General features: G+C 41.9%; 2 protein-coding genes, 1 long non-coding RNA gene and 4 pseudogenes across 23 annotated transcripts; 4 read left to right on the plus strand and 3 right to left on the minus strand.

The window, feature by feature from the left end:
• The first annotated feature begins 31,757 nt into the window (after nt 1-31,757).
• LOC100338353 (interleukin enhancer-binding factor 3 pseudogene) lies at nt 31,758-41,119 on the plus strand (annotated as a pseudogene).
• A 21,868-nt stretch (nt 41,120-62,987) lies between these two features.
• On the minus strand, nt 62,988-115,106 carry LOC100338099 (zinc finger protein 717). 17 transcript variants are annotated; one of them, XM_051834392.2, is made up of 6 exons: nt 114,947-115,105; nt 84,358-84,479; nt 69,878-69,974; nt 67,667-67,793; nt 67,370-67,462; nt 62,988-65,361 (listed from the first exon to the last, which is right to left on the minus strand). In XM_051834392.2, the coding sequence occupies exons 4-6, from the start codon at nt 67,785-67,787 to the stop codon at nt 63,686-63,688; spliced, it is 1,890 nt and encodes a 629-aa protein (XP_051690352.1). In that variant the 5' UTR covers nt 67,788-67,793; nt 69,878-69,974; nt 84,358-84,479; nt 114,947-115,105; the 3' UTR covers nt 62,988-63,685. The 17 variants fall into 17 exon arrangements, with proteins under 17 accessions (XP_051690352.1, XP_069915658.1, XP_069915655.1 ...); XM_070059557.1 differs by having other exon boundaries at nt 69,709-69,974; XM_070059554.1 differs by having other exon boundaries at nt 69,584-69,974.
• A 50-nt stretch (nt 115,107-115,156) lies between these two features.
• On the plus strand, nt 115,157-156,275 carry LOC138845843 (uncharacterized). 3 transcript variants are annotated; one of them, XR_011383030.1, is made up of 5 exons: nt 115,157-115,369; nt 117,555-117,724; nt 142,790-142,864; nt 144,268-144,309; nt 144,851-146,497. It is a non-coding gene; the product is annotated as an uncharacterized lncRNA (long non-coding RNA). The 3 variants fall into 3 exon arrangements; XR_011383029.1 differs by lacking the exon at nt 144,268-144,309 and having other exon boundaries at nt 115,169-115,369; nt 144,851-156,275; XR_011383031.1 differs by lacking the exons at nt 117,555-117,724; nt 144,268-144,309 and having other exon boundaries at nt 115,169-115,369; nt 144,851-156,275.
• Nucleotides 148,995-160,990, minus strand: LOC100337847 (histo-blood group ABO system transferase). Of its 3 annotated transcripts, XM_008275426.4 has the most exons (7): nt 160,758-160,990; nt 154,539-154,605; nt 153,913-153,969; nt 152,544-152,591; nt 151,501-151,536; nt 150,909-151,043; nt 148,995-149,685 (listed from the first exon to the last, which is right to left on the minus strand). In XM_008275426.4, the coding sequence occupies exons 1-7, from the start codon at nt 160,780-160,782 to the stop codon at nt 148,995-148,997; spliced, it is 1,059 nt and encodes a 352-aa protein (XP_008273648.1). In that variant the 5' UTR covers nt 160,783-160,990. The 3 variants fall into 3 exon arrangements, with proteins under 3 accessions (XP_008273648.1, XP_008273646.1, XP_051690361.1); XM_008275424.4 differs by lacking the exon at nt 160,758-160,990 and having other exon boundaries at nt 154,539-154,696; XM_051834401.2 differs by lacking the exons at nt 151,501-151,536; nt 160,758-160,990 and having other exon boundaries at nt 154,539-154,696.
• A 7,589-nt stretch (nt 160,991-168,579) lies between these two features.
• Nucleotides 168,580-171,848, plus strand: LOC138845842 (kinetochore protein Spc24-like; annotated as a pseudogene).
• Nucleotides 171,849-211,014: 39,166 nt separating this feature from the next.
• Nucleotides 211,015-223,147, minus strand: LOC127487770 (myotrophin pseudogene; annotated as a pseudogene).
• Nucleotides 223,148-245,116: 21,969 nt separating this feature from the next.
• On the plus strand, nt 245,117-245,426 carry LOC138845786 (jupiter microtubule associated homolog 1 pseudogene; annotated as a pseudogene).
• Nucleotides 245,427-255,691: the final 10,265 nt, after the last annotated feature.

Below are 255,691 nucleotides of genomic sequence, written 5' to 3' on the forward strand. Positions count from 1 at the left end.
AGTGGCTGTTGCAGCCATCTGGGGTGTGGACCAGTGAATGGAAGATCTCTCTGTCTGTCTGTCTCTCTCTTTTGCTATAATTCTGCCTTTACAATAAATAAATCTTTAAAAAAATTGTCATGCTCAATCCATGCTCTATGTATTTGTTTTGTTTTAGTTTTATTTTCTTAAAGATTTATTTATTTAAAAGGCAGAGAGAGAAAGAGATAATATCTCCCATCCACTGGTTCAATCCCTAAATGCATAAAACAACCAGGGCTGGGCCAGGCCAGGGCTGAGCCAAGCTGAAGCCAGGAACCAGAAACTCCTTTCCTTTGTGGGTGGAGTGGATACAAGGGTTTAAACCATCCACTGCCTTCCCAGGAGCCCTAGCAGGAAGTTGGATAGAAAGCACAGGAGTCAGGACTCAAACCATCACTCTGACATGGGGTGCCGGTGTACCAAGCAACTTCTTAACCTGCTTCTGCTGCAGTACCTATCACTATTTTGTTTTGATTTTTATGAAACATTTCAAATATGCAAATAATTTGGTATATCCAGCTTCAGTGGCAACGTGTGAAGAGCCAGAAGGCCAATGCCCCTATCCTTAAAATAGGAAAAAAGCTAGGAAAACTGAGAAGCAATGATTTTTCTTTGACCAAGCAAACCTCCAGCTGAAAACCTGGAAAGAAATCTAATAAAAAGTGTACAGTCACCCAGCATGTAAAGCCAAGGATTCATTCTGAGCTGTGTCACTAGGCAATTTCATTGTGGAGTGAGCACCATGAAGCATACACACAAACCTACATGGTAGAGGTCAGCCAGTCCATGTGGCCTCCTGATTGCATCAGTGGGCACAAAAACACAAGGTATGACACAGCACAGTATTTGAAAGTAGGCTTTTTTAGAAATAGAAGGAGGTTGAAATAATTATAAAACCTAGAGTAAATACAGAAACCAGTAACATGCCACTTACTACTATTGCCAAGCATTATGTACAGTACATAATTATATGTTATGCTTTTATACAATTGGCTACACTGTAACTTTGTTTACACTAGCATCACCACAAACACACAACTATTGCATTTACTAGAAAAGAAAAAAGATTTTCATCACCAATATAATTTACATCTAGGATAGGAAAGAAAAGAACAAATATTGCGTTTTCTCATATGCAGAAGTATACACACACACACATACACACGAAGTGGTTTGGGGGCCACCACTGTAGCACAGCAGGTTAAAGCCCCAACCTGCAGCACCAGCATTCCATATGGGCACCAGTTTGAGTCTCGGCTGCTTCACTTCCCATCCAGCTCTCTGCTTTGGCCTGGGAAAGCAGTAAAAGATGGCCCAAGTCCTTGGGTCGCAGCACCCGCATGGGAGACCTGAAAGAAACTCCCGGCTCCTGGCTTTGGATCATTGTAGCTGCAGCCATTGTTGCCAATTGGGGAGTGAACCAGCAGTTGGAAGACCTCTCTCTTTCTACCTCTCCTCTCTCTGTGTAACTCTGATTTTCAAATAAAAAGTCTTAAAAAAAAAAAAAAAGAGCGCTAGTCAAATCCTACCTGCTCCTCTTCCAAATAAGCTTTTCGCTAATGTGTCTGGGAAGGCAGCAGATGATGACCCAACTCCTTGGGTCCCTGTCACCCATATGGGAGACATGGATGGAGTTCCAGGATCCTGGCTTCAGACTGGTCCAGACCTGGCTTTTGCAACCATTTAGGTAATGAACCAATGGTTCAGATATTTCTCTCTCTCTCTCTATTTTTCTCTCAATAAATATTTTTTTAAAAAAGTAAAAGTCACATTTAACCTTAAAATATATTTAGAAAATACAATTGAGCATTCTATATAGCAAACTTTACAGACATTAAGCAAATTAGTAAAAATAAAATTATAATCATAATTTCAAATATTTGAAGATAAAAAGGAGGAAATTAGATAAATTAGAATCCAACAAAAGACACTATGAAGGTGCACTATGGCACAATGAGTTAAGCCACCATCTGCCATGTTGGCATCCCATATGAGGCCTTGATGGTCTACGTCCAATCCTGCTCCTTGCTAATGTGCCTGTGAAAGCAGCAGAAGACTGTCCAAGTGTCTGGGCCCCTGCACCAAGTGGGAGACCCAGATGAAGCTCCTGACTCCTGACTTCAGCCTGGTCCAGGCATTGCAGCCATTTGGGGAGTGAACCAGCGATGGAAATTCTCTCTCTCTCTCTCTCTCTCTCTCTCTCCCTCCCTCCTTCTCGCTCTCCCTCCCTCCTTCCCTCCCTCCCTCCCTCCTTCTCTCTCTCTCTCTCTCTCTCTCTCTCTCTGTAAACCTGTCTTTTAAACACATAAAAGAATCTTTTTTTAAAAAAAAGGCACTATGAGGGCCCGGTGCTATGGAGCAGCAGGTTAAAGCCTTGGCCTGAAGCACTGGCATCCCATATGGGCACCGGTTCAAGTTCCAACTGCTCCTCTTCCAATCCAGCTCTCTGCTATGGCCTGGGAAAGTAGTAGAAGATGGCCCGAGTCCTTGGGCCCCTGCACCCACATGGGAGACCTGGAAGAAGCTCCTGGCTCCTGGCTTTGTACTGGCACAGCTCTGGCCATTGCAGCCATCTGGGGAATGAACCAGCAGAGGAAGACCTCTCTTTGTGTCTCTACCTCTCTCTGTAACTCTGTATTTCAAACAAATAAAATAAATCTTTTTTTAAAAAAGGCACTATGAAGGAAAAATATAGAGTCAAGAATAGCATACCTCTCTTCCATCTTCCACAATCTCAAAATAAAAAATGGACATAAGAAAAAGCTCATTCTTTGCCTAAAATAACATATATACATATATACAAATATATGGCAAACTTAAGCAAGATAGAAAAAGAAATGCAAATACAGAGGCACAGCACTGAGAAGTATCAAAAGAACAAATCACAAGAGTTGTTTATTTTTTTAGAAAATTGTGTGAAATACACACAAATAAATTTTAAGATCTAGTTACATGCATGCTTTAGGAAAATATAAACAACCCAATTAATGTTTTGAATGTGGAAAACATGACAGTGCAAATAATAACAATATAAATTCAAGAGTTTGTAAAAGAGTGCCCCTTAAACAGTAAAATATTTGATGTGGAAAATGCAGTAATCCATCAAGATACACTTGAGTCCTGAACTGCTATATTACCAGAACCTAACAGATATCCAGCACACAATATTTCAGTAACTCAATATATACTTATAGGAAGAATAAAATACACTAAACACTAATTCGCAGAGATAATGATGGCAGCTATAGGGCAGGCATTTGGCCTACAATTAAGATGCCCACCTCCCACACTGGAGTGCCCAGTTCCAATCTCTGGCTCCAGGCCTTGACTCCAGCTTCCTGCTAATGCAGACCTGAGAGATGGCTAGGATGGCTCAATTAGTTGGATTCCTGTCACCTATGTGTGAGCATGGACTGAATTCCCAGATCCCAACGTCTGTTCAGCCTAGTGCTACCCATTGTGCTTATTTGGGGAGTGAACCAGCCCATGAGGACTCTCTGTTATGTTTGAGTGTGTGTGTGTGTGTGTGTGTATGTGTGTGTCCTTTATCTCTCTCTTTACTCCCCCTCCTTGTCTCTTAAATACATGCTTTTGTAAAAATGTGGTGACTACCCCTATTTTCAATAAGGCTAATATATTTTTACCACTACAATGGGACAAACACATACCCAATTAGAAGAAAAATATTAATTAATCTCAACACGAATATAAGTGTGAAGTTCTGAATAAAATACCAGAATATAGGTGTGAAGTTCTGAACAGAATACCAGAATATAGGTGTGAAGTTCTGAACAGAATACCAGAAAGTCAGAATCTGGAACCCAATGCAGGTCTCCTGTCGCTCCCCATCTTCGTGGAGGAACGACACAGGACCCTGCGTTGTTCTTTTGTCTGCTCGGTCCTTCCCGGGTTTGCTGCTGGTTCTTCCCGGGTTGGCTACCGTCCCTTCCACCTCCGTGGAAGGGCGGTTCCCCCTGCCACATTCCCCACTTCCGTGGGGGAGCGGCACACCGCCGGCCGGCTCTCTCGGGGGCTGCACAGGTGTTCCTTCAGATGTTCCCCTTAGATGTTCCTCATGCATGTTGTCTCTCTCCTCCTTTATAGTCCTCTTCCACCAATCCCAACTCTGCTACCCACACGCCGAGTACGCTGCTCTCCTCCAATCAGGAGCAGGTCCTACAGTTTATTGGTTGAACTGGAGGCAGCTGAGCAGAAGCTGTTTCTCCCTTCTCAGCGCCATATTGTGGGAGAGCAGATGCATAGAATAAGTCTTAATTCCAGTAACTTAGTCTAGTCCGAGTTGCTCCCCACAGATCCCCCTTTCTTTTTATTTTTGGCGTTGATACACGCCTGTCTTCGGTGCCCACGGCACACACTCTGCTCTGCTTGCTAGAGTTGCCCACAGGTTCTTACAAGCCCTACCAATCAGGCAAACCGAGTCCAGGTCCTCTCTTTGCCATGTTGTGAGGAGGTTTTTAGGCGCTGATGCGTGCCTGTGTTCGGTGCCCTGCAGCGCATGCTCTGCTCTGCTAGAACTGCCTGCAGGTGCTTACAAGCCCTATCAATCAAGCAAACCAAATCCAAGCCTTCTCATTGCCATATTGTGGGGAGACTTATTGATGTTAATTCGTGCCTGTCTTCGGTGACCTGCGGCGCATAAGCTGCTAGCCGCCCGCAGGTGCTCACCACCTCCCTAATCAGGCAGACCGAATCCAAGCTCTCTCATTGCCATGTTGAGGGGAGGCCTTATTTTTCTCTATTTCTCTATCTCCGGGCATTCCTATCTCTCCCATTTTACTTCTATCTGCCAGCATTCTTATTTCTCTCATTTTACTTCTAAATTTCTGTTTCTCTTATCCCTGCGGCTTCCCGGCGCCCGCCCCGAGGCTGCTTCTCGGCGGCTTCCCGGCTCTGAGCCGCTTCAGCCCGCGCTTCTCTCATCTGCGCGGCTTCCCGGCGCCCACCCTGCAGCGGGCTCCCGGCTCTGCGCGGCTCGGCTTCGCGCGCACACTCCGCGGTCTCCACACCCTTCGCGCCCGCACCACGGCCTCGCACTAGCCCCACGTTTCCTACTCACGCCCCGTGCTCTCTCTGCACGCGGCGGCTTCCACGAGTCACACAGCACAGCTCACGTTTCCGCCACCACCGGCATTCAGTCCAAGTTCCCCGGGCTAACCTGGCGAATTGCAACCTGGCGGCCCACGTCTCTGCCTCTGGTTCCAGATTTTCGCCTTTTGCTCCCCGGGCTGACTTGAAGAATTCCAAGCTGGCTTACGTCTCCGCTTCAGCCTGCACTCGCGGCTTCATCCTCCCTAACATATTTTTCTCTACCCGGTATGTTTCCCTAACTTTTCTTCCAACAATATTCCTCCCTCATTTCTCCTGGTTTCTCCCCACAGTCCGCATCCGAGTCCAAGCCTCCTCCAGGTTTCACTTTCGCTTTCAATCTCCTAGCTTCCCCGCCATAGTCCGCATCCGAGTCTATGAAAGCTTTCACTTTCGCTTTCAATCCTAACTTCTTTCCCACAGTCCATATCCGAGTCTATGCCTAGGCTTTCAATAGCTTCTTCCAGCACCTTTTCCGTCCGGCTTTCCCCTAGGCTCTTTGCTAGTCTCTCTCTCCAGTATTTTTCCACTTCTTCCTGTTTCTTCCCTCCTAGGTTTCCTATCCAAGTCACGGCACCATTATGTCGCTCCCCCTCTTCGTGGAGGAACGACACAGGACCCTGCGTTGTTCTTTCGTCTGCTCGGCCCTTCCCGGGTTTGCTGCTGGTTCTTCCCGGGTTGGCTACCGTCCCTTCCACCTCCGTGGAAGGGCGGTTCCCCCTGCCACATTCCCCACTTCCGCGGGGGAGCGTCACACCGCCAGCCGGCTCTCTCGGGGGCTGCACAGGTGTTCCTTCAGATGTTCCCCTTAGATGTTCCTCATGCATGTTGTCTCTCTCCTCCTTTATAGTCCTCTTCCACCAATCCCAACTCTGCTACCCACACGCCGAGTACGCTGCTCTCCTCCAATCAGGAGCAGGTCCTACAGTTTATTGGTTGAACTGGAGGCAGCTGAGCAGAAGCTGTTTCTCCCTTCTCAGCACCATATTGTGGGAGAGCAGATGCATAGAATAAGTCTTAATTCCAGTAACTTAGTCTAGTCCGAGTTGCTCCCCCCAGTCTCCCATATGGATATCAGGGACTCAGATACCTAAGCCATCACTGCTGCTCACCAAGATGTACACCAGCTGGAAGCTTTACTGGAAGTGGAGCTGGGACTCAAATCCAAGCCCTCTGACATGGCATGTGGGCCTTCCCTGTGTTACCTTAAACACCACACAGCACCAGCCCATCCTACATTTCTGAAATTGAACTCCTTGTCTATCTTCCCACATCCTCCTGCTGCAAAACCTTGGTAATGACTATTCTTCCTGATTCTGTGAATATGACATGCTTGGATTTCACATACAAGGAAAATCATGTAGTATTTGTCTTTCTGCATCTGGATTATTTCACTTAGCAGAATGCCCTCCAGGTTCTTCTATGTTGTTGCAATTGGCAGAGTTTCTTTTTGTTTCAAGGCTGAAAATATGGTTATGCTGTGAGAGAGAGAGAGAGCATGCACACATGTGGGTTATTTTTTAATGTATTTATCCATTGACATTTAGGTTGCCTCCACATATTGGCTATTGTGAATGATGTTAATAGAAACATGAAAAAAATGTCTTTTTTGAGAAGATAAGATTAACAAACCATTAGCTGAACTAAGAGAAAAGAAAGAAGACTTACATAAATAAAATCAGAATTGAAAGAGAAAATTTCACATTGAATTCTCCAGGAGTAGTAAGAATCATGAGACAATTATAAGCTATTATATGGTGACAAACATGATAATCTGAAAAAAATAATAAATTCCTAGAAAGGTGCAACCTAACAAAACTGGATCAAGATAGATAAGGCCTGAACAGACCAATAACAATAGGAGGATGCATCAGTAATCAAAAACCTCACAACAAAGAAAATTTCAGGACCAGATGGCTTCTCTGTTGAATTCTACCAAACATTCCAGGAAGAATTCTTGAACTATTCAAAACAATAGGAGAAGGAACACTTCTAAACTCATTTTGTGGGGCTTACATTACCCTGATACCAGAACCAAACAATGATACTGCAGGAAAAGAAAATTACAAGCAACATCCCTAATTAAAATTGATTCAAAAATTCTCAAAAAAATATTAGCAAGCAAAGTTCAATAGCACATTGAAAGGACCACACACTATGACCAAGTAGGGTTTATCCCTGCAGTGCAAGGAGAGTCAACATACACAAAGTGCTACAACTCATCCTTAACAAAATGGAAGAGAAAAAACATGATCATCTCAATAGATGCAGAAAAAAAGCTTTAGCAATGTTCAACTCAATAAAAATAAATTTCAACACAATCTTAGCCAAAAATGCTAATAGTAATTTTTAAGAAGTTGGATAGGACATTCATAAGTTCATCAAAAAAGGAACATGCTAAAAGTGGGGAATATTTTAAGAGATCTTTCATTACCAGATATTTAAAAGAACAATGCTTGTGTATTTACAACAATTAAAGAGATGCATTGTTATTGTACAAAATGACAAATGAAACAGAATAAATGATGTGCATACACCCATAAACTCACACACACATAAATATACAGACACTATATACTCATACTGAATTTAGAAATTTAAGATATGATGAAGTTAGTACCTCATGTTAATAGATGATATCAACTACTGAGTAAAGTATTTCTAAAAATCTATTTTCTTTAGGAAAAACTAATGTTTGACTTGTACACACTGTATATAAAAAGCAAATTCCATGTGAGTAAAAAAATTTCAATTTAAGTAACTTTTGAAACAAATTTTTTAGAAGAAAACAACCCAGGCCATTGTGCTGATTTGAGCAGTGAATGAGCAAGTGGAAAATCTCTGTCTCACTCTACCACGCCCCATCCTGCTCTTCCCCCTCCCCATTTCTCCCTCTCAGTCTCTGTCGCTTTGCATGTCAAATAAATAAATGAAGCTTTTCTTTTTTTTTTTTTTTTAGATTTTTTTTTGTTTATTTATTTGAGAGGTAATGTTACAGTGAGAGGAAGAGACGGAGAGAGAGGTCCTCTTTCCATTGGTTCACTCCCCAGATGGCTGCAATGGCCGGAGCTGTGCCGAACCGAAGCCAGGAGCCAGGTGCTTCTTCCTGGTCTCCCACATGGGTGCAGGGGCCCATGCACCTGGGCCATTTCTACTGCTTTCCCAGGCCACAGCAGAGAGCTGGACTGGAAGTGGAGCAGCCAGGACTAGAACCAGTGCCCATATGGGATGCTGGTGCTGAAGGCAGAGGATTAACCAAGTGAACCACTGCACCGGTCCCAAAAAGAAGCTTTTCTTTAAAAGTTGGGGGCCAGCATTTTGGAAGAATAGGCTAAGCCTCTGGCAACACTGGCATCCCAAATTGGAGCACTGGTTCCAGTCCTGAATGCTCAGCTCTGCTTCTGATTCATGTCCCTGCTAGTGTACCTGGGAAGGCAGAAAATGATGGTTCAAGTTTTGGACTCTTGCCACCCATGTGGGAGACCCAAATGGCATTCCGCACTCTTGGCTTTGGGCTGGTCCAGACCTGGCTGTTATGGCCCTTTGAGGAGTGAACCAGTGGATGGAAGATCTCTCTCCCTCTTCCTGTTCAATAATTAAATAAACCTTTAAAAACGGCTTTTTAGACTTTTTATTAAAAAAAAAAAAAAGAGTAGATAACCCTTTCTAAGCAAGACACAAAAGCCAGAAGTCATAAATTGTGGGAGATCTCATGAGACTGCCTTCTGCCTATTAGCTTGAAGGTCCTATAGGCTAGTAGCTTTCCAGGTGGCCTGGGCCACACCCAGGAGCAGTTTACCTGATTGGTAAAAGGTGGGGGTGGGGGAAATGTGCCTGGGGCTCCTGCCGCCTGCCAGCAATCAGGCTAACTGCATGGGCTAGGCAGGCAATCTCATGGGATCGCCCACAGTAAACCATAAATGAAATGACAGAAAATGTGTTACCCAATTTAAAACTTTGGTACTTGGTACACATTGCAAAGTATAAAAAGAACCTACAAATTTGTGAGAAAACATGGAACACACAGGCTACAAAGCCATATGATTAACATAGGAGCAATACCTTCCAAATATAAAGACCCTCCCCCCTGTAAATCAGTGACTGGAAACTCAATAGCAATACCCACAGGGTATATGTAAAGATAATCCACAGAAGTACAGTAAAGGTATGAAAAGATGTTCATCTACAAAAGCAGTCCAGAACACATGGCTTAACTTAGGTACATTAATAAGACAAAACTTTTTGAAAGCTGAAAATTCCAGTTGTTATAAAAGGGGCAGAAGAAACAGTCCCTCATCCACATCACTGAATGTCAACTGGTACTTCCTTTTGGAAATTAATTTGGCATTTTCTGCCTAAAATGCCAATAAGCACTCAGCAATCCCACTTCCAGTAACTAACATTTGGAAATCATAAGAAATACAAAGATGAATGCACTGAGGAAATTTCAATCTTATTTGCTATAAAAAAATATAATAAATTATGGGAATTTTATAAAATGAAGCACATAATTTTTAATATCCTATCTGTTTTTAAAAATCATACTTTGGAGAGCTGGCATTGTGGCATAGCAGGTAAAGTTGCCACCTGTAATGCCAACAGTGAATATGGGTGCTGGTTTGTGTCCCGGCTGCTCCGTTTCAGATCCAGCTCCCTGCTAATGGCCTGGGAAAAGATGAAGCTCCTGGCTCCTGGCTTCAGCATGGCCCAGTCCTGGCCATTGCAAACATCCTAGGAGTGAACCAGAGGATGGGAGATCTCTCTCTCTCTCTCTCTCTCCCCCATGCAGGTGCAGTGGCTCAAGGACTTGGGCCATCTTTTACTACTTTCCCAGGCCATAGCAGAGAGCTGGATAGGAAATGGAGCAGCCGGCACTCGAACTGGCACCATATGGGATGCCAGCACTGCAGGCAACAGCTATGCCACAGCACCGGCCCTGAGGAGTTTAAGTCATGATTTGTACTGAGATAATTAATCCTCATTTTTTTTACTATGATATATTTGAAAACAGATTTATGCCAGTGGAATGCTGCTACTTGCGTGGAAGAGACTGCCAAGTATAAAACTTTAAAAATTATCAATTTTCTGTTCACTGGGTTTGTTTCCTGTCTCTCACCAGCCAGGTGGAATTCCTCTGCTAACAGCACCAGCAGATTCCCTGGGCTCTCTACCTCAGACTCTTCTGTGCCCAGTCTTACTTATTCTCAACTCTGAATTATTGTTTGTGTTTAATATCGGGTATTTAGTCTAAGTATTCCCTGCCTCCTATGAGAGGATATTGTAGAAAGGTCTTCTCCACCCAACATGAAATGACTTTTGGTTTGCTCATGACCAATTTCCTGACTAAAGAAAGCAAACCCATCCTTGGCTAAGTACACAGTCCAAATGCTTATCTAAGACAGTCAGATTGGAATAAATGTTAGGGAGTAGATCTCGCTTCTCTACTGATGAACTGTGCCACATAAATCAACTGGACTTGTTAATGAATTGTTAAAGTTTCCCTCAAAAATAGTTCAGGATTTAATCCATCAACCCATTCAGTCACCTAACCAGGCCCATCCCTAATAGTTGCAGGGTCAATGAAAAGAGTATAATGGAAACTGACATACCTGCATATGCATTTAGAGTTATAATTCAAGAAAATAAACTTTGAAATGCAATAAATTCCTCCTCACTTGATGAATATGCTTGGCAAGTGATTCAAAAGGCCAGGTACGATTTTGGAATTCTTAATCACTGAGAAGGTCTTCTCTGGCATGTAATGGGATGCGAATAAACAATTCTATCTTTCTTGCTTTCTCCTCACCCCTGCCTCCATGCTGTTCATGACTGGCCTCCTTTGTATGTATGTGGATGTGTTGGGGAATAGTAAATTGGTACGGCCAGCCAACTTACTTGCAGCCGCTTGCAGGCGGCTTGCTTAACAGTTCCAGCAGTTGTAACCTTTTCATTGCATGCCTGGCGGCACTATGCGGCTAGCCTGAGGTTAAATTGCAACTTAGTTCTCATAGCGCTGGTTCCTGTTTTGTTCTTGCTGTGTTCCTGTTTTCCACCAGTATGCACCTGTTATCCTGTTGTTTGGACACTATTTTTAGCATATGTGCTATGATATATAAGCTTAGAGGTTCTGTTAGTGGGGGAGAGTAAAGAGAGAGTCAATCAGGAGTGTTAACACCTGATGAACAATAAAAGCTGAAAAGCCGATAAGCATCGTTTGTTCTTTTATCGCCCAAGAAACCTCGTCGCGGGCCCTGGGTTGAGTCTGCTGGCCAGACTCCCCGAGACGCTCGCGGCATGGATGTAAGCCCCAGATGCATATTCTAGCTCTACCTCCAACCTCACCATCCAGAAAACTGCAATCACTCCTTGGCTATAGGAGGGCATATACTTATGCCACCATCCACCCTTGGGAATGGTGAGAAGTATGTCCTAGAGAAGCAGAGAAGTCCTAGAAAAGTGCCTGCAACTGTGTTCAGGATTGTTTGTGCAAAGTTCTGAATGCAGAAACATGACTTGGTGAGGGTAGCAGGAGTGGAGAGTTCAACATAGCCATTTCATCATGGCATATCTGATGCTTTGCCTCATGACAGGAAGCATTAGAAAAGGGGTGGAGACAGAAGTTCTCTTGATTAGGGTCTAAAGCCAATATTACACCCAACAAACTGAGTGCCTACTCATCAAGTTATGTTTTCCATAAAATGTTTACAGCATGTGTATTTCAATGATATCCGAGGAAAAATCAAACCAACAAAAGGAAAAAAAAAGAAACACCAGGAAATGAAAGAGAGGAAAGCCTAGGCGGGAAGCATTCATTATCTGTTTAAACTCACCTTTATGGAACAATTTAGTTACAATGAGATTAACGTGAAACCAGAAGCTTGTGCAGTCCAGTATAGTAACTGCTAGCCAAGTCTGAGAACGCACAGTGGCAAAGAGGCAGTTCCTTCAATAAAGGGTGTTGGGAAAATTACATGTCCACATATAGAAAAATGGAATTGGGTCCTTGATATATAAAAATCGATTGAAGATGCATTTAAGGCTTAAACATAAGACCAGATAATATAGAACTACTGGAAGAAAAGTTAAAGGAAACACCACATAAAAGTGATCTGGGAGATGACTTCTGATTTGTTCCCAAAAGCACAGGCAACAAAAGTAAAAATAGACAAATTAGATCACATCAAACTAAAAAACTTCTGAACAAAAAAAGAAGCAATTTATGGCATGAAGAGACCAACTACATATTGGAAGAAAATATCTGCATGTCATATATCTGATAAGGAGTTAATATCCAAAATATATAAAATTCATGCAAGTCAGTAGCCAAGAAAAAAATAAGGGGCAGGAGTTGGGCATTTGTCACAATAAGATGCCACTAGTAATGCCCACATCCCATATCTGAGTTCCCAAGTTTGAATTCCAGCTCTGTTCACAATTCCAGCTTCCTGCCAGTGAGCACCCTAGGAGGTAGCAATGATGACACAAGTATTTGGATCCCTGACACTGACATGGGAGATCTGGTTTCAGTTCTGAGCTCCTGGTCCAGTTCTGTGGGCTTCTGGTAGTGAACCAGAGAATGGAAGCACTCTGTAGCAACCTCTCTCTCTCTCTCTCTCTCCTGCCCTCTCTGTCTCTGACTTTTCAAATAAAAACAAATGTTTTCAAATATTTAAAAAAATAAAAAACACATAAAGTATCTGAATAAACATTTTTCAAAGGAAGATGTACAAATGGCCAACAGATATATTCAAAAATTGCTCTCTAACATCACTAATCATTAAGTTAATACAAATTAAAATCATAATGAGACATCACCTCACATCTGAATGGCTATTATCCAAAAGATGAAAGCCAAGTTTTGGTAAGAATGTGGAGAAAAAAAAAAAAAACCCTTGTACACTTTTAGTGAGAATGGACATTAGTACAACCATTAAGGAAAACTAAATGGAGTTTCTCCAATACACTAAAACTATAGTTACCAAGTGATCCAATAATACCACTTCTGGACCTATATCTGAGGATATGAAATCAGAATTTTGAAGAGCTATCTGCATCCCCATGCTAACTGCACTGCTGTTCATAATAGCCCAGTTACGCAAGAGACCTAAGTATCCATCAATGGATGAATAAAGGAAATATGGGTTATGGACACAAAGAAACACCATTCACACTTTCACAGAAAGATAACCCTGTCATTTGTGACAACACAGATGAATCTGGAGGACATTAGGGTAAGTGAAATAAGCCAGACCCAGAAAGACAAATATGCTATGTGTTCACTTAGATGTAGAATCTAAAGCCATTGAGCAAATAGAACCACAGAGTTAAAATATAGTTTCCAGAGTCTGGGAGGATGGAGAGATGATGAAAAAAGTTTTAAAAAGTTCCATTAGACAGGAGGAGTGAATTTTGTGAGATTTCTTGCACAGCATTGAAACTATAATTAAAAACAGTACCTTGTACGCATATCAAATACCACTTTGTGCCCCACAAATATGTACAATTATTATTTTTCAATTTACTGTACATTTTAGTGAATTAAACATAAAGATTGGGACCAGTGCTGTGGTGCAGTAGGTTAAGCCCCCACCTGCAGTGCTAGCATCCCATTTGGGCACCTGTTCATGTCCTGGCTGCTCCTCTTGTGATCCAGCTCTCTGCTATGGCCTGGGAAAGCGGTAGAAATGGACCAACTGTTTGGGTCCCTAAACCTGCCTGGGAGACCCAGAAGTTGTTCCTGGCTTTGGCTTATATCCGATATCCTCCTTAGATTCAATGGAGATTCACAGTCATGTGTCTTGTCACAGAAATGTAATGCACATTTTATATTTTCTTCAACCTGTAATTTTAGGTATAAATCTGTATACCCATGTATGAATTTTCTATTCCACTGAGTTCAGTGGTTATTTATTTTCAGCCTATTGTGTGTGAAATGGAGACTATTAACAACTATAGTAATACTGGTTAAGTTATTTAAGATCTAGTGTTTCTTATTTTAGATGAAAAGATAAGAAAATGATCACCTTAACAAATTAAGAACAAAATAAAATTTCAGAATACATTTAAACACAGTAAATATCATCAAGGGGTGATATATATAGTATTGTTGAGAGGACAAAAAGTCTTCCTGTTTGGAGGATGGAAACCCGTATGTTTCCCTCAACTTAGGGTTGCTGTGCAGGCAGCCAGTGAGTGCTGAAGCACTTTCACATGCTTTGTAGTTAACATCATCTGTGCCGGCCCTGGCTCAGCATCCATTAGCTGGAAGCAATGGGTATAATTGTTCTGAATCTAATCTGTAAAATGTAGGCAATGATGCTTAACTTGCAGTTTTCTAAATTATAAAACGAGGCCGGCGCCACGGCTCACTAGGCTAATCCTCCGCCTAGCGGCGCCGGCACACCAGGTTCTAGTCCCGGTTGGGGCGCCAGATTCTGTCCCGGTTGCCCCTCTTCCAGGCCAGCTCTCTGCCGTGGCCAGGGAGTGCAGTGGAGGATGGCCCAGGTGCTTGGGCCCTGCACCACATGGGAGACCAGGAAAAGCACCTGGCTCCTGGCTCCTGGCTCCTGGCTCCTGCCATCGGATCAGCGCGGTGCGCCGGCCGCGGCGGCCATTGGAGGGTGAACCAACGGCAAAGGAAGACCTTTCTCTCTCTCTCACTGTCCACTCTGCCTGTCAAATAAATAAATAAATTATAAAATGAAGATATTAATATGTACCCTATAGGGCTGGTTTAAGCATGAAATCAGATAATGCATGAAAATCATTTAGGCTGGTACTTAGAAAAATACTGGGTAGCAATATCTAATAAAAATATATTTAGAGCTATTATCTTGACATGTTAAAGGTATTTTAATTAATAAAAATAGAATGGGACAGAAATTGTGCAACTCAGAGGGTCAGGCTGGATTAAGGAAATATATGGGGGCCGGTGCTGTGGTGTAGTGGGTAAAGCCACTGCCTGCTGTGCCAGCATCCAATATGGGCACTGGTTCAAGTCTCAGCTGCTCCACTTCCAGTCCAGCTCTCTGCTATGGCCTGGGAAAGCAGTGGAAGATGGCCCAAGTAGTTGGAATCCCTGCACCCGCAAGCTCCTGGCTCCTGGCTTCAGATCGGCACAGCTCCAGCCATTGTGGTCAATTGGGGAGTGAACCAGCTGATGGAAACCTCTCTCTCCCTGTCTCTCTGCCTCTCCTTCTCTCTCTGTGTAACTCTTTCAAATAAATAAATAAATCATTTTAAAAAAAGTATATGTAGATGTGTGGAGGGATTGGGTAAAGTTGAAAATGTCCAGTTTAAAAGAGAAACTATGGTAAGAAATAATAGTTGAAAAGTAGATGAAGGGAAGATTTTGGCCTCAACTTTAAATGTCGGAGTAATGAATTCCTACTTTGGGTAGGGTTTATCATCAGGGAAGCAAAGACATAAAATCTATAAAAATCCAGGCTATGGCATTTGAACTTTTGGTTTAAGGAATGTTTTTAAACTGGGGACTTTTCCTTTAACTCACTAGTTAGAATCACAGATGTTTTATGCTTCTGCTTAATTACTCTATTTAACTGAGCATTAATTACTCTATTTCTACTTGGAGAGGAAACCCTTAGTTTAGTTTTAAATCTTATGCTAAAAAGGGAGACAGCTAATCAAGGAAAGGGTCTTAGGCTGGATTACCAAGTCACTCAGTTGGAAAGGAGCCTCAGGGAAGTGAAAGGGCACCCCAATCTCTCAAGGTCAATTAAATGCCACAGCGTTCCTCCAATGGATCCTTTCAGGCTCAGATGCTTCCAAATGAATAAGAGAAAGCTTAAGAAATGCATGGAATAGCTGTGGTTCACTCACCTGGAGCTTTCCTTTTAAGACAGCCCTGTAGCAATCATGAGTAGGTAGATTACAGCTGAAATATTTAAAACTGCAAAGCCCTTGAGAGGGCTTCAGGAACTGAGGTTGGCACTTTCTCATGCAAAGGGATTACTGACAGAGCAGGGGGCCAGTGCCAAGCACGGGGCAGGAAATTCTCTGGTGTTCACCCAACCCAGATGCCCTGGGGACCACACCTGAACCAGGGCCTGGAAGGGCAGTGACCCAAGTCTTTCATCCCTGTAGAATAAATTAACTGCTCTGCCTTGTCACATCACAGCGCTGTAGTTCAAGCAACCCATTTTTAATTGTCTCAAAATTCATATATTTCACATATTTTATAGCCATGTCAAAAATTTACTGAGAGTAAACTCCAGCCAATTACCTAAAAACTACACCTCAATCAGATTTTTTTTGATTCTCAAATCACTTTTTGTGCAATAATTCTTTTTAAAGAGTTATTTAAGGGGCTAGTGCTGTGGCATAGTAGGTAAAGCCACTGTGTGTAGTGCCAGCATCCCATATGGGTGTTGGTTCCAGTCCTGGCTGCTTCACTTCCAATCCAGCTCTCTGCTCTGGCCTGGGAAAGCAGTAGAAGATGGCCCAAGTGGTTGGGCCCCTGCACCTGCGTGGGAGACTCAGAAGAGGTTCCAGGCTCCCGGCTTCAGATCAGCTCAACTCCAGCCAATGTGGCTATTTGGGGAGTGAACCAATGGGTGAAAGACTCTACCTCTGCCTCTCTGTAACACTGCCTTTCAAATAAATACATAATTTTTTTTAAAAAGTTATTTAAGTAATTGATAATGTTGCATGCCTAATAAGGTAAATTATTTGCTGCACAAATTCTCAAATTACCATCAGTCTTCCATTGATGCTTGTTGTGGTTGTTTCCTGATTTCCTACCTAAAACTGGCCAGGAAAACTGAGTAATAACTCTCATGTGTACCTCAATGTTCAGCTTTTGCCAAATAATGCTGACTGGAGTGGACAAAGGAACAAAATGGTCCCAGAAAAAATAGATTGCTACATCAAGTTTTGAGAGCCTATAAAAATTCAAATATGAATTTTTAAAATAAATCTAATAATTCTCTATTACCATGTGTCTTCCCAATAATCTCATTTTGACATCTGATATGCTTAAAGAGATAGATACATTTAAAACAATTAAAAAGTTTTTCTTTTATGACGTATTTCCCACCTTTATTAACTTTTTAAATTAAATCTGGCTTCAAATTGTGATAAAGAATTCCAGAAATTATTTTATTAGGTCACAATGTACTCAGCATGGTTATAATTCCCCATTAAAATATTATTTACTTTTTAAAAAATAGTTTTCAGAAACAGTTCTTAAAATGAATTTTCAAAGATAATTATTGTCGTATCCAGTTCCAACGACAAAGGAAGACCCTTCTCTCTGTCTCTCTCTCTCACTGTCCACTCTGCCTGTCAAAAAAAAAAAAAAGAAAAAAAAATTGATGGTTGAAAATATTGCTATGTCATTTTTTTGCGTTCAGTGCATATTGAAAATCCATCACTTACCTAACCTGATGGAACATTAAACTCAAAACTATTATTTGCATTCAAGCTACTAATTCTAATTAAATAATTCGCTTGGCTTCCATTTTCTTTGTGAGAGCTCCATTTTCATTGGATTTGCCAACAATGGGACTGGTAATTTTTGTGATCCTGGGCCTAAGTGATACAAGAGAGTGGTGTTAAAAAAGTAGTACGCAGGAGTGAGCATTTGACCAAGTGGTTAGAAATCCCCTTGAGACAGCTACTTGCTACAATGGAGTGAGGGAGTTTGAGTGTTGTTTCCATTTCTGTCTTCAGCTTCCTGCTAATGCAGACCCTGGGAAGCAGCAGGTGAGGGCTCAAGGAATTGGGTCCCTGCCACCCACACAGAACTGTGTTAGGTTTCTATCTCCTGGCTTTGTCCTCTGCCTCGCCCCAGCCAGTACCGAAATTTGGGGACTGAATCAAAAACTGGGAGCGCGCGCGCTCTCTCTGTATGTTTCTCTCTCAATGACTCTGCCTTTCAAAAGAATACACGAAAACTAAAAAATAGAAATATAAAAGGTGGAGAAAGTTATGTCTAAAATTATCAGGCTTTAAAGACACACTTCCTGTACATTCATCAGACACTTGGCTCCTAACACTACTACACCTTCCAGTCCAATCGGGACTGTCAGACTGACCAGCACCACCTCAACCAGCGCCAGTCCTGCCAGCTCAGAAGTGCTTCCTGGGAGACATGCAGGAGGGTGAGCAGCCCCCAGCCCCACTGCAGCTAGGGAGAGGGCGTGCGGAAGGAGGGTGAGTGGGTGAGCAGCCCCCACCCCCGCTGCGGCCTGTGGGGCGGTGCTGGGGGCAGAGCCAGGGGCAGGCACCTGCTAACCACATGACCAGGGCCATTGCATCCTGTACTGGTGCAGGAATCCAATTACAGCTGTGGCCAGTGCCCAGTCCCCCTGCCCAGGCCTGGCCACTATGTCCTGAAGACACACACACACACACACACACACGTATACACACACATACATGGACACACACGCACATACACATACATGGACATGCACATGCATGCACACACATGCATGCACACACATACACATACACGAACCCACATAGATACACACATACATGGACACATATATGCACACATATATACACACATACATGGAGACACACACACACACATGTATTTATTTGGCTTCCGATGCCCCCACCCCTGCCTCTGTTTGCCAAAGGCAGGAGCCCGGCAGCCCGAGCCTATGGGGACACCACCCTTGTCCCCTCCCCAGGAGCCCTGCAGTTTCTCCAAGCTCCACAAGGGGCCAGGGGTGGTGGTGGTGGTGTGTGGGGGGGTGTTCCAAGCCTCCTGGATGAATGCCCGCCCCATACCCCCAGCTGTCTGCCGGTTCTTCCTGGGGTCTGACTCGAGTCTCTCGTGCTTTCGAGGTTTTGTTTTCTCCCTCACTGGGTCTCTGGGGGAAGCTGAGAAAGTCGGCTCAGAGCCCCTTGGAAAAGCCACTCCCTTCAGTTAGGGGGGATTCACCTGTGCCCTCTCTTCTCACGTGGCTGATCTGAAATCCCACCGGCCCGGCCCTTGGGTGGGCACTCCTACAGCCACGTGCTGCCCCCGCCATGAACGGCCTCCCACCCTCACCGCTCACAACCCCTTACCTTGCTTTGGGACCCAATGACTTCCCCAGGGACTCTCTTTGTCTTGTGCACTACTGTGTCAAGGGTCCCTGCATACAGTCGGAGCTCAATAAGTAGCCCTTGGCTTCAGTTGCCACCAGGTTAGCCCTTCCTCCATGGCCAATACTGCTCTAAAGCAGAATTGTTAATTCGGGTTTGGTGTTAAAGAGGGAGTCGTGGGTGGGATTCTAACCCCGTGCCCCAGCCTGGGCTGGAGGAGGAAGAGTTGGGGATGGGGGCTTGAAGAGGGGAGTGAGCAGGTGCAAAGGCCCTGGGGTAGGATGGCGGGGGGAGAAGGAGTGGTGCAGGCTGGGCTTATAACCAGGGCAGCATCTTTGGGCCCCATTTGGCCACTCCTACTGGACAGCTGACCCCAGTCCCCAGGATTCGGCCCCACCCCCAGTCCTGGGTCCTCTCCAGGGCTGGGAGTTTGCCCCACGTGCTGCGGGCCCTGGACTAGAGTTCATGGGTGCGATCAGGTTGGGCGGGCAGGCTCCTTAATTAGCCCTGCCTGGCAGCCAGCCCTGCCTGCCTCGGTTTCCCTCCTGCCACCTCACCTGCTTGCTGCGGGCGAGGCCACAGCTCCAAGTCCCACCTGGGGACGACCCCAGGCCTCCTCCCGACCCGGGCTCTCCAGGAGCTGGGGAGGGGGAACCCTGAGAGTGCCTCGCTCTGGCTGTCCTCTCTCTCTCTCCTGCCACCCCACAGCGCTGCAGCGTGGCTGCATCCCTCACTTGCTGCCCCGCGGCGCTGGCCGCCTCCTCCGGCAGCCCTCCGGCCTTGGCGCTGGTGGCGGCGGGCGGCGGGCGGCGGCGACTCGGTCCCGGGTAGCCGGCGTCGGAGCTGTTGGCGTAGCTGCTGCACGCCGAGCCCTACCCGGCACCAGGCGGCGGAGACTCATTCCTGGGCAGCCCGCGTTGGAGCTGACGGCGCAGCCGCGGGTGCGGCAGGTGCGGGCGGAGGTGGCGCAGCGCTGGGCATGGACCACGCGTGGGAGCTTGCGGCGCGGCTGCTCTTAGCGCTGCCCCTGCACAAGACGCCACTGCTGGCCGCCGCCGGCCGAGCGCGCTGTGGCCTTCCCGGACCAGGAGCAAGTGGACAAGCTGGGCCGCCTGAAGGGCGAGTCCGGCCGCCTCAAGGCCATCGCGCTCTCGGACCCGGCGCGCACGGAGAGGCTGCAGAGCGCTCAGGTGGCGCTCACGTAGTAGTGCGCGCCCGGTACCCGACCCAGCCCCAGCGCGCCCAGCCCCAGCGCGCTCCCGGAGCCTCTCATCTCCGGCTCCACTTCCTACACTGGTGGGCAAGAAGCCCACCTAGACTCTCACCCGGGACTCGCTGCTGGAGGGCAGCACTTTCAACTGGCCCTAGGGCCCCGGCCGGTGAGCCGCCGCATTAAGACACTCTCTGCTCTGCTTTCCGTATCACAGATTGTACAGCACCTCGAAATAGTTTCCTTCAATGTGATGATCGGTCACAACCCAGAGAGGTTAATTGAAGAAGTGTGTAATCACGACCATACTCTTCCTTAGTAACATCAGGCAGATTTAGGCATCTCTACAATATATTAAATAATTTCCAGATATTTCCTAGGAACACTTTGCATTGTTTTATGGACTTCAAAATTTCATGGGAAATAGGAGTAGAAGATAAGTTTCTGTTGGTGCGTAACATTTGAAATATGAATTTTGGGGCCAGCGCTGTGGCTCAGCGGGTTAACACCCTAGCCTGAAGCACCGGCATCCCATATGGGCGCAGGTTCGAGGCCTGGCGGTTCCACTTCCCATCCAACTCTCTGCTATGGCCTGGGAAAGCAGTAGAGGACGGCCCAAGTACTTGGGCCACTGCACCCGCATGGGAGACCCAGAAGAAGCGCCTGGCTTCGGATCGCGGCAGCTCCGGCTGTTGTGGCCATCTGGAGAGTGAACCATCAGATGGAAGACTTCACTCTCTCTCTGCCTCTCCTCTCTCTGTGTAGCTCTGACTTTGAAATAAAATAAAATAAATCTTTGAAATATGTATTTTTTCATAATACATGTTTTCCATGAACTTTTTGAATAATCTATGTATATAGATTTCAACATGTTTTGAACCAAAATAAATTTAACTTTTAATTCCATTTCCACAATCTTTTTAAGGTACATTTATGTGAGTCAAACAAAAGGCTCGAGGAAATATATAAACATGTTTTTGAAAAATAGTGGAAATATGCCATAGATTCTGCTCTGCAAGGGTTTTTTTTTTTTGCTTAATAATGTAAATATATTTTATAGCTAAACAGTATTATCTTCATATGGATTTACCATATACTATTTAATGAATACTGTACTGTTAGATATTTACTTACTTATTTATTTATTTGACAGGTAGAGTTAGAAAGTGAGAGAACAGAGAGAAAGGTCTTCCTTCCATTGGTTCACTCCCCAAATGGCTGCAATGGCCAGAGCTGCGCCGATCCGAAGCCAGGAGCCAGGAGTTTCTTCCTGGTCTCACATGCAGATGCAGGGGCCCAAGGACTTGGGCCATCTTCTACTGCTATCCCAGGCCACAGCAGAGAGCAACTGGGACTAGAACTGGTGCCCATATGGGATGCCGGTGCTGCAGGTGAAGGATTAACCTAGTGTGCCATGGTGCTGGCCCCTGATCCTGGATTTTTCTTTTTGGAAAAGTTTTAACTGCAAGTTGAGTTTCTTTAATAGATTTAAAGCTATTTATCTTACATATTTTTTGAGTGAGACTTCTTGGTTTGTGCCTTTCCAGGAATTTATTCATTTCATGAATTTTTTGAATTTATAGGCATAAAATTTATTATATTTCTTTAGTACCCTTCTACTATGTATAAAATTTGTAGTAATGTCACTTCTTTCACTCCTAACTTGGTAATTTGTCTTTTTCTTGTTTATCAGCCCAGTTAGTGGTTTCCAAGAAGTAGCTTTTATTTTACGGTTTTTCTGTTTTTAAAAGGTTTCTAATTGCTTTTTTTAAGATTTATTTTATTTATTTGAAAAAACAGAGTTACAAAGAGAGATAGAGACAGAGAGAGAGTTCTTCCATCCACTGGTTCACTCCCCAGATGGCCGCAACGGTTGGAGCTGCGCCGATCTGAAGCCAGGAGCCAGGAACTTCTTCCAGGTCTCCCATGTGGGTGCAGGGGCCCAAGGACTTAGGCCATCTTCTACTGCTATCCCAGGCCATAGCAGAGAACTAGATTGGAAGAGGGGCAGCCGGGACTAGAACCGACACCCATATGGGATGCCGGCACTTCAGGCCAGGTTGTTAACCTACTATGCCACAGCGCTGGCCCCTCTAATTGATTTTTAAATATCTTCTTTGGCCAGAGTGCTGCTTAGGGCATCTGCCCTCACAATCAGCCCTTAAGGCATTTGGATCTGGCTAAAAAGCCCACGAGAGTTTCTCAGGCATGGAAAGCCAAGGGGGAAAAAAATGACCTAAATGAAAGATCTCTGTGAGTGAGATCCCAGCAGAAAGAATGGGCCATCAAAGAAGGTGGTACATTTCTCAGAAGGGAGGAGAGAGCTTCCACTTTGATTATGGCCTTGTCTAAATAAGGTCAGAGTTTGTGAACTCAAGAGGCTTCCATAGCCTTGGCAGCTCATGAAAAGAGCCTCGGGTGATTACTGGCATCATAAATAAGTGTGTCAATTTTTAAATCAACAACAGGAGTCACTGTGCACCTACTCCCCATGTAGGATCCCCAGAGAGACAGAGAGACAGAGAGAAAGGTCTTCCTTCCATTGGTTCACCCCCACAAATGGCCACTATGGCTGACGCGCTGCAGCCAACGTGCTGCCCCGATCCGAAGCCAGGAGCCAGGTGCAGGGCCTAAGCACTTGGGCCATCCTCCACTGCACTCCCGGGCCACAGCAGAGAGCTGGGCTGGAAGAGGAGCAACTGAGACAGAATCCAGCGCCCCAGCTGGGACTAGAACCCGGTGTGCCAGTGCCCCAGGCGGAGGATTAGCGAAGTGACCCGCGGCGCCAGCCCTTTTTAACATTCTTAACCCTGAAATCTGCTCTGTCTAGAATGACCATAATCTTTTTAACATTGTTTTCATTAATATGAAAATTGCAGCATGATATCTTTTCCTGTTCATTTACTTTGACTCCTTGCATTTGTTATTTCTAAAATAGATTTTTTAGGCAGTGATAGTTGATTCTCACTATGTTAGCTGATCCAAAAATTTCCATGTTTTAATTGAGTGTTTGGACCATTTAGATTTAATGCTATCATCAATGTTACCAACTAATACTACCTCCTCACTATTTGTTTTTTATTTGTCCCATTTTTTTCTTATTTTCATACTTTTTTCCCTTTTTGAGATAACTGAGTTTTCTAATTATTCCATTTTATAACTTGTTTTGCTTCTTAGTTATAGCACTCTGATTTATGACAAATAAGCAGGAGAAAAGATGTTCCATATACTGAGTAACTCAAACATTCAATTAATACTACAGGGAGATACCAATATATATGCTCACTAGAATGGGTAAAATGTAAAAAGAGGAAATTAACACATATTGGTATAGAGTGAACTAACTGGAACTCTCACAGGATTTTAAAATTTGTGCAACTACTTGAGAAAGCTGTTTGCAATTTTTTTTAGAAATCTTAATGTATGCTTACATCATGAACCAGCCAGTTAACAAAAAGAGCCAAAACCAGCCAGTGAAGAATTCCTCTGGCATCCCTGATTTTTTTTTTAAAACAAAAACCCCAGGCAAACCCACTTTCAATAACCATGAATTCCTTCTGTATTAAAAAAGGCTGAAATTTTACTTTTCCCAAATACACATATCAGATGTCTATGTGTTCCGCATCATTTTTGAGAATAAAATCTCAGATGTGGGGTGCTGCTTTCTATATCAAGGTATACTCTGCTTAATGTATAAGTAAATTTCAAAAATGAGAGGAACGGCAAATAGTCAAAAGAATAAGAGAGCAGGGGAGAAATTAAAAATATAAACAAAATGAGGAATCCAAATCATGACATGAAATAATAATTTAAAAAGGACCAGGGATTCAATTACATGAATTCCTCCCTAGGACACAAAGTCAAGAAAGTAACATGATAAATTTATTGAAATATCGAAAATAAAATGCACCACATGAACTAAAAAATAAGACAGAAAATTTGTTCTGGTATTATAAACTCGGTTAGTAGCAACAAAGGTGTTTTTTCCAGCTTCTACCAGCAAAAACCAGCCAATTATGAGCTCATATATCATCCCTTTGTTTTTTTTTTTTAAATGAAAACCAGAAGCACACTCATTTCAATAGCTGTGAATTCCTTCTGTACTAAAAATTTTTTAAATTTACTTTCCCAAATACATATATCAGAAGTGTACATGTTCTCTTTTTTGAGTGTAAAATTTCAGATGTGGGGTGCTTTTTTCTATGTTAAGATATACTATGGCAAATGTGTTATTGTTGATGAAAGAACAAAATAAGTAAATTTAAAAAATGGAAATCAATGAAGGAAATGGTACAAAGACAAAGAATAAGGGAGTCATCATGAGACCAAAAATATAAGGAAATAGAGGAATCCAATAAGTGTAATGCAGGAATCATGAAATAATAATAATAAAAAAGACCCAATATCCAATTCCATTTATTCCTCCATTGGGCACAAAGCCAAGAATGTAAAACAGTAAATTTGTAAAAATATCCAAAATAAAATGTACCACAAAAAATAAGAAAGAAGACAAAAAAATGTGACCAGGAATGGGAAACTCAGTTAGTAGCAAAAGAAATGGAGTTTTCCAGTTTGTACCAGTGAAAACAGTTCCTGTAACATACATGATTTTTGTAAAAATGAAATGTGAGGCAAAGCCATTTTCAATAACTATAAATTCCTTCTGTTCAAATAAAAGTTAAAATTATACCTTTCCCAAATACATATATCAGAAGTGGAGGTGTTCTCTGTCTTTTCTGAGTATAAAATCACTGATATAGGGTGTTTTCTTTCTGTATTAACATATACTATGTCAAATGTGTTGTTGTTGATGAAATAAGTAATAAGTAAATGTAAAAAATTGGAATCAATGAAGGGAATGGTGAATAGTCAAAAGAATAAGTGAGCTGATGACAGGCAAAAATATAGAGAAATTGAGGAAACCAAATGGTGTAATGGGGGAGACATGAAATAAAAAAATATATATAAAAAACAGATGTCTAATTACATGAATTTCTCCATCAGGCACAAAGCCAAGAGTGTAACACAATAAATTTATAAAAAATATACAAAATAAAATGTACCACATAAAAAAATAAAATATGGATTGCCATAGGAAACTCAGTAGCAACAGAACTGTTTTTTTTTTCCAGGTTATAATAGCAAAAAACTGGCCAATGAACAGCTCTTCTAGCATTCTGATTTTTTAATTGGAAAATCTGAGGCAAAATAATTTTCAATAACTGTGAATTCCTTCTGTATTACAAAAGGCTTAAATTTATCTTCTCAAATACGTATACCATAAGTGGACATGCTCTCTGTCATTTTTGAGAATAAAATCTCAGCTGTGGGGTGCTTTTTTCTATATTAAGTTATACTTTTTTAAATGTGTTGTTGTTGCTGAAAGAAAAATAAAGATGTAAATTTATAAAACAGGAATCTATGATGGGAATGGTGCAGAGCCAAATGAATAAGGGAACCAGTGGGATGCCAAAAATATAAATAAAATGAGGATTCCAAATTGTGAAATGTGGGTGTCATGAAGTAATAATAATAAAACAAGACTGTCAGTGCCATTATGACATTTCTCCATTGAGATAAAGTCGAGAATATAACAGTATAAATTTACAAAAATATCCAAAATAAAATGTACCACATAAAAATAAAAAATAAGACTAAAATGTGGCCTGGTATGGGAACCTCAGCAGCAACAGAACTGGTCTTTTCCAGTTTTTACCAGCCAAAACCAGCCAATGAAGAGTTTCTCTAATTTTTTAAAAATGAAAACCTGACGTGAACTCATTTCTAACACCCACAAATTCCTTTTGTTTTAAAAAGGCTTAAGTTTTACATTACCCAAATACACATATCAGAAGTGGATGTGTTCTTTGCCTGTTTTGAGAATAAAATGTCAGATGTGGCTGCTTTTTTCTATATTATACTATGCCAAATGTGTTATTGTTGATAAAAAGAAAAATATGTAAATTAAAAAAACAGGCAACGATGAAGGTAGCCATACATAGACAAAAGAATATGGGACCCAGCATGACACCAAAAATATAAACAAAATGAGGAATCCAAATAATGATATGTGTGAGTCATGATAATAACGATAATAATAATAAAACCATACATCCACTTACATGAATTCCTCTGCAGGGTACAAAACCAAGAAAGTAAGAGTAAATTTATTTAAATATTCAAAATAAAATATTCTACACAAAATAAAATATTCAACATCACTAGCCATCAGAGAAATGCAGATCATAACCACAAAGACATATCTCCTTACCCCTGTCAGATTGGCTATTATTCAATGTCTCTGTAGTTCTGCTTTTCAAATAAATAAAGACATATATAGAGAGGGGGCAGAGAGACAGAGAGACAGAGAGATCTTCTAACTGCTGGTTCACTTCCTATGGGGCCGTATTGGCCAGGGATGGGCTATTATGCAGCTAGGAGCCAGGAACTTCATACGGTACTTCCACATGGATGCAGGGGTCCAGGTAATTGGACCATCTGCTCCTTTCCCAGTTGCAACAAAAGTGGAGCAGCCAGGATTCAAATCATTCACGTGGGATGCCAGAACTGCAGGCGGTGTTTTAACCCATTCTGCCACAATACCACCTCACTGCACCTCATTTTTAACCATGTTTAATTAGTTTATTTTCTTGCAATATAGTTGTTTGAGCTCTCTCAACAGTTGGGTCTAGACTCTTACTATTTTGTATGATTTGAAAATACCTTCCCCTCATCTATGGGTTGTTAGTTGTTTCTTCATTCTCTTTGCTTTACAGAAGCTCTGTACTTTGAAACATCAAATTTGTCTATTTTTGCTTATGTTGCCTGTACATTTGGGGGTGTAATAAAAAAATCATTGCCCAGACTTATTTCAGGATACATTTGCCCTATGTTTTCTTCCAGAAGTTTTATAGTCTCGGGTCTTATATTTAAGTTGTTCATCACTGTTTAGTTTATTTTTGTATCTGGTGTGAGATTACTGCATAATTACATCATTTTTACATACATTTTCCCTACATGATTCAATGAAGAGATGCCCATTCCCCATTCTGTGCTTTTGGCACCAATCCTGAGAATGTGTGTAATTTCTAGATCATCTGTTGTGCTCCATTGCTCTGTGGTTCTATTTGTATGTAAGAATCACGGGGTTTATTTTATTTTAAGTTTAGTGTATTTCACAGATACAGATTTAGAGAACACAGTGATACTTCCCATTCTATTCTCCCTCCCACCAACATTACAATCCTTCTTCCTCTTCCCTCTCCTGTTCCCACTCTTAAAGTTTTACAAATATCTGCTTTCAGTTTACCTAATGAATGTACAGTTAACCCTACACTAAGAATAAGAGTTTAACAAATAGTATGAAGGAAAAAAAACACTGCTCCTTAACAGAAGAGACAAGGGCTGTAAACCATCATTGACCCTCAAAATGTTCATTTCACTCCAATACATTACATTATTAGGTACTCCATCAGTTACCTCAGGTCAGGGAAAACATGTGATATCTTTTTGGGACTGTCTTATTTCACTAAGTATAATGGTTTCTAGTTGTTTCCATTTTGTTGCAAAAGACAGGATTTCATTTCTTACAGCTGAGTAGCACTCCATAGTGTATATATACCATAATTTCTTTATCCAGTCAACAGTGGATGGACATCTGGGTTGATTCCATATCTTAGCTATTGTGAACTGTGTTGCAGTGAACGTGGGGGTATAAATAACTCTTTCAGATGCTTATGTCTATTGGTTTGGGTTAATTCCCAGGAGTAGGATGGCTGGATCATGTGGTAATGTAGTAGGTCTATATTCCATTTTCTAAGATATCTGCACAATGTCTTCCACAGTGAACCACTGGTTTTTTAGGTCAGATATGTTATACCTACAGCCTTATTAGTTCTCACCAGATAGATTCAGCCACCCTCAGATCTTGCTTTTTCCATTTGAATTTTAAGATTTTTCTTCCTATTTCTCTGGAGAATGCCATTGATATTTGCTTGGGGTAAGCACTGAATCTGTACATCACATGGCAGTGGATATTTTAACATTAATTCTTTAAATCAAAGAATATGAATTTCTTTCTAATTTGGATGTTTTCTTAAACTTCTTGCATCACTTTTATAATTTTCATGTAGACATAATTTACTACCTTAATTAAATTTACTTGAGGGAATTTTATGGTTTTTTAGGTTACTGACAATACAATCTATTTTTAAATTTTTCTCTGAGCTTGCTATCAGTGGATAAACATGCTACTGAGTTTTCTTGTTGATTTGCATGCTGTGTGGTTATGGAATGTGTATGTCAGTTACAAATGACTGTGTGGAGTCTATAAGGTTTTCTATATATAAATCATGTCATGTGAAAATCTGACTTTCTCCTTCCTCTTTTGGATACTATTTCTCTTGTCTCTTTTGGGAAAGGGGTTACCAATTATAGTTAGGCAGAGTTTGTTTAAGTACTCAAACCATGATAAATTAACCTTATTAGTGGCCAGCACTGTGGCATGTTGGGTAAAGCCACTGCCTGTAGTACTGGCATCCCATTTGGGCACCGGTTCAAGTCCTGGCTGCTCCACAACCAATCCAGCTCTCTGCTATGACCTGGGAAAAAGCAGAAGATGGCCCAAGTTCTTGGACCTCTGAACCCACTTGGGGGACCTGGAAGAAGCTCCTGGCTCCCAGCTTCAATCAGTACAGCTCCAGCCATTGCGGCCAACTGGGGAGTGAACCAGCAGATGGAAGACCTCTCTCTCTTTCTCGCTCGCTCTCCCCCCCCGCCCCATGTAACTCTGATTTTCAAATAAATAAATAAATCTTTAAAAAATTAACCTTAATCTGCAACAATTTATGACTCAATCCAAAAGAAGAATATCCATTGGCCAGTGCTGCCATGTAGTAGGCTAAGCCTCTGACTGCTGTACCAGCATCTCATATGAGCACTGGTTTGTGTCCCAGCTGCTCCTCTTGTGCTCTAGCTCCCTGCTGATGGCCTGGGAAAGCAATGGAAAATGGCCCAAGTGCTTGGGTCTTGCACCCACCTGGGAGACTCAGAAGAAGCTACTGGCTCCTGGCTTCGGATTGGCCCAGCTCTGGCCATTGTGGCCATTTTGGGAGTGAACCAGTGGATAGGAGACCTTTCTCTCTCTCTCTCTGTTTGTAACTCTACTTCTCAAATAAATAAAATCTTTAAAAAAGAAGAATATCCAAAATATCCCAACAAAAAGAACTGATAAATGTTTGAGAACATGAAGGAGCCATCACTCAGATATCCTCATTACATGTTTCATATATGTATGAGGTTATTGTACTGTTCATTATGTGTCCAAACATTGAGTATCAATTACCTAGGAGAGAACACTGTTCATATGCTATTTGATGAAATTCCAGAACAAGAAAATTAATGTGCAGTGACCTAAAAGAAAGGCAACTCATAACTGGCAATCAGATGGAAGGAAGGGATGTGTGGAGGATTACAGAAGACCATGGAACACATTAGTATAAAAATTAGCTCATTACTTTTGACTGTGATTGTGCAGTGAGCAGGGATGTTAACACTTACTAGACATACACTAGTATGTATATTGTAGTTCAGTCAGAATGTGAATAAATTCAGACAGTGAATAAATGGAGGAAGAATGATAGCTAACATCGCATACAATAGGAAACACTCATCAAAATTCAGCATCAAGAACCTGGTTCTTTTTTTTTTTTTTTTTTTTTTTTTTTTGACAGGCAGAGTGGACAGTGAGAGAGAAAGGTCTTCCTTTGCCGTTGGTTCACCCTCCAATGGCCGCCGCTGCAGCCGGCGCACCGCGCTGATCCGATGGCAGGAGCCAGGATCCAGGTGCTTTTTCCTGGTCTCCCATGGGGTGCAGGGCCCAAGCACCTGGGCCATCCTCCACTGCACTCCCTGGCCATAGCAGAGAGCTGGCCTGGAAGAGGGGCAACCGGGACAGAATCCGGCGCCCCGACCGGGACTAGAACCCGGTGTGCCGGCGCCGCAAGGTGGAGGATTAGCCTATTGAGCCACGGCGCCGGCCAAGAACCTGGTTCTTTAAACTTTGTTCAAATAGAACCAGAAATGCAGCAAAAGCACACCCATTGTCTCACATGAAGTTCTGCAACACACTCAGAGCACCCAAATCTGTCCTGGAGATCTTACAGGGAACAGATTGGTCTTATGGTGAGGAACACAGATCTACATTTGGAGATGTCTCTTACCAGACAAGAGCTCCTGGACACACAACATGGCCTAGTAAGGATTCCTTTAGTAATTGTGTGTATGTTCAAAGGAGTTAGCATTCATGCTAAAATCATGTGTCGTGTACTAGTGAAAAAGCATTATAAGGGTCAAGTGGTGCTGCACCGTGAGTTCAGGCATTACTGGGATCCCCAAATCCCATATCACAGAGGGCTGCTTCCTCCACTCCAAATCTTGTTTCCTCCTTATGTACTAGGAAAGGCAGTGGATGCTGGCCCAAGGGCATGGACCCATAGCACCCATGTGAACAACCTGAGGGGAGTTCTGGGCTGCTGGCCGTGGCCTGGCCCGGTGCTAGTCGTTGAGGTTATCTGAAGAGCATATCAGCGACTGGAAGTTCTTCCTCCCTCTCTCTCATTGTCTATGTACTATGCCCTTCAAAAATATGATTATTTATATTTTAGATTCAATGATCTTTAACATCTAGCCATTTCACTTCCTGGGTAGGTATTACATACATACACATCCTCTCACCTAGTGGGATTCATGACAATGGTCAGAAAGGAAAGAAGAGCACATTGTCATGCAGATGGTTTGATTCAGTGAAGACAATATTTACAACTGCGTATATAGCAACTAAAATACATAGCTCCGTGCCAGCGCTCACTCAGCCTGGCACCCGCAGTCCCCCTGCCTGCACTTACTTGGCCTGTGACCTAAGTACCACGTGGGAAACACAGGCCCTGTTCCCGCGCTCACTCAGCCTGGAACCCAGTGTGCCCGCGCTCACGCGGGAAACGCAGCCCCGGTGCCCACGCCCAGTCAGCCTGCCACCAGCAGCCCCATGCAGGACACACAGGCCCCATACCCACGCTCACTCGGCCTGGCACCCGCAGACGCACGCGGGGCACACGGCCTGGCAACCACAGCTCTTCGCAGGACACACAGGCCCCAGGCCCGCGCTCACTCGGCCAGGCACCCGCCCCCCACGCGGGACACATAGCGCCTGGGAAGCGGAGTATTCGCGGGACCGCGCCGGCCCCTATGCGCCTGCACTAACCGGGATAAGTGGCGGAGTCTCTTGGAGCTTGGAGGCTAGAGGGTGGCTTGCGGAGCCGAGAATCAAGAGAGGATAGTCCGAATATACCACTTTCTGCTTATGGACCACAGTTCCCACAAGAGAGCAGCTCAGATTATCCTCACAGGCTACTCAACCAGGCCTCTTCCGGGCCCTGGCCCTGGCAGCGCAGAGGAGCGCGGGATTGAAGCCTTTCCCCCGCGCCTGCGCAGTCGCCTTCAAGAAGGCAGGCTCCAGAATCCTGCGTAGGTGAGGACCACTGCAGTCAGTCTGGCCCGGCAGAGGCCCATGCCTTTGAGGGCAAAGGAGCGTTGGATCGGCCAGGGTTGGGGAAAGCGGGCCTGGGATTTTAGGCTGAGTTTCCCGCAAGCTTGTGAGGCCATAACGCTGAGGGGTGGCTTTGCGGGTGCAGCCTGGCGGGCAACCCCAGATCCCGAGGCTCCGCACCCCTCTGTCTCATTTGCGCCACCTTTAGGACCCGCTGTAGACTAAGGATCCAGAGGGAAAGCAGAAGTGGCGTCCTACAATGAAAGCCCTCGCAAAAACGCCAGGACTTAGATGCGGGGTGGGTCTCTGCGCTGAGTGTTGAGGGCTAGGTTAGCTTAAAATTAATATCCTGGAGTAGCTCAGTTCACAATAGCTAAGATATGGAATTAATCTGTCAACTGAAGATTGGATAAGGAAATAATTGGATATACACACCTGGAATACCACATAGCAGTAAAAAAAAAAAAAAGAAAGAAAGAAAAATCCTGTCATTTGCAACAAAATGGATGAAACTAGAAAACATCATATTCGTGAAATAAGCCAGTCTTAAAGGGGCAAATACCACATGTTCTCCCTGATCTGTGATAACTAATAGAGCACCTAAAAGAATCTGTAGAGGTGAAACTGACACTTTGAGAAGCAATCAGCTGAACAGCATTGTCTCCACTGTTGAGGAACTTTTTTTTTTTTATTTCATATAATTTGTTGAACTCTTAATATAAAGTTAATCATGTGTTCAAAGTCAATTGACAATAGATCTTAGTAAAAAAAAAAAAAAAAGAATGGGAATAGGAGTGGGAGGAGCAAGAGAGATGGGAGTGTGTGTGGAAGGAATTGCCATGTTCCTAAAGTTGAATTTATGAAGTGTGTGAAGTTTATATGCTTTAAATAAAAGGTTTCTCTGGGAAAAAACAAGTAGAAGACTACAAAAAAAAAAAAAAGTGCCAGTGGCCATTTGTACTTGAAACGATTTAAAAAAATTAATAGATTGGGGTTTTATTTTTTAGTTAGAAAGTCCTAAGCACAGGCTCAAACACTGCGTGTAGTATGGTAAGGTTTAAGTTTATTTAGAAAGTGGGAAGAACACCAGAGACATGAGGGCCTTATTCAGGGAGAGCAGACCAGAAAGGGTAGCTGGGGAGCTCCATAAGCCATGGTTGCAGGGGTCCAGGAGGAGAGAGGGAGCAGGTCAGAGATCCGGCCAGTGAGACACGGCCCAGCCCTGCAGCCTCCCAGCCTCACTTTGGCTTGAAAGCAGGGTGGATACAGGTGGGAGTACGTGGAGGCAGGGGAAGTGTGGCCTGCAGCTCATGGACCTAATCTATCTCCCTGACCAGTCCCATAGCGAGAGGAGCGCGGCTGGCTTCTTGGGGAGAGGGGATATGGAACACGCTCAGGTATGGAACACTCTAAGCCCATCTGATGACGGCAGATTCGTGCCTCCAGTGGGACCAGCTGGGGCCGGGCCAGAAAAGCCTCACGTGTCTTGAACCCTGCTTGCTTCCCCTGCTTGCAGGTGGCCAGAGAACGAAGTCCCCTGATGCAGAAGGAACCGCGGCCACACCTCTCTCAGCTGTCCCGAGTGGGTTATGTTGTCTGCTTCTACGAGATGCACTTGGTTTTCAGGACGCGTTCATCTGGTTTCATTCTCTTGAACAGCCCTGGTTGAGAATAATTTAGTGATTTGGACAGCGGGATTTCTCTACTTGTTTCATGGCCTGGGGCCTCAAGAACACGTTCCTCTTTGCAGTGCTCCACTTGGTCCTACAGGCCACTGCGTGCTGTGGGTTCTGATAGGGAAATACACCGCCGAAGCTCATGGACCATGCTTTGTCTTTGACTGTCATTTGTTTGGTAAGCAGGTTAGGGTTTAGATATCATTAATGATTTCCCGGTAAAAATGGAGTTGCCACCCCTCACTCCCCACCCCACCCAGGGAACCCATGAATGGAACTTTCTGGAATCAGCCAGATGTGGTTTGAGGACTGGCACCAGAATTTGTTTGGGATACATCTTTAGATAGAATGAGAGAGGTGTGTAGCGTACTGGTGGAGAATGTTTAGCTACATTAAGAGGATTTGAGTCCTCACTGCCACTTAAATCTGAGTGAGGTTTTACAGTCTCTCTGTCACAGTTCCAATATGCATAGAGTCAGAATTCTAATTGTATATACTTCATGGGTTATTTGTAAACTTCAGAAAAGAACCTGATACATAGTGAGTCCATAAACAATGTTAGCTATTGTTGTTAAATGGCAGTGCTTACTTATCGCCTGTCAGCGTTCTGTAGTCCCATGGCAGTGAAAATGTTAATTATAATGGGTGTTTGCAAGCAGGAAAATGAGCCAGATGCCCAAATGGTCTGCAACAGGGATTCAGGACACGAAGTCTTCAGATTCCGTTCATTGGCCTTCAAAGCAACAAAATCTCTACAGATTGTATACAGAATCACTGTATATATTTATAATGATTACTTTTGTTGGGTGAGGGAAATCCATGAAAGCACTGCATTCCTTTAAATTAGAGATATTGTTTTTTTTTTTGAAATTTTACATTACTATTTAAATTTTCAATTAGTATTACCCTTTTTTCAGAAATAAAACTATACCAAAACATGCTTGTAGAAGTGTTTTGGGAAAATGCACTTAAAATAGTAACTCTGGATTTGTGACCATGGATCATTTTAATTTTTTCTTTTATAGGTTTCTTAATGGAAATATTTCACAAATCTGCATTAATCTGTTATCAGGAATATAAGAAAAAACTGTCATTGATTTTTTTACATGAGCATGTAGACAGGACACGTTATAGTCACTAAGAAAATTGATTAAATAGCCTGCATAAAAGATGGCAACAAGAAGACTAAAAGAAATAGTTTTGGCCAGGTATTGACTATTTAACCTCATCAACATGCTAAGGTTTATAATTCTTTAAGATTACATAGATTTTAATCAAATGTAAAGATTTAAATTTAAATTAATCTAAAATCTCAGAATTGAAATTTTAAGAGATTCTTCCATTTGTTGATGTCTGCTTCAACTTAGCAATTAAAATTGAATCATAGGTTGAACCACTGGTTCAATCATTTACATATTAGATTATAAGTTCAAGTCCCATCTCCTGTTTCTGCTCAAGCTTTTTTCTAATGTGCCTGGGATTCAGAGATAATTTTCCAAGTACCAGGCCCCTGCCATCCATGCAGAAGACCTGGATGGAGTTCCTGGCTTAAATAACCCTGATTCCTAAATCAAATTGTTACTAATTAAATCAGGGAGCTTGGGAGTGGGTGCCAGGACTTTGTATATTTTCAAGATCTTCAGGCCATTCAAGTTGCAGAAAACTTGAGCAATTTTTATTTATACCATTTTTCTCCACGGGTTTTGGGAGGCCAGCCAGATTTGTAAGACAAAAGAGAAAGTTCTGGTTTAAATGGGAATGGGGAATAGGGTCTACCAATGATGGGTGTGCATAGCCCAGTGTCTGGTGGAGATCACTCTATCCAGGAGGAGGTTGGGGACCAGCTGGAAGCCCCCTGCCAGAATCCTGCTAGAGTGTCTGGGCATTGCTTCCATGCCAGAGACTCTGCTGTATTCCTGTATTCCTTGTGTAGCTGATTCCCCATGGTTTTAGGGAGGGCATTATCTGTCTAAATTATGTCTCACCTTTCATAGCTTGTCCATGTACTGGAGGCAAGAATTGCATGTAGGAATAGAAAAGTAAAACAAGCTTTTAAAATTTAGAAGCTCTGAGGCAATTCTTTTCTCATGATTTCACATTCTACTCACAGCTCCAGCTTTTGTGAACTCTGCTTCTCCAGTAAATGACCCCCGAGGAAAACTGACCAGTGCTTACAATACTAGAATAATGACCCACATAACTTGGTGTTTCTATTTGAAACTGTCTTTTCCATACTACATTGACATTACCAATTGTTATTCTGGAAGTTCTTAGCCCCACTCAACAGTTGTCTCCCATTCCAGTGAGGGGTGGGGCTCTGCATCCCAGGCCACTACTGTGTGCCCCCTTCTTCTCCAGGTGTGCATTGGCCAAATCATTCAGCATTTCCTGTGTGCTCACTCTGCTTCTGTCTAGAACAGAGGTGAAACAGAAGCTGGAGGAGGGCATTGTTATCTGAAACTCTTAGAGCCCAAGAACACCTTAAAAAGCACTGTCCAGAGCGATTATAATGTGAGCTACATATGTAATTTAAAATTTTCCAATGGTCACATTTAAAAAGTAAAGAATAAAATGCAAGGCATGTACATAAAATTAAATATTTTATTAGTACATTAAAGTAAAAAATGTAATTAATTTTAATGATTTATTTAATGCATTGAAGCCAATATATTATTTCAAAGTGTAATCAATATATAATTATTAAGCTATTTAAAAAATTTCCTTTATAAAGGGTTTGCTATCTGGCATATATTTTGCATGCACAGCACATCTGAATTTGGACTAGCTAGCATGTTTGTCAGTGATTTTAGGATTTTGTGTAATGTAAATATAATTTAAAATATTTAACACTGCAGAAATACATTGCTAAGCCTGTGTTGTAAATTTAAAATATGTAGTGTGGGGAGCAACCCGGACTGGACTGAGTTACTGGAATTAAGACTTATTCTATGCATCTGCTCTCCCACAATATGGCGCTGGGAGAGGAGGAAACAGCTTCTACACAGCTGCCTCTCACCAACTTGACAAGCTGCAGGACCTGCTCCTGATTGGAGGAGAGCAGCGTACTCGGCGTGTGGGGAGCCGAGTTGGGATTGGCGGAGGAGGACTATAAAGGAGGAGAGAGACGGCATGCACCAGGAACATCTAAGGGGAACATCTACCTGAGGAACACCTGTGCAGCCCCCGAGAGAGCCAGCCGGCGGTGTGCCGCTCCCCTGCGGAAGTGGGGAATGTGGCCAGGGGGAACTGCCCTTCCACGGAGGTGGAAGGGATGGTAGCCAACCCGGGAAGGACCAGCAGCAAACCCGGGGAGGGCCGAGCAGACAGAAGAACAGCGCAGGGTCCTGTGTCGTTCCTCCACGAAGAGGGGGAGCGACATAATGGTGCCGTGACTCGGATATGAAGCCTAGGCAGGGTTTAGTGTCGTTCCTCCACGAAGAGGGGGAGCGACATAATGGTGCCGTGACTCGGATATGAAGCCTAGGCAGGACTTAGTGTCGTTCCTCCATGAAGAGGGGGAGCGACAATGTAGTAAGGGACTTATTATACTAAGAAAAAATTGTAATGAAGCAATGTAATAAAAAGTTAGATTTAGAAAAATACTTAATTTTATGGAAATTCTACTTTTTAAAACAGATTTATAGTTCCTTTGAGGAAAAAAATTGCAAGTCATTATTTTCTGGTCCTTATAAAAGCAAAGAAGATAGAATAAATTATATTTATTCAGTTTATTGATAATTTTTAGGCCTTTTACATGCAGCGTTCTTTTAAACCTATTCAGATAGTCTGACATGTCTGGAAATAAATAATTTTAGGTATCCCTGATTATATAGAAATTTTTGACTTTCATAGTTGTGGGTGAACTGCAAATACTATGTACTTGGCCTGGAAGCCAGGTTGAAACAATGGCTTCTTTTTGTACTACCTGTATGATAGTTACAATATGAATAAAAATCATTTAACAAAAAGGGGAATAATGTGCAACAACAGGGACTATGTGTGTCATGCAAAGCTTCAGAGATTGCCCTTTACCAAAAACATTTGCCAACCCCTTGTATACACTGATAGAAATCTTCAGAAAATATAGATATTCTGCATCAGTCACTGTCTTTTCCTTACTGCCACCTACCCACATCACAGGCTTGCTGCCCTAGCCTGTTCATTGAAAAATTACTTCATGTTGAAAATGTCTTCTTTAATCTTGTAAATAATATATGGCTTTGTTATTTCAGGATTTGGTGATGTTCAGAGATGTAACTGTAGACTTTTCTCAGGAAGAGTGAGAATGCTTGAACTCAAATAAGTCTTGTGAATTTCTAAATCATTTGATGCAAATAGTCATACCCAGTGACACCAAGTGGCTATAGTTCTCTAATATCACAGCACTGTTTGAAATATATGACAGAGAGCTCTATACCCAAGTTGAATATTTATAATGGAGATTTTTATGACCTGAACACCTAAAATATTTACTGTATGACCCTTTATTTAAAACAAAGTTTAGTTACCCCTGGTATGGACAATGCATGATGACCTTTATAACTCCAAAGTTATATTTGCATGCTGGGATTCCTTCTCCTAGCATGGAACAGAACACCCAGAGTCCACAGAGCCCACCACTCCCAATATACCCCAATCAGAATCATTCACAGAGGTTTTCTGCTTGAAATAATTTAGTCTGCAGCTCCACTGAGATTTAAACTAGGGGGAGAAGTGAAATTATTATCCCTGGAAACAGTAGAAAAAAATCAATTTTTATGTGATGTATGTTCTTATGTAGAGAGAGATTTTTTAAGATAACTGCAACATTATTATCACCCACATCTCATATTGGGTGTTCTCACTTTTTTCATACAACTCTAGTAATGCTTTGTTGACTTTGTTGACCTTTTCCAAAAAATTAACTTTTGGTTTAATTGTATTTTTATTATTTTCCTATTCTATATTTTTAAAAATTTCTAATTATTTTGTCATTCTTTCTGCTAGTGTTGGGTTTAACTTGCTCTACTTTCAATTCTTTAAACTTTAAAGTTAAATTATTTATTTAGCGGGGCTCCGGCCAGTCACGTGTCCCCGCACCGCCTGCTCGCCCCTGGCCCCAGCTCCTCCTCCTCCTCTTCTGGCCATTGCAGTTGGACTCCGCAGCCCGGTGCTCACTGCGTGGCTTTTTCGGGGGAGGCCGACAACGTGGACGTGCCGGCTGAGGACGAGAACAAAGAAGGGACTGGGGAGCAGAAGACGGAGCACATGACCAGAACCCTGCGGGGCGTCATGCGGGTCGGCCTTGCAGCCAAGGGTCTCCTGCTCAAGGGGTCCTGGATCTGGAGCTGGTGCTGCTCTGTAAGGAGAAGCCCACGGCTGCCCTCTTGGACAGGTGGCTGACAACCTGGCCATCCAGCTCACTGCCGTGACAGAAGACAAATATGAGATCCTGCAGTCTGTGGACGATGCTACAATTGTGATAAAAAACACAAAAGAGCCTCCATTGTCCTTGACTATCCACCTGACCTCCCCCGTGGTCAGAGAAGAGATGGAGAAAGTATTAGCTGGAGAAACGCTATCAGTCAACGACCCCCCGGACGTTCTGGACAAGCAGAAATGCCTTGCTGCCTTGGCGTCCCTCCGCCACGCCAAGTGGTTCCAGGCCAGAGCCAACGGGCTGAAGTTCTGTGTCATTGTCATCCGGGTCCTGAGGGACCTGTGCACCCGTGTGCCCACCTGGGGTCCTCTCAGAGGATGGCCTCTGGAGCTCCTGTGCGAGAAGTCCATCGGCACAGCCAACAGACCCATGGGTGCCGGCGAGGCCCTGCGGAGGGTGCTGGAGTGCCTGGCGTCAGGCATCGTGATGCCAGATGGTTCTGGCATTTATGACCCTTGTGAAAAAGAAGCCACTGATGCTATTGGGCATCTAGACAGACAGCAACGGGAAGATATCACACAGAGTGCGCAGCATGCACTGCGGCTTGCAGCATTTGGCCAGCTCCATAAAGTCCTGGGCATGGACCCCCTGCCTTCCAAGATGCCCAAGTAACCAAAGAACGAAAACCCCGTGGACTACATCGTTCAAATCCCCCCCAGCACCACCTACGCCATCACCCCCATGAAGCGCCCAATGGAAGAGGATGGGGAGGAGAAGTCGCCCAGCAAAAAGAAGATTCAGAAGAAAGAGGAGAAGGCTGAGCCGCCGCAGGCCATGAACGCGCTGATGCAGCTGAACCAGCTGAAGCCGGGGCTGCAGTACAGGCTGGTCTCGCAGACCGGCCCCGTGCACGCGCCCATCTTCACCATGTCTGTGGAGGTGGATGGCAATTCCTTCGAGGCCTCAGGGCCGTCCAAGAAGACTGCCAAGCTGCACGTGGCCGTCAAGGTGTTGCAGGACATGGGCTTGCCCACGGGCACCGAGGGCAGGGACTCCAGCAAGGGGGAGGACTCGGCCGAGGAGACCGAGTCGAAGCCTGCAGTGGTGGCCCCACCTCCTGTGGTGGAAGCCGTGTCCACCCCCAGCGCTGCCTTCCCCACGGATGCCACGGCTGAGGGGCCGATCCTGACTAAGCATGGGAAGAACCCAGTCATGGAGCTGAACGAGAAGAGACGTGGCCTCAAGTAAAAGCTCATCTCCGAGACCGGGGGCAGCCACGACAAGCACTTTGTCATGGAGGTGGAGGTGGAGGGACAGAGGTTTCAAGGTGCTGGCTCCAACAAAAAGGCGACAAAGGCCTACGCTGCCCTGGCAGCCCTGGAGAAGCTTTTCCCTGATGCCCCTCTCGCCCTGGAAGCCAACAAGAAGAAAAGAGCCCCAGTCCCTGTCAGAGGCGGGCCGAAGTTTGCTGCCAAGCCGCATAACCCTGGCTTCGGCATGGGAGGCCCCATGCACTATGAGGTGCCCCCGCCCCCCAACCTTCGAGGCCGGGGCAGAGGAGGGAACATCCGCGGGTGAGGGCGAGGGCGAGGCAGAGGCTTTGGCGCCTACCACGGAGGCTACATGAACGCTGGCGCCGGGTACGACAGCTACGGGTACGGAGGCAACTCGGCGACAGCAGGCTACAGTGACTTTTTCACAGACTGCTACGGCTATCATGATTTTGGGTCTTCCTAGAGTGTCTAAAAGTATTGGCACACAAAATCAACTTTTTACTCCAATTTCCTCCAACTCCAAACCCACAGTGTCCGTGGCGTGTCCCTGTGCTTCGCTGGGTTTCTCAACCGTGCTTTCCACCGCAGCTTGTCTGAGACTCTTACCTGCAGAATTTAAGACAATGGCAGTTCTTATCGTGATTTGCCTTTGAACTTGGTCATATTGAAGTTCACAATAAGTGGAAAACAATTTTCTCAGAGAATGTATTTTTTGTGCAAAATTGCACAGAATTCTAGAGCCAGTGTTGTTCAGCATTAAGGCAAAAGCCCACCTTTGCTTTTTATGGAAAGCATTACTTTATTTAAAGAGACAGACAATGACACATTTTAATCTACCTTTGTCTTAATTTACAGCAGTTTTTGTATGAATTTTTAACCTTTTAACAAATCCCCAAACCTGGTTGATGCCTTTGACAGTGATGCAAGCGATTCACCACGTTTGAGTCACAGCAGCCGGCGTTCCTTTTTGTTGTGATGAGCATGTACCATGTTGGGGACGCATGGGGGACTGTACTGTGTGCTGAGTCCTCCCGCCTTTTGTAAATGCTCTGGTGGGTTCTTGTCTGGGGATGGGACACTCGTGGCTGGTCAGCTAGAGTGAACTCTCAAAGCTCTCACATCTGTGCTTCCATTACTAGTGCAAGAAACAGGCTCCAAAGGGACAACGTCATATGTTGCAAGTCCTACTCACAGCTGCAAATGCATGGAATTCTAGATGTCCCTCTCTCTCTCTTTTTTTTTTTAAGCGAGGCTTTAAAATGCTCCAGCACAGAGCCTGCTGAGTTCTGCGAGGGAGCTGGCCCCCGCAGGGCCTTGTGCCAGGTGCGTGGCTGCCACCTGCTCCCCCGAGTGCAGAGGCACCTGGAGTGATACTGGCTCCGTGGAGCCCCGTGTTTTCTCGTGGGAACCCTCCTTGGACATGGTGGCTTTGCCTCTGACCAGCAGATCTCTGTGCCACAAATCCCGCCTCTGTGTTGGACTTGCAAGATTGAGCGTTTATTCAGGCAAAAACCGGGCAACATAGTTACTACACAATCTGTTCCCAGAGGTTTGAAACATTCAGTGAAACTTTTTAAAACTTGGATTGCATGATGTATTTTTTTTAGAAAGTTATTGTTTGAGAATAATGTCTTTTTATACCAGGAAATAGTTATCCTGAATGACGTTGAAAACTTCCCTCCCCTTTATTTTTTTTAATCAATACATGTTAAAGTAAAAAAAAAAATTATTTATTTAGGATATTTCTTTTTTATGTCCACCTCACATTTTATGGTAAAAATATTAACAGAAATATGCTAAAAATTATTGCAGTGTGTGATTTGAGGAGAGCCAGCAACAAGATGAATTCATTTAAAAATTTCCCAGAAAACTGAAAAAATGCCTCTTCACTTTCAAATTATCCTGGCACCTTTGTCAAAAATCAATTGATCATAAATGTAAATGTTTGTTTCTAATTTTCAATTCCATCCCAGGAAATTATGACTTTCCTTATGCTTATACCATAGTTTTAATTTAGTGTGGCCTTGTAAATTTTAAAATCCAGAGATATATAACTTCCAACTTTGTTCTGTTAAGATTGCTTCAGCTAATCAGAGTCCAGTGTATATTCATATGAACTTTAGGTTCAGTTTATTACTGGAAAAAAGTCCTGCTGATATTTTGATTGGGATGGCAGTGAAACTACAGCTCAATTTGCACAATATCACCTTCTTAACAATATAGACTTTTTAATTTACAATGTAGGATATCTCTGCATGTATTTAGACCTTCCATTTATTCCAGCAATCTTTCAGCAATCTTTGGTAGTTCTTCAGTGTTTATATGTTTTGTGTGAATTTAATTTTATTATGCATTTTATTCTGTTTTCTATTTATTTAAATCATTTTTAATTTCATTTCCAGATTATTCACTGTTTAGAAACATAGTTGGTATTTAACTTTGATGAACTTGTTTATCAATTCTTGTAGGTATGACTTCAGGTTTTTCTACAAGATTATGATTCCTGCTAATGAGGAGAGTTTTAATTCTTTCTTTCCAATATGAATTCAGTTTTTTCTTCCCCTATTTCACTGTTTAGAACTTCCATCAAAACGTTGAATGAAATTTGTGGGTGCATTCTGTCCTTGGTCCTCATCTCAGGGGGAAGTGTTTAGTCTTTCGCAATCATTGTGTTAGCTTTAAGCTTTTCTATAAATGCCTACTATGGTGTTGGCTGTTAAGTTTGAGTACTGAATATCTTCCAACGTCCCAAGGGTAAAAGGCTTGATCCTCAGTCTTAATGCAACCATGAGGGTGGGAACTCAATCCCATTGTGGTGTTTGGAAGTGGGACCTTTAGGAGGTGTCTGGATTGGATTGAGACATTAGGGTAGAGTTGCCGTGAATCGTGGTGGCCTTGTAGGAGACGATATAGACTCATATACTCCCTTTTGCCATCTGATGCTCTACATTGCCTCAGGACTGCACCAGCAAGAATGCCATTATTGTAGGAGAACCAGCGAGGCCCACTCAATCCTGAACTGTGTACCTTCAAAACCATGGGGCAAATAAACCTTTCTTTATGTTGTGAGTTTCCTCAGTTATTTCAATGTGGTAGCAGAAAGCTAATTAGCAGTATGTTTTATAATTTTGAGGAAGTTCCCTTTTATTTACAGTTTGTTGAAAGTTTTGTTTTCTCTCATGGGTGTTACCTTATTACAAATGCTTTATTGGCACCCATTGATATGGTCATGGTATTATTCATTTTTTGTATTGACTGAAGTATTTATGTTAATCAATTTTTAGTGTTAAAATACAGGGATAAATTCCATATGGTGATGATATACAATGTGGATGTGATTTCCTAAAATATTGTTGAGGATTCCTGACTTTATTCAAAATAAATATTGGTCTGTTGTGTTCTTCTGATATCTTAATTTGCCTTGTGTATCTGTTTAAAATTGGATTCACAGATGGTTCCCTCCCATATTTTCTGGGAAACTTTGGGAAGCATTGCTAACATTGATTATTTCAGTGAAATATATAACCAACTTGTTGAAATCTACTAAAATGATGGCTGTTATTTGGTTTCAGATTAACTTAAATCCATAGATCACATTGAAAAGAACTTACATTTTAAAAGTTCTGCATGCTCCAATCTATGAATAAAAATATACAAATTTTAATGTTTTAATTACTATTTTGTACTTTTCTGTATACAGATCTTGTCCATAATTTGTTAGCTGTATCCTTAAGGTACTTCACTTTTGGGGTTGTTATTGGAAATGTTACCATTTTTTGAGCTTCAGCTTTAACTAGTATGAAAAGTAATTGCCTTTTGTACACAAATTTTGTTTCTTATTTTAATTAATTTTAACAGATTTAATATAATTTATAGGTCCAAGTCTAAGATCATAATGATATTCCTTTCCTCTCTCCTTCCCTCCAACCCTACATCCTTCTACCTTTCTTTCTGTCTTTTTTTAGTTTTTGCAATAACATTTTAAATTTACATTATAGTAAAAAGAGTTAATACTTCACCAAATAAGTTTAACAAATAAAAAGTAAAAATACCATAGTTTAGTGGGAATATATACAATAGCTATAAACAATAATTCTATGGAAAAATGACCATTTCACCCATATACAGTTTTTTTGTCAGCCATTTGTAATTTCCTTCTATGATATTGTAACATCTAAATAATTCTTATGTGGTTGCAAGATAATAATTAATTTAATTGACTCTATGCCATTTCCTCTCAACAGTTTATGCAGAGATATGATTTTATACAGATTGCAATACAAATAATTACACATTATACCAATTTTGAATCCTGTGATCTTACTAATTTCACTAAATTCAGAAAGTTCTTTTTGTATTCTTTGAAATTTTCTACAAATTATATTTAAATACTACCAATAACATGAATCTATAAATTTCAGAACTTAAACTGGAGAATGCAATTCTTCTTAAATAACAATGTTGTCAACAATTTTCTCCAAAGGAAGTGATAGACTGCCTAACCTCAACAGGCACAATGAAATTCTACATCATAAAGCCAGTTCAAAAATTCTGATATGATAAAGTGACAAATAGAAAATGTTAACAGAGGCTAAATCTTATTACCCTGTTCAGTAAAAGCATGTGAATATTTATGGCTAATATCTAATTTTGGTGTTATTAAAAATATGTCCCTTGGATTTTTTTTAACTTGTGAGACACCTGGATTCCAGATATTATTGCCAACGTCTGTGAATTAACCTTAAATCTTGCTGTGCTATCCTGATCTTTGTTAAATTAAAAGGTTATATATACTTGGACAGCTCATTAACTAAATGAGGATTATGGATACTTCCTTCTTGTAAGCACAGGGATCAAATAAAACCTATGATTAGGTTGGAGCCTTTTGTCTTCCTTAAATTAATTAATAAAATTCTTTCTATATGTTTTCAGTTATTAGAGAACAAAGTAAACAGGTTTATAATATAGGAGCAAGCAAGGAAATCAAGGAGCTGAAATACCTAACATCCAAGTGCTTGTGAACATTCTTTGCTGTATCATATCAACTGAATGAAACATTTTCTCTATTAGGATTCTTCTCTGAGTCATCACAATGTAGGCATGTGGCATTTCAAGTCAAAATAAGTAAATATATGCAAAATAATTGGCAATGTGGTACCAAGTTGATGTTCAGTAAATATGGCTCTCCCCTTTTCCTCTCCACTTACCAACCAATTTAACTGTAATCCTTGCAAACTTCCTTCAAATTAAAACTATGATTTTAAAACAAGTAGTATTCAATTAATATTAGCCATTATATCATACTGCTTCTCATACACCATACAAAAATATGGCCTGAAATATTCATGTTCCCTATCTAGTAATACAAAAGTCCCATTATGAATTGGGGTTGAATGAAGTGGGCGGAGGGAATCTCCATCCTTGTTGAAACAGAGTTCTTTGCTCAAATACATCCATACTCTTAAAATCCTCAAAAAGCAAATTCCTTGTCAGACTATCTCCTACTTGACCTTGTTTTCCAATTCAAGTCTGTGCTGAAGAGTAAGAGTATGTGGTGTGTGATTCCAAGTAGGTTTATCATTAACAAATCTCTGTCTAAAATAATAATCTAATATTCTCCTGCAGATTGTATTTCTATATCATACAAATGCGTAATAAAGAAAGCCAACAGAAATAACTGAATGGTTTGCAAAATGGATACATGATTAAATAGACAGATATGGTAGTTGTACTGGGGAGTGGGATCAGTCCTCTGAACCTGTGACATTCACTGTGGAAGGAAGACTTGGGGCTAGATAAAGGAATGCCTTCCTCGGGTAGGGCAATTCAAAAGAACATATTTTTTCGTGTTTTGAAAGAGGAAACACAAACTTACCTTAAAATTTTCAGATGTTCAGCAATGATTCTCCTCCCCCTCTCCACCAGCCTTCTTTGAAGAAAGAAAAGGTGAGGGGGCTGTGGATGCATGAAACCCCTGGAAGAACACAGCATCTGCAGCATCTGTGTCCCAGATTCCCACATGCATGCTCGGAGAGGGAGTGAAGGGAGACTCACAGGAATGCAGCACCTGAGACTGCTTTTTCATGACTCGGTCTGTGCCCTGAGCAGGGTGGTGTCCATAGCCAGTGCTTCTGATTGTGGTTTTCCACTAGGGATGCCATCTAACATTGGCCATGACATTTTGATTAACTAATGGCTGGTTAGACGCACCCTCAAGATGGAGAGTGTGGCAAAATTGGGAAAGAGAGAGGTGAATTTGTCATTATTTGCGGATGCTAGAATTATAAGAATGTATACATGGGGGTCGGCGCTGTGGCGTGGTGGGTAAGGCCGCTGCTTGTGGTTCTGGTTCAAGTCCCAGCTGCTCCACTTCTGATCTAGCTCTCTGCTAATGCGCCTGGGAAAGCAGTGGAAGATGGCCCAAGTTCTTGGGTCCCTGCACCCACATGGGAGACCCAGAGCTTCTGGCTCCTGCCTTCAGATCAGTGCAGCTCTGGCCTTTTTGGCCATCTGGGGAGTGGACCAGCAAATAGAAGATGCTCTCTCCCCCTCCCCCACCCCTCTTCCTCTCCTTGTAACTCTGCCTTTCAAATAGAATTAATAAATTTTCAAAAACAAGGATGTATACGTGGACCCATTCCAAAATGTTGAAATGAGCAAGGCTCCATAGTAATATGCAAAGGAATTAAATCATACATATGTACATATGCATTTTTTCCTTCTTGCACTTGCAAGTTTCACTGAGTTTGCTGCCTTTGGTTATGAAGTCTGGGATGAGACCAAGTCACTCTTCCTCAGTCACTCTTGGATAAGAAAATATTTATTTTGACTCTTTTCACTAAAAGATCAGACATTTTAATGGTTAAATAATTAATTTGTTTACTGATAAAAAGTCATAATTCATTTAAAGCAAGCATGTCCCATTCTTTGCCTTCTCCCTGACTCACTTCCCAATATTGTTGTATCATAATTAATGATGAAAACATTTAGTATTTACATGTTGATTTATATTATACACACACAAGATTTTGCCAAGTAGATTTTCACACAAGTTTTTGTTTATCTTGAATTTAATAGCCTTGTTTTATATTTACATTTACTTTGTCTTGAGTGTGTCACTATTGCTACTTTTTCCCAAATGCTAGAACAAATATATCAAAATCCTGGCAATATTTTTTTCTAAATGCACAGACATAATGTAGTATCTTTCACGGCTCTCATTTTTTTAACTTCTAGTCTGGATTGTAGAATTGCTTGAAGGATTGTATCCCAAGTCCTTATTTTGTATTTCCTATATTTGCTGACCTTCTCTCTGAAACAGCTCTTTTATGGTAAATGTTCAATGTCTAAGCTATCTTGCAGTGTGTTTATTGCACTTGTACTTATTGTGTAGGGTGAGAATTCTATAAATCAAAATTTGAAGACATTTCTTCATAATCTTATAGTAGCTAATACTTTTTTTTAATTTTTTAAAGATTTTTATTTATTTATTTGACAGGTAGAGTTACAGACAGAGAGAGACAGAAAGAAAGGTCTTGCTTCCGTTGGTTCACCCCCGCAAATGGCCACTACGGCAGGCGCTGTGCCGATCCAAAGCCAGGAGCCAGGTGCTTCTTCCTGGACTCCCATGTGGGTGCAGGGGCCCAAAGGCTTGGGCCATCGTCTACTGCTTTCCCAGGCCATAGCAGAGAGTTGTATTGGAAGTGGAGCAGCCAGGTCTTGAACTAGCACCCTATGTGATGCCAGAGCTTCAGGCCAGGGAGTTAGGTTTTAATCTTTCCTTCTTCAAGCATCTTGTCTTTGTAGATGCTGCTATGAATTGGATATGCTTTGAGTGTGTCCTCTGAGCATTCATGTGTGGGAAGCATATTCATCAGTGAGGCAATGTTAGGAGATATTGGAGCCTATGGGACCAGCATTGTGGTGGCCCAGTTTGCCATCTCATATCAGCGCTAATTTGAATCCCAGCTACTATGCTTTAAATTCATCTTCTTGATAATGTGCCTGGGAAGGAAGGGAAGGGGAAGATTTTTGAAGAACCTGGGCCCCTGCCACACTTATAGGAGACCTGGATGGAATCTGGAACCTGACTACAGCTAGGCCAAGACCTGGCTATTGTGGTCATTTGGGGAGTGAACCTGCAGATGAAAAATCTGTATCTCTTTTCATATCCTTCCCTGTATCTCTCTCTATTTCCCACAACTCTCCATCCTTCTGCCAGTCTTTCAAACAATAAGTAAATAAATCTTCAAAAAAGAGAGAGATGGTGGAGCCTCATAAGAGGTCATGGGAATATAACCCTTGAAGGCAATTAATGTAATTCTCATGGAACCTTGTCATCTCTGGTGCACTAGTTTCCTATCTTATGATACGATTTCTTTCACATACCTTTCACAATGATTCTGTCATGAAGTCATAACTAGAGCTCAGCTATGCTGGTGCCATGCCCTTGAACTTCTCAAACTGTGAGCTAAATAAATCTCTTTTCCTTATAATAAAGCTGCCAGCCTTGGGAGTTTTGTTACAGCAATGGCAATGGTCTAATACAGATACAGTATTTTCTCTGATAGCACATACTAATAAGTACCTTTTAAATAGTGTATACAAGGGCAATTGAAAAAGTTAATAGAAAATGGAATTACAATATAAGCTCATTTTGGTGAAATTTTTTGAAACATACATATGAGAGGGGTTCAAAAAGTTCATGAAAATGTATATTGTGAGAAAACTATGCATTTTAGAATTTTTGCACTAAAATAAACTTGCCTTTTAATTCTGTTTTTCCATGAAACTTGTTAAGTACTCTCAGATTTATGTGCAATTCATATATAACTTGTGAATGTAAGTGAATCATCACTATGTTCAAATTATATATTGATATAACAATTTTTTTCATAATTTTTGTACTCTGTATATTAGTTGTGACAAATTAAAAAATGACATTTGTCTTTTTCAAACTCACTTATTTCATTAAGCATGATGATCTTCAATTGCATTAATTTTGTTGCAGAAGTCAGGATTTCATTCTTTTATGGCTGAGTGGTATTCCATTGTTTATGTATACCACAATGTCTTTATCCAGTCATCAGTTGATGGGCATCCAGGTTGATTCCATACCTTTGCTATTCTGAGTTGAGCTGCTATAAACACGAGGTTACAAATAAGTCTTTCATATGCATAATGCATTTCCTTTGGGTCAATTCTGATGTGAGATGGCAGGGTCATATGATAAATCTATTTTCAGATTTCTGAGGAATGTCTATATTGTCTTCCATAATTGTTTTGCTAGTTTACATACAGTGTATCAGGGTACCAATTTCCTCACATCCTCACCGGTATTTGCTATACTTGACTTTTGGATGATAGCTATTCTAATTGGTTGAGGTGAAGCCTCAATGTGGTTTTTACATGCATTTTCTTGATGGCTTGTGTTTCTGAGCATCTTTTCCTGTGTCTACTGCCATTAGTACTTCATCCTTTGAAAAGTGCCTGTTCATTTTCTTATCTCATTTCATAACTAGATTTTTTCTTGTTGTTTTTGAGTTTCCTGAGCTCTTTATATATCCTGGACATTGATCCTTTATCAGATGTATAGTTTGCAAATATTTTCCTCCCATTCTGTCACTTGAGTGTTTACTCAACTTTTTTGAGTGTTTCATTTGCTGTCCAGAAGCTTTGTAGCTTGATGTAATCCCATTTGTCTATTTTTACTTGAATTGCCTATGTCTATGGTGTCTTATTGAGAATTTGTTGCCTATGCCAATATTTGCAGTGTTTCTCCTATGTTTTCTTCTAGTAGTCTGATAGCTGAATATTTTAGGTCTAGATCCCTGATGAACTGCAGTTCATTTTTATATAGGGTGTAAGGTAGGAGCCTGGTTTCATACTTCTGCTTGCAAAGATCCCATGTTCCCAAAAACCATTTATTAAAGACACAGTTCAATCTCCAGGGACAGATTTAACTCATCTGTCAAAGATTAGTTAGCTGTAGATTAATTTCTGGGGTTTTTATTCTGTTCCATTGGTCAACATGTTTATTTTTGTACCAGTAACAACCTGTTTTGATTATAGCTGTCCTAGAATTTGTCTTGAAATCCAGTATTGTGATGCTTGAAGCTTTATTTTCATTGTTTAGGATTGCTTTATATTCATGGTCTCATTTTTCCATATGAATTTTAGGGTTGTTGTTTCCAGATATGAGAAGAATATCTTTGATGTTATGATTGGGATTACATTGAATCTAGGAATTGGGTAGTATGGACATTTTGATGATATTAACTCTTTCAATTAATGAACATGGAAGATTTTTCCATTTTTTGTTTCATCTTTCTCTTTCTTTCCTTATTGCTTTATAATTTTAATTGTAGAGATATTTCCCATTCTTGGTTAAATTTACCCCAAGGTATTTAAATTTTTGTAGCTATTGTGAATGGGATTAATCTTTGAATTCTTTCTCAATCATGACATTGTTTGTGTATACAAATGCTATTGATGTTTTTGTATTGATTTTAAGTCCTGCAAGTTTTCCAAACTCTGTTATGCATTCCAATAATCTCTCAGTGAAGTCTTTTGGTTTCTCTATGTATAGGATCATATCATCTGCAAATGAAGATAATTTTTCTTCCTTCTTTCCCATTTGTATCCTTTGATTTCCTTCTCTTATCTAATGGCTCTAAAACCTGTAGAACTTTTTTGAGTGGTAATGGTGAGAGTGGGCATCCTTGTCTGATTCTGGATCTTAAATACTTCCAATTTTCCCACATTCAATATTATCTTGGCTGTGATTTTGTCATATTTTACCTCGATTTCTTAAGTTTTTTATCATGAAAGCATGCTATATTATGTCAGATGTTCTCTATATATTGAGATAACCATATGCTTTTATTTTTCAATTTGATAATGTGAGGTAGCACCATTATTGATTTGCATATATTGAACCATCCCTGCATCCCAGGACCAAATCCCACTTGGTCCAGGTGAATGATCTTGATGTGTTGCTGAATTTAATTATCTAATATTTTGTTGAGGATTTTTGCATCTGTCTTCATAAGGGATTTCAGTTTATCATTCTCTTCATTGTATCTTTTTCTGGCTATACAAATAAGGTGATAATGGACTCAGAAATTTGGGAGGATTCCCTCTATTTAAATTAATTTGAGGGGCCCATTCCCTGGCGAAGTGGGTTAATGCCCTGGCCTGAAGCGCCAGCATTCCATATGGGCACCTGTTCTAGTCTTGGTTGTTCCACTTCCGATCCAGCTCTCTGCTATGGCCTGGGAAAGCAGTAAAAGATGGCCCAAGTGCTTGGGCCCCTGCACCCACTTGGGAGATCAAGAAGAAGCTCCTGGCTCCTGGCTTCGGATCGGCGCAGCTTTGGCCATTGTGGCCAAATGGGGAGTGAACCATTGGATGGAAGACGTCTCTCTCTCTGCCTCTCCTCTCTGTGTAACTCTTTCAAATAAATAATTTGAATAATCTGAGAAGAATTAGAACCTCACTTAAAGTTTGGTATAATTGAGCAGTGAAGCCATGCAGTCCTTGGATTTTCTTTGTTGTGAGGGCCTTCATTACTCAATTCATATGTGTCTTGGTCATTGGTCCATTTAGGTTTTCTATGTCTTCATGACTCAATTTTGGTAAATTGTGTCCAGAAATCTATTCATTTCTTTTAGATTTTCCAATTTGTTGGCAAATAGTTATTTGTAGTAATTCCTAATGATCCTTTTTTTTGGTGGTATCCATTTTTCACATCTCCTTTTTCATCTATGATTTTATTGAGTCTTCACCCTTGTTGGTGGTTAGTTGGGCTAATGATGTATCAATTTTATTTCACTGATATTTTATATAATTTTTGGGTTTCAATTTTATTCTCTAATTTTTGTATTTCTTTCCACCTACTAATTTTGGATTTCATTTGTTCTTAATTTTTCTAATTCCTTGAGATGCAATATTAGATCATGTGGTGCCTTTTACATTTTTTCGACTTTGGGACTAATTGCTATAAACTTCTCTGTTAACACTGCTGTTGCTGTATCCCAAAAGTTTTGATATGTTGTGTCATCATTTCTATGAATTTTATTATTTCTCTTTTGATTTCTTCTATAACCCAATGTTGATTCAGGGGTATGTTGTTCAGTCCCCATGTGTTTGCATATTTTCTAGAGTTTAAGTTGTTAATCCCCAGCTTCATTCCAGTGGGGTAAAAAATATGGTATGATTTCATTTTTTTAATTTGTTGAGTTTTTTTATGGCCTATCATAGAGAAGGTTCCATGCACTGATGAAAAGAATGTATATTCTGCAGCTGTGGTTTGAAATGTTCTATAGATATCAATTAGATCCATTTATTCAATAATGTAGATGAGCTCTGTTATTTATTTGCTGATGTTTTGTCTAATTGATCTATTGTTGAAATTGGTGTGTCAAAGTCACCAATTATTCTACTGGAGCCCATGTTTCCCTTTATATTTTTTAACATTAATTTGTAAATAGCCTTGTGCTCTTACATTGGGTGCCTATACATGTGCTATAGTCACATAATGCTCTTCTTCATCTCTTCTCATAATTTTTTAAGGATTTTTTTAATTTTATTTGTAAGAGTTACAGAGAGGCAGAGGCAGAGAGAGAGAGAAAGAGAGAGAGTCTTCCATCCACTGGTTCACTGCCCAAATGGCCGCAATGGCTGGAGCTGAGCTGAGCTGAAGCCAGGAGCCAGAAGCTTCTTCTGGATCTCCCATGTGGGTGCAGGGGCCTAAGCACTTGGGCTATCTTTTACTGCTTTCCCAGGCCATAACAGAGAGCTGAGTCAGAAGTGAAGCAGCCAGGACTGGAACCAGCACCCATATGGGATGCTGGTGCCACATGCAGAAGCTACACCCCAACACTGGCCCCAGTTTTTTTTTTTAAATTTTATTTAGTTATATGACAGCTGGAATTACAGAGAGGGAAAGACAGAAAGGTCTTCCATGTGCTGGTTAACTCCCCAGATGGCTGCAATGGCTAGAGCTGGTCAATCTGAAGCCAGGAGCCAAAAATTTCCTCCAGGTCTCCCACATGGGTGCAGGGGCCCAAGTACTTGGGCCGCCTTCCACTGCTTTCACAGGCCATTAGCACAGAATAGAATTGGAAGAGCAGCAGCCAGGATATGAACCAGTGCCCATATGGGCTGTCAGCACAAGGAGAGGCCTAGCCTACATAGTGCTGGTCCCCAGTTTTTATCTTAAAGTCTATTTTGTTTGAAATTAGGATGACTATTCCTGCTTGATTTGCTTTCCATTAACATGAAATAACTCCATCATTTCAATTTCAGTCTGCATCTTTGTTGGTTAATGAGGTATGTTTCTTATAGGCAATAAATTAATAGATATTGTTTTTTAAACCCATTCATCCAATGTATTAGGTCATTTACCCTCCAGGTTGCCTAGTATAACTCTAGCCATTGAAGCAACACGGTAGCTGAACATAGATAACAAGGCTTCCTTAATATGTAATGGAGCCAAACTTGGGGTTTCTCACATTTTCCAGCTACCAGAGAGAATGGCCTCCATTGTCTGCTATCTTTGGCCAAATGTCCAGATACTGAAGGTTATCCCCAACATCAATCCAAAACTGTTCAAGTGAAGCTGCACTCCATTATAACCAATATTGATCCTATTACTGTTGCTCTGCACTTATGTATTAGTTTGAAATCCAAAAGCCCCAATCTTAATAGTAAGCCATTGTATCAACCAAGGTGACAAATATTATGACCCACATGCCACCAGTTTTGGCTAATGTAAGACCTGCCATCTGAAGACTTTGGAGCCAGACTGATAACTGAGGCAAAATTGGTAACAATAAACTTAATTATGGTACCAAAATATAAGCTAATGCTGGATCTCCAATATCAGCCACAAGTGTTTTCACTGGCAAACAACCCGACACCCTATTAACATATCATCAAATAAGGCAACATGTATGAAAACCTATTTGCTACAGAATTCCTAATCACTCTTTAGGGCCAAATTTTGCCAGATGGATGCTATACCCTTGGGCTGCAATGAGAGCACCACAGACACCAATATCTTTGCTAGCTGTGTATACTCAAAGCCCCTGGAATTAAGATATAAATACAAATCAATTTCCCAGGTCTAATATATCACACTCATGTTACACAAACTGCATATAATCTTTCAAGAATTTTTGGACTTTTCTAAAATGTACACTCTACTTTCATGTCTGAAAGAGATATATGGTAGAGGTTGCTACAATCATTGCCATTTTAAAAATCAGTCAAGATTATTACTTTCACCAGGAGTCAACTGCCTCAAGACTAAATGCCTCTATTATCTGGAGAGAAGAAAAAAATCTTTAACTGGTTAATTCCCTAATTCACTGCCCTAAGTTTCCATTATAAACCCAGTAAGTGTCCTTCAATTATGGTGAAAACAAAGACACATTTCCTTGACGTTACAAATGGAATGTTTATGTCTCCCACACATATGAGGGCACTTGAATACATCTGTGGAAATTAAAAGGCATGTTCAATATTCTACAGGTTTTTTTTTTTCAGATTAAAGTCAGATATCTTTTTTCAATTCATTTATATTTTTTCCAGAAACATTTATTTAATGAATAAAACCTGTGTGCATTTCATAAATACAACTTTAGAAACAGTGATTCTTCCCACTGTACCTGCCTTTCTACCCACACTCCCACCCTTGTAATTATTCTACAATTTTTTTAAAAAAATTAACTTATTTGAGAGGTAGAGCTAGAGAGAGAGGAAGAGAGAAAAAGGTCTTCCATCCTCTGGTTCACATCCCAAATGCCCACAATAGTCATAGATGGGCTGATCTGAAACCAGGAGCCAGGAGCTTCCTCTTGGGTCACCCATGTGGGTACAGGAGCCCAAGTACTTGGACTATCTTCCACTGCTTTCCTAGGCATTGGGCAGAGATCTGGATTGGAAGAGGAGCAGCTGAGACATGAATCAGTGCATATGGGATGTGGGTAGGAGGCTTAGCCTACTACATCACAGTGCTGACCCCTATTCTACACATTTTTTTAGACTCTTGCATATAAGGAATCTAATAAGTTAATGAAAGTACATCTTATAAAAGCTCTCTGTACTTTCAAAATTCTTTACACAAAATAAACTTACCTTTTAATTATTCCAATTCCTTTGGTATTCATATACATATTTGGAAAACCTTCCCTTCACAGTGTTGACATTTGCAGAAGAGGTCTTCGGGAGGTTAATTAGTATTAAATTTGGCAATGACAGTGTGGCCCTCCTATTGTGATTAATGGAATTGTATGAAAATAGAGGGCCATAACCTCCCACTGCAAGCACACTCTGCAGAGGCAGAGAGGTCTTCCATCTGCTGGTTCACTCCCCAATTTGCTGCAACAGCCAGAGATGCACCAATCCAAAGTCAAGAGCCAGGATCTTCTTCTGGGTCTCCCACATGGGTGCAAGGTCCCAAGGACTTGAGCCATCTTCTACTGCTTTCCCAGGCCACAGCAGAGCTGGACTGGAAGTGGAGCAGCTGGGACTTGAACCAGCACCCATATGGGATGCTGGCACTGCAGGTGGCAGTTTAATCCACTATGCCACAGTACCAGCCCCATTGATTTGAAAGGCATACTTTACTCACAGAGAGAAAAACAAAGAGATAGAATCTTCTATCCACTGGTTCACATCCCAAATTGTCACAACAGCTGAGGATGGAACAGGCCAAAGGCAGGAGCTTCATCCAGATATCCACATGGGTCTCAGGAGCCCAAGCACTTGGCCCAACAATCTTTTGCTGTTTTCAAGGTACAATATCAGGTATATCATCAATGAAGCAGCTGGGACTTGAACTGGTTCCCATATAGCATTCCAGCTTCAGACAATGCAGCTTAACCTGCTATGCTACAATGCTGTCCCCTATTAAAATATTTTATATATTATTTAGTCACTTATTACCTACTTTTAAAGTCTGTCCAAGTATTCAGGCCACTCAAATATCCCAAATAATTTATCCCAAATCTGGTATGAAAACCTGAAGGGATAAACTGTAGTTTTTAAAAATGCCATGTGCACCCAGTGTTAAGGCTATGGATTTATAACAGCACATTGCCATTCTTGAGCAGTCATTCAAGTTTTTCTGTATTGTACCCACACAGCTGAGCCACTAAATAGCTTCCCTAGGAAGAGACACATAAAATCACCATGAATAGCTCCTTCACTCTGAGGAAAACATGAATTATCAAAGCTAATCAATCTTTTTGTTTTAATTTTAAAGGCAGGAAGACAGACACAAGAACAGAGATTTTCCATCTAATGGTGAAATTTTTTTTAAGATTTATTTTATTTACTTGAAAGAGTGACAGAGAGAGGTAGAGACAGAGAGAGAGGTCTTCCATCCACTGGTTCACTCTCCAGATGGCCACAACAGCCAGAGCTGTGCCAATCCGAAGCCAGGAGCCAGGAGTCTCTTCCAGGTCTCCCACGCAGGTGGAGGGGCCCAAGGACTTGGGCCATCTTCTACTGCTTTCCCAGGCCATAGCAGAGAGCTGAATCACAAGAGCAGCAGCTGGGACTAGAACTGGCGTCCAGACGGGATGCTGGTGCTTCAGGCCAGGGCTTTAACCCGCTGTGCCACAGTGCCAGCCCCATGGTCAAATCTTTAAATGTGCACAACAGCTGGACTATGCCAGATTAATCCCAGGAGGTTAGAACTCAATCTTGGTTACTAATATGGATGGCAGGACCCACATAGTTAACCATCACCTACTGCTTTTCAGTAGGTACATTAACACTAGAATCAGAAAGGGAGCTGTATTCAAACCTGTGGGTGTGGGTATATCAAGTAGTTTATTAAGCCATGCAGCTAAGACTTGTCCCCAAATCAATTAAACTTAAACCTGAATCCATAATAAATTACTTGTCTCTAGCTTGGCTAAAGTCTTTTGACCAACTGTGCTTCCATGAGTGGCCTTGAATCACTTACTTGTCACTGCCAGGTCCTTTTGAGTGTAACAAAACTGCAAAACTCTCACCTGATCAGAACATGTCAGCCTCTCATAAAGCCTACTCAAGGTAACACGGGATATAAAAAATTCAGGAAGTTAATATACTGTCATAGAAAATGGCTTCATATTCCAATTCTTGGAAGATCAGTTGACAGCCATTACCAGGCTGCAAACAGAGTTCCATATGAGAGGGAGACCATCAGGCTAACATGTCACCTGCTCCAGCAGCATTTTATCAATTGTCTTGCTTGCCCTACTCTGTCAATTTTCCACACCCTAACTCTCTTTTTCTGGCACCCGTTCCCAGATCAACAGCTCATACATGCTCCTATCTCAGCTCAGTTATTTTTTTTTATTTGAAAACAAAACTAAGATGACAATACCCTCAAGCAGTTCATAGCACAATGTACTCAGATCATCACAGATGATAAAAGCCCATTCAGAAAACCCGAAGTCATTTCAGAATAGGGGAGGACAGTGCTCTAGGTCAGCAACCTCACAACAATCATTGAGCAAGAGATTACAGAAACATCAGTCAACAAGCTGACTAGTATCTAACCCAGCAGAACACAGGATTTAGAGACATTAATCCCCAAAACAAAAATTCAGTGAAATTAGGGGATTCCTGACAATAACTCCCTGTATCACTAATGATTATTTATGAATAACAATATACCAATGAGCTTAAGAGGAAAGTAATTTGTTGAGGCATTAGTGATAAAAACTATTAGAATAGGAAAAAAAAATCTCATCTAGATTTAAGAAATGGTTCCGAAAAGCTCAACATATAGCCCATTTTTAAACAGTGTTGACATTAAGGATTCTCATGTATTAATACTTAGGCTTGCATCAGGAAGCTGTCTGATTAATTACATTTTTAAAGATTTATTTTATTTATTTGAAAGACAGAATTACAGAGAGAGAGAGAGAGAGAGAGAGAGAGAGAGAGAGAGAGAGGTCTTCCATCCGCTGGTTCACTCCCCAGATGGCTGCAACAGCCCGAGCTGCGCCAATCTGAAGCCAGGAGCCAGGAGCTTCTTCCAGGTCTCCCATGTGGGTGCAGGGGCCCAAGGACTTGGGCCATGTTCTACTGCTTTCCCCTTTTCTAAGAGTGGCTTTTAAAAGTGCATAAGGATATAGCATTGGGGCACCAGGTAAGCTACTATGACTCCAGAATACCATATGGGTGCGGATTCAGGTTCTGCCTACTCCACTTCCAATCAATAACCCCTAATGCACCTAATAAAGCAGCACAAGGCCCAGGTCCTTGCAAATCCTTGGCCTCTGTACCCAACTGGGAAACCTGGATTGTGTTCCATGTTCCTGCCTTCAGACTGGCCCAACCCTAGCCATTGCAGTCATTTGGGGAGTGAACTAGCACATGGAAAAATTCCTGTGTGGCTCTCCCTTTCAAATAAATACACTTTAATTTTTAAAAAGAAGTACATTAAGTGATAGATATGTTAATCTGCCTGACTTGGTAATTTCAGACTGTACATTCACTAATTAAAATTTGCCTATCAGTTAATGCAACTATTTGTCAGTTTAAAAATGCAAAGAATGGAGCAGGCATTGTGGTGTAATGGGTTGAGCCACTGATTGGAATACCTGCATCCCGTATTTCATTGCCCGTTTTAAATTCCACTATTCTGCACTTCCAATCAACTTCTTGCTAATGGTCCCAGAAAGAAGTGTCTGATGGCCAATAGAGTTGGATGCCTATCAGTCTGTGAGAGATTTTGATGGTGTTTCTGATTCCTTGCTTGAGCCTGGCCTTAACTTAGCTGTTGTGGGCATTTGAGAAGTGATACATTGAATGAAAAATCTTTCACTCACTTACCTTTCAAAGAAATGTTTTTAAAAGTTAAAAGTTTTAAGTTCAAAGATACAGAAAGGTTAAAAGTAAAAAGATAAAAAAGATGTATAAAATATAAGAAAGATGCCTATAATGGCTGGCCATTATTAACGATTGACAGAATAGAATTTAAACAAAAGATGGTAACGGAGGGCCGGGACCGTGGCTCACTTGGCTAATCCTCCGCCTGTGGTGCCAGCACCCCGGGTTCTAGTCCCGGTTGCTCCTCTTCCAGTTCAGCTCTCTGTTGTGGCCTGGGAGGGAAGTGGATGATGGCCCAAGTGCTTGGGTCCCTACACCCACCTGGGAGACTGGGAGGAAGCACCCAGCTCCTGGCTTCAGATCAGCGCAGCGCCGGCCGTAGCAGCCATTAGGAGAGTGAACCAATGGAAGGAACAACTTTCTGTCTCTCACTATCTATATAACTCTACCTGTCAAATAAAAAAAAAATGTTAACAGAGATAAATAGGGAGGTATTATAGTAAGGAAATGTCAATTGGTCAACATGTTTTATTTTATATATGTGTGTGTGTGTGTGTATATATATATGTGCATGTGTGTAAAACACATGAAAGACAAAGAAATGAGTAGATTGCTCAACAACAGTACATGAAGATGCTAATATCCAACTTAAGATAGACATAACAGCTTTAAAAATACTGAAAAGGATACAGATTTGAACATTAGACAACAAATTGATAAATATCACACCACTGAAGAAAGAATATGCACTTGATTCAAGTGTACACAAACTATACAGAGAAGACGATTTTCTAGTTTATGAGCTTGTTTGGATAAACTGAAAAGAATGGAAACCAAATACAGTTACTTTTTTTCTGATCACAATGGGTTACTACTGAAAATAAGAGGTGAGCGAGTGACCTTATAGTTAAGATGCTGCTTGGTAGGTTCACATATTATTTTAGGAAAACTGACGGTCTGGCTCTATTCCCATTCCTGCTTCCTGCTAATGTGTATCTTGGAAGGAAGCAGGTAATGAATCAAACAGCTGGGTCTATGCAACCCATAGGAGATATTGGGTTGAGTTCATGGCTTCTAGTTTTTGCTTGCCCAGTCCTGGATGTTGTGGTTATTTGGGGAGCAAACTACCTGAGGGGTAATCTTTTTCTCAAAAAGGTTTAGCCTCTTCCTGCAGTGCCAGCATACTATATGGATGCCAGTTCAAGTCCCAGCTGCTCTGCTTCTGATCCAGCTCCCTGCCAAGGTACATGGGAAAACAGTGGAAGAAGGCCCAAGTTTTTTGACCCTGTACACACATGGGAGACTCAGAAGAAGCTCCTGGCTTCAGTCTGGCCCAACCCTAATCGTTGCAGCCATTTGGGGAATGAATTCATGGATTGAAACTCTATCTCCCTCCCTCCCTCTTCTCGCTCCATAGTTATTTCAAATAAAAAATCTTTAAAAAAATTACAGAAAACAAGCAGCACACTTGCAAATAACCACTGGCTCACAGAACAAATCACAAGAGAAACTAGAAAATAGTCTTATGAAACTGAAACTGAAAACACAAGAACCCATGTATTTAAAATGAGTTACATGGAAATTAAGAGTTAAATATCTATGCTTTGACAGAAGAAATATTTAAAATCAATAAACTATTCTCCTAGATTAGGAATGTGGAAAAATCTGGTTAAAACTATTGCTAAAACAAACCTAACAAAGGATCTGAGTGCAGAAGGATAAATGATGCTCTGGTGTTCTTTATATGCTACTGGAAAACTTGAAGCTGGGATGGTGTCATGTGGAAAGTGACCTCTTATCCAATAGTATGCCCTGATTCTGTACCCAGCCTCTACTCTCAGGGTCTTTCATGGGTCCCATTTTACTCTACTAACAAATGCAACTGATGCTGATGCAAGTTATACTGTCCTTGGAGTGCATGTAATCTCTGCTCTGAGCCCACAAAAGGGCCTACCATCATCACCAACTTGCTCTTGTCTGCACATCTTTTCTCATGCCTGCTTGGGTTTCTGGGTACCATGCTGCAGCTGCAGAGTGAAGCTGAATTTTAGTTGCTGGGAGTAACTCAGGTCAGAGAAAAACAGTGCTATGCACCCCTCAACACACAACTTTGACATCAGCAAAATCATCTCTAAATATGGAAATAACACATGGAATCAACAGAAGCTGAATCCATGATGGGTAAGGAAAGCAAGGAAGATGGAACTCCAGTCCTCTCAAGAGCAGAACAGTAATGATCAATCACTTTTTCACCCCAACAGTGTTTCCTTAATTATCTAGGGTGCACATGTTCCCAGGAATTAAAACTTTTCTGGATTATATTACAGAATAGGCTCAAACTCTGGAGACAATGTGGGAGGTTGATCTATGCCCTCACACAATAAAGTGGATAATGTCATCTCCAGGCAATCCTTTATCTTACTGAACTACTCCTGAGATTTGCAGAACTAGGAACTGTAACCCAGGGGGCTATGCTCTAGCTTGTATTCCCTGTGAGCATGAACAGTTACATCCAAATGCAAAGCTCTTGTTCTCTCCATCACTAGTCCTTTTGAAGTCACTACTCCTGACTGCCTGAAGATGACTGCTTAGATCTTTTTTTTTTTTTTTTTTTTTTTTTTGGACAGGCAGAGTTAGACAATGAGAGAGACAGAGAGAAATGTCTTTTTTCTGTTGGTTCACCACCACCCCCCAATGGCTGCTACGGCCAGCGCAATGCGCCGATCTGAAGCCAGGAGCCAGGTGCTTTCTCCTGGTCTCCCATGCAGGTGCAGGGCCCAAGCACCTGGGCTATCCTCCACTGTCTTTCTGGGCCACAGCAGAGAGCTGGACTGAAAGAGCAGCAACCAGGACAGAATCTCGCGCCCCAACCAGGACTAGAACCTGGGGTGCTGGCGCCCCAGGTGGAGGATTAGCCAAGTGAGCTGTGGCGAAGGCCTCTGCTTTGATCTTAACTATGACTATTTTGCCTTTATTTGGGTTACATTTTCAATATAATTATTTGCCTAATTAATCTCGGATTTGATTAGCAATTGGAAGATGCTCAAAGACAAGGGCTATGGGTGGAAGGAGGTAGAAAGGATGAGTTGCAGGGCTGTCCTCTTGCTGGGAAATAGAAAATGAGCAACTAGAGCCAGCTCATCCATCACTGCATTTGCAGCCCACTGATTAATGGCCAAGTCACATGCATAAAGTGTCCATCTCAAGCAGGTATGTGTTAAGATCTGAGATGATCTTAACAGAATCCAGAAAGGACTCTGCAAATAGTGTAGAGAAGTAAACACAACTTCAAATAAAACCAAACAAGATTATGCTAAAATAATCATGAGGCTAAAGTAATACAAGAGTATTGCATTTATATACCAATTTTCACTCATGGAGTCCTCTTGCTACATTTCAGTGAAAGTTGTTCTCCTTAGGCAAGAAGGAATTTAAAGAGGGGTAGAAAAAGGGAATCAGGCCTTAATTTTAACAAGACTTAACAAGTAACAGATACACAAGTATGGGAAAGCTCCGGAGAGTTATAACTTAAGAATTGGGGTTGTCCTTTTATAAGATGGGTGTTGTGTGTGGGTGAACATCATGAATATCCAAACAGGAAATATGGAACAGGGCCGAATACTGCCCAATTTCATGCTCAAGAAAATCTCAGAACTGTGAAAGGCAGATTCATATATTAGAATTTAGGATAAAACATGGCATTTGGTACAGGTGTATTGTAGGCCAAGGCTGCGAACATGTTGGATGTTTCTAGTCAGCACAATCCAGTAGCTACACAGAAATGGTGGGATGTTGGCAATGTGAGGTGGCAGCATGGGTGCAGCTGACATTACTCAGTTCCTAGGGCTTACCTGCCTATAATATCTGCAAATATGTCAAAAAAACAGGAGTCAGAATGTGTCAGACAAATGCAATCAACCCAGGATTTAATAACAAACAGGGGCAACTCACTACAGAAAAAAACAGCCCAAGAAAGAAAATAAATATTGGCACAGAATCAATCTCAGGAAAACAGCATGGACTTTATGCCAACAGAAAAACTCAGCTCACATCCCATATTCACTCACTAAAGAGATTTCTGAGAATGTGGACAAATCAAGACCTACACAGAGGCAAGTCTATGATTCTTATGAAAATACAGGTCACTATTTGGCATAGCATTTTAGGTGACATGCTGTGGGTCAGCCCACTGGTTTATACTAGAATAATGTGGGGAATTAACCATGGGAAGATAATAAGATAACTACAACGAGTAGCTTTGCACATCTTGAATAACTCATACCCAGTCTTTGGCACAGAGGATTTACTTCATTCTATGAACTTCCTAATACATGCTGAAGTACGATTCTACCAAATGGTTTTCCCACATACATTCTCCCTGTGAATTTTCTTTTGATTTATGAAGAGGTGAGTTTTTTTTTATCACAAGGCTCTTCCAAGTTAAATTGTTAAGGTTGTTCCTCTGTGGAAATTCTGATGTATTTTTAGGTATTACTTCTGGCAAGTTTTCTACATTATATTATATCATTTCCTCTCCTGTATGAATTCTCTGATGTTTTAGTATTGCATGATATAGCTAAGAAAGGGTTTTCCACACTAACAATATTTGTAAGATTTCTTCCTTGTGTGAATTCTCTGATGTCTTATGAGGTGTGACCTTTGGCAAAAGGCTCTCCCACAATCATTACATTCATAAGGTTTCTCCCCTGTGTGAATTCTCTGATGGATAATAAAGTATGATTTTCGGGCAAAGGCTCTCCCACATTCTTTACACTTATAAGGTTTCTCACCTGTGTGAATTCTCTGATGTGTTCTGAAATATGATTTCTGGCAAAAAGCTTTTCCACATTCATTACATTTATAAGGTTTCTCCCCTGTGTGAATTCTCAGATGTGTTTTGAGGAATGATTTATCACAAAAGGCTTTCTCACACTCATTACATTTAAAGGGTTTCTCACCTGTGTGAATTCGCTGATGTGTAATGAGAACGGACTTCCGGCAAAAGGTTTTCCCACACTCATTACATTTATAACGTTTCTCCCCTTTATGCATTCTCTGACATGATTTGAAGATTGATTTATCACAAAAGGCTTTCCCACACTCATTACATTTATAAGGTTTCTCACCTGTGTGAACTTTCTGATGCCTAAAGAGGACTGATTTATAGCAAAATGCTTTTCCACACTCAATACATTCATAAATTTTCTCCCCTGTATGAATTCTCTGATGTGTAATGAGATGTGACTTCCTGCAAAAGCCTTTTTCACATTCATCACATTTATAAGGTTTCTCCCCTGTGTGAATTTTCTGATGCCTAATGAGGGCTGATTTATAACAAAATGCTTTTCGACACTCAATACATTCATAAATTTTCTCCCCTGTGTGAATTCTCTGATGTGTAATGAGATGTGACTTCCAGCAAAAGCCTTTTCCACACTCATCACATTCATAAGGTTTCTCCCTTGCATGAATTCTCTGATGTGTTATGAGATATGACTTCTGGCAAAAAGCCTTTACACATTCATAGAATTTCTCACTTATGTCATTTCTATGATTACTAGTGAGGTCAGATTCATTGCACACATAGTGTTTTCCCCTTATATGAGTTCTCTGATGAATGGTGAGGCAGGATTTACAGCTGCAAGATTTCCCAAAAGGTTTACACACATAGCCTTTGTTCCCTGTATATGTTCTTTGGTTTACCAAAAGATCTGATTTGTATATGAGAGTTTTCTCATACTCAGTAGATTCATATGGCTTCTCTCTTATGTGGTTTTGTTGATATTTACTTAGGTAGGAATTTTTATGGGAAGCTTTCTTTCCTATCTGAGTTGTGTTTTTGACAATGGCAATTGACTTATTACAGTTCTCTTCCATGCAAACCCTCTCAGATATAAAGCCTTTTCTATATCCACTGAGTTCAACTGGCTGCTGCACAGTCTGCATCTCATGACACTGATTAAGAGGCTCAGAGCACTGGAAAGAGTTCTCAGGTACATTAGGGGCATCAGATTTCCCTTCAACAACTTGAAACACATCAGGCCCACTAATGAGATGCACATTTTGAAATATGTTGCATGCTTCTGGTTTCATTCCTGAACGATTCACCTTTTTGATAATCAGCTTTGGAATATGACTTGAGCTTAAATTAAGTCTTTTTCTTAACTTGATTCTTTTGGGAGTTGATGTACTGTTGTTGGTGATGACATTTTGATTCAACTTTATATCTTGACTCTCCTGGTTGTTCCCAATCAGGTCATCATTTGGGGCAACTGAAATGAGAAAAACAATATCCATGAACCACTACAGTGTTTCTTCTGTAATATTCATGTAAAGACAATGGAGTACTTGATATCCCAGTGACATTTGATTTTAACATACCAGGAAATAATATTTATTAACTATGTGGTTTTACTCCTTAATACATTATAAATTATGCCAACAGATTTCACAATGTTCAATCATGATGTTTTACTACCTCCTCAAATGTTATGCTAAGTGTATCAGAATGGGATATGTGATCTCATGAGAGTCACAGTGTGAATCTTGGATACTCTGCATCCAATATACCTTTCTACTCATGTATTCTGGGAGGCAGCAGATGATTGCCCAAGTGCTTGGTCTCCTGTCACACATTTGAGAAACTTAGATGGAATCCCAGGGTTTTAACTTCATCCTGATTCAGCACTAACTGGTATAGGCATTTGGGGAATGGAAGTTAATAAAAATGTGTGTGGTGCCTCCATTTTCTCACTGTCACTCTGCCTTTCAAGATGAAAATATTCAAAATTTTAAAAAATGGTAAAACATTTAGTAAAAATATTTACCCATTGACTATCTGGAGTAAAACACTGAATTCTTTCCAACTGTTTGTGTTTGCTAACTTTTTCTCCGATTTTTCTTATAAAAACTGTGTTTTGTCTTTTTCTGCTGAACTTTCAGCCTTAAAGATCGAAAAGTTACATTGGATCATTTAGTTGTAGGAGCAGAAGAGGGACATACCACAGTTTAAGAGGTTTTGAAACTAGTTATCTCATATGAAATCTTCCCAGGGGAATAGCATTGTAGATGTTTTCAAAAAGAAAAATTCCTTTTATCTCCACTCTGTGATGACAGCTTTCCACATATTTGTAAGGAAACCTGACATCTTCAGATTCTCAGAAACACCACAGGTACAGAAATGCCCTAATACACCACCCTAGGTATGTTCTCCCAACAAGATTAAGGGATTTTTTTCTGCAACCCAGGGAAAGTTCACCTTCTTTGAAAAGTTCTTTTCTAGCTATTCTCAGTACCATTGGCTTTCTCCTCTCAGTTCTTGGTATATACATTCCTGCTTAATAATTTGACTTAATAAAAGATTTTGATGTTTGGGATGAGATGTCTCAGATAATTGATTTTCCAAAGTTTCTCTTAACTTTTGTTATTCTTTAATGATAAAGAAAGAGAAGTAAGAATTCAAACTTCAAATTCCACTTACAAGCAAACCTGGGAGTTCAACATGAAGCAATGGGTTTACATGACCTTAGAAAACAGAATCTCATTATTCTTTTGGTGAGTCTAGGACCACCTACTTCCATATCCGTATGCTAGTTCCTGCTTAGGTCCATGATTTCTGATGTCACAACACAGAGGCCTATTCCAGAACATCTCTTTATCATATTTTATTTATTTGAGTGATAGGGAATTATAAAGAGAAACAGAGCTCTTATCCACTGCTTCACTCCTCAACTGCTTGCAGCAGCATATCATTTTAATTATTTCAGAGTCAAAGACAGAGTGAGAGACAAAGAGGGAGCACCCAGTCATTGCTTCCGTCCTGGAATTCTTACAACAGCAAGCTCAGTGCCTGGCCCATACCAGAAGTGGGAACTCAATCTGGGCAACTAGGAAGAAACTAGTACTTATGAGCTTACCAATTAATATGTATTAAAGGAATTAATAAAGAAAAATGAAAAGCATTAAGGAAAACAGTATGAAAGTGGAGAGTAAAACAAATTAGAATCTAGAGAATGTACCTAATCTAGAAAAAAAGCCTAAGTAGAGGCGGAAAGAGATTACAATTGTTTTACATCAAACATATTCACCAGGAATAGAAGAGGCTGAGGGATAGATCTATGAGAGCCTTCCCTGGAGACTGTAAAATGCCAACATTTTGATGTATGAATCAGCACTCCTCAGGGCTCAGACTTGGAAAAAAAAAACCAGTGAGAAGAGTTCCTCCCAACATCTTCAAAACTCCCTCTGTCCCAGCCTACTGCCCAGTATGTACTGTCTGACCTGGCAGGCTCTGGTTCAGGTGTTCTTCTACCATCCATGGTTCTGGTCCTTGCTCCAACTTGAAGATCAAGTCAGGTTTGGTAATACAGTGCCCTGTTAATGGGAAATAGCTTGGTTTAGGAGCTTTGCAGCAAAAGTGCTTATTTAAATATCTACGCTTTAGGGAGATATTCCAGTTTTTCAAGGATTTTAAATTCTATACCTACCCAAAGTTAAAGCTTATAAATACAGTGTTCATTTATTTGTCAGATGGAAATAAAACATAACAACTGGGTATCTCAGAGGAGTGTCACTTACTCAAGAACAGCAGATTGCTGTAGGTTTCCAGCATCACATTCCTGTACAGGGTTTTCTGAGCATTGGTGAGGAATTTCCACTCCTCCCAGGTGAAGTCCACAGCCAGGTCTTCAAATGACATCAACACCTGTGACAGAGCATATCAGCTGTATCATAAAACAAAAAGACTTGGTGTACATTCTAGTATGCATATCTCATAGCTATTTACATAAAGTGCAGCTAATTTTGTAATCTATATTGGCATCAGAAAGCAAAATCACAATGAAAATATTTTCCTCTATATTAATTATATAATTTCAAAACCACTACAAAAGTTTCCACTATTAGTCTGGAACTAGTCATTCTGCTAATGATTCTGAAATGAGCCTAGAGTATAATCTGTAGACCAAAGTATAAATGAAAGACTGAATCAAAATGTTATGTGAACTACAGGAGAAAAATGTTGAATATTGATGGGGGAAGCAAAGAATTTTTGAAACTATACTTTTCTGGATTACTAAGTTTCAGTTCACTGAAACACCAAAGTAGTTAGATCTTCTACATAAATGTGTTCCCATTAACATTATCCAACACAACTAAGATACTAAAAGCACAAAAAATACAGTCCAGGTAATGGGGCTACAAATTTCATCACCTTACACAATAAATAGAAGTAGAAAAAGAGGAGAAAGAAAGTGACAGAAAAAGAGACAATGAATTCGACTTCATATTTGAAGTCTGAGTAGTCAAATATGTGGTGATGTCCAAATGACAACTGGACATTGTATATAAAACTTGGGAGAAGATTCAGGCTGCAGCACTTTACTGAAATTTGATCCCATTATAATGAATGAAAGGCTTAAAATGAAGTGAGAATACAGAAAGCATAAAATGGAGGAAAACAGAATCTGGGGAAGAAACACTCACTGATAGAGAAAAAGGATGAAATATTAGTGGTATGGGGCAACAGAGAATGAACTCTTAAAAGTTCTTCTATGCTCGGGTCAGCGCTGTGGCTCAATAGGCTAATCCTCCGCCTTGTGGCGCCGGCACACCAGGTTCTAGTCCTGGTCGGGGCACCGGATTCTGTCCCAGTTGCCCCTGTTCCAGGCCAGTTCTCTGCTATGGCCCGGGAGTGCAGTGGAGGATGGCCCAAGTCCTTGGGCCCTGCACCCCATGGGAGACCAGGAAAAGCACCTGGCTCCTGGCTTCAGATCAGTGTGATGCGCCGGCCATGGCGGCCACTGGAGGGTGAACCAACGGCAAAGGAAGACCTTTCTCTCTGTCTCTCTCTCTCACTGTCCACTCTGCCTGTCAAAAAAAAAAAAAAAAAAAAAAAAAAAAAAACAAAAAACCACACACCAGTTCTTCTATGCTCAGTAGTAAGAAATGTATTAATGAGTATATATAATGAAAAACTGTTATATCAAAAGAAACATTTTGATTCTATTTCTCATAAATATTAGAAAACACCTTGGTATGTTTCAGATTTGTGGCTCTATGAAAACTTTTACATGATCTGTGGACTAGAGAACAAAACAAAATATTCCATTTGTAAAACATTCTCTATAGATTTCTGTGGATTCTTTCTTAATGTGATAAATTTTATATAATACACACACACACACACACACATATATATATGTATATGTATATATAATATATCTTAGTGTGGTGGTGGCAAGAGGCATGGAGTCACCACACAGACCCTAGGAGTCTGGTGAAAGCAGGCCAGAGGTGAGTAGCCTGCATACTTGTTTATTTCAGTTGGTACAGCAGCCAATCTGGCCAAGGGGCGGTCTATGCCCTAACCAATCACAGCCTGTTGCCAGGCAGGCTCTGTTGCCAGCGGCCATCTTGGCATGGCCTTCTTATTCCACCACATCTCCCCCTTTATGTTTATTTTTGAGCAACGGGAGGCATGATTCTTGGCCATACCATTGTTGACCCCTTTTCCATGTGGTCTCCGTACGGGGCTGTGCCTGTCTTAGGTTGTCCCCCAGGGGATTTTACCCATCGTTGACTAACCAGCACTCAAAACGGAAGACCACAGGAGTGCTTACTCAGATGGGGGTAGGAATGAGGAACAATGGTAATCAGAAATGGCATGACTACACATAGGCTGTAGGCTGTTTGAGTGGCTGAGCAGAGCTAGTTGGGTATAAAACAGTAGCAGAGGTGGCTATGGGCAGTTTCTTAGGGTAGCATGTTAGGACAGGTATGTCTGCTAACAAGGCAGGCTCTCAGTCTTGTTCAGCTGGTTCGGGTTGGCTGTCAGTTGCAGGCTCGATGTTTCTGGCTGGTACCCAAATGGGCTGTCCCGCATTCTCTGGAAAGACACAAGCATATCCACGACCCTTGGTTAGCAGAGGGTGTGGTCCCTTCCATTCTCCTGTCAGTGGGTCTTTCCACCTAACCATAGGGGCTGGGGTCTGGGATGGAAAGGATTGCCAGTGTTTGTAAGCTGGGCTGATCCTTTGGGAATCAAAAGAAAATTGATAGTGAAAAGGACCTCAGTCAAAGCAAACTGTGGGTCTAGGGGCATATGATTGTTTTTCTGTCTTTGTAAGAGATCTTTAATTGTCCTATGAGTTCTCTCAGTGATTGCCTGTCCCTGTGGGTTGTATGGGATACCTGTGGCAGATTGTATGTTCCAGGATTTCAGGAAGGAATTCAATTCCTGTGATGTATATGCTGGCCTGTTATCAGTTTTTATGGTCCAGGGGACACCAAGGACTAGCATGGCTGACTTAACCGCCTTTTCTCCAGATTGGGTCATTGCAAATACAGCCCCCCCCCCCCCCTTTTCTTAATTTGACCGGTAGAGTTATAGATAGTAAGAGAGAGAGAGACAGAGAGAAAGGTCTTCCTTCCGTTGCTTCACTCCCTTAATGGCCGCTATGGCCGGCACTGCGCCGATCCATAGCCAGGAGCCAAGTGCTTCCTCCTGGTCTCCCACGTGGGTACAGGGCCCAAGCACTTGGGCCATCCTCCGCTGCCCTCCCGGGCCACAGCAGAGAGTTGGACTGGAAGAGGAGCAACTGGGACTAGTACCTGGTGCCCCAACTGGGACTAGAACCTGGTGTGCCGGCATCGTAGGTGGAGGATTAGCCTAATGAGCCACAGCGCCAGGCACAAATACAGCCTTTGAATAAGTATCTACCACCACATAGACAAACTTAAGTTTACCAAAGGAGTTAATGTGGGTGACACCCACTTGCCAGAGCTTATTAGGAGCAAGGCCTCACGGGTTCACTCCTGCTTGTTGCAGTGGCCCTAACAGGGCGAGGGGTGGACAATTCTTGCAAGAGTACACTAGGTGTTTGCATTGGCTCATTGTTAGCTGCGGGAAAAGCAATTTTATGTTGCTTGATGACATATGAAATTTATGATGTAGAATACGGGCTTGTTCTAGGTGTTCAATGGAAGCCGTGTTGCAGGAGACAAGACGATCAACCTTTTTGTTGCCTTGGAAAATAAAGCCAGGTAACCCAGTATGTGATCTTATGTGTACCAATTATTTAGCACTATATATGAGAGCTATTAATTCAAAGAAACTTATAAAATGATTGTATTTCCATACAATTTATATGTACAAGAATGAAGGAATCTCCTGATAAGAACTATAAACTAAAGGAATATAAAAATAACATACAAAGGTTATAATATAGTAGTGGTCATTTACTATAGCAGTTAGGATGTCCAAGTCCCACATTAGCGTGCCTAGTCTTGAAGCTTTGGTTCTTCTCTCAACCTTCTGCTGATGGGAGACCTTGGGAACTGGTGATGATGGGTCAAGTGGCTGCATTCTTGCCATTGAATTGTAAACTCAAGATTCTGGCTCCAGGCTTCTTCCTAGCCCAGATGCAGCCACAATAGGTACTGAGAAAGTAAACTAGTGTTTGGGAACTCTTTTTGCCTGCCAAATACATAAATAATTAAAAAAAAAAGGACATCAAAAAGTCCAAGAAAAATGGAATTAGAATGTAAAGTTTTTGTAACAATTTTTTAAATTTATGCAGTTTTTCCATGAAGTTCAAATGACCACTTCTATGCACTTAATGGCAACCATAAGTATGTAAATAATTATAAGTCAAATAATGTTTACCTTATGGGCTTATTTAAGGGAACGAGGGAATAAAGAATTTACAGAACATTTTAGTTATGGCTTATACCAGTTAGGGTTGACAAGTTTGTCTACTGTAGTTCTTACAGAAAAATAAAACAAGAAGCAATTTGAGAATCAAGACCAGCCATATTGGACTCTACGATAATATTAAAATGAAGGTTGTGGCTATGACGGCTATTGCTGAATCCTATACAAGGATTACTCTGGCAGTAAATAAATTCTTTCAGTTTGAATGAAGTATATCTAATAATACATATTTTCAATAACAAAGAAACAACATAACTAGACAAAGTCATATGTATCAAAGTTCTCACTCCTAGCTGGAGTCATAAATATATAAATTTAAGTATACTTTTTACAATTCTACTTTCAAAAACATCCAAATTCACCTAAGTGCTGGAATATTGAGCTATCAAGTGTCCAGGTTAGGTGACAGGAAGTATGCCAATGGAGCAGCAGAGGCACGGTGGGGGCATGCTTACGAGAGTCTTGATCTAACTGCAAAACAGATAACAGAGAAGGAAGGGCTTAGAAAGCAAAAGACAGGAGCTACTGTGATGCATAATCAAGGCCTCAGCAGATTGTGTCTCATCTAAGAATTAGAGCTACTCCAAATGTTTTCTCCCATTATGGCTAGATCGTCATGAAGTGCTGCTTCCATCCTTCCTACTCTGATTTCTTCTTTCAAAAGGGAATCATAAAAAGGAAGTCTGTTCTGATTATTTCCACTCATGCTTGACTCATGCACACAGAGGAAAGGCAGAGCAGGTAACTTACTGCTTAGGCTATGGGTCTGTGCTTCAAGAGCAATAATATGGACATCATGAAAATTCCTGGTATGATTCAGAGATCCTGAATTTGAGTGCAAAGTGATGGACAGATGAGACCTTAGTATTGTGTCTCTGACGATGGGATGAACTTAAGATCCATGTGGAACAAGAGAAATTCAGTATGCGGTGACCACTGCCCAGTCATCTTTCATACTGTTTCTGGGGGTAGGGTCAGAAACATGTTCAAGGAAGTGAAAACTAAATTTTCCAAACTTCATAGAAATTAGAATTCAACTGATCAAGGAATCTTGGGCTGCAAATAAGAATCTGTCCAGGAAAGATTGAATGCTTACTAAAGAAAGGTCACTGACCGTAAGATTTTGAACCACTTGGGGACCCTACCTGTGCAATTTCACTTTGGTAAAAAGAATTGAAATCCATGAATAATCTTTTCATTATATGCACCTGATGTGACCTTTATAGTATTTCTATAGCATGCATCTTCTAAGCCACCTGTATATATGGATTACAATAATTTTGCACAAAAATAAACTTATTTCAACTTTTCACAATCTTTTTCAAGTACCCTCATATGTGGAACTGGAGTTTCAGAAGAAAAGGAAAATGAATAAAACACAAAATGTAGGTTTTAAAAATTTTTTTTGACAGGCAGGCAGAGTGGACAGTGAGAGAGAGAGACAGAGAGAAAGGTCTTCCTTTGCCGTTGGTTCACCCTCCAATGGCTGCCGTGGCCGGCACGATGCAGCCGGTGCGCTGCACCGATCTGAAGGCAGGAGCCAGGTGCCTCCTCCTGGTCTCCCATGGGGTGCAGGGCCCAAGCACTTGGGCCATCCTCCACTGCACTCCCGGGCCACAGCAGAGAGCTGGCCTGGAAGAGGGGCAACCAGGACAGAATCCGGCTCCCCAACGGGGACTAGAACCCGGTGTGCCGGCGCCGCAAGGCGGAGGATTAGCCTATTGAGCCACGGCACCGGCCACAAAATGTAGTTTTAGAAGTGGCTATAAGCGGCCCAATTTTGTGAAAGATCTCAGTTTATATATTTAAGAAGCACAATGACTCCCTAGGCAATACATTCAGAAAACTACTCTAGGCAAATCACAAACTGGAGTAATCCAAAGAAACGACTTTGAGAATAATGCTACAACATTGGAAAGACTGAGTTGCAATCATACATGAATGGCAGCTGACGGCTCATAAACAATGGTTAAGACATCTTCAATGTACTGAATGAAAACATTTTTCCTGGTGAAACTGTTCTAATGAGGAAATGAGGGTCAGACATTAGGCTGAGTTAAACTGTTACTTGGGAAGCTCACATCCCATATAAGAAAGCCTGCCTCTGTTCCTGATTTTGCTTCATACTAACACACCCTCATCATCCTCCCTCCTGGAGGCAGACGATGGCTTAAATATGGGAGACCTAGATTGAGTTCCACACTCCTGGCTACGGCTTGGCCTGGGCCCTGTTGTGGACATTTGGGGAGTGAAATAGCAGATGGAGTATTTCTTTGAAATTCTTTTTTAAAAAATTATTTTTATTTATTTGAAAGAGTTACAGAGAGTGCATCCCAGCATGCTTCCATCCACTGGTTCACTCCCCAGATGGCCAGAGTGGCCAGAGTTGGGCTGATCCAAAGACAGAATCCAAGAGCTTCCTTTGGGTCTTCCATATGGCTACAGAAGTTAAGCACCTGAGCCATCTTCTGCTGTTTTCCCAGGCACATTAGCAGGAAGCTAGATAGGAAGAGCAGCCAGGACTCAAACTGGTGCCCATATGGAATGCCAGCGCTGCAGTCAGCAGCTTAACCAGTTATGCCACAGCACCAGCTCAAATTTTGTCATATATAGTATATGAAACAATATACTACAGCTCCATTTATATTGATACATTATTCATATTGTAATTTATTAAAGCAATTAGTAACAAATTGAAGAATATGATAACCACATCAACTGAAAAAACAATGCAACAAAATCGTGTATTTCTTTACCTGGGATGTCAACAATATTATAGAATGGGCAACTGGTACAACAGACTTATTTCTTCGAAAATTCAAAAACAAGATGTTGGCAGCTTTGGCTTTTCCTTAAGTATTTTTCAGTGAGAACATGGTTAACTTCCCACCATGACTTCAAATGGCTTTTTCTGTGTATTTCTCTTATAAAGACACCTGCTGGCCGGCGCCACGGCTCACTAGGCTAATCCTCCGCCTTGCGGCGCCGGCACACTGGGTTCTAGTCCCCGTCGGGGAGCCGGATTCTGTCCCGGTTGCCCCTCTTCCAGGCCAGCTCTCTGCTATGGCCAGGGAGTGCAGTGGAGGATGGCCCAAGTGCTTGGGCCCTGCACCCCATGGGAGACCAGGAGGAGGCACCTGGCTCCTGCCATCAGATCAGCGCAGTGCACTGGCCGCAGCGCGTCAGCCACGGCAGCTATTGGAGGGTGAAACAACGGCAAAGAAAGACCTTTCTCTCTCTCTCTCTCTCTCTCACTGTCCACTCTGCCTGTCAAAAAAAAAAAAAAAAAAAAAAGACACCTGCTGAATTGGATTAAGGCCTATATCCACAGGATTTCACATAACTTTAATTACTCATTAGAACATTAGATGGTCCTTATCTCCAAATACAGGCACTTGGGGTTTAGTGTCCACATCCATGAGGGAATGGAATTTAGTCTATGAAAAAGAGCTAAACAGTCAACAGGATTCACAATGCAACATTTAAACTATTTTATGGGTGCATGCTTTTATCCTTGTGCTTATGGTATCAGTTAAAAAGCCTGAAAGCAGGAGCACCTGGGCTTGATGCCCCGCTCTGGCTCTTGACTCTAGCTCTAGCTTCCTGTCTGGTGAATGCTGGTAGGCAGTGGGAATGGCTCAAGAGCTGAATTGAGCCAGTTCTTGATTTCAGACAGGCACAGTCCTAGTCATTACAGGCATATGGGGAGTAAGCCAGTGTATGGAAGTCCTCTCTCTATATCTGTAGCCCAATAAATAAATGGATAATTTTTAAAGAAATCATTAAAAGTATTTAAAAATCCAAAAAGAATGCAGTAAATGAGAAACAGGAGATCGGATGAAACAAACAGAAGACAAATGGCTAAATGGCAGACATAATTTTAAACGCATTATCAATTATTTAAATGTAACTGGTCTAATAATTGAGGCAGAAATGGCTATATTTGATTAAAGACTAAAATGTTATAGTATTCTATGACTGCTACAGCTGATCTACAAAGACAAACCACATTGAAAGTGAAAGGACAGAGATAGATATATTGTGCAGAGTTTGGCATACAGCCTAAAAGACACTTGCATCCCATACTGAAGTATCAATGGTTTGGCACCCAGATCTGGTTACCTGCTCCACTTTCTTGCTACTATAAACCCTACAAACTAGAAGTGATGATGTAAGTAATTGACTTCCTGGCTCCTAGCTTCAGCCAACCCTACTCCCAGATATTGCAGTTATTTGGAAAGTAAATCAGTAAATAGTACTCCTGTTTCACTGTCTCTACCTCTCAAATAATTTTATGATATATTTATATAAACATTAATCATTAAAAATCTCAAATGAATATTTAGCAGCAAGCGAAATGATCTTCAAAAAATATGATCATAGATTTTTCTTCATAAAAATGTCAGTGATAATAGTTATAAATGTTAGTATACCTAAAAGCAAATCCTTAAAGGATATGAAATAAAATCAATGATACTGAACAATAAACTTAAAAAAAAAAAACCCACATAATGTTAGACAAGACACCTTTTATAGTAATTTCTTAAACAAACTGACAAATGTCAAATATTATGAAGGACAGTATCTTTTTTTAAAGAGTATTTATTTGAAAGGGAAAGTTAAAGACAGGTAGAGAGACAGAGATCTTCCATCTTCTGGTTCACTCCCCAAATGACTGCAATGGATAGGGTCAGGCCAGGGAGCCAGAAGCTCATCTAGGTCTCCCATACAGGTGGCAGAGACCTAAGCATGTGGGCCATCTTCCACTGCTATCTCAGAGGCACATTAGCAGGGAGCTAGATCAAAAGTAGAGAAGTACCTGAAATACAATGTATTGGAGTCAAACAGACATCTTGAGAAGCAATGATTGTTTATAGCCCTTGTCTCTTTTGTTGAAGAATAGTGCTTTTTTTCTGTTTATATTATTTGTTGAATTCTTTTACTTGGGTAGTGTTAACTATCAGTCATTAAGTGTACTAAAAAAAGATCATTGTAAAAATTAAGAGTAGAAATCTGAGAGGGAGGGGCAAGAAGGGTTGGAGCATGGGCAGGGAAGTGTCACTGTTTTCCTAAAATGGTATAAAGGAAATATATGAAACTTGTATAATTTCAATAAAACAAATACAAAAAAAAGAATAAACGAGAGAATTTGTAACATCAGATTGACAATAACTTATCTGATATAGCTTTTATATTGTACAGGCAACAAAATAAAATAGAAGAATTATATAAAATTAAAATCTTTTGTATATCAAAAGACACTGTAAACAGAGTGAAAAGGAAACCTGTTTGCTTCTTGAGAGAAAATATTTGGAAATTATTTGATATGAGGTCAATATCAAGATTATAATGTAAATAAATATGAAAATCTAAAAACTCAAAAGCAATAGAAACAGCTTTAAAAATGAACAAAGAATTAAACACTTTGAGGGGCTGGCACTGTGGTATAGCAGGTAAAGCTGCCACCTGCGGTGCTGGCATCCCATATGGGTACTAGTTTAAGTCCTGGCTGCTCCACTTCCAGTCCAGCTCTCTGCTATGGTCTGGGAGCTGTAGAGGATGACCCAAGTCCTTGGGCCCCTGCACCCACATTGAAGACCTGGGAGAGGCTCCTGGCTCCTGGCTCCAGATTGGCGTAGCTTTGGCTGTTGCAGCCATTTGGGGAGTGAACCAGTGGATGGAAGACCTCTCTCTCTCTCACTCACCTCTCTCTTTCTGCCTCTCAAATAAATAAATATTTTTTAAAAAAGTACACAGTTGTAAAAAATGCCCAAAAAAAAAAGAATTAAATACTTTGCTTTAAAGATTTATTTATTTGAGAAGGCAGAAAGAAAGAGGGAGAGAGGGATGGATCTTCCACATGCTTATTCACTCCCCAAATGGCCACAATATCCAGGACTGGGCCAGACTGAAGCCAGGAACCAGGAGCCTCTTCTAGGTCTCCCACATGAGTGCAGGGGCCCAAGCACCTGGACCATCCTCCACTTCTTTCCCATGGACATTACCAGGGAGCTAAATCAAAAGTGGAACAGCTGGGACTCAAACTGAAGCCCATATGGGCTATGGCTTTAACCTGCTGAGTCAAAATGCCAGCCCCAATTAAAGACATTTTTACAGGACCTGACACTGTGGCACCGTGGCTTAAAATGCTGCTTGGCATGGGGGCATCCCAGGAATCCCATACTGGAATATAGTTTGAGCCCTAGCTATTCAGCTTCTGACTTGTCTTCCCGATAATGTGCCTGGAAAGGCAGAATATTGCTGAAATACTTAAGTTTCTGCCAGCCATGTGGGAGACCAAGATGGACTTGCTGGCCATTGTTTTATGCCTCATTTATATTTCTCTGTCACAGTTATTTGGGGAGTGAGTCAGCAGATCCCTTTCTGTTTCTCTGTTGCTCTTTCAAATACATAAGTAAATCTGTAAAACAGACATTTCCACAAAGATATACAAATGGTTGAGTAGTGCATGAAAAGAAGTGTGACAACCACAATGGAATACCATTTACATTCACTGCAGTGTCCTTTATGAAAAAAATAAAAACAAACGCTGGCAAGGCTGGGGAAACAAACACTGAAACACTACTGCTGTCATTTTTTAAGTAATGCATCCAATATGGAAATACAGTACTGACAGGCTACATCTGGTGATAGCCCTGTCATGGCAAAGTCCAGAGGTACCACAGTTCATGACGTGGCATGAGACAAGCACCATGTAAGTGTTTCTTTGGTCTCTCTGGTTTCTTTTAAAGCCACCGCTATTCAGCCATTTCTGAGGGAATCACCTAGATAGCCTCACCCAAACCTACTCACCTCCCTTAAACCCCACCTCTGAACACCATGGTTAGATTAACTTTACATTCTCATAATATTTCAAAATGGGAATTATCCACAATCAGTGATACTGAAATCATATCACCATTCAATGGGGGTATTATTAAATTTTAAAAAGAAAAACAGTGATGAATACCTAACCATGAATGAATCTTGAAGACACAATGTTCCACAAAATAAGCCAATAACCAAAAGGCACATATATTGTGGTTCCACTTACATGAAGTTGCTAGAGTAAAGAAATACACAGAGATAGAAAGTGGAGCAGTGCCTGGCAGGGTTTAGGGTAGAGGATAGGAATTTTGCATTTGATGCACAGAAAGCTGCACCTGAGGGACAGTAAGGAACTCTCTAGATGGGTGGTAGTGATAGGTGCAAAGTAACACAAATCTGCTTAATGACACAGAAATACACACATCAAAACGTCCAATGCTGGGGTTGGCATTGTGGCAGAGTGGGTAAAACCCCTGCCTGTGATGCCAGCAATCCATATGCATACTGGTTCGAGACCTAGCTGTTCTACTTCTGATGCAGTTCCTTGCTAGCATGCCTGGGAAAGCAGTGGAAGATGGCCCAAGTTGTTGGGCCCCTATACCCATTGGGAGACACAGAAGAAGCTCCAAGCTTCAGTCTGTCCCAGCTTTGGCCAATGTGGCCATCTGAGGAATAAACCAGTGGATGGAAGATATCTATCCCTGTCTCTCTCTGTAAACTCTGCCTTTAAAATAAATAAATATTTTAAAATAGTCCAGTGTTATGTTTATTATACCTCTTTCAAACATCTATTAACCAGAGTCCTCATCAACAATCACTGCTATGATTGATGAATGTATCTTTGTCGTTACTCATTTAAGTGACTATACAAAATAACATAATACAGCAATTAAAGGACTGAAAACTTAAGTTGCCTTTGGGTAAAAACATACTATTTCTTTTTAGTATAAGCTACACATAGAATCATATACATATACATTGGCAGAAGGTATAAATTATTTACTTTTATTTGATAGACCCAGAAGAGAGACAGAGAGAGTAACAGAGAAGGACAGAGACACAGAGACAGAACTTACTCATGGCTCAAATTGGCCAGGGTTGATTCAGGCTGAATCTAGCCTCCTAAAATTCAATATGGGTCCCCCATATGGGTGTCAGGGACCCATGCACTTGAGCAATCACCTGCTGTCTCCTAGAACATGCACTTGCAGGAATCAGGAAATGGAAGCAAAGTCAGGACTCAAACCCACACCCTCCAAATGGATTCAGATAAGGCAAGTGGAACATATTTCAAAGTTGTTAGAGATTTATTTTCATTTTATTACAAAGGCAGAGAAATGGATAGAGAGGACAGAGAAAGAGATAGAGATTTTTCAAATTGTATTTTATTCCCCAAATTCCCACTTCGGCCAGAGCTGGGCCAGGTCAAAGTCAGGAGCTTGAAACTCAATTAGGTGCCCCATGTGAGTGCCATGGATTGAAGAACGTTAGCCATCATCTGCTACGTCTCAGGATTCACATTAGCAGGAAGATGGATGACAAGCACAATGTGAAGAAATGAAACCAGGCACTTTGATACAGCATGTGGGCATCCCAAGTGACAACTTTAGCTTTTTCTGCCAAATGCTTAAGACAGGTAAAAATTGTTCAAGTTGTCTTTTACTTTATGTATATCTAAATGATTTCTCCTACTGGCTGTTATGTGCCACCACATCCCAGGAGGGATCAAAGTTAATACACTATTTCAAATTTTTGAAAGGAGTGACATTTTTAACATAAAAAGGATCTGTACTTTAAATGAACAATAGATTCTCTTTTTACACACTGCATGTAGGTATTAGGATAAAGACAAAAATAAGGAAACAAAGTATCACGATTTGTTTCATTTCATTTTATTTTATTTTATTTTATTTTTTGACAGGCAGAGTGGACAGTGAGAGAGAGAGACAGAGAAAGGTCTTCCTTTGCCGTTGGTTCACCCTCCAATGGCCGCCACGGCTGGTGCGCTGCCGCCGGCGCACCGCGCTGATCCGATGGCAGGAGCCAGGTACTTATCCTGGTCTCCCATGGGGTGCAGGGCCCAAGCACTCGGGCCATCCTCCACTGCACTCCCTGGCCACAGCAGAGAGCTGGCCTGGAAGAGGGGCAACCGGGACAGAATCCGGCGCCCCAACTGGGACTAGAACCTGGTGTGCCGGCACCGCAAGACGGAGGATTAGCCTAGTGAGCCGCGGTGCTGGCCAAGATTTGATACTAGATGAAATTAAGAGATGAATGAGGAGGACTAAAGGAAATCATCTCATTTTGGTAATGTAACTTTATCCAAGCATAAGGGAAGAATAAAAGTTGTGGTTTTTATTTTAGACTTATTGAGCTTGAGAAGACATTTGCAGGGGCATAAAGAAGCATTGAATGGGAAGTAGAAACTGTGGTCTAAATGCTGTAGAACAGGCCAGAACTGAAAGACACAAGAGTGTCAGACCACAGAGGGCCAGATTTGTCAAAAATTGCAATCTGGGTTGAATCAGAAAGCATATGGAATACTGGATAAGTGATATTAAGGAGAAGAATGGAAGAATGTAGAATTCAAGGAGAAAGACAAGAAATCATAGGTAAGTTAGGGAGAGCAACAGCATTTTCAGGAGACAATCATGTACAGTTGTTTCAAATATGGTGAAGAAAAAATTAAAAGAAAGGTAGGCATTTAGCCTAGTATTTATCATGTCAGTCAGGATATCCTAATCCTACATCAGTGTGCCTCAGTTAGATCACCATCTCTGGCTCTTCATTCCAGCCATGTTGGAAGACAGTACAGATGATCCAAGCAATTGGGTTTCTGCCACTCATGTGGGAAGCTAGGACTACATTCTTGTTTCTTGGCTTTACCCTTGTCTGCTAAATATATTTGAGGATCAATCAGTGGGTAAGAGCTCCACCCTTTTTCTCATTTAGTCTCTTTTCATGCGTCCTTGTACCTCTAAAATCAGTAACTTTTTAAAATAGCCAAAAATGCAAATAAAGCAAAGGTTAGAGAATACTCAGTGGCCTTGATCACACTTTGTTATTGGCAGATGAATAACAGAATTAACATTAACTCGTGAAGCTGAAGTAAAAATGAAAAATGGAATCATTTGTCTAAGACTGTAACTTTGAATGTCTGCAGCACAACCTGTATCTACAGACTGGCAGTGAGAATTGTTTGGAGAGTTTTCAAGAACCTGCCATACACACGTTCTCACAGACTTACCCTTAAGGGTAAAGCTAAAAACTTGCCACAGGACTAAAAATCCCATTAAGCTGATGCCATCTTACTAGTTAAAGTGATCATTTTAAGTAACAGATCATACTGATAGGAGTAAAAGTCAAAGGGATCACATAAATAAGATCAACTGTTTGCTAATAACAATAGATAGAACTAAAAAGGACAGAAGGATCCAACATGGGAAGCAGGCCCCACAGCCAACTCATAGAATGACAAAGGCACTTAATAGCAGTCTGGCCTCAGAATCAGCCCTTAAGGCATCTGGATCTGGCTAAGAAGCCCATAAGAGCATTTCAGGCATGGGAAGCAAAGACACTGTGGCAAAAAATGACTTACATGAAGGATCTCTGTGAGTGAGATCCTAGTGAAAACAGGCCATCAAAGAAGGGCATACCTATCTCTGAAGGGAGAAGAGAATTTCTACTTTGTTAATGGCCCTGTCTAAATACTTGGCAGAGTTTGTGGAATCAAAAAAGGCTTCCCATACCCCTGGCAGCTCAAGACAAGAGCCTCGGGTGATCACTGACATCATAAATAAGAGTGTCAATTGTTGGGGCTGGCACTGTGGTTAAAGCCAGCAGCAGATTAAAGCCCTGGCCTGAAGTGGCAGCATCCCATATGGGTGCCTGGTTCTAGTCCCGTGTACTCTTCTTCTGATCCAGCTCTCTGCTATGGCCTGGGATAGCAGAAGATGGCCCAAGTCCTTGGGCCCCTATACCCACATGAGAGACCTGGAAGAAGCTCCTGGCTTTGGATTGGTGTAGCTCCGGCCATTGCGGCCATCTGGGGAGTGAACCTGAGGATGGAAGACCTCTCTCTGTCTCTCTCTCTCTCTGTAACTCTGTCTTTCAAATAGTAAAATAAATCTTTGAGAAAAAAAAAAAAGAGTGTCAACTATGAAATCAACAACAGGAGTCACTGTACACTTGCTCCCCATGTAGGACCTCTGTCCTTAATAAGTTGTACTATGAGAATTAATGGTAAAACTTGTCTTCAAACACTATTTTATACTTTGTATGTCTGTGTGGGTGCAAACTGTTGAAATCTTTACTTACTATACATTTGGTCTTTTGTATATAATGATTATTAAAAATAAATCTTAATGGAGAATGGGATGGGAGAGGGAGTAGGAGGTGGGACGGGAGTGGGATTGGGGGGAGGGTATGGAAGGAAGAACTTCTAAATTCCTAAAGCTGTACCTATGAAATTTTATATTTATTAAATAAAACCTTTCTTAAAAAAATAAAAGAAACTGCCATAGATTCTGTCCTCCTCATATTCTTGGTCCAATTTATGAACCCAGTAAAACCACCCAGAAGCTACTAAGAACCACACTACTGCAGAAATTCCAAAGGAATAAAATAAAATAAGAAACTTGCTGGGCCTGGTGTTGTGGTGTAATGAGTAAAGCCATTGCCTTTAATGCTGGGATCTCATATGGACACAGGTTCATGTCCTGCCTGCTCCACTTCCAATTCCACTCCCTGCTAAGGGCCTGGGAAAAGCAGCAGAAAATGTCCCAGGTGCTTGGGCCACTGATACTCATGTGGGAGATGTGTAAAATTCCTGTCTTCATCTTGGCCCAGCCCTAGCCATAGCAATCTTCTTAGCCATAGCAATCATCTGTAGAGTGAAGCAAACAAAATCCATCTCTCTGGGGCCAGCATTGTGGCATAGTGGATAAAGGGGCTGCCTACAGTGCTGGCATTCCATGTGGGAGCCGGTTTGAGTCCAGGCTGCTCCACTTCCAGCCTAGCTCTCTGCTATGGCCTGGGAAAGCAGTGGAAGATGCCATAAGTCCTTGGGCCCCTGCACCTGCATGAGAAATTCGGAGGAAGCTCCTGGCTCCTGGTTTTGGATTGGCACAGATTCAGCCGTTGTGGCCAATTGGGGAGTGAACCAGTGGATGGAAGATCTCTCTGTTTCTCTCTCTCTCTTTCTGCCTCTCCTTTTCTCTCTGCGTAATTCTGAATTTCAAATAAATAAATAAATACTAAAAAAATCAATCTCTCTGTCTTTCCCTGTTTCTGTAACTTTCAAATAAATAAACAAATCATTAAAAACAGAAAAAACCTTACAAATTTGTTTTAGCACTGCATAACTCTTACTGCTGCAAAATAGTGAGTGTTTATTTTCAGGTTGGCACTAAACCATAATCTACTACATCATCTTTAGTTCCAATAAAACCTGTTTCAGACTTTATATCCCACAAAAATTTAGCAAATTCTAGATTCTAATCTGAATCATGTAACAAATATGTGTTTTGTTAAGACATCAGAAAGACAGAGACCGATATACATTTGCCTTAGACAGCTCTAATGGCTTATAATGATGGAATCTACCTTGTTTATCTATATTCTGATGTAGAATTATGATTACTTTTACTATTCCATTTTATTTCACAAACCCATATAAAGCCTCTAAAATTCAATGTACAACAATCCAAGAAATAAACGAACAACTTACTAGAGACATATTCATTTTCTTTGTTCTTAGATCATGTAGTGATCTCTAGAAGTATAACTGGAAGAGAAGGTGAACGGAGTGGGTCATGAGAAAACTGGTCTGGCTTCATCTCCCAGGTTCCACTGTGCTAAGCAAGAACATGACAGAAATGAATGCAGAATAATGGACAAATTAGCTGTAAAAACAGAAACAATCAGACTCCCTGTGGGGAATTAGTGCTTACCCCATCAGAAGGGGCGAAACAGTTCTTGAAATACCATTCGCAATTCTATTAACTGGTAGAGATTAAACACAACTTATTAAGTTAGTGAAACAGTTATTTGCTACTTGTTTTGTAAAAAATTGTTATTGCCAAAAAATTTCACAAATGTAAGTCTAAATTATTCCAATAAATATCTGTGTAACAGAAAGAATTATCATGCTGTCATTAAAATCTACACTAAATATTCTTTGGTGGTATTATTTTCCTATTAATATAGCTATATCACATAGGACTCCATATTAATATTTTTCACTACAACATCTTTTGTCTTTTTATACCTGAAATTTCATAAAAAATAAATCTCACAACCAGAATTTTTTCCTCATGTTTATATAGGAAAAATATAAAAATATAATATGTATTTACTGTACACCTTTCCAGTAATTGCTCCAAATGACACATCTCCCAATATCCAAGTCTTCATACTGTCTTTACCACAATAACCCTTGACTTTGTCATTTCACTTACTTTAGTCCACGGGATATCAGTAAATATGACACCTACATAATTTGAAAAGCATTTGCCTAATGGAGTTTCTCTTAGTGGAAAGCTACCTTGTGAAGAAGTCTGGACTTCTCTGTGGGGAGGCACAGGGCCTAGGCAAGAACCAGAGCAATCCACTGGACATGGGAAGCATGAATGTTTTAGTGAGGCATATTAAGTTGTGATTTAGACATAACATTAACCACATCTCTTATCAGTGCTTAGTTTGTGTCCTGGCTATTCCACACTTCCAATACAACTTCTAGCAATGCGCCTGCAAGGCAGTAAATAATGGCCCAAGTAGTTGGGTTTCTACCACCAACATGGGAGACCCAAATGGAATTCCTGCATCCTGGGTTCACTGTGGAACACCCATATAACACAACTCTACTCAGAAATCTGGGTGGTACATTAAATGCATATTTCTATTTGAAAACTTAAAATAATGGAAATGGGACACAGGATGGTATTGGTGTGGTATAGGGAAAAGATGTAAATATGCGAAGCATAGAGGATACTTAGGATGTGAAACTATTCTCCAGGATAATATAATGTGGATTTATGACACTGAGTTTATCTACAGGAAATTATAAAGTCTATAAATTAAATGTAGGAATGGCAGGGAATTCAGGAATTACATACAGAATGTAATGAAAGCAGCTACACTATATTGTGAATGTACAAAAAAACCTCATTGAAGGTGTAAAAATGGTGCTGATTTAATTGTGAAAGTGAGTGAAGTCTGGCAAACTAAGGCAACAGCACTGTGTTCTTGTTCAAGAAGTAATTTCCCACCACACATGTGGCTTCACAATATTCATCTGTCTATGTGGTGTGTCCTAAGGTGGAACAAGTAAGTTGAGGGAGACAGATTTGTCACTGTCAGAGGGGACTTTAGATAAGCAAGGGAAGCACCCAGATAGATAAATATATTACCGGATCAGAAATGAAGACATCAGCATGAACATACATTTAGTTGAATATAAATGCATAATGTTACATATAGTCACATCTGTAAACCCATGGCCTTCACAGGCTACTACATTTTCACATTTGACATCTACTTGCTGTCAATCTAAGAGCCTGAAAATGCAGAAACTCCTGTATGAAGGGGCACAAACAGCTAGATGGATTTTCTGGTGAGCTGACTCCGTACCTTGGAGTCATCTCATGTGTTAGCATCAAACCAAGTGAGATGCAAGGGACTCATAACTGAGAAAGACACTGATATTGCTCAGAAAAATCTCAAGGGTAGAGAATCTCAGGGACCAAGGAAAAAGGCTAGAGATATCTTTTATATACAGAAGAGGCAGAGAACGGCACTAATGAAGAGTTTGCAACAGTTCTTAGATGTGCAAGCCAATTACAAATACAAGTATACACAGAGCTAATAAGCAGAATGACACAAGACCAACTTCAAGATATAAAAGCCACAATGTCCGAAATGAGTAATTTCTGGAATAGCAGTTGTGTAGATGAGACATTTCAGAAAAGATGAGTGAACATAAAAACACAACAATATAAACCAAAAAAAAATTTGGGGAGAAGACAAGACTGGAAAGGCTGGAAGGAGCAATAGTCCTTTATGTTTAGTGTCTCTAAGAAGGCCAAGTGGGTGCCTGGGGAAATTATGAACCAATTTCTAAAATCTGATGAAAACTGTAAATTCACAGACTCAAAGAGCTCACTGCACTCTAAGCATAGGATAGAAAAAAAAATTATGCCAAGACAGATCATAATTAAACTACATAAACTCACAGAAACAAAGTTAAAGTCTGAAAAGCAATGGAGAAGAACAAGATACAATAATATTTATAGAGGATCAATTAGAAGGATAACAGCAGACATGTTGTTGGTATGAATACAACTGTATGACCCTGGGAAACCTCCTTCAACTATTCAATGAAAACAGTGTTCCTATAGTATTGTTTACATGGGCAAATATCTCTCAAAACAAAAAATAGGATGTTCATATTAAGTGCTTATTGTGAACAAAACATATTAATTTGGTATGATGATAACAGAGTGACAAACAGATATAAGAGAATTTGCTGGGAAAAAAATATTCCATTACTTTTGAAAGGAAAGCTGAAAAAAATTCCCCAATATCTTGAAACAAGCAAAAACCAAGACACTTTAGAAAGTAATCTTAGGGGCTGGCTTTGTGGTAGAGCAGATAAAGCTGCCACCTGCAATGCTGGCATATCATATGGGCAGTGGTTCATGTCTTGGCTGCTCCACTTCCAATCCAGCTCCCTGCTTAGGATCTAGGAAAAGCAGATGATGGTCCAAGTGTTTGGGCCCCTGTTACCCACATGGTAGATCTGGATAAAGCTCCTGGCTCCTGGCCAGCCCTGGCCATTGCAGCTAACAGCAGAGTTAACCAGCAGCTGAAGATCTCTCTTTCCCTCTCTGTTACTCTTTCAAATAAAAATAAATAAATCTTTACCAAAAAAAAGAAACTATTAAAGAAATAATCCTAACACCAAAGGCTGTATTTTAGAAATTTATAAAATCAAAGGTTAATTTGCATTCAGTAAATTGTATAAAAATAGAGAATCTGGTGAAAAATAATTATATCTAAATTTTCAGTAAAAGAAAAAAAAACCTCAATGAATTTAAAGCAAGATTATTATATACACTAGAATAATTTTACGAGAAAGTATATGTAGAGCTACAGTTTGGAAAATTTCAGTGAATGATACTTTTGGAGCCTAAAAATCAAAACAAGTGGAGCTGGGACTGTGGCGTAGTGAAGGAAGCTGCTGCCTGCAGTGCTGGCATTCCATATGGGCACTGGTTGCAGTCCTGGCTGCTCCACTTCTGATCCAATTAGCTGCTATGGCCTGGGAAAGCAAACAGAAGATGCCTAAGTCCTTGGGGTCCCGCACCCGTGTGGGAAACCCAGGGGAAGTTCCTGGATCCTGGCTTTGGATTGGTCAGATCTGGACATTGTAGCCATTTAGAGAGTGAACCAGTGGATGGAAGACCTCTCTCTCTCTCTCTCTCCCTCTCTCCCTCTCCCTGCCCCCGCCTCCGCCTCTAACTGCATTTCAAGTAAATAATAAAAAAATAAATAAAATCAAGAAAGTTTAAAAATGTGTGACTTTGAAAGTGTAAAAGATAAAATTTACCTTGGACAGAACAGAGACACAGTATACATGAGTGTGGCTAGCACAAATTACAGAATTTTGAGTGACCTGATGACATCACACTGAAAAATAAAAAATCAAGGAAGATGGCCACAGGTTCACAGTACTAGCACTCACTTAAACCAGTAAACTCAAATGTAAAACCAAAAACAAAAAGGGATGTTCATGATATAAAATATATTGCTAATACTGTAAGTAACACGAACTTGATAGGAGTAATAGAGTAACAAGAAGATATAAAGGTAATTGGCGAAAAAGTGACCATTACAATTAAGTTTAAAATTATTTTTTAACAATGAATTTTCTTAGAGCATGAAAAAATCATTCCATTTTACACATTACAGGAAATAGCAGTAAGTATCTAGAAATAAATGATAGAAAATTTCCTACACTAATGATAAAAATTCAGGAAAGGTAAAAACATATTACCTGGAAAGGGAGAATGAATACCCTGGCCTAACAACACTCTGAAAAACCGTATACAAGAAACTTACCAGGAGAACTTATAAAAATTTGAGCAACCTGATGATCTCACAATGAAAATGCAAAGCAAGACTGCCAAAGGTTCATAATATCACCACTGGCTTACTAGAATGTTAGTGATATACAAGGGTTATATTAATAGATTCAAAGACAAAACCAAAATAAAAAGTGATTCACATGTTATAAAATAGGATGTGTTGTGATTACTAGAAGAATAAATGAATATCTTCGAAGTGCCAGGATTAGCTTACACTAGATAGTGATGATACACAAAGGTGGAAGGCACACAAACAAAACAATAAGGAGATACAAATACTATGAAATATATACTGTGGTTACTGAAAAAATAAGTGATTTATTAAAAGCAACAGTGGAGTGACAAGCCAGTGTCAGACAAGGTGCTGAAAACCAGTTAATTACAATTACATTAAAAATGTAAAACAAAATATTTTCCAAGAAACATAAATCAAAGATAAATTATGAAATCAAGGACATGTTTTAAAAGCAAATAAATTAGTAATTAAATATGACAAGAGATGAGTAATTTGGATGGAGCAGTACTTGTATGAAAAGAAGATATAAGAGAAATTACTGAAAAGTAGGGCACTAGAAATACACTGAAAAAAGAAAAAAAAAATCCAGGGAAGGTAAACTAATGATCTATGACTTATCACAATAATTTAAAAGGATAGATGTCTGTATCTAGAACCATTCTATTGAAACTTCCACAGTGGTAGGATCTGCATAGACTAGGGTACTGAAGATACATGCAGGTGACAGTTATAAACTCATACACAAAAAATTTAGGATGCAGATGTTATCAAATCAAATATGTTGTGATAAAAAATGAATAATCATAAAGCAATAGTAAGGCAACAAGTAGATATAAAGAAATTTGTTAGAAACTATACCACTACAATTACCTTATAAAGGAAGACGAATGAAAAAATTCTATGAAGTATAAATCAAAGAGCAAACCAGTTAGCAGAAAAACCTTAAGCGAGTATCTGGAACTTTTACAATGAAATTTTATAAACTGATGGTTAAAAATGTAGTCTAATAATAATTCAGGTGAATTAATTCAGGTAAGTTAAAAATGTTACATGGAATGTGTGAATGATTGGACAGGTCTACGGTGTCTGAAAATATATGTACACGGTGATTGTCAGCACAATTTAAAGTTGCAGGAGTTCTTGACCTCAAAGTGAAAACTCAATCCATTTGGCCACAGGTTTACCATGGTAGGATTAGCTTAATTAGACCACGATATTAAAAAAGACACACGTACAGGTAATCATAATCTCAAAGACAAGATGAAATTTTTTTTTTACAAAAAAATGGTTGTTTTTGAAACAAAAGATACTGTGGTAATTGGAATAGAAATGAGCAACTTAGTGGGGGAGATAATAGGCCAGACAGACAGACACAAGGAAAGTGGGTGAAAAACAGATTACAACACATTAAAAATGTAAATTAAAAAAAAAAACAAAAACTGAGGAAATCTTAAATTACAGATCATACCACTTATCAACCTTCAACTACTTTAACCATCAAAATTAAATGTAAATTTAGGGACTGGTGTTGTGGCATGGTTGGTAAAACTGTGACTGAGAAGCTGGGATCCCAAACGAGTGCATGTTTCAAGACCCTGCTGCTCCATATCCAATCCAGCTCCCTATTAATGTGCCTCTGAAAGCACTGGAGGATAGTTCAAGTACTCCATCCCCTGAACACAGCTCTTTATTAATATGCCATAAAAGCAGTGGAGGATGACTAAAGTGCTTGGGTCCCGAATCCATTTGAAAGACTGGAAGAAGCTCTTGACTCTTGGCTTAGAACTGGCCCAGCCCAGGCCATTGCAGCCATTTGGTGAGTGAACCACTGGATGGAAAATCTTTCTGTCTCTTTTTCAGACTTTCAAATAAATAAATGTCTTTTTTAAAAAGGTAAATTTAGAGTCCCACATAAATTCATAAAAGGTACAAAACATATTACCTGGACATGGTGAATGATTACACTGGCCTAAGTTGGCTTTGAGAAACTGTGTATTTGAAGACTGCCAGGACAACTTACAGAATTTTGAGGAAGCTGATAGCTTCACAATGTAAAAGCCAACCAAGATGCCCTCAGTTTCACAACGCAAATAATTGCTCCAACTGAGATATACAGGTATAAAGTAAAAGACAAAAAAATGCATGTGGTTACAAATATTATGAAATGAAATACAATATACTGTCAATAATGTGAGATGAATAATTTGTTACAAATGATGCCAATATAACAGCAGATAAAAGGAAAATTGTCAAAAAATAGTCCAATAAACTTACTTTAAAAAAGGAATTTTCCAGGAAATGTAAATTACAAATAACCAGAATTAAACCAAATATGTCAACTTTTAAATTCAGAAGTAAATTTACAGTCACATAGGAATTCAGAAATGAATAAAAAAGTTATCTTGAAATGGTGAATGATTAGACTGGCCCCAAACTGTATACATGAAGATTTCTGCAGTAAACACAAACATTCGAGGGTGCTGGTTACTTTTCAAAAAAAAGCCATGCAAAAATGACCAGTGCAAGCATTCAAATATTCAGAAGTGCTAATTATATATTCAAAGACAACAATAAAAAATAAAGGTTGCAAATGTTATGAAATAAAACACAGTAATCACTCTGTAGGGGCCATAACCAGATGTAAGGAAACATGCCATTTTTTGTGGCATCAAATTTAAAATGAAAAAGTAGGCTTACACTTAGTATGTCCTTTGTAAATTTTATTTTCTAATAGATATCTTTTATTTTACAAAATATCAACACTGTCCATCACCGCAGACAGTTTGACAAGCACTGGTCTAGCACTTGTCTAGAATGCAACATTACAGAATTATATTTACATGGTACAGAGTATAAAAATTTCATTATTCTTAAGAATGACAAGTTCATTTGTGCTGAATTTGTGCTGAAATGACAAGTTCATTCTTAAGAGTAGAGCCCATAAACTTTCTAGTTATACCCAAATTTTATTTATCAGTGAGCTTTAAGATATGCACAATACTCATTTAATTTTATATTTTCTTGTCTGTATTCAGTTATTACATTTTTCTGGGTTCTAAAGAGAGGAATTTGTATCAGCAAGTATAATTTCCTTTACTTACTAACCTGATGGTAGATGTTAATCACATCTACAAAATACTTCCACAGCAACATCAACAGCATTGTTTGACCAAACAGCTCAGTTTAGCAGCCTAGCTAAGTTGTCAATTGGAATTAAAATCTAGAACAGGATGCACAGTCCCTGGGTCATGGACACTCTTCTCTCTGATTTCCAATAGCTTCTAATTATAGGATTTAAAACTAAAATTACTTAAAGACTATGAGGTAAAATTAGGCTACATGATAAGATGATGAGAGGACAGTATTTAAGACACACAAAAATACATATAAACATTCCTAACAGAATTAAGGGTCATAATAACTACAGCTGTCATTGCTACAACTGGTCACTTCACAGTAGTATTTGTAACTACCTGCTTTCACTGCCTATTTCATGTTCCATTGGCCTCAGTAGGGATCGCAGCTGGTCATTCTTTTATCTTATGGGGAGACCCAAACCTTCATTTCTGGATATTGTAAAGAACAACATATCACTACACAGTTACTTGCCACCATGTGAGTTACACCAGATGAGTAATACCTGAACAAAGCATTGTAAATCTTTTTAAAATTCAAAGGAGAATGAGAGATAAACTCTACCAAGGTTCAAGGCTTTCATAAGTCAGTGTGCCAAGATCCAGTGAGCCAACACATGCTGGGATAGCTTCCTATAATAAAATACTCCTAGTTGGAATATTTACCAGTTGCTAAGGAAAGTTGATGACTGGTAAGCATGGTCTAATTCAAGAGGCCACATATTTTGTACTTTTCCAACCCATTTACATAGCGATAAGGAGGTCTGCCAGCATTAAAATGGACCCAAATACAATTCTGCAGCAATTATGTACTGAGGGATAAGAACTACAACTTGGATTATAAAATCAGTACGAGGAGTACAAAAAATTCATGTTGAAAAAAACTGGCCTTGACAAGAGAATAATCCAGAAGCCTTAGGGGTTCTCAGGCAAGAATATATTATCTAGAGCAATTAAATACATATCATTTGATAATAAGCTCTCTGCATGATACTGGATCCTAATACAGATGACTATGTGGCAAAGATGCATTCTGTCAGATCTACTACTGGATTTGCTTATTAGAGTGGCAATAATGTGTGACCTCTATACTGATTATTTTTTTTAATATTTATTTATAGTTATAAGGCAGAATTATAGAGAGAAAGAAGCAGAGAGAGAGGTCTTTCAACTGCTGGTTCTCTACCCAGATGGTCTCAGCAGCTGGAGCTGCACCAATCTGAAGCCAGGAGCTTCTTCTAGGATTCCCATACAGGTGCAGGGGTCCAAAGGACCTGGGTCATCTTCTGCTTTCCCAGTCCATAGCAGAGAGCTAGATTGGAAATGGAGTAGCCGGGACCCAAACCAGTGCCCATATGGGATGCCAGCACTGCAGGCAGCGGCTTTACCCACTATGCCACAGCGCTAGCCCCTATACTGATTATTAACACTCACTAGATAGCAGCTACCAAGGCAGAGACAGTAAGCAAGATGACTGAATGACTTGGGCAGATGTCTTCAACAAGCCTGTCATCACTCATCCCACTTACTATACAATAGATACACAGATACACAGATAACAGTGACCATGGTGACAGGAAAGTGAGCATAGACTCATTAAACACAGATCCATTGACATGGACTACCACTCAAAGCTGAGCCAGGTGTTGCCACTTCTTTTAGCAATCTGACATCCAAAAGTACTGATTTACTCTCTTTCTTGAGGTGACCATCAAATACAATTGATGAAAACTTGATTAACTTTACTGGAATCAAAATAGATTCTAAATGTTTGCCTCTCCTCACTGCAGGTCTCCAATCATCACTAGCTGGGGAGTTAATGAGTTTTGATTCCCAGACATGGGATTGTATATACAATTTCCTAGGAATAAGAAACTCACTGTATGGCAAAGTAAATGAAGCAGGTAGCTAAATAATAATGAAATACACTGTTTCTAGCACATGCAGCACCACCCAGAATTTGCATCCTAATAGAACAGTAACAACATGAATTCAGATGGCACGCTGATGTGAGACTGAAAGGTGGCATCATCATGTGGGCCATTCCACATACCTCAAATAAATGGTCTAACGTGGTACTGAGGCCTCACTTTGTAGAAGGCATGGATCCAAAATGTAAGAATGGATGAAAGAGTAACTGCTCGACATCACTGCTACTTGATGTCTTTGCTCTTAGTCTTTAGAATTTTAGTTTCTGTGGTTGAAAAGTTCTTATTAACAATGAAGGAATGCTTCTGCAGGGAAGAATGTTCATTTCACTTTAAAGTACAGCTGCTGCCAAGTAGCTTGAAAGACCAACTTGGCAATGAAAGGAGACTTCATCCTCAAAAGCACTGAAGGACTCTGACCATCTAACAGGGGCAGGGGAATTTTTTTTTCTGGCAAGGGCCATCGGGATATTTATAATATCATACACAGGGCACACAAAATTATTAACTTAAAATTTAGCTGACTATTGATTTATGGAATTTTGTGTCCTGCTGTAGTTACCATGGAAGGCAGACCAAATGATTTCATGGGTGTTATGCAGGTAACAGGCTAATTATTCCCCCTATCCAATGTTAGAAATACTAACATTATAAGCATTATAAGAGCAAAAATGTGTACGTTTGGTGCTATGGTTGTGCACTGGGATGGCTCTTGCTTCCCTGATATCCAGTTGTAATGTTATGTGTACCAATATAGCATCTACTTCTTTATAAACTTTGTCAAAAAGTTCCTGGAAAATTAAATATTAGTCTATTTTGTCCAAATATTTGAAATTCATGTGCAGTTTCTATAAAATGTATCTTCATGAACTACAGCTGAAAATTCCTAATGTATCAAATTAAATTTAGTGGTGAGTTTTCATCGTTTTAATGGCTACTATAAATTATAATAGATTCATCTATACCAATCATATTTTATTGCACTGACAGACTAACATAGGAGTTGGAAATGTTTTCTGATAATATTCTTAGATTTGTAGGTCATATGATTTCTATTACAACTTATCAAACATGCTGGGTTAGTACAAAAACAAGTATGCACAGGGCCGGCGCCATGGCGCACTAGGTCAATCCTCCGGCTGCAGCACCGGCATCCCATATGGGCGCCGGGTTCTAGTCCTGGTTGCTCCTCTTCCAGTCCAGCTCTCTGTTGTGGCCTGGGATAGCAGTGGAGGATGGCCCAAGTGTTTGGGCCCCTGCACCTGTATAGGAGACCAGGAAGAAACTCCTGGATCCTGGCTTCGGATCGGCGTAGCTCTGGCCGTTGCGGCCATTTGGAGAGTGAACCAATGGAAGGAAGATCTTTCTGTCTCTCTCTCTCTCTGTAAACTCTACCTGTCAAATAAATGAATAAAAAAAATCTAAAAAAACCCCAAACAAACAAAAAACAAGTATATACAAAATACAAATGAGCTGGCATGGCAATATTTATCCCAACTGACATTAGACAATACGAATAGAATCACCTTAATACTTTAAAGTCAATCATGCACAGAGAATACCAAAGAATACTGAAGAGTGAATCACTTTTTTGGAGATTTACATTGTATTCCAAATTACTATTTACCAACACGAGTTGTTTATGTGTACATTAAAAGTGGTAACAATTCATTTAATACACATTTATTAAATGCTATATATTGGTTAGATTCTATGGTTACCACTGCAAACATCATCTTAAATGATTCTGAAGGACGATTCTAAACAATCTCACAGCTTATACTACTATAAGGGAGATGACCACGAATTTACAGTTCAATAACAGGTTATATGTTCTCTCCATAGAAATATCTAATAAAATACAATTTAAGCTAGACCATGGATCAATAAAAGATGGCTTTTAAGTAACAAAAGTTAGTTACAAAGAAGAATAATATTACTTGGCCAAAGTGAAGGACATATTACATAAAAACAAAGAAGATGGGTTAAGACTCTACAAATAAAGGAAGGGTAGTACTCTCTGAGACACTAATGGTTGGTTTATTTGAAGATGGAAGTGATTAGAAGTATTATGTTATAATCCAAATCTCAAAAGTTACATGGTGGGGCCTGCATTGTGGAGTAGCAGGTAAGGCTGTAGCTTGTGATGTTGTCATCGCATATGGGTACCAGCTCATGCCCTGGGAAAAGCAGAAGATGGCCTACGGGCTTGGGCCCCTGTCACCCACATGGCAGATCCAGATGATGCTCCTGGTAATGGCCTTGCCCAGCACTGGCTACTGCAGCCATATGGGAAGTGAACCAGGAGATGGAATGTCTCTGATTTTCCTCTCCTTCTCTCTCTCCCTCTCTCTTTGTAAATCTTTCAAAATAAATAAATCTTTAAAAAGAGTTATATGAGGAACAGTACAAATTCCAAGATATTTAAGAAGTAAAACAAATGGAATATTGCTGTTTTGTGGAAGTTATAAGGGAGAACTAAGTAATAAGTTCAAAGATTCTAGTTTGTAAAGCAAGCTCAATGAGAACCAACTCACCAATGGTAATAAAAAAGAACTTGATGTCAGTTCAAATATTTAAGCTTAAGTAATTAAAAAAGTTCCTAGAAAATGAAATGAAAAATTAGTCTATTTTATCCAAATATTTGAAATTCAGGTGCAGTTTCTACAAAATACATTTTCATGAACTACAGCTGAAAATCCCTAATGTATCAAATTAAAAGGACACATCTGAGCAGAAGCCCGGGTTGGATACACACATTTGGTGTAGAGAGTTGAAGCCACAGGAACCAATGAATTGAATAGGATTTTCATTCCAGCCTTCAAGAAATCCAAACAGTTAATTATTTGGAGGAAGAATATTATCTTGACAAAGAGACCCAGAATAAGCAGCCAATGATAAAGGATGGATTCATGAAGCTAAGGGAAAAAGAGTTTCAAAAAGAAATATTTAACAGTGTCTGTGTCAAAGAAAACTGGATTAGGGAAGTTCCCTTAGCTCAAACAGGCACCAGAAGATGAGTGGAGGATCAGAAGCAATTTATTAATGTCAACAGGCCCAGTGGAACGACATCCCAAGACTGGGCAGCCAATCTAGGTTTCTTATGGGTTCATCAACATCAAGCCGAAGTTACTACAGCATTGGCAGGTTTGACTGTGGCCTGCTTGACTTAGAACCACCCATGAGGAACCTGAGACCACATGAACAGAGAACTGGAAGAGGGGTTTACAGAAAAACGAGATTAGGACACCTGCCCAGATATACCAACACCTATGAGGAACAGAGATTGGACACCTGCCCAGACACGTCAACACCTATGGGGAACTGAAGCAAGGATTACAGAAAATAGAGATTAGGACATCTGCCCTCTTTAGGGGTCTTATTTTTCTCCCTTGTCTCTGGTCCCAGCCTAACTTCCTCTTCTTTGTATGTTATTAAGTGTCCCAGTATGATACCAATGAATAATGTTCACAGCATGCCATGAGTTCAATAGTGATTATAACAATTATTTCAGATGGTAAACTGAACATATGTCAGATTGCTTTGGATTGATTTGTGTGCGGGTATTACAATTAGTGGAGACATTGAGAATAGTCAAGTCTTATGATATTTAGCTCTAAACAAGAAGAAAGAAATAACCTTGGGGTGGAAGGATTTGTTAAGTAGAAAAATTTGTTCATATGCTTATTTTGTTATGTTTTTAGTGTCAATTTGTTTAATATTGTAAAAAACCAGCAAAGGAGGTCTTCTAGTTTCAGCTTAGAAAATAGAGAATGGAAAAACATTACTTCCACTCTTGTGATAGCAACAGAAACAGTAAGATATTTCTGGACAAATAACAGATTCTCAATTTAAAAACATAAAACATTAATTAGCTAATTGTTAATTGACAAGTAAATGCTTTAACGCATGTAATAATCATGGAACGGTTATATAGCAAGCTAATTACAACTCCCCTTGAATCCAATAGGAGATGAAGTTACAAAGAAAAGAATCAATCCAAAGTTCAATGCAAAACAGACTCTCCCCTACCTCCATCCCCCAACAGAGAGATAGGAGGCAAGCTGATATAGATGTTGCCAGGTCCTGGTAAAATTTCAACATCCAACAAAGCTCAATTAATTGCAGAGTATAGTGTGATCTAGTAAGATATCACAGTCAGAAATGGCCCAGGAAAAAACCAGAATTAATTCCTCCTTACAAGATATTCTTCAGGGGTTTCCTGAGAATCCTGAAGTAAAGGACTATGTCAACTGTGGAAAAAAATATAAAGCCCTGCCTCAATACTTGTCCCCTATTCCTCTTATAAAACAGAAATCTAAAACACTTGGGGAGGTAAAACAGAATGTAAAGCTTTGGGCAAACAGGTGAAATCAGACTGTATCATGGAGGACATACTAGAAAACAAAGTAAAGAAGCTGGGTTTAGAGCTTTATCCAGGTACAGGGCAGGATCAGTGAGATGCAATTCCATCAGGATCATTGAGAAGGCCCCACCCACATGATCAGGGATTCAGTCAGTGTCAGCCTAAGACAAAAGTAATCAAAACACAGTGAATACGTTCTATGCCCTAAACCTAACCACCAGCTAAAGAATAAAATGATTAACACCAAAATTTCACCTGCAGAGGAAAATGATTGTAGAGGGACATGCTAAGGCACAGTGCAAAATGAAAGACTTACATCTGGGATTGAATGGATACTGGAGAAGACTCTCGAAAACAGATCCCACCTCTTACCACAAAGTAATACTATAAGAATGTACAAGTTGTGAGTTTTGAAGGTAGTTACAGGAAGAAGAAATAAAAAACAAAACAAAACAAAAAAAAACTACTTTTACTTTAGAGTAGATCAATTCAACTTCCAAAAATAAAGGTTTAACACAGAGAAAGGAAACCAATTCTACTCACATCAAGTTATTTATCTCAATCTCTCTACTGCTTTGCTTTCCATAGTAAAACTGTAAGACATGCAAAGAACTAAGAGAAGAAACCAACCAAGAACAGGAACAGACATGGACATGATACAGCATTTAAAATAATTTTAATTAATATGTCAAAATTCTGTTTTGCAAAAGATGGATAATATGCATGATCCACTAAGTCCTTAAGCAGACATAAAGAAAGCATCCAAAGAATCCAACAGAAAAGCTAGATGTGGAACACATTTAATACAGATTAAGATCGCCATTCAAAGACTAAATCAGTAGATTTTACACCACAGAGTAAAATACCACTGAACCTACTTGGTCAGACTGAAAATACACAAACTGGAACACAAGAAAATTGTGAGGAAAACATGAACTAATAAAATAGCTTCCAACAAGCTAGGTATAAAATTAAGTGGATAAAAAATATAGAATTTTAAAACCAGAAACAGAAGATAAAAGGAGAGAAAAAAATATTTGTTGAATATCTTTTCCAAAATAATTTACAGAAAATTCTAGGAACATGTAAAGGGCAATAAAGCAAAAAACAGAATGTATTAAGATGACCAGTTACTAGATTAATATCAAAGTCAATTATATTTTAATATGCTGTCAATGAATACACACTAAGTTGCAGATACCACCTTTATGTCTGAGAAAACTCAACATTGTTAAAATGTCAATTCTCCCCAAACTGAACTAATTTACAGAACCAACACAACTCCAATTCAAACTACGCACATGTATGATTGTGAGTATAAGTATGTGTGTGTGGGGGGGTGGGTTAATAGGATGATTCTGAAACTGATATGGAAAAAACCCAAAACTCAAAGGAAAAGAAAAAAACTAATTTGTAAGTCATGTTGAATGTGGGGAAGTACATTTGATACTTGAAAGTGTAAATTTCCAGGGCAGGTGCAGTGACACAGCATGTTAAACTGTGGCCTGCAACTACAGTGTCCCATATGGACATGGGTTCGAGTTCCAGCTGCTCCACTTCCAATACAGCTACCTGCTAATGCACCTGGAAAACAGCAGAAGATGGCCCAAGTCCTTGGGTCCCTGTACTCACATGGGAGACACAGAAGAGGCTCCTAAGTCCTGGCTTTGGCCTGGCCTAGCATGGAATGTTGTGGACATTTAGGGAGTAAACTAGTGGATAGAAGATCTCTGTCTCTCCTATTCTCTCTTTAACTCTTTCAAATAAAAAATTAAGTGCAAATTTCCTGAGAATATAGGAGTAATTGTGTTGTTCTCCATGGCTTAATAAATATTAGCATACTTAATCTTCTTTCAGACACTTACCTTAGAATTTCTAATTCTCAATTCTAGAGGCTGGGAAGTATAAGAAAAAGGCACCAGCTGGTTCTGTGTTTTGTGACAGCTCATCCTCTACCTCACAGAAGGAACTTTATGTATCCTCCTTTGGTGGGAGGGACAAGCAGCTTTCACTAAGGTTTTCTCTTAAGGGTACTAATCCTATTCATGACATCAGAATCTCAGCACCAAATTATCCTATAAAGACACAGCCTTTCCATATTGTCACACTAGGTATTAAGTTCCAACCTAACATTGAAGGCATACCTGTGTGCAGACCATCAGCAAAGAATAAAGTAAAACCTGAAGAACTACACTGCCTGAAGATAACGAAGTATGGAGTAAGACTGAGTTCCAATGTATAAGATCAGAAATTCTGATACCATTTTCACTATACTGCATCAAAGCTCTCAGTTCTATCAAGGTGACCCTCTGAATGTGTAATATTATTTACAAAACTGTAATTGTGTCCATGAGGGTATCAATTTTTAAAAATCATGCTTGTAAAGTATCATAAAATTATTTTTTAGGGACCAGTGTTGTGGCACAGTGTGTTAGGCCACAGCCTGTAACGCTGGCATCCCGAACTGGTGTTTCAGTTTGCATCCTGACTGCTCCACTTCTGTTCCTGCTCCGTGCTAACGTGCTTGTGAAAGCAGTGTGAAATGTTCCAAGTATTCAGGGCACTGCCACCCACATATGGAGTTCCTGGCTCCTGGCTTCACTGCAGTCATCTGGAGAGTGAACCAGTAACAGAAGATCTTTTCTGTTACTCTTTGAAGTAAAGAAAACATACCCTTAAGATGATTTTTGGAGAGTGATTCAGCAGATGGAAGATCTCTCTCTCTGTTTCTATAACTCTGCTTTTCAAATGAATAAATAAATCTTTAAAAAATGATTTTAAGCATGTTTTAGTTAAGCAATTTTAACTTAATATCATTCTTTTCCTGATTTCATTAATTTACTGTCTTTTCAAATTATCTCTATTGTTAGATACACAGTATAAAAAACCATTTTAAAATAGATATTTACTAAAGATATTAAAATCTCAGAGACTGGAGTACACTGTCAGGATTGCTTCCTAGGAAAAGAATGAAATACATCATTATCATTTATTGCTACACTTTGAGAGTGAAATATAACAAGATGAGAAAAGAATCCCTGAAAACCAGGGACTGAAATTGAGTACTTCATGCTCAGATTTTCCCATATGTATTATGAAAAGAGAAAATAGTTAAAGAAAAAATATTTTGGTCTATGTCTACAAAATAGCATATCAGGATATTACATTTTAATGTGAGCTGATGTTTTAAATATTAATTGGAATTAAAACGAGGTTTTAAATATTGCTAGAAGAAATACAATTCAGACATTTCAAAAATGTACAATTTATATCAATACAATGACATGATGGATGAGAAAAAAGTGAGGAAGTCCTCTTTAGTTCCTGTTGTCCTCTCTATTTGAAGGAAAAGTATTTTCAGATTTAAGAACAGAAAATGAATCCTGGCTTCTCAATAATGAAGCCCACAAACCTTGATAGTACTATGTGAGGAGATAGTTTGTCCTCCTGACTATATTAACTATGTCCTTAGTTACTGAGAGGACCTGAAAATATGAATGCCAACCAGTATCAGGTTCTTTAGAGCTATTTTGCAAATTAAAGAGGCTTAGTATCTGAATAACAAAACTAAAGTTCTAGAACTAGTTTACATTCCTTCAATCTCAACTGAATTATTCTATTTAGTTCTCCATGGGATGGTCATTATAAATAAGGCAATAATGCACTGACTTACAAAAATTTCCTCAAGGCAGTTTTGCATGTACATAACATTTTCCATGCTAATTAGTTGAGAAAGCCAGGTTAATTATTATTATTTTTAATTATTTATTTGAAAGGCAGAGTTACAGAGAGGCAGATACACACACACACACACACATATAGAGAGAGAAAGAGAGAGAGTGAGCGAGCGAGCTCTTCCATCTGATCATTCACTCCACAAACAGCTGCAATGGCTGGAGCTGTGTGATCCGAAGCCAGGTGTTAGGAGCAGCTTCCTGGTCTCCCATGTGGGTGCAGGGGCCCAAAGACTTGGGCCATCTTCTACTGCTTTTCCAGGCCATAGCAGAGAACTAGATCAGAAGTGAATCAGCCAGGACACGAACCGGTTCCCATATGGGTTGCTGGCACTGCAGGCGACAACCTCACCTGCTACGCCACAGCGACTACCCCAAGGGTAATTATTATTACGATGAAAAATTTTTCCTGCAACTATCACAGAATACTGGATTGATTATTCCTTGGAGATCTATGACTCAATTCAAATGAAACCTTCTAGTAAATTTCAGGAAGAAGTGAATATATGGGAAGAATAGTGAGGAACGGATAGGATTAAGGGAGACCTTAAAACCAGACATTGGGTGTGGCACATACTAAAGCAGAAGAAAGAATTTTAACAGCAGGAACAAGGTTCCAAGCAATTCCTGCCCATGGCACTTTTATAGATAATAAGAGTGGTTCACAGGCCATCTCAACACACCTGCCCTACCAGGTGCCTGGGACAGGGAAGCAGGTAATGCTGCAAGGGAAAACACAGCTCTCCATCAATAAAGCAGGGAAAGTGCACTCTACTAGGGTTGATACCTAACAAACAGATGTCACTGAGCAGAAGAACAGGAATAAAATACGGAGTTGTGTGACTGATATTGTAACATCTAAAAAAGCTGATTTAGTTTTTTGTTTGCTTTGGTTTGTATTTCTATATCTAGTGATTTTCAGTGATCACACAGCAAGAGCTGTACATAAAACCAAAGCCTGAGATCACTGTAGATGAGAAAAATCACTGGAATATGCAGTGTGATAATATTTCTGAGCTTTTGTTTATTCACTTAATAAAGTTTTCAGAAAGAAAAGTAATCTGTACTTGTTTTTCATAAGAGGTAGGTATATAAGAGAAAAAATATATAAAGACCTGGATTTTGTCAATGTGTAGGGGCCTGTCCAATTAAAATACAAATGAAAATAGACCTTTTTGGTACTCATCTCTGAAACTTGGAAAATCTGAGAATGTCAGAACCCTTCCAACTATTAACTTTCACATTTTGAGTAAAACCAATGATGTTCCAATTTGCACTTGACATGTACAGGTGATGGTGATTATCTCTCTTTTATTTAATGAATATAAATTTCCAAAGTACAGCTTATGGATTACAATGGCTCCCCCCCCCCATAACTTACCTCCCCTTTCCCTCTCCCTCTCCCCTTCCATTCACATCAAGACTCATTTTCAATCATCTTTATACAGAAGATCAATTTAGCATATATTAAGTAAAGATGTCAACAGTTTGTACCCACACAGAACATAAAGTGTAAAATACTGTTTGAGTACTAGTTATAGCATTAATTCACAATGTACAGTACATTTAGGACAGAGATCCTACATGAGGAGTAGTGCACAGTGACTCCTGTTGTTAACAATTTGACACTCTTGTTTGTGGCGTCAGTAATCTCCCTAGGCTCTTGTCATGAGTTGCCAAGGCTATGGAGTCCTTTTGAATTCGCCGACTCTGATATTATTTACACAAGGTCATAGTCAAAGTGGAAGTTCTCTCCTCCCTTCAGAGAAAGGTACCTCCTTCTTTGATGACCTGTTCTTTCCACTGGGATCTCCCTCAAGGGGTCTTTCATTTAGTTTTTTTTTTTTTTTTTTTTTTTTTCCCCAGAGTGTCTTGGCTTTCCATGCCTGAAATACTCTCATGGGCTCTTCAGCCAGATCTGAATGCCTTAAGGGCTGATTGTGAGGCCAGAGTGCTGTTTAGGACATCTGCCATTCTATGAGTCTGCTGTGTATCCCGCTTCCCATGTTGGATCATTCTCTCCTTTTTATTCTGTCAGTTAGTATTTGCAGACAGTAGTCTTGTTTATGTGATCCCTTTGACTCTTAGACCTATCATTATGATCAATTGTGAACAGAAACTGATTGCTTGAACTAGTGAGATGGCATTGGTACATGCCACCTTGATGGGATTAAATTGGAATCCCTTGGCACGTTTCTAACTCTACCATTTGGGGCAAGTCCTATTGAGCATGTCCCAAACTGTACATCTCCCTCTCTTATTCCCACTCTTATATTTAACAGGGATCACTTTTCAGTTAAATTTCAACACTTAAGAATAATTGTGTATTAATTAGAGTTCAACCAATAGTATTAAATAGAACAAAAAAATACTAAAAGGGATAAAGTATTAAGTTGTTCATAAACACTCAGGACAAGGGCTACTCAAGTCACCATTTCTAATAGTGTCCATTTCACTTCAACAGGTTTCCTTTTTGGTGCTAGGTTAGTTGTCACCGATCAGGGAGAACATATATTTGTCCCTCTGGGACTGGCTTATTTCACCCAGCTTGATGTTTTCCAGATTCCTCCATTTTGTTGCAAATGACTGGATTTTGCTGTTTTTTTTTTTTTTTCACTGCTGTATAGTATTCTCTAGAGTACATGTCCCATAATTTCTTTATCGAGTCTACTGTTGATGGGCAATTAGGTTGATTCCAGGTCTTAGCTATTGTGAATTGAGCTGCAATAAACATTAAGGTGCAGACCGCTTTTTTGTTTGCCAATTTAATTTTCTTTGGGTAAATTCCAAGGAGTGGGATGGCTGGGTTGTATGGTAGGGTTATACATGACCTGGGATAACCTTTCTCATAGCAACAAAAAAATCAAATGAAACTGCTTCTATACTTACAATGTTTCCTAACACTCTCTATTTCAATGCCTATGAAATGGTTTCCCTTGTAATGAAAATAAGCTTTTAACTTAGTGGCTATAATTCATGCTTAAACTGCTGGGCATTTACTTTGGACAAAAGAAACAAAAGTGAAAAAAAAACCGTTAAGTAGAATTTTGAGTAAAAACATGCAACAAATAATAGCACTTTTATTACTTAACTGAAGTCTTTCTAGAGTTTTCCCATTTAGATTTTAGCATATTGCTACATCCTAGATACTCATATAATTAGTTACAATTAGAAGAAATTGCCATGCATTATAGACTTTAAGAAGTTATGAGAGGCAATTCCCCTTCCTCAACCTGCTTACTATTAATAGAAAGTGTTATTGCTTTCATCTCAGTAGCATCTAATACTCAAATACTTAGTGATAAAAAATCATACACTATAAAAACAAGGCTTATTGTACCTTTGCATGCCACACTGTGATGGACTAATAGATTGCCAAGATAATGAAAAAATGACTGATTTTAGAAGATTCCTGTATGGCATGGGAAGCCATGACACGGTGGCAAAAAACAATCTAAATGAAAGATCCTGGTGAACGAGACCCCAGCAGAAGGAACAGGCCATCAAGGAGGGAGGCGCCTTTTTCTGAAGGGAGGAAGGAACCTCCACTGTGATACGGCCTTGACTAAGCAAGTTCAGAGTTGATGAACTGAAGGGGCTTCCATAGCCTAGAAAGCTCATAGCAAGAGTCTCGGGTGATTGCTGATGTCATAAATAAGAGTGCCAATTGTTAAATCAACAACGGGAGTCACTGAGTACAGGCTTCCCATGTAGGATCTCTGTCCTTAATGTGTTTTATTATGAAACTTAAAAACAACACTACTAGTCGAACAATGCCCTATACCTTGTGTGGTTGTGTGAGTGCAGCCTGTTGAAATCCTTGCTTAGTGTGTACTAAGTTGATTTTCTGTATATGAAGGTGATTGAAAATGAAACTCGATGAAGGGCGAGATGGGCGAGGGAGTGGGAGAGGGGAGGTCCGCAGGAGGGAGGGAGGTTAGGGGGGGAGCCACAACAACACAAAAGTTGTACTTTGTACATTCACATTTATTAAATAAAAAAAAAAGAACTTATGGGGGGGGAAGCCATTGTAATTGATAAACTGTACTTTGGAAATTTATATTTATTAAATAAAAGTTAAAAAAAAGATTCCTGTATGTTGTAAGTAGCAGCTAGTTACCATTGTTCATTATAAAAGAATATCTGTGTTCTAATTCCTAGTTGTTGCTCTATTTCACATTATAAACACCTCCCAATGAATTCATTTATAATAACTTTTTAATATTTATTCATTTATTTGAAAGGCATAGTTGTTACAGAGAGGCACAGGTAGAGAGAGAGAAAAAAAGAGAGAGAGAGAGAGAAAGGTCTTCCATCTGCTGGTTCACTCCCCAGATGGCTGCAATGGCTGAAGCTGTGCCAATCTGAAGCCAGGAGTCAGGCCCTTCCTCAGAATCTCCCACATGGGTGCAGGGGGGCCAAGGACTTGAACCATCTTCTGCTTTCCCAGGCCACAGCAGAGCTGGATGGGAAGTGCAAAGGCTGGGACTTGAATTGGCGCCTGCCCTGCAGGCAGCAGCTTTAACCCACTACACCACTTTCTTTTTTAAAGATTTATTTATTAGAAAGAGAGTGGTAGAGAGAGAGGAGGGGAAAGCATAAGACGGAGAGGGAGTGGGAGAGTGAGTTTCCATCCACTGGTTCAATCCCTAGATGGCTGCAATGCCCAAGGCTGGGCCAGGTGGAAGCCAGGAGGCTGAAGCTTCTTCTGGGTCTCTGACGGGGAAGCAGAATGTTAAGCACTTGGGGCATCTGCCACTGCTTTGCCCAGGCTATTAGGGAGCTGGATTAGAAATGAAATAGCCAGGATAGGAACTGGTACCGACATGGGATGCCTGGTTTGCAAGAGGTGCCTTTACACACCATGCCACAATGCTAGCCTATACCTTTAACTCAGCTTTTTAAAGATTTATTATTTATTAAAAGGCAATGACAGGATCCACTGGTTCACTCCCCAAATGATCATAACAGCCAAGGTGGAGCCAGGCTGAAGTTAGGAGCCGAAATCACCATCCTGGTCCCCTTTAATGGTGGCAGAGGAACAACCACTTGAGCCATCTTCTGCTACCTTCCCAGGGGATCATTACAGTTTTTAGAAGCAGTGACATCACCTCATGTCAGCCTGCTGATGATCTGCATGCTTTATACACTGATCCATCCCTGGTGAGAAATGAAAACTGTCAGGTTCAGCACTTCTCCCTTATACACATAGCCTCCACTTCAAAAAAAACCTACAGTGGGTTAGTTGACACCAACTGTCTTCTCTGTTTCTCTAAGCACAATATGAAAGAAGGCTATCCTGGAAATCATTCTAAATTCATACTGGTATCTTTATGGTACAGATATTATTTTTACGATAAGATATTATGCTTTTCTCTATCTAGCATATTCATTAGGACATTTTTCCATCGTGCCCCCAAAAATACAATAATACCATCAAATTAAAATTCTATATGCTGTAGTCTGGATTTATCCATTCAGTTGTCAAACAACTAGTGAGAAACCATCATAAGATAATTTGCTAAGTTCCCATGTGGGAGACTGGGAAAGCTCCTGGCTCCTAGCTTCAGCTTGGCATAGCATACTCACTGTAGCCATTTGGGGAATGAAACAATGAATGGAAGATCTCTTAATCTCTCTGTAACTCTTTTAAAAGAATAAATCTTAAAAAATACAGAAAGAAAACAGATTTCACTCACTTAATAGGTACAATTCCAAAAAGACAACTATACTTCCCTCAGTCCTGGCCCCCTGTATCAATTTTTTGCAAAGACACAATTTTAATCCACTCTACACTCAGGCTTAATTTACCACTAATAAAATTCAATAACTAAAAAGTAGGAAGACCATAGTTCTACAGGAGCATAAACCAGGGCTAAACATGGCAATCAATTCCCAAAATGTCCATTTCATTCCTATATATTTTTGTATTCTATATTAACTGCCACGTATCAGGGAAAATATTTTTTCTTTTTGAGACTGGCTTATTCCACTAAGCATAACGGTTTCCAGCTGCATCCATTTTTGTTATAAAAGACAGGATTTCATTCATTTTTATGGCTGCATAGTCTCCCATGGTGTGTGTGTGTGTGTGCGTGTGTGCATATATATCACTGTTTTCTTATCTAATCATTAGTTGAGGGAAATCTGGACTGATTCCATATCTTAGCTATTGTGAATTAAGTTGCAATAAACATGGGAATACAAATAACTCTTTTATATACTGACTTCATTTTGTTTGGGTAAATCCCCAAGAGTGGGATGGCCAGATCATAGGGTATATCTATTTTCAGATCTCTGAGGAACCCCCATACTATCTTCCATAATAGCTGTACTAGTTTATTTTCCCACCAACAGTGTATTAGGGTACCTCCTTTTTTCCCACATCCCCATTAGCATTTACTGTTTTATTTTATTTTTGGATGACTGCCATTCTAACTGGGGTGAGCTGAAACCTCACTGTGGTTTTTACTTGCTTTATCCTAATGGCTAGTGATCCTGAGCATTTTTTTAAAGATTTATTTTTATTTATTTGAAAGACCGAGTTACAGGCAGAAGTAGACAAAGAGAGAGAGGTCTTCCATATGCTGGTTCACTCCCCAAATGGCCTCAACAGCCGGAGCTGAGCTGATCCTAAGCCAGGAGCCAGGAGCCTCTTCCAGGTCTCCCATAAGTGCAGGTGCCCAACGATTTGGGCCAGCCTCTGCTGCTTTCCTAGGCACATTAACAGGTAGCTGGATCAGAAGTGGAGCAGTCAGAACTAGAACTGGTGCCCATATGGGATGCTGGTGCTGCAGGTCAGGGCCTTAACCCATTACGTCACTGCACCCAGTCCATGAGCATTTTTTCATGCATCTGTTGGCCATTTGTACTTATAGCTTTCTAATTACCCTTTTAGTATCAACCTTTCTGAACATTACATATATGTACCTTCTTTTATTTACATCTTATTATATGGCTTATATAAATATCACTTACTTTTTAATGTTGTATATTTATACATAACATAAATGTAACACATTTTCTTGTCATATTTACCCTTGTACATTTTGTATGATTTGTTGATATTGTGAAGGGAATTATTTTCTCTGACATATTTTGAAAAGAATATGTAAGTTGTTAAAAAAAAAAGCATTATTTCTGGGGCTGGTGCTATGGTGCAGCAGTAAAGGCACCACCTGCAGTGCTGGCATCCCATATGGGCGACAGTTCAAGTCCTGGTTGCTCCACTTCCATTCCAGCTCTCTACTATGGCCTAGGAAAGCAGAAGATGGCCCAGGTCCCTGGGTCCTTGTACCCACGTGGGAGACCTGGAAGAAGCTCATGGGCTCCTGGCTTCAGGTGGGTGCAGCTCCGGCCAATGTGGCCAACTGGGGAGTGAACCAGGGGATGGAAGACCTCTCTCTCTGCCTCTCTTTCTCTGTGTAACTCTGACTTTCAAATAAATAAATCTTAAAAAAAAAAAAAAAGCATTATTTCTTGTATCAATCTTGATCTAAATTATTAGTTCACATTTTTGATGCTGAATTATCTTGGAATTTTAAGGCATATTTTCTCTATCTCCTCTATTCCTTTCTTTATACCTCTTTGTTCTTTTTAAAATTTATATTGCTAATTGAATGTCTGACTGCATTGTTTGAAATGAGCTTCCTTTTGTTATTTTCTTTCAGTGAGAAAGCTACTGATTATTTTATAAGCATATATGGTATATGAATTCCATTTTGAGGCTATATGCTTTATTAAATTAAAAACACTTTCTTCTATTATGAATGTTTGAGAACTTAAAGAAATGTGTTCAAAGTCGGGCCAGTGTTGTGGTCCAGAAGGTTAAATCACCACTTACAATGCCAGCATCTCTTATTGGAGAACAGCTTGAGTCCCAGTTGTTCTGATTCTGATCTAGCTCCCTGATAATGCAGCTGGGACAGCAGTGAAAGATGATCCAAGTACTTGGGCCCTTGCAATCCATGTGAGAGTCTTAGATGGAGTTCCTGGCTCCTTGCTTCTGCCTGGCCCAGACCTGGCTGTTGTAGCCATTTGTGGAGTAAACCAGTGAATGAAGATTGGAAGATGTCTCTCCCTCTCTTTCTCTGTCTTTCAAATAAATAAATAAATCCTTTTTAACAGATACAGCCAAAGTATACCTTACCTTCTATTAAAGTGATTATTTCCCCTTTACTTGGTAATTTTGCATATTTCATTTCTAATGTTGAATATTTATTCACAGTAAAACCTTAGTTGCTCATTGTGTACTGTTCTAAGACTTTGGGGAGTATATCTGCATTTATGACTTTCACATCTATTTTAAATAAGTTGACCTGTACTTGTCCTTTGTAGTGGCATCCTTGTTTGTTTTTTTAAAAGATTTATTTATTTGAAAGTCAGAGTTACACAGAGAGAAGAAGAGGCAGAGAGAGAGGTCTTCCATCCACTAGTTCACTCCCTAGTTAGCCACAACAGCCAGAGCTGCACCAATCTGAAGCCAGGAGCCAGGAGCTTCATCCGGGTCTCCCACACAAGGGCAGGGACACAAGGACTTGGGCCATATTGTACTGCTTTCCCAACCCATAGCAGAGAGTTGGATTGGAAGTGGAGCAGCCGGGTCTTGAACTGGCACCCATATGGGATGCCGGCACTGCAGGTGGTGGCTTTACCTGCTACACCACAGCACTGGCCCCTCTTTGTTTGTTTTAATTGCATACGTGGAAAAAAGAATTTCTTAAATAAAAGGATGTATAAAATGAGTGGATAAGTTGATGGAGGAATGGGTGGATGGACACAGACAATGGAAAAGAGATGGAAAAAACTCATGTCTATATGAATGGAGGGACGTAAGAAAAGAGAGGGACATTGTATGTAAGAATAAAATGGAGAAATAGAGGGATTAGGTAGCTAGATGAATGGGGAGACTGAATGGATGTATACACAGAATGCCTGGGGAAAAAGACAAAGAAGTGAATGGATGATATAATTGCACATTCTTTCTTATGCTCTATCTTATCTAACAAAAACTCAATGTAAATTTGGAATGACACAGGGGCCTGAGTAGCGCAGATGGTCAAAGCCCTGGCCTGAAGCGCTAGTATCCCATATGGGTGCCGGTTCTAGTCCCAGCTGCTCCTCTTCCAATCTAGCTCTCTGCTATGGCCTGGGAAAGCTGTGGAGGATGGCCCAAGTCCTTGGGCCCCTCCCTGCACCCACGTAGGAGACCCGAAAGAAGCTCCTGGCTCCCAGCTTTGGATTGGCGCAGCTCTGGCCCTTGCAGCCATCTGGGGAGTGAACCAGCAGATGGAAGACCTCTCTGTCTCTACCTCTCTCTGTAACTCTTTCAAATAAATAAAATAAATCTTTTTCAAAAAATTTGAATAACACAATGTTTCTCTCTAAAAATATAAGTAAACTTCACATTTGACAAAAACAGTCTACAAAATGCAGATTGGCCCTGCCTCAGGTCAGCAGGCTCTTAATACACTCAAAATACTGATCTATGATAATGATAAAATCCTTCAAACCATGATCAGTGATAATTCTTATATTGAAAATAATCTTGAAATAATAATCTTGAAAATATCTTATATTGAAAATAATCTTGCTGATTAATTAGCATTCTTTCTTTCCTTACAGCAGCAAAACAATCAATGATATGTAAATAATTCCATATATACTACTATTCAGAGAAAATGTTATAATTTAGAATGTTGATACATTTACACTGTGAAATAAAATTATAAATAGCAATGATTATTATAGTAAGTAATCTACTTGATTCTATAAAGTTAAGATTTTTATACATTATTTTTTCTTAACAATCACATATTGGCAAGGGAAATTCAGAACCTGAGACCACATTATCTGCGTTTATGCAATCATACTGAGTCAGAATTGAAACTTGGTATTGTTTAATTGTTCAGCCTCATTTAAAGAGTTGTCTCCCCTATGTTTAGCATTCTTGGTAGTATCCGGACAGACCCTGAGTCCAATTTTTGCAAACTATTTCCTAACTGTGTGGACCTGATGTAGTTATGTACCCACTAGGAATTTACTACCTCCTGCCTCTTCATACCCACTGGGTCCCATGTAAACATTCATTATTTGTTTAATTAAATACCAAGTTACAAATGAAGAAATCTGGCCAAGTAGAACAAAAATGAGCTCTGAAGTCATTCAGCATATGATTCAAAATCACATATTGGATAAAAATTATTGGATAAAATTGTTATATGCTATTCAAAATATTAATTTTCCTGAGTCACACCTTCTTTGACAATACCATGAGACTGATATTTCCTATAAAGGGCTAGGTACCAAAGACAAGATTAATTTACTGTGGCTATTTTCATGTTAGGTGGCGAGAATACATTTGTTCCATTTGCCCTAGGTTTTAAATCACAAGCTGAGAATCTTTCTATGGAAGGCCAGATAGAACATATTTCAGTACTGCATACAATCTTTGTTGCAACTATGTAAGTCTAGTGTTGTGGCATGAAACAACCATAAACAACAGGTAGAGAAATGGGCATGGCTGTGTTCCAACTGCCTGCAGGTCATACTGACAATCTGTATTCTAAAGCACAACACTTGGTGCCATTAGCTGGAAATCATTGGATTCAACATTCCTTATTTTATCAATTATCCTTATAAAATGATTATTTGGGCTTTAATATACATCTTATCATTAGAAATAGAATCATAATTTGTACAAATAATTTTGTATATGCAAAATGTGGCTCCATTTCAGCCTGTGGCAGATGATGGTCTGCATTTTAAACATGTCTGAGCAGTGAGGATCATATATAGATCTTTCAACAGCTTCAATAGGGCAAGGTGGTGTCTTCTGGAACTGAACTAAACTGCCTGCCTCTCCTGCTCTTATTCTTCTGTGCTGCTACCTCATCTTCCTTGTCCCTGTGCTGAATATGGATTCTGTTTTAATGCTCCTCTTTTCCTGTCTTTATCCAACTGGTAGTGTTCATTCCAACATTTCTCTTCTGACATTGCCTAGACTGTCTCTCTTGTCAGTGTGTCCAGGACTTATAACCCCTTCATAAACATCTGTGCTCTGAACAGTATTTTTTCCACTTATAAATGGGGCACCACCACTTCTGGGATTAAAAAAAAATCTCTGTTGGATCCTCATTCCACTTAGAGTAACTGAATTCCACAGCTGTACAGATGAGGCTCTGTGAGATTTAGCTACACCAATACTCTTAAATCTTGAAAGAGTGTGTTGTTTCACAACTCCAAAACACAAATATGCCCTTTCATCTACTTTGTTTTACACACCTGTCCCTGCTGGTCTACCTTCCTGAGACACCCTTTTCTTATGTAGACACTTGGCATAATTCCACCATCCTCTAAAATCTGTTATCTGTTAATATTCCTGAGTTTTCCTCATAAAACCCCCCTCTCCACACTATACAAATAAGCAATGACATACAGATAACTAAATTAACATTTTGATAAGTAAAACTTAGTATTACTAGAAGAAAATATCTTTACCTCCTTGTTAAGAAAATACTTAAGACACAACAAAGCACAATTTGAAAAAAAAATGGAGAAATAGAACTATAATAATATTAAGACTGCATATTCATGTTAAGTTACTATAAAGACAATGAAAATGAAAGCCTAAAACTAGAAGATACTTGCAACACATTTACTGGTAAACTATTAATATACATAACATACAAAGGAATATTAACACTGTAAGACAAAGGTAACCAATTTAGAGACAGAGACTGACACAGTACATGAAAAACAAGACCTAACGCACTGTTGCCTCCAAAAATATTTTAAACATAAAGACACATGGACGAGATGATTTGACATCATGTTTGTCAAAGGATAATAAAGTATTAAAAAGGATAAAAAAGTACAAATAGTTGATGCCAACTTCTCCAATACTGAAAAAGAGGAAAAGCTAAGCAGAATTCCCCTTTAGTAGACATGATATAAAGCATACCAATAAAACAAAATCAAAAACAGGACTTGGTCATCTCTGGGTGCAGAGGCAGATGAGATCAGGAAGACACTTGAACTTACCAAGGTTCATTGATCCACCTGGGTGGTCAGTCCATGGGTGTTTGTATTCCTATTTCAACTTAGCCGAAGACAAAGATTTCAAGAATTCTCTTTTTTTTTCCAGACACTGTCATCCCATCTACTCATGTTTAATCCAAGAAAATAAAATACTTCTTCACAAATCATGGAATTAATTCCTAACGTGGTCAGCTAAGAGCAATCAGATGGTAGTAAGATCCACAAAGGATGTGAAAGGGGACCAGCTCGGCGAAGACACCTGCTTCATCCCCTCCATTTCTTGTGAAATTTAATTCCCGTCATCAGAAATTAAAAGGAGGGTCCTCTAAGGGGTCGTTAGGTCTCCCCTCAAGAATGGATGGGAGCATCCATTAACGGGTTATTTGGCTTGGTGTCTCCTGCACGCTCTTTCTGAGGGCGTTTGTTAAGCCCCGAACATGTTAAGCTTCAGGACTCTGCCAGCTAGAATTTACTACCTCTCAACTTTAGACCATAACTTGGATCTAAAATAAAACGGTTTTATTTCCAATATACTCAGTCCTGTGTTATTAGGCAGACTAAACACTCTTCATCTCTAGGAAAAGCTATGCTGCGAGGTCCAGGGACAGAAAACTCAGGGGATTCGGGTAATGACAGGAGAGACCGAGATCCCCGCATGAACCCTGCACATGCACTGCCGGTTCTCCTTAATGATTCTCCGGTCCTCACCGCATAACGGGGGAGACACGGGCTGCGGGCACGGGGCTGTCCGAGGGGGCTCCGGGACCGAGCCGAAGTCGCTGCTTGCAGGGATGGGATGGGACGACTAGGGTCTACACACCTCGTAGACTGGTGGGGATCCAGCGAGGAGCTACCTTAGCAGGGAACCGGGTCTGTAAATTCCAGGGCTAACCTGGGAGGTCCGGCGCTCACTACAGTCATTTCCAGCGGATTCCCACCAGCTACACACACTCACCATTTCCTGGCTTCCAAATGGTCCCGATGTCCTCCTCGCCAGGTCCTGCGGTGAGGAAAGGCCTCAGAAACCGGAGCCGGAGCCACTGATTGCCTTGTCCCGCAGTTAGCCAAGTCAATCTGAAACAATGGCGGCTCCCCGAACGGTAATCCCGCGAGATTACGTATCGTTGCGTCCAGCGTGCCTGCTAATTGGACAGTTTCCACAGCTGCTGCGTACGTAACAAATGACGCAGCAGATGGCCATCCTTTCTGTCCCAAGAGGGCGAATTGGAATTGTACTGGGTGAACGGAGAGTAAGGGGAGAGGTTTGAGATCAGGGGCGCTCCCCTTCATGTTGGCCGCAGCTCTTGAAGTCGTTGGTTCGCGCGTCCGAGTTCCTGCTGGCAAATGGTGACGGCGAGCTTGCGGTAACCCGCTGCGGGTGGGTGTTAACCACTGTCCATTCATTGGCTTCTGGACTTTATTATTTCTTCATGGTCTCTAATTTTCTGTTAGATCATTTGTATGTTTTTAGATTCTGTTTTGATTGTTGTCTGTTTACAGATACTGCAGACATAAATCAATCCTCTTTTGGTTCATTTTTCTTTTAGACATGCGCTTCCTATCCTGCCTTTTGTAGTTTCATATCATTCTCTGTTTTTGTGGTACTTAGTCATTCTGAGATTTTTTAAAATGTTGTGTTTTGGCTTGAATTATGTTGGATTATTTTTACATGTAATAATGTGACTTACATATATTGTTGGTTAAAAGTAGTTCCTTAAACCTTGTGTTGCCCGCTTGTTTCCACGACTACACCTCCCAGTGCAATGCTGGAGACAGGTAGAGCGAAGCAGTTCTGTATTACTTGTGTTATTTGTTGTAAGTTTATTTTAGACAATCTCGATCAGATAAAGGTACTATTTTTAAATGTTCTGTTTTTTTAATGGCTCCATGCTGTAATTTATTAATTCTTTTAAGCATTTAATCTAAATAATCACGTTGATTTTTTCACCTATATGAATGATTTAAATGGTTTACTTGAGAACAATAGCCATTCCTACATTTTCTATCTCACTTGTTAATGCACTGTGTTTCCATGTATAGTTTGATGCATAAAATAATGTTTTGCTTACAACATTTGTAATTCTGCCTATGAAAAACATGCTCTTTAATTCATGTCCTGTTAAAGTCACAAAATTGACATAATCTGGCTTCACGAAAGAAATTTTAATAATGTGCTCCAATTTATTTTCCCAGTTCATTACCACTCTGGGTGACTGTGGGAAACTTACATATTTTTTCTTTCTAACATAGAGTGTCCTATAAATCTGGACCTGAAATTTTGCATGTGAAAATTGTTTATTGATTCATTGGTTGGATTTTTTTTTCAGAAATTGATTCAACATTTTTAGTTTATATAGCAGTTTTTCTACTTTATGTTATATGTGTATTTTGGTAACATGGTTTTCAAGGTGTGGTGAATTTTTTATCTATAGTCAAATTTTTATTCCTATATATTTCAGAAAATCCTCTTGGCATCTTATTAAAGTCTATAAACTCTTAAAAATGGTTCTCTCAATTCACAAATGGTCATTTATGATTTATTATTATTAGTTTTCCCTTTCATTTCCTTGATCACTCTCACAAGTGGTTTATTAACTTTGCTACTATTTTAAACCCCTTTTTAATCATTTCTGTAATATGTTTGCTATTACACACATTTCATTGGTGTCTGCTGATAACTGTTTTCTTTAGTTATTTTAGGTTTTTTTTTTTCCCCTTTTTTAATTCTTGAGAAGGAATCTGAGATGGTTGATTGCCAGTCTTCTATTCTAAGGTGTTCACTAAAGGTTCTAAGATTTCTCTATGCACTCATTTTTCTGGCATCCCCTGTATTCCCTCCTGTGTTTTCCAAACCTTATACTTGCAGATCCTCTCTGTCTCCCAGTATGGCTACCCTCATATTCCTGCAGTCATCCCAGGCTTCTTGTCTCCATTCTTGTGCCTAAAACCCATGTGATCTCTCAGTTATCAACATCCCATACAACTGTGATGCATGGTTGCCTTGAATGTTCTCATTTTTAAATTCTTTTTCTGTAATCCACAACAGCTCTCAAAAGTGTCTTCTCTGTGCCTGCAGCATGTGTTGCATGAGTCTCGATGCATCCGTTGTGTCCACAGAACTTTGTTCCTTGAGTGTCTGTCCCTTGCCTGCTTCCCATGCCAGTGTCTGTGTGTCTCTAGCACATCTGTTCAGCATGTAGGATGATCCATCACATATCTGCATCACTTGTTCATGCAATCAGTTTGTCAAGACTCCTGTGTCTCCAGCTGTTTCCTACAGAGTAACTTCACTTATGCCCTGGAAGACTTCATTCCTTGTGTTTCCAGCTCATGGTGGGCTTTGATTGCCACTCTGCCATTTGCCTGAAACCATGGTTTCATTTAAGTCCCTTTATCCCATTGACTTGTAGTCTTCCTTTTGTCTCTGGTCCCCTATGGCTCCAGGTCTTGCCCTTTTGTTTGTGTCCTATGCCCAATCTCATGCATATTAATCCCTCATATCACCTAAAGGGCATTCACTTATGATGACAATTACCACTGAAAGACATCTTGATTTGGCACAGGCTCTACTATGGCAGCCTGGAGACTTTGTCTTCCCAGTGGATACTGAAGCCTCAGTCATCTGGGAGACTGGCTTTTGCAAATCTCAGCACAAAGGATGTGGAGACTGAGACACCAGAACATGCCACAGGCCCCTGGATTCCACTGAGTGATTACAGGTGACAGGTGTAAGGTGTGTGGTCTCTGCTTACTGACCCTTTCCCCCATCCTGGCTATAGAGTCTGGTACTTAATGGCTTTTGGGAGGAGGTGGAGGGAATGGTGAGGAAATCACCTGGTCAGATATGTGGGGCAGACACCTTTCCTAGGAAACTGTGGTTTGTGATGAAGTAGGGTGGTAGGGAGGAAGACAAGCCAAAAGAGTACCTTGTGGTGTGGGAGGTTAACAGGGGAAAGTCAGGAGGGATGCTTCTGTGTGATTTATGTCGTGGTAGATAGGACCAGAGGAGAGAATGTTTTGGGAACAGGAGGTGTGTGTGTCAGCACTACTCTTTTCCCTCTTTTAAAAATAATTATTTTACAGTTATCACCTGTAGTTCACTGAGTTTCTGCCATCACTGTTACATAGTAAATCAGATCTATTTGGGATGTTCTGACTGGTGGATGTTATAGTGTCAGCATGCAGGCATGTTCCCAGAAGCTGGAAATAGCAGATACCATGTCATGAAATCCGCTGACGCACAGTTAGATGCTGGCAAGTGTGCAGTGGCAAGGAGGTCACTGGCACGCTATTGGGCCAACAGATGACCAAGGCCAACAGTACTGGGTTAAAGTAACTAAGTCTGGGCGGTTGAAAGTAGATGATGGTTGAAAGTAATTGAAAAATCAGTGAATGTCAAAAAGCTACTTTAAAGGCCTTAGGAAAACACAGAATGTGGAACGTGTGCATGTAGTGTATGGGTCTATGACCCAGGCCTGCACACAGCATCTTCTTGGCATTTGGTCATTCACTCTAGGCCTCAAAAGCTGCCTCTGCCCCCTTGAAGTTACAAAACACAAAAGCCATGGTTGTCTGTTTTTTAGGTTTCAAAAAACAATTTAATTGAGTAATACTCTGCATGCAATAAAACTGACATGTTTTAAGTCTGTAGTTTTCTGAGTTTTGTCAAATGTATCATGGATCTGCCAGTACAGCTGTAATATAGCAAAACACATCAGCCTACAACTGCTCATTTTCAAAATATTTGATTATTTTTAATCCACTTATTCATTGAAGAGCATCTCCCATGCAGTAGTTCACTTCCCAAAAGCCCACAGCTCCCCTAACCTGGAGCTGAAGCTGGGAGCTGGGAACTCAATCCAGGTCATGGGTGGCAGAGACTGAGTACCTGAGCCATCACCACTGTCTCCAAAGGTCTGCATTGGCAGGAAGGTGGAGTCAGGAGCCAGGGCCAGGGATTGAACTCATACACTCTGACTTAGGACTTGGGTGTTTTATCTGCAAGGCCAAACACTGCCTCCACAGAATGGCTCCTCATGCCCATCTGCACAGGCCCCTGCTCCTGGCCCTGGCAGCCTCTGGACTTCTTTCTGTTGCTAGTTTTGCCTTTTTTAGAACTTCATGGAAATGGAATCAAGTGGTGCATGACCTTTTGCATGTGGCTCTTGTCACAAGGATTCATCCACCCATGTTGCATGTGTCCTGAGAGCACTCCTGAGTAAGGTTCTGTTGTGTGCATGTGTCACTGCTCATGAGTTCAGCAAGAAGTGGACAGTTGGGCTCTTCCTAGTTTTTAGCTATTATGAGTAAAGCTGCTATAAATGTTTGAACATAAGTCTTTTGGAGATTTTTTTTTTGACTTATTAAATGTCTCCAGTGGGGTTGCTGGGTTTTATATTAAGTATATATTTACCTTTAGAAGGTGCTGCCATACCACTGGTATGTTGTTGTTCCATTTTTTATTTCTACTAACAATAAGTAGAGTTTTAGTAACTTCACATCCACATCAACACTTGATATTATCTGCCACTTTAGCCTTTGTAGAGTGAATGTGTAATGGAAGCTCATTTTGGTTTAATTTACATTTCCTTGCTAGCCAGTGATATACAGCATTTTCCATGTGCTTATTAGCCATTGTATATCCTATGGTTCCGGAGTCTCATACCCAAGGATTTGGTAGCTGGTATCCTTAGAGATCCTGAAGTACAAGCTTCCCCCTGTCTTACAGTGGTGAAGGGACTTGCCTGGATTATGAAAGGAAACCCTGAGGTTCCCCAGGGGTTTTTGAGGGTATCTACACATCTCTACAATGTTTTATACATCTTTAATATTTCCAAAAATATTAAAGTTTTCAAAAAAGATTTATACTTGATTGAATGCATCCCACAACAAAGAGGTTATATCTCCAAAACATTCTGAACTCCCAGCGAGCCTGGGTTGTGAAAGGGCATGGCCATCAGGATTACTTGTGTGCTGTTGGCCACACAATAGGTATGGCAGGACTTGTGACCTGGAGTTTATAAGAAGTTTATGAACTGGAGTAGCTACAGAGACACAGCTGGGATGTAGACACAGTTAGGATGTTTGTACTGCCCTGTTTTCTTGAAGATACTTGATTAGATATGAACTTTTAGAGTGGTTACAGCTAAGCCATAGTGCTTACAGCTTCTGATGTAGTCACAGAGGTGGCAGGGGAGGAGTTGTTTGAGAGTACCCTGAAAGGGAAGGTATTCTGGCATCACTTTGACTTCATCGAATGAGTACTTGTGGCCGACTGCACGCCAGGCATGGCTCTGATGTGATAAAGACAGAAAAAATCACATCAGTGAGTGCCAAGATGGTAAAAGTCGGTGTATGTTGTATGTGTGTGTGTGTGTGCACAGCCTTCCATTAACGGTCAGGCAGAGCAGCAGAACCAACTGTGCACACACACAATATTAGTGTTTAACACATCATGCCCTGGTGAGATTTTCCAGCTCAGTGGGGACTGTAAGTTGCAGGTGCTTTGAATAAGGACTGCAAAGTAGATATTAGATATCAATGGTAGAGTTGAAACAAAGTGTTACTGTTTCTTTTTAAAAATATTTATTTTATTTATTTTAAAGGAAGAGTTAGAAAGAGAGAAGGGACACAAAAATCTTCTATCTTCTGGTTCACTTCTCCAATTGCCACAAAAGTCAGGGCAGGGCGAGGCAAAAGCCAGGAGCCTCTAACTCCATTTGGGTCTCCCACATGGGTGGCAGGGATCCAAGCACTTTGGCCATCTTCCACTGCTTTACAAGTCATATTAAAGTAGCTGGACTGGAAGTGGAGTGGCCAGGACTTGAATGGTATTCATTTGGGATGCTGGAATTGCAAGTGACGGTTTAACCCACTGTGGCACAATGCTGGCCCTCAAAGTGTAAGTGTTCTGTGACCATATGTTTCTATTTCTGTGTGCACATCACTGCTGTCACCTTTTGTGTCACAATGCAGAAAAGAAATGGAAGCCACTGGCCTCACTGCTGTGCATTATAGATGAACAGAAATGGTCTCAGTGTTTTCACTGGTTCAGCCTATGGGCCATGATGCTATACATTTGAGCAATTTATATTCAAATCAGAGTGTTTAACCCATTTCACACAGAGGAATTGTTTTTTTTTTTTTTTTAAGATTTATGAATTTATTTGACAGGCAGAATTAAAGAGGGAAGTCAACATACATACATACAGAGAGAGTGAGAGATCTATTGATCTTTTTTCTACTGGTTCACTCCCCCAAATGGCTGCAATGGTCAGCACTGGTCCAGGTAAAAGCCAGGAGCCTGGAACTCCATCTGGCTCTCCCATGTGGGTGGCAGGGACCTAAACACTTGGGCCATTTTCTACTGTTTTCCCAGGCACATTAGCAGGGAGCCGGATTGGAAGTGGAACAGAGGAGGCAAGACCTAAACTAGTGCCCAAAAGGGATGTGGATGCTACATGTGATAGCTTAACCCAGGGTACCACACTTCTGGCTCCCAGGAGTTGGGTTTAAAAAAATCACCAGAGGCAATTTCTGGTGCAATGGTTAAGACATCGCTTAGGACACCTCTGTCGCATATTTGAGTGTTTGGGTTCAAGTCCAGGCTCCACTCGAGATTCTGATGGCTCAAGTGTTTGGGTCCCTGCCATGAATGTGGAAGATCAAAATTAAGTTATCCTCTTCTGGCCTTGGCCTGACCCATTCCTGACTAGTGTAGGAATTTAGGGAGTGAACCAGCAAGTGGGAATGCCCTCTCTCTTAAAAAAAGAACTCCACTGATAGAGCGCGTGAGCCCCCAGGGACTGTCTCTTAGCCTTTGCCATACATTCTCAGTCCTCGTTCCTCCCTATGCCACTGTCCTCTGCAGTCAGCCTGGTGCCCTACTGATGGCCCATCACTGTCGCTTTCTTCAGGAGGTAACCATACTACCTAACAGAGCCTGCCTCAAGGTTGCTGGGTACAAACCTCAGAGCAACCATGTGTGGTTCCATTCATTCCAAGTTCATGGACCTTTTGCACATCAGGCACCATGCAGGCCCCTGGCCTGGCAGAATATGTAGTCTCAGCTTTGTTTTCTAGGTTCCCTTGATGAGAAGTCCTAATTGCCCTGGAAATTTCAGTTGTGTGAAAGCTGGGATGGTTGCACAGTTATCTTGGACCACAATAGCAGTAATGTACCTGCTTAGTAAGCATTTTAGAATAGCCACAGAATTTTAACTTTTCCTACAAGATACAAATAGCTTTATTCTCTTGGTTGTCTCCTGACTTTGTAATAGAGCTTTAACCCCAACAGACTAAGAGCATAGCACAAATTAGAGCAGTAGGCTCAGAGGATGGGAAATTAGTTGAGTTGAAAATGAAGATACAAAGGTGGCATCTTGGATTGCCTTTTACTTGTATGGCCTTGGAAAATAACAAAACTTATGTGAGCCCTAGTATCCGCCACCCACCTGTGACACCTGGGCCGTGGCTGGAGTTGTTTTCTCCCCTACAGGCTCCTTTAAGCTAGGGATGCTGTCTCCTCTGCAGGGTCCCACAGACTGGGGTCACTATCTCCCCTTCAGGTTCCCATAGTTCTGGCATCTCTTACATCTCTGTTATGTGCCATGGCTTCTCCTCATGATCCTTAGTTTCATGTTCCAGATGGGTGGGTGCTGCCAGAGGTCACAGTGATTTTCAGCCAAAAATCTTGGAAAGGAAATGAACAGGCTCCATACCATTTGGTGGCTTCTCGTCTGCCTCCACCCTATTTCTCAGGGCTCTCAGGCCCTGTGCACCAACTGTGGTCCCCACATGGACCCTTTCTCATGCAAAGCAGCCTGGTTTGTGTGTTTTAGCCCAGAGACCTTTGTGTGTAAAGTGATCCTGCATGTGCAGGCTTGGGGCTCATATCAGTCCCAACCCCTACCTGCTTACCTTCTCCTTGGCTCCTTCCCCTGGAAGGTTCAGTGTAGTCCTAAGTTTGAATGGAGCAGAATATGAAACCCAGGTCTAAAGTCAAGAGTGGCATCCTTTCCTCACCCTTTCTCTGGAAAGCCCATGGGTAAGGACCCCTTTAAGGAAGCCAGCCCAGTTAGTGTCAGACAATTGCTTTGCTGTGCTCTCTGCTGGGGAGGGAGGTGGGAGATGCTGAAGCCTTGCCTTCATTGGATGCTTTCAATGTAAATCAGCTTTCATTACTTAAAATAGTTGAGAGGAGCTGCTTGGAAGGGAGAGGATTATTTTGATTCATAATTTGGAGGTTCGTGGTTCAAGACCAAGTGGTGTCTGGAGGAGGCTGACAGTGGTGGTATGGAAGGATGATCCTGTGGTGAGCCAGGAAGCGGGGCCACAGGAGCAGCTATTCATGTACTCTGTCTGTGGCCTTCCCCTATGAAGCTATCATGATTCCACCACGGGACTCCAGTCTAGCCACCTAGTCCCATCCAGTTATTTCCCAGATGCCCCACCTCCAGCTGCCATAGTTGGATCAAGCCTACAACCCAGTCTTATCAGCTATTGGCGTTAATCCACTGTTAGCATAAGATTGTGGAGATCAAGCATCTTCATGAGTTTGGAGTTCCAAGTCCTTTTCAATCCATAACACTTTCCAAATGTTAGGGCTTCCCAGCAGTTACCACATGAAGTAGATATTGTTCAGGGGTGTGTGAAGATGTGGGAGGGAATGCTGATGCTTGTGTCTGACATGCTTACTGTACCAGTGGCTGTCATGCAAGCCTGGCTGGGGAGAATGGACAGGGACTGCAGGATATACTGTATAGGGTCAGGGAAGATGCCCAGCTGGTTCTGGTACACTCTTGGCCCTCTCCTGGCTCCTCTCTTCCCTTCCTCATCAGTGTACTACATGGATTTCAGGAAAATGAAAGCTCAGGGACTAAGGATGATGGACTTGGGGGTGGGCATTGTGAATGGAGGCAAGGCCATGACATCTCTAGTGTAAGCAGGATAGGGCACAAGGTCATCCACTGCTTTCAAATGCACCTGAGCCTTGTTTGCATCATCACCCTCTCTTGCATAAGAGATCTCTGCTACACACAAAGCCAGGCTCTGCATGGGGCCTCTGGGCTGCTGTGGGGGAGGTGGAAGGGAGAGTGTCTTGCCCAATTAGCATTCACTTTCCTACTCCCCCATAGCTTGCAGATGCTTTTCATCCTCCTAAATAAAAGTCAGGATGTGAAGCATCTCTACAAAGTGGAGTTCACTGTCATCTTCCATTCCTCTAGAACAGCAATACTGGTGAAGCCCACACTGGAGGCTAAGTATTCCTACTGATGTATCCTGAGAACAGTGCTCCCTGAATGCTTTCCTTGTGGACCTTTTTTTTTTTTTTTTTTTTTTAAGATTTATTTTATTTATTTGAAAGGCAGATTCACAGAAAGAGAGAAAGAGGAGAGAGAGAGAGAGAGGTCTTCCATCTATTAGTTCACACCCCAAATGGCCACAATGACCAAGTCTGAGCCATACTGAGGCCAGGAGAGGAGATTCTTCCAAGTTTCCCACAGGCATGCAGGGGCCCCAGGCATTTAGGCCATCTTCTGCTGGGTTTCCAAATGCATTAGCAGGGAGCTGGCTCATTAATGGGGCAGCTGGGGCTTGAACTGGTGCCATTATGGGATGTTGGTTCTCCTGGCAGTGGCTTAACCAGCTATGCCACAATGCTGGCCCCAGACTTGCGGTTTTCACATGAAACTTGCAGAGCATCCAGAGTTGCACATGCTCGTGGACAGCAGGTCACATTTCCATACTGGTCAGCAGTCATTCCAAACATTTGATTGTTTGCCTGGTGATCTTCTAGGCTGGGCATTTTTAGTTTCTCTCTCTCTCTCTCTCTCTCTCTCTTTTCTTTTTAAATGTGCTACTGAGACTGTCTTTGCAGAACCAGCTTAGGGAAATGAAGTGGATGTGTTGCAACTGCTGGAATAGAAGGGGATGTGAGGAGCTGTGCTCAGGGAAGCTTTGCTCCCTCCTACAAGTGAGTTTCCAGAGGCCAGAGCACATGCCATGTGCACATCACAGGATGCCAGTCCTACCTTCCTGCTGTAACCTCCCCTCCACCAAGTGCCTTTGTCTTTGGTCACTATTTCTCAGGTACCTGAGAATTCCAGTGTTTTCTAACATTGAGAGTCCTCAGCTTCTAGGGCTGCAGTTCCTGTGGCAGGCACGGCCAGATTCTCAGGATATCAGGGGCAGCATTTCAGCTGGCAGCCTGGGTTATGAGCCCCTCCTTCTTGCACAGAACTATTTTCTCTTTCCTCACAAATCGCACCTGGATGTATACTGTGTGGTACACATTTCACACAGGACCAAGAACTGTGTCTCCCATCACCATCCTGTTGCACATCTCAGGTACATGCCAGGACGGCTTTGTGTGCCACTTCCCATTCTTTGTGGAGAACATGCATTTCTGACAGTTTTGTTCTTCTTGTTGTTTTCTTTATTAATTAACATGTTGTTTTCTTTATTAATTAACATGTTTCTTTGAGATTTTTTTGTGGTCAGCATAAAAAAAATTTCAGCATTTATGATGGGATGATAATAGAGAAAGGCATCAAAAAGCAGGATGTTGAACTATTTCAAATTTTCCTTAGTTTAAAAAGTTTCAAAAATAAAGTGTTCATTGAGAGGTTAAAACTAGAGAAACTAAAAAACCCTCAGGCTTTCCCTGAGAGAGCAGTTGTTACTTCTTCCTATATCTTTGTAAACACACAGTTGATCTGAATAACACAACACTTACTTCTCATCTCCTTTATAGCAGTTATTTTTTTTTTCTTTCATAAGTTTTGTGTGTGCACTTAATTGGTTTAATAAATAAGCCTGTGGGGCCAGCACTGTGGCATAGTAGGTAAAGCTGCCACCTACAGTGCCAGAATCCAATATGGGCACCAGTTCGTATCCCGACTGCTCCACTTCCAATCCAGCTCTCTGCTATGACCTGGGGAAGTCGTTGGACCCCTGCACCTGCGTGGGAGACTGGATGAAGCCCCTGGCTCCTGGCTTCAGATCTGCCGAGTTCCAGCTGTTGCAGCCATTTGGGAAGTGAACCAGCAGATGGAAGATTGATACTTTCTCTCTCTCTCTCTCTCTCTCTGCCTCTCTCTAACTCTGCCTTTCAAATAGATAAATCAATCTTATAAGCAAGTAAGTAAATAAATAAATAAAAATAAGCTTATACTTTCTGCCTCCTGAGGCAGAGTTATTTGGGGGGGGGGGGTAAAAGAAGTGTTTCTCATTCATTTGCCTGTCCTCAAGGGTTGCCTACTTTAGGAGAGAAGCAATTATTTGCAAGTTAAATCTTGTAGGAAAGATTGCCCAGAATACTGTGCAGGACCACAAGAAGCAGCTGAGGCTGAGTAGAGATGCTTTAGGTCTGAGTTGGTCGACCTGGCCCTGTTTTGGCCTCTGGGTATGCTTCATCTGATCAGGGATAGGATTTAGGGGATCCATAAAGTTCCTTTTGCTTGCTTTGCATGACCAAAATGCTAGCATCAAAAATGACTCCTGAGAGTAACTTTCTTGGAAACTTTTTTCTTCCTCTTCCCCCAAACTCCACTTTGGTCTTAAATTCTTTTTATAAAAAGAATTAACCTTGCGCTGGCACTGTGGCTCACTTGGTTAATCCTCTGCCTGCAGTGCTGGCATCCCACATGGCTGCTCCTCTTCCAGTACAGCTCTCTGCTGTGGCCTGGGAAGGCAGTGGAGGATGGCCCAAGTGCTTGGCCCCTGCACCCGCATGGGAGACCAGGAGGCAGAGCGGTGCAGTGCTGGCCATGGTGGCCATTTGAGGGATGAACAAATGGAGGGAGACTTTTCTCTCTGTCTCTCTCACTAACTCTATACCCACGTATATTTACATGTATAACTTAAAGAGTTACAAAGCAAACGAAGCCTGTGTGCGGTCATGCCATTCCTGATAACCTTTATTCCTCATTCCTACCCCTATCTTAGCAAGCAATCCTGTGGTTTCTCGATTTGAGCACTAGTTAGTCAATGACGGGTAAGATCCCCTGGGGGACAACCTAAGACAGGCACAGCTGCATACGGAGACCACATGGAAACGGGGTCAACAATGGTATGGCTGAGAATCATGCCTCCCATTGCTCAAAAATAAACGGAAAGGGGGAAATGTGGAATGAGAAGGCCATGCCAAGATGGCCACTGGCAAGCGAGCATCAGTTACTCAGGAATGGCTTTGAATACCACATGGCAAAGGAGCCTGCCTGGCAACAGGCTGTGATTGGATGGCTTTGGAAACTGCCTGGCAACAGGCTGTGATTGGTTGGGGCATAGACCGCCCCTTGGCTGGTCTTGGCTATATAAGCTGTCTTACTAACTGAAATAAAAGTCTGCGGGCTGCTTGCCTCAAGCCTGCTTTTACCCGACTCCCGGGGTCTGTGTGGTGACTCCGCGCCTCTTGCTCCCACCACACTCCTCTCAGAAATGAATCCACTGCAACATTGTTGAGAAATCAACTGCAACAGCCTCTCCTGCTGTGCCCTGGTCACCTGATCACTGTCAAGCCTCCTGGCTCCATACCCCGTATTGTGACTCAGAGGTCACCAGTATCCTGACTGTGGGACCACCATCTCCTTGCTTTTGTTTCAGTTTTGCCAGCATTGTATAACTCCCAAATCACATACAGTACGGTCTATTTTGCCAATGGTTTTGACCTTTTCTGGTGTTATACTGTGTGATTTTCTGGCCTAATGATTTTGCCAAATTCCTTGGTGTTCTGGATGGGTGAGTCATTCCTTTCTGTTGGCCTGCAGTTCTCTCCTATGTGAATCCATGGCAGTTGATCAACTCTCCATTGACAAGCATTTGGATTAGTCCAGGCATACCTTGAATGTCTCCTGTAGCGCATGTGTCTTTGATTTTCTTAGGTAATAACAGGGAAACACATTGTTCTGGGTTATCCATAAGCATGCATGTCTTCCACAGCTGTGCTTTAGCTTGGTTTTGTGTTATCCTAATTTGTGATGATAACTACTCTTCTCTTGGGCCTCCTGACCCAGAAGGAGGAGGGTCCATTATTGCTCTTTGAACCAAGCCTGCAAGTCATAGTGAAATTCTGAGCTGGCCCTAAAAGGCTTCTGGATACATTTGACACTGTCATTCATGCTTTCTGTTACTCTCTGTAAAGTCAAGTGTGTGATGAGTCCAAGTTGCCATCTAAACATATGTGAACTTTTTTTTTTTTTTTTTTTTTTTTGGACAGGCAGAGTGAACAGTGAGAGAGAGAGAGACAGAGAGAAAGGTCTCCCTTTACTGTTGGTTCACCCTCCAATGGCCACTGCGGTTGGCATGCTATAGCTGGCGCACCGCGCTGATCTGAAGGCAGGAGCCAGGTGCTTCTCCTGGTCTCCCATGCGGGTGCAGGGCCCAAGGACTTGGGCCATCCTCCACTGTACTCCCAGGCCACAGCAGAGAGCTGGACTGGAAGAGAGGCAACTGGGACAGAATCCGGCACCCCGACCAGGACTAGAACCTGGTGTGCCGCTGCCACAGGTGGAGGATGAGCCTATTGAGCCGCGGTGCCGGCCACATGTGTGAACTTTCTTGATAAAGCTACCCTTGGGGAGATAATTGGGTGTGATTTTTCTGCTATCTTTCAGAAAGTCCTTTCCTCTTAGATTGGCTTGCTGTAAATGGAGCAAAGGAAGAAGAGATGGGGCAGGAGAGTGGAGCATGCATAAGGGCACCCTGAATTGTGGTGCCTGTGCTCTGCAGGCATTTGTCTTCCAGGCAGCATCTCAGGGTTCCAAGAAGAACATCAGCCTCTTTCCCGGCTACTGACCCAAACTGAGATTTCTGGATCCTGGAATGAAACTGGCCTGAGTCAAGAGGGAAGGGCTGGGCCAGCGCTGTGGCATGGCAGGTTAAGCCACATCCTGCAGCACTAGTTTCCCATATGGGTGCTGGTTCATGTTACAGATGCTCCACTTCTGATCTAGCTCCCTGTGAATGTGCTTGGGAAACAGCAGAAGATGCACCCACATGGAGAACTGGAGGAAGCTACTGGCTCCTGACTTCAGTCTGGCCCAGCCCTGGCTGTTACCAGCATCCCATATGAGCGCCGGTTCAAGACCTGGCTGCTCCACTTCCTATCCAGCTCTCTGCTATGGCCTGGGAAAGCAGTAGAAGATTGCCCAAGCCCTCAGGCCTCTGCACCCATGTAGGAGACCCAGAAGAAGCTCCTGGCTCCTGGCTTCAAATGAGTGCAGCTCCATTTCACTGGGAAGTGAACCAGCGGATTGAAGACCTCTCTCTCTGCCTTTCCTTCTCTCTCTGTGTAACTCTGACTTCTGACTTTCAAGCAAAATAAATAAATCTAAAAAACAAAACAAAAAAAAAAAAGGTGCTTTAGAGTGGTTTGAAATGATTATTTGTTTACCTCAGAAGTGTTTGGGTTGCCTCCCTGCTCTCTTATGTAGGTGATAAATTTGCTATATGAAACTTGATTTACATTCTACAGGTTGAAGTCAGATTCAAGCTTTTGGGCAATTTCTACTTTTGAGCTTTTGCCTATTTCTAATTTTTACACACAGTTCTAGTGAAAGTTGCATCTTTTCTCATATCTTTGAGTAAAATGGAGGCAGGCAAATAGGTGAGTGTTGGAAATCTCAATCAAATTGGCAGACACTTCTGGTTTCTGGAGACACTCACATTGTGCTTTTTGCTCTAAGGTTCTGTGTGCTGTCTGAATATTACGTACACAAGGATTTTCCCGGAGTTCAGTCTTTAACAGTCATTGTACCTTAGCCCAATCAAGTTTAAGCTTAATTGTAAACATGAGCCATAAATAAAGTGTCTTTTTGGCAGAGAAATTGCTTTTCCCTTTGCAGTTTAATTGAAAATGTCTCTGTTGACTACCACACCTTTATGCCCATCTCTATAACAGATTTGAATAACAGCAGGGATTGTGTATCCACTCCATTCCTAAGTTCAGGAAACAGTTTCCCTTCAGTAACAAAGGTGAATGGTTGCCACTGGCTGCAAATTTCACATGACCTTTATGCAGTAAAGGATCAAGCAGGTGTGTTCCACTTGCAGCATGGCAGGAAATTTTGTGCAGTCTGAGTGAGCCAAACTCCTGCACATTTTGAGTGCATCATCATCTATGTAGTGTCAGAGGTTAGAGAGCACCAGTCCAGATGGGAGAAGAATAAATCTCCTGAGTTGACTTTTCCAGGATGCTCACTGCCCAGCCTTGCGCCCTAATTATCTCCAGGTCCAAGTCAGTTTCATCATCTTTGGTTTTAGCATGTCTATGAATTCACTTCCTGCCTGCCTATGGGTTAGTCTCAGTGTAGCCCATTAGTTCAACGACACTCTCCCCTGCTTCTTCTTGGCTCAGTTGCAACATCATGGGCTGGCATCTGAGTCCTTTTTGAGGAGTGAACCAGTGGATGGAAGGACTCTTTTCTTTCTGTGTGTTTCTCCCCTCCCTCTCTGACTCTGCCTTTCAAATAAATAAGTAAATTTAAAATAAAAAATAATAACAAAAGGTGCTCTTTCTAAATCTCTGTGTATACCCTGACACTGACTGGCTGCCTTCTTGTTTAGCACTTCCTGTGGACCCACACATAAGAAAAAGGCATGATGAAGGCCAGAGAGGCTTTCTGAGTTCTGTCACTCTAAGCCTGCTTGATTTCTTCAGAAACACGACTCCTCTCTATTTAACAAGCTTCTAAAACCTTCTGGTGTTCTGACCCCTGCCTGCTTCAGTCATCTCTTGACCTCCACGCCTCCCCACTTTGACTTGGACCCAGGTATCCCCTTTATCTTCTACCTTCTCTTCCTCTCCAGCACTTGTACACTCGGTCCTCTGCTTAGAATATCCCTCATACTCCTCTCAACCCCAAGCTTCCACTGCTACCACACTTAAGATAGCTCAGAAGTGTCTCTTCCTCCTGAAAGCTGTTCTTGATGCTTCCTCATCTCTAGGAAGGAGAGGCACTCACCCTTGGTCTTCCTGTATTGTCCAGCCTTGTGAAGTATCCCATCAGACAGAACTCAGTGAACCCTAGTACATGCCAAAAGCTACAAGAGGTGTTGCAAGTACAGCGGTGAGCAGATGGAACAATGGCCATGCCTTTGTGGAGTTTACAATCTAGCAAAAGATAGTCCCTATGCAAACATAGATTCACCATGACAGAAACCAGAATTCCAGGACTTAATGCAGACACTTCAGTTTTCACATGTATAGCTCTGCCCCTAGATTGCAGTGTCTCCTATGGTAGCTACAGGCCATGAGTGTCAAGTGCCACATGTTAAAATAATGGATGTTTTGCACCCATACAGTACACAAAGTACTAGTAGAAAGTTTCACTGTGTTTGACTCTTTTCAGTTCTCTTATCTAAGGTCAGTAGCTAATAACTGTGCTACCCCCAGTGCCTACCTGGTAACCTGCCCTGGAACTGTGCTCCAAAGAAGCCCTTGGAATAAATGGAAGGTGTGAAGGTACTTCACATGTGGAGGGGCTTCATCCAGGTCTCCCACATGGGTGGAACAGGCCCAGGCACTTGGGCCATCATTGGCTGCCCCCACCCAGGCATGTTAGCAAGGGATTGGAAGTGTAGCAGCTGAGATATGAACTAGGGCCCATGTGGGATGCCAGTGTGGCAGATGGCAGCTTAACACACTACACCACAATGGTGGTTCCTGGCTTGCAGTATCTGAAACCAGATGCTGTGCTATGTGCAAAGGCTGAGCAGGAGCAGATTCAGAATGCAGAATTGGATGCTAATTTTTTCAAGTGTGTTTTTCAGTAAAGGTCCTTCACCTGGCATGGGGAGCTAAAACAGGAGCTCTAAAGGGCCCATTGGATATATTTCTGCTTTTGAGAGCTGCACACACACACAAAGGCTCTAATGGGTGTATAAGATGTGCATGGGACAGTTGTGCACACACAAGAGCTCAGGAGCTCAGATGGGTACATAGGGTGTGTGTGAGAGAAAGCTGTGCACATACACAAAAGCTCTAATGGGTACATAGGATGTGCATGAAAGCTGTGCACACACAGGGGCTCTAATGGGCGTGTTGGACAGGGGTCTATTTATGAGAGCTAAAAACACCAACATGCAGGCAACAACACTTCAGGAACCTGGTTTCTGACTTAGCCCTGAGCAAAGATCCAGTCTGCTTGGGCAGAGCTGGCCCAGCCTGGGAATCAGGGCCTGTGTGACCAGGTGCTATGTGCTGACTGGTGAATTGAGGTGGAAAAATGATGACTTAGTGAGAGAGGCTTCAGCTATGATTTTTATGGTGATTGACTGTTTACAATTCACCTTTCAAATTCCAAAGGAAGATCAGGAACAGTTTAACAATGACCAACAGGGAATGTCCACATCAACTTTGTAAACTGGCTATCTGGTGTCAGTACTTAGCTCCCCTTTTTTACAGAATTGTAGAAAATAATCCTTTTTAAAAACAGAATATTAGTTTTGGACTCACAGCAAAATTGGACTGAAAGTAGAGATCACTCTGCAGAAGGTTTGGACAAATGTGTAGTGAATGACACCATTCTCTTTGTATGGTGACCTTCTATTAAGTTTAAAATTGTCAGGACTGATGCATCTGTTTCTAATGTCCAGTAAAATAACCATTGTTGCTTTGGACATAGGACCCTGGATGCTGCCACCGAGTACTGCTTTGAGAAGTGATTGAAAAGGCTGCAAGTCCAGAGCCCATTTATGGAAGTTGCCATGCTCTGTGACAAGGGATAGGCAGTTGGGGCGCTTTATGATCAGAGCTCACAGTAACTGCTGGAGTCAGGTATCTGTGATGGGGTTCTTCCTTTGCATTTCTTCAGGTAACCATTATAGCCACCTTGCAGGTGTGTCACCTCCCAGTTCACAAGTGCCCTTTGCCTCCAGTCACCACTCAAAGTGAGCACCCCTTGTTCTTATATGTTGATTAATTGGGTTGGAAGGAAATTGTGCTTCAGTGCCATTGTGAAGACAGAGCTGTCATGATGTCTCTAGGCTTGATAGGTCCTGAACAAATACTGTTTATTAATGCTGCATACTCCTGTTGAACTAGGTGTTTTATTGTGATTATAAAGAAAACATTTGCTGAACGCACAGTTTTGGAACCTGTGGAGAGCCCCTTGGCTGTCGCATCCCATGGTGACATAGGCAGCCAGAGGAAGACTGGGGTCCCCTGAGAGCTAATTAATCCCTTCTGAGGGCACCCCCACTGACCTCATGGTCACCCTCCAGGCCTTGCCTCTTCAAGGTCCAACCACTTAACTTTATCTTGTGGTCTAGGTTTCCAGCGTGAACCTTTGAGGGAACAGAACATAGCTGGGGTCTATAATTATTTGCTAACTATTAAATTTCTAGGTGTATCTGTTTAATCATTCAGTCTTGGAAGGAGGTGTTGTGACAGCCAGTTTCCTGAAGAGAACTTAGGAAGGACTAACCATATGTCTTGGGAAGATGTTGGGTTTGGAAAGGATTGGCGCATGTTTTCCACCACAGTTACTGAACAGGTTCTTTTTTTTTTTTTTTTTTTTTTTTTTTTTTTTTTGACAGGCAGAGTGGACAGTGAGAGAGAGAGAGAGAGAATGTCTTCCTTTTGCCGTTGGTTCACCCTCCAATGGCCACCGCCGCCAGCACACTGCGCTGATCCGAAGGCAGGAGCCAGGTGCTTCTCCTGGTCTCCCATGGGGTGCAGGGCCCAAGGACTTGGGCCATCCTCCACTGCACTCCCTGGCCACAGCAGAGAGCTGGCCTGGAAGAGGGGCAACCGGGACAGAATCCAGCACCCTGACTGGGACTAGAACCTGGTATGCCAGCACCGCTAGGCGGAGGATTAGCCTAGTGAGCCGCCACAGGTTATTATTGTGTGGTATTTTCAAGGCCACAGTGGGTTTGCCTCCCACTGAGCTGTGTGCTTCTGGCCAGGGCAGGTTTGGTCCTGCAAGGAGACTGTCGCTGGACACCTGCTGGTTCCTGTGCTTACTGGTGGGTGGAGGTACTCACTGTTTCAGTATGGTTTCCCACCAAAGGGGAAGAGATACAGACACAGAGGCTGGCCTGGCAGGCCTTGCTCGTACCCAGGAAGGACCAGGAGTTGATAGGGGCAGTGGTCAGGCCCACTTACTTCACTACAGTAGGCCACATGCAGCAACGCCTGAGATGCCTCAGACAGCCCATGTGCTTCAGATGCACAAGGCACAGAGAGGAGCTGGTCTTCAGCCCCTGCCAACAGCACCACTGCTCAGTCCATGCCATACTGCAGCTTTGTCCCAAGGGCTTTGCGCAGTCTAGCGGGGGTCTTCAGAATGGCCCTCAAATGGCTGCTCTGTGGTGGCAGTGGTCTAAGAACAAACACAAACATTTCAGTTAATATGTTCTTAATGTCTTAGACTTTGGATGTTGCCTGGATGATTTTTTACAAAATGAAGAAATCTGTGAAAGCAATAAACATCTCTGGGCTAGGTAGGTACACACCCCTTCCCCGGGAGTTTCTGTGTGAAACACATCACACGTGGGGTCCTAAGGCCATAATACTGATCACCTAACAAATCAGTGAGCCAGGCTGTAATCATGGGGGCGAGCTGGGAGGTCGTCTCACAGGGGTGTTTTGTTTACCCACTGCCTGACTCAGTGATGGGAGTTCATCCTCTGTCCTCCCACCATGTTGCAATCCTGTTGTCTAGGGTGTAGCCCCACACAGATTTGCTTGTCCTCCTAGCTGCTGAGGACATCAGCTGATTCTGACTCCTTCCAGTTTCTTCTCTTCCTCTCACCTTCCCTAGTGTGGAAAGAGAATAAAACACACACAAGTGTGTCGCTCCCCCTCTTCGCGGAGGAACGACACAGGACCCTGCGCTGTTCTTTTGTCTGCTCAGCCCTCCCCGGGTTTGCTGCTGGTTCTTCCCGGGTTGGCTACCGAGCCTTCCACCTCCGTGGAAGGGCGGTGCCCCCTGCCACTTTCCCCACTTCCGCGGGGGAGTGGCACACCGCCGGCCGGCTCTCTCGGGGGCTGCTCAGATGTTATTCGGATGTTCCCTTTAGATGTTCCCCATGCATGTTGTCTCTCTTCTCCTTTATAGTCCTCTTCCACCAATCCCAACTCTGCTACCCACACGCCGAGTACGCTGCTCTCCTCCAATCAGGAGCAGGATCAGCTCCTGTAGGTTATTGGTCGAACTGGAGGCACCTGTGTAGAAGTTGTTTACTCCTCTCCCAGCGCCATATTGTGGGAGAGCAGATGCATAGAATAAGTCTTAATTCCAGTAACTTAGTCTAGTCCGAGTTGCTCCCCACACAAGTGTAATCAGCTAGTCAACGTGATATTTACTCTAGACTTATATGCACAGAAATCCTCAATGCAACCTTCGGCTTCAAGAAGACAGGCTACCTGTGCATGGCCGGTCTGCCCCTGCAGGGCCCTGCGAGTGGTGGAGGATACTTTCAAATCATTACAGGGAGAGCTTCAGAAACGTCTTGGAAAAGGGAGGTTACAAAGTAAGTTTATTTTGGTGCAAAAAATTATGTGGAAATCTACACCTTTTTTTTTTTCATAACTGAGCCTTTTGAATCTCACTTGTATAATTTTACTGAAAAACAGGAAAATGGCAGACCAGGGGACAAGAAGATGTTAGGAATCCCAGAGAGATTGAAACTGAGCTGATGGGTGGCAGAAGAAGAGGTGCCAGCACTAGGAGAGACCCCCCACCCCCACCGCCAACCAAAGTGCAGGGCTTGAATGCCTGAGGGTGGCCTAGGGACTGCTCCTATGGAAGTAGTGAGACCCTTTGATGTCCTGACCAGGTCCTTTCTCCTGCTGTTCATGGAGGCGGTGATTGGAGCAGGTCAGGGAATGTCTTAGGTGGTTGTGATGTCAGGAGGACTGTGGAATAGTTTGGAAGTTCTCATTGCCCTGACCTCTTCTCAGAAAAGTATAGGCAAAACACACTCAGGTGCCTCTCTTGACCATCTCCAGTGAGGGAATGCGGGCCACAGAAATGAAGACTCCAGCAGTAAACTCTGACTGCAAGATGCTGTTAGGGTGGAGCATTCCCATGTGTGTTTAGGCAATGGTGTAACACAAGAGATGTTCACAAGCTGTGGCTTTGAAGCCACACAGTGCCACTAACTGAAGTGGAAATGAGAGATACATGCCATGCTTCAATATTGTTAGCTGCCTATTCCTCCTATGTTGATCTCAAGTTTCACCCCCAGTTCCAACCAGAAATTGACAACAGGAATCTAAAATTTACATGGAAAAGGGTCCTCTACCTCTGGTCTCTTCCTGGGTGAAATGGGGACACCATGGTTTTAGTTTGTGCACTTCTGTGTTTCTTGTGCTTCCCACACATGAAGCCTTCCTCCTAGGTGTCAGATGTTTGTAGAAGCAGTCCTCCTGACATGGCCCTGCTGGTCTGCCTGCTGGGTCAGGGCTCAGTGGCCTGCTCCTTAGGAGGCCACTGGAGTATGCTTGGCATGCTGTGACTATGCATGCTCTAGATGTCAGGAAGTCACTAAGAAGTGGGCACTCAGTTTTGTGGACAGAGACACCAGGTTCTTACCATGTCACATAGACTTTACAAGGGGTATTATATATATTATAGAAAAGGGATATTTTATCTTTTGGTCAGAAATAAAAATTAAAAAAGTGTGACCACTGCCATCAGAGCAGGGACTTGCATGATTCCTGCATCCAGCTCAGCGTCCAGCACTGCAGCTTTTACGCAAACAAGTGTTCCAAGGGAGGCAGTGTGCAGGGCCAGCCTTTCTGAGAGTGACAGCACTTCTATGTGATTTGCCTTTGTGGCCTGTGCTGCTGAGGGCATGCCACAAACCTTGTTCCTCCTCCTACCCCAAGATGATACCCTCAGATACAAACCCAGGGATGCTGTTTCTCTGCTTAAAACTCGGTGGTGGTTTTTTGTTGTCCACATTGAAGGTGGTGGTGCTGAGTTCCATGCCAGAACCTGGGAGAGATGAGGAAGGGCTCTGGAGGCTATAAAGTGGTAGAACAATTGGGATTAACTGCATGCAGGTGAGCAGGTTTGTATTACAATAGAACTGTCCAGAGATCAGTATGTAAACAGTTCATCAGAGGAAATGTTCTTGACGTCCAGTTAATTTGCCTAGGACATGGCCACTGCCTCCCTTGCTCACCCGATCCTAGGTCCCAGGTCAGTAAGCCGCAGAAGCTGGAGGAGGTCCAGGCACCTGCCTACTTGGGCTGAGGCCCCTCATGGCCTGTTGTACTCTTCGTTGGAAAATCTTGCTGCTTCTCAGCATGCGGAATTTGAGAAGCAAATTCCTTGTTCAGCCACAGGTCTGGGATTTTCACACAGCTTTTTGGCACCCAGGCTCTGTGCTTTCTGAGGCACCTCATATCCAGCAGACTGCCCATTCACCTGACCCTGGAGGGGTCTCCTCTTTTTATCATCTTTTGCCCATATATCATATTGTGTCATATTTGAGTTATTATAAGATCATGAACCTGACCTTGTTTAAAAGCCATTGTACTAATCTGGACAGATGATAAGCATGAGTGTGGCACCCACACCTAGACTCCTGTGTGGTCCTTCCAAGCCAGCACAGGATGGGCATGTATGTAGCAGGTGCCCAGTAAATACTTGGTTGTATTGCCTGTTTCTGCTCTAAGCTCTTGGACTGTCTTCTCCGTGTAGAGGAGGCAGACCTAGAATTTTAGTTATTGCAGTGTATATATGGCAGAACATTGGTTTGCTGTGGGAAGAATTATGTTGACAGAGAACTTAAAGTGCTGCAGAGAGGAGGCCACCTGTGTTCTCAACATTGCCCTTTTACCTGTTCAATCATTTCAGAGTTGCCTCGATAACCCCAGCAGTGCTGGTGTCTGGAGAGGGGACCTTGTGAGGTCATTAGGTCCAGATGAGATCATGAGAATGGGGCCCCTGATGGCATTAGCACCCTGGAAAGTATTCAGTATTTGTTCTCTGGCTTTTTAGGACTGAGGGTGCCATCCCCTGTGCTAAAGCAGTGGCTCTGAACTTCAGAGCAGATCAGAATCCCCCTTCTTTGGGTCTTTTTTTAAAAATTTTTTATTTATTTGAAAGAGTTATGGGAGAGGGGAATGAGAGGTCTTGGTTCACTCCCCAAATGGCCACAGTGGCTGGAGCTGGGCTGATCTGAAGCCAGGAAACAGGAGCTTTTTCTAGGTCTCCCACATGGGTGCAGAGGCACAAGTACTTGGGCCATTATCCGTTGCTTTCCCAGGTGCATTAGCAGGGAGGTAGATTGGAAGTGGAGCAGCTGGAACTCAAACCGGTGCACATATGGGATGCTGGCACTGCAGATGGCAGCATTACCCACTAGGCCACAATGCCGCCCCCATGTGGGTCTTGTTGAATAAAGCACAGACTGTTGGACTCCACCTGAGTCCTTTGTTCTGCAGGTTAGAGTACCTACTGATCAAGTTCTCAGGTGATGGAACTGCTCTGTGGGATTAGCACCTTAGAGATCCCCCTCCCACTTTAAATATTGGATGGGGCCAGAAAGGTATCAGGATGTCTCACGTATATACAAAGCACAATTTTCTTTACACAATGAAAAATATGTTTCCTCCCAATTTTCAAAAATACAGTGATGCTGCCAAATGTTTTTTAGGACATTTTCTGTGCAAGTTTGCAAAAGCAGTGAAAATGATTTGTTCACGGGGCCAGCATTGTGGCCTGGTGGTTTAAGCTACCACCTGTGACACCAGCATCCTCTGTGGTCACTGGTTCATTTTCCTGCTGCTCTCCTTCTGATCCATCTCCCCTCTAATGGAAAAGCAGTGGAAAATGACTTAACCATATGGGACTCTGCTACGCATGTGGTAGATGAAGCTCCTGGCTCTTGACTTCACCTCAGCACAGTACTGGCCATTGCAGCCATCTGGGGAGTGAACCAGCAGATAGAGCTCTCACTCTTGCTCTCACTCTTTGTCTTGCCCTCTCTCTCTGTAACTTTCAATTAAATAAATATTTAAGAAAGAAAATTATTCATTGAGAATGTTTCTGCAATGTGTTTCCCACTCATGGTAGACCACCATCTGCCCTCTTATTTATTTTAAAATTTTTATTAGCCTGAAATTTGCCAGATTCTGACTGAGCCCAAAGCTTTTATTTTCCCCCATCATGGAAAGGTAAAGGTTACATTTTCATATCTGTAGGTAGAAAAACCCATCCCTATAAAAAGGAAACAACATGACATTCATTTTCACTTCTCTAGAGACTGTGTCTTTAGTGCTCTCACCAAGTGTGATGTCATTACAGCACTCATCCCTGCACTCAGCACAGATTGTCACATCCTTGAAAGGAAAAGTACGAAGAAAGAAATGATTTTTTTTCAGACCTTTACTATCTTCCACCAGAAATGGAAATTCTCAGTTTTGTTTTCTTACTGTTTGCAATGCTAACCAGCAGACGGTGTTAAAATGTGCTTAAAATTAATGCATAGAATTATTTTTTTAGATTTTTTTTATTTGAAAGGCAGATTTAGGGACACACACACAGAGTTAGGGACACACACACACGGAGAGATGGACACACACACACATGGATGGAGGGAGGGAGGTAGAGAGGGAGCAAGAGAGAGCGATCTTCCATCCTCTGACACACACACATACACAGATGAAGGGAGGGAGGGAGAGCGAGAGAGCACGAGAACGAGAGAGCGATTTTCCATCCTCTGGTTCTTGGTTCACTCTCCCAAATGGCCACAACAGCTGCAGCAAGGCCAGGCCAAAGCCAGGAATCAGGAGCTTCAGCTGGGTCTCCCAAATGGGTAACAGGGGCCCATGCTCTTGGATCAGCTTCTGCTTTCCAGGTGCATTAACAGAGAGCTGTATCAGCAGTGGTGCAGCCAGGACATGAGCTAGCAGTCATGTGGGATGTCAGCATCACAGGCAGCTTCTTAACCTACTGTGTCATAATGCTGGCCCTGAGAATTGCTTCTGTTATACATGTTGTATAGTTAGAACAGGGCGGTTCAAGAGAAATGCTTGCAATAGTTTAAGAAGTGAAATCTTGGGGCATTGTCCTGCAGCAGGGTAAGCTGCTTTGGATGCCTGTGTCCTGTATCAGAGTGTCTGTGTTTGCATTCTGATTCTACTTCCAATACAGCTTCCTGATAATGTGCACTCTAGAGGCAGAAGTGATGGCTCAAATACTTAGGTCCCTGCTGCTTGTATGGAAGACCCATATGGTGTTCTGGCCTCCCAGCTTCAGCCTGGCCCAGCCCTGGCTATTGTAGGCATTTGGAGAATGAGCCTGCAGATGGAATCAATCAAAATCAGTTGATCATCTCTCTCTCTCTCTCGCCTTTCCTTTTTTTTCTTTTATTTATTGGACAGATAGAGTTAGACAGTGAAAGAGAGAGAAAGGTCTTCCTTCTGTTGGTTCACCCCCCAAATGGCCACTGCGCCGATCCAAAGCCAGGAGCCAGGAGCTTCTTCTGGGTCTCCCATGCGGTTGCAGGGGCCCAAGCACTTGGGCCATCCTCCACTGCTCTCCCAGGCCACAGCAGAGAGCTGGACTGGAAGAGGAGCAACCAGGACTAGAACCTGGCGCCCATATAGGATGCCGGTGCTGCAGGCAGAGGATTAACCAAGTGAGCCACGGCACCGGCCCCTTCTCCTGCCTTTCCTTTCAAATAAGTAAATATAAATAAAACAAAAAAGGAAATTTATTTGCATTAAGAGGTACTATATCTGGTATGATTTTTTTTCAACATGAGAAAATAATTGAATCATGGTTGGGTGTTTGGTAGAGTGTTTAAGGCACAGCTTGGGATACCTTCATCCTCTATCAGAGTGCCTGGGATCAAATCCTCTATGTGCACCCAATTCCAACTTCCTGCTAATGCAGACTCTGAGAGGCAGCAAGTGAAGATCCCCCATGTAGGAGACCCAGATTGAATTCCTGTCTCCTGGCTTCTGCCTGGCCCCTCAGGTGTTGGTGGCATTTGGGAAGTAAACCAGCAGATGAGAAACCTGTTTTGTCTGTGTCTCTCTGGCTTTCAAATAAAAGTACCTAAATCATAATAATCATCCTTGGTGTTTGGCAACCTTATGAGGTAGTTCAGTGCTATCCCTACTTTAAAGATTTGATAACTGAGCCCTGGTGAGGCTCAGAGTCCCTGATAGCTTTGCCTCCAGTGTGGGAGGGCCCACCTGCAACTTCCACATCATGGGGTCTGGAATATACAAGCCTGTGCTCATTACTGATGTGGAGAGGTGCACAGTGATGTCAAGGCAGCCACTGCCCCCAATTTGAAAAGCTATCTGTGAATGCAGGACAGGGCCTGGACATTATGCCTGGTGCTGTGGCTGTGCCACTTTCAATGCCTCAACAATCATTGCAAGTCCAAGTTGTGCATTCCTTTCCACAGGAGGAAAGGGACAGGGACCATGACTTGCAAGCACCTGTGGTGTCATAGGTACAGTACCTCAGGGACGTTTCATTTCATTTGCTACTCATGATAGTTGTGCAGGACTCAGGGCATACACATTAGATAACTTATCAGGACCTTAGCAGGTGGGGTCAGAGTTGGGATTCACACATGGGCTTAAAGCTGCAAACCCATGTTGCTTCCACTGTGACATTTACAGGAACAAAGGCCTTTCGTCAACTCCTTGGGGAGGAAAGACTGAGCGCAATGGAAGACAGTACAGGGAAGAGTGCTCCTAAAGAGAAATGCACCACTGTTGTGGCCAGCTGGCAGCCCAGGGCCTTGGTCTGCTCCTCTTCAAACAAGGAGATGCAACCAGGCCCATCACACAGAGCCTGCATTAGTGAAATGGATATATGTGAAGGTGGTGTTTGGTGCTGTTAGGTTATGGTAGCTGTTGCTAAGTTCTGGGCCATAACAGCTTTAAGGACACATGCACTGCTATAGTTGTGGCTTTGGCTCCATGGAGTTAGAATTGTCTATCCTGTTTCCCTGGCAAAGATCAGAGACAGAAAAATCTTATTTGAGTTTAATTAGCAGTCAGCAGGTCTGCTTTCCCTGGAGGATTTAATGCCTCACAACCAGAAGCCCAGGCCAACAAGATGTGACTGAGAGCTGAATTCTCCTCTTTAGTATTTTGTTACTATTTTTGACCACGTGTGTCCCTTCTCATGTTTTCAAAGCCTTGCTTGTGCTTCCCCCAAGCATTTGAAACACATTTTGTTTCCATGAGACTAAGATTCTCAGGTCCACTTCCTGTGCAGGAGTAAGAGTTACACCTGCCTGCTTAGAGGCTTGAGAGGCAGTTGCTAAGGCACTGCAGCAGCTCCAGTGAGCTTGTCTGACTAACAATGAGAGCCTCACTTTCAGAAAGCCCATGAATTTCCTTGGCAGTAGTGCAGGATAAAGGGGAAAATAAGACAGTTCTGAAGCGTTATATGTGTGGAATTAAACAGGTTCTAGGCTCAGCACATTTCGAGTTCTTTCCTGTCACAGATGGATGGGAGAATCTCGAAAGGCTCAACTTGGGGTTGTGAATGATGAAAGCCGGGACAGCCATAGCCATGACTGAGGTGCAGAGCAGCCCTGATGGGTTTCATTGTCTGCACCCTGATTGGGGGCACGGTGACTTCACCCGACTTTCTGTGAAAGAAGACAAGTTGCAGGTGAAGGTAGAGACAGCAGGTGTTCAGGGTTCTAGTGACAGGTTGATAATGGGAGGGGAAAGCCAGGAGGGAAGGATTTTTAGAGTGAGTGAGCCTGGGGCCTGTTTCTAGGCTCCAGAGGAAGAGCTGACCTGGAAGAGGCTGATGTGAGCTGGAAAGACTGTACTGTGTCTCTTTCTCTGCTGCAGGTCCTGTGCTTGGCGAAGAGGCCTCTGAAGGGAGCATCAGGGAACAAAGATAAATGCAACACCTGGCTTCCTGGTGTATGTACCCCTTTACTTGAGAGTTTTCAGATGCTTATTAATCATCTTGTAAAATCTAATTCAGGAGCTGAGATTGTGGCATAGTGGGTTAAGTTGCCACCTGAAATGCGGGCATCCCATGTGGACACGAGTTTGAGGCCCAGCTGCTCTGCTTCTGATCCAGCTCCCAGCTGGTGTGCCTGGGAAAGTGGTGGAGGATATCCCAAGTGCTTGAGCCCATACACCCACATGGTTCTGGGCTCCTGACACATCCCCAGGAGTTGGAGCCATAGGGGTAATGATCTAGTGAATGGAGGGTCTTTCTCTGTCTTTCCATCTTTTCCTGTAACTCTGCTTTCAAATAAACAGATCTTTTTAACTTGGAAAAACACATCCAGACCAGATTCCAGGTTCTGATGTACAAAGTCATTGGACATAGTACTTTGTTGTTATCGCAACCTTGCACTCACAAAACATCAGTGGAGTCACCTGGGCCTTCTTAGAAATGGGGATTGCCCTAAACTGACTAGCTGGAGTTGAATGAGTAAAAAGCAGGCATTTTAAAGCTTTAGAAGCTTTGCTGGGAGCAGGGATCCTCAAAGTGTGGTCCCCAGGCCAGCAACACCCAATGGGTCTTGTGTGTAATGAGAGCGCAGCAGAGGCAGAATGAGGATCACATGGTGAGCTCAGAAGCAGGGCAGGAACATTCTGGTCATCTGCCACCTGGTGGCTTCACCATGGGGCTCCACCCTAACTGAAATCCAACCCAATCACATTCTAACACTCTAGCCTCAGATACCATAACTTGATTAAGTTCCATCATTAATCTTTTAATCTGTGATTCTGGAGATCAATGCCTTAATGCATGGACTCCTAGGGTCCCCTAAACTATGATCCATCGATAGCAGCAGCTCATGAATTTTTAAGATCAGTTGGTCAATTTTTACAAAAATAAGAAACAAATCCCACATGGATTTTCATTGTAATTGAATAGGATCTGTGCATTTATTTAGGGCTTTCTTGACCCTATTGAGCCTCTGAATACATGACATGGAATATCTCTCCTTTCCTGCACAGTATCCTTAATTTCTCTCAACCAGCTTTTGACATTTTCAGTGTGCAAGTCCTGCTCTTCCCATGGGGAAATGTATTGCTAAGTATGCTGTGCCTTTTAGAGACTTTGTGGTGGGAATTCTTCTCTCCGGTTCACTCACACATTGATCATGACCCATGCAGAGAGGTGGAATTAGTTTCATCTATTGATTTTCTATCCTGTGACCTTGCAGAACTCACTTACTAGCTTATGTGGGCTTTTGCTGATGACTCCCTAGGATATTCTATATAGAGCACTGTATTTTCTGTAAATAAAGGTAATTTTCATTTTTCCTATCTAATATGTAACTTTGTTCTTTTTTTCTTTTCAGTTCTTTCTTTTTGTGTTTCCAACTTTTGTGCTGGAGCTTGAGGTATTTGTCATTGTTGTTTAGTTGGATTTGCTTTTTGGCCACATTTTTGATAGCATTTGGAGATGCATATACATTTACAAGAAGTTTTCTCCATGGACATAAGATGCTGTATTTGTAATGAAATTTCCCTATGCATCTTTAGTAGCAGTTTTTTGTCATCCAGTCCATTTTGCCTGATATTAATATAGCTCCTGCAGCTTTCATGATTAGTTTGCATGGTCTCTTTTTTTCGATCATTTTACTTCTTTCTTTTTTAAAAATATTTTTCATCATTTTACTTTCAACATATTTGTGACTATGATCCAGAAGAACTTCTATTATAAATAGCATAAAATTAGATCTTGTTTTATGTACACTCTGTCAGCATCTGTTTCTTGATGAATGTACTTAACCCGTTTACATTTGGTATAATTATTCTTGTGATTGGATATATGACTGCCAGTTTGCTGTTTCCTATATGTCTGAGGTATTTTGGTTCCTGTTTTCATCATTCGTTTTCTACTTTTGTATTAAGTAGATATTACTCAATCTTTTTCTGCAGAGGCTGTCACCCCAGAACACCTGCATAGAACCTCTGCCTTGGGGTACTCAGGCACCCCAGGAGCTTCTCCTGTAAGCCAGAACCAGGCAGCTGTGCAAGACTTTCAATGTCCCAGGGACTACCCTCCAACCATGGCCACAGCACCGATCACTCTGTGTAAGGTCAAGCCCAGTGCCCACTGTATGCTTTGTTTACCAAGGCCCTTCCCTTGCTTTCTTAACACCCCTGACCTTTCCACATACTCAGAGGCACCTGGGATCATCTGTAACAAGTGACCTGTCCCTAAGACCTTGTCTACATTCAAGGAACCAAACTCTACCAAGGATCACACAGGCTGGATTTGAGAAGGTCATCCAGACCTTCTGGACTTCAGTGTCCTCACTTACATAGGAAGAGGGTGAAAGTCTGGCCTCACGAATGCATAAAAGGAGACACCCAGGGGAGGATGTGCTCCGTGTGTGCAGTTTCCTCAGTGCCTCCCCATGGTCTGGGCTCAGTGTGGGTAAGGTAAGCCACACCTTATTCCACCAGATGCATAACAGAGCATGGGCCCTCTCTCAAGACTTGCTTGCTTATATGTAACGGGGTGACCATGGCTACTCCACACAGATGAGAAGATGGACCCAGGGAGGGCTGAAGAGCTGCCCCACAGGTCTCAGAGTAGTGTCCTGGCTGGTTGTCTCATGTCACTTTTGTGTCCCTGTGGGAGAAGCACAAGAACCATCGGGGGTGAGGACCACCCTAGTGTCTGCAGCATCCAAGAAGACCTCAGCCCAGGGTTGACTGAGGCCTGGGCTTCAGGATGGTGGGAGACAACACACCTACTTACCAGAGTCACCACTGTCAAGGAAATGAGATCACCTCCTGAGGACCACTCAACTGAGCACCTTCCTCAGACAAGACCTACCTAAGATGAGATCACCTCCTGAGGAACACTGAACTGAGCCCCTTCTTCAGACAAGACCTATGTAAGGCCCTGTAGGCTGCTTATTCCACCCCCTCACCATGTGCAGACCTGCAGTTACACCAACACCACCCAGCAGCTACCCAGGGCAGGCCTGTGGCAGCCAGTGCCCCGGCTGGGAGGGCACATTGGGTCAAATCAGTGGGGTAAGATCTGACCACTGTTTTGTCCAGGCTGGTATCCTTGGACAAGTTCTTGTGTCTCTCAGGGCCTTCTCTGTCTCCCCTCTGCTCCCAGGGGATGTCCTCAGGTGTGTAGACCACAAACACCTGTGTGACTTGTGAACCCTGGGGCTTGTGTCACCTGCAGTTTATGCACAACCTAGAGATGGAAGGACTCTGAGAACCACTGGGGCAAAGAATGGGCCCCGCTGCCCCCACCCTGGGTCCTCACATGTGATCCAGGGAAAACCACTTTCCCTCTTGAGGCCCCTCCTTGCACCATGGGAATGTTGAGATGTAGAGTTTCAGGGAGACCCCTGTGGCAGTACCTTCCTGCACTCTCGTCGCATCCAGAATCAGTCCAGGGCCTCTGGGTCTGAGAGGGGCAGCCACAGCCAGGGTCCCCAGTGATCACTCCTGTGGCATGCAAGTCCTGTGACACCTTCCCCTCCTGGTGGTCTTGACTAAGCTTCTGGCTCCTAAGGAACAACTTGGCAAAAGTTCTGTGGTTTCCTCTCCCTCCCTCCCTGTCTCCTCTCTCCCCTTCTTTTACAAAAACAGGCTGGGATATTATGAACTACCAATGGACAGGCCCCAGTGGGAGGAAGCAGAGTCCCAGTCAAAGTTCAGAAAGGCACCAAGGCCCTCAACCCAGTCTGCAGCTTGCCAGTGACAGGGCAGTGGGCCCAGAGGCAGTCGGACCCTGTTGAGCCACAGCTCAGAGTGTGGCCATAGGCCTCCTGGGGCGTTAGGACAGAATCCCGACTAATCTGGGGCTGGGTTCCAGTCCATAGGCTCTTTGGCATCAGAAATGTCTGGCTAGCAGCAACAAGTCAGGCCCAGGCCCTGGGGTCATCCCTGCCCCCAGCCCCACCACCAAGCTCTCAGCAGCCATGTCCCCCCATGCTCCCGGCCACATTCACCTTGGCCCCAGTCAGCTCCAGGACTTGGACAGGCCTGGTTGATCCTATACTTCTGGGTGCAGCATCAGTGTCTACTTAGGAACACCCTTTCTCCCCTCCTGGCGATCCCCCAGCCCTACCTGTGGCCGTGGCCTCATCTTCCCTCTAGAGCCTTGTCTTTCTCTGGGTTTGCTTTGGAGCCTTCATATCTCCAGACTAAGCACGCCCCTGATGGCCATTTCAGGGGTGCACCCAGGCCCAGCAAGGTCCCCAGGACGTGTCTGGGGCACAGGTGCTGACTACAAGGTTGAGAGCCTCTGGGAGCCCCTCTGTACTTTGAGCAGCATACACTGTAGACACAGATGCTATGGATAGATCATGTTCTATGAGAACAGAGACAGGCTGATCCTAGGGGCTCTTCCCTGCCTCCCGTGGCTCCATTGTGCACTGGGGCACCACTGCCCTCTTGTGGCCATCACCAACCCTGCAGCTCCAGGCAAGAATTCCAGAAACCACAGCACTCCCTTGGTTTGGGGGTTTCCAAGGCAGTGGGACTACCACTGGCCACTCTGTTGAAGGTGGGATTTTAGATTCACCAAGGGAACTTGGATGTGTCCCAACAGAGGACTGGCTAGGGTCCTTTTATCATTGGCCAAGCTGAGCTGGAAACCCTGAAACCATGTGGTTCAATGATCAAGGTGTTGGGGAAAGATTTGCCATGTGACTGCTCAAGGTGCAGCTGAGGCACAGACCAACAATGGACATGCCTTCTGTAATCACAGCCAGCCAGAGATCTTTCCAGATCGGCACATAAAGGACTCGCTTCACTCCTTATTTTCTTCCCCAGCCGTTCAGAACATGAGCTCCAATGAGTTAGCCAGGTCATTTCCAGTCTCCTGATCTTATGAGGAAAGCTGTGGTGAGGAGCAATGGACAGGCAAGCAGACTCAGGGTGTCTCCATGGGTCATGTGCCCTGCAGCTTCCTGCAGAGTTAGGGGAAAAACATTAGTGATTTTGACAGAATTAAAACACCAACAGCCTCTGTGGGAAGGTGTAGAGGTTCCCGTCACTCAGGAATAAAGGCCCTCAGTTCTGCACAGCTCAGCATGCATTTCCCAAACTCTTCCTTCAACAGTTTACAGGACAATGAGCATACATTCATGTGTTTAAAGCTATATACACAATACAGACCCACCATACACACTACACACAACACACAGTGTACATGCATGCACAGTAGACCCACTACAAACATACTACACTTACAACACAATAGAGGTGTGATGTACAATACACACTACACATTCCACAAGAATGAACTTCAAATTGATCACAGAACTAAACATAAAACATAAAATGATACAATTCTTAGAAGACCACAGGAGAAGCTAGCTGACATTGACAATGAGGTTTTTAAAAGATTTATTTATTTGAAAGGAAGAATTACAGAGGGAGAGGGTGAGGGAGAGCAAAATCTTCCATCTGCTAGTTCATTTTCCAAATGGTCACAATGGCTAGGGCTGGGCCAGGCAAAAGCAAGGAGCCAAGAGCTTCATCCAGGTCTCCCACGTGGGTGGCAGGGACCTAAGTACTTGTGCCATATCCCAGTGCTTTCCCAGATACATTAGCAGGGAGCTGGTTCAGAAGTGGAGCAGCTGGGACTAGAACCAGTACCCAGTGAGCCACAGTGCCAGCCCCAGCCATGACTTTTTAAACATATCCAAAATACCCATGAAAGAGGGCACAGCTCAATTGCAGACCTTTTGTCAGGAAGATGGAGACTGGCCTCATCCCAGACATAGGGTGCAGGTCACACTTGGCAGAAGCTTCTAGTGGTAGCCACAGAGGTACCGACTGGGGCTTTGTGTGTCTGTGTGCATGTCTGTTTATATCTCTGTATGTTTGTGTGCATGTCTGTGTGTCATTGTGCATGTGTCTGTGTGCAAGTCTCTGGGTAGGGACAGAGGCTGGGCCTGCCTGGGCAGCTCAGTTTCAGCAGTCTCTTCACAGGGAGATGAAGTGGAGTCACTGCACCCTTTTCTCCCAAACTGCTTCTGGGACAGGGTGGCCCAGGGAAGGAGCACAGACTGCCAGGCCCTCATCCTCCTCAAGCTCCTCATGGATTCCGAATTTTCTGGCGGTTCTTGGGCACAGTTACAAACCTCAGCTTCTTCAAGACTGGGTGCCAGTCCAGCAGCCAGTCACCCCACAGGTACTCAGGGGACAGCACCTTGGTGGGCTTGTGGTGCAAAAGGTACTTGTTCAGGTGACTCTCGTCGTGCCACACAGCTTCGATGCCTTTGGCCTTGTCAACCATCATGGCCTGGTGACAGGCGCTGGTGAGCTGCTGCACCTCAGCCACTGAGCCCCCAAAGAAGGCCCCAATGTAGTAAAAGTCACCCTCATCCCAGGGGATGTATGCCTGGGACCTCCGTCGCCTCTCATAGGTGAAGGCCTTGCGGTTGGCTGTGTAGAAGGCAGGGTGCAGGGTGCCAAACAGAGGGGAGAGGATCTCCACACCCACGTGGTCCCAGAATTTCATGTCCACATCAGAACACACCAGGTAGTCCACCTCGTGGCGGAAGCGCTGCTCTGAGAAATTGCTGATCATCTCCATGCGGTGCATGGACACGTCCTGCCAGCGTGCATAGCTGCGCACAGAGAGGACCACCAGCTGCCGGCCCTCCTTGAGCAGCACATGGGGCACGTCGGCTGGCCGGTCAGTGAAGACATAGTAGGTGACGTGGTGTCCCACCATGAAGTGCTGCTCTGCCGTCTCCAGGAACGCCTTCAGGAAGACCATGTATCTACAAGGGGGCAGAAAGCAAGGCCATGGAGCCTTGGTCAGCACCCCACCCCAGGTGGCCACAGGATACTTGGGCACTCAGAAACACAGGATCTCCTGAGGCTGCAAGCAGCAGAGGCACCACACTCTCTTGCCCTGTCTCAGGTGTGTTCATGGCTGTGCCTCGCTTAACCCTCTCTTCCCTGAGGGCAGGGGAGCTGAGGTACAGTGGGGCTACATGGTAGCCCAGACAGTAAGGGGTGGGGCTTGAGCTTCCCTGGCAGACCCATTGTGGAACCTACAGGCTCACCTGGGTGAAGCTCAGCCCATGGAACTCCTTCTCGCACCTGGCAGAGCTGGTTGGGACCTGTGAGGACCCCACCACTCACCCCCTGCTCCTCAGGGTCTGGATCCCAGTGTTACACCCTGGTGCTCTGTCCCCTAGAGGCTTGAAGGAGACCTGCTGCCAAGGTCCTCTGTAAACCACTGAGGAGTCTCCACTAAGTACACCCACCATGGCAGGGGCCAGGTCTCAAACCATGGAAAGGAGACAGGAGGTAGGCATCCAAGGAAGAAGAGACAGGTAAGGCTTAGGCCATAAACCTCACCTTTAGTCCAAGAGCAAAAGCTTCCAGGCTCAATTTGTGTGCCCTCCCACCCTCCCCCCGCTGCCCCGAGCCCAGGATGTGTTCACCTGCTTTGGATGGCTGGTCTCTCCCGGAGGTCTCCAGAGCTTTGCTCCACAGCCATGGGGATGGGGCTTCCCCATCAACTGGCAAGTGTGCTATGCTCCCACCCCCAACCCTGAGTGGAAGTTTCCGGAACAGCCACCATGACTTTCACCTGAGCCTGTCACACCCCTGGCTCATCAATGAAGTCTTCAATGGGGAGGCAGGTGCTGCAGTTAATTAAGGAACACCCACATACCCCATGGGATGACACTGTGCAGCAGGAGCCAGATCTGAGGTCAGATTCCTCCCCCACGTGGCTCTGCACAGCAGTCACCATCCCTTCTCTCTGTGGCTCCATGAGGCCCAGCTGGTTGCCTGTGGGCTCTCATCAGCTCACATGAAGCTAGTTAGACCCAGAGTCCCAGGGCCTGAGCCATGAAGCTGTCTGCATCATTCTGCAACTGAGCCCAAAGGAGAGCCCCCAGTTCTGTGGGCATCAGTGCACAGTGTCCACAAGAGCAAACAGACCTCTCCTTCTTCCCCTACTGAGTGCTCGGCCACCCCACCTACTCACTTCTTGACGGCAAACACAGTCAGTCCGACAGTCAAGTTCTGTAGCCAGAACTGCTCGTTCAGGAGGTCAATGTTGAAGGTCCCCTCCCAGATGATGGGAGCCAGCCAGGGGGTCACAGTGAGGGCATCACTCCTCCTGCACAGGGAGAGAGCCACACAGCAATGTGTGAGCTGACAGCTGGGTGGCCCATCCCAAGACCCTCTACTCAGCCTCCACCTCCCAGTATCCCCCAAGGCTATCCCCCTTCCAGAGGGTCTCAGCAGGCAAACCCAGACCCCTGCCAGGCAACTTGTGACTGGCTCAGACCATGCTGCCTCCACAGGGAAGGGAGGTTTGCTCACCGAGGGCAGGAGCCCCCTCCCCACTGTAGGGAAGACCCCACCAAGCTGTGCATGTCCCCTATTGGATAAAGGGATAGAAGACAGGGAAGCCAGGCTAAGGAAATAAGAGGGACAGGGAGCAGCATGGGGGCCTCCAGATTTAGGCCTCAGAACCTATGTGAATTGCTCCCCTGATATCCAGACACCATGTCCTGCTCTGGCATCTCTGGGACAGCACTCGTCCTTTGTAAAATATCAGTCAAATCACTCACGAGGGAGTCAGCACCATTGGCTGGGGATACAACATCCTGCAAGAAATTAAAAAAAAAAAAAAGCTTCTGTCATGAGGGTTCATGAAATTACATAGGACATGGGCTGTGGGTGGAGTGCAGGGCAAACAGCCCCACACAGGCTGCCCTGGGCCCACTCGGTCTGTAATCTGGAGACCCCGAGGAAGGAAACTCACAGATGCCAATTCAGCATTTGTAAACTGGGGAGAGCAACTAGGCAACCTTGGGGGGTTGGAAGGAACCTAAGAGGTCTGTGTGGCTCACTTTGGTAAGGAGGAAGCTAAACATGGCCTTGTGTGTGGAGAATAGCCATCAGAGACACAGCTCATCGGCTTGCTCTGCCGCAGGCCATGTGGCTCCCTGAGCTCTGGCTTCCTATCTGAGAAATGGGAGACCAGCACCCAGCTCCCTCAGCTGTCAGGATCTGCTCTGACAGTGGTGTGGAACATGGATATGACAACCCATGAGCAGTGGCACTGTCCTCACATAGAGCATGCAGAGCCCAGGAGAGACAGGGCCTCTTCTAAAGGCAGCTGTGCCTGCACACACAGGGACTTCAGTTGTGGGTCAAGCTGCTACCAAAGAACTCCCATGGGACCCATTGAGGCTGCCAGAGAGTTCACAGCTCTGTGGAGGAAGGAAGTGTAAGGGGGTGCCTGGGGCTGGCATAGGGATACAGAGGGAGTGTCTCACAAACGCAAATATATACATGGGGAGTGGCCAGTGAGGCCAACACTGCTGACAGTTTCAGCCCTGACAAAGGCCCCATCCCAGGCACTGGCCTTCTGAGCCTCCAGCACACCAGGTTGGTGACCACCACCTGGAGAAGCCAAATGACATGCGCTGCCACATGGTCTCCCCAACTGCAAGATGAGGGCAAAGTCAGAGCACAGATGTGGGGAAGGAGCCACCCATTTCCATGGATGGCAGGCAGGAAGGGGCTGCCCGGCATCTACAGTCTCTGTCCATACTCCAGGGCTGAGGGCAAGAGTGCAGTGTGGGAAGACTGAATGAGGCTGTGATACCTGGACAAGGTGACAACTTGCCAGCCATCAGGGTCTCTAACAGCGACACTGTAGGATGAAACACAGGAGACGAGGTTGGTACCAGGAGCAGAAGGCAGTGCACATAATCCGGGGGTTCATGGGGGACAGTGGTAGCTGGGACACCTGCCTGGTGCTGACTGTGCCCTTGGTGTCATTGTCCCATCAAACACTGCAGTTTGCTCTTGACTGAGTTGCTCAGCTCCCCTCCCTACCTCCGGTTTTCCAGATGCTTCTAGGCTGGTGGGCAGGTGGGAGTTTCAGAATGTGCCCCCTCCCTTCAGGTGGGGTTCAAGTCACTGGCCTTGTAGAGGACAAGATGCGAGGGAAATGCAACAGAAGTGATGCTGGCAGCTTCTGAAGCCAGGATCTGAAAGATGGCATGGTCTCTTACCCCTGGGAGATGCCAATCTTGTACCTGAGGCCACATAGAGTCCTGGGCGAGTGTCTCCAGCAGCAACCACTGGGAGTGTGCAGACATTTCAAGAGAACCCTGTCCCTGGCCACTGTCTGCCTGTGATCATCTGAGAGACCCAATGGAGAGTTGCCCAGCTGAGCCCAGGCAGTCCAGGAGCCTGGGGAGCAAGCAGGCAGGGACCACAGTGGTTTCCAGCATGCAAGGGGTGGTGGCTCCACTGCACTGGAGAATGGAGGCAAGAAGGAGATTGTGGAAACTGAGAGCAGGTGGGAGACAAGAGTGGTCATGGTAGAGGTGCAACACAGACCAAGGCCTGGAGTAAGGGTCACGTGGCACACAGAGGCATGACAGCAGCCACCCTGGGCTGTGGTGGGAAGGATGGGCTAGAGAGGCCCTACAGACCAAACCACACATGGCCTCCTCTCCCGTGTTCCAGAAACATCACTCTTGCTTCTGTGACAGCTGAGAGGTGAGGAGGGAGAGCAGGGAGATGAGTATGCAGCTGACGCAGAGATGAGTGCGGTTGAGGCAGAGAGGAGTCATTATGGGGGGCAGGAACTGAGGCAGCACTGTCAGGCCCTAGGCATGAGCAGGTGCAGGGTGAGCATGAGGGAAGCCTCAAGGCCAGCTGCCACATGCCTACTGCAGGTGGAGGTGGAAGACCATGAAGAGGAGGGATAGAGGTGGGGGTGGGGCTACTCAAGGAAGCCTGGAGTCAGGGCTGCAGTACACATGGGAGGTTGGGGCTACAGCAAGGCATGTGAGTGCAGCAGTGCCCTGGGACCCTTCAAAGCCCTAGAGGCAGCCGTGACTGTTTTGGACAGAGCATTGAAAGGGGAAGGGGAGGTGACTCAGGTGGGGCCAGGGAAATCCATGGAGCAGCAGCCAGGCCCTGAGGCCAGCGCAGCTTACCCATCTTGCACCCACATTCACCTGTGACCAGCTCTCACGCCTGCCGGCATCAGGTGTCTGGAGCTCAGGAACCCGTAGCTGTGGGAAGGAAGCACCAGCGAGTGGTACAGAATGCAGAGCCCAAACCCACTGTCCTCCCCTTCCTGAACAGAGCACAGGCTGCAAGCTCATAGCAAAGCCCAGGTGGCCTACTCTGTTCCAGACCAAAAGGTGAGCTGAAGGGAGGACCCTGGGAATAGGGGGTGTGTGGGTTCCAGTGGCAGCTGCAGAGTCCCCGTCCCCCCCCCAGGATCTTTGCAGCCGGAGACCACCTAAAGGAATGTTTCCTGTCAGTGTCCACAGATGCCCCTGTAGAGCTGGCCATGACCTCTTTCTGGGTTCTAGGACCTTCTGTCTGGATAGTGCTCACAGCTTGGCCCTGGGACCTGACTTCCCCACTTCTGACCCCAGATCCCTTTTATGGATGGTGGGTGTGAGTGCATTCCTCTGGAGAGGCTTCAGTTAGGGAGCAAGTGAAGGGTGAGGTCGAGCTTGCTTAGTGTCACAAGGTCCCTCCCCACTATGCCGTGCTGGGAGTAGGGACCCCATTGGGGTCTAAGGCTGTTCTTCCCCAAGCTGCTCAGCCACAGAACCCACACATTTCTTACCCAAAGAAGGCCAAGATGAGAATTGTCAGAAGGACCACTGAGTGCAGTGGGTAGCATTTTGGTTTTCCTGGAAAGCAGTGGTGGAAAGTCTGGTTATTCCTTCTGTCACCTTCCCCACCACACACCTGCCTTTCCCGTGATTCATCACAGATTCCCATACTCCTCTCTGATGGCAGGTGGTGCTTCCTGCCCAACCCAGCTCCTCTCTGCTCCCCCTACACACTCTGCCACAGGGGAAGCCCTTTGTCTCCCACAGCTCATTGCCCAGCTGCCCCCCTCACCTCTTGGTCCCTGCATTGAGCACTCCCTTCTCATGGCTTGTCCTTTAAGGTGACAGGTTCGTGAGGCCACGCTTTCAACAGTCAACTGTTCTAAAAGGCTTCTCTCTCCAGGTCACTGCCCCTGTTCCTTTCAACTGACCCATCTGTTACTTATCTTAAGTTGCCTGCTCTATTCACCCCCACATTTCTAAATCCTATGACCACAGAGCCATCGAGTCTCATGAAACAGAATGTGGGAGGTGGAAGATGAAGGTCACATGTCTATTTGCACTTTCTCCCTCTGTGTGGTTCTTTGATAGTTGGCTGTAGGGAAATCTGGGTGCAATTTTGGTTTTCAAAAAAACATAGTTTTACCTGCTATGCCACAATGCCAGCCCCTTGAGGTATAATTTATAAGCATTTTAGGGACACAGTTTGATGAGCCTTGAGCAATGCACGGCACCTGTAACCACCAGCCTGAACAAGCTACACATTTTTCATCACCCAGCATCTCCCCGCCCCCAGCCACTGGTCTACCCTCCTAGTACTGCAAGTGATTGGAACAATGCCATACACACTCCTCTGGCTGCACCCATGCAGCAGTGTTCTGAGACTCATCCAGCAGTCTCCCCTATCTCTTGCTCACTCTGCATTGCTGGGTAATATTGCACTACTCATATGTCACGGAATGGCTCATTCTTTCTCCTATAGCAGTGTTCTGAGACTCATCCACGCAGTCACCAGTGTCCCTTGCTCATTCTGCATTGCCAAGTAGTATTACAACATTCATATGTCACTGTGTGACTCGTTCTTTATTGTTTCTGTTTTTCCTGCTGTGGCTACCACAAAGCCTCTATAAACATTTGTGTGTTTCCGTTTCTCTTGATTGATCACCTAGGAGTGAAAAGGATGTGTCCACTGTGAAATATGTGTTTGACTTGGTAAAAACAGCCCAAGTCATTCCCTGCATGGTGAAGTCTCCCCAGCAGCACTGCATGAGGACTGCAGCTGCCCCACACTCTGGCCAGTACCAGTGAAGGGGCCTCGCTGTGCCTGAGGACCTGCCAGGCACCATGTTCCCAGGCACTTAGTGGTCACTTTCCCTTACTCATGAAGTACCTGTTTAAACATTTTGCTCATTTTAAATGCATTATTTCTTGGGGCTGGCGCTGTGGCACAGTGGGTAAAGCCACCACCTGTAGTGCCAACATCTCATATGGGTGCCAGTTCAAGCCCCAGCTGCTCCACTTTTGATCCAGCTCTGTGCTATGGCCTGGGAAAGCAGTAGAAGATGGCCCAGGTCCTTAGGCCTCTGCACCCACATGGGAGACCAGGAAGAGGCTCCTGGCTACTGGCTTTGGATCGGTGCAGCTCCAGCTATTGCAGCCAGTTGGGGAGTGAACCAGCAGATGGAAGATTCTCTCTCTCTCTCTGTAATTCTGGGTTTCAAATAAATAAATAAATCTTTTAAAATGCATTTTTTTTATTATTCATATGTACTGATTTGAGTATCCTTGGCCAGACACAAATAGTTCCTCTCCATCTCTAGTTTGTCTGATCACTTTGACATTTTTCCCTTTTTTTTTTTTCAAAGAGAAGGTTTAATTTTGATAAAGCCTGATTTATCATTTTTATGGCTTCAGCTTTTTGGTAACATCTCATAAATTTTTGCCCACTCAAAGCTCATGAATATTTCCTCCTAAAATTAATTTAATGATATAGCATGAAAGGTTGAGGGACTTTTAAAAATGGACATTCAGGAGCTTGCACTGTGGTGCAATAGGTTAATCCTCCTCCTGCAGTGCCAGCATCCCATACAGGCGCCAGTTCTAGTCCCAGCTGCTCCACTTCCAATCTAGCTCTCTGCTGTGGCTGGGGAAAGCAGAAAAAGATGGCCTAAGCCCTTGGGCTCCTGCACCCACGTGGGAGATCTAGAAGGAGCTCCTGGCTCCTGAATTCAGATCTGCTCAGCGCCGGCCATTTGAGCCATTTGGGCCATTTGGGCCATTTGAGGAGTGAACCAGTGGATAGAAGACTTTTGTCTCTCTCTCTCCTTCTCTTTGTAACTCTACCTCTCAAATAAATAAATAAATCTTTAAAACAAAAACAAAAATTTAAAAATGGAAATTCAATAATTTTATCTGAGTGTGAAAAAACTTCCCATTCCCCATCATAGTACCCTGGCATCATAGTACCCTCATTGAAATTAGCTGTGTCTGTGTCTGGATGTGTCTACTCCTCGGCTGCACAGCTTACCATGGCTACCGTAATACCAACCTGTCTGTATTTCTGTAGCTGTGAAAGTTGGAAGCCCCCCAACTTGGTTTTCCTTGTTCTTTAAAATTTTTTTATTTTATTTTATGGAAAAGCAGAGAGACAGAAAGAGATTTTTATATCTGCTGGTTCACTCCCCAGATGACTGCAACAGCTTGGACTAGTTCAGGCTGAAACCAGGAACCCAGAACCCTCATCTGTGGCTCCTACATGGGAAACAAGGCACACAAGTACTTGAATCATCGTATGCTGCCTACCGGGGTATACACGAACAGGAAGCTGGAATGAGTTGTCAAGCTGAAACTCAAGCCAGGAAATTCTAACACAGTTTGGCTATTATGGGACATTTACATTTTCATAAAATATTTAGATTGTTGGTCAATTTTTTAAAGATTTATTTATTTGAAAGTCAGAGTTACACAGAGAGAGAAGGAGAGGCAGAGAGAGAGAGAGAGAAAGGTTTTCCATCTGCTGATTCACTTCCCAAATGGCCGCAATGGCTGGAGCTGCGCCAATCCGAAGCCAGGAACCAGGAGCTTCTGGGTCTCCCACGCGGGTGCAGGGGCCCAAGCATTTGGGTCATCTTCTATTGCTTTCCCAGGCCACAGCAGGGATCTGGATCAGAAGTGGAGCAGCTGGGATTCAAACCGGTGCCCATATGGGATGCTGGCACTGCAGGTGGCAGCTTTACCCACTATGTCACAGTGCTGGCCCCCTGTTTGTCAGTTTTAACAAAAATCGCTTCTTGATTTTTGGTTGAGGCTATATAAATGCCAGAGTGCAAGTTGGGAAGAAGTGAAAATTAAGCAATATGAAGTCTTCCAACCATGACCATAGTGTATCTGCCCATTTACTTATGTCTTCCTTAATATAGAGACATTAAGAATCTCAGCATTTTGTAGTTTTCATTACATAGGCATTGCTTCTAATTTGATAAATGTTTAAGTATTTCATGTTTTTGGATGTTAAGTGGTATTTTTTGTTACTTCCTTGCCAATTGATTGTTGCAAGTATTACAAAAATATAATTGGTTTATGTACTGGCTTTGTATCCTGGGACCTTGTTAATCTGATTTAGTTGTTGGGATTATAATAATATAAGGGTATAATATGCTTGTCAACTGTAGCACAGAGGAGGAAATGAAGCTATACTGTGCAGAGCAATGTCCCCAGACAATAACTTGAATATACAGGAAGATAGCAATAGCAAATAAATGGTAAATTTGCAGTTTTTAACAAAATGTTTTGAGGACTGCAATTGTGGCTCAGTGGGTTAATCTGCCATTTTCAAACCTGGAATTCCATATTAGAGTGCTGGTTTCAGTCCTGTCCTGGCTGGTCTGCTTCCAACCCAGCACCCTGTTAATGTGCTTAGGAAAGTCATAAGGGGATGACCCAAGTACCTGTGATCCTGCCACCTATGTGAGAGATCCACATGAAATTCCAGGCTTATGGTTTCAGAATGGCATATCCCCAGCCATTGCAGTCATTTGGGGAGTGAGCCAGCAGATGGAAGACCTCTTTCCATGTGTCTTCCTCTCTCTTTTTGTCATTGTGCCTTTCAAATGAATTACATCTTTAAACACTTGAAGCATTTTTCTCCCTATTTGACCCCATTTAATAAAAATTAGATTATATAAAAATTAATAATTTCAACACAGGATGATCAGATTTATAATAACATAGATTAACACATATAAAAATAATATCACAAACCACCTACAGAAGAATGGAAATTGAGCAGTATTGTAATAATTATGTGTTCATTACTAAAGTTAGTATTCATTTGAAGCAGAACTTGATAAATCTGAAGTAGATCATGTAAAGAAAATTTTATGTACTGAAAAAGCAAAGGAATTAAATAATACATTAGGAATACCACAATAAAAAAGAAGGCAGGCAAGGATGAACAAAAGAAAGAGACATGAAATGTGTAGAAGACAGATTGCTGAATTACAGATGAGAATCCAACCACAGCAAGATTAACACTGAACGTGGTGTATTAAATGCTCTGATCAAAAGGGACAGGTTATCTGACTGGATTTTGTTTTAAAGCCTCAAATATACAGACAACACACCTTAGAAACAAACCAACAGGCCCAAAGCAAGAAGATGGTAAAACTCTCATCCTGACAAAAATAATCACAAAAGCTCTGGGCATAGAAAGTCAATGGCCCCAGAACACACAGACTTAAATATACACATGTGTAACAACCCATCACCAAAATACAAGAAACTAAAAGTGACAGAACTGAATGGAGAAATAGTCAGCTTGATGATAAGCAGCAGGAAAATTCAAATCCTACCCCACTCTCAATAGTGGACAGAATAATTAGAAAGTGAGCAGACACTCAGGACTTGATGCTACCATAACCCAAGCAGACCAATCTGCATCTCCACAGCACACATTCTCCTCAAGCGTCCCTAGAACATTCTCCGTGGTACACCAAATGCTGTGAGATTCAACTGAGTTCATGCAAGGATAAAATTACAAGTAACAAAGGAAACCTGGGAAATCTACCAATAGGTACAACTTAAGCAACGTATTTCTAGATGAACAGTTGGTGAATGAAAATAAAAATACAACAGATCTAAATGTATGTGATGCAGCTACAGCTGTGTTTAGAGGAAAATTTGTAGCTCTAGGCCTAGATTAGAAAAGTCTCAAACTAATACTTTCATTGTAAGTAACTACCAAAAAATGAAAAGCCCAAAAGTGACCAGGAAAATTAATAACAGAATAGATACCAATGAATCAGAAAAAAGAACATCAGAGAAATCAAATGTCAATTCTTTGAAAAGACAAAAATTTTATCTATATGGGGGGAGCAAATGACTAAAATCAGGAATGAAAAAGAGACACCAATACCAACTTTACAGAAATTAAGGAAATATTTTTGCCAACAACTTAAGAGGAAATGGAGATTTAAAAAAAAAAAAGACACAAGAAACTTTTAGAAGAAAGCATAATACTAAACTTTTGTGACACTGAATTAAGCAAAAATTTCTTCAATAAAAGAAAAACTGATAAATTAGAACTAATCACAATTTTAAAGCCTGATGTAAAAACATCAGTAAGGTACTGTGCCGCACTCAGGCAGTGCCTGCAGGGCAACCCTACCCGGCCCCTGCCTCCCCACAGGTCCCTCCTGGTTCCAGCCCTCCCCAGTGTCGCCACGCACTGCCCAAAGGAACCGCAGCCCAGCCTCTCCGTCACAGAGAGCTCACTTGGGCCACACCTGGCCCTGCGCCCTGAGCTGGACCTAGGGAGAGGGGGTTCCCCGCGCTCAGCGTGCCCAGGGCTCCTCTGGATCAGCGCGGGGCACCGGCGTGCGCCAGACGCAGCAGATACCTGGTGGCCTGTTCCAGGCCTGAGAGCCCGCTTCCAACGCCCCCGTCGTCGGGGCGGTCAGCAATGGTTCCAGTTGCGGGAAGGACAGATGAGCCGAGTGTGGGCGAGGAGAGGACAACCACCCCGACCAGGGCCCGGGATGCCAGAGCGCAACCACGCGCTCCGCCCAAAGGGTCTCACAGGCACCGGTCAGACCCGCTCCCCGGCCGCTCTGCACAGGCCTATCCCAAGGCCTGCGAGTCTTGGTGCTCACCCGTCCAGCCTTAGGGCCCGTCCCGATTTCCCATCCATGGCCGCGCCCAACCCTCACCAGAGACCCGGGAGCCACACTCACCAGGAAGAGTGCACAGCTCGGCCATCTTTCCGCGTTGATCTCAGCACAGCCAGGCCGCTTGCCCCTCTGCCACCTTCCCGGCTGGGCCGCACGGGGGCAGGGTGGTGCCTCAGGGAACACAGAGGCGCCCCCTCCTGGCTCAGTGCACCCCCTGCCCACATTCCCCGAGGCCAGACCCGGAGAGGGGACAGGGGACACTGAGCTGGAAAGGGCCTCCTAGAGGGAGTGCAAAAAGGATCCATCTGCCCCTTGCAGCCCCCCCCCGCCCCCCGGCTTCCCTCGGGCCCGCCCCTGGCCCCTGTCCTGGGCAGTACACCTACACCTGTCCCCTGACGCCCCGCTCCCTCTCCCCTGAGGAGGGAGAACTGTACACCTTGCCTCCCAGGGAGGAGAACTGGATCCCCCTTGCCCTAAAGCTTCTGAGACCTGAGGCCCTGTCGTCTGCACCAACAAAACAGCAGCTCCAGACAGTGCCGCACCTCTAGGTTCACTTTCATGCCCCGCACACGCTGCCCCGTACTGGCCCAGCACATCCTACTCGATGCAGAGCTCCTCTCCTTGAAGCCTCCTGGGACCCAGCTTCTAGCACAGGGGGCCCAGAGGAGCGCCCCCCCCCCCCCCCATGAGAACGTGATGAGCATCACTCTGCCCTGCCGGCCTTGAGCTCTCCAGTCTGGGCAGAAATCCAAGCCTCCTCCAGGCTCCAGAATCCCATGATAAATGAACAGATGCCAGGGAGTCGAGGGAGTTGGAATGGGGAGTGACTGCTTGATGAGCACAGGGTTTTCAATGGAGATGGGGAAAATGTTTGGAATTAGACAGAGAGGAGGGTGTGCCTCATGTGCAGGCAGTTGGCGCCCAGGAATTGTGTGATTTCAAGTTTTATAAAAATAAACTTTTTATGATATAAAATATAGGTAACCATATGCATGAAAATAAAAAAAAATTGGGGCCGGTGCTGTGGCGTAGTGAGTCAAGCACTGCCTGTAGCGCTGGCATCACATATGGGCGCCGGTTCGAGTCCCAGATGCTCCAATTCTGACCCAGCTCTCTGCTATGGCTTGGGAAAGCAATAGAAGATGGACCAAGTCCTTAGGCCCCTGCACCCATGTGGGAGACCCGGAAGAAGCTCCTGGCTCCTGGCTTCGGATTAGCACAGCTCTGGCCATTGTGGCCAATTGGAGAGTAAAACAGTGGATGGAAGTCTTCTCTCCCTCTCTGCCTCTCCTTCTCTCTGTGTAACTTTCAAATAAATAAATAAATCTTAAAAAAGGAAAATAAAAATATTCATAAAATAGAAAGGATACCCTTGCATGTAGGGGCTGGTCCTGTCACTGCAGTTGATGCCACAGTGGATTCCAGCTGTGGGTCTGGTCCTTGCTCAGGGGCGCTACCAGGACTGGTTCTGTTAGGATTAGGAGGGGGAGTGAAGCTGGTTCTTTCTGAAGCTTGCATTGGTGCTGTCTCTGGAGATAGAATCACAGCCACTATGCCACTGGGTTTGGACCTGGTACTAGAGGTGTTGCCCACTCCCAGGAGGGAGCTGCCATTCTCTGAAAGTTTCTGGCTGGTCTAGTTTGGAGCGTGTCCTTCTTTGGCACTGGGACTGAGCTGTTACATTGCCATGAGAAGCTCTGCAGATGCTCGGGGTCTGACTGCACTGGAGCCACAGCTGCTGTGGAGTAGCTGCTTCTCTACTACCTGGGATCTCTTGGAGTTCTACAGACACTGCTGGGACCAGCATGGAGGAGGCCCAGGGCTGGGGACAAAGCCACTCCCAGACTGCAGTGGCTGGAGGGTTGAGTCGGCTCACGCCTCTGCATCCTGGGCAGCCTCTGCTCTGTGACGGAAGTGCTATGCAGCCCCACAGTGGTCCTGGGTGCCAGCACCAGAGATACACTCAGTGCCCTTCGACTGCAAAATTTCAAGTGACTACAAAGTTACAGCTCATTCAATGTAATAAATAAACGAAGATATAAAACATCAAATAGGAAAAAATAAAAATCATAGAAATATCATTGCAGAGAGGGTAAGGACAGCTCTGCCCTGGGTTGGCACTGGACACAACTCCAGAGCTGGTGCTAAAGCACTTCCAAAGCTGGCTCCAGCTCCACAGGCTGGTGGCTAAATAGAGTGGTGACTAAATTGCAGTAGGATAGCTTTTTTCCAAAATAAGTAATAAATTCTAAAAAACTACACAGTTGAGAAATGCTAGTCTAATCTGGCATTAAATGTTCAGTTAAACTGATGTCCAAGCCCTGAACCATGTCCAACCAGACACAATTATAAATGTGTGTTCTGATGTCTCCTTTTCCATCAGTGTTCATGTAAGTTAATCTCTCAGGATCTGATTTTCCTTGGGAACAAGTCTCTAGATCTTCAAAGCAATATTCAAGATCCAGCCAGTCTTCCCTAAAAGACATTGCCAAAAATTCCCTCTCCCAACTATGCTGCAGCACTCCCATCTGCCTAATGAAAGCTGTTTTAGTGAGGAATGAGTAGAGGAACTCACGTAAAAGCTCACGTTCAGGACAAAGCAACTACCTCTCTGCCTCTCACAACACAAAGATCCTTTCCATATTGGTTAAATGAAATGCTAAGAAAGATCTCCAAAGGTTAATACAGCAATGATGAAGCAGGATTAGACTATGACAAATGGCATATTAGTGGTTATGGTGCAGCATACATATAACTCAGCACTCTAAGACCTTAAGAAAAATAGGAAAGAAGCAATCTCCTCAAATTACAGCATAATGTAAACCTTTTATTCATAAAGAGACAACTTAGTTTAGATGTGCCTTAGTCTCACTTAGAAAATGCCAATCCTTTGAACATTATCTTTCAGGACATTTTAAAGTGAATCTCTCAAAGCATCATCCTACAAGTCAAGTTAAATCATGGTAATGTTAGTTTGTTCCCTTTTACAAATAAGAGATGATGGAACACATTTCTAATTTCATTGTTGATTTTTAGTGTAGATAACAAGAGAAAAGTAAGATAATCAATTTTGTCACTTCATTAGTGCCTTCCTTTTTTAGTATGAGCTTACATTGCCTTGCCACCAGTATACTAAGGAACCATTATACAAAACAAACTGCTCTATGCATATTTCTTTCCCTCAGAGCAAGCTCAAAAGTGTAAACCTACCATCAGAGGAAGTGAATTCACTCTAAAACATCACCTTTAAAAATTCCCTTAAACATTTTTATAAAAAGTATTAACAACAGTGGCTTATTAGTAATTGAAAGACACAAGAAATAGGAAGTAAACACAATAAAATAAATTATTTGTAATCAGATCACCAAAAACTCCATTTATTTTTATTTAATCCATGGCAATGAGTCTTTCCTTGTTAATTAAAATGGCCTTGCTAGTTTTGACAGCATCATCTCTAGACTCAATGGACATACTCCTGACAACAGCATGGGAATCAATGTTAATCATGTGTATGACGGCACACTTCCTCTCATTCTCTGAAAGAGCCAGGGCTGTGCTTATGCACATGTGCACCAAGCTGGGTGCCTTGGCTGAAGCAAACACTTAAGGGCACACTGATCTTTTTCAAGGAATCAAGCCTGGAATGGGAATGGCTGCTACATATGTCTGCAAGCAGCTGATTTGCCAAAAACAGTAAAGGAACAAAACAAGAAATTAAAAATCCACCATGGCCTTTAGCAGCTATTCTTTTTATGGTAAGTACCTGAAACAGTAAAGTAGAAGGTACTATGATATGTCATTGAGTGTTATGTTTTATAAGAAATAGAGGCAAATTTTACAACTTTATCTTCATTATTTTGATAACTAAAACCTTGAAAATTTTGATGAGATTCAAAATGAGTAAATGAAGGCACAAATGTCTGACACTCCGTATATAAGAATGCCAAACTATAAGGAGTGGAAATTAAACAGTTTCACCATAATATTAACAAGAAATAAGCAAGAGTTAAGCTGACTGCAAGAGATCTGCATGGACTTGATAGGAACCAGCCATGCCCCCCCACCACCTTCCTCTGGACCTTATCGGCCTTAGATGACCACCAAAGTGTATATAAACTGCAGACTGAAGAGGCCCAGTGAGACTCTCTGAGCAGATTCTCCTGAGAGCAGCAGAGTGAAAGCTCTGAATTGGCCCACTGCATTCAGACCTTCCCACAAAGTTCTTCCAGCCAGCACTGTGCCTGCCTGATGCTGAGGCTCTGAGCTCACCAGACGCCAAGACTCCACCTGCCTGACTTGAGACTCTGCCAGCCTGGCCCTTCCAGACCTGTGTTTTCCAGCTCAGAGGCACCACCCATGCAGCCAATGTGAAAATCCACTTTCTGTGGCTAAGACACTTCCCGAGGAGCACTGGAGGTACCTTAAAAACCTTGGGTGCTTGGTTTACCCAGTGTGTTGTTCTATACAAATTAAAACGCGTGACTTCCCTACTACATGATAGAAGCCTTATTAAAACCAACACTGCCTCTCTGCTGCTACTGCACTTGCAGCACAAACTAAAAGCTACATTTGATAATTGTGATGAATTGTTGGTGACATTGCCAGGTCTTAGTGTCATCAGACCATCATATCCTGACAAACATGGAATATGACCAAGGCTATTAAAACTTATGCTTTGAAACTTTTAAACAACATTTTGAAGAATCTGCTGAAAAGTAACAGGACTTACACAAGAGGACCTGGGGCCATCAATTTCAAAGATCAAGACAATGTAAGTCAGTAGCTTTCAAATAAATTTCAGCAAGAAAAAAAAAAAAACACTTTTCCAAACAAAATCTTACACCTCAAATGCAACAGATAAATGGTAAGGATTCTTACTGTAGTTACATCTCAGCAGAACTGAGTAGCTGTAGAACATGTTAAAAACCCCTGATTCAAGGCAAACCAAGAGTGTCTGTTCTCTATAAAAGATGAACTATATTGGAAACAAAACAAAAATGTGATCATTTCATCTTACACCACCACCTTCTCTAACTAAAAGATAAACCTCAAAAAACAAAACAAGAAAAACACAAAACAGGAGAGCTCCAGTTACCCACATGGCTCTCCAGTGTGTGCGATGATGAAATGACAGATACTTGTAAGGACCCGAGAGGCACGTAAGCTAAAACGAAACACAATGGTGGAATTAACTGCTCTCCCAGTGAAATGCCTTAGCATGAAAGATAATTCTTTAAATGGTGCATTTAACACAAGTGATAATACAAAATTCTGCACTCAATACTTAGTGTATACTCCACCTTCTTACCTCTGGCAAGATGTTCTGCCTTAGCACTCAGTTGCATTCTTTTCCTTTTCTTTCTGTTAATTAGGCTTTAATTCTGAGGACCATATGAGGGTGGAATGTATCACCTTTTAAAAACTAAGCACAAAGTCCGTATAGGATTTGCTTAAGTTGATGGCCAAATGTTAAGATGTTATTGTTCATATCATTTATAATCTTGCTACAATCCACTTAACAAAGTTTGGTTAGATTTCAGGGAAAATTATCTTCCAGATTAGTTTTTTTCCCTTTGGAAAGGGGGAGGAATAGGAAACAAATTTACTGCAATTATTAATATGTATGGTGCAAACTTTCATGCAAACAAGATGTGCCAGCAGTGTGATAATTTAAACATCTATATACAAAAAAAGAAGTATGCACAAACTTCCTGCTGCTTAGAACTCTGTGGCTCCTAGGACCCAGTTTCCTTTACAGGTTTTCAAACAAAATAGAAAAAGAAATTAAATTGTGCCTGAAATGGATCTTCTTGTTCTTCAGAATTAGCCATCTGGTTCCCGTGTCTTGTAGAATACAGGCACTGGACCCTTGGTGTAGCTTCTGCTCCACTTTCTATCCCAGGAATGGACTGGTCTCATTCCTCAGCCCTCACCTTAAATTGGTCACACACAGGGTCCCTGACAGTTGACGGAAGGCTGTGTTCAGGATTGCTGGGTGAGCTCAAGGGATGCTGGGAGGACTCTGTTATCTTCCCCTTTGTAGTCTGAGGTTTTTTAGCCCTGAGTAAAGAGGTCATTTCTCTTTATAAGCACAAAGCATTTTTTGTTCCTTTCACTAGTTTTCTATTGATGGTAAAAGAATGTATGCATGGCTGGTGCCACGGCTCAATAGGCTAATCCTCCGCCTAGTGGCGCCGGCACCCCGAGTTCTAGTCCCAGTCGGATTCTGTCCCAGTTGCCCCTCTTCCAGGCCAGCTTTCTGCTGTGGCCCGGGAGTGCAGTGGAGGATGGCCCAAGTCCTTGGGCCCTGCACCCGTATGGGAAACCAGGAGAAGCACCTGGCTCCTGCCTTCGGATCAGCGCGGTGCACCGGCCACAGCGCGCCGGCCACAGTGGCCTTTGGAGGGTGAACCAACGGTAAAAGGAAGACCTTTCTCCCTGTCTCTATCTTTCTCTCTCTCTCTCTCTCACTGTCCACTCTGCCTGTCCAAAAAAAAAAAATATATATATGCAGAGGCCAGTGCTGTGGTGTAGTGGGCTAGGCCTCCATATGTGGTGCTGCCATCCTATTTGAGTCCTGGCTCCTCTTCTTCTAGTCCAGCTCCCTGCTGTTGGCCTGGGAAAGCAGTAGAAAATGGCCCAAGTACTTGTGCCCATGCATCCGTGTGGGAGACCTAGAAGAAGCACCTGGGTACTGGCTATGGATCAGCCCAGCTCCAGTCATTGGCCTTTTGAGGAGTGAACCAGTGGATGAAAGACCTCTCTCTCTTTCTCTCTGCCTATACCTCTGCCTTTCTTTTTTTCCTTTCTTCCTAGTATGGATTGAAATTAAATTAAATCAATGCAATTTAATGAGTTTATTTAGTCTTAGAATGCTTAGAAATTTTGTCTGATTATACAAGAATTGGGCATACATGTCTTTTATAATAATTTTTACATAACAATTATGGAAGAAATTTTGGTCATATATTTTCAACAAATGAGTCATAACAAAAATGTACACATTGAATCATTCATAATTTAATTTTTGTTCCACCTCTTGTGGAATTTGTATATCTATATTTGGTTTTCACTAAAACTGAGGCTCTCTTGTTTTTTTTAATGATTTATTTACTTAAAAATCAAAATGTTTAAGAGAGTGGGGAGACAGTCGTTTCTGCTGGTTCACCCCCTGAAATACCTCCAACAGCGGGGGATGTGCCAGGTGGAAGCCAGGAGCCAGAAACTCCATTCAGGTCTCTTGAGTGGGTGGGAGAAATCCAAGAATTTGGGATTGTTTGCTGTCTTTCACGTTCAGTTGCAGAAAACTGCATCGGAGAAGTGGTGTGTCTTGGACTTAAACCAAGCACTCTTGTAAAGGATACTGGTGTCCCAAGCAGGAGCTTAACCCACTGCACCACCATGCCCACCCCATGAGGATCACATTTTCTTAATGCACAGCTTCATACATCCAGGATTATAAACTTAGTTTTTTCTATAGCTTGCTTTATTTGAATTTTTTTGTTCCCTATCTTTTATGTGACAGAATAGATTTCTCACTTGTTTTTTCTTTGTATTTTTGGTTTGTTTTTCTAGTTTTTTTCCAAACTGTAATCCTCTTTAATTATTATATTCATTAAATTGGTTGTTAAAAACAAAATATAGTAAATATATGCTTTACACATTTATTACATTGTAAGTTCAAGCCTGATATACTTTAATACTAATGTTGCTCTGATTGCAAGTTTACACTAATATCTATTTCTTACAACTCATTTATATTTTCAATATTTTAATTTTTCTTATCTGTTAAAGATATTTCTCTGCATCGATTTTTGTCTTCTATTTCTTCCCTATCCACTACCATAAAAATTATTTTTAATATTCATTAATTGTAAAACGAGGCTCTCTCAAATTCATTCTGTTCCTTCCCTTTATCATGTTCACAATTTTAACCTGTTGACATTTATATTTTCCTTCCTTAAGTTGAACAATATTTTAGAAGTCCTATAAGAGATTTAAACCTAGTTCTTCATACAACCTTATATTAAAAAAACTTTATTGGGGCCGGTGCTGTGGCACAGCAGGTTAATGCCCTGGCCTGAAGTGCCAGCATCCCATATGGGCACGTGTCTCCTCATGGCGGCCTTCCGCGACGTCCAGGAGGTGAGTCAGGGGCTGCTGAGCCTGCTGGGCGCCAACCGTGCGGAGTCTCAGCAACTCGGCTGCTGGGGCCTCAGGAACAGCTGGTGGAGCAGCTGCTGGAGACGCAGGACAGCGGCGAGCCTCAGCTCCGAGAGATCCTGGCCTCCGAGGGGGAGGTGGCGCGGAGCCTGCTGGACGCCAGGGAGCCGGCACACCGTGTCGGCGCCGAGCTGCAGCAGCTGGACGCCGAGCTGCAGCGGGCGGTGGCGGAGACGTGGGGCTGCAGGCCGGCCTGCTCCAGCTCAGCCAGGAGCTGCAGGAGCTCAAGGAGACGGAGGCAGAGCTGGAGAGACAGGCCAGGGAGGTGGATGGTCACCATCCCGGCGGCCGGGATGTACGTGGCGCAGCTCTACCGCCGCAGTAGTGAGATCGAGTGGGACTGTGAGCGTGAGCTGGGGGCCATCAAAGGCATCCACCACGGCCCCAGTGTGGCGCAGCCCATCCACCTGGATGGCATGTAGCTCTCCAAGAAGTTCGTCAGCGATCACCTCTGGAACCTGGAGGACACCTCCTGGTAGCCGGCGGCGGGGCCCCCACAAACCCGAGTCTCACTGCTGTGTCCTGCCCTCGCTGCCCTGGCCAGGGGACCCGGAGCCGGTGGGGCCGCACCGCCCGCGGCCTCACTCCGTGGAGTTCCCAGCTCCATGCTGGGTGCAGGGTCCCCCCACCCCACTTCTACCCCAGCCATACACAGGTCCCGGCTGCCGCGGGAGCTGGCCAGACAGGGCAGGTTGTCCAGGCGGCCAGGAGTGACCAGGGTGTCCAGGCTTCCGGGATAAGGCCTTGATCCTTGGAGGCTGTGGGCGCGCTGATTATGGGATGTGGGTGCCGAGGCTGCCGGAAAAGACAGGCTGGGGAACAGGACGGCGCTCAGAGAGGCTGGGCCTGGCTTCAGACTGGTGCAGCTCCCACCGTTGCAGACGTCTGGGGAGTGAACCAGCGGATGGAAGACCTTTCTCTCTCTGTCTCTACCTCTTTCTATAACTCTTTCAAATAAATAAAATAAATCTTTAAAAAATGAGTATATGTTTTAAAATTGTGAACTGACACATAAAATTATGTCAATATGGCACCATGTTGTTTTCCTATTAAAATATGCGTTATGTAATGTTCAAATCAGGGTAAACATCAGTCTTCTCAACTACTTATCATTTCATCATTTTCTTATGTTGAAAACATTCAAAACCCTTTCTTCTAATTCTTTTTAGAAAAACACATTATCATGATCCATAGTCACCCTACTCTATCATGCAGTACAACACCAGAACTTCTTACTACTAACTGTAACTTAGCACCTGTTAAGCAGCCTTTCCCCATCCGTTTCTCACCCCTACTCTCCCCAGCCACTGGTAACCATCACCGCACTCTCAGTGTCAATGAGAACAACTTTGTTAGATCCCATGTGTGGGTGAGATCCTGTCACATATGTATTTCTGGGCTTGGCATGGTTCTCATATGATAAGGAGTCTCACTTCCTTCTGTATGGTTGTAAATGATAGAAGCCTACATTTTACTGAATAAGTTTCCATTGTGTACCACATTTTCTTTTCCATTCATCATTTGACAGACACTTAGACTTGTTTCATTTTTTGCATATTGTGAAGGTATACTGATTTAATTTCCTTTAGATAAGTAATCAGGAATGGGACTTCTAGACAATATGACATTTCTACTTTCAGTATTGAGAAACTGATATATTCTTTCCCATAATGTTTTTACTAATTTATGTTTCAGTTAAAATGTGCACGTTTAATTTTTTTTCCATATTCTTGTCAGCACTTGTTATCTTTGTCTTCCTGGTAGCAGCCAATATAATTGGAATGAGGTGGCATCTCATTGTAATTTTGATTTCCATTTCCCTAAGTATTTGTGCAATTGAACATTTTTGCATGTACTGGTCATTTGTATGTCTTCATTGGAATAATTTCTAAATGCATCTACTTTCCAATTTATAGAATGATTTTTTTTTTTAAGGAGAGACATCTTGTCTGCTAGCTCACTCTTTTTTAAAAAGATTTATTTTATTTATTTGAAACTCAGAGTTAGAGAGAGAGAGAGAGAGGTCTTCCATCCACTGGTTCACCCCCATAAATGGCCACAACCGATGGAGCTGGGCCGATCTGAAGCCAGGAGCCAGGAGCTTCTTCCAAGTGTCCCATGCCGGTGCAGGGGCCCAAGAAATTGGGCTATCCTCCACTGTTTTCCCAGGCAATAGCAGAGAGCTGGATCAGAAGTGGAGCAGCTGGGACCTAAACCAGTTCCCATATGGGATGCCGGCACTGCAGGCGGTGACTTCACCCACTACGCCACAATGCTGGCCCCAAGTAGAATGATTTGTTATTTTTCTACTGAGTTACTTATATATTCTGATTATAGGCTGATTCTCAGGTAAAAGGTTTGCAAATATTTTCTGCCACTATGTAGAGTCTCTTTTCACTCTATTTTTTCTTTGCCATGTAAAGATTTTTAGTGTGGTGAATCCCATTTGTCTAGATCTGTTTTTAGTTCCTAAGTTTTTTGTGTCTGAAAAAAACCACCTTGCCAGTGTTTTCTTCCAGGAGTTCATAGTTTATTTTCTTACATTTAGATTTTTAGCAATTATCAGGGGGTTTTGTACACACTGAGAGATAATATCCAGTTGATTTTTGTGAGAATATATGTACAATTTTTTTCAATACCCTCTTTAAAACTTTTTTTCTACTGAAAATGTTTTTGTAGCTGAAGATTATATGGAATACAAAGCTGATCCTGAGCCTCTGAAAGAAAATGAGGGTAAAATTTTCATTCTAACAATGGATAGTGCTAGAAAATTGAGTACCATACTTGTGTAAAGTGTAGTACTCTTGTTTTCAGTTGATATCAATAGGATACCTGATAACATGCAAATTCCTTGCTATAATAGTGATGGTTTCTATTTGTTTCCCAACTTATTTTTGACATCCAATATTAGTTAATATGGAACTACTATTTCAGCACAGTATGTTTATCCTAATATTGCACAGTATTGCGTTGTTAAACTATAACTTAAGATTTCATTTATTGTGCTTAAAATGAAAAGTAAAGGATTTTTGATGAGTTATTTGATATGTACAATAAATACTGACAAATAATATTCAATTGTATAGGTATCAAATACATGATTACTGTTAAATGAATAAAGACTTATCAGGAAATATTACATTGTTGGTGCATAATTGGTAATTTTCCCGACACATTTACTTTTTTTTTTTTTTTTTTTTTTTTTTTTTGACAGGCAGAGTGGACAGTGAGACAGAGAGACAGAGAGAAAGGTCTTCCTTTGCCGTTGGTTCACCCTCCAATGGCCGCCGCGGCTGGCGCACTGCGGCCGGTGCACCGCGCTGATCTGATGGCAGGAGCCAGGTGCTTATCCTGGTCTCCCTTGGGGTGCAGGGCCCAAGCACTTGGGCCATCCTCCACTGCACTCCCTGGCCACAGCAGAGAGCTGGCCCAGAAGAGGGGCAACCAGGACAGAATCCGGCGCCCCGACTGGGACTAGAACCCGGTGTGCCGGTGCCGCTAGGCAGAGGATTAGCCTAGTGAGCCGCTGCGCCGGCCCACATTTACTTTCTATATGTACATGTGTGTATGAGTGTTTTCCCAAAAGTTCATGAAAGTATATAATATAGAGATAATGCAAATTTTCCATAAATTTTTGAAACTCCCTCATATATAAGCAGAGATTATAACTATCCAGGTTGTATATAAATTTTACTGTATTTCTGAATTTATATATGTATATGAAGTATATGAAAAATCTCTTATTTCTTAAGTAGAATTCAAGCTTTCTTGTTTTTAATGATTCATTTATTTTTATTTGAATGGCAGAGTTACACAGAGAGGCGAGACAGACTGAGATATCCCATCCACTGGTTCACTCCCCAAATGGCTACAATGGCTGGAGCTGGGCCAGGCCAAAGCCAGGACCCAAGAGATTCATCTGGGTCGCCCATATGGGTGGCAGAGGCCCATGAACTTGGGCCATCTTCCACTGCTTTCCCAGGCAGTTAGCAGGGAGCAGGATTGGAAGTGGAGCAGTCAGAGCTCCAACCAGTGTCCATATGAATGCCAGCACTGCAGGCAGCTCCTTAACCCCCTGCATCACGCTGCGGACCTCTCAAGTTTTCTTAACTTGTGTATATGTGTCAGAACCTTTCTCTAATTCATTTAATTTAAAACATGTTTTTTTTTAAATTTTAATATATTTAATTATTCATTTCACATATAGATTTTCATACATAATTACTCCTTTAAATTTAAATATTTTATTCAATTTAAAAATGCTTATTTAAATTAGACTTTAAAATATATTGTATATTAGTAACACTGAACAAATTAAACATTGTGGCTAATAAAGTAAGGCTATTTTTATATTTTGATGATAAAATATAGTAAGAATGCTTTCTGAGGCCTATAAAGTACTGCAAAATTTGACATTTTAGAAAGTGAGTACACTCATCAAACTCCACTCACTGCTTTAATATAGGCTTAAGTGACTGCATTGATAATTCTAACAGAACTAGATTTAGGAATAAGAGCATTAATACTTGCTAATGGACAAAAACAAAGGAATAGATTACATAAAAGAGTTAAAAATAAAGTCATATTTTAATTTAGAATGTATTTGCAACTGTATTAACAGAGATACTTTATACTTCAGAATACTTACTTCCTGCAAAATTGTCTTACTAAGAAATCCAAGCACTGAACAAATCAATCAATATAGTATTTTTGTGTAAACACTTTTTGAGTGACCTTGGTATTTATCATTTTGTGCATTAGTTCTCAACTTAAAACTCAGATATTTTGACACTTAAATAGCTTTAATTTTTCAAGTGAAACTATAATTGAATACTAATATATGAACAGCAAAAAGAGCTGAACTGAGAAGTCTAATGTGCCAGCTCTCATCGGCCTCTCCCTCTCTTAGATGTAGTTTCTGGGGCCGGTGCTGTGGCATAGTGGGTAAAGCCGTCACCTGCAGTGCCAGCATCCCCTGTGGGCGCCAGTTCAAATCCTGGCTGCTTCATTTCCATTCCAGCTCTGGGATATGGCCTTGGAAAGCAGTGGAAGATGGTTCAAGTCCTTGGGCCACGGCACCCATGTGGGAGATCCAGAGGAAGCTCCTGGCTCCAGATTGACGCAGCTCCGGCTGTTGCAGCTGTCTGGGGAGTGAACCAGCAGATGGAAGACCTGTCTCTCTCTCTCTCTGCCTCTCCTTCTCCCTGTGTAACTCTGACTTTCAATTAAATAAATAAATCTTTTTTAAAAAATGTAGTTTCTGAGCCACTTCTCAGGAATGCTAAGTTTTGCACATCTATTTGGAACCCTTCAACTCTGTGACAGTTTTTGTACCTTTCTTCCTGAGAGTACAGTTTGGACATTGATAGAGTGCTTTTCAATCTTGTAAATAGATGGTGTTCAACTATTGCTGTTTCCTGTTTTCAGTGAAGTCTCCTGGTCGTGAAAAACTGCTCTTATCAGGGTAGTTGTGAGTTACTTCAAATAAAGACAGACTCTCATGTTGGGATTTCCAGGGAAGAACTATTCTGATTAGGTAGTCAGCTCTTTATTAATGTTGCTGCACAACTGTCTCCTCTGGTGGCCGCTCAGCTGCTCAATTTGCCTAGAGTATGCACTAGTTGGTTTTCGATAGAATTTGAGTGCCCCTTAAATGAAAGGCTTGGGACTAGGATTTTTCTTTTCTTTTTTTTTTTTTTTTTTGGATTTTGGAATATTTGTAGATTTCATAATGTGAAATCTTGGCAATGGGACTCAAATCTAAACATGAAATGCATATATACATGGCCTGAAGATAATTTTATACAATATTTTTACTGTGCCTGCATTTTGACCATAATGCCTTACAGGAGGTCAGATATGAAATTTTCTTCTTATGGTGAGCACTGAACAAGTTTTGGACTTTGAAGCTTTTGGGTTCTGGTTTTGATTTAGGTAAGTCCAGTCTTATGTAGGAGGGGAGAGGAAGATCTGAATAGAAAAGTATTCAATATTCCAAATCTCACTACCAAAACCCAGCCACTTTTTCAAAAGAATTTTGGGCGCCTTTAAATAATTTCCAGATTTCTGAAGAGGTAGATACTGACAGTTTTTGATAGACTTCTCAATGCATTTAAAGAGTAAAGGATTTTTCAGAAATTTTTGATTTATCATTCCTAGTGATTCCATCTCTCCCTCATTTTTAACAATTCATTCATTCTTTTTTTTTTTTTTTTTTTTTTTGGACAGGCAGAGTGGACAGTGAGAGAGAGAGACAGAAAGGTCTTCCTTTGCCATTGGTTCACCCTCCAATGGCCGCCGCGGCTGGCGTGCTGCGGCCAGCGCACTGCTGATCCGATGGAAGGAGCCAGGTACTTATCCTGGTCTCCCATGGGGTACAGGGCCCAAGCACTTGGGCCATCCTCCACTGCCTTCCCGGGCCACAGCAGAGAGCTGGCCTGGAAGAGGGGCAACCGGGACAGAATCCGGCGCCCTGACCGGGACTAGAACCAGGTGTGCTGGCGCTGCAAGGTGGAGGATTAGCCTAGTGAGCCGCAGCGCCGGCCTAACAATTCATTCTCTACTTCATTATTTTGCGTCATTGTAACCTATTTCCTTAATTTCTTCTGTCATTTTGTTTTTATTCTTTTCCTTTATATTTATGTTATTATTTTTATCTTGGCTCAGGGACATTTTTAAGGTCATTAGTAACACTTAGAATGAAGAAGTTATTTGAAATGTGTACTCTTGGATAATGAATTTTAGGTAAGAAAGCCCAATAACTCCATTATGTGTTGTGTGTGTGTGTGTGTGTGTATGCTGAAGCCCAATAACTCCATTATGTGTTGTGTGTGTGTGTGTGTATGCTGAGACCTGACATTTCCCACTACATATTACTTTTTTTTTTAAACAGGCAGAGTTAGACAGTGAGAGAGAGAGAGAGAGACAGAAAAGTCTTCCTTCTGTTGGTTCACTCCCCAAATGGGCACTATGGCTGGCGCGCTGTGCCAATCTGAAGCCAGGAGCCAGGTGCTTCTTCCTGGTCTCCCATGCAGGTACAGGGCCCAAGTGCTTGGGCCATCCTCCACTGCCTTCCCGGGCCACAGCAGAGAGCTGGACTGGAAGAGGAGCAACTGGGACAGAATCCGGCACCCCAACTGGGACTAGAACCTGGGGTGCCAGCACTGCAGGCAGAGGATTAGCCAAGTGAGCCATGGCACCAACCTACATGTTACTTTGAGACATGTTTCTCTAGTAATGGGAAATATTTGAAGTGATATTAACTGAAAAATGTGAGTGTTTTGAACTAAAATATTAGTATGTTTCAGGTTCATCCAGAATGACTGTTTATTGACTTTGTGATGTCATTATGGTAACATGCATCATTATTTCTTAAACATAAAAAATGAAAAACATTTCATTTATGACCTATCATTTGGTAGTACATCCTAATCTCAGAAATATGTGAAAAATATACATCATAGACTAGAAATATATTTAGGGTGTATTGAAATGTCATGAAACTTTAAATAACAATTATGTAAAATTTATGGAAATTTTAAAGGTCAGAGTTTGAAAGTGGAATATTTTTACCCTTGCCCTGATTTTGGCTATAACTGGTTTTAGCAATCCATTTTCTATTGTTTACTGGAATTTATATATAATTCTTTTGTAAATCTATCTCAACAAAACTCTCAGACTTTTCTCTATTCAATTTTTCAGTTAATTGCATGCCTGTTCTTTACACTCAAAATCTTTCAGCAGTCAAAACTGATCCATCTGAACTCTTGTTTTTATTCTCACTGTCAGTATGCAAAAGAAGGATTCTCAACTATGTTCCTGTATTGGCTGGGACTCAGAGCAAGTAAGAAGGAAAAATAAGAGATTCAGGAAGCTGAAGTTACATGCTATGTAGGTAAAAGATTCTGGGAGAGCCTCTAGCAAAGCAGAACATTTCGTGTGTAAAGTGACTGAGATCATAAGCAAACCAGAATCTTTTCCACAGTATAACAGATTCAGTACCATCATGATCAATATGGTGAGATTTAAAAGTACTTATTTTCTGGGGGGTCTGCATGTTAATGCATCCTGACAAGTTGCTTAACATTAACATATTTTATAGAATTCATCAGTTTCTTTTGGTTTTAATAAATCTCTTTTTCAGTTCTATGGAAGAGGGAATAAATATTCTGCTATAAGTGAAAAGGAAATTTATTTAATAATGAAAATTAAAAATATTCAGAAATTGGTGGAATGTTGTCAATTATTACGTGTTTCATTTTAAGTGACACTAATACATCTTCTATATTTTGTTTTGCTTAAAATGTCTGCACATTATATTGGCCCCAATATAAGTTATTTTTTTGCTAGGAAATACTTAGTTTTCCTTTCTTAAATATGCAAATTTTATATTTTTAGAAAGAAGTATATTTGTTTACCATACTAATGCCTTTCCTACAACTTTGCAGATTACTATATTCCTTTGTAGTTACTCATTTTTTTACCAAAAAGTTTACTGTAATTTCTTTAATATTAATAATAGCATTGAAAAATTGATAATTTCTTCTCTAATTTTAATGATAAGATGACATACGTCAACTGCTTTTCCTGAAGACAAACATCGACAGCCCATTTTCTTCTGGGAATGCTTCCATTTGGGTTGACAAATGGTTTTAAAAGAAGCAAAACTGGGGCCAGCACTGTGGCATAGCAGGTAAAGCCAGCACCTGCAGTGCTGGCATCCCATATGGGCATCAGTTTGAGTCCGGGCTACCCCACTTCTGATCCAGCTCTCTGCTATGGCCTGGAAAGCAGTGGAAGATGACCCAAGTCCTTGGGCCCCTGCACCTGTGTGGGAGACCCAGAAGAAGCTCCATCTGCGCAGCTCTGGCTATTGCAGCCAACTGGGGAGTGAACCAGCTGATGGAAGACCTCTCTCTGTCTCTCACTGTCTTCCTCTCCTTCTCTCTGTGTAACTCTGACTTTCAAATAAATAAATAAATCTTTAAAAAAAGAAACAAAACTAGGTATCTTTTTACATGACAAAATGAATGACAATTGTTGTTATACAGAATTTTTCTCAACAGTGAGAGTTACACTTCTCCATTCATTCATACATAGTTGGTGTAACCTATAGTCTGAGTAAAAAAAGGGGGGGCAGGATTATTTTTCTATACTTATGTCACAAACATGTTCAACATAGCTAATAAAATATGGAAAAAACAGCTATTGTTGAGGCAATGTATTCATTTCTTCAGCCATCTGATTAAACTAGTTTAAGTTATATATAGTCTACATTAGTATGCTAAATTTGAAGCTATCTGCATCTCATAATAAAAACAACGTACTGAGGAGGGAATTCAGCGTAGAAGTAAGCTGCTGATTTGGATGTCCTCATCCTGTATCAGAGTGCCTGTGTTCAAGTTCCATGTATGTTCTTGATTCTGGCTCCCTGCTATTGGGTGTCCTGGGAATAAACAGACGATGGTCCAGATGACTGGGTTTCTTCCACTCATGCGGGACACCCAGATTTAATTTCTGGATCACTCTGTTGTTCTGGCCAGCCCCAGCTGTTCTTGGCATCTGAGGAGTAAATCAGTATACAGGAGGTTTCTGTCTCTGTCTCTGTATCTCTCCCTTTCAAATAAATAAAATAAATTTTAAACATATATTTCTAGTAAATATATACCAATGTATGCTATGTCTTATTGTACTCTTGGAATCTAAATGCAGTTACTCTTAAAACTTTTGCTGTGCTATTGGGTTTTATAGCTCTGCATAATACTAAAGAATTGAAACTATCTTGCTTACAATTTACAGGATTAAATATGGCAGCTAGGCAGCAGCCATATATTATATGGCTCTTGGAAAAGCATATATGTCTATATAACAGCAGATATGTTAGTCATGTAAAGTGAATTATGGTGCTTACCTTGCTGAAAATCAATAAATGCTAATGAGGATTGATTTTTTAAATGAAAAAAGTTGTACATTTATTTTTAATGTAAGGACAAAGTATTTCTTTTTGTATTAAGTCAGTAGTGAGACAAATGAGACTATTGGTGAACATAAAAATTCGAGATTAAGGGACAGCACTGTTGCGTAGTAGGCTAAGCATTTGCCTGCAGTACCGGCATCCCATATGGGCACCGGTTCAAGTCTCGACTGCTCCTCTTCCTTTATTTTTTTAAAAGATTTTTATTTATTTATTTGAAAGAGTTACACAGAGAGAGGAGAAGCAGAGAGAGAAAGAGAGGTAGAGACAGAGAGAGAGGAATTCCATCCAATTGTTCACTCCCCAATTGCCGCACCGGCTGAGCTGTGCCGATCTGAAGTCAGGAGACAGGAGCTTCTTCTGGGCCTCCCACATGAATGCAGAGGCCCATCTTCTACTGCTTTCCCAGACCATAGCAGAGCGCTGGATCAGAAGTGGAGCACCAGGTATTGAACCCATATGGGATGCCAGTGCTTCAGGCCAGGGCGTTAACCCACTGCACCACAGCGCCTGCCCCACAACTGCTCCTCTTCCAATCCAGCGCTCTACTATGGTCTGGGAAAGCAGTGGAGGATGGACCAAGTCCTTGGGCCCCTGCACACACAGGAAGACCTGGAAGAAGCTCCAGGCTCCTGGCTTTGGATGGGCCCAGCTCTGGTCATTGCAGGCATTTGGAAGACATCTCTCTCTGTCTCTCCCTTTGTAACTATACCTCTCAAATAAATAAATAAAAACTTTAAAAAACTTGAAATTATACTCCTTAGTGTCAATTTGCATCTAATGGCTTACTACCTAGTTTATTTCTGTATTTTATTTCAATGTTACTAACAATAAAACCTATTTCTTAATGGCTTATTGTCTGCTAGACAATGTTCTTAAGATGATGCATAGGTTAATTTAGTTAATTTTCATGAAAGCCTTGTGACATAGATTATGCTAATACCCTTGCATTATATGTGAGAAAACTTTATAACAAGGAATCAAAAAAATCTTGATCTATACCGGTATTATGAATGGTAATAATGTTTTAATGACCCACTTTAAAAGTAGTGATGATCTTGAATTAAATTAATTACAAAATATAACTGAAATAAAGTTTTCCCTTTTTTTGAGGTGGATTACTAACAGATTCTTTTTCCATAGTATTTACTTGAAAAACAGAATGACAGGAAGGGAGATATACACACACACACACACACACACACACACATACATACACAGAGAGAGAGAGAGCGAGAGAGAGAGAGCTTCCATCATAGTTTCACTCCCCCAAAATGGCTGCAACAACCAGGGCTGGGCCTATCTGAAGCCAGGATACATGGACTGAAGCTGAGTGTCCCCCACAGGTGTCAGGAATCAAGCATTTGAGCCATCGTCTGCCTTCTCAGCTGCTTTAGCAGGAAGCTGGATCACAAGTGGAGTAGCAACACTCAAGCTGGCACTGTGATACAGGATGCTGGCATGGCAAGCAGTGGCATCACCTGCTGCACCACAATGTAAGCCCCACTAACAGATGCTTTTAAAAAAACATTTTATTCTGTTGGGCCCAGCACTGTGGCCTAGTAGATCAAGGCTCTGCCTCTAGTGTCAGGATCCCATATGGGCACCAGTTCAAGTCCTGGCTGCTCTACTTCTGATCCACCACTCTGCTGGTGGCTGGGGAAAGCAGTAGAAGATGGCCCAAATACTTGGGTCCCTTCACCCACGTGGGAGATCCAGCAGAAGCTCCGGCTTTGGATGGGCCCTGCTCCAGCCATTGCAGCCATTGAACCAGCAGCTGGAAGATCTTTCTCTCTGTCTTTCCCTCTCTCTGTAACTCTGCCTCTCAAATAAATAAATCTTTTTAAAAAGTTTTATTCTATTTATTTGAAAAGCAGGATTACAAGAGAGAGGGAAGGAGGAAGAGATCAATCATCCATCTATTGGTGGACTCCTCAAGTGGCTGCAATAGCTGAGGCAGGGCCAGGCGGGAGTCAGGAGCCAGGAACTCGATGATCTGGGTCACCCACAGGGGTGGAAGTGGCCCAAGTAATTGAGACATCGTCCACTGCTTTCCCAGAGACATTACTAGTGAGCTGGAATGTCAGTGGAGCAGCTGGGACTTGCAGGTTGTGTCTCACCACACTGCACAACACTGGCCTCATTTTTTAGAGATTTATTTATTTGAATGGAGAGTGACAGGGAGAGACAGACGGAGTAAGAACTCCAACAGATTCTTAATCATTTTCAGGGCTCAATTTAGAGAAAATTCTTTGCAGTTTGGGGCTGGCATTGTGGTTTACATTTGTGTACATGAACTCCATTCATTTTATATGAAAATGTTAAAATAATTATACAGAATAAAAAATACTTCATTATTTTACAAAAATATATTTCAATGCAAATTACTACCATGAGATATTAGTGCCTCTGATATCTTCATATCAGTATCTGATAAACCAAATTTAATTTCATTATTAATATTACTTTAGTAATTTTGTTTATAGTGGTTTAAATATTCGGTTTTGCCCAAATAAACTCATTCAGTTTGTCAGAAAAGGATCAACCACAAATTAAAAGAAGCATCAGCTGGCGCCGCGGCTCACTAGGCTAATCCTCCGCCTTGCGGCGCCGGCACACCAGGTTCTAGTCCCGGTCAGGGCGCCGGATTCTGTCCCGGTTGCCCCCCTTCCAGGCCAGCTCTCTGCTGTGGCCAGGGAGTGCAGTGGAGGATGGCCCAAGTGCTTGGGCCCTGCACCCCATGGGAGACCAGGAGAAGCACCTGGCTCCTGCCATCCGATCAGCACAGTGCGCCGGCGGCGGCCACTGGAGGGTGAACCAATGGCAAAGGAAGATCTTTCTCTCTCTCTCTCACTGTCCACTCTGCCTGTCAAAAAAAAAAAAAAAAAAAAAAGCATCAATCCTATCTAAAATGTGATATTAGAAAATATGTCATACAGTACTGTTGTTTAAGTCTTGTGTTTTGGCGAATTTTCAGTTGAGTCATTTAAATAAGAGCCCCTGCTTTCATAATTTCTCTAGTTCAGTTTTACATGAGCACACATAGGTAACCTGCATTAAAACAAGGATGTGTACAAACTTAATGATTTTGAATTTGGTTCATATTTACTAAAAGTATGAATGCAATGTCCAGCGTTGTTAAGAAAACAGGTCTGGATAAAACTAAGCTTACGTCACAGGTGAATGCATTAATTGTTCCAAAATGGGCCCCTCAGACATAGGTAGAATGTCTTGCACAAGCAGACTGCAAGCTGTGGCTGGAAAGCTTGTTTTCACCTGCTGACATCTCCCCCACTATAGCTTCCTGTTTACTATGTGTGAGCCTCTGGTTTTAACCATAGCTTCAAGTCAGTTGCAACCTTCCACGCACAGCTAGCAGAGGAGGGGACTGTCTCCACAAGACCCCTGCCATCTCCATGGGAGGCTCAAAGCCAATCAACACACAGTATGTGAAACCCCTGTGCAATGGACAGCCCAAAGGATGACCCAATGACAAAACCGTGATTGATGCCTTAAAAGCCCTAGGCAGTTCCTTAAAACCTGGGTCCAGTTAGTGCACTTTGTCTAGTCTCCTCTCAGCCTCAGGCGCCCTGCACTCGTGACCCAGCGTCTCTGCGTCTCTGCGTGGCAAAGGCCCCACCGCCTCGCCTCTGCAGAGCTGGGGGACTGAGAGGCTGAGACCAAGAGCCGAGCGGCTACCTAGCGCTTCATGATTCCGCCTCTGAGCATGACCCCGACTGGTCAGCGGTTGCCGCAAAGGGCAGGGGAGCCCAGGCAGCACTGGAAGGCAGCTTCTGGCCGCCGCTGATGCAGCATTCAGGAAGACCTTTTCTTTCTGCAGTGCTTTCTAAAACCAGTTCTTGGAGAGGAGGCGCTTGGGAGCAGCGGTTGGAATACAAGTGTAGTCCAGCATTCGCCTGCCTCCTGCGCGCTGAGGCAGGGCTCCTGAATGTCCCTGGGTGCAGCAGGCCGTGCAGGTGAGTCGGGGCGAGGCGCGGAGGGCGGGGCTCTTGAATAGGCTCTTCCAGCCTGGCCTCGCCCCCCTGTTGCTGCTGTTTTGGGCGGGCCTCAGACTTGGAGAACAATTGAGCGTGGAGCTAGAGGGGAGGGAGCAGAGGCCAGGAGCTCACCGATTACAGATCCACCTGCGTGTGAGCCTAGCCACTGCCCCTCCTCCCTCCCACCCCTTCTCTCACTCTCCCCACTTGTCGCATCCCCCAACCTTCTTCCCTTCTGCTGGGAGAGAAAAAGGGTCCACCCAGCCACGACCTGGTACTGGCCACCCCCTTCGAAGTTCCTATATTGCCTGGACCTTCGCTGCTGCCTGGGGTTGGAGAGAACCTTGCTGAGAGGCCCTCTGTTTCCAGCATGCAGGGCACAATAAGGTCCTGCCCTAAACTTCCTTTCTCAGTATAGGCAGAAAAAAAAGTTGGGAGATTATGAAAAGTGACTCTTAGAGCACAGGGCTTTTTGAGGAACCAAACCACACTAAGTGAATTGTGGAACCGCAGCCTGGCCTGGGACCAGACTCGCGTCAGCCAAGAAGTCTGTTCTGCTGTGTCTCCCCTCAGGACTGCGGAGAGGGCAATGGGCTCCTCAGTTCCCAAGGGCAGGGCAGAGGCCAGAAGCAGACCGCCCTCTCCTGAGCCAGTCATCTGTTTCAGAGCAGAAATAGGGGTTGAGTTCAGCAACTTGCAAGGAAGGCAGGGCAGATGCTTGGTGCATCATTGAAGTGCATGATTTCACTGCTGCAACCTGGATCAGAACAACTGGATCAGTCTTTGCAGTGGTTGAAAACAGCTGAACCGAAAATACAACCCACGGCTTACAGTTGTGCTTTTGCCTTTTGATGTTTTTCGTTAGAATGCTTTCTGTGCAGGGGTTCAAGTCCAGCAGCTACAGGTGTCAGAATGAAACAGTAGTCTTGTTATTAAAATCCTCCCCTATCTTCACAGAGAAGGAAAACACACGGAAAAGGAAACTTCCTCAAAGGCAAGAAGTTGCAATGAGAAATTACTAAGAAAATAATAGGTCAATTAGCCGCGCTATTTCATCTCTGCCTCCTTCAGTTCCTGAACTTCAACTTCTGCCTCCCTTTTGGAGTCTGAAGTGAGATCAAGAGTGCAAGGTGGAGGCAGGGCACCAGGATGCCCATGGGTGCAGCCTGCCTTGCGGGTGGGTCTGGGGCGAGGTGTGGAGGGTGAGTGACAGGAAGGAAGAGAGAGAGAGAGAGAGAGAGAGAGAGAGAGAGAGAGAGAATGAGAGTATTCTATTCATTGGTTAACTCCTAAAATGCCTGAAACAGCCAGGGTTAAACTAGGCTGAAGCCAGGAGCCCAAAACTCCAATCAGGATGGCAGGGACCCAGGTACTTGGGATATCATCTGTTGTCTCCCACACATTGGTGGGAAGATGAGTCAAAAGCACAGCATAAACAGTACTTGAACCACCGCTCCAGTTATGGCTGTGAGCATCCCAAGCAGCAGCTTAACCTGTTGCACCACAACTCCTACCCCAGGTGACATTTTTATATGGTAAAATTTTACATGGTAACATATGAAATACTCTGAAAGGCCCTGTGACAAAGAAACTTGTCCAAATGTGATTAACACACCATTTTGCAAATTCTCCCTCCTTTTACACCAAGGTTTTTTCTCAGAGCATCTGCTACCATATTGTAGATTGGGTTACAGGAAAAATAACTTAGGAATGTCTCCTTAATGCAAAGCAGAATAAAATAAAATCAAAACAAACAAAAAATGAACTCCAGAAAGTTCATTGGTTTTTACTATGCAGTGAATGTTTCTGTCTCTCCCATATTCCTGTAATGGTGTTTAAATCCCCAATGTGATGATATTGGGAGGTGGAGACCTGAGGAAGCAATTAAGTTATTGGAATGTAGCCTCATGGGGATTGGTGCCCAAGTAGGAAAAAGATGAGAGATGCTTTCTCTGTTGTTTGCCACACACAGAAAGAAGACAGCCATCTATGAACCATTTGCAAGCCCTCACCAGACACCGAACCTGCCAACACTCAGATCTTGGTCTCCTGAGCCTCTAGAAATATGAAAAATAAATGTTGATATTTAAGCCACTCATTCCATAGCAATTTATCCAGCAGCCCAAACTAAGACAGCTTACAAGAACTATTCTTACTGGCTAGAGTTTGGGTGCTAGAGCATACGTGGATTCAGGTATAGCTTAGATCCAGCATACACTCAAATCGGAACTGTACCACTACAAGTCCTTTAACTCAAAACCACTTCAATGCCGAGCCTCAGTATTCTCATCTGAAAATGGAGTTAGTAATGAGTATCAAATTCACAGTGGGAGGTTCTGGTCCTACACAAAATGACTTATCCCAGAAGGTAGCACACAGAGGTGATGAAGGACAATGTTAATAATAAGAAGCACTATTTATCATACATACAATGATAAACCACTTTTCTTCAACAGCTGATTATCTCCATTCCTCCTTTTCCATTCCCATTAAATTAACTGGAATTTTTAAAAATCATCTTTCAATTAGTTAACTAACAAGTAACACCACATTTCTTATTATCACTACAATTTTGGAATTATAATTAAACTATATAATAGAAAAATCAGATGATTTGTTCAAATTACACTCAGTACTGATTTTTTTTACATTTCTGAAGTTTAAAATTTTTTCTTTAATATCAAAACACCTCTTAATTATATTTTCATGTCAGCCTCTGAAAATAAAATGAGAAAATCCAGTCAAGATCCCTTAGATTTGGGACCTACAGAACTATGAACTAACAAACTGGTGCTGTAATGGAGTGTAATGATTTGTGTAGCCATAAGAGACTGATACAGTATATTAATATTTTCAGTCCCTTTTTAGAGAGAGGGAATGTGCACACAGCAGTCAGGTTAAACATCCTTGGTCTCAAGTTAGTAGGTGTTCAAGCCAACACTTGAATCTTCACAGTCTGCATCATGTTACATAGGGTTCACCATGTGCTAATCTAAATCATCTCAATAATTTTACAAAGAAAATATGATCACTATTTCTAGTTAGCAGCTGAGGAAACCATAGGGAAGAATATCTATGTGCTTTGCTCAAGATTTAGGGGGCAGTAAGGGATGGGAGTCAGGAGCCAGGATCTGAATCCCAAGCTGACTCCAGAAGCCATTTCAGAGCCAAGATATAACAATGCCTGCTTGGAGTCATAGAATAGCAAAAGCCCTAAACAGCACTCTAGCCTCAGAATCAACCCTTAAGACATTTGGATCTGGCTAAAAAGCCCATGAGAGTGTTTTAGGCATAGAAAGCCAAGAAACTCTGGCAAAAACAAAACAAAAACAAAACAGAACAAACAAACACAAACCCTAAATGAAAGATCTCTGTAAGTGAGATTCTAGCAGAAAGAATGGGCCATTAAAGAAGGAGGTACCTTTCTCTGAAGGGAGGAGAGAACTTCCACTTTGATTATGGCTTGTCTAAAGAAGATCGGAGTTGGTGAACTCAAAAGGCTTCCTTAGCCTTGGAAGCTTATGACAAGAGCCTCGGGTGATTACTGACATCATAAATAAGAGTGTCAATTGTTAACAACAAGAGTCACTGTGCACCTGCCCCCCATGTAGGCCCTCTGCCCTTAATGTGTTGTACTATGAGAATTAATGGTAAAACTACTACTCAAACAGTACTCTATACTTTGTGTGTCTTTGTGGGTGCAGTCTGTTGAAATCTTTACTTAGTATATACTAAGTTGATCTTCTGTATATAAAGGTAATTGAAAATGAATCTTGATGAAGAATGGGATGGGAGAGGGAGTGGGAGATGGGATGGTTGTGGGTAGGAGGGAGGTTATGGGGGAAAGCTGCTATAATCCAAAACTTGTACTTTGGAAATTCATATTTATTAAATAAAAGTTGAAAAGAAAAAAATTAGCAATGCCTGCTTGGAAAAGGGGTTCAACTTGTTTTATTTAAATTGTCCATTTAAGTGGCTATAGTTGTAATCATCAGTTCTTTAGTATAAGCTGCATTAGCTCTGACCTTGACTCATCATTTTAGGATATAAATTGCTGGAATGTAGAGTTCCAAGCTTATTTTTACATTCTCTTAAATGTTTGTGGGACTCAGCATTTTAAAAAATTTCTACCCCAAACCACCAATATTTAATGTCATTCTTCACACCTCTGATCATGCTGTCATCCCCTCAAAACTCTAACAAATCCGACAACCTGGATTATTGTCTCCCTTTCACATCTACCCAAATTATTTCAGTACCACAGAGTTATTTCTTAGAATTGCCAACACTTTTATTCTCACTTAATATTTTCATTTGTATTAGTTTTTCTAGAGAATTGTAAATGGATTTTTAGTTAGGTAACTACATACCTTAGACAGAGCCCTGAATGACATATTTGAAATTTCTTCTATCTCCCTGGAACACTGAGTAAAATTAATTTTAAGATTACAAATTTTAGGCCAGCGCCGGGGCTCAATAGGCTAATCCTCCGCCTGTGGTGCCGGCACCCCGGGTTCTAGTCCCAGTCGGGGCACTGGATTCTGTCCCAGTGGCCCCTCTTCCAGGCCAGCCCTCTGCTATGGCCCGGGAGTGCAGTGGAGGATGGCCCAAGTGCTTGGGCCCTGCACCCCATGGGAGACCAGGAGAAGCACCTGGCTCCTGCCATCGGATCAGCGCGGTGTGCTGGCCGCGGCGGCCATTGGAGGGAGAACCAATGGCAAAGGAAGACCTTTCTCTCTGTCTCTCTCTCTCTCACTGTCCACTCTGCCTGTCAAAATAAATAAATAAAAGATTACAAATGTTATACCAAATGCCCGGTTCCCAGTTCTTCGCTGCTTGAGACCCTGGTGGATGCTGTTTCCAAAAAAGTGCATATTCATAAAGACTGCACCTTGGCCTTCAGACTCTAGCCCTGTTAAGGCAAATTCTTCGTATTTCTAATTTTTTCCCAGTGTATTTCAGTCATCTGTTTTTAGGTTCCTTGCATATTTTTGAATAATTGATGCATACACACCAATAAAGTTTGAAAGTCCATGAGGTGTGCAGGGAAATAAGTTTCCCTCCAAATGATGTTCTTTCCCTACACAAGGTTGCCTCTCCAGGCCAACTGGTGATAGCTTGTAGCTAATGCTTGTAATACACACGCACACACACACAAACACACACAAACACACACGTGTGTGTGTGCATGTATACATGTACATATAGTGTATATGTATGTTCATATTTTTAAAAAGGTTACTATGTTGTATAAAAATTCTGCATTTTTAACAAAAATTATGCATTTCCAAATTCATCAATGGCTAAATTTTCCATAATAAAATCTGTTTTGATAGATGTTTAAGCCACTTCCAATATTTTGCCACTGCAAGCAAGATTGTAGTAAATACATATTTTATACATATGTACAGAATAAAAAGATTTGGACTGCTTGAATGGCAGCACTGGTCGAAGCTAGTACATTAAAAATTATGACATATACCACCTAAGTGTCACTCATAAAAGATGAATCCATCCCTTCATACTACATCAGAGAGCTCTTCACTCTACCACCTTGCTAATACAATCTTTTAACATATTTAATCTCATCCATCTCGTAGATAAAAATGGCATTTCATGATTTTGAATATCTATTATTTTGACAGGGCTTGAGCAATTTCTTATATATTTCTAAATAATACATATAATTACTTTTGTGAATTGATACTTTGTATCTTTTACTCTTTTTACTACTGAATTGCTGATCTTTTTCTTATTGATTGGTGAGCACTCAGTATATTTTTAAATTATCTCACTGTGTATCATAATTGTATCAAAAATTTACCTGCTTATTTTTTGTCCTTTAACACAGCTTATAGCTGTTTTAATTATACTGTGATAAATTTACATTTTCCTTTTGGGGTTTTCTCCTCTCTTGGAAGCCCCCCTCCATGCTACTCTTGATGGAGGCCTTTGACTCTAACAAATCTAAATAAATCTCAAAAAAAATTTAAATTTGGTTAAAAATTTTTAGGATCTCTTGGTTCTTTTTGCTAAGATAGGCTTTCACTATTATGAGATTATACACACATTCTCTCACAATGTCTTACAGTACTTTCATGACCATCATGTTTTCATGTATATTTATAATTTATATCCAATTCTCTGTAACTCTTTCAAATAAATAAATCTTTAAAAAACATGAAGCTAAATGAAATATTTAAAAAATTTAAGCTATCATATGCTAACATAAATTAATATCAAAAATTGAGAGTAAATGATATTCTCGAGTGTTTAAATACCAAAATAGTGTGCAATTTAAAGAGAAAAATCTATCAATAAAATCATTTATTTCTTGTGTAATCACTTTCATATATATATACATGTGTGGAATACACTTTAAGATAAGGCATTTGTCAGATATAAATTAAAATGTTTCAGGGGCCGGCGCTGTGGCTCAGCAGGTTAACGCCCTGGCCTGAAGAGCCAGCATCCCATATGGGCGCCAGTTCTAGTCCTGGCTGTTCCTCTTCCGATCCAGCTCTCTGCTGTGGCCTGGGAAAGCAGTACAAGATGGCCCAAGTCTTTGGGCCCCTGCACCCAAGTGGGAGACCCGGGAAGAAGCTCCTGGCTCCTGGCTTTGGATTGGCACAGTTATAGCCATTGTGGCCAATTGGGGAATGAACCATCGGATGGAAGACCTCTCTCTCTCTCTCTCTCTCCCTCTCTCTCTCTCTCTCCATCTCCTCTCTCTGTGTAACTCTAACTTTCAAGTAAATAAACCTTTAAAAATGTTTTATTTCTTCAGCTATGGGGAGAATAACATCTAATTTTGTCTAACATTATTATAGATGCTACAACTTCTGCCTGAAGGTAAAATAGCCTAGCATATTCTAATATGCATTATAATTTTAAATATTTTTATTTCATTGAAATGAAGTAAGATTTATGGTCAGGGTTGTGCTGCAGTTTGTGAAGTCACCACCTATAACCCAGGCATCCCATAATGGATGAGTCCTGGATACCCTTTTGATTCAACTTCTTAGTAATATACCTGGAAAGCAGCCAAGAATGGCCCAGGCACTTCGATCCCTGTCATCCATGTGGGAGACGCAAATAGAGTTCTGGGCTCCTAGCTTTGGCCTAGACCAGCCTTGACAATGTGACCATTTGGGAAGTGAATGAGTGAGTGGAAAAATCTCTGTCTTTCTCTCTCTCTATGTCATTTGGTCTTTTAAATGAATTAATAAATAAATATCTTCTAAAAATAAAAATGAAGGTTTCTTGCATTTCACATAATAAGTTGTAATTTGTTTTGTTATTATATTAATATACTACGAAGTATTTGATAGAGACTTTAAATTCTTATTTTCTCACAAATTGTAATAACTATATTAAAGCTGAGAAGACAAAAATTATGGTTTGTAATATGAAGATAAATGACAGATGTATTAACTAGTTTGATACAACCATTCCATATTATATATTTACATCAAATGTCACAGTATATCCCATAAATACATATTACATTTTTCAATTAAAATAATAGTAATATTAAAACTGTGGGGTTGATCTTGTGGTGAAATACTTGGATAAGATGGCTGTCGCTCCCCGTCTTCGTGGAGGAACGACACAGGACCCTGCGCTGTTCTTTTGTCTGCTCGGCCCTCCCCGGGTTTGCTGCTGGTTCTTCCCGGGTTGGCTACCGACCCTTCCACCTCCGTGGAAGGGCGGTTCCCCCTGCCAGCTTCCCCACTTCCGCGGGGGAGCGGCACACCGCCGGCCAGCTCTCTCGGGGGCTGCACAGTTTATTGGTTGAACTGGAGGCAGCTGTGTAGAAGCTGTTTCTCCCTTCTCAGCGCCATATTGTGGGAGAGCAGATGCATAGAATAAGTCTTAATTCCAGTAACTTAGTCTAGTCCGAGTTGCTCCCAGTTGCTCCCCAGATCCCCCTTTCTTTTTATTTTTGGCGTTGATACGCGCCTGTCTTCGGTACCCCGCGGCACACACTCTGCTCTGCTTGCTAGAGTTGCCCACAGGTGCTTACAAGCCCTACCAATAAGGCAAACCGAATCTGGGTCCTCTCTTCGCCATGCTGTGAGGAGGTTTTTAGGCGCTGCTGCGTGCCTGTGTTCGGTGCCCTGCAGCGCATGCTCTGCTCTGCTAGAACTGCCTGCAGGTGCTTACAAGTCCTATCAATCAGGCAAACCGAATCCAAGCCTTCTCATTGCCGTATTGTGGGGAGACTTATTGGTGTTGATTCGTGCCTATCTTCGGTGACCTGCAGCTCATACTCTGGTCGAGCTGCCTGCTGGTGCTTACCGCCTTACTAATCAGGCAGACCGAATCCAAGCCTTCTCATTGCGGTATTGTGGGGAGACTTATTGATGTTAATTCGTGCCTGTCTTCGGTGACCTGCGGCGCATAAGCTGCTAGCCGCCCACAGGTGCTCACCACCTCCATAATCAGGCAGACCGAATCCAAGCTCTCTCATTGCCATGTTGAGGGGAGGCCTTATTTTTCTCTATTTCTCTACCTCCGGGCATTCCTATCTCTCCCATTTTACTTCTATCTACCAGCATTCCTATTTCTCTCATTTTACTTCTAAACTTCTGTTTTTCTTATCCCTGCGGCTTCCCGGCGCCCGCCCCAAGGCTGCTTCTCGGCAGCTTCCCGGCTCTGAGCCGCTTCAGCCCGCGCTTCTCTCATCTGCGCGGCTTCCCGGCTTTGCGCGGCTTGGCTTCGTGCGCTCCACGGTCTCCACGCCCTTCGAGTCTGCAGCACGGCCTCGCACTAGCCCCACGTTCCCTATCTATTCACGCCCCGCGCGCTCTCTCTGCACGCGGTGGCTTCCGCGAGTCACAGAGCGTAGCTTACATTTCCGCCACCACCGGTATTCAATCTAAGTTCCCCGGGCTAACCTGGCGAATTCAACCTAGCTTACGCGTCTCCGCCTTATGGTTTGGCTTCCTGTCTTTTGCTCCCCAGGCTAATCTGACGGATTCCAACCTGGCCCACATTTCCGCCTCTGGTTTAACTTTTCGCCTTTTGCCCCCCAGGCTGACTTAAAGAATTCCAAACTGGCTTACGTTTCCGCCTCGGCCTGCCCCCCCGCGGCTTCCATTTCCCTAACATTTTTCTCTACCCGGTATGTTTCCCTAAGTTTTCTTCCAACAATATTCCTCCCTCATTTCTCCTGGCTTCTCCCCACAGTCCGTATCCAAGTCTGTTTGTTCTAGCTTTCACTTTCGCTTTCGACCTTAGAGATTTCTCCCAGCTTCCCCCCGTAGTCCGTATCTGAGTCTATGCCTAGGCTTTCAATAGCTTCTTCCGGCACCTTTTTCGTCCGGCTTTTCCCTAGGCTGTATGCTAGTCTCTCTCTCCGATATTTTCCCACTTCTTCCCGTTTCTTCCCTCCTAGGTTTCCTATCTGAGTCACGGCACCATTATGTCGCTCCCCGTCTTCGTGGAGGAACGACACAGGACCCTGCGCTGTTCTTTTGTCTGCTCGGCCCTCCCCGGGTTTGCTGCTGGTTCTTCCCGGGTTGGCTACCGACCCTTCCACCTCCGTGGAAGGGCGGTTCCCCCTAGCCACTTTCCCCACTTCCGCAGGGGAGCGGCACACCGCTGGCCAGCTCTCTCGGGGGCTGCACAGGTGTTCCTTCAGATAGATGTTCCTGGTGCATGTTGTCTCTCTCCTCCTTTATAGTCCTCTTCCACCAATCCCAACTCTGCTACCCACACGCCGAGTACGCTGCTCTCCTCCAATCAGGAGCAGGTCCTACAGTTTATTGGTTGAACTGGAGGCAGCTGTGTAGAAGCTGTTTCTCCCTTCTCAGCGCCATATTGTGGGAGAGCAGATGCATAGAATAAGTCTTAATTCCAGTAACTTAGTCTAGTCCGAGTTGCTCCCAGTTGCTCCCCACAGATGGCATCCTATATTGGAGTGCCAGTTCAGATCTCAGCTTCTCTGCTTTAATACAGCTTCCTGCTAATGTGCCTGGGAAGGAAGCAGAAGACAGTCCAAATACTTGGGTCCCTGCCACTAATGTGGAAGATCATGATGACGTTCTCAGCTCTTGCCTACATACTAGCCCAGATCTGGATCTTGAAGCCATTTGGGGAGTGAACCAGCAGATTGAAGACCTATATCTTTCTCCTACCCTTCTCCCTCTCTCTTTCTCTTTCTGTCTCTCCTTTTATCACTTGTATCCCTCTCTGTTCCCCTGCCCTTGAAACAAAAAGGTAAATCATAAAAAAGCAAATTATAACATATTAACTTTGTTCTTTTGAGGGTAACCAAAACTAAAATAAAGATTCAAATCAAGTTATTACTTACAAGATATGATATTGGCCCATACAACCTGTACATTTATGGAGTACCATGTGATATTCTCAAGTATATAAACCATGCAATGTTGAATCAGTTTAAACGTAACTATCTCCTCAAACATTCATCAATTCTTTTTTTTTTTTTTTGACAGGCAGAGTGGACAGAGAGAGAGACAGAGAGAAAGGTCTTCCTTTGCCATTGGTTCACTCTCCAATGGCTGCCGCGGCCAGCTCGCGGCTGGTGCACTGCGCTGATCCGATGGCAGGAGCCAGGTGCTTCTCCTGGTCTCCCATGGGGTGCAGGGCCCAAGCACTTGGGCCATCCTCCACTGCACTCCCTGGCCACAGCAGAGAGCTGGCCTGGAAGGGGGGCAACCGGGACAGAATCTGGCGCCCCAACCAGGACTAGAACCCGGTGTGCCGGCGCCACAAGGTGGAGGATTAACCTAGTGAGCCACAGCACTGGCCCATCAATTCTTTATGGTGAAAATATTAAAGTCATTTCTTCTAATTTTTTCAAACATATAGTACATTATCATTATCTGTGATCACTCAAATATACAAGTGGACACCAGAACTTCTTACTCCTGTCTAAGATAATTTATTACTTGTTGATAACCTTTTCCCAAACTCCCCTATTTCTACTCTCCCCAGTCTTTGCTAACCACTGCTACACTCTCAAATTTATGAAATCAATTTTAATATTTTACATATTTGTGGGATTGTACAGTCTTTTTATTTTTTTAAACTTTTAAGAATATAAATTTGCAAAGTACAGAATATGGATTACAATGGCTTCCCCCCCATAACGTCCCTCCCACCCGCAACCCTCCCCTTTCATACTCCCTCTCCCCTTTCATTCACATCAAGATTCATTTTCAACTCTCTTTATATACAGAAGATCAGTTTAGCATACATTAAGTAAAGATTTCAACAGTTTGCTCCCACACAGAAACATAAAGTGAAAAATACTGTTTGAGTACTCGTTATAGCATTAAATCTCAATGTACAGCACACTAAGGACAAAGATCCTACATGAGGAGTAAGTGCACAGTGACTCCTGTTGTTGACTTAACAAATTGACACTCTTGTTTATGGCATCAGTAATCACCCTAGGCTCTTGTCATGAGCTGCCAAGGCTATGGGAGCCTTTTGAGTTCACTGACTCTGATAATTTTTAGACAAGGCCATGGTCAAAGTGGAAGTTCCTTCCTCCCTTCAGAGAAAGGTACCTCCTTCTTTGATGACCCGTTCTTTCCACTGGGATCTCACTCGCGGAGATCTTTCATTTAGGTTTTTTTTTTCCCCCAGAGTGTCGTGGCTTTCCATGCCTGAAATACTCTCATGGGCTTTTCAGCCGGATCCAAATGCCTTAAGGGCTGATTCTGAGGCCAGAGTGCTGCTTAGGACATCTGCCATTCTATGGGTCTGCTGTGTATCTCACTTCCCATGTTGGATCATTCTCTCCCTTTTTTTATTCTATCAGCTAGTATTTGCAGACACTATTCTTGTTTATGTGATCCCTTTGGTTCTTAGTCCTATCATTATGATCAATTGTGAACAGAAATTGATCACTGGGACTAGTGAGATGGCATTGGTACATGCCACCTCGATGGGATTGAATTCGAATCCCCTGGTATGTTTCTAACTACCGTTTGAGGTAAGTCAGCTTGAGCATGTCCCGAATTGCACATCTCTTCCCTCTCTTATTCCCACTCTTATATTTAACAGTGATCACTTTTCAGTTAAGTTTCAGCACTTAAGAAGAATTGTGGCTGGCGCCCTGGCTCACTAGGCTAATCCTCCGCCTTGCGGCGCCGGCACACTGGGTTCTAGTCCCAGTCAGGGCACCGGATTCTGTCCCGGTTGCCCCTCTTCCAGGCCAGCTCTCTGCTATGGCCCGGGAGTACAGTGGAGGATGGCCCAAGTGCTTGGGCACTGCACCCCATGGGAGACCAGGAGAAGTACCTGGCTCCTGCCATCGGATCAGAGCAGTGTGCCGGCCGCAGCGCGCTGGCTGTGGCGGCCACTGGAGGGTGAACCAATGGCAAAAGGAAGACCTTTCTCTCTGTCTCTCTCTCTCACTGTCCACTCTGCCAGTCAAAAAAAAAAAAGAATTGTGTATTGATTACAGAATTCAACAAAAGTATTAAGTAGAACAAACAAACAAAATACTAAGAGGGATAACATATCAAGTTGCTCATCAACAGTCAGGGTGAGGGCTGATCAAGTCACCATTTCTCATAATATTCATTTTACTTTAACAGGTTTCCGTTTTGGTGTTCAGTTAGTTGTCACCTATCAAGGAGAATAAGTGGTATTTGTCCCTTTGGGATTGGCTTATTTCACTCAGCATAATGTTTTCCAAATTCCTAACAGGGATCACTTTTCAGTTAAAATTTAAACACCTAAGAATAATTGTGTGTTAATTACAGGGTTCAACCAACGGTACTAGAACAAAAAAAATACTAAAATGGATAAAGTATTACATTGTACATCAACCTTCAGGACAAGAGCTGATCAAGTCACTGTTTCTCATAGTGTCCATTTCATTTCAACAAGTTTCCCCTTTGGTGCTCAGTTAGTTGTCATCGATCAGGGAGAACTCATATGATATTTGTCCCTTTGGGACTGGCTTAATTCACTCAGCATGATGTTTTCCAAATTCCTCCATCTTGTTGCAAATGACCGGATTTCGTTGTTTTTGACTGCTGTATAGTATTCTATAGAGTACATGTCCCATAATTTCTTTATCCAGTCTACTGTTGATGGGCATTTGGGTTGGTTACAGGTCTTAGCTATTGTGAATTGAGCTGCAATAAACATTAATGTGCAGACAGCTTGTTTGTTTGCCAATTTAACTTCCTTTGGGTAAATTCCAAGGAGTGGGATGGCTGGGTTGAATGGTAGGGTTGTATTCAGGTTCCTGAGGAATCTCCAAACTGACTTCCATAGTGGCTTAACCAATTTGCATTCCCACCAACAGTGGGTTAGTGTCCCTTTTTCCCCACATCCTCTCCAGCATCTATTGTTGGTAGATTTCTGAATGTGAGCCATTCTAACTGGGGTGAGGTGAAACCTCATTGTGGTTTTGATTTGCATTTCCCTGATTGCTAGTGATCTTGAACATTTTTTCATGTGTCTGTTGGCCATTTGGATTTCCTCATCTGAAAAATGTCTATTGAGGTCCTTGGCCCATCTCTTAAGTGGGTTGTTTGTTTTGATGTTGTGGAGTTTCTTGATTTCTTTGTAGATTCTGGTTATCAACCCTTTATCAGTTGCATAGTTTGCAAACATATTTTCCCATTCTGTCAGTTGTCTCTTTTGTACAGTCTTTTTCTTTGTCTTGTTTCACTTAAGTTAATATAGTTTGTTGCTGATGATCAGGTTTTATCCCTTTTACAGCTGACTACCACGACATTGTAATATGTATTTTCTTTATCTATCTGCCAGTTGATGGACACTTAGGCTGTTTCTGTTTGTTGGCTATTGTTATAATGAAATAAACATGAGACTGTATGTCTTCAACTTTTTTGAATGTGTACTCACTAGTGAGATAGATGGATCATCTGAGAGGTCTATATTTACTTATCTGAGAAACTTCCATACTGTTCTCCACGACAGTTGTACTAATTTATGTTGCTGCCAACAGTGTATAAGGGTTGCCTTTTCTACATGTTGTGGCCAGTATTCTTATAGTATTTGGAAAATCTTATCTTGACTTTTTTGCTTTATTTAATTATACTAGAGATTTTAATTCACTAGAATATCTTCAGTTTCCAAAGCTAAATTATAAAATATACATAAAAGGAACAATGATGGCAAAGTTGCAGTTGCCTTACTGTAGTTCAGTTAATATTTTTCTTAATAGTTACTTAGTGGTTTGTAATTTGATTTGTAAACTAATTTTTCATCTTTAATTAAATGGACAGTTTGAACTAAAAAGTTAGAAATTGTGTAGGAAAAAATCCTCTGAAACCTGGACTTTCACTTATCTAATCCTCAATAAACTTAAGATATTTTCTACTTCACTGAATTATCATATTTCTTGTATCATGAGAGATACATTCCTGAATATTTTTCTTAATAAAATAGAAAAAGAAACATGAATTTGAATTAAGTTATAATTCTATCACAAACATTTACTTTTTAGTGATGAATTTAAAGGATCAATTCCAGATGTAAATGGAGATGCTTAAATTAAAAATGTTCCAAAATACATATAGTCAAAATCAAAGAGACAGACTGGGTTTTCAATGGTAGCATAGGGAGGGAACTTATTGCTGTAGCCTAGGGGAGGATAGTTTTTAAAAAAGTGGAGAGACCATTGCTTGCTTCCTTTATCATTCAAAACTTGTTCTCAAAGTAAAAAGAAGTATATTATAGTAAAAATTAAAAGAAAAATAAGAAAGGAAATAGGAAGAAGAGTGGGAAGGAAGGAGGGGGGATGGGGTGAGAAGTGTCATGTTTTTAAAACTGTATGTATGAGATATATGAAATTTGTTCCATTTATATAAATAAAAAACTTTAAATTAATAGAAAAGTAGCCAATGAGGGGAGTGGAAAGAGTGCATTCTCAGGGGAGAGTTAGGGAGAAAACTGCAGTGGAAATTTTACAGTAGGAAGGTGGACCCATGGATCTATGTGGAGGGTGTGGACATGCAGCAGAAGTACAGAAACAACACAGGACCCCAGCAGCTGAGAGCCGGAGAGAATGCCAGCTTTGGAGAGTTAGGTGAGATCAGACTGCAGCAGCCTATGCCACTGGAGATATAGCTGGGGGAGAGCCTCATGTGAGTCCAGCCTGAAGCCCTGTGGGGGACAAGACACCTGCTAATGTAGCAGGAAAAAGGGGCATGTTTCTCCCTCCCAGTCCCTCCACACCCACAACAGTGCCTGGCAATCAGCTAAGGGCAGGCACCATCTTGGACATACATAACTGCTAGGCCAGTTGTGCAAGTGCCCAGCAACTGGCAGAGACAAGATGGATGCCATCCAGTCATTACATGTGGCAGTGGCTTGGGTCCATGTACCTGGAAACTGGGAGTGAGAAAGCATCACTGTGAAATTACAAGGGGATGTGACACGTGGCTCTCCTGTATGTATGTGATTCAGGGATTTTTCCAGAGGAAAAAAATCCGTGTTCTCCTACTTTGAGTCTGACTGAGAGGATAGACAAGAGGTTGGATACCCACATAGGACTGTGAGGTGCCCCCAGCAGCTCAACATATCACAAACTCTGGGGCTCAACTCCCATAGGCAGAGCACCCACAGGCAGCTGGCTCTGGGAACGTCTCTGCCTCTTGGTAGAAAGGACAGGCTAGTAGGGGGAAGTGGATCCTTGGCACCCCATGACTGTGGAAGCCTTGTGTGCTGAGACTATGGGAACTCTCCATGAGATGGTATAGGCTGTAGCTAGGTCTCTGGGCAATCACTGTGAGCAGTTCCATATGTTCAGAGCTCCCTGATTGTCTGGGTGGTTCACTGCAATGGATCCTGTGCTCACATTGAGGACTGCACAGATCCTTTGCTTGGTTCTTATGGCAGTATGGATGAGTATTGCATCAACTATGGGCCAAAATGTGGTCACTGATCACCTTGGAAGGCAGAAGGTGAGGGGTTGATTACACCAAAAGAGGTGATTAAATTTTCCTTTTTGATAAAAAAAAAAAGAGATCACCCATGCCCATCTTGGGTATCACCCTGGATACTCACCCCACATTGGAGCACTGATCAGAGTCCTTGGATAAACCCAGCATACACCTCTGGATATTCACTGAAAGAGCAGACATACCATTAAGCCACAGAGGTTTAGTTCAAAGATAAAAGTTATGAGGGAAAAAACCAACAAGTCTTTTCAGAAATGCCTAAAAATAAGTGCAGAAATTCAAGAAACAAGAATAAGGAAAATAACAACACATCAATATTAGAGTGAGAAGATAAAGAGATTGATTAAATGCCTAAAACAGAATTCAAAAGATTATCATTGGATTATTCAGAAACTATCAGGAGCAAATTCATGAATTAAAGAAATCTATACATGACATGAATGAAAATTTTTCAACATGAAATATTATAAAGAATTAAATAGATAAATAAAAAATTTTGTGGAAAGCCTTAGTAACTGGACTTGATGAGACAAAAGAAATGATACTCAAGATAGAAGACAATTCTATGGAACTTTTAAAAGACCAAAAATGAAGAAGAAATAAGAGAAATTAAAACAGTGTTGGAGATTTATAGGATAATTTCAAATGACCCAACATAAGTGTCTTAGGCATTACAGAAGGTGTGGAAAGAGAGAACAGATTAGAAGGCCTACTGAGTAAAATAATCACAAAAACTTCCCCAATTTGGAGAAAGGGATGTCCAAGTACAGGAAGCACATAGAACTCCTAACAGAAAGGATCAGAAAAGATCTTCACCACAACAAATTGTAGTCAAACTTTCCACCATAAAACATAAAGAAAAGATGTTAAAATGAACAAGAGAAATACCACATTACTTTCAGAGTATCTCCAAATAGATTCACAGCTGATTTCTCATCAGAAATGCTACAGGCTAGAAGTGAATACAGAGACACAGTTTAAGTCTTAGGAGGAAAAAAAACTGTCACCCTAGACTCCTGCACCTTGAAAAGCTCTCATTTTTGAATAAAGGTGAAATGAAGTCCTTCCATAACAAACAGAAATGGAAAGAATTTGCCATTACACATCCAGTCTTACAAAAGATGCTTAAGGATATGCTATTCACAGAAACACAGAAAGATACTCATTATTATTGAAAGAATGTGAAGGCAGGAAATCTAATAAAAGTGCAAAAGAAACCAAAGCAAACAATAGGAATATTCACAGAAAAATGTCAGGGCCCAGTCATTACATATCAATAGTAACCTTGAATGTAAATGGTCTAAACTCTTCAGTTAGAAGACATAGACTGGCTGAATGAATTAAAAAAAAAAAAAAACAAGATCCATCTATTTGCTGCCTATAAGAAACACATCTCATCAACAAAGATACATACAGAATGAATGTGAAAGGATGGAAAAATATATTCCATGCTAACAGAAAGCAAAAAGGCAGATGTATCCATCTTAATACCAGACAAAATAAACTTAACACAAAAACTGTTAAAAGAGACAAAGAATGGTGCTATGTAATGATTAAAGGAAGTCACAGGAATATGTGACTATAATAAATGTATATGCACACAATTACAGGGCACTTGGCTATTTAAAACAAATATTAATGGATAAAGAAAGACATAGACACCAATACAATAGTAATGGAGGATTTCAACACACCACTTTCATTAATGGACAGATCAATCAGACAGAAAATCAACAAAGAAACAACAGAATAATTGAAACTATGGACCAAATGGACCTAACTGATATATACAGAACTTTTCCTCCCACAGTTGCAGAATACACATTCTTCTCATCAGTGCACAGAACTTCCTAAGGATAGACCATTTGCTAGGCTATAAAGCAAGTCTCAGCAAATTAAAAAAATCAAAATTATACCATGCATCTTCTCTATCCACATGAAATGAAGCTGCAGAAATCAACAACTAATTCTAAAACACATGCAAACACAGAGATTGAACAACATGCTCCCGAATGAACATTGTGTCATAAAAGAAATCAAAAGAGAAATTTTAAAAATCTGGAAATGAATGAGGGGGACAATATGACATTTCAAAAATTATGAACTACAGCAAAAGCAGTGTTAAGAGGAAAGTTTACAGCAATTTGTGCCTACATCAATAAACTCAAAGGGCACCAAATAAATCAGCTACCAATACATCTCAGGACCTATACATCTCAGGACCAAACCAAAGCCACAAATATTAGGATGAAAGGAATAATTAAAAATAGAGAAGAAATAAACATAATTGAAACCAAAAAATATGAAAGATCAGTAAAATAAAGTTGAGTTTTGGAAAAAAATGAACAAAATTCATACACCATTGGTCCAACTAAACAAAACAAGACCCAAATAAATAAAATCAGAGATGAAAAAGGAAATGTAACAATAGATATCATAGCAATAAAAAGAATAAACAGGAATTACTATAAACACTTGTATGCCAGCAAATTAGGAAATCGAAAAGAAATGGGTAGATTCCTGGATTCAGGCTACCAAAAATGATTCATGAAGACAAAGGAAACCTAACTAGACCAATAACCAAGATGGTGATTAAATAAGTAATAAAATTCTTCCCAACAAAGAAAAGCCTAGGACCAGATGGCTTCATGACAGATTTCTACCAAGCATTTAAAGAACTAATTTCAATTATTCTCGAGCTATTCAAAACATTTGAAAAGGATGGAATCCTCCCAAACTCCTTCTATGAAGCCAGTATTAGCCTAATTCCTAACCCAGAATAAGAAACAATGGAGAAAGAGAACTATAAACTAATGTCCCTAATGGACACAGATGCAAAAATCCTCAACAAAATACTAGCTAGTCAAACTGAACAACACATCAGAAAGATCAAATCACCTGGACCAAGTGAGATTTATTCCTGGTATGCAGGGATGGTTCAACATTCCCAAATCAATAAATGTGTGCATCACATTAACAGACTGAAGAACAAAAACCATATGATTATCTCAATAGATGCAGGGAAAACATTTGATAAAATACAGCATCCTTTAATGATGAAAATCTTAAGAAAATTGGGTATAAATGGGACATTCCTCAACACCATCAATCTTACTGAATGGAGAAGAAATGGAAACATTCACACAAAAATCCATAACCAGACAAGGATGCCCAATCTCACCATTGCTATTCAATATAGTCCTGAAATTTTTAGCCAAAGCAATTAGGCAAGAAAAAGAAATCAAAGGGATACAAATTGGGAAGGGGAACGTCAAGCTGTCCCTATTTGGAGATAACATTATTCTCTATAGGTAATCCAAAAGATTCCTTTAAGAGACTATTGGAATTCATAAGAGTTTGATAAAATGTCAGGACATAAAATTAACATACAAAACTCAACGACCCTTATATACACAGACAATACCATGGTTGAAAAGGAACTTCTAAGACCATTCCCATTCACAATAGTTACAAAAAATTAAATGCATTGGAATAAGTTTAACCAAGGATGTCAAATATCTACATGATGAAAATTATAAAACATTACAGAAAGAAATTTAAGACACCAAAAATGGAAAAAAATCTTTCATGTTCATTAATTTGAAGAATAAATATCATCAAAATGTCCCTACTACCAAAAGCAATTTAGAAATCCAATGAGATCCAAATCAAAATACCAATGACAATCTCCGATATAGAAAATATACTTCTAAAATTTATGTGGGAACACAAGAGAACAAAGATAGCTAAAACAATCTTTTACAACAAAAATAAAGCTGGCAGCATTATAACACCATATTTCAAGACATACTACAGAGCAGCTATAATCAAAGCAGCCTGGTATTTAAAAAATAGACATGTAGACTAATAGGGCAGAATATAAACTCCAGAAATCAACCCGCATATATGCAACCTACTTGTCTTTGACAAAGGAGCTAAAAATCAATCCCTGGAGCAAAGGCAGTCTCTTCAACAAATGGTGCAGGGAAAACTGGATCTCCACATGGAGAAGTATGAAACAATACCCTTTCCTTACACTGTACACAAAAATCTACTCCAAATGGATCAAGGACCTAAATCCACACCATCAAATTACTGGAGAACACTGAGGAAATTCTGCATGGTATTAGCATAGACAAAGACTTCTTGGAATAAATCCCAGAAGCACAGGCAATCAAAGCCAAAATTGATAAATGGGATTACATCAACCTGAGAAGCTTCTGTGCTGCATAAGAAACACTAAGGGATATGAAGAACTGAGCAATAGAATGGGAGAAAATATATTCATGCTATGAACTAGATAAAGGATTAATACCCCAAATCTATAAGAGCTCAAGAAACTCAACAACAAGCAAGCAAGCCAATTAATAAAAGGATATGGGGGCTGCTGCTGTGATACAGTGGGTTATGCTGCCACCTGCAGCACTGGCATCCCATATGGGCACCAATTTGTGTCCCAGGTGCCCTGCTTCTGATCCAGCTCCCTGATAACAGTCTGGGAAAGTAGCAGAAGATGGCCCAAGTCCTTGGGCCCCTGCACTCATATGGGAGACCCAGAAGCTACTGCCTCCTGGTTTCAGCCTGGTCCAGTCCCAGCCACTGTGGACATTTTGGGAGTGAAACAGAGAATGGAAGATCTCTCTCTGTGTGTGTCTCTCCCACTGCCTGTAACTCTGACTTTCAAATAAGTAATCCTTAAAAAAAGAAGAAAAGAAAGAAAAGGGCACAAGCATATGAACAGGAATTTTTCAAAGGATGAAATACAATGGCCAAGACACATGAAAATATGCTCAGGATCTATAGAGAAATGTAAATAAAAACAATGAAGTTTCACCTTAACCCAATTAGAGTGAATATCATCCAAAAATTAAAAAAAAATAACAAATGCTGACAAGGATGTGGGAAAAAGGCACCCTAATGCCCTGATGGTGGGAACGTAAACTAGTACAATCATTATGGAAGAGAAGATGAAGATTTCTCAGAAATCTGAAAGTAGATCTACCATATGACCTGCCATCCCACTCCTGGGAATTCACCCAAAGGAAATGAAATCAGTATATGAAAATTATCTGTATCCCCAAATTTATAGCATGTGAATTCATGATCGCTAAGATATGGAATCAACTCAGATGCCCATCAACTGATAAACAGATAAAGAAATGATGGTATACTTACATGATGGAATACTACTCAGCCATAAAAAGAATGAAATCCTGTATTTTCAAACACAATGGAAGGAATTGGAGACCACCATCTTAGTGCAAGAGGCCAGTCCCCAAAAGACAAACACCATATGTTTTCCCTGAATAGTAGTTAATGAATATACACAGTACAAAGAAAATGTAATCTATATTAGTACTGTTGACACCTTGAGATTTGATTATTGTTTATAGCCACTATTCATATTCTTGAGGAACAGTGATTTTTCTACTTACCTTTGTTAAATTTTTATTAATATAAAGAAAACAAATTTCATGTATTTCATAGGCACAATTCCAAGATGATATCCATACTTCCCTCCCTTTTTCTGCCCCATCCACTTCTGTACTTTCTTTCTTTTCTTTAATTTTTATAAAAACATAATTTCAGTCCATTCTATAACCATAAGCTTAATGAAGCACTAGCCACAATATTCAACAAGTAAAAAATAGAAAGACTACAGTTCCTCAGGAATGTACAAGAACTAAAAAAAATAATTCAATCACAAGATGTCCATTTTGTTCCTATATTTTTATTCTATATTAATTACTATATATCAAAGAAAACATTTATTTGTCTTTGGGAGACTGGCTTATTTCACCAAGCATAGTGGTTTCCAGTTGCATCTATTTTGTTGCAAAAGACAGGATTTCATTCCTTTTTAAGACTGAGTAATGGGCTAGTGCCGCGGCTTAATAGGCTAATCCTTCCCCTTGTGGCGCCGGCACACTGGGTTCTAGTCCCGGTCGGGGCACCAGATTCTGTCCTGGTTGCCCCTCTTCCAGGCCAGCTCTCTGCTGTGGCCAGGGAGTGCAGTGGAGGATGGCCCAAGTGCTTGGGCCCTGCACCCCATGGGAGACCAGGAGAAGCACCTGGCTCCTGCCTTTGGATCAGCGCGGTGCGCCGGCCGCGGCAGCCATTGGAGGGTGAACCAATGGCAAAGGAAGACCTTTTTCTCTCTCTCTCTCTCTCACTGTCCACTCTGCCTGTCAAAAAAAAAAAAAAAGACTGAGTAATTTTCCATAGTGTATATATATCACATGTTCTTTATCCAGTCATCAGCTGATGGACATCTTGGGTTGATTCCACATCTTGGTTATCATGTATTCAGCTGCAATATACATGGAGGTACAACTAACTCATAAGCTGATTTCATTTCATTTGGGTAAATATCCAGGAGTGGAATGGCTCAGTCATATGGTACATTCACTTCCAGATTTCTGAGGAATCACCATACTGTCATCCACAACAGCTGCACTAGTTTATATTCCAACCAACAGTATACACCAAGGGACCTCTTTCCCTACATGCTCACCAGCATTTATCATTTTTTGACCTTTGGTTGATAGCTATTTCTTCCAAGGTGAGGTGAAACCTCATTGTGGCCTCCACTTCCCTTTCATTGATGACTAATGATCTTGAGCATTTTTTCATGTGCCTTTTGGTCATTTGAATTTCATTCTTTGAAAAGTGACTGTTCATGTCCTTGTCCATTTCTTAACTAGACTGTTTGAAAAGGAAAGAGAGAATAATTGACAAACTGATGTTAAAAATTCTGCTTCCTGGAGGGCATCATATAAGTCATTCAAACTGCTTACAGAAGTGAACAAAAGCAAGATTTAATTTAGAGCATTGAGAACTTTTTCTCTATTGTTAAAGTTCTGGTTTCTAACAGTTAATAAATATTATCAGGTTACTGATATGTAAATATTGATTAATTAAATAATTCTAGAAATGGAATATATATGACCCTTAATGTTATATTTTAGGAACCATTCATAGATCTCTTATAATAGCTATGAACAAAAACATGAATTTTTAAAAATATATGCCTTATAATGTAATGTTTAAATTGTTTTCATATAATTGTTTAGGAAACATTTGGAAATATTTCATCAAAATGTTAGCAAAGTTTAGCTCTTAAGCACACCCTTACGAGTGTTTTGAAATTTAATTGTATTTAATTAAAATTTTATACATATATGTTGCTTTTTTAAATGTCTTAAAATTAAAAAATGTTTTAAATGCAAATAAATAGATAATGTTCCATATGCAATCAGAAGATACATAAAGACGCCATATAATAGAAACCTGTGCTGATTCTTATAAGCCTTTTGTTATTCAGGGCTTATGGTTGTTTATTACTTGACTCCTGCATCTGTCATATATCATTTCTGTATGCTTTGATAAGCCCATGAGTTTTCTTGTTTTGAGCTAAATCTTGAAGCTGGTTATCTGAAGCTTGCCATTTTTATTGTGAAAATGTTTCTTTGTTAGGGCTGGTGATGTGGCTTAGAGGGTAAAGTCGCTGCCTGCGGTGCCAACATCCCATATGAGCACTGGTTTGAGTCCCGGCTGCTCCACTTCTGATCCAGCTCTCTGCTGTGGCCTGGGAAAGCAGTAGCAGATGGCTCAAGTCCTTGGGCCCCTGCACCCATGTGGGAGACCCGGAAGAAGCTCTTGGCTCCTGGCTTCGGATCGGCATAGCTCCGGCCATTGCAGCCAACTGGGGAGTGAACCAGTGGATGGAAGACCTCTTTCTCTCTCTGCCTCTCCTCTCTCTGTGTAACTCTGAGTTTCAAGTAAATAATAAATAAATCTTTTTAAAAAAAAATGCTTCTGTGTTTCAACAAAACACTTCATTTCTACCTAAAGTATTTGCAATGGTTGGAGAAATGAAACTCTTTAGATGGAGAATTATATAATTCATTATTGTTATGAATAATTCAATCACTTGTATTAATGTAGAAAGGCTTCTAGGAAAATAATTTTCCAATACTCAAAGTAAAGACTTTAGCTTTAATTTTGAAATTAGAAAACATGTAAATAGATGAACACATCCCAAATAGAATCAAGCCAGCACAGTGCTCTGATCAAACCCATATCACAATGTTTGCTATGTGTGCTAACATAATTTTACTGATCCTTGTGATTTTGTAGCCAATGTAAACTGCAGAGTTTTTCAGTTCAATGCATCTTATATTTACATGGATTTGTGAGCTCTTAGGCCATCAGCTATCCTATAAAATTGTCTGCTTTGTTACCTTATTTTGTCACTAAATTCTTGTTTCCAATCTATCAGCACTTTTTTTTGGTTGAGAACCTATTTGAAAAAGGCAATTTTCTGACAAAAAAGCAAAGTAATGTAAACCTGCCTTTTCAAAGTCTTATGGTCTGTGTAGGTTTGGACAGACTGCAACATTTATCAATCATTAGAATAAAATGTAGTTCAAAAGTAAATATTGAGGATTTTGTTGTCAATTTGCTTCTTTGTGAATTTTTACCAGCAGTAAAATGTAATTGTTTTACTGTCCATAGATGAGACAAGGTAGCAATATGTGGGTCTATAATATTTGGTTACAGGTATAACTGTTTTATTACTAAAGCCATACATATGAAATATGTATTAATTAAATAAAAGCTTTTTTTTTTAAAAAAAGATTTCCTCTTGAGCCATAGAAGTTTAGGATATAACTGTCGTTATGTCTCCCAAGCTGTCAACTCATGGGTGTGTATGTTCTATTAGAATCAAGGAAAGAGGCCTGCGCCGCGGCTCACTGGGCGAATCCTCTGCCTTGTGGCGCCGGCACACCGGGTTCTAGTCCCGGTTGGGGTGTCGGATTCTGTCCTGGTTGCCCCTCTTCCAGGCCAGCTCTCTGCTGTGGCCAGGGAGTGCAGTGGAGGATGGCCCATGTGCTTGGGCCCTGCACCCCATGGGAGACCAGGATAAGTACCTGGCTCCTGCCATCGGATCAGCACAGTGCGCCGGCCGCAGCGAGCCGGCCGTGGCAGCCATTGGAGAGTGAACCAATGGCAAAGGAAGACCTTTCTCTCTGTCTCTCTCACTGTCCACTCTGCCTGTCAAAAAAAAATAAAAAATAAAAAAAGAAATTAAAAAAAAAGAATCAAGGAAAAAGAGAAAGAAAAAAAACACCTCAGGGACCATCATTGTGTCACAGGTTAATCCATGGACTGCAGCACCAGCATCCCATATGAGCACTGGTTCAAGTCCTGGCTGCTCCTCTTCCAATCCACCTCCCTGCTAATGCATCTGGAAAAGCAGAGGAAGATGGTCCAACTCCTTGGGCCCCCGCACCCACATGGAAGACCCAGAAGAATCTCCTGGCTCCTGGCTTTGGTATATTCCAGCTTCAACTGTTGCCATTTGGGAATGAACCAGCATTTGGAAGATCTCTCACTTTCCATTTCTCCTTCTCTATAACTTCGCTTCTCAAATAAACAAATCCTTAAAAAAAAGACAAAAAAAAAAAACTCAGAAAAATTTAAAAAATATGTCAACAGTAAAAGGCATTTACAGCAGTCCAGTAAAACATAAGTTTCTGTGATCAGAGTTTGCAAAAACCACCAGAACAGTCACTGGCAACTAGAATCCCATTTCCACATAAACCAAGAAGACATACTTAATGAGATGGAGACAGTTGCGGGTTCCAATGTGAATAGATTAGACAGTGCTTAGATGTCAACTATAGAGTGAAAGTTGGCAGTAAATAGATTTCAGCCTGCAAAATGAAGATTTTATTATCCAGTTTTGTCCGAAGCTGCCAAGCAAATGCTGGGTTCTTTGTCACAAAGGTATTCATGACAAGACTTATTGGTTTAAACATGCTCCATTGCTGGCCTAAAATATATAGAACTTTTCATTTAGATAATTTCAAGGAAAACATGACAAAATAGGGCATAAAATTTTTATTTGATGAGAAGTTACGATTATAAGAAGATAACCATACTTCCATTCCTCCACCTATTCCTCTAATTCCCCTCCTTCCGTTTTTCTTTTATTAATTTAGGCAAAGATGTAATTTTATTCCGCTGTATAATCACAGGCTTAAATTTATCACTAAACATAAAATTCAATAGAAGATAGGAAGACCACAGCTGAACTGCAGTATAAACAGAGATTAAAAAGCAATAATCATATCACGTGTCCACTTCATTAATATATAGTTTTGTATTCTATGTTAACTGCCACATATCAAAGACATGATATTTGTCTCAAAGACTGGCTTCTTTCACTAAATATAATGGTTTCCAGTTGCATTCCTTCTTGCAAGAGACAGGAGTTCATATTTTTTATGGCTGAGTAGTATTCCAAAGAACATATATACTTCATTTTCTTTATTGAGTCACTAGTTGATGGGCATCTGGGTTGATACCGTATCTTAACTATTGTGAACATTTGCAATAAATGCAATAAAAATGCTTGTTCAGTCCTTTGACTATTTCTTGACTGGATTCTTTTTTTTTTATTGTTGAATATCTTGAGTTCTTTATACAACCTGGATATTAATCCTTCATCAGTTGCACACTTTGGAAATATTTTCTCACAATCTGTTTGTTCCTTCTTCTCTTTGTTGGGTGTTTCCTTTGCAATCCTGAAGCTTTTTTTTTTTTAAGATTTATTTATTTTACCTGAACGTCAGACTTACACAGAGAAAGAGAGTCAAAGATAGAGAGGTCTTCCATCTGCTGGTTCACTCCCCAGTTGGCCATAATGGCTGGAGCTGTGTTGATCCAAAGCCAGGAGCCAGGAGCTTCTTCTGGGTCACCCACATGGGTGCAGGAGCCCAAGGGCTTGAGCCATCTTCTACTGCTTTCTGAGGCCACAGCAGAGAGCTGGTTAGGAAGTGGAACAGCTGGGTCTCAAACTGGTGCCCATATGGGATGCTGGCACTGAAAGTGGTGGCTTTACCCGCTACAACATAGTGCCGGCCCACTACTGAAGCTTTTGTCTATTTTTTCTTTTAGTGCCTATACTTTTGGGTATTTTCCAAGAAGTCTTTGCCTATGTCCGTGTCTTACAGAGTTTCCCTGATGCTTTCCTCTAGCAGTTTGGAGTATCATCAGGCCATAGATTTAGATCCTTGATTCACTTTGATTTTCATGTAAGGTGTAAAGTAGGGGTCTTATTTCACACTTCTGCATGCAGGGATCCAATTTTCCCAGCACCACTTGTTGAAGAGACTGTCCTATCTTCAAGGATTGATATTAGCCCTCTTGTCACAAATTATTTGGTTGTAGGTAAGGGGATTCATTTCTGGGATTTCTATTCTGTTCCATTGGGCTACATGTATATTCTTGTGGCAGTATTAGGCTGCTTTGATTTTAACTGCCCATATTTAACTTGAAATCTAGTACTGTGATACCTACAGGTTTTTGCTGACTACTTTAACTCTTTGAGGTCTCTTGTGTTTTCATATGAATTTTGGCATTGTTTTTTTCTAGATCTGTGAAGAATTTCCTTGGTATTTTGATAAGTGTTGCAATGAATTTGTAAATTGCTTTGGATATTACATGCATTTGTTATTAATCCTTCTAATTAACAAACATGGATGATCTTCCTATTCTTTGTGTCTTCTTCTATTTCTTTAATGTTTTGCAATTTTCATTATAGAGATATTTAAAGTGTCAAATTGTTAAGTCAACAATAGGAGTCACTGTGTACATACTCCTCATATGGGATCTATCCTTAATGTGTTGTCCAATGTGAATTAATGCTATAACTAGTACTCAAACAGTATTTTACACTTTATGTTCTGGGTGGGTGCAAACTGATGAAATCTTTATTTAATATATACTAAATCCATCTTCTATATATAAAGATAATTGAAAATGAATCTTGATGTGAATGGAATGGGAGAGGGAGTGGGAGATGGGAGGGTTGCGGGTGGGAGGGAAGTTATGGGGGAAAAGCCATTGTAATCCATAAACTGTACTTTGGAAAACTATATTTACTAAATAAAAGGTTTAAAAAATGAAAAAAAAAATAAAATCATTGATTAAATTTATTCCAAGTGAATTTTTGTTGCTATGGTGAATGGTACTGTTATAAAAGTTCTTTCTCAGCCATAATATTTTCTGTGCATATCTTCTGTGCATTACCAGCTATTGATTTCTGTGTGATTTTGTATCTTGCAATTTTACTGAACATAAGTTCCAATTATTTCTTAGTGTAGTCTTTTGACATATAAATGTGTGTGTGTGTGTGTGTGTGTGTGTGTGTGTGAGATATGCAAACAGGGATAATTTGACTTCCTCCTCTTTGATATGTATCCCTTTCTTTTTTTGCCCAATGGCTCTGGCTGAAAACTTAAAGAACTATATTGAATTGCAATGGTGAAAATCAGTATCCTTGTCTGGTTACAGATCTTAGTGAAATGCTTCAATGGGTTCAGAAAGGTTAACAACTACTTAGTGTTGCATACGAACTATAACTATTCAGGTGTTGTATATGAACTATAACTGCAAGAGGGGCCTTGTTAGTACACTAGTCAATAGGTAAACCACCTGTTTTTACTTGAGCTAGTGCATATGAAATAACTGATTTAATACAAAACTACGGAACATGCAGATCTTTTCTGAGATGTTAAATAGTATTTTAGTGGAGAACAAAACTTACTTAACCTTTTGCTAATGCATGTAGTACCAAAAAGCAGAAAATTTTAGATTCCTTTACTCAAAATATGAACATTAAGTATTGTGAATTTCTCTGCCAAGTGGTTCAGAAATAGATTATAAATAACCTACTTAAAAAAGTGTAAACTACCTTAGTCTATACTATTCAATCCTTATACGTTATTTTCTCAGGCAATTGCTTCATAATTATGGGGTTTATAAAATGGCTGAGATAGAAGAGGGAAAGTGAGATAGCCTCTACTGCATTAGAAGGAACATCAGATCAGGACAAACTATACAAAGAATCCCAATGGTTTCCCTATAATATTTACATAGAAAGCAAACCAAGTTTAGGAATGATAGGACAACATACTCTCTACAATAGCCAACTACAGGAAAATACTTGGAAAGCAAAGGGAAAAACTCAAGCCTTTTGAGTAGTATTTTGCCAAGAGGTGGAACAAAGATACCCTGGTGCACTATGTTGGTAGTTATAGACTTACAGAATGCCCTCCAGGTTCAATGAAGATGTCCAACTCTAATAGGCTGCATTGTTATCAGAACTAGCCAAATATATCCAAGTATTTAAACACCCTTTTGTGATTGTATTCTTGGATATGAGAAAACTACAGGGCTAGGTTAGTTGTAAGTGAAAAAGCCAGAGGATTAAAAAAAGTTTTCATGGGAAAAACCCATATACACCCATACCAACTCCCCCCCTCCCCCGACAGACATGCCAACCAGTCAATTAGTAACTGATCAGTAAAACTTGCTATAAGCCAAACTGACCATTTTTGATCATGGTTTAACCCTGATGTAGAATGAATGCTACATTGCTTTAAAAATCATTAATTCTTAATTATCTACAATCTGAATATAAGTCCCTAAATTTAGCTTCCTCCCTGCTTCTTTTAAAACTTGAGGTACATTCAATTATTGCATGAGTTGGCCTTAAAGAAAAACTCCAATAATTTCAGTAAGCTTACATAGCAAAGGAATCTTAATATTTTAAATTCAAGATAACCAATCTAAGGGTATATATTTGAATTAATTGTACTGCCTATGAAATAAATATTTTGAGACGTGCCTAAACTTTCTCCAGTCAGGTCATAATATCATCATTTTAGGGCATTGTATTCTAAGAACACAATATGAGTATATTTTGAAGTTGTCACATTTTATGCAATGTATGATTTATAAAAAGGCCATTAAATATATGTAGGCGGGTTGGCATATGTTCAGTAGAAACCTATAACTCATGGAAACCTGGTTAACAAGGACATCTTTGAAGGGATGTGGTTAAATTTGTCCAAACAGTAAATCTTATCCCAGTGATAGCTTTGACACACTAAATAATCAGCATCCAAGACAGGTCTGAGACAGGCATTCCAAACGATGGTCCCTGATTCTCCAAAGTATCTGAGGTCAATCCATTCAAACAGGAAATAAAAAAAAATCCATAAGGTACTAACACAACTCTTATCTCTTTATATGATACTAACACACATTGGCACCTTTCTCTTTATCTCTCTCTCTCACTATCTAACTCTGTCAAATAAAAAAAAAAACACATTGGCTATGATTCTATTTTTAAATCCCCTTTAACTACCAGCAGGAGTTTGAAAGTGTTTCAATGTTATATAAATGTCTGAATCTAGAGAAGAAAAAATATGCATACTCGAATGATTTCTCCTTTAGACGTCTAAAATTTAGGATTTTATAAATAAAACTAGTCAGTTTTATCTAATGAGACATCAAATCCATGTGAAAGGGGAGAGAAAATCCAAAGTTCAGTCACCCAGTAATTTAGGAGTGTGCCCCTCCTCACCTTAACTGAGCTTTCACATAAAGCTTGAGGTCACTGAGGAAAACTTTGGTCACTTACCACAGGCAGCACTCTTAACAGTGCCAAGGAGTCCCCAGGAGAGTGCATTCTTAAGGCAGAAGGCTATAGCTAATTGCTTACCTCAGCACACTAAGTTTACACTGCAGCAGCCACTACTGCTTGCAGCTAGGAATAGGCCTTTGTATAATTAGACTTCCAACACAAACTAATTAACACACTAGCTAAGGAGCTGAAAAGGTCAAATGTTCCTGGTATATTTTGTCTTTGCTCTCCCTGGGGTTATAAACTGTGTAGTTCATTAGCAAAGGAAAAGAGGCTAAGTTGATCAGGAATCCTAGAAAGCCTGACCATGTTTTCTTCCTTCTCCTCCAAAACATTGTTTCTTTTTATTTTTTCTAGTAGTCTGATTTGTTATGCATGTATCTCTCCCCTCACCCCTCATAAAGTACTTAGCTGAAGAATCTGGCAGATAGTGACAGACAGGCATCAGTAGGAGGCCACAGGAGAGTCATTCCTCCCGCATTATCAGCCCATCACTGGAGAAAAGCTTTGATTGCCTGGTTGTCAGTGGCTTCAAGGGTGGTTAGTCCTTCTGGACTTTTCACAGTCTTATCAGCACCCTTTGACGGAAGCAATTTCACACAGGAAACACGACCTTCATATACAGCAGACAGAAGAGGAGTAATACGATGTTTATCTGGAGTATTGATATCTGCTCCTTTCAGCAGCAGAAATTCCAGGATTTCAAGCTGCCCACAACCTGCTGCAAAATGAAGAGGCTTCCTTCCACCTTCTAGTGTCCTGTTGACATCTTCTCCCTTGGCCACAGAGTCTTTCATTTTGTCCAAGTCTCCATTTTTCAGGGCCCACATGAACTCCTTGTCTCATTGGTGCAGCAGGGCGAGCTGCTTGGTCAGGCTGAAGACGAGGAGGCAAGCAAGCAGATGCCACCAGGTGGGAGAGAGATGGGGCCGCACGAAGCTGGAGAGAAGAGAAGTGGGATTAGGCTGTCAGATGGGTGAGGCATTTGGCTGCAATGACCATTGGGGCAGGAGAATGAATTGGATTCTTTTTATTTTAGTAGCAGTTGTAACATCTCCTTTTCATCTCTGATTTTATTAATTTGAGTCTTCTCTCACTTTTTTAATTTGGCCAATGGTTTACCAACTCTTTAAAAAAACAACTCTTTATTACACCCTTTTGTAATTTTTCACTTTACTATTTTCTTTTTTCTGTTAATATAGTGTTCAGTTTGTTGTTTTTCTATGTCCTTGAGATGTGCGGTCAGATAATTTATTTGATCTCTTTCCAATTTCTTTATGTAGGCACTAATTTTTGCTGTGTTCCTTAAGCTTTGATATGTTCAGTTGTTATCTTCATGTGTTTCAAGAATTCTTTTCTCTATTGATCTCTTTTGTGTTACACTGTTCATTCAGGAGCATGTTGTTCAGTCTCCGTGTCTTTATATTTTCTAGAGTTGCTTATATGTTAATTTCCAGTTTCATTCAATTGTAATCAGAAATGATACACGGTTTGGTTTTGTTGAGAGCTTTTTTATGGCCTACTATATGACACATCCTAGGCAACGTTATATGCACTGAGGAGAGAATGTGTATTTCCTTTTTTCCCCCTTATCTGATATATTGTAAAGCTTTGCCTTCTGTCTTGGATATTCTTTCTTCTGCCTCACCAAAGTTTTTGTTTAAGTGTTCCATTGTATTTTTTATTTCAAATATTGAATTATTCATTTTAACACTTCAGTTGAATTTTAATATTTTTATTTCCCACAATTTATCGTCTTTGTAATTCAAAAATTTGTTTACCTCACATAATTGCTTTTCTGTGTTTTTGAATACTTAAATCATTTTTAATACCTTTTTAGGTATTTTATCAATATCATCTTCACAATCTTTTTTTTTTGACAGAGTTAGACAGTGAGAGAGAAAGAGAAAGAGACAGAGAGAAAGGTCTTCTTTCCGTTGGTTCACCCCCAAATATTTGGCTGCTGTGGCCAGAACTATGGCATTCTGAAGCCAGGAGCCAGGTGCTTCCTCCTGGTCTCCAATGCGGGTGCAGGCACCCAAGCACTTGGGCCATCCTCCACTGCTTTCCCGGGCCACAGCAGAGAGCTAGACTGGAAGAGGAGCAACTGGGACTAGAATCTGGTGCCCATATTGGATGCCGGCACTGCAGGTGGATGATTAGCCAAGTGAGTCACGGTGCTGTCCCCCATCTTCACAATCTCTTCACAATCTAAGACTGATGTATTATGTTCCTTTTATGGAGCCATGTTGTTTTCCATGTTCATGTTGCTTATTTTTCTACACTTATTTTTATGTATCTGGAGAAACACTTGTGGATATCTTCTCTGAAATTTTTGTTCTTCAGAATGTGCCCCTAGGCATAAAGAAATACCCTCACCTTTAGGGCATATCCACAGCAGTATGTTGGGTGGGGCCAGAGTATTCTGGTCAGTGTATGTTGAGAGGGCAAAAGTTCAGGTGGCACCTAAGTTGTACCTGGTAGATCGCTGTAGTCAGTAGGGGAGAGGGGATGATGATCCCATCTGGTGCCATTACTACCTCTGCCCTTCTCTGTGACAACATGAACTGACTGCTTAGGGTGAGCTCACTTTAGCTGAACCCTACTCAGGCACATGAACTGTACAAAGAATTTATAGTGTGAGCATGGAGCCCTCTCTGATGTCAATTTTCAGCACTTTGGGAATTCTGAGCTTCTGGAGTTTCACTCAGTAACTGTTCAAAGACGCATCCACACTCCCTTATCAGTTTCCCAGCCAATCACAAAGTCACAGGACTCCCAGTAACATGGTATAGGGTTCCCAGTTACAGGATGAAAGAGATCCACGGTCTGCCTCACAAGACTCTCCATCCAAAGAGAGAGCTGTCCTGTACTGGAGCCAGCCACTTCCCCAAGAGAGGTTAGTTAGTGGTCCACCTTGGCAAGCTGAGTTCAATGCTTTTGTAGAAAGAGGGTCAGGAATAATGCCAAGGGCATGTCAGCTCCTCATCAACTCACCAGGCCAGATTCAAATCAGTGAGGAGTTCAGATTTATCCCTGAAAAAATCCACCGGAGGCACAATGGGTCACAGCAGCTTCTATTTACCTTCTTCTGGGAAGGTGAGATGTCACCTTCTGGTCACCTGGAGGGGAGGGAAGCAATGTGTCCTCCATTCATAGAGTGTGAGCACCCTGCCCCTGTCAGTTCACCCACCTGAACCAGTGGGGACCAGCTTTCTCTCTCTGACAAAATCCACAAAAGAGCAGGCTGCAGCAGTACCACTCATCTTATTCTGGGAAGATGGGACTCCTCTTCTGGTCACCAGGACCTTGGTGAGGGAAGGGACAGGAAGCAATGTGCCCTCCTTTCACAATGGGCATTCTGTCCCCAACCAGTTCATCAGCCCAGACTATAAGACAGTGAGAACTGTGAGATTATCCTCTTGATAAGATCACCAGTGGAGCATGGGCTTCTGCAGATTCCCCTCACCTTGCTCTGGGAAAATGGCTTCCCCACCACCTGCCAACCACAGGAGTCACTGGTGGTGTCTGGGTGCCTCAATACTGTTTTCCATGGAGGCTATACTAACTTCTATTCCATCCAATAATGTATAATGGTTCCTTTCCCACACCCTCATCAACATGTGATTTTCTGATACTAATCATTCTAATGAGATATCTCAAGGTAGACTTGATTCATATTTCCATAATGATGATATTAGATGTTTTATCATCTGTTAGTTATTTGTGTCTTAAAATGGCATATTAAAACATTTGGTCATTTTTATATCAGGTTTTATGTTTGTCATTCACTTCCTTCAACTGCTTACATATCTTGAAAAATAACTCCTTATCAGATGTATCGTTTGCAAATACATTCTCTCATTCTGAAGGTACTCTCTTGGCTCTGTTGATTCATTTGATGTGCAAAGGCTTTTTTTTTTTTTTAATTTTATGTAGGCTTATTTGCATCTGCTTTTGTTGCCTGTCCCTTTGGAGTTTTACATAACAATATCGTTGCTTAAAATGTAAGATTTCCCCTTAAGATTTTACAAAGATTCATTTTTTGATAGCAAAGTGAGAAAGAGATCTCTTATCTACTGGTTCACTCCTAAAATGTTGCAATAGCCAGGACTAGGCCAGGCTGAAGTCAGGAACCTGGAATGTCACCCAGATCTGCCATCTAGGTGGCAGAACCCAAGTACTTGAGCAATCACCCATGGTCTTACCAGGCATATAGAAGGAGGCCAATCAGAAGAGTAGCCAAGACTAAAAACTGACAACTTGATGTAGGATATCTCAAATGACAGCTTACCTCACTGCCCCTTCCTTTACATTTGTCATTTTACCTCTTACAGTTAACTATTTGGTCCATTTTAATTTTTGTATAAGGTGATAACCAAGAAGCTAATTTCATTATTATGCATGTTGATATCCATTTTCCCGGCAGTATTTAAAAGGAGTTTGCATTTTCCCCATTAGGAGCACTAAGCACTTTTGCTGAAAGTTACCTGGATGTTGAGGCAGAGACATATTTTCTATTGTTTTCTCACTCCTGTTCCACTCTTTCATGTGCCTGCTTTTCTGTAAGTCCGTGTGGTTTGGTTACTAAATCTTGTAGCATATTCTGAAGTTGGGTAGTATGATGCTTTCAAAGCTATTCTCTTTCCCTCAATATTGATTTGTCTACCTGGAGTCTTCTTTGGTTCCATACATATTTTAGAACTTTAAAAAATATTTCTAAAGATGTCACTGATATTTTAACAGAGATTGCATTTGATCTATAGACTGCTTTGGGCAGTATATTTTAACAGTGCTAATTATACAATGTCTAATTTTGTGTTCTATTCCTTTCAATGATTTATATTTTTCATTCTAAATATTTTCAGATTTTTGTTAAATATATTCTATGTATATTATTCTTATGTAGCTATTATAAATGGAATGGATTTTTGTTGGCTTTTCCAGTAATTCACTATTAGAATATAAAAATCTTATTTTTATGTTTAACCTGAAAATTTACTGAATTCAGTTAACTAGTTCTAATATATTTTTGGTGGAATCTTTTGATGTTCAGTGGCAATTTAACTTCCTCTTTTTTCAATTTGGATGTCCCTCAGTTTTATTTATAGTCTGACTGCTCTGGCCAGGACTTCCACTACCATGCATGATGGTGGTGGGAGTGCACATCTTTGTCTTTCTCTGTATCTTAGAAACATTTCACCACTTCCTCATTCATTATGATGATACTCACAGATTTGCTATATATGTCTGTTATTTTTTCAATTGTATTCCTTATATACCCAATCCCAAGGCATTCTGAAGATGTTAAGCAGGTTAACATGGGAAGACTATCCTGGATTATTTGGTGGTTCTAATGTAACCACAGGGCTTTACAAGCACGGGGAAAGGAGTCAGAGAAAATGCTATAATGAAAAAGAAAAAATGTGTAGTGATGCCTGTCCTTTGAAGCTCAAAGATCATGAACCAGTGTTAGCTCACAGTATCTAGAATCTGGAAAAACAAGAGATAATTCCTTCACTGGAGGATATAGGAGGAAAACAATTACAATTTTAGAATCTAATAAACTTTTAGCATTAAAGCTACATTTGTGAAAGTGAATGTAATTACTAGAATGTGAAATTATATATAAATAAAGGTAAGAAGGAACACAAGAAAAAGATGTTTTAATTTGGAAAAATTTGTTGACTGTAGGTATCATTTAAATTATCCATTTCTTAATTTATTCATAATTTCTTACATATTTAAAAATTTATTTTGTTTCAATTTGATTATTTTATGAAATCTTACTGTTTCAGAATTTTCAGAAAAATGCATCTGATACTATAAATTTTCTGAGTAGCAATTTAGCAAACCTCTAAAATGTATTTCTATATTTTACATAAATGTGTACAAGAGTACTTCATATAAGTTAACAGAAAATAGAATTTTGAAATCCATGTATGTAAGGGATGTTTACAGAATTTCATGAAAAATTTGTTATGAAAAAATATAAATGAATTGCAATTTTTAAAAATTTTTTTGACAGGCAGAGTTAGACAGTGAGAAAGAGACAGAGAGTTATAGACAGTGAGAGAGAGACAGCGAGAAAGGTCTTCCTTCCAGCTGGCGCTGTGACGATCTGAAGTCAGGAGCCGGGTGCTTTCTCCCAGTCTCCCATGTGGGTGCAGAGACCCAAGCACTTGGGCTATCCTCCACTGCCCTCCTGGGCCACAGCAGAGAGCTGGACTGGAAGAGGAGCAACCAGGACTAGTACCCGGCACCCCAACAGGGACTAGAACCCGGGGTGCCAGCACTGCAGGCAGAGGATTAGCCAAGTGAGCCAATGCACCGGCTGCAATTTTATTTTATATCAAAACATTTACCTTTTAATTCCATTTTTCTATAAACTATTGGAAGTTTGCCATATAAGTACATTCTATTTTCTGTCATAATTTCTTTTTAAGATTTTATTTATTTATTTGAGAGGTAGAGTTACAGACAGTGAGACGGAGAGACAGAGAGAAAGGTCTTCCTTCCATTGGTTCACTCCTCAAATGGCTGCAATGGCCAGAGCTGTGCCGATCTGAAGCCAGGAGCCAGGTGGTTCTTCCCAGTCTCCCATGAGGGTGCAGGAGCCCAAGAACTTGGGCCATCTTCTACTGCTTTCCCAGACCATAGCAGAGAGCTGGGTTGGAAGAGCAGCAGCCAGGACTAGAACTGGTGCCCGTATGGAATGCCAGCGCCGCAGGCAGAGGATTAGCCTACTGCGCCACGGAGTCGGCCCCCATAATTTCAATATTTCATTCTGATCAGTGATTTAACATTCACAAAATTTGTTTTTGGAAAGTATAGTTTTTTTTTTTTTTCCTAAAGCTGTATTAGAGGGCTTACTTGTTAAATTTTATTTTACAAATCCTCTTTTTGCCAATTTTTTTTGACCTGCACATTCTTGGCAGCTACATGCTGAAATTATCCGTCATAATACTCTGTTTTTAGTATCAGCTCAGCTTGTTTTCATCAAATTTTTTTTTTTTTTGACAGGCAGAGGGTTAGTGAGAGAGAGAGAGACAGAGAGAAAGGTTTTCCTTTTTCCGTTGGTTCATCCCCCAATGGCTGCTCCAGTGGCGCACTGCGGCCGGCGCACCACGCTGATCCGAAGCCAGGAGCCAGGTGCTTCTCCTGGTCTCCCATGGGGTGCAGGGCCCAAGGACTTGGGCCATCCTCCACTGCACTCCTGGGCCACAGCAGAGAGCTGGACTGGAAGAGGAGCAACCAGGACAGAATCTGGTGCCCCAACTGGGACTAGAACCCAGTGTGCTGGTGCTGCATGTGGAGGATTAGCCTAGTGAGCTGCGGCACCAGCCCAAATTTGTTCTTGTGACCCATGAGACTTGTGAAGTATATAAAAATTCAAAGCTATTTTATTAAGTTAGACTAACTTAATGAATATAATATATTCCTCTTTGTACTTTTTACGTCAGTTGAATTACCTTTTGAGATTTACAGCAATACAGTGATGTTTTACTTGTTGTCAACTTTCTAGTCATTTATTTTCAAAACAACCAAAGGAGTGCAACGTGGTAGAACACTGGGTTAAATTGCCACTTGTCATACCAGTGTTATTACATATAACAGTGCTAGTTTGATTCTTGGCTGCTCTTTTGATGCAGCCTCCTCCTAATGTGACTAGGAAGGCAGCAGATGGCCCAAGTACATGGGCCCTGACACTCATGAGAAACGAGGATGGACTTCATGGCTTGTGGCTGTAGCCTGGGCTACATGTGGCAGTTTTGGCTTTTTGGGTAGTGAACCAGAGGAGCAAGATGTCTTTAGTCTCTTGTTCTGCCTTGCAAACAAACTTTTTTATCCCTGACATATTTAATTTAAAATATTCATGTCTGTTGGTAATTAGTAGTATGTTAGCTGTACCATGAGATAACTGGAAGCAGGCAATGTACTGAGCCATCGTTTCTAGCATATATGTGAACTTGAAAAATATCATGAGCATCTACATGCTAAAATTTCTTCATGGGTGTCATGAAAATTAAGTAGTATATACAAACTTTAATAATGTGGGCAGGCTGAAATTCTCAAAACCATGTTTGACAGTGCTTTCATATATTTTTATTTATTTGAGAGGTAGAGAAACTGCACTCCTATACACTGGTTTAGTGCCCAAATGACACAAAAGTTGAGGCTGAGTCAAGCCAAAGCAAGTAGCCAGAAATTCAATCTATGTGTACCAAGTGGGCGACAGACACTAAACCACTTGAGCTATCAACTTCTGCTTCCCAAAGTGTGTACCAGCAGGAAGCTACAATCAGAAGTGGAGCCAAAACCTGAATCCAGACACTCCAATGTGGGACATGTGCCACCCAAGCAATATTCTAACTGCTATAGCAAACACCTGCTTCTATTTTTTTTTCAGTATTTTAATTAATATCCCATCATTCAAGTTTCTATTTATTAGGACAGGGATTTCAATAAAAGTTAACATGTCCACATACTTGGGTTTGATTTTTAGCATACCTGGGTTTGATTCTTTGGTATCGGCTCCTGTATCCAACTTCCTGCTACTACAGACTACGGGAGTCAGTAATGATAGCTCAAGTAAATGGGGCTCTTGTCATACTTGTGGGAGACCAAAATTAAGTTCCTGGCTCTGATTTCCACCCAGTTCAGTACTGGCCATTGCTGGCATTTGGGGAGTAAGTGGATGTTAATGTGCTCTCTTCATTTTCTGGGATGACTGTTCATTTGTTCTGTATGATGTGATTTCACCACAATAAATCCATCTTATATTGAAAATATGTCAAAGTCTCTGAATAGATGCTTAAGGGTACAAGGGAACTTGAAGGCCAAGAATGGTGGGGGATGTAGCTGAGAAGACTGGTGTGGGTTCACAATCCTGGTAGAGGCCAGGAAGCAATGGGAGCTGACCCTTCTGATCCACTGTCATCTGCTGAAGATGGGAGGTGTGTGTGTGGCATGGAAGTGAAGGGAGAGGCCAGAAACTTCCTGAATTGGCTTGTAACCCTTCTGGACATGCATATGCATGGGAAACCTTCCTCAGAGCTAGGCCAGAAGAGGAAGGTGTCAAATCCCATTAGTAGTTTTGAAAGCTTGGAAGAAGAGGAATCAGAAGCCCAAGACACCAAAGCCAACCCAAGACCAGGGTATTGCAAATCCTCAGTCATGAGGGTGTATTTGTTATCAAGCATGAAAGAAGCACCCCCCTAGGAAGAAAGGGCTTATTGCCTCCACGGTGATGGCAAGGGGGTCAGAGGAAGACTCAAGAGAGCAGCAACAAGCTGTCATCTAAGAGTAAACCTGCTGCAGGCAAAGCCCTCCGGTAAGATTCCCCGGGTCACAGCTGTCTCACCCTTTACCAAGGAATCCCCTAGGAAAGAGGTCTTGCCTGTGCACCTTGGCCAAGACAGGGCTTACAGCCACGGAGACTTGGGTGGGGAACTGGGAAGAAGTCTCATAGAATAGCTGTCAGACAGCAACAGGAAAATATGGGCAGTTGTACCCTAACCAGGATTCAGGCTCATGGAAAGCTCCTGAGAAAAACCCCCTAGATTAGAATTGTGCCCACCTTGAGCACAGGGCCCTCAAGGGGTGGGGCTGGCCTAGTGTCTCCTGGGAAAGCAGGGCTCACAGGCCCCTTTTCCCAGGTGGGGAAATCAGAGAACTTTGGAGAGCTGCAGTAAACAGGATTCAAACAGTGAAGTGGAGATAACTGATAATCTGCAGCCATAACCCTGGCCCAGGTCTTTTCCCTTTATGAGTAGAATAATTCCAAAACTTACAGAAGCAAGAACCTGGATCCTGATAAGAGCAGCATAGAAAGCCATGGACACAACCACTGAAAGCAAAAAGGGCCAGGTGAGCTGCAAAACAGAAGCTGCCAGGAGCAGCTGGCCCCCAAGAGCAAACAGCAGCAAAGGGTCTTCTGACTCCTAGGCATGTAGGGAGAAGCAGGAAGGGGAAATAGGATTGGTGGAGTTTAAGGGTGAAGATCAAATCAAAGCAACTATAAGCAAGAAGTAGCAATTTGACATGAAAAAAAAAATACATAAAAAAGAAGAAAGAAAACTTCATCCAAAGACCTAAGTCATCATTCCAAAATAACAAGAAGGCAGTCAAGTTGATAGTATTAAGGGCCTGGAGGAGAGACACAGAACCTCTTAATCAAATGGTGACTATTGCCATGCCTCTGACCCTTGCCCACCATGGGCTGGAACTGAACTGAATATTAACTCTCCTCTCTCATAGCAGAGGTTGGCCAGCTCCAGGGGTTTGACTGGCCAGCAGGCTTGGAGGCTTGTCCAATGAGGAAGTAGGCCTGACTCCCATGACCTCACCTCACTTTTACCAATGGAGGATATCTATCTATCTATCTATATATATATTCATATATATGAAAAGTAAAAACAATTTTAATTAAAGTATAATCTATATACACATGTATTTTTATTATATACCAGGGAGATTAAAAAAAAAAAAAACTTGTGGAGAGTAGAATTAAAAGATAGATTTTGGTGCTAATACTTGGGAATAATGAATTATACATGGAGCAGAAAGCATGATCTTATTTTTTTATAGATTTGACAGATAGAGATATAGACAGTGAGAGAGAGAGAGAGAGAGAGAGAGAGAGAGGTCTTCCTTCTGTTGGTTCACTCTCCAAATGGCCGCTACAGCCGGTGCTGCGCCAATCGGAAGTCAGGAACCAGGTGCTCCTCCAGGTCTCCCATGTAGGTGCAGGGGCCCAAGCACTCAGGCCATCCTCCATTGCCCTCCCAGGCCACAGCAGAGAGCTGGACTGGAAAAGGAGCAACCGGGACTAGAACCTGGCACCCATAAGGGATGCCAGCATCGCAGGCAGAGGATTAACCAAGTGAGCTACTGCACCAGCCCCAGAAAGCATGATCTTATTAACCTTACTTCCCACATGTGACTCTTACATGAATAATGATGTGTAAATAATAGGGAAATGTTCTAGTAACATTTGTCTTTGTTACCACTTCTACTAAAAAAGCAACTGAAAAGCCCTTCATTACTAACATTAAAGGGAGAAGAGATGGCTTAAGAACAATATAGCTGGAAAACAAATTCTGAAGGACAATTGTCATGGTGGAGCTCAGTTTGTTTGAAAGGAATTTTGAGAGCATCTACAAGTGTCTAAATAGTATAATGATGTCATCAGCTTTAATAATATCAACAGGGATAATGAAAGGCTATTCATAGAAACAAACACTTACTGACTAGCAATTATGTGCTGTAGTTTCCATACTTCTGTTTTTCATGACAAACATCTCACATTTTATGTGAAGAAACAAGCTCAGAGAAGCTAAGTACCTTACACATAGTACAATGGCAAGAATACATTAGGCTGAGATTTGAATCTGGGGTTATTGATATCAATCCAAAATTTTCCCCAGTATGTCTCATTTTTCGCAGACTCTAAGAAGCTAATGATACAATAAATGTTACAGAATTGTTTTATATGCTTTGTTATTGAGATGTAGTGTACCCTTTGTTACAAATTATGAAGAAAGGCTAAATAAGGGCTTAGAATGATAAAAGGAGGAAGATGTTAATGATCTCATACAGTTTAATAAAGCATATGATACCTAGTTATACTGCATAATGTAAAGTGTAATGTTAACAAGGTAGTGAATTTTTTTTTTTTTTTTTTTGACAGGCAGAGCTAGACAGTGAGAGAGAGAGAGACAGAGAGAAAGGTCTTCTTTGCAGTTGGTTCACCCTCCAAAGGCCGCCCGGCGCACCGCGCTGATCCGATGGCAGGAGCCAGGTGCTTGTCCTGGTCTCCCATGGGGTGCAGGGCCCAAGGACTTGGGCCATCCTCCACTGCACTCCCGGGCCACAGCAGGAGCTGGCCTGGAAGAGGAGCAACCGGGACAGAATCCGGCGCTCCGACCGGGACTAGAACCCGGTGTGCTGGCGCCGCTAGGTGGAGGATTAGCCTAGTGAGCCGCGGCGCCGGCTAAGGTAGTGAATTTGTAGTCTAACATATGTATTGAGAACACTCTGTGTGAGGCAGGCGCGGCCCGGGTGGTCAGGGGGCGCCTCTCGCTCCGGGGGGCCGGCATTGCGGCCCGGAACTAGAGTGCAACTGCCGGGCTCAGCTGCCGCCGCCGCCGCGGCGCCCCCGCCACCGGCACGAGCCCGCTTTGCCCTTCTTTCCGTTTTACCCCTGGATTTGCCCCCAAAGCGGCCTGAAATCCGATCCTGGTCGGCGACGAGTAAGAGACGGGGAGACCGGCGACCCTGCGCGGCGGGGCAATGCGGGGAAGGAAGCGTTTGTCAGTGACTCCGGTGCCGCAGCCGCCCGCACGCAGGATGGAGGAGCAAGAATGGTCTGTCTTTCCAGCGGGAGCCTCGCGCAGACGGGGGTCGAGCGCGCCCGCCACTGACTGAGACGCGCATGCGCACCGGAATCCGTCGGCTTAGTGCGGCCGGGGCCGGAATTCGGCCGCTGCGCCACTGGCCCGCGTGGACTGTTAAGTGACGAAGTCCCGAGATCTTCAGCTCCCGCGGACGCGGCGCTCCATGTTCGCGCGCAGGCCCGACCCTCCCGGGGCTGTGAGCCTGCGCGGCCGGCCGGAGACGGCTCCTCCGCGACTGCTGCCGGGGCTGACGCGGAGCTCCCGCAGCATGAGCGGGGCCAAAGCGGGTCCTCGCCCGCGGGCCGAGCGGCGCAACCCCGCAACAGAGCGCCTGAGGGCCGCGGTGGGTGGCATCCTGGGCGGGCTTGGGGCGCTCTCTGCGTCCATGGACGCGCCAGCGTCCGGCCTTGGCCTTAGGCGTGCGGTGCTGACACGCGCGCTCTCAGGCCCTGACGGCCCCTCAGCGGCTGCCCACCTTAGTGTAGCCCAGTAGTTCTGGCTCCGCCTAGAGCTTAGAACTTGGGCACCGTGGAGGAGCGCGGACTGCGGCTTCTACGAACGTTGCTTTAGTTAGAGAAAACCTGCCCTTGGCCCTGTCTAGGACTCCGTAGCGGGTTTTCCTCAGACGTCTCCCTCCTGCCTTAAGATTCTGACTTGCCTGGGCAGGTGCGGGTGGTTTTGATCCTAGGTGCCCTAGACTCTCGGGCTGCGCTGGCCTTGCTAGCCATGGATTTTTTTTCTGCATTTTTCTTGCTTATTAGAAACAAATACTCCAGCCGGCGCAGTGGCTCAATAGGCTAATCCTCCACCTAGCGGCGCCGACACATCAGGTTCTAGTCCCGGTCGGGGTGCCAGATTCTGTCCCGGTTGCCCCTCTTCCAGGCCAGCTCTCTGCTGTGGCCCAGGAGTGCAGTGGAGGATGGCCCAAGTCCTTGGGCCCTGCGCCCCATGGGAGACCAGGAGAAGCACCTGACTCCTGCCTTCGGATCAGCGCGGTGCGCTGGCCGCAGTGCACCAGCCGCGGCGACCATTGGAGGGTGAACCAACGGCAAAGGAAGACCTTTCTCTCTGTCTCTTTCTCACTGTCCACTGTCAAAACAAACAAACAAACAAATACTCGAAGGTGGACGGGTTAACTTTTTTTTTTTTCTTTAAACAGCTCCCTTTTGGACTTTTTATCAGTGTCCCACCCAACTTTGGGGGTATTTTGTCAATAAACTTGTATTAATGTTTGATAGGAAATGTTTTAAACACATGTATTTTCCATTCCTGCTTATTCTCACTTTGCAAAGTGGGGGAAAGAACTACGTTTGTATAGTGTCACGGAAAAGCATACCACAGATCCTGAAAGTAGAGGGACCTTCCGATGATTGGGTCAAATAGTCTTCTGCTAGGAATATTTTACTTATTTTATATGTAAAATGCCTAGGTAACGATATTTTTGGTGATAAGTCCTTGAAAACCTGCATTCCTTTGATGTTGTGTACTTTTTGAAAAACATTTTAATGTTAATGTTTCTGGATATAGTGTAAAAATTTACATACCAATGAATTGTTTTTTTAAACATTTCACTGTACTGTTTTAAAATAATGTCTTGAGATAACTTATAGTTTTATAATTCCTTTAATGTAATACTCAACATCTGTGCGAATGAAGCACTGTTACTTTCATTTCACAGAGGTGCTTGTTCTGACACAGATGAGAACTCTGTCCCATGTTATAGGTGCAATACGTGAAAACAGGGCTGTGAGCTAACCCTCTGGACAGTCGTCCAAAGGTGCATCAGGTCACCACATTTCTAACAGTGTTCAGTAGATTTTCCTTTCAGGGTTAGTTTAATACTGAAAATAGTAGCAAGGATTCATAACTTTGACCTGATTAGCTTTTCTTCCCCTGAAAGCATGCACATGGCACAAGATTAGGTACAATGTCGGCACCTAAAGGCCTCTGCTAGCGGAGGCCAGCACTGCTGTTTTATTTTGTTTTCCTATTTTTCTGGAAGTCTTTTTAGTGAGAACTCAAAATGACTTTGTAACACTTGGTAAGTTTTACAGTAAAAAAACAAGTATCATCCTGTGTGTGTGTGTGTGTAGGGAGAGACAGATCCTATCAATAAGAAGTATACAGGTTTATGTCAGCAGTCTTTAAAATGAAAGGGATCTTGACTAGAAGAGTACCTCTGAACTGCCAGGCTCCTGGAGGTTTCTGAAGCAGAAAGTGTTCAGAGAGGCCTGGCAGGCACACTTCTAAGCATTACAGGTAATTCTGATGCACGCTGATCTCATTTCAAACATACATAATAAAAACAGAACAAAACATTAGTTGTTTCACCTTTTGAAATGCAGTTTGGGACTTTTTAATTTCCTGCTGGGAAATTAATGGTGATAGGGGTAGGGAGCTCACTGTTAGAGATGATATATCTGGCAGTCCTCAGTCCTTACATCCCCTGCTTACACTGAAAGCCCTATGGGGATGTGCTTTATCTCTGAGCCCTTAATGCAGTGCCTGGTGCAGTTAGTATAAACTGGATATGAATACTTCTGCAAAGAACAGTATATGATAAATGACATATCATCATCCTCATGTGTGCAGATGAACTCAGTGGAAACAGTTTGGTGACTTTCTCAAGCTGGGATGTAACCAGGGATTCCTTTTACAGTACTGGTGTTTTCTCCTCTACCCCAGTGGTTCCCTAGGCAGATCTTTCTGACAACATGTACCAAGCTGTTCTGTGGTCAGACTGAGTGACTTGTAGGTGAACTTAAGAGCTAAAACTATTTTGTACAATTTTATTTTGTACCCTAGCACTGAATAATCATTTTGCCATCAAAGGTTATTTTAACTCTGTGTTTAAACAAATGTTAAGTCAATTAAAATCAAATTTTGTTTAAACTAATTGAGGATGTGCTAATTTTTTAAAATTACTATTACCAAGCAGATATTTTTGCTTGTAAAGTTTCTGTTTTTGTGAGTATAAAAAATGGTTTTCTTTTTTGCAATGTAGATTACTGATTTTTTAAAGATTTATTTGAAAGGCACAGTTACAGAGAGACAGAGGCACACACTGAAAGAGTGAGAGACATCTTCCATATCTGATGGTTCACTTCCCAGATGGCTACAACGGCCAGAGCTGAGCCGATCCGAAGCTAGGAGCCAGGAGATTCTTCCAGGTCTCCCATGCAGGTGCAGAGACCCAAGGACTTGAACCATCTTTCACTGCCTTCCTAGGCCATAGCTGAGAGCTAGATCAGAAGTGGAGCAGCCAGGACTCAAAACGGCAACCACATGTTCTGTAATAGCTCATGCTTCATTTCCAACAGTTTAGAGAGGATCAATGTGGGCTTCTCCTGGTGCTGACTTCTTATAAAAGACAGGTGGCGCACCGTGGTTCACCAGGTTAATCCCCCACCTGTGGCACCGGCATCCCATATGGGCGCCGGATTCTAGTCCTGATTGCTCCTCTTCCAGTCCAGCTCTCTGCTGTGGCCTGGGAGGGCAGTGGAGGATGGCCCAAGTGCTTGGGGCCCTGCACCTGCATGGAAAACCTGGAGGGAGCACCTGGCTCCTGGCTTCGGATCATCACAGCGCAGGCTGTAGCAGCCATTTTGGGGGTGAACCAATGGAAGGAAGACCTTTCTTTCTGTCTCTCTCTCTCACTGACTATAATTCTACCTGTGAAATAAATTTAAAAGAAAAAAAAGACAGGTGGTATCATGGGGCCCATAGCTTCCTGAGAGGGCAGTGGTGAAGCCACTTTGGAGTTAAGAAATTAGAAACTATTGTAACAGGACACAGAGAACTCCTGGCCACCTCAACATTCAGCACTTACAGCCTTGTGCAGAGATGTTGAGCAGAAATGAAAGGACAGCAAAGCTGTAAGAAGCTGCATCACATGACAGGATCCATTTAAGTGCAAGTGTTTGTTGACAACGAGACTGGCTCTGACCACCTGCAGATCCTTGTTTTCCAGCAAAAGTATGCTGAAGTTCTTATGTCAGGGCCAGGAGGGTGACATCACAACTTATTTTTTTTCTCCTTCTTTATTTTTTATGCTGTGATCAATTATGGCAACATATTTATCTTTGCCTTTGCGTTTCTTATGGTAACTGACAGAAAACTGATCTCTACAATTCAAGTAATCCATGTCATATGTATGAACATTTTATTAACTTCACAATTGCAGTAGCACTTCAATACCTTTTAGATGACTGAGATTTTTCCGATTCCATTTATTGCACTTTAATGTAGTTTTAATGTGTACACTTTGGTTTTGAATGTCCTTTTAGGAACAAGAATAAATATTCAATGGTTGAAGTTAACCACATAAATTTTTCCAGCAGAGGTTTTCTAGAAATTCTCAATATATGAAAACAGTCTTCAAAGAGTTCATGGAGGGTTGGTGCCACAGCTCACTTGGCTAATCCTCTGCCTGCGGCGCTGACACCCGAGGTTCTAGTCCTGGTTGGGGCGCCAGATTCTGTCCCGGTTGCTCCTCTTCCAGTCCAGCTCTCTGCTGTAGCCTGGGAAATCAGTGGAGGATGGCCCAAGTCCTTGGGCCCTGCACCCGCATGGGAGACCAGGAGGAAGCACCTGGCTCCTGGCTTTGGATCGGTGCAGTGCACCGGCCACAACGCACCGGCCGTAGCAGCCATTTGGGGGGTGAACCAATGGAAAAATGACCTTTCTCTCTGTCTGTCTCTCTCACTGTCTAACTTTGCCTATCAAAAAAAAAAAAAAAAAGAGTTCATGGAAATGCATATTATGATAAAAGTATGGGTTTCAAAAATGGCACCAAATTAACCTGATAATTTATTTCTATGATACCATAAATTTTGAAGCGCTAATGCATAGGAAATATATGCATACAGTAAAATTGCAACAATAAAAAATTTAAAAGATTTATTTATTATTTGAAAAGCTGAGTCACAGAGAGAGAGCGCAAGGGAGACACAGAAAAAGATAGTCCATCTGCTAGTTTACTCTCTAGATGGCCACAGTGACCAGAGCTGAGATGGTCTGAAGCCAGGAGCCAAGAGCTTCTTCTGGGCCTCCTGTGTGGGTGCAGGGGCTCAAGCACTTGGGCTATCATACACTGCTTTCCTCGTCACATTAGCAGGGAGCTGGATCAGAAGGAGAGCAGCCAGGACTCCAACCAACAGTGCCCATATGGAATACCAGTAGCTTTACCCACTACACCACAGCATTGGAACCTGCAACAAAATTTTATGTAAGCCTGTTTTTTTAATGTCAACTGTATGTAACCTGAGTTTAAGCTACTTACTGAAGAATTATGGAAGGAAGCTTGTGTCAGAAATATCCTATAAAGCTGTTCACCTGAGGATGAACAATGGAGGAAGGCTGGTGGCACAGCATGTACAGATAAAACAAAGAAGCTCTTGAGAGGTTACTAAGAATTGTGAAATACCTATGAAAAAGTCTAAATAAATAGCCTTTCTCTGAAGTAAGGGTGATTCATTTATTGTTCCACCTCATGTTGGAAATGTTAGGTCTCAAATGAAATGAAAGCTGTGCTACATTTGTAACTGACAGATTTGTTTCCTTAAAGTCACTTATTTGATAAATTGACTAATACATCAAAAATAAAAATTATCTTAAGATGAGTGCTAAATAATTTCATTATTGAACTGAGGTTTCTACAGACCAATAGACTATCATAATGTAGTGGAAGAAATACAGGCTTTGGAACTTGATGTAGGTTAAAGTGCAATAACTCTGCAGAGTATGTGGCCTGAAATTTCATGAACTCTGAGCGACTGTCTCCTCACACTGCAAGTGAGAATACCAGGATTTTCTTTGCAGATATATGAGAGTTCAGAAATTACACGAAGCCTTAGTAAAGTCATTGAAATAATAAGTTATCTATTTGATGAATAGTTGATGCTACTATTAAATTTCCCAAATTGTTGTTAATAATGCTCTGTTAACAGTTAACATGGTATTTTGTCTTTCATATAGTCCTTCCTTTGTCCCATGTGGCAAGTCAGCTGCAATCTAGAGCAAGTATCTTAAAATAATACTACTGGCCCTGAATAATATTTTTTATTAAGACAAATGCTTGAGATTTTATTTAATAAGTTATCACTATTTATTTTCCATCAAAGGATCGGCATCTATATTCTTCAAAAAACTAACAGGTTTAAGAGGTGTAGCTCTTTAGAGATGAATATTTATGCAAGTTTTATGTTCCATCTCACTTAACTAAAATTTTCCTTTCAATATTTTTGACCGTACATTCAGCAGAATGAAATAAAAATAAATATTAAAATCTTGTCATAAGGGAATGGGGCTAAGTGATAGCAGATATTCATGAATGAAATCCTGAATGACTACATCTGTTTCTCTACAGAACTTGGAAATATCTTTTAAACAAAGCCCTAAAATCTAGGCAAAGAGAGCACCAAATTACCTTCAGCTGAATAGTTCCACAGCTTTTCATAAAATACAAACTATGAACTTCTCCATATCATGTTAAAAATTAGGGAATTCTCATTCCTTCATTTAAAATTTTAAAAAGCAGAAGCTGTCTAAAGAAGAAGATTCATATTTTGACTTCAGTGTTAACCTATGATAAGCTTCTGTTTCACAATGAAATAAAGGCAGAGGATAAGAAGTGAATGTCAGTCTCTGTACACCCAGTGGGTTACAAAAGTATGGAAGTGGTGGCAGAGAGCCACTCCACTTCCTTCAAGACAAAAAAATAAAAAAAAAAAAATTGGAAGGAAAACACAGAAGGAAAGACAGTGCTCTGACAGATGTGTTCTCATTGTGGTTTCCTGCCTGATTGTTTGGCAGATTTCCTAAACTGTACTGCTTGTTAATAAACTTTACTAAAAAGACTTTAAAATATGCTGATTTCATAGGATAAAACATATTCAAGGGCTTTTTATGTAGCTAAAGGTTTATGCCATCTGTACTTCTGTATTCACAAATCTAAGGAAGCATAACTTGGAAAGTTGTAAGTGTAAGGCGACATTTGATCCACTTGCTATGAATACAAATGCTGAATCCAAACCCAGAGATCATGATTTAGTGCAATGGAGAAACAGCTAAAAGCCCAAGGAGATCAATATCCTTCAATGATTCTCCCTCTTCTTCTGCAAAATGAAGTCATGTGAAGATGTATATTGTGCACTGTGTGGATTCATTCACTAGAAATATGGATATAGAAAGTGAATGAGGCTGGTGCCACGGCTCACTTGGCTAATCCTCTGCCTGCGGTGCTGGCACCCTGGGTTCTAATCCCAGTTGTGCGCCAGATTCTGTCCCGGTTGCTCCTCTTCCAGTCCAGCTCTCTGCTGTGGCCTGGGAAGGCAGTGGAGGATGGCCCAAGTGCTTGGGCCCTGCACCCCATGGGAGACCAGGAGGAAGTACCTGGCTCCTGGCTTCGGATCGGCACAGTGCGCTGGCTGTAACAGCCATTTTGGGGAGTGAACCAAAGGAAAAGGAAGACCTTTCTCTCCCCCTCTCTCTCTCTCTCACTGTCTAGCTCTGCCTGTCAAAAAAAAAAAAAAAAAGGGAATAAAAAGTTAGATTCTAATTTCTCTGACCTTCAGAATAGCAGTCAAGAGAACAGAAGCTTTTTTCTCACTTCCTAAAAATTACCACAGGATTTGGGAATAGGTGTTATATAATCACTAAAAATAACAGTAAGAGCTAAAACTACTAATTCGAATATTCAAAAATAATATCTTTGATATAGTTAAGTACATAATTAAGCCAATCATAAAGGCAGTCAATTTAGGGGAAAAACTGGCATTATAACTTGGATGTTCTCCCTATTTATCATATTTAAAATATCTATTTCTACAAATATTAATAATAATCTTTTTATGTCCTCTGGATATTAGAAAGGTAAATTAAATACAGTTATGGGGCCAGTGCTGTGGCATAGCAGGTAAAGCCGCTGCCTCTAGTGCCAGCATCCCAAATGAGTGCCAGTCCATGTCCCGGCTGCTCCACTTCTGATCCAGCTCGCTGCTATGGCCTGGGAAGCAGTAAAAGATGGTCCAACTCCTTGGGCCCCTGTACCCACATGGGAGACCCAGAAGAAGCTCCTGGCTCCTGCTTCTGATTCATGCAGGCTGGCCACTGCAGCCAATTGAGGAGTGAACCAGCAGATGGAAGACCTCTCTCTCTGCCTCTCCTTCTCTATGTAACTCTGACTTTCAAATAAATAAATATATCTTTAAAAAATACAGTTTTACTCCTTAGGAAGGCCTCAATTGATCCAAGCAAATATTAAGTAGTTCAACCATATTTGTAAGAAAATTGTGCTTTGATGCAGAAAACAAGAATGGGTGCACTAAACAGTCTATGAGTAAAATAATTGATGCTGGCAGAAGCTGAGATTAAGGATATCAGAGAAATACAGTTTCAAAGCCTTAAAGAAGTAAACAAACATCCAATTTTTTAAAATACTAAGTTTTGAGATTGTGGGACCTTTGAAATATTCATTTGTTGTGAGAGATTAATTAGATACATGAACAGATTGATATGTCTGCAAAAACTACAGACAGTTATGAATTTCCATGAACTGAGTTAGAGAAAGTTTACAGGATTGAATTTTTAATTTAATTGTGAGAAGTAAATGTAGGGGAAAAATAATCCAAATAAATGGCAGAATGGAGACAGGGGATTTAAGGAACGTAGCAATGAAGAACAAAAATGTGAACTGGAGAGCGCCCTTGGGAAAGAAGTGCTAGTGATTCTATTACCTGTAACAATGTGTCCCTTGTCCCCCATCAGTTCCCATATCAAAAGCAGGTTTAGAACTCATAGTTCTGGTCCCTTCATCATTTCCTAGAGACAATAGCCTTTTCTTTCATTTTTCAGAGAAATTTTCCATCCTTTTTGTTACTTTATGTATATATAAATAAACAGTTTTAATATATGCACCTCCATGAACTTGAATAATACTAAAAATCACCTTCATGTAAAATCTTTTTCATGTAAAATCTGATTTTTGAATGAGCACTTTGGGAACATGACCGAATCATCAGTGTTATTTTCTGTTAGGAAAGAAAATAACAATTGGCTTATGAATATGGTTGGATCCAAGAAAATAAATTAAAAGCACTTGAGTGCTCATTTAGGATTAATTTCTTGGCACTCAGAAGGAAGACTGTCCAACAAAAAAAAAATAGCAAACTTTGATAATTTAAAAAGACAATTTACTGCCTGCCAAATGATTATAATTGGTCTCAACACTGTTGGGAAAATATGCTAATGTTCAGAAATGTCATGGATGGTTTCATTAAAACATCTCCGTGGATCTGGCACTGTGGTATAGCAGGTAAAAGCCTCCACCTGCAGTGCTGGCATCCCATATGAGCACCTGTTTGGTTCCCAGCTGCTCCACTTCTGGTCCAGATCTCTGCTATGGCCTGGGAAAGCAGTAAAAGATGGCCCAAGTGTTTCAGCCCCTGCACTCATGTGCGAGACCCAGAAGAAGCTCCTGGCTTCAGAATGGCACAGCTCTGGCTACTGTGGCCATCTGGGAAGTGAACCAGCAGATGGAAGACCTCGCTCTCTTTTTCTCTCTCTGCCTCTGCCTCTCTGTAACTCTCCCTTCCCAATAAATAAATCTTTAAAAATATTTTTAAAAATTCCTATGTAAGGCATTTGTCACAGAGGTTAAGATGTCATTTGGGATGCCAAAATCCCTTACAAGCATATGTGAGTTCAAGTCCCAGATCCACTTCCAATCCCAGATTTCTGCTAATATACACTCTTGGAAGCAGCAAGTGATGACTAAAGTAGCTGGGCTCCTGTCACCCATGTAAGAAATCCAGATTGAGATTCAAGATTCTGGCTTTGGCTTGGACCAGTCTTTGCTGCTGTGTACATTTGGGAAGTGAATTAGCAGACAGAATAACTGTGTTTTCCTGACTGTCTCTTCCTTTCTCTGTCTCTCTGCCTTTCAAATAATAAATGCATTTTTTAAAAATCACAGAGTCACAACAAAATAATCTTGATGCTGAAGCCAGCTAAGTAAATGAATAAAGAATGTAAGTCCTCCTTAAAAATATTAATATATGAATATGCTTGTATTTAAAGTACAGTATTCATTAGACAAAATATTTCCAGAGGCTAAATTTGGTTCTCCTGAGCAGCTAATCAGCATATACTCCTTTCACTAACAATATAGTCAGAATAGCAGTTTGAACTGGGATTTTTTTTTTTTAATTTTTGACAGGCAGAGTGGACAGTGAGAGAGAGAGACAGAGAGAGAAAGGTCTTCCTTTGCCGTTGGTTCACCCTCCAATGGCCGCCGCTGCAGCCGGCGCACCGCGCTGATCCGATGGCAGGAGCCAGGATCCAGGTGCTTTTCCTGGTCTCCCATGGGGTGCAGGGCCCAAGCACCTGGGCCATCCTCCACTGCACTCCCTGGCCACAGCAGAGAGCTGGCCTGGAAGAGGGGCAACCGGGACAGAATCCGGCGCCCCGACCGGGACTAGAACCCGGTGTGCCGGCGCCGCAAGGTGGAGGATTAGCCTATTGAGCCACGGCGCTGGCTGGGATTTTTTTTGAAGATGTATTTGTTTGAAAGGCAGCTGCAGAGAGGAAGGGACAGAGAGAGAAAGAGATATTCCATCAACTGGTTCATTCCCCAAATGGCCACAGTGGCCAAGGCTGGGCCAGGCTAAAGCAAGAAGCCTGAAACCTCATCTAGGTTCCCCACGTGAGTGCAGCGACCCAAGGACCTGGGCCATCTAATGCTGCTTTCCCAGGCACCTTAGCAATGAACTTGATCAGAAGTGGAGCATTTGGGACTTGAACTGGTGCCGATATGAGATGCTGGCATTGCAGATGGCAGCTTAACCTGCTGCACCACAATGCTATCTCTGGAAACTGGGATTCTGTATGTTTATTTTACTATTCTGGCTTCAGTTATGCTGAGAAATCACTTTTGAATAAAGCTTTCTGTTAAAATTATGGTCTCCAGACATGTGATTTTACTTTATCTCTTTATTTTATTTTATTTTATTTTTTTATTTTTGACAGGCAGAGTGGACAGTGAGAGAGAGACAGAGAAAAAGGTCTTCCTTTTGCCATTGGTTCACCCTCCAATGGCCGCCATGGCAGGTGCACCGCGCTAATCTGATGGCAGGAGCCAGGTAGTTATCCTGGTCTCCCATGGGGTGCAGGGCCCAAGTTCTTGGGCCATCCTCCACTGCACTCCTGGGCCACAGCAGAGAGCTGGCCTGGAAGAGGGGCAACCGGGACAGAATCCGGTGCCCTGACGGGGACTAGAACCCGGTGTGCCGGCGCCACAAGGTGGAGGATTAGCCTATTGAGCTGCGGCTCAATAATAGTGACTTATATATTTATTAGTCTACACATAGTTTATCCATTTGGTTAATTAAGGAAAATAAAAAGAAACAAAAATAAAAGCTAAACTAGGAAGAGCTAGACAAGAAGAGAACAAAAGGCCAGGAAAGATACAGCACAGAGCGAATCAGCATAAAGAAAGCCAGAAGACTTGGAGGAGCTTAGAGCTAATGAAATAAACAAGGACAGAGAGAACAGGGGAAAAAGGATATGAAAGTGAGATGGAATAAGAGAGTAAGGAATACAGGATCCAACAGAAATCCAAGGACAGAAAGTATTGGAGATAGAAAGGAATAGGAAAATTATTGAAAACCAAGTTGTTTTTCCTTTTATTTCCAATGTAATTCTATTCCATGCAAAATTCTAGCCTCAATCTAAAAAGAAGAAAGAAGAAAGAAGAGAAGTCAAAATAAATAGCACTTTCTTTTTCATGGGCAGAGGCCAAGAACTCTGGAAAGATAGATTAGAGAAAACATGATATGACAGAAGACCCTCCGCCAACAGTTATGGGGTAGAAGAGTAGCTGCAACTTCCAGCTGTGTTATCCAAAATTGAATGAACTAAAAACAAAGATGTTGGGCTCCAATTCAGAGACATTGAATCGGAATTTCCAGCATATTTACAAAACAGCCCAGGTGATTCCCATCCCCAGAAAAGTCTAGGAAGTACTAGTATAGTGGTGAAAATGAAAGACTGGATTTAGAACTGCCTCAGTTTAGATTGTAGTTCTACTGTTCACTTGCTATTGACCAGGTGCAAGTTACTGAAACTTCTGCTTAACAGTGGATAAATTTATAAAATGGAATATAGTGATGATTAATTTAACCAATTTATGTAAAGCATATATATGTATGTAAAGCGGTTAGACACTGCATCTTACAACATTCAATACTAGTAGCTGTATAGCTATAAAAATCCTTACAATGGGAAGTTCATATAAAATATCTTATTTCTTAAATAATATATTTTAATTGATTAAAAGTAAAAATGAGAAAGTTAAATTATTATAACATTATTCAAAATATTAATGGCAAGTAGAATTAAAACATAAGTTTATTTGGTGCAAAAACATTGAAATTTACCCATAGTTTTTTCATTATACAGTTTTTTTTTTTGACAGGCAGAGTGGACAGTGAGAGAGAGAGAGACAGAGAGAAAGATCTTCCTTTGCCGTTGGTTCACCCTCCAATGGCCGCCACGGCTGGTGCGCTGTGGCAGGTGCACCACGCTGATCCGATGGCAGGAGCCAGGTGCTTCTCCTGGTCTCCCATGGGGTGCAGGGCCCAAGCACTTGGGCCATCCTCCACTGCACTCCCTGGCCACAGCAGAGAGCTGGCCTGGAAGAGGGGCAACTGGGACAGAATCCGGCACCCCGACCGGGACTAGAACCCGGTGTGCCGGCGCCGCAAGGTGGAGGATTAACCTAGTGAGCCGCGGCGCCAGCCTTCATTATACAGTTTTCTATGAACTTCTTAGGTATCCTTGAATCTCTTATACAGTATTTTATTATGGCAAAGAGATCAAGCCATACTCCCAAAATTTTTCCTCTTGGCCTCAGCATATTGAAGCCAACACAGTTCTATGAGAATCAAAATGTGAACAATTAAAATTAAAACAGTTTCCAAGATTTAAATCTTCATAGCAGAGATAAGGATTTCCTTGAAATGCAATTAAACTAGGACTTGGCTGTTGCTGATACATAGAGACTCACCAGTATCAGGTAACCCACCTTATTTCACATGTTGTTCTCTTTAGTAATTTCCCAATATCTTACCAGTAATTTCCAAAAACCATCTATTCCTTTTTCAGAATCCCGCATAGTCTTTTGCCTTTACCATTATGCAAAGATCAAGTCTTTTTTTTTTAAAGATTTATTTTATTTGAAAGACGAGAGTTACAGATAGAGGTAGAAACAGAGAGAAGTATTCTATCCACTAGTTCACTCCCCAGATGGCCGCAATGGCTGGAGCTGCACCCATCCGAAGGCAGGAGCCAGGAGTGTCTGGGTCTCCTACGTGAGTGCAGGGGCCCAAGGACTTGGGCCATCTTCTACTGCTTTCCCAGGCCATAGCAGAAAGCTGTATTGGAAGAGGAGCAGCCGGGACTACAACTGGCACCCTAATGGGAGACCTGACTTCCTGCCTTTGACCAAAACCAGCCTTGCTTTTTATAGGCACTTGGAGAGCAACAGCAGCTGGAAGATCTTTCTCCAAATGTCGGTCAGTCTGCCTTTCAAATATAATGATTAAAAAAAAAACAGAGATATAAAATAGGAAGGCTGATAGAGATGTCGGTAATACATCAATAATCATGCATAAGTACAATTTAGTTTACTTAATTCAGGATAATGATTAATCAGATGAACAGCAAATAAAAGGGACATTTAAATCAAATAATGACAAGTAGACACAAATATTTTTTTTTAAAGATTTATTGGTGGGGCCAGCGCTGTGGTGTAGCGGATTAATGCCCTGGCCTGAAGTGCCAGCATCCCATATGGGCACCAGTTCTAGTCCGGGCTGCTCCTCTTCCTATACAGCTCTCTACTATGGCCTGAGAAAGCAGTAGAAGATGGCCCAAGTCCTTAGGCCCCTGCACCTGCGTGGGAGACCCAGAAGAAACTTCTGGCTCCTGGCTTCGGATCGGCACAGCTCCGGCTGTTGCAGCCAATTGGGGAGTGAACCATCCAATGCAAGACCTCTTTCTCCTCTCTCTCTCGCTCTCGCTCTCTCTCTCTCCCTCCTCTCTGTGTAACTGACTTTCAAATCAACAAATGAATCTTTTTTTAAGATTCTTAAAAAGAATTCTTTTTTAATCTTTAAAAAGATTCTTTTTTAAGAATCTTAAAAAAAGATTCATTTGTTTATTTGAAAGGCATAAGAAGAGACAGAGTATGGCTAAGTCCTGGGAAACCACAGAGTGCTTCTTCACACTTTCCAAGCTCCTCAGTTACCAATAGCAGATCATAACAGGGAGCTGTGCTGACAGGAAAATGTGCAGTTCATTAAGCAGTATGAATGAGTTCTGAGCACACAGGGACTAACACCAGGGAGTCCTGCAGCTGTGAAGAGAAGGATGGGCTGCACAAACACATGTGACCATTCCTCTCCATCCAGTTAACCCAGAGGAGAGCTACCACACTCTTAGATACTTTCCCCACCCTGGAATAATGAACAGAGCACCCTGGCCACACCCAACATACATCTATTGTTATTCACTGAAAACATAAACTTCCCTCTAAGCCACAAAGACATAGACCAAAGATAAAAGCCACCAGATAAAAAAAAATTTATACAAATGTGGGGAGCAAACCGGACTGGACTGAGTTACTGGAATTAAGACTTATTCTATGCATCTGCTCTCCCACAATATGGCGCTGGGAGAGAAGTAAACAGCTTCCGCACAGCTGCCTCCAGTTCAACCAATAAACTGTAGGACTTGCTACTGATTGGAGGAGAGCAGCGTACTCGGCGTGTGGGCAGCCGAGTTGGGATTGGCAGAGGAGGACTATAAAGGAGGAGAGAGACGGCATGCACGGAGGAACATCTAAGGGGAACATCTGAGGGAACACCTGTGCAGCCCCCGAGAAAGCCGGCCGGCGGTGTGCCGCTCCCCTGCGGAAGTGGGGAATGTGGCCAGGGGGAACTGCCCTTCCACGGAGGTGGAAGGGATAGTAGCCAACCCGGGAAGAACCAGCAGCAAACCCGGGGAGGGCCGAGCAGACGAAAGAACAGCGCAGGGTCCTGTGTTGCTCCTCCACGAAGAGGGGGAGCGACATACAAATATCTAAAAACAAAGGAAAATATTTAAGAAATAAGAATAAGGAAGACACTATGAGCCCACCAAAGGAATACTACATGATTTCAATATCAGAAGGTGAAGATGAAGAGATAAAGAAATGCCAGAAAAAGAATTCAGAAAATTAATCATCAAATTACTTAGAATCAAATTCACAAACTAAAGAAAACTATATATGAGATGACTGAAAAATTTTCCCATTAATTGAGATCTTAAAAAGAAATCAAAATGAAATACTAAAAATAAAGAGTTCAATAGATCAAATAAGAATGCAATGGATAATCTTAACAGAGTTGTGAAGCATAAAAAAAGAATATGAGAGCTAGAAGACAAGCGTCTAGAAATTTTATAGTTAGACCAAAAATAAAAAGAAATTAGAAAACTAAACTAAAAAACACTGTTGGTTGGAGATCTACAAGATACTATCAAATGACCCAACATACAGGTCTTTTTTTTTTTTTTTAAACATGTAGAGTTAGTGACAGAGAGAGACAGAAAAGTCTCCCTTCTGTTGCTTCACCTCCCAAATGGCTGCTACGTCTGGTGCACTGCACCGATCCGAAGCCAGGAGCCATGTGCTTCCTCCTGGTCTCCCACGTGGGTGCAGGGCCCAAGCATTTGGGCCATCCTCCACTGCCTTCCTGGGCCACAGCAGAGAGCCGGACTGGAAGAGGAGCAACTGGGACTAGAACCCGGGGTGCCAGCACCACAGGCAGAGGATTAACCAAGTGAGCCACAGAGCCGCCCATGGTCTTAGGGAGTCCCTGAAGGCATGGAAAGAGAAAAAGGATTAGGGGCCAGCACTGTGGCTCACTTGGTTAATCCTCTGCCTGCAGCACCAGCATCCCATATAAGCTCTGGGTTCTAGTCCCAGTTGTTCCTCTTCCAGTCCAGCTCTCTGCTGTGGCCCGGGAGGGTAGTGGAGGATGGCCCACGTGCTTGGGTCCCTGCACCTGCATGGGAGACCAGGAGGAAGCACCTGGCTCCTGGCTTTGGATCAGCGCAGCACTGGCCATAGAGGCCACTTCAGGGGTGAACCAACGGAAGGAAGACCTTTCTCTCTCTCTCACTGTCTATACCTCTGTCAAATAAAAAAAGAGAGAGAGACAGAAAGAGAGAGGATTAGTAGGCCTTTTCAATGAGGTAATAACAGAAAACTTCCCTAATTTGGAGAACGAAAGGGACCTCCAAGTACAGGAATCACATAGAGCTCCCAATAGACATGACCAGAAAAGATCTTTACCATGACACATTGTAGTAAAACTCTCCACAGCAAAACAAAGAAAAGATTCTAAAATGTACATGAAAGAAATGCCAGATTACTTTCAGAGGAACCCCAATTAGACTCACAGCAGGCTTCTCATCAGAAACTCTACAGGCTAGGAGAGAATGGTGAGATATATTACAAGTCTTAAGAGAAAAAAAAACCTGTAAATCCAGAATACTATACCCTGAAAAGCTCTCATTTATGAATGAAGGTGAAATAAAGTCCTTCCATTAAACAGAAATTGAAAGAATTCATCACCACCTGTCTATCCTTACTAAAGGTATTCAAGGATATGCTACACACAGAAACACAGAAACAGGATCAACACTACAAAAGAAGTGAAGTCAGAAATTCTCCCAATAAAAGTACAAAGGAAATCCAAAGTAAAAAATAGGAATATTAAGGAAAAATGCAGGGCAATGTTGTTACTTAACAATAGTCACCTTGAATGTAAATGGCTTCAACTCACCAGTTAAAAGAAACAGACTGGTTGAATGGATTAAAAAATCCATCTATTTGCTGCCTATAATATACACATCTCACCAAGAAAGATCCTTGTAGACTGAAAGTGAAAGGATGGAAAAAGATATTCCATGAAAAAAAAGCAAAAAAAGAGCTGGTGTAATCATACTATCAGAAAAAATAGACTTTAACATAAAAACAGTTAAAAGAGACAAAGAAGGGCACTATATAATGATTAAGGGATTAATTCAACAGGAAGAAGTGACTATCATAAACATATATGTACCTAATTACAGGGAATCTTGTTATTTAAAAGAAATGTTAAGGGATCTAAAGGGATACATAGACTTAAATACAATAGTAATGGGGACTTCAATACCCCACTTTCAGCAATGGATAGATCAGCTAGACAGAAAACCAATAAGGAAATAACAGAGCTAATTGACACCATAGACCAAATAGATCTAGTAGATATCTACAGAGCCTTCCACCCCACAGCCACAGAGTACACATGTTTCTCCCCAGTGCACAGAACTTTCTATAGGATTGACTATATGCTAAACCATAAAGGAAGCCTCAGCAAATTCAAAAAAATCAAAATCATACCATGCATCTTATATTGAATGGAATGAAGCTGGAAATCAAATCAGTAGTCTCAAGAACGTATGCAAACACATGGAGATTGAATAACATGTTCCTGAATGAACAATGGGTCACTGAGTAATTTAAAAGAGAAATCAAAAATTTTCTGAAAACAAATGAAGATGTCAGTACAACATGTCAAATCTTATTAGATACAGCAAAAGCAGAAGTAAGAAGAAAGTTTATAGCATAGCAATTGATGCCTACATCAAGAATTTAGAAAGGCACCATAAAAATGAGCTATAAATGCATCTTTAGGACATAGAAAAACAACAGCAAACTGAACCCAAAACTAGTAAGACAAAAAGAAATAATTAAAATTAGAGAGGAAATAAACAAAACCTAAACAAAAAATATAAAAGATCAGCAAAATGAAGAGCTGGTTCTTTGAAAACATAAACAAAATTGACACATTATTGGACAACTAACCAAAAAAGGAGGGAGAAGACCCACATTAATGAAATTAGAGATGAAAAAGAAAATGGAACAACAGGCATCACAGAAATAGGAAGAATTACCAGAAATTACTACAAAGAGCTATACAACAACAAACCTGGAAACCTAGAGTTTAGATAGATTCCTGAACACATAACCTACCTAAATTGATCCATGAAGACACAGAAAACCTAAACAGACCCATAACTGCATCAGAAAATGAATCAGTAATAAAGATAATCCAAAAAAAAAAAAAGCCCCAGACCAGACGGCTTCAGCATGAATTCTATCAGACATTCAAAGAACCAATTCCAATCCTTCTCAAACTAGTCAAAACAATTGAAAGCGAGGGACTCCTCCCAAATTCTTTCTATGAAACCAGCATCACCTTAATTCCTAAACCTGAAAAAGATACAATAGAGAAAGAAAACTACAGACCAGTTTCCCTGATGAACATAGATGTAAAAATCCTCAACAAAATAACAAGCCAGTCGAATCCGACAACACATCAGAAAGATCATTCATCTGGACCAAGTAAGATTTATCCCTTGTGTGCAGGGATGGCTCAAGATTCGCAAACCAATCAATGTGATAAATCACACTAACAAACTAAACAAAAACCATATGATTATCTCAATACATACAGGAAAAGCATTTGATAAAAAAAAAACACCCTTTCATGATGAAAATTCTAAGCAAATTGGCTATGGAAGAAATATTCCTCAACACAATCAAGGCACTTTATGACAAATCCATTCCAGCATCCCACTGAGTGGGGAAATGTTGGAATCATTCCCACTGAGATCTGGAATCAGACAAGAATGCCCACTCTCACTATTGCTATTCAATGTAGTTCTGGAAGTTTTAGCCAGAGCCATTAGGCAAGAAAAAGAATTAAGGGATACAAATTGGGAAGGAGAAAGTCAAACTACCCCTATTCACAGATGATATGATCCTTTATATAGGGGGTTCAAAAGACTCCACCAAGAGACTATTGGAACTCATAAAAGAATATTGTAAAGTAGCAGGATATAAAATAAATACACAAAAATCAACAGTCTTTGTATACATAGACAATGCCACGTACAAAAAATATCAAGGATCTGAAAGGTCTCTATGATGAGAATTATAAAACATTAAAGAAAGAAAAGGAAGAAGATACAGAAAAATGGAAAAATCTTCCATGTTCATGGATTGGGAGGATCAATATCATCACAATGTCCATACTGGCAGAGGATCTCAGAGCGATGGCCAGCTGTGGAGTCTGGGGTGTCCCTGTGCCCCTTGGGTCTGACCCGTTCAGCATTCTGCTCCCATGCCAGATTACCTCACTCCTCAGTGCTTTGACTACCACCACCACAGCAAGAATAGCTCCCAGGTTGTACAGCCTCCAGGCGGTGGATCCAGCTTTTTACTTTGATGAAGTAACAGAACAACCTGTGAGGAAGAACAAAATGGCCTCCACCATCTTTGGGACACTTGAAAAAAAAATCCCTTTCCTGGGCCAAGTGTGCAGGTACCAAGTCTGATGGTGGCAGGGAAGATTCAAAGTCATCAGGGCTATAGGGAAGGAACTCCTTGGAAGCCAGCTTGGGAGACTTCTTTGATCTGAAGGGAGAAGGTGCTATTCATGAAAATGTGGACACGGACTTGCAAGCCAGCCTGGGGCAGAGGGAAGAGAAGTCTGTACCTGCTGTGCCTGTGGCCCTTGCCCCATTCAGGAGAAACCACACTGGTGGCAAGTCCAGCCTTGTCATGGGTTAACTCCACCCATGCTCAGCTCTGTTATTTTGTTTTCTCCATGCTTGTGAACTGCACAACTTGACCCTAACTGTATATCTTTTGGATTTGTTTCATTAAAAAAGCAGCACTATATGTAACACAGTCTTTTCTTTCTTCTTTTTTTTTTTTTTTTTTTTGACAGGCAGAGTGGACAGTGAGAGAGAGAGACAGAGAGAGAAAGGTCTTCCTTTGCCGCTGGTTCACCCTCCAATGGCTGCCGCTGCAGCCGGCGCACCGCGCTGATCCTGGCAGGAGCCAGGAGCCAGGTGCTTTTCCTGGTCTCCCATGGGGTGCAGGGCCCAAGCACCTGGGCCATCCTCCACTGCACTCCCTGGCCATAGCAGAGAGCTGGCCTGGAAGAGGGGCAACCGGGACAGAATCCGGCGCCCCAACCGGGACTAGAACCCGGTTTGCCGGCGCCGCAAGGTGGAGGATTAGCCTATTGAGCCACGGCGCCGGCTCAAAGAATTTCTTAAAGTTATAAAACAGATGGGATTTAATTGGAAAAGAAACCCCACAGAGTTGAGCAAATGATAACTCAGTGGGAACTTCTGAAAAAAGAAAGTTTCCCAAATAGAACACCAGAAAACCCACCAGGATAGGGAAAAGTTTAGATGGGGAGCCAAGGTAATCCCTGGAGCAACTGGCAAGGTAATTAATTAAAGTGCTGTGGAACTGCTGTGCTGGGACGTGAGCTCTTGGGCACAGGCTTGCAGAGCTCCAAATTAAGTGGGGGACCTGCCCAAGGGAATTACCAGGGGGAGTCTGGTGCCAGGAAAAGAAGTAGGGCAAGACCCTGGCTGACTTCCAGCTACAAAGTCGACACCAAGTCCCTCCATGGGGATCAGTGAAACAGAACGGATGGCCTTTTCACAGAACATAAAGATTCCAAGAGAAAAGCCAGCAAATGTGTTTAGAAACCTGAATGAGGAAACTCTTCATCCTCATGCAAATTCCAGAAGTCATAAAGAAAAGATTGGCACATTTGATCATTCTGTAAATTCACCTTCTTCTGCATCAGAATTATCACAAAAATGGTCAGATAAATAAATGCATGGGGAGCATATGTTCACTATCTGCAACACACAAAAATATGATCGAATTAATGTACAGAGTGCTTTAAATCAATAATAAAATATTGTCCAATAGAAAAATATTCAATGGGCAGGTAACTCACTAAAAATAAACTAACATAGGCATTTAAAATTTTTTTCATAATCAAGGTAATATAAATAAAAATAATGCTGTACCATAAGGACAAATATTTAAGAAAAACTATACAATTTTAGAAAAAGTGTGGAAAAAAAAGAACACATTCTTTTACCTTTTTTTGAGTGGAAATTAATATAAACATTTTGAAGTACATGTGTTAGGATTTACCAAAATCTAGTATCAATACTGGTAAAAAAATTAATAAAAACCATTTCCTTCTCCATGAGGAGTGGACTTTACCTTCTCTTAATTTTCTCTCTTCTGCCTGAAATTTGATAAATGTAAGATGTCAGAAATGGAAAATTTGCTGCTGATGAAAATAGATGGCGTCCATGAAATGCCACTGTGTGGTCGCACTCCAGGTAGCCAGGATCCAGAATTTCATGAAAAATCTCTCATGAAAGAAAAACACCTGATTCTGCTCCTGGAAAACTGAGTTTACCTCCCCACACATGCGGGAGATCCAGAGTTCCTGGCTCCTGGCTTTGACCTAGCCCAGTACTGGCCATTGTGAGTAGTGAAACAGAAGATAGAAGATCACACTCTCCCTCTCTCTCCCCCCTCCCTTCCTCCCTCTCTCTCTCTCCCCTTTTTTTTTTGCCCTGTTTATAACTTTGTGACTCTTTGAAAATAAATAAATCTTATTCATACTGTTGATGTATACTTCAACCTGGATGCATTTCCAGAAAGTTATACTGTGTGAAAAAACTCAGTCTCAAAAGATTGCATACCCCATGATTCCATTCACATAATATTCTTTAAATAGCAAATTAGAGAGGGCAAAACAGATTCCTCATTGCCATGTGTAGGAAAAGCAGTGGTTGTGATTAAAATGGAAGCATGGCCTTGTTGTGCATTCTGATATGGTGGACGCCATACAAATCTGCACATGTGATGAACTGCACAGAAATAAATACACACACAGAGAGACACACGAATCAGTTTATGTGAAACTGGTGATGTGTAAATGACATGACTGAATTGTACCAATCTAATTTCCTGATTAAAACATGATACCATAGTTATGCAAGATCTTACCAACCACAGAAATGTGTGAATGGTGCTTGAGAGCTCTCTGTATTTTATCTGATAATTAAAGTTTAAAAAGCCATGCTTCCATACCAGAAATTCTAATTTGTCTAAAGTAGGACCTAAGGAATTTGTATTTTTAAATGAGCCCTTCAATTAAATCTATCAAATCTCACAGAAAAATATTGTTGCCATTCCCACTGTTCAGACTGAATCTGTCCATAACACTTGCCTGAACTTCACATGAATTTTCTGTCCTTAGAACATTTTCTTCAGCTGCCTGGCTGCTTTTTGGGGATTCAGTCATTGCAGTGGGATCCACTTCTAGAACATTCTCTCTCTCTCTTTCCATCCTTGTCTTTTTGTCTCTCCCTCTCCATTCTGAAGCTGAAGTTCAGTCCCAGTACAGACCACATTACTTAAAGCCTGATACTGTTACACAGTGCTAATTTAGCCCTATCTTATTGTCAGACATATAATTGTGCTGTTATTTTAATAATTATGCATTATACCCTAAGAGGTATGATGTAACAAAAAACAAGCTTAGAAATATTTTGACATCAGAATTTCAGAGCTATTTACCATAATAAGTTTAGATTTTGTTTTTTGACTACTTCCATGTACTATATATAATATTAATTTAGCCCTATTAGACGGCATTTTAATTTGAAATGTTTATATCACGTTTCATGTGCTTCTCAATTATTTTATCTAAAACAAGTTAGCTTGTTACTATAGAGACTGGGAAACATCATTAGCAAGCAAACTGGCAAATTATAATGGTGAAAAGTCAGGTCTTGGGGTGGTACAGTTGGAATGAAAACACACAGGTGTGTGAACACAGAGCTTGTGCTTTCTCCCCAACCTGATCCAAGCAACTCCTGATTAAATGAAGTATGATGACAGCCAGGAAACTGAGCAGTCCTTTGCAGAACATTGTAATCCATTCAGGGCTGAGCCATAGGAGAATTAATTAGAATTTCCCCTACTCTCAAGTGTTTGGCAACAAGCATTCTAAAATAAAGATCCTGTCAGAGGTAACTGGCAAACCATTATGGATTATAATTTTAAATCCCACACAGCTCCTCTGTGGCTGCCAATTTAAACCACCTTGGTTGCCTGGTAAGAGGTCCAATGTGGGGTGTCTGAGAAGATCCCAGGGCTGTTTTGGGGAGACATAGCATTAATGGCATTAATTGTTTTGTGAACAAGATAATAATCACTAACTCTCCTGGCCTCCTGTACATTTCTTAGAATGCCCTCTTCCAAATGGGCTCTGGTGTCCCTTCTGTGTGTAGTTTGGAGTAAATGTCCTCAGAAAGAACCAATGCACTGCAGGTGGCAAATCTCAGCAGGAACAATCTGAATCTTGGGCTTTTCTGTTTTGATGAGAAGCTGTCTCCCACATAGTAAAATAAATCAGGACAGCAGCCAAGAAAAACCCAGAAGTTACTGACTGATCAGGCCAGCCCCAAGTTCTAGAGCACTTCCTAGATTGTCTTAGGGTTGAGATTTCCTTGTTTTTTTTTTTTTTTTTTTTTTTTTTTTTTTTTTTGTCATTATATCCCTGTTTTCTCTGATGCCACTCAGCCATATTCTCAAACTTTGGCATCTAACAGTTCCCTCAGAAGCTTCTTTACTATGTCAAGTCTTGGGCCCTTTCCCCATGGATTCCACCCACCTTACTTCCTTTGGGCGCCATCTTTGAATTTCCTCGTGTGCCTAATTTCCCCGCATTTAATGAAATAATTACAGAAAACGTCCCCAATTTGAAGAAAAGGATGTCCACAAACAGAAAGCACACAGAACAGACATGAAAGAAAAGAACTTCACCACAACATACTGTAGTCAAACTCTCAATGTTTTCAATGATATCCAGAATATAAATACAAGTTCCTTACTTATTTTTAAAAATATTTTATTTATTTGAAAGGCAGAGAGAGGGAGAGACAGAGAGAAATGTCTTCTATCTGCTGGTTCACTCCCCTAATGGCCACGACAGCTGGGGCTAGGACAATCCAAAGACAGGAACCAGGATCCAGGAACTTCTGGTCTCCTATGCAGGTGAACTTTGGTCATCCTCTACAGCCTTACCAGGCCATAGCAGAGAGCCAGATCAGAAGTGGAGCAGTAGGGACTCAAACCAGTGCCCATATGGGATGCTGCCACTGCAGGCAGCAGCTTTAGCCCATTATGCCATGTCACCAGACCCCTCTATATTTAGTTTTTAAAGCTAACCTTTCATTCTTTTGTTTCATAATAAGTCAATGGACAGGTTTAATAATTAAGGACTAATTCCACATCAATATGACATTAGTTGTGGAGGAAACCAGTATCTACCTGGTGACAGGTAGATTACAATGAACTACTTTTGTCAGGTAGGATCAACATTTTGTGTTTACTAGGACAGACACCCACCATGGATATTCTACCTATATTCAGTGCTTCTGCCAACCTATCCTTTTGGACTTACAGAATGCCTTATATACCATTATAGTATTCCATACAGTATAGTTTCTGGTCTAGGAACTAACTTCGTATCAAGTTCATCATTATACCATACTCATGGATTCACCTGATAAAATGGTGGCATTGTGTTATGAACGCTCAGTTATGATGCCAGACACTGTGAGAGTAGGTGCAAGTTGTTCAGCTGGCTGTAAATATTCTGAATAAGCATCTAAAATTCAGTGCTTTTTCCCTAATTGCCAAAGTTTATGGGTCCAGAAATCCAGGGATAGAAATGAGAGTGGCACCACTTAGTATTACTTCTTGGAACCCAGCAGCACAAATTTTGCTTCCAATTCCCATGACTTTATGCTCTGCTGGCCCGGAAGTCTTGGTTCCAGAGGGAGGATGGCTTTCACCAGGAGGCAAACCGATGATACAACTGAAATGAGAGTTAAGATGCCACTCAGTGGCTGGTGCTGTGGCATAGTGGGTAAAGCCACTGCCAGCAGTGCCTGTATCCCATAGGGACACCGGTTTAAGTCCCAGCTGTTGCACTTCTGATCAAGCTCTCTGCTGTGTCCTGGGAAAGCAGCAGAAGATGGCCCAACTCCTTGGGCCTCTGCGCCTATATGGGAGACCTGGAAGAAGCTCTTGGCTCCTGGCTTCGGATTGGCACAGTTCTGGCCACTGCAGCCACCTGGGGAGTGAAACAATGGATGAAAGACCTCTCTCTCTCTCCTTCTCTCTCTGTGTAACTTTGACTTTCAAATAAATAAATAAATAAATATTTTTTTAAAAAGATGCCACTCAGCCACTTCAGCTCTTCATTCTTGTGAGTCAATATGCAAAAAAGGAAAATATATTGCTATCTATGATGATCCTGACTCCGAGGAGGACACTGGGCCACCACTCCACACTGGAGGTAAGAAGAGTATTTCTAGAATACTTATAGCATCTTTCAATTTTTTATTTTAAATTTTTATTTATATCAGGTGGAAAAATCTCATATACACAGATTTAAGAGCAAATCATACTTCACACCATGTGCTCCCTCATGCCTGTGCTTCCACCATCCCTCCTTCTTCCTTTCTTATCTTTAATTTTTACAATGACATGCTTTCAATTTATTTTATAATAAAAAGCTTAACCCTCCATAAATAAGGAATTCAAGTAGCATGTAGGAAACCCACTGTCCTCAAGAGTATAGACAAGGGCTGTAAGCAGTAACAAATCCCAAAATGTCAATTTCACCCATTCACTCATACACATACCATTTTTGTATTCTGTATATATTAGCTACGACAAATCAAGGAATACTTCATTTGTCTTTTGTGGATTTGTTTATTTCACTAAGCATTTCAATATTATCAAGCCATGTGATAAAAGCAAGCAGAAATCAAGGTGCAACAATTCTACCCAGAAGAACTAATGGCACAGACCCTTCAAGAATGATGCTTTGGGTGTTCCCACCAAGGAAAGACCTGAGATAAGCTGAAGTGCTTGTGGAAGGCAAAAGAATGCAGCAGGAACTGTCAAGCAAGTTAGTTACAGCCTCTAAGACCACATGGACAGTCACAGAAATGTGTACTAGGGGCCAACGTCATGTCACAGTGGGTTAAGCCACTGCTTGAGATGCCTGCCTCCCATCTGGAGCTCTGACTTCCTGATCATGGGCTTGGAAGGCAGCGCTAGGTGGCCCAAGTGCTTGGGCCTTTGCCACCCATAAGGGAATTCTGGAAGGAATTCTAGGCTCCTGGTTTCAGTCTGGTGCAGTCCTGGCAGGCTATGGTGCAGCCATGTGGGGAGTGAACTAGCAGATTGAAGATCTCTCTCTTCCTTCCTTTCTGTAATACTGCATTTCAAATAAATAAAAATAAATAATTTAAAAAATAGAAACAATTCCTATAATTTAATGAACAGTTTCTCATTATTATAAATACATGTGTGTTGTAAAACACAATTATATTCTGGATCCTTTATTCCCTCATTGTATAATATAAGATGTTTGATTCTACATCTATATTCAAATTATTGCTAATTTTACATTATAATATTTAAGTTACGGGATACTGGAAGAAGAGCAAACACTATTCAAGGGCTTTTCTTTTTTGGGGAGATTGGTTCATGCATTTTAGTTTTATGGAGGATAGTTGCATTGTGTTATGTAGAATTATGACTGTGTTACTGTCTTTATTGGAGACAAGTGTGGCTTAATCCAGAGATGAATATGGGTGACAAACTGACAGGGGTAGACTTGTGCCAGTAAATTTTTAAGGGTCAACTTGACTCAACCAAGGGATTTCCAGAAACCAGGTAAAACACTGTTTCTGGAAAGGACAGCATTTGATTAAGTAGACCGAGTGGTCTGCTTTCACCAGCTGAATGATTTTGAAATAATCTAGAGTTCATAAGAGAAAGTGTTTTTTATAAATATCCACAGTTATGGTTTTCTTGACATCATTGTTTTTGACAATGTCAGAATCTGAAAATACCATTTACCATGTGTCATAAAAAATGTCACTTTTAGTCAAATTAAGTCAATGCTGAGCTGGAATTTTTAACTAAAATAAAATTGATGCTACTTTCTGTATTTCTGTCTTTTTTAAAAAATTGGGATTATTTACTTGAAAGTCACAGTTACAGAGAGAGAAAGACAGAAATCTTCCATCCACTGGTTCACTCCTCTGATTACCATAACAACCAGGGCTAGGCCAGGTCAAGCCAGGGACCAGAAGATTTTTTCAGGTCACACAGGTGGGTGGCAGGGGTGAAAACACTTGGGCCATGTTCTGTTGCTTTGCCTAGGCAATGATCAGGGAGCTGGGTCAGAAGTGGAGCAGCTATGACATGATACAGCGCCCATAGGGGATGCCAGCAAGGGATGGCTTTACCTACCATGCCAGTACACTGGTGCCACTTTCTGTATTTCTTAAAGAGAAGTATTACTGGCTGATCACAGAGATAATAGACCTATAAATCATGCTTATTCTACTATGTTTAGTATACATAAAATCATTAAGTCAAGTTTAATAATTTGATTCCTATATTGGAAAATTCAATTTAAAAACTGAATAAATACACTTTGAAATGAAACCGACATTGATGCTAAAAGATAATAAAGTTATTCAGATTATTTTTTATTATCATTCAAGTTTTGTTCTACATTGTACTGGAAATACTAGGTAGAGAAATTAGGCAAGAGAAAAAGTCAAGGGCATCTGAATTGAAGAGAGAGGCCAAATTGTTACTTTTGGCTAATGAATGATCTTACATATAGAAAACCCACAAAGACTCCACCAAAAACCTGAGAGAACAAATACATTCTGCAAAGTATCAGGGTGCAAAGTCAACATACAATGACCAGTAGAAAGCAATCCCATGTTCACTAGCTACACTAAGGAAAAAGAAAACAGCTGGGAATACATGTGACCAAAGAAGTAAAAGATCTCTACAATTAAAACTATGAATCATCAATGAAAGAAATTAAAGAGTATTTTAGATATGGGATTAGCATGTACTACTTGTTTTATGGTTACAGTTCACTATTTCAACACATACACTCCGCATAAATTGATCATACCAGACAACTAGCCTTCCCAGAGATCTTATTTCTTTTGGGCTTTGCCGTTCTGTCCAGGGTCCTGTAGTTCACCCTCAAAGATTCCTTTCATGCAGAGCAGGCCTAGTGGTGAGAACTGTCCATGTCCCTCCAAACTTCATGTTCAAACTTCAAGGTCAATGCTACAGTATAAAGAGGCAGGGAACACAGGACTAGGGCTCCGCTCTCTTTCACAGGGTGAGTGAGTTTCTTTTTTCTAACAAAAGAGAATTAGATATGTATTTGAAAGTCAGATATACAACGAGAGAGAGGGAAGAGGTGAGAGAGAGAGAGAGAGAGAGAGAGAGAGATTGTCCAACTGCTGGTTCACTCCCCAAAGAGCCACAATTACCAGGGCTGGGTCAGGTCAGTCCTGAACTCCATTCAGGTCTTCCACATGGGTGGCAGAGGCCCAGATATTTGGGCCATCTACTGCTGCTTTCCCAGGCACAATAGCAGGGAGCAGGATTGGAAGTGGAGCACCCAGGCCTCCAATCAGCTCCCACATGGGATGCTGTGTAGCAGGGTTTAATCTGCTGGACCATAGTGTCGGCCCCAGGCTACGTGACTGTCTAAAAGGGCCTGAAGGGGTGAGGTTCTGATTAAACAATCTGAGGACACACCAGGAAGGTAAGATCTTTCCATAAAATTTATGGGTGAGTGTTGAAATAAGATGTGGTGCTTTTTTAAGGGCTACAATGCAACTTTTCCACACATGTACTCGGCTTCAACCAACCATAGTAAACCACCAGCCTTTCCATCTTACCATCTCTCTCTGAAGAGGGCACAGCAGCAGCAGAGAGGGAGCTCTTTCCAGACAACGAGTCTGCTGGAGCCCTGACCTCCATCTTCCAGCCTCCAGAAAAAACACTGAGGAATGAATTTCTGTTCTTTATTCATGACTCCGTTCAAGACACTTTGTGAGAGTAGCCCAGGAACCCGGAGACATCTGGAAATGCCTCCATTTCTCCCTGCTATTCTAAGGACAAGCTGGAGGAGGCAGCTCACTCAGCTGGTTGGCCTTCCATACATGGACTATAGCAACCCAGCTACCTTCTGGTCCTCCAGGGGTTCTAACAAGAAATCTGCTGAGGATCTTAGGGAGAGAGGATGATGAGAGATCCCTTCCTCTCAGCTCTGCCCATGTGAATAATGTGCCTGGTGGTGCCATGGACAGCAGAACACTTTGCCAGGGTTATGAAGATGACAGAGAAGTTGTAACATCATTCTGTGACCTATCATTCTGAGGATCAAGGAAATGGGATGTGTATCTTGAGTGTAAACAACTGGAGGTCTTAAAGACCCAACAGTTTCTATCACACTTTAAAGAGAAATGAAAAGGCCATTGGGCATCCTACATGTTTTAATGTCTCAAAAAATGAACGTCAATCTGTATCACCAACCTAACCAAAAGCTCTTGGAGTTCTTGGCTGCCACTCAACTTTGATTGGTCCCCGCCTGGCTCTGACTTCATGAAGACCAACTGTCATGAAATAGAAATTCGTGCAAGTCCCTGCTGCACTGCCATTGGTCCATTTCTCCCTCTGACTTCATAAGGAGCTTTACCTTTCAAATAAATAAACAAATAATTTTTTTTAAAGACACAGACTGGCTGAATGCATTAAGACGCCCTGACCTGAAGCACCAGCATCCCATATGGGCTCCGGTTCTAGTCCCTGCTGCTCCTCTTCTGATCCAGCTCTCTGCTGTGGCCTGGGATAGCAGTAGAAGATGGCCCAAGTCCTTGGGCCCCTGCACCCATGTGGGAGACCTGGAGGAGGCTCCTGGCTGTTGGCTTCAGATCGGCAGAGCTCCAGCTGTTGCATCCATCGGGGGAGTGAATCAGCAGATGAAGACCTCTCTCTCTCTCTCTACCTCTCTCTGTAGCTCTTTCTAATAAATAAAATAAATCTTTTAAAAAAATCTATGTGCTGCCTATAAGAAACGTATCTCACCA

This window comes from Oryctolagus cuniculus, chromosome 16 (genome assembly GCF_964237555.1).
Source record: "Oryctolagus cuniculus chromosome 16, mOryCun1.1, whole genome shotgun sequence".
Taxonomy (NCBI): Eukaryota; Metazoa; Chordata; class Mammalia; order Lagomorpha; family Leporidae; genus Oryctolagus; species Oryctolagus cuniculus.

Coding starts and splice junctions, on each gene's coding strand:
- LOC100338099 (XM_070059554.1), bottom strand. CDS start 69,604: ATGGAAAAGGGGTCAACAATG. Junction 67,794..69,583: donor TGGAAAAGGGGTCAACAATG/GTATGGCCAAGA, acceptor GCTCTGTCACAG/GTGTTGATGTCATTTGAAGA. Junction 65,362..67,369: donor CCTGAACCAGAGCCTGCCAG/GTCAGACAGTAC, acceptor TTCTCATTTCAG/TTGCCCCAAATGATGACCTG.
- LOC100337847 (XM_008275424.4), bottom strand. CDS start 154,696: ATGGGAATCTGTGATGAATCACGGGAAAGGCAGGTGTGTGGTGGGGAA. Junction 151,537..152,543: donor CAAGTTGTCACCTTGTCCAG/GTATCACAGCCT, acceptor AATTTCTTGCAG/GATGTTGTATCCCCAGCCAA. Junction 151,044..151,500: donor CCAATGGTGCTGACTCCCTC/GTGAGTGATTTG, acceptor CTCCCTGTGCAG/GAGGAGTGATGCCCTCACTG.